General features: G+C 42.1%; 3 protein-coding genes across 17 annotated transcripts; all 3 read right to left on the bottom strand.

Annotated features, from left to right (window-relative positions):
* Positions 1 to 3,662: 3,662 nt before the first annotated feature.
* epb41l3a (erythrocyte membrane protein band 4.1-like 3a) lies at positions 3,663 to 93,358 on the bottom strand. Of its 12 annotated transcripts, XM_038997626.1 has the most exons (25): positions 93,199 to 93,322; positions 92,236 to 92,852; positions 46,888 to 47,021; positions 45,658 to 45,861; positions 33,895 to 33,999; positions 33,744 to 33,801; positions 33,543 to 33,618; positions 32,973 to 33,191; positions 32,628 to 32,715; positions 29,604 to 29,756; positions 28,991 to 29,088; positions 28,574 to 28,749; positions 26,860 to 26,982; positions 25,264 to 25,472; positions 24,324 to 24,371; positions 24,075 to 24,110; positions 22,692 to 22,886; positions 18,825 to 18,923; positions 14,870 to 14,989; positions 13,888 to 14,067; positions 11,073 to 11,207; positions 9,942 to 10,040; positions 7,824 to 7,904; positions 7,044 to 7,160; positions 3,663 to 4,985 (listed from the first exon to the last, which is right to left on the bottom strand). In XM_038997626.1, the coding sequence occupies exons 3-24, from the start codon at positions 47,008 to 47,010 to the stop codon at positions 7,050 to 7,052; spliced, it is 2,736 nt and encodes a 911-aa protein (XP_038853554.1). In that variant the 5' UTR covers positions 47,011 to 47,021; positions 92,236 to 92,852; positions 93,199 to 93,322; the 3' UTR covers positions 3,663 to 4,985; positions 7,044 to 7,049. The 12 variants fall into 12 exon arrangements, with proteins under 12 accessions (XP_038853554.1, XP_038853563.1, XP_038853555.1 ...); XM_038997635.1 differs by lacking the exons at positions 92,236 to 92,852; positions 93,199 to 93,322 and adding an exon at positions 93,329 to 93,358 and having other exon boundaries at positions 46,888 to 47,000; XM_038997627.1 differs by lacking the exon at positions 92,236 to 92,852.
* A 27,880-nt stretch (positions 93,359 to 121,238) lies between these two features.
* LOC120050355 (transmembrane protein 200C-like) lies at positions 121,239 to 131,534 on the bottom strand. The gene is made up of 2 exons (XM_038996940.1): positions 131,408 to 131,534; positions 121,239 to 123,862 (listed from the first exon to the last, which is right to left on the bottom strand). The coding sequence occupies exon 2, from the start codon at positions 123,816 to 123,818 to the stop codon at positions 122,190 to 122,192; it is 1,629 nt and encodes a 542-aa protein (XP_038852868.1). The 5' UTR covers positions 123,819 to 123,862; positions 131,408 to 131,534; the 3' UTR covers positions 121,239 to 122,189.
* A 13,617-nt stretch (positions 131,535 to 145,151) lies between these two features.
* LOC120051030 (lethal(3)malignant brain tumor-like protein 4) lies at positions 145,152 to 287,892 on the bottom strand. 4 transcript variants are annotated; one of them, XM_038997621.1, is made up of 20 exons: positions 287,801 to 287,892; positions 279,800 to 279,907; positions 273,311 to 273,396; positions 273,130 to 273,184; positions 272,764 to 272,849; positions 269,746 to 269,850; positions 269,098 to 269,233; positions 264,842 to 264,933; positions 254,891 to 255,042; positions 252,267 to 252,343; positions 247,464 to 247,549; positions 246,700 to 246,810; positions 243,738 to 243,852; positions 239,813 to 239,924; positions 226,986 to 227,165; positions 225,054 to 225,200; positions 210,269 to 210,342; positions 162,158 to 162,327; positions 148,744 to 148,806; positions 145,152 to 146,991 (listed from the first exon to the last, which is right to left on the bottom strand). In XM_038997621.1, the coding sequence occupies exons 3-20, from the start codon at positions 273,377 to 273,379 to the stop codon at positions 146,836 to 146,838; spliced, it is 1,986 nt and encodes a 661-aa protein (XP_038853549.1). In that variant the 5' UTR covers positions 273,380 to 273,396; positions 279,800 to 279,907; positions 287,801 to 287,892; the 3' UTR covers positions 145,152 to 146,835. The 4 variants fall into 4 exon arrangements, with proteins under 4 accessions (XP_038853549.1, XP_038853550.1, XP_038853551.1 ...); XM_038997622.1 differs by having other exon boundaries at positions 272,764 to 272,846; XM_038997623.1 differs by lacking the exon at positions 273,311 to 273,396.
* Positions 287,893 to 288,358: the final 466 nt, after the last annotated feature.

Below are 288,358 nucleotides of genomic sequence, written 5' to 3'. Positions count from 1 at the left end.
AATACAGGAGGGGACTAAGTACACACCCCTGAGGGGCCCCAGTGTTAAGGATCAGCGTGGCGGATGTTTTGTTGCCTACTCTTACCACCTGGGGCGGCCCGTCAGGAAGTCTAGGATCCAGTTGCAGAGGGAGGTGTTTAGTCCCAGAGTCAGTCTAGGCTTAGTGATGAGCTTCGTGGGCACTATGGTGTTGAACGCTGAGCTGTAGTCGATGAACAACATTCTCACATAGGTGTTCCTTTTGTACAGGTGAGAAAGGGCAGTGTGGAGTGCAATTGAGATTGCGTTATCTGTGGATCTGTTGGGGCGGTATGCGAATTGGAGTGAGTCTAGGGTGTCCGGGAGGATGCTGTTGATGTGAGCCATGACCAGCCTTTCAAAGCACTTCATGGCTACTGACACGAGTGCCACGGGGCGGTAATCATTTAGGCAGGTTACCTTCGCTTCCTTTGGCACAGGGACTATGGTGGTCTGCTTGGAACATGTAGGTATTACAGACTCGGACAGGGAGAGGTTGAAAATGTCAGTGAAGACACTTGACAGTTGGTCCGCACATGCTCTGAGTACACGTCCTGGTAATCCGTCTGGCCCAGCGGCTTCGAATGTTGCCCTGTTTAAAGGTTTTGTTCACATCGGCTACCGAGAGCGTTATCACACAGTCATCCAGAAGAGCTGGTGCTCTTATACATGCTTCAGTGTTGCTTGCCTCGAAGCGAGCATAAAAGGCATTTAGCTCATCTGATAGGCTCGCGTCACTGAGCAGCTCGCGTCTGGGTTTCCCTTTGTTGTCCATAATAGTTTTCTGACGAGCGTCAGAGCCGGTGTAGTAGGATTCAATCTTAATCCTGTATTGACACTTTGCTTGTTTGATGGTTCGTCTGAGGGGATAGCGGGAATTCTTATAAGCGTCCGGATTAGTCTCCCGCTCCTTGAAAGTGGCAGCTCTAGCCTTTAGCTCGATGTGGATGTTACCTGTAATCCATGGCTTCTGGTTGGGATATGTACGTACAGTCACTGTGGGGATGACGTCATCGATGCACTTATTGATGAAGCTGATGACTGAGGTGTTGTATTCCTCAATGCCATTGGATGAATCCCAGAACATATTCCTGTCTGTGCCAGCAAAACAGAGTAGCCAAATGGAGGGTGGGGGAGAGCTTTGTATGGTGGTCTAGGATTTTTTTCCACTCCTGGTTGCACATGTGACATGCTGGTAAAAATTTGGTAAAACTGATTTAAGTTTGCCTGCATTAAAGTCCCCGGCCACTAAGAGCGCCACTTCTGGGTGAGCATTTAATTCTTTGCTTATGGCCTTATAGAGTTGGTTGAGAGCGGTCTTAGTGCCAGCTTCGCTTTGTGGTGGTAGATAGACGGCTACGAATAATACAGATGAGAACTCTCTTGGTAGATAGTGTGGTTGACAGCTTATTATAAGGTACTCTACCTCAGGCGAGCAATACCTCGAGACTTCTTTAATATTAGACATTGCGCACCAGCTGTTATTGACAAAAAGACATACACCCCCACCCCTCGTCTTACCAGAGGTAGCGTCTCTGTTCTGCCGGTGCATGGAAAATCCCGCCAGCTCTATATTGTCCGTCTCTTCGTTCAGCCATGTCTCGGTGAAACATAAGATGTTACAGTTTTTAATGTCCCGTTGGTAGGATAATCTTAATAGTAGGTCATACATTTTATTTTCTATCGATTGCACGTTGTCAAGGAGAAAGGAAGGCATTGGGAGTTTACTCACTCGCCTCGGGATTCTCAGAAGGATCCCCGATCTGCGTCCCTTTTCCGGCGTCTTTTCTTCACGCAAAAGGCGTGGATCTGGGCCTGTTCCAGTGAAAGCAGGTTATCCTTCTCGTCGACTCGTTAAAGGAAAAGGTTTCTTCCAGTCAGTGGTGAGTAATCGCTTTTCTGATTTCCAGAAGTTATTTTCGGTCATAAGAGACAGTAGCAGCAACATTATGTACACAATAAGTTAAAAATTAAGTTACACAAAACGCAAAAAAATAACAAAATTGCACAATTGGTTGAGAGAATGTAAAACATCAGCCATGTTCTTCGGCGCCATCTGTTTCGCATCTGTTTCATGTATTGAGATGCACATCTCTTCAACCATTGGATTCCACCATCGACATACACTGAGTGTACAAAACATGACAGACAAACCAGGTGAAAGCTATGATCCCTTATTGATGTCACCTGTTAAATCCACTTTAATCAGTGTAGATGAAGGGGAGGAGACAGGTTAAAGAAGGATTTTTAGGCCTGGAGACAATTGAGACATTTTCGTGATATCCAATTAGTAGTTACAGTCTTGTCCCATCGCTGCAACTCCCCTACGAACTCGGGAGAGTCGAAGGTCGAGAGCCATGCGTCCTCCGAAACACAACCCTGCCATTCCGCACTGCTTCTTGACACACTGCTCACTCAACCCGGAAGCCAGCCGCACCAATGTGTTGGAGGAAACAACATCCAGCTGGCAACCGAAGTCAGCTTGCAGGCGCCCGGCCTGCCACAAGGAATCGCTAGAGCGCGATAGGACAAGGAAATCCCGGCCTGGCCAAACCCTCCCCTAACCCGGATGGTACTGGGCCAATTGTGCGCCGCCCGAATTGAGGCTGTTCTGAGGGCAAAAAGGGGTACAACTCAACATTTGGAAGGTGTTTCTTAATGTTTTGTACACTCAGTGTATTTGTTATGGTTTGTGTTCAGAGTACCCTATCTTGAAGCCTATAGGGGAATTACAAAAACCAACACGATGCTTATCCAGCCATTGGAACAATGTCCCTATCTGCCTCATCATGCCAGACCAGCTGTGCCTTCACAGTTGACTTCATGTTGCATCTGAATTGGAGCAAAGTCAAATCCAATATGCCATAAAAAGCTAAATCTGCTATGTAAAATACATTGTGGGTACTGGATAGATTTTTGATACACCAAAAACTATTTTGCAGAGCCAGAGAGACATTTGAAACATTTCTATATTGCATAACTTCCGCAGGAACAAGAGTGTATTAACTCTTACTTAACTGGGTTGAGAACCCTTTCAGGTCATTTCAACCATTTCCATTTCAGTAGCTTCAGACAAGCACTAACATAAAAAGATAGAACATATATCTATCTACTGTACCTAACACATACTGTTCAAAAGCCTAATTGGATTCGTGACAAACAGCTGTAACCATCCAGCATCCTTTGAGCAGGGCAATCACAAAGTAGTCTGACTGGAAGCCTGAATACAGGCCCTGGTTTCTGACTGGTTAGGATCCTCTTTAGACAATGCTGTTGTGGAACTGAATTATCACATATTACCAAATACTGCTTCTCATATGAGTCATTCAAAGTAACTGTCTTGCTGATGGTCATTTGGCTTGGTTATTATTATTCGTCTGTCACACAGAACCAAAGTGATTTACACCACATGTAACACTTGACCACCCATTTTGTCACACCTTTCCTTTCAGCGGGGTTCCTTCCATCAATAATTAGCACATCTTTAGAAGAAAGGAGACGAGTGAAAGAGGACTTTATGGTCTAGTGTCACTTAAACTTGTAAAAGTCATTACCTTACTGTAAATGGTTTCACAGTAGAGTTCCTGCCATGAGTTTATGAAAGCATAACAGAAATAGCATTTCAGTGATTGACAAAGATCCAATCCAATGTATTTATCATTTTATTTATCTTGTGGGAAACACATTCAACATGGATGATTTTGCAGCTGATGAGTCGAAGGAGTGGGATCAGAGGCATCATGCTCTTAATATCTCTGAGGGGGGACCGATGACCAAACATATGTCTTAGTTTTTATTTTATATAAGACACTACTAATGATTCATTCTCATCCCAGTTGTTTACATTGAGGGGAGCATGTCACCTCAGGTTCAATGAGCATGATACCCCTGTGTTGGATGGCCGCTGACACATCGGCCTTGGAGAAATCAAACACACATTGCAGGGTTGTACTGGAGGTTGTCTGTCCATTCTTCAGTTTTAAGGCTTGGATGTGCCACACATGGATGAGAGGTGCATTCTGGGTATGATTTAAGAATGAGCAAGACTGTCTAAAATGGCACTCTATTCTCTATATAGTGCACTGCTTTTGACCAAAGCCCACTATATAGGTAATAGGGTGTCATTTCAGATACAACCCAACAAGAACGTTCAATCCACCGACCACCATGTGAAGACATATATTATAAGGGTTTTCTTGATCAACTCTGAAGTCACAGTAATGGAGTCTGTTTAACATTCCCTTCTAACACAATTCTACGAGATTTTGCCTCATTATACTCATCTTTACTTTGTAATTGAAGGAAATCCAAATGAACATATTTACAATTAAAGTAAAAACAAAATCATCTTTGAGGGTATATGGTCTACTAAGCAAATGTACGTACCATACATATTATTTTTGCCTTTTTCCAGGCAATACTGTATGTAAAATGGAATAAAATCAGCATTGGGATAAATAAGGGGACGTATGGCAAGATGAATGTCACATCTATTGCATGGATAAATATTGTGCCATCATACACGTTCAGCCTAGCTACTATTATTGTAGTTCGATAATAAATAAAACAGAATATACTATCATAAAACTCAAAACTGTCATGACATACATTCTTCTCCCTTCGAGCCTGAGTGCACAGGTCAAGTAAAACATGTATATATTTTGATATTTCCTCCAATGTATTTGTTTTCTCCTTTACAAAATGCAGAAATGATCCCTTTTCATGCAGTATACATGTTCCAATGAAGGGCTGGCCAGCTTTGGAGGTCTGTGTTTGCCAGTAGTGTTGGTGAGTGTGGGTTAGGTTAGTCCGGTAGTAGTCAGACAGAGTAGTAGTAGTGTCCTCTACAGTGGTGTGTTGTCTGTTGGCAACGTCACTATCCTGCTTGCATCTCATACTCTGAAGAGCGTGAAGTAATGTTAACAGAATTCCCCTGAAACGTCGGTGAACCCAGTGATCCTTCAATCCTGAAAAACAGAGAGGTTATCCTTATAGAGCACATGCTTAGATGAAAGAATGCCGAGCATTCACATTCTCTTACATCTTTTTCAGAAGGATGGAAATTAAATAAATGTTTTCTGTTACTGCAGCTACTATGGCTGAAGATAACCCTTATGGAAAAACCACATGAATTTTACGTGAACACACGTGTTCCAAAAACACGTGTTTTTATGTTATCACATGTGATCTTAATGTGAAGTTAATGTGATAACATGTAAAGCAACATGAAATTTGAAAACGTGATCGCATGTGAAGTGTTCCAAAAACATATGTATTCACATGATTTCGCATGTGAAATTTCATGTGAAATCATGTGATTTTCCTGTAAGGGGAAGAAGCTGTTATGACTGGAGATTAAAAGCAGAGCATGAGAGGGGTCCTGTGAAAGACAGTCAATGTTTTGTCTGTTATCGGCAGAAAACAACTTTTTCCATCTAAACTAATACTTATGAGACACGTACAAACACAGTATCATACAGGCTGCATGCTAAGACATGACAAAAATAAATGAAAAAGGTTAATGCACAAGCACAAGCTCCGTCCGGTAACATGCCTCTGCTACAATGTACAGAAACCTAGATAATAAGAAATGTAAAATGGTGTCTCTTTCCTCAGCATCATGCCATAACAATAACCAGAAAAGAATGACCAAATCAGATAATGTTGCTCAATACACTCTCGAAATAACCCTTTATCTAATAGGAATGAGACAAACTGGCAATTTGAAAACTGTACTGTCGGTATTTCCAGTACACTATAAACAGTACCAGAGACATCCAGCAGACAGCACTATAGACATCAATCAAAACCCACCTCTAAATTTTGACAAAAGAGAGTAAAAAGAAAATGCACACACCAATGAGCAAACGCACCACGTTATAATTGCTTATTGTCAATAACGGTATTAGAAGCTGAAAGGAAAAAGCAAACATTCGCACTAAGAACATTTCTAGAGCAGGCATTTCAGCGATAGAAGCCAGCCATGGAAGGCTATACAGGATATAGAGACTCCATCCACACAGAAGGAATTATGATACTGCGCGGGGCACAGATGAATGTGGAGTGAAAGCTGAAAGCATAAAAACTAAAAGCAGCCTCAGGTTAGTAGAGCTAGCTGTATGTCAAGCAGCCTCAGGTTAGTCGAGCTAGCTGAGTGTCAAGCAGCCTCAGGTTAGTCGAGCTAGCTGAGTGTCAAGCCGCCTCAGGTTAGTCGAGCTAGCTGAGTGTCAAGCAGCCTCAGGTTAGTCGAGCTAGCTGAGTGTCAAGCAGCCTCAGGTTAGTCGAGCTAGCTGAGGGTCAAGCAGCCTCAGGTTAGTCGAGCTAGCTGAGTGTCAAGCCGCCTCAGGTTAGTAGAGCTAGCTGAGTGTCAAGCAGCCTCAGGTTAGTCGAGCTAGCTGAGTGTCAAGCAGCCTCAGGTTAGTCGGGCTAGCTGAGTGTCAAGCCGCCTCAGGTTAGCAGAGCTAGCTGAGTGTCAAGCAGCCTCAGGTTAGTAGAGCTAGCTGAGTGTCAAGCAGCCTCAGGTTAGCCGAGCTAGCTGAGTGTCAAGCAGCCTCAGGTTAGTCGGGCTAGCTGAGTGTCAAGCCGCCTCAGGTTAGCAGAGCTAGCCGAGTGTCAAGCAGCCTCAGGTTAGTAGAGCTAGCTGAGTGTCAAGCAGCCTCAGGTTAGCCGAGCTAGCTGAGTGTCAAGCAGCCTCAGGTTAGCCGGGCTAGCTGAGTGTCAAGCCGCCTCAGGTTAGCAGAGCTAGCTGAGTGTCAAGCAGCCTCAGGTTAGTCGAGCTAGCTGAGTATCAAGCAGCCTCAGGTTAGCAGAGCTAGCTGAGTGTCAAGCAGCCTCAGGTTAGCAGAGCTAGCTGAGTGTCAAGCAGCCTCAGGTTAGTAGAGCTAGCTGAGTATCAAGCAGCCCTATCGAGAAGGCGGTGACTGTAGACAACAAAGGAGCCAGAGGGATGAGGAAGGAATGGAGGGAGGTCAGTGTCCTGTCAGCCAGCCCCAGCCGTCACTGACCGACCGACGTTGTCCCCTTACCTGCGGTCACTCTTCGCCCTCCTCGGGCGTGATCTCAGTCTCTTTGTGGACCACTACTTTGGTCACTGACATGTCAGGGTGCTGCTCTTTGGCCTCTTTTATGGCCTGAGCCAGGGCCTAAAGACAGTACGCCAAACACCCCATGGAGGGAAACAGAGAGGAAGGTGGAATGGGTATGATCAGAATCACAAGTGTAAGGATTGGACTAGTCACAGTATGTGTTTGTGTACACCTCAGTCACTGTGTTTGTACACGTTCGTCACTCTGTTTATACACATTTGTCACTGTGTGTGTACACCTCCCGGTCACGGACCTCAGCTGTTGAACAACAGAGCTTTAAGTCACTTAAAGGCAAAGCATCTCTCAACACAGTACCCAGCAGGCATAATATATCAATTATTTCAAATTTACGTCATTTTCTGTTATTCAGGTTGAGAAGCGGCCATATAACCAGATTGCAACCACTGGTTTGTGTAGCAACCGGGTAAAGACGTATTGTTCATGACGACATTAACACGTGAAAGAAAAGATGTCAATTTGTTATCTAGTCAGATTACAACCAGATAAAGACGTCTTTCTGGTTGCTAAAAAGACAACTAGTATACAGCCTGACCATGACGTCATAAAAGACACTATAATGATGTTATTGCCCGCTGAGTAAGGAACCCAATATTATCAGCATTGTAGTACCACCTGTGTTGTTAAAATAGCTCTGCCTATTTAATAGCTGTAAGGCTACTTGCATGCTAAAGGACACACAGGGTAAGAGTGTCTTCCTACCTCGTCATGGTCAATGTCTGCATCCCCCGAGATGACGATTCTCTTCTCGATCCTCGTTTCCGAGATGCCTCCTTTCACAGTCTGGTAAAAAATCAAATGTAATTTAAGGGACATTTCAGTCAAGGAACAACTAAGTAAAACTATATTTAAATATATTTGGTATACAGCATGTTGGAAGCGGGAAGCAAACGCCAAGCTCAAACCAAATGAGCCATAGGAACCACCTTGGTTAAATTCTATAGCTACACCACTAACAGACCAGTAATATCCATATCCTCTATTCAAGGCTTCCCCAACTGGCCCCCAAGTTTACTGAGCAATTATTTCATTTTTTGTTTTGTTGGACATGAAAAAAAAATGGTAAAAACACCAGCAAATCAGCTTCAAGTAATTTTAATTTTGGAAATCTGTTCCAAAGTATTCCCATGCATAATAGAGATATACATGTATGTGATTGTATACAAATGTAGGCAAGGTTTGAAACTATTATCTGTTTGGGCTTCTTGCGGTCAATTTGCAGTCTACAAATATTTGTAATTATGTTCCGGACCCCTGAATATCCACTCAAGAAAAAAATCAGCCTGCGGCTGAATCTATACTGGGCACAAATATAATTGCAACATGTAAAGTGTTGGTCCTATGTTTCATGAGCTGAAATAAAATATCCCAGAAATGTTCCATCTGCACAAACCTTATTTCTCTCAAATTTTGTGCACAAATTTGTTTACATCCCTGTTAGTGAGCATTTCTCCTTTCATAAGATAATCCATCCACCTGACAGGTGTGGCATATCAAGAAGCTGATTAAACCGTATGATCATTACACAGGTGCACCTTGTGCTGGGGCCAATAAATGGCCACTCTAAAATGTGCAGTTTTGTCACACAACACAATGCCACAGATGCAATTGGAATGCTGACTGCAGGAATGTCCACCAGAGCTGTTGCCAGAGAATTGAATGTTAATTTCTTTACCATAAGCCGCCTCCAATGTCTTTTTAGAGAACTTGGCAGTACGTCCAACCGCCCTCACAACCGCAGACCACGTGTAACCACGCCAGCCCAGGACCTCCATATCCGGCTTCTTCATCTGTGGGGTTGTCTGAGACCAGCCACCTGGACAGCTGATGAAACTGAGGGTTTGCACAACCAAAGAATTTCTGCACAAACTTTCAGAATCCGTTTCAGGGAAGCTCATCTGCATGCTCGTCATCCTCACCAGGGTCTTGACCTGACTGTTTGAGGTCGTAACCGACTTCAGTGGGCAAATGCTCACCTTCGATGGCCACTGGCATGCTGGAGAAGTGTGCTTTTCACAGATGAATCCTGGTTTCAACTGTATCGGGCAGATGGCAGACAGTGTGTATTGCGTTGTGTGGGCGAGTGGTTTGTGGGGTTATGGTATGGGCAGGCATAAGCTATGGACAAAAAATACAATTGCATTTTATCGATGGCAATTTGAATGCACAGAGATACCATGACGAGATCCTGAGGCCCATTGTTGTGCCATTCATCCACCGCCATCACCTTATATTTCATCATGATAATGCACAGCCCCATGTCGCAAGGATCTGTACACAATTCCTGGAAGCTGAAAATATCCCAGTTCTTCCATGGCCTGCATACTCATCAGACATGTCACCCATTGAGCATGTTTGGGATGCTCTGGATCGACGTGTACGACAGCGTGTTACAGTTCCCGACAACATCCAGAAACTTCGCACTGCCATTGAAGAGGAGTGGGACAACATTCCACAGGCCACAATCAACAGTCTGATCAACTCTATGCGAAGGAGATGTCACGCTGCATGATGCAATGGTGGTCACACCAGATAATGACTGGTTTTCTGATCCACGCCCCTACCTTTTTTTAAAGGTATCTGTGACCAACAGAAGCATATCTGTATTCCCAGTCATGTGAAATCCATAGATTAGGGCCTAATGAATGTAGTTCAATTGACTGATTTCTTTATATGAACTGTAACTCAGTAAAATCTTTACAATTATTGCATGTTGCGTTTAGTTGATGATCCCTGCTCTCTTCACTCATGCCCCTATTCATTCATGCTGATGGTGAATGAGAGTGGTGCCCCACTGAGGCCGGGTCAGGTAGTACCTACCTTGGTGATATGTGTGGTTGTGGTGGTGCTGCTGGTCTCTGAGGTGATGGTCTGGGCGCTCATCAACACCCCCGCCTCTGGATCAATGTCAGCGTCACCCTGGCACAACACAGACACAATACATCCTCTCCATTGAGTGCTTCAAAGCTGGGACTGAGAGACTGAAAAACAGGTCATCAAAAAGAAAGGACCAAGGCACTCTTCATATAATTAATTAAAATGCCTTTATTTGTATGGCATGTTCATTAGAAACAAAGTTTTACATTTAAAAAAAAAAGTTGTTTCTATTGAACATGCCGTACAAATAAAGGCATTTGAATTAATTATATGAAGAGTGCCTTGGTCCTCCTTTCTTTTTGATGACCAATTCACCCCTTCTACCAAAGAGCACCTTCTGTCTACCAAAATGTACTATTGTGTACCTTAGTAGCGCTTCCCTTCCTCTTACTACGAGATTGAAAAACAGCCTCTATCTCAAGGCCATCAGACTGCTAAACAGCAATCACTAACTCAGTGGCTGCTGCCTACACTGAGACCCAATCACTGGCCACTTTATTAAATGGATCACTAGTCACTTTAAACAATGCCACTTAAAATAATGCCACTTTAATAATGTTTACATATTTTACATTACTCATATCACATGTATATACTGTATTTTATACCATCTACTGCACCTTGCCAATGCCGCTCGGCCATTGCTCGGCCATCGCCCATATACTTATATGTACATATTCTCAATCAACCCTTTAGATTTGTATGTATTAGGTAGTTGTTTGGGAATTGTTAGAATACTTGTTAGATATTACTGCACTCTAGGAACTAGAAGCACAAGCATTTCGCTACACTCGCATTAACATCTGCTAACCATGTGATTGTGACCAATAACATTTGATTTGAAGAACAGGGTCGTGTTCATTTGGCACCAAACGGAAGAAAACGGACTGAAACAGAGGAATTCCCAGGGCTTTTTTTTGTTTTCTGTTGCAAAACTTTTAAAACTTTTATATTGTGTGCCCTAATGAATGAGGTTGAAAAGATGCACATTGGAGTATATGAGAAGAACCAGTACAGAGCATGAGCCTGAACAACCCTAACCCTAACCCTAACCCGTTTTGTGAGGACCTTTACCTCCAGTGACCGGTATGTGATGGTTTTCATTTCCGTGTGTATTACAGGTACCTCCTGGGTCACCAGCATCTCTGTCTCCTCCATCACGTCTGCCCTGTTGAAGGTCAGGACCTCTGGAGACTCCAGCACAGATGTCTGAGAGAGAGGAAGAAGGGTGAAATGGAGAGAGACAAAAGGAGACTGGTGCAGAAAGTTAGATCTTTATACCTTATGGTCACACGCTAGCGTACATCTACGCACAAACATGTTCATGACCACACACACACACAATTACAATTTCGTCTGTCTACAGGACATACACAAGCAATTTGTTTATTGGAAGGTCATATAAAATGCAGGAGAAGAAAATGGGAAAAAAGTGAATGATTGTTTTTGTGCATCTCTGAGCAATGTTCTATCACTTCCCTGGGACATTTCATGTGTATATTTGCTATTGCCGTTTAAGCAGGAAGAAATTCTGCCGGTATGACATGGCACTGCGATAAAGTCACTCTCACTAACCTGGAAGTTAATCGGAATACAACTTTTAGATTGTGAAAACGTCTGTCATACATGTCAGATTTCAATACTGGCCAATGTCAAAACGCCGGAAGTTGTCTCCTTTCGAATTAGCCATTGATCATATTTTTGATATTCCTACCTCAAGAAATTTGTAATTTAACGGATGGTCTAGCACATTTCTCCTATTTGTCTGCCTCTTCAGTCCAGGGTGCATTGCATGGTGCCGTTACATGGCCATTGCGAATGTCAGACTCCACTCTGAGGCACATCGATCTGCAGGTTGAACATGGTGAGATTGTAAACTCCTAAATTGATAGTGCAGTTTGTTTCGGCGATTTTACAGCTAACTAGCTACTTCACATGCCGATATTGACTTTGATATTATTGTGTGTAGCTACGTTGGCTAGCTAGCCAGCCAGACAGCCAGCCCTAAGAGAGAGCATTGCATTGTAGGTTTTGTAGTCGACTTAAGCTGCAACAGATTTCCATAACGATTTTCACATGTTGCTACCAACCTTTTTATAACGACAAAATAACATATTTGTTCACAAAAAATATTGTTCTCACATATCAGTGTTATTTAACACTGTAAATTATAGGAATGAGTTGCTTTGGGTGGATAATTGTGGATCATTCATGAGATGCATGCTCTCTGATAAAATATAAAAAACTTCAATAAATGAATCAACATAAATGATAACACAAAATCCCAAAGCACAGAATAAGGGAGAATTTTGTGTTACAAAGAAAGTAAGAAAATGTCAAATGTTTACAATAACAACAACAACATTTGTTTTCCTGATGAAAGAGTTGTGTATCACCCAGGTCCCTTTGGACCCTGACCGAAGAACAAGGCAAAGAGATTTTCACTTCAGCCAGTCTGTGTCATGCATGACAGAACTCAACAGTGTTCACCACTGAGTAAGTCTTATTTATCTGAAGCTTTATATGGATGTGTGGAAGCCTATTAATTCATTTTGGAGAAGGCCAAGTCGGTCTACCTGGCAGGATTGTACGTATTTATAAACAATTCCTGTTGCTTTCACTGAAACGGTCCATATCATTGAAATTGGCTGTGGACTTAAAACTTAATTGATAGCAACAGACTGCTATCTATTTAAGCTGTGCTTCTCATAGACGCGTGTCCATAAAACATTTAAATTATTGCCACTCATGATTGCCACAAAGGTAATCTTTGGGAACATTGGGGAAATGAGGCAGTACTACCAGGAAGGGATATGCACCATTTCCGCTGTGAAACTGTGTGTACATGTGCAGGTCGAAATATTCGAATTGAACGTTTATATTGCCGCTCCAAGAACAAACACTAACAGGCACACACACACACACCTCCCTCTATGCAATCTTCCACTACAGTTTTCAATACTGCTCCTGGGTAATACATACAGTAGCGTGTATCTGCAGCTTGCAGTGTTTACAGCCTGCCTGGCCAGGGTATTGATTTCCAATAGAAACCCCAGTGTGCAGAAACAGGGACAGGAAACAGGAAACAAGGTAATTGTTTTCCCCACCTGCACATCACTACACACACAGCTCCACAGGCTGTAATGGCTGACTGCTATTATTGGTGAAGAGGAGGGGCAGGACTTGGAGAGTTGGGTGGCTTATCCAGTGGTAATACTGCTTATTACAGGCAAATGGGAGGCCAATATTGGGATAATTTTGGGAGGCTCGAGTGATATTACAGGCGATTGTAAGGGTAAGCCTCGGCTAGATTGAGCACTTTCTAAGTAGCATGGGCAAAAAGGAATGTGAGACCAGGGTAGTTTCAGCTAGCTTTTCCAGTGCTAATGCAGGCGAGTGGGAAGAAGGGTTGAGGAGGTACTTACGGGACAACTAGGGAAAAGGTTGGGGCTCTTTGGGGTGTTACCTCTGAGTGAGCTCTAGCAGCAGCTACCTCCCCACTGAGACTCTGCCAGGATGCTCCTGTAGGAGAGGGGGACACAAAGCGCCCTCTCCAGTCCAGGCTGTTCTCTTTCTCCTCCTCCTCTGAGACTGACCCTGAGGAAACCTCTCCCTCTGACGGACTGTCCAGCCCCAGGCCTCCACCTGAGCCTGCGGTTGGAGTTTCCTCCTCAGTCTCTGTCTGATTCACCGCCGCCCCTACAGCCTCGTCCACAGCGGCCTGGGCCGCGGCAGTCAGGGCAGGCCCCGCGGAGGCTATGCTAGCGGTGCCGCTAGTGTCACTCGCCTCGCTGGGCGTGTCCGAGTCATCATGCATGCGCGTCCCTGTAAACCCAAGCACGGACTGAGGCCCATCATCCTTTATCCCTCCCAATGAATCTGTCTCTACCTGCTCAGGCTGCTGACCAGCTGGTTTCTCCATGTCGTCAGGCCGGTCGTCAGGCTGTTTCTCCACCGGCTGCTCCTGGTCCTCTGCCGACTGTTCTTTCGGCTGATCCTCAACCTCTTCTGTTTGCTGGGATGATACCACCTCTGTCTGCAGCACGATCCGCTCCACCTTCTCTGTTGTCTAGCAAAGGAAACAAACAAGACGTCACAGTCCGTCTCCTTGAACCTGTGTGGGCACTTCAATTACTGTAGGCCTAGTATGGAATCAAATGCTAAAACAAAGACAAATAGCATGATTGTGTTTCCATACAGCAGGAAAGGGTTACTTTATATGTTAGTACCGACGTGATCTTCTGAATGCATGTTGTCATTTAACATTGGTTGCGTTGCATGATCGCTTTGTTTTCCACTTTGAGGTATTGAAATGTTCTAAAAGAGGAGTAGGGTTGAAAAATCAAATATGCGCCTGAATAAAGCTCTCACATTCCTCCTCAATAAAGTCATAGGACCATGTGGTACCTCTGTCTAGACAAACCATGTCCTCATAAACCTGTGCTTAACAATGTGTCCTCATAAAGCTGTCCTAAACCATGTGTCCTCATAAAGCTGTCCTAAATCATGTGTCCTCATAAAGCTGTCCTAAACCATGTGTCCTCATAAACCTGTCCTAAACCATGTGTCCTCATCAACCTGTCCTCTGTTTTAATGATCGGGAGGAAGGACGGACTGACAGGGAACAGGCAAGTGGCGATGACAGAAATGCCTGACAGACAGCATAGTGGCTAGAGCGACAACATTTCCTCACCAACAAGGACAAACGCATCAGGGACAAACAGTATAGATACTGAACAGGTCTCTTACAAAAGAGATGTTATCTCAATGTGAATAACCTGTATATGTTATAAGTTGAAATCAAATCAAATTATAACTGCTGTTATCCCATTTGTTAAGTTGTATATTGTCCATAGGGCATAAGAGGCCACCTTGAGTAGGGCCTGACTATGGGCAGGCGAGGCAGTCCAACCCCGCGTGCTGGTCTGATATCGGGCTGACTGTAAGAGAGCGGTGAGCTCCGGGGACATCTCCTCAAAGGTCGGCTTAGGCTGAGCAGACGGAGAGATGGGGAGAGTACACACACACACACACACAGGAGTAGAAGAGACACACACACACACACACACACACAGTTAGATACTGTACATACAAAGGAGGAGAGACACAGACAGACAGGCCTTTGACACAATGCCCAGACACAAGCTCAGGGGACGGGGTTTGTGGGGATTATTCATAAGAGCATTGAGGTGAAGATTGATCGCTAAGAAGGGTCATTTTAGAAGATTGGGTTCGAGAAGATAGAATACTTTAAGAACACTTAAGAATCTAGAGTGATTTCAATGGTTTAAAGTGATCAAATGACAGTGTTTATCAAATGTGTTTTTTAATCCATGTTTGTATGCTATATTACGCAAATCTGAGCAATTGATAGAAACACCACCCTGTGACATGTCAATCACTTTACTAGAGCTTTTATACATTTATAGCACTTCTACAAAAGAGTGGAGCATCGTCAGCAATTCAACTTTACTAGGGAGACCTTATGGCAGCTCAGTACTTGGCTTTCATCTCTTGAGAATGTCAATCACAAAGGCAATAGATGAGACAGACAAGTATGTCTTGTGAGTCGGGATGTCTCCTCTTATGAATAGGGCCCATATCATAATCTCAGATCAAGCAGCCGAGAGTTCATAGAGGGCATACCAAGGGAAGTCAAAAGTAAATGTGGTAGGGCTGAAGCAGTCAGTGGCATACAAACCATAGTATACCGTACCGTACAATAAGCCAAAGTGTAAAGCATTAATTTGGTGTGGCTAGCAGCATGGGGAACCAGCTTAAAACGAAACACAATTTAATTTTCATTGAAATGAAATGGGTAAACAAATGCCAGTGCCCATGAGGCAGCAAGTTTGGCTTAGGAAAGCAATAAACAAATTACACCAAATACCGTGGTTAAGGGATTTGTGTCCAACTAAAAAGAGCAAAGGATAGAAAGAAAGAGACTCCCAAGCGATTCCCATAAACATTCAGTCGAGTGCAAAACAGAGCCGGGTCCAGGCTTGTTGCAGTAGATACGAAGACCAGGCAGACAGGGGCGGGATTAGCTTGAAAACATTTTGGGGGGCTACAGTAGGGAGGGAGAGGGGGGGGGCTTCAGGCATTTTGGGGGGGGAGGGGTGTCATATCATCCTACCACTTTGGAGGGCGATGGGGTTCTGGATAGATAGGACACGGGGCCGGGGCTCAGACGCAGATCCGCCATTGGAGGCTTGGGCATTGTCATGGTAGACTTTGCCATAGGTGACTTGGCCATGGGGGAGCGCGGCGAGAGAGGTGTGTGAGGCGCAACGGGGGTGGTGCTCCTGTCTCCCAGGAGAAAAGTCTCCCTCAGCTGCCTCCTGCTGTCCGCTCTCGCGGCATCACTGATGTCCTGGCTGGAGCGGATGGACACCACGGTCCGCACGGCGCCCAGGCCCAGGGCACCGTCGCTGGGCTCGGATGGAGAGGGCGTCCTGGCCTCCTTGATGGTAATCATGGGGGGTCCGATTCCCTCCTGGGGCGGGAGACCCATGTGGACAGACACCGGCATCTCGTACTCAGTCGACACCGGGATGATCTTCACTGTGGTGGTGGATTGGTCTGCTGCCCTCTTCAGCTCCCTGGCAAACGCTGCCGGAGCAGCCGCCACCGCCTCCCCACCATCTTTGGCCCGCTTTGTCATTGTCACAATCTTGCCTGACATGGTGTCGTAGGACTTGCCCAGGGTATAGTTCTTCTCTCTCATCTCCTCGGTTTTGGAGGGGAGTTCGCTGCGGAAGCTCTCATACGCTTTCAACTCCTTGCCGACTATGCCACCACTGGTGCCGGCGAGCGCTCCTTCGGCCACAGTGTTAGTGACGGTCATAACTTTATAGTTGACAATGTTTTTCTTTTCGGTTACCTTAGGAGGGACTTTACTTACTATTACCCACCCGTCAGAATCCTACATACAAGATACATACAAAGACTGGGGTTAGCCAGTTCAACGGCAGGTTGACGTTAATTGTAATGAATCTTGCCCTGGAGGCCATTCCGCTTGATGGACCAGCTGCAAAGTCAAAATTGTCTATACGTAAAAATTTGGGTTAGGCATAATTTAAGGTTAGGGTTACACGGAACCCAAACCGGCTGCGCTCGTGCGCCATCGTGCATACATTTATTTTGTCCCCCCACACCAAATGCGATCACGACACGCAGGTTAAAATATCTTGCACTTGCAAGCTTGCACTTGCTAGCTAATTTGTCCTATTTAGCTAGCTTGCCGTTGCTAGCTAATTTGTCCTGTGATATAAACATTTAGTTGTTATTTTACCTGAAATGCACAAGGTTCTCTACTCCGCCAATTAATCCACACATAAAACTGTCAACCGAATCGTTTCTAGTCATCTCTCCTCCTTCCAGGCCTTTTCTTCTCTTGACTTTATATTGCGATTGGCAACTTTCATAAATTACGTGCATTACCGCCACCGACCTATTTTGTCTTTCACTCACCCACGTGGATATAACCAATGAGGAGATGGCACGTGGGTACCTGCTTCTATAAACCAATGAGGAGATGGGAGAGGCAGGACTTGCAGCGCGATCTGCGTCAGAAATAGAAGTGACTTCTATTTTAGCCCTTGGCAACGCAGACGCTCGCGAGCAGTGTTGGTGCAATAATTGAATAACATATATGTCTAAATGTATTTCACAACACTCGCACACGCGACGCGAGTGGTGTAGTTGGCCTGTTAGGCATTAGGGTTAGCAGTGTGGTTAGGTATAAAAAATATTTTATGACTTTGTGGCTGTGCCAGATAATGACCACTCTGTACCGCTGCCTCCTGGGAAATATTCATAACAATAAATGCCAACTTGCAGTTCAATAGGGGGAGAAGGACTTCCAGTGGCAGTCCCAAGAAGAGCAATTCTTAAAGCAGCAACTTTAAACTTGCAAGCAACATAGATCATAGACACTATTAACATAGACAGCAACATAGATCACAGTTCTTAGTTGTTAGTGTATTGTTAAAGAGTGACGGCCTTTAAAAAGCAACAAATCCCGTTGAAAACGGCCTTTGTGGCATCGACATGAGTCAGAAAGAGTTTTAGTGTCAAAATTGACTACAAAGTGTAAATAGGAATAATTTTGGTCATAAAGTCAGTCTCGTCTAAAACAGTGTTGATTTGACAATGTCCATTTGCGCACTAAAATGGGGTGAACAGCTGCGGTGATTGCTCTCTATCCAATAGCATAGACAATGAGACAAACCTGCCCAGCAGCCCGATTTTGTTTACATAAGACAACATGTCACCCATTTTTTTACTTGAGAAATATTGCACAAAACACCTTAGTTATGTGTTAAACTTAAACCAAAGCATCCTCTGTAAAAACTGAAAAATGTATTTCTTGAGTAAACTTAGATTCATTCTGGGGATTTTGAGCAAGTGAAATAGGCTTCCGCGGCTACAGTGTCTCATCGGGGACAAACATCATTAACCAAACGCTGAATCGGTCAGGAAACACACCTCCAAGACAGAAATCTCGTTTTCTAATGAGCAACAGAAAAACACATGTGCCAATCGGCGTGTTCAGTTGCTATTTAAAACCGGTCTCTATGTATAGCTAATTTACAGTAGACCTACATACAGATTCAAATTCTTCTCATGTTGTCATCCACTGCTGACAATGAATAACATAGGATTCTAGTCCTACACTCCCAAATGGATCTTTGGTTAAATATGTACAGTAAGACATGTTAATAATTCATAGACTTAGCTGGGTCTAATTTAACCAAGCAGCAGAGATGAAGGTGTTCCAATCACACAGGGATAGCTAGACCAGCATACATCCTGGCTACCTACCACAGTAGTCTTAGTATCCACAGGGCTGTGGTTGATCTCCTCCTCAATGCTACCGCCTGCAGCCATGGCTCTCTCATCCTCTCTCTCATCCTCTTTGCTCTACATGAATAGAAAAGAAAAACAAGACAAACAAACAGCCCGGCATGAATGAAGTAGAATGGAAAGTAGCTTTGAGGCGTACGCGTGTGGGCTGTATCCTATTACGGATATCATTACTCATTCTGTTTGATAAGAGTGTGTGGGATATGAGATTTCCATAAAACATGGCACAACAGTGTGTAACGATGGGACTTAAGTATCTCTCCAAACATACTCACACTATGAGGTTGATAACAGAGATAAGGGTCTGGATTAATGAGAACATTCTCTGCAGACACAATCCCTCTTCTTCCAGTATCTCACAAATAAAGAATGGGTCAAGGTTGCAAGACTTGGCTGAGGGGTAAATTGGCTCCTTTCCACACCTACTTTAATCACATCCAAACAGTCATAAAAAGAAATACTGGCAGAAATATGCTATCGTCGCTGCTACATGAATAAAATAAAAAATCCCCTTTCCTTGGTTACATCATCATTGCCGTTCTCCCGACTGCTTGATGTTTACACACACACACACACACACACACACACACACACACACACACACACACACACACACACACACACACACACACACACACACACACACACACACACACACACACTCTGCATGCAGAGGGGTGGGGGTTTCTTCCTCCCTTTTGAAGTCCCTGCATGCTTTTCCATAGCAGGGCTGTGGTTGATCTTAGCCCTGCTAAAATGCTTAGCCGAGGAGGATGTTTGCTTCCTTGAGTCTCTCCCTCCCACCTCCATTTGGCAAGGTTACAGCACAAGGATTTATTACTCATTCACAGGACAGGCTGCTAAAAATCAATCCAGCCCTATATTGATGTCACACTGTAAATTGTCCCCTGGTACTTTCAACCGGTGCTCCTTGTATCTACTTTTGGCTTCAGCGGTTGGATTTTGTAGTCTACACTTTTTGTCTGCATCAAGGAGCTGCCTCTGAATCACTTCCTTTCACAGTGGCTTAACTTCACTTGAAAAACTGCTTGATGCTTGGTAGCTACTTGAAAACGTCACTGGAGAAGGAAGGGTATAGGTGTCACATGTCATAATGAGGCAGCGATTATTTCCTAACATCTGTCCCTCTATCTCCATTAGTGGGGTGTTAAGCACCTTCCTCCACCTGTATAGATTATTGAGTAGCTTTTCAAGGAGACACGGTAGAGGCCCCAGTCTCCTGAGATTTGGCATGGAGAGGAGGGATCTCATTCATTGCAGCAGGCACATGTCAACCTTCTCACACTGCAGCAGTCACATGTCAACCTTCTCACACTGCAGCAGGCACATGTCAACCTTCTCACACTGCAGCAGGCACATGTCAACCTTCTCACACTGCAGCAGTCACATGTCAACCTTCTCACACTGCAGCAGGCACATGTCAACCTTCTCACACTGCAGCAGGCACATGTCAACCTTCTCACACTGCAGCAGGCACATGTCAACCTTCTCACACTGCAGCAGGCACATGTCAACCTTCTCACACTTCAGCAGGCACATCTCAACCTTCTCACACTGCAGCAGGCACATGTCAACCTTCTCACACCGCAGCAGGCACATGTCAACCTTCTCACACTGCAGCAGCCACATGTCAACCTTCTCACAATGCAGCAGGCACATGTCAACCTTCTCACACTGCAGCAGGCACATGTCAACCTTCTCACACTGCAGCAGGCACATGTCAACCTTCTCACAATGCAGCAGGCACATGTCAACGTTCTCACACTGCAGCAGGCACATGTCAACCTTCTCACAATGCAGAAGGCACATGTCAACCTTCTCACACTGCAGCAGGCACATGTCAACGTTCTCACACTGCAGCAGGCACATGTCAACCTTCTCACAATGCAGAAGGCACATGTCAACCTTCTCACACTGCAGCAGGCACATGTCAACCTTCTCACACTGCAGCAGGCACATGTCAACCTTCTCACACTGCAGCAGCCACATCTCAACCTTCTCACACTGCAGCAGTCACATCTCAACCTTCTCACACTGCAGCAGCCACATCTCAACCTTCTCACACTGCAGCAGGCACATCTTAACCTTCTCACACTTCAGCAGGCACATCTTAACCTTCTCACACTGCAGCAGGCACATGTCAACCTTCTCACACTGCAGCAGTCACATGTCAACCTTCTCACACTGCAGCAGGCACATGTCAACCTTCTCACACTGCAGCAGGCACATGTCAACCTTCTCACAATGCAGCAGGCACATGTCAACGTTCTCACACTGCAGCAGGCACATGTCAACCTTCTCACACTGCAGCAGCCACATGTCAACCTTCTCACACTGCAGCAGGCACATGTCAACCTTCTCACAATGCAGCAGGCACATGTCAACCTTCTCACACTGCAGCAGGCACATGTCAACCTTCTCACACTGCAGCAGGCACATGCCAACCTTCTCACACTGCAGCAGCCACATCTCAACCTTCTCACACTGCAGCAGCCACATCTCAACCTTCTCACACGGCAGCAGCCACATCTCAACCTTCTCACACTGCAGCAGGCACATCTTAACCTTCTCACACTTCAGCAGGCACATCTTAACCTTCTCACACTGCAGCAGGCGCATCTCAACCTTCTCACACTGCAGCAGCCACTTCTCAACCTTCTCACACTGCAGCAGGCACATCTCAACCTTCTCACACTGCAGCAGGCACGTTAACCTTCTCACACTGCAGCAGCCACATCTCAACCTTATCACACTGCAGCAGGCACGTTAACCTTCTCACACTGCAGCAGGCACATCTTAACCTTCTCACACTGCAGCAGCCACATCTCAACCTTCTCACACTGCAGCAGGCACGTTAACCTTCTCACACTGCAGCAGGCACATGTCAACCTTCTCACACTGCAGCAGCCACATCTCAACCTTCTCACACTGCAGCAGGCACATCTTAACCTTCTCACACTGCAGCAGCCACATCTCAACCTTCTCACACTGCAGCAGGCACGTTAACCTTCTCACACTGCAGCAGCCACATCTCAACCTTCTCACACTGCAGCAGCCACTTCTCAACCTTCTCACACTGCAGCAGGCACATCTCAACCTTCTCACACTGCAGCAGGCACATCTTAACCTTCTCACACTGCAGCAGGCACGTTAACCTTCTCACACTGCAGCAGCCACATCTCAACCTTCTCACACTGCAGCAGGAACGTTAACCTTCTCACACTGCAGCAGGCACATCTTAACCTTCTCACACTGCAGCAGCCACATCTCAACCTTCTCACACTGCAGCAGGCACGTTAACCTTCTCACACTGCAGCAGGCACATGTCAACCTTCTCACACTGCAGCAGCCACATCTCAACCTTCTCACACTGCAGCAGGCACATCTCAACCTTCTCACACTGCAGCAGCCACATCTCAACCTTCTCACACTGCAGCAGGCACGTTAACCTTCTCACACTGCAGCAGCCACATCTCAACCTTCAAATCATGCCCTATCAAAAGCAAGGATGCTATTTCTCTTTAAGTCAGGATAGTAGTGTATGTACTTCCAGCAGTTTTAAACTTGATTCAGCTTATCAAGGAGCCAATGAGCAGCTGATTAGTAGAACCAGGTGTGTTCTATGGAACAAAAAGCAGCATAATGTCCACCCATGGATTACATGTTACCGGATTTCTAATTCTACGTGTTTTCACCCACTGAGGTTCTACTAAATGTGTAATTAAAACACAGGGGTCTCTAAACGCTATATGGATGCCACCCCCCTCTCTATTCAGTCCCTTTACAATTTGACAGTGAATTTACCGGTACTTCATCGAGCTCCAGTGGTTCGATCATAGGGGCTTCGTCGAGACGCAGCGAGCGCAGGGGGGACGAGGACAGCCTCTTCTCCCACTCGGTGAGGCCGGCCGTGTCGGCGCCCGTCTCCAGGAACGACCTCTTGAGCTCGCTGATGTTGGTCGCGTGTTTCAACAGCTCCTCTGGCGTGCCCACTGTGTCCTGAGGAACAGAAAGAGAAGTCATTTGACTGATGCTACTGCTAATACTAGATTTTAAATGTGTATGGATATCAATTTAACGTAGTAGTATTGTGTCCTGTTCTTTCAGGCTGTTTAACGTTTATGTCCATGTTTTGAACAATACTGAAAATAACATTCTATTGAAAAAATTATGCTACTGGACGCTAGTCAGCAAGCTACAAATCAATCCTTTAAAAACAAAATAAGGTAGTGAATGAGTTCTGCAATGCAAACGCAATAGGAAATCAACGGTGTACTATGAGACAAAATTACAATTCTGAATCTTTGTGAGTGCAGCTTGTGTGCTGCTATTGAAGTAGCGTGGCTAAGTATCGTCTTGGTGACAGATTGACAAACATAATGTCCATTAATTTGATGTATGTTTATATTATGTTCACAGGTGCAGTGCAGTGTAATGAGCTGTATATACAGTATAATCTATCCAAAACAGGCAGAACATGCATTCAAAAGAACACTGCAATGCATTTGCCTCTTGTACACTTATGAATTATCCACATTTTGTGGTGAATCCTAAGGTCGAATTTTCACTTAGTCTCACATTGACATCAATGCATGAATAAGTACAAATTTAACTGAAGTGAAAGTTAAGATTCACCTCTTTGTAAAGAAGTATTCATAGACATCAATTGAACCTTAATTCATCGTATTCTCTATTTATAAGCAATAACTCCCAATCTAGCATACCACGTTAATGTATTACAGCAAAAACTAAATCACCCCAAAAACACTCCATGCTTACTAAGTATGTTAGCTAGTGAATCAACATTGGACAGTTCAAAACTATATGTTATTGTGGTCAAAATGGGAAATCCACTGTTACTGTCCAAACCTAGTCCTTGACCAAAATGTCACCAATCTCCATGCACTAGCCTGGCGTTCCATACTGTACCAACCTCTAACATCAGCACACTATGTCTGACAAACACATTCTCTCCTTTAATTCGCCTTATGAAACTGTTCTGGAAGGGAAATGACAGTCATTTAGATGTTGTTGCATATAAAATCCACATCTCCTCATAGATTGCAGATCTTGATTTTGGAGCCTACAGTGATTTTGAATCCCAGGTTCACAGGTTGTGGATGAAATGGTCGTTTGACGAGCTGTGGATAAAATGAGTGTTAAGGCACCATACACTAGTTAATATACCTGTGTCTTTAACTCAGACTCGTCGTCTTGGTCCGACTGGCAGCATGGGAAGCACAGAGAGGGAATTTGATATCAAAACCGCAATACAACACAACAGGTTATAGCTTATAAGAGAAACTATCAAATAACGCATTGAATGGATAATCAGACAATCCAATATTGTTGAAATAGAAATATGGAACTAAAGAACGTAAGACTTCTACAAGAACAGATGAGAGTTGAGGTGAAGTGTCTACCCGTGGTACAAACCTCAGTAGCTGTCAGTTCACCATCTACACAAGTGTCAGACAGTTCCGTCTGTTTAGTAGTAACACAGTAGAACATCCAATGGACAAGCGTGAGGAGAAAGAGAACCGTGGCTGTTAGGGTTGAATGTAGGATTTCCCAGAACTCATATTTACCAAAACATTAGCCATTAGCAAAGTGGTTCAACAAACTAGTGATGGTAAATCATTTTCGGGGTAAGAAAACAACAGGAAATGCATTAAAACATATTCAGAAGACCTATGTCAATATCATTCCATTAGAATACATTACAGATGACTCCACCAGCTTGAGGTTGCTCTCCTGCCTTCTCAATTTTCATCACAAATTAATTTACAGTTAGCAGTTTGCCCTTTCACAATAAGCAATTAGGACTCTACTAAGAACTCTTCTCCTAGGTAACGAGTAACTATAGACATTACATCTGCCAAAGTTAATTAAGTTTAAGCTCCTTGTAATCAACTTTCACAATGAATGAACATCACGTCTAAACAAGCACTTTTAATTTCTACATTTGAAATAGTCAGAGTCTGTTTCCGAGTCTTCTGGCACTGATCTGAAGTCGCCATTCAGCCAGAGTAGAGACGGTTCTGGTTCGGGGACTCTGAGTTATCCATTAGTGAGTTATCAGGGCCCTGCCTACCTGATAGAGAGCGTGGCAGAGCGTGAACGCACAGGACGGCATTCCCAGACAATGAGATTTGTGCTGCTTCACTACCTTAGAAAAATGATGACCACCTGGCTCTAGTCTGTCTGAATAGCTCTGGCTGGCATAGCTAGGTTACACTCTGGGCTCTGGCATTAAACAGCTTTCATTTTCAGAGTGGAATCTGGGCACTCAGAGGAATTTGTTTTAATGTATTATAGAGAGAGCTCAGGGGTGGACTGAGGACAGAGATAATTGATTGGGTGTGGAGAACTATACCTTATCATGTCGAATGGGAGAGGTTGGACTTGGCTGAGACATCTCGGTGGCTTTCGTGGTCTCGTCTTCCTCCTCCACCTCCACCTGCACCTCTACTTCCATCTCTTCCTCCGCCTTCCTCTCCTCCACCTTTTTCTCCGGTGTCACCGTGGTGATGAGGTCACTCACGGCAATGCCCTTCGCCCTTCCGTATAGATCCGAGCCCATCTCTGAAGCATGCACATAGACGCACATGCATGCACACGCACGCACACAGGCACGCACATACCCACACACACATACACAAACACACACACATCATTTTGCATTAAGGAATTGTCATTTTCCTCTAACTGAGGCAACATTGCAGGTTAGCAGGTTGGAGCGTGAATGTAATAAGCTGCAGGTTGTATCAGCATAGTCATCACAACCATTGACTCATGGAAGATAAACCTAAAAACACGCATTAAATCCCATTCCCATTGATAATAACACTATTATTATCAACGTCAGAGCTTTTCATTCAGATATTGGCCTTGATCTGTAATTAAAGCCAATATTCCATAATCATTGTGTGGTTTGAAATGAAAAGCATCTCATAAGCAGTATTATATATTAAAATCGATACCATCAAGGGTTTCAGTCACAACAGTAAGCACCTAACGAAATACCACGCTCCAGATTTATGAGAAAAGGCTATATATATATATATATATATATATATAAATTGCTATCAGTTTCCATGCAGAGGTTTAAATGCTAGGGTGACTACCCTCATCATCAATTTTCAATTAACATTAGATAGCAATCCCTGATAAGCGATCATTTTTCAGCTCCTCTATGGGCCAGACTTACAAACATTCTCTAACTGACTGCAGCTTTTGAATTCCTCCCATTGACTGATAATGAAAGGCTCAAACTGCATGCACTTAAATACCAACATAAAAACTACTGCGTCAGAACCTAAACGAGAAAGGGGGAAAAAATATGCAGTTGGCAGATGATATGGTATTGGATGTGCTGGTAAATTAGAAACGTTTAATATTCCATCATTGCTATGAGTCAGCTCGGACAAAACATGCACTGCATCCCTGCCGTGAACTTAGAACACAGCTTATTAGCTTTGTTGATCATTCAGGGCATAAAACACATATCTTAAACAATGACTACTGTAACTATGTTAACTTATATCATCTCCCTACGTCACTGAAAGCACAAGAATCATTGTAACGAGCTGGGAGAATGAGCGAGCGATTGCTGAGTCTCTTTATAGATCCAGGCCACATAAGCCATTAGCGGCCAAGCTAACACAACAAGGCTGGGATTTTTTTCTCCATTCTTTTTCAAACAAACAACTACAAGTGAACAGCTATGAAGGGAGGGCCATGGTGCGTTCACATGCTAGACCCCCCCCCCCCAATCAGCATGGGAGCATGCAGCGCAAGCCTGATCAGCACCGGGGGGTGTCTGTAACCAGCGCCCAAAATACAAAACAAAATGGCTACCGTCGGAAAAAGGAAAGAAGCAGAGATGGGATCGTTAACTAGCAGGCATAGCTAGCTCAGGGGCTACATCTACTGTTAGCACGTACAGAGAGACACAGTGCATAATATCTACCTGTTGGTTTAGTGCCGTTTAAACTAGCAGGTGGTTTAATTCTCGGTGATACAGTTTTTTGGGGTGAACTCCTTTTGGGTGAACTCCTATTGGGTGTACTCCTTTTGGGTGTACTCTGCGGAGCTGAGGAGGATTGCATAGAAATTCAATATTACGGGGGAAGATTCAACATTAACATGACACATAATATTATTCAAAGCTGAGCATTAGGTAGTCAGCTGAGCACTTGGGAGAAAGAGGGAGAGAATATTGTTTGTTTATATAATAATTTTGTAGAGCTATTGACTATGGATTTGAATACATGAACGTTAAAGAATGTGTAAGTTGTCTGGTTCACAGTATTATGGAAAGCCTCTTAAGACTAAGACACTGAATGGATACACTTTCTGATGGGATGAGAACAGACAGTCAGACACTAAACTTTCTCCCATCAATGAAGAGTTGAGACAGAAAAATCAATGTTGCCTTTTAGGTCCAATGATACTGATGGAGTCTGAAACTAATATGGGCCCCGGGGCGGCTCATATTCAATTTATATCACAGCCAATTGGCCGAGTCTCTCTTTCACGTCAGTTAGCTAGTGAAATCCCGCCAAAAAAGCTCTTTATTCCTAAATGAAACAGCAACATGTGCATTCAAACGGACAGGTTTTCGTCACAGCTCAGATATGACATGGGAGGGGCGGGGGGCGGCAGCATAAATACAATAAAAAACGTAATTCTCCAATTAATCAGCGAACGGGGGAGAACAAAAGCAGAGGGTGCATCGTCAAGCGAAGATGACAAAACAACACAATGGGGTGCCTGGTAAATCCCTGTGGCGATTATCCGTTCCCTTAGAAGGGGGTATAAAATAAACAACCTTTTCGATTCTCTCTGCATACATAGCCGTCGTCACTACGAGCCATTTATCTGCGGCTTCCTCTGTGAGCTGGCTTGAAAAATAAAGGACTTTACCCGTGGTTTGGGACTGGTTGATAAAGACAGGGGAGTGAGGGACGGCCCTGGGTGCTTTCAGGGGATGAAAAGGCATTGTGAGTGCAGAGCGGCGAGGATAACAATGGCTAAAAACTGTAATTAGTCTGAGCGGCGTACTGAGGCTTTAGAGCCTTCACAGCATGGCTGCTTACGGAGGTTCTCTTAAGCTTTCATGTAGACTAGGAAATGTTGAAGCTGTCAAGCAAGCGACCACTTTCAAGACAAACGGCGACCAAAATGGCTCTGTGGAGAATATCAACTATCGTTCTAGGGATATTCAAGGGAAAGTATTCCCTATTCACGCCAGTGACACTTGTAAGTCAATGACAGGTCTGGGAGGACTTGAGTGAATTTCAATGTTTGTGAAGACCAAATCAAGTGTGATTGATTGACAGATGTTACAAGGTGTGCAGTGGTATGGCCATTATGACAAATGAGTGCATTGATTGATTGGTGCCTGAGATGCATGTAAAAACATATCTGGATACTGTAAATCCCTCTGACTTGGACAGCTTAGAAACAAATACTTCAGAAAAGTGAGGACATGAACACGGAGGACATGGGCAACATATGATTTTCATAAGTGCGATGATTTAGGTTTGGTTGTTTAATAATGTCCTGTAGCTTGCTTTGTCCTGTAGTATGCTTCCCCAACTCAAACTCTATGGGGAGAAATGTGATACAATCCTCCTTAATTCCTAACCGCTTCAAAGAGAAAGGTTGATGGGACTACAAACCTCCGTCCAGGCTGCGAGACATGATGTAGCGCTTGCTGGTGGAGCGCTCAAAGCAGGGCGCCGGGCGGACGATCTGGGAGCTCGCTCGTCGAGTCTGGGCCTGGGTTCTCCCGCTGTAGCGGAACTTAGAGCCCAGGTTTAGGAACTTCTTGGGGGGAGTTTCTGGAGACACCAACCTAGAGGACAGAGAGGAATGTTGAGGGCAGGAGAACAAAGAGGAGACATTAATCTACCTAGCGGTCAAGAAAGACACACAATTACAGCAGGGATGGGCAAATGGTCCTGGAGGGAAGCAGTGTGTGCAGGCATTTGTTCCAACCCAGCATGAAGTTAACCAAGACAATGTTCAATAACTATGGATTTACATCCAAAACCCTCCACTGAAATGGCACGTTGAGGTGGTGGCCCAGGTCTCACCTGAAAAAGGTGTGGTGCTCCACGCAAACCTTCCATAATCTCTTGGCCGCCCTATGGTTGGGGAGCTTGAACCCAATTGTACTTTCAAACTGCTCAAACTGATGACAAAACATACAGAAAAAACACACAAACACAGGGATCATCAACTAGATTCAGCCGCGGGACAATTTCTTTCTTGAGCGGATGGTCGGGGTGCCGGAACATATAATTTGTTGACTGCAACAAGTCCAAACAGATATGTTAGATTAAAAGATAATCATTTCAAACCTTGCATACATTTATATATGATCATGTGTCTCTCTCTTATGCGTGGGAATACTTAGGAACAGATTTCTTAAATTAAAATCACTTGGAGCTGATTTCCTGGTGTTTTTACAGTCTTTTATTTCCAACAATAAATGTTGTATTTATTTTTGCTCAGAATACTTGGAGGGCCAAATAAAACCACCCGTGGGCCAAATTCGGGCACACGGGCCACCAGTTGGGGAACCCTGTTCTATGTGATGCTATTCTATGTGATGCCATTCTATGTGATGTGCATACTACCTTCATACATGAAACAGGATCTGGACATTGCTTTCATGTCAGCAGGGCCTTATTCTGATATGCTTACCTCTCCAGGGCGTATTTTGATGTAGAAATTATTCCTTTTGTAGGAGATCTTGAGAACCTTGGGCCAGGCGAACCTGTTGATGCGCAAGCGATCGCGGTAGATCAGAAGACCACTGGAGCACACGCCCAACATGATCTCAACACCCTCGGAATCCTGGGAAGGAATGTCAGGAAGCGTGGTTAACAACCTGACACTACTCAAACGAGACTCCGGGTTGCAAAATTTTGTTACTAATCTCACATTGAGGAAGCCTAGGTGTCAGTAAGTTTTGGTTTTAGTCAGCTCACCTATTGGTTGTTGTCTGCAGGGCTATTCAACTTCATGCCTGAAGGGCCAAAGGGCTCCTGGTTTTGTTTACTAACTAGTAATTCATTGATTGATTGAATGTAACTGATTGGCCCAGAAAGTACAGAAGTGTTTCGTTCCTCCAGGCCTGGAGTTCTAATAGCCCTGGTCTACAGTATGCCCATAGACTTATTCCTAATCTTTTCTAGACTCTACCAAACATGATAACGGCAGAGTAGTTAACTAATGCCAAAACAGATTGACAACCAGGCTAAAAAAAGTTTCTGATTGTTTACAACAACAAAAAAAGTTGACATTATCAGACACCACCACTTTCTCCTACAAAGAAGTGAGGCAGCCTGAGATGACTGGCGATACGGCAAGCCAAATACAATGCATTATTCAATGAAGGATTCAAATGAGCTTTCTAAAAAAAGGATAATTGAAATGAAAACATAATGAGAGTTGTCGTAATGTTGATGAACATATTTCACAAACCGTCGCAAAACCAAGAACTCAAGAGACAAGAAAATGACCTACATTACCGGAAACCAATTATTTATCCTAAATCGCCTCTTTTCACAGCTCCTACTTTCACTAGTTATCTGTCTGGCTTATCCAGGAGCAAGTATTGGGCTCTTTCTCGATTGTCTAAAAAGTCTGTCCTCTCCTTGCCTCCTCTCCTTCATTGCACTCAGCTGAAAGAACTGAACAGGTGAAAGCCAGCCTAATCATGATCTTGCACCATATTGTTTTTACTTGTCACGTTCCAATCAGTGCAGATGAAGTTAAGGAGATGAGGGGAGGGAGCAATTGAGAGCCAATTTACAGAGCACAGTGATGTACGTGTCTTAGCTATTAAAATCTAGTTTAGGGTAGTAATGAGCAAAGCTGAGGTATTTTCAGCTGGGCTGTACAATGAACTGTGCTCCTTTTTCATGATCCATGGATGCTGAAGGTCTACAAGGCTGCAGTGGGAATTTTGTCTAAACATTCATTCATACAACTACGTACATCACAATATGATGGCATTGAAAGGACAGTGAATGTTAGGGTGATGGAGGAGTCTATCACTCCCGAGGCGGAGTCTGTTACTACAATGACATCTACTCTGTCTAAATTCTATGTTCCAATGTCCACACTAGCATACCACATGCCTAGTTGCTTCATTCAAGAGGCATGTTAATGTGGATATTGGATGTAGCCTAAATGTGGGGTTAAGATGGCGAATACTAGTCACATGACATCACAATGATGAGGCCTTCCCCAAAAGGTCTTAAAGTCTGCAGATGAGCACAGACGGGCTGCCACAGAGCAGATGGGGGGACAGAGGGTGGTCTACAACTCCCTGTGTGTGGGATATGAGCACTGGGGCTATGAGGGGATGCAATATACCATGGGGGGCGATATCCTACACCTCACAACAGCCACCTAAGAAATTACAACTACAATCATCCACAATGTCAACTCAAAATTGTGGTGAGACAAACCCACAGCCCTAAACGATGGACTCTAACAGTCCATGGTCATGCACAAAGACAGGGGTTTTCAGACAGGGACACATGTAACATACATGTAACTATACGTACACACAAACAAAATGCAAGCCTTACCTCGCCCTTAGCTGGAGACAAGCACTCAAACAGGCTTCCTACCAACTAGGCCATTCAGTAAGAATAAGACAAGAAAAGATAAAAACAGTCTGATCTGACCAAACGGAGGGAAGGTTTCCATGCCATCAGTGAGTCTGTTATGAGTGTTTTTATGTGTTCTCTCTTATTTGGTTATGAATGAAAATCATAAGTGCTAGAGTAGCATGTCATTATTTCCTGTTTTTTTTTGTTCATGACAAAACACTATGTTTACTCTCTGATGCAATTGGTGCTAGGAGGTGTTGTGAAACGGTTTTTGGTGAACGATTTTTCCTCATGGTTGGGGTTGGGGTTACATAAGGTCAGATGATATAACCCACATTACATAGCTGGGTCAGGCTATATTTACATGGCTGGCAACAGAAATACAATTTTCCAAACAATGTTTCTTCGATAAAGACAAAAAATAACCATATTTGTAAAAAGTTCAGCTAAAATCTAAAATAAGCTCTTTCTCCTCTCCTATTGCTTCTTGAGTATATTCAATCTGACAATGTTCTTTTATCTAACCGTGCCATGTCCATTCAAATCTATGCCAGCGAATTGGGCCAGTTTTTGATTTGCTTGGTTATATAACAGTGTTGTGTAGATAGGTGATTAGTTAGTCCTAAAATGTCATTCCCAGCTGACATTGCAAACAACATTAACCAACCGAGGCACAAAGTAACAACTAGAACAAAATTGAACACAAAACAGAGAGGACATTAGCTAGTGATACGTAGACCATAAAAAGTGTACGCACCTTTGACAGGCTAAAATAATGAATTTGGTAGCAAGGTTAAATTAGTTAATTTCAGAGCCTATGTAAGTGATATCCTTCATTCCCTGCACTTGTGGGGTTTGAGGTGTCACTTAGGGCAGTACATAACACCATGGTTTGGATCTAAGGATTCAAACAATAAAGATCCAAATGGCTATTCAAGCTGCTGGCGGTCAAAGGACAGGGAACCAGGCAGAATCATGCAGGTCATAACAGGGCTTTTTCAATTCATGGCAGGGCAGACATTTTGAAAAAAAATAAAAACGAGAGGGTTGGGGTCAATAACAGGTAGCCTATGTTTGTATAAGTTGAATACGGCCCCTTTACCTTGGCATGGTGAAGGTCCACTCCGTACATGGACAGCTTCTTCACGTTCTCGAGGAAGTGCATCTCAGCCTCAGCTGGCATCATTCCTCTGGAGAGAGACAAACACACACAGAGGGTTTTGTATGTTTTTTTTTACAGTAACTGTTCATTCCATGAGCGTCTCTTCCAATAGGTTATATAGACAGAAAGACAGAAAAATGTAGACAGACAGACAAACAGACTGACTTGTAGTTCTAGACAGACAGAAAAACAGACTGACTTGTAGTTCTAGACAGACAGAGACTGACTTGTAGTTCTAGACAGACAGAGACTGACTTGTAGTTCTAAACAGACAGACAGACTGACTTGTAGTTCTTGTGCAGGTCCATGACCTTCTCCTCCAGCTCCTTGGTCTGGTTGGGGGCAAAACGGAACTCGCTGACGTAGTCTGTCCCAGACTCCTCTGGGTCGTAGTCCCCCAGCTCTGATTGGACCGTGTAGGATCCCAGGACCGTGTGGGTGGCAAAGGAGCAGGGCAGACGCCCCGACACCACGTCATCTCTCAACTGGAGGCACAGGTAATATCTGAGAGTGAGAGGGGGAGGAAGGGTGAGGGACAGAGAAAGAGGGGTGGGGAAGAGAAAGGGGAGTGAGGAAGGGAGTTTGTCGTAGAAAAAGAAGTGTGAGAGAAAGGAGAAAAAAAAGAGAACGAGAGAGTTAATTGGCAGCCAAATGCACAAAGCACAGTAATGAATTGATTAAAAAATGTGTCATTATGCTAATGTAAAACCCTGAGGACAGAAGAATAAAAACATCCCAGGTGACTCAGACAGCTATTTGGTGAATGTAGACATCCCAAAGGTACAAATATAGCAAACCTCTTGAAAAAGGACCTAGTGGACAGCTTCCCGAAGGTGAAACTAGAGAAAGTGTTACCTTGTAATATCCTCAGACAGCTGGGCAGGGTCTGGAGGGTAAAACTTCACGTTGAATGAAAAGTTCCAGGCAACTCCTGGAGAGTACAAAAACAAGTGGTTCATTGAAATGACCATTGAACAGTTGGAAAGATCCTTTCAGCCTGAGTAACTAGCATGCTGGCTAACATTCAAACCATGCAGAGAAATAATATCCAAATACCCATATTCCACGCACCTCTGATCTGTTTCTTCATCTCCTTAGATGGGTCTAACCAGTTCTGGGAGAATTCAAGAGGACAGTGTCAATTCACCTCTACAAAACAACCAAAATACCCCTAATTACACAGAAAAATCAAAAAGAGAAATTCCACCTTTTGGTTTTCGATATCCCGGAATGTGATGCCAAAGTAGTCCTTTTCCAGGAGGTTAAGCTGCTCACAAACTTTGTGGAATAACACATGGCCTCTCTCCCGTTTCTGCACAGAAAAGCACATGAAAAACTCTTATTCTAGAAATGTTACAAACATACATTGGACAGATTACTGCGGCAGACCATTTTTCTATTATCTAACCCCTCCTGAATGATAATGGTGTGTCACTGCGCTAAATTGTGATGTATTCCTCCAACGGGGTCAGGAGCCATTTAATGAAAGATAGGCACTGGAAAGAGTATTCAGACACAGGAGGTGGTTCCGTATGACTGTGGGAGATCAGTAACAAAGACGGGAGACGGCTAGAACGGCGGACGTAAAGGTAACGTAAAGGTAATGGCGGACTGAACGAAGTTATGTAGAGCACCTCAAGATAAAACATAATATTCGAAATATCTGCTAAATTAGACTAAAATATTAGCACTAAATAATCTGGTGGGTGATAACCTTCAATCTGGATAATAACACAAAACAAATCCTAAGACTAGAGACATTTATCGACAAATATTACGAAAACAAGCAACACCCAAACATGACGGAGAGTAAGACAGGGGAACCGATTCAAAAACGAAAACGTGACTCTTCAACAGACACTGATGATTTAATATTCTCACCACCGGGAATGGTAAAGGTCGAAACCGATCTGTTAAAATCAATAAATGACAAACTGGGTATACTTGAATTAGTTAGGAAGGATATAAAAGAGTTGAAGGCAAGCCTAGAGATGAGTGATGAAAAAGCTGCGACATTGGAGAAGGAAACACACAAGCTAAAAGGGACAGTCAATAAGATTGAAACCGAAATGAATGAAATTAAAAAGGAGAACACCGTTCTGAAGGAAGCCTTACTGGACATACAAACTAGATCCATGAGAGAGAATTTGGTACTCACAAATATCCAAGAGAAAGAAGGAGAAGTTCCTGAATCTGTAGTTAGAGAGTTCCTTCTTACAGCGCTTCAGATTCCACGCGAAGTTATCGACAAGATCCAACTTGAACGTGTACACCGCTTCGGACAGAGAGGGCAGAGGTACGAACGCCCAATCGTTGCCAAATTTGCTTCATTTAAAGATAAAATAATGGTTAAAAGCCTGGGTAAAAGACTTGCTGGGACCAAAATTGGCATGAATGATCAGTTTCCGAAGGAAATTGCAGAACGGCGCAAAGTTCTGTATCCAATGTATGTATCCAATGTATCCAAGAAAATAGATTAAAAGCGAAACGAGTAGCTCTCGTCGTTGATAAACTATATATTGATAACCAGTTGTTCAGAGACACAAAGACTACTCCATGGTTATTTTAAAAATGACAAAGTTCTCATAGATGAGGAAAATAAACACAATTCAAGCCCGGTTATTGATTGTAACAATACAATAAAAAATATAGCTTTTCTATAAATCTTCACATATAACTAATTGAACACAAGCACTATTTCTACATAGTGAAGATAAAAACTAAGTAAACAGAAGGCACAGTATGTGTGGATGGTGTGGTGTGTGTTTATTTTATTTGTTATGTTTGGAAAGTTGAGTGAGTGAGTAATGAAATGGTTGCATATCCCAGAGCCAATGTATTGCTGTGAGCCGGGTATGAGAGGGCTTTCAATGTTGTTCAGATGATGGATATACTTTTATAATGAATTATACGTCTTATTTATTTATTGTCCTATCATGGGGAACTACATTTTTAATTATATCCTATTTTAATGGTACGGTCCATGGCCCTATACCCTAGACACCCACATGAATGGCCCAGATACTAAGGAGAAGTCCCTAACTGTTTTATGTGCATGCTGTAAGCGGTCTGTATGCAGCCAAAATGAGGTCAGAGACCAAGAGCAGCACTGCCCCCTCAAGATTCTGAGCCTGCTTGGCAGGGTTGGTCCTGCAAAGCCAAAGCCCCCTAAAGGGAGAGCATAATAAACAAGGAAATTCTCAAAGCTGCTAATGAGAACCTTGACGACCTTGTACCTAGCCGGTGGGGATTCCGGTGGGGTGCCCCCACCCAGGCAGTGGCAGTACTGGCAACACTAGCTGCAGTAACCCATGGGGAGGGGGTCCCACTCGGACATTCAGAGAGGGGGTATATTATTGTGGCCCTGGTGGCACGAAATCAAAGTCGGACTGCATGGAGATGCTTGGGAACATGGTCATGACGGATGACCGTATTGTGGGTGTTTCAGGAAGAAGGTGTACATTTGACCTCCATCATCTAGGATGTGACAATGGTAAATAAATCTCTACATTTATGCTCATTTTTTGCGCGGTCTTGCAGGCCTTCTCATGCAGCTGCAACTGCAAGTACATTTGTAAATCATGACCTATCTTGAGTTGGGCTCTGGGATGGTGCAATTGTTGAGAAAGTGAGCTTATGGTTGTGTGGGGGTAAGGGCTGAATGTGTGTGGGTGTATGTGTGTATCCCACAACTGTTGCGAAGGAAGAAGTAAAAGATGTTAGGGACAATAGAGGATGATCCACAGCTATATATAATACAAATCGAGGTGAGGGCGATGGAAATGCATTTGGCAATGGATCTACTTCAATTCGGTAAATGGCACTGTGTGCTCTTTTCAAAGGATGGATCCCAGTCGGTCCAGGGCTATGGGATACAGGGGGTCGAGGGTGGTCTGCCGGGCATTGGGATGACAACCCAACTCGGGATGAGGGCTTTTAGCGGGTGGAATAGTAGGGACCAATTGGAGGTTTACTTAGTAGAAATGCAAATATTATGGTACAACTATATAGACACTCAATCATTATGTTACTTTTTAATAGGGCGTTTACAAACATATATTTTGATAAAAATAATTGAAAGGTGTGTCTCATTATGGTAAGTAGTGAAATAAGTATAGCCAGTTACAATTGTAATGGCTTAGCAGATAATAAGAAAAGACGATCAGTATTTACCTGGCTAAAAGAGAAGGATTATAATATCTATTGTTTACAGGAAACCCATTCGACAGTTTTAGATGAAGTTTTGTGGAAAAAGAACTGGGGGGGCGAAATATATTTCTCCCATGGGCAAAGAAATTCAAAAGGGGTGATGGTTTTAATTAACAATAATTTTGATCCAAATGTGCAACTTGTCCAAACAGATCCTCAAGGTAGATGGATTATTTTAAATATGTTATTGGACAATAAACATATATGGCTTATTAACCTATACGGTCCGAATAATGATGATCCAAGTTTCTTTGACAATATATATAAGAATGTATCAACTCTACAAGCAACACTAGACTCTATTATTATAGTGGGAGATTTTAATACGGTCTTAAATACCTCTATGGACCAGAAAGGAAATCACACTACAAACTATCACCCTCAGGCACTTAAGGAAATCAGGAATGTCATGGATATATTGGAATTAGTGGATATATGGAGACTTAAATACCCTGACCTAGTGAGATATACATGGCGGAGGCTTAATCAAGCTAGTCGCCTTGACTACTTTCTTATATCATTCTCTCTGGCACCAAAAGTTAAAAAGTGTTTGATAGGGGACAGAATGCGGTCGGACCATCACATAATTGGCATATATATTACTCTTACAGAATTTCCACGTGGGCGAGGATATTGGAAATTTAATCAAAGCCTACTAGATGATAAATTGTTTAGAACTAGGACAGAAGAATTTATAACTGACTTTTTTAGACATAACATAGGTACAGCAGATCCCCATATTGTATGGGACACTTTTAAGTGTGCCTTTAGAGGCCATGCAATTCAGTACTCATCTATAAAACAAAAGCAATTTAGATCAAAGGAGTCCATATTAACAAAGGAAATTGAAGGACTAACAGTACAGTTAGATAACAATAAAAACGGTACCATAGAGGCACAGAATAAGTTAGAGGAAAAACAAAAAGAAATGGAGGAACTTATTCAAGAAAGATCCAGTGTAATATATTATAAAAATAAAGCGAACTGGATGGAATATGGGGAAAAATGCACCAAATTCTTTTTCAATCTTCAATATAGAAATGCTACCAAAAAAACCGTATTAAAACTTGTTACAAATGATGGAGTCACGCATGATTCACCAAAAGATATTTTGAAAGAGGAAGTAAAGTACTTTAAGAATATGTTTTCGTTTCAGGCTCCTCCATCTCCACTAACTGAAACTAATTGTATGGATTTTTTTCCTAATAATAATGTAAAATTAACATCTGTACAGAAAGACTCATGTGAAGGCCTAATTACAGAGGAGGAACTACTTGATGCAATTGGGGCCTTTAAGGATGGGAAAACTCCAGGGCTGGATGGCATACCAGTGGAAGTATACAATTTTTTTTTTTATATACTCAAAGGACCATTATTAGCTTGTTTTAACCACTCCTATATAAATGATAGATTATCAGACACGCAACAAGAAGGTGTGATATCATTATTACTGAAACAGGACCCAAGTGGTATATATAAAGATCCAGTCCATTTAAAAAATTGGAGACCTCTTACACTTCAGTGTTGTGATGCAAAAATCCTAGCAAAATGCTTGGCGCATAGAATAAAAAAAGTTTTGTCAGATATTATTCATCCTAATCAGACAGGTTTTTTACATGGACGATACATTGGAGATAATATAAGGCAAGTACTGGAAACAATAGAACACTATGAAATATCGGGGACACCAGGCCTGGTTTTCATAGCTGATTTTGAAAAGGCTTTTGATAAAGTACGACTGGAGTTTATATATAAATGCCTAGAATATTTCAATTTTGGGGAATCTCTTATAAAATGGGTTAAAATTATGTATAGTAACCCTAGGTGTAAAATAGTAAATAATGGCTACATCTCAGAAAGTTTTAAACTATCTAGAGGAGTAAAACAAGGTTGTCCACTATCGGCATATCTATTTATTATTGCCATCGAAATGTTAGCTGTTAAAATTAGATCAAACATTAATATTAAGGGATTAGAAATCCAGGGCCTAAAAACTAAGGTGTCATTGTACGCTGATGATTCATGTTTTCTTTTAAAACCACAACTAGAGTCTCTCCACGGCCTCTTAGAGGATCTAGATACATTTGCTATCCTCTCTGGATTAAAACCAAATTATGATAAATGTACCATATTACGTATTGGATCACTAAAAAATACACATTTTACATTGCCATGTAGTTTACCAATTAAATGGTCTGACGGAGATGTGGACATACTCGGTATACAAATCCCAAAAGAAAGAAATGATCTCACTCCAATAAATTTTTATAGAAAGTTAGCAAAAATAGATAAGATCTTGCTACCATGGAAAGGAAAATACCTGTCTATTTGTGGGAAAATCACCCTGATTAACTCTTTAATCATATCACAGTTTACCTATTTGCTTATGGTTTTGCCTACACCTAGTGACCTGCTTTTTAAATTATATGAACAAAAAATATTCAATTTTATTTGGAACGGCAAGCCAGATAAAATTAAAAGGACCTATTTATATAACGAATATGAATTCGGAGGGCAGAAATTATTAAATATTAAAGCATTAGACCTCTCACTAAAGGCATCAGTCATACAAAAGTTATACTTAAATCCAAACTGGTTCTCTAGTAGATTGGTACGAATGTCTCATCCTATGTTCAAGAAGGGCCTTTTTCCCTTTATTCAGATTACACCTGCTCACTTTCGGTTGTTTGAAAAGGAAATAATCTCCAAAATATCTTTATTTTTTAAACAAGCCTTAGAAAGTTGGTTGCAATTTCAGTTTAATCCACCTGAAAGGACGGAACAAATAGTACAACAAATATTGTGGTTAAATTCAAATATAGTAATTGATAAAAAAACTGTATTTATCGAAGAAATGTTTAAAAAAGGTATAATTTTTGTGAATGATATCATAAATAGGACTGGTGGAGTAATGTCACACATGCAGCTAACACAGACATATGGAAATGTCTGCTCTACCCAAAATTACAACCAATTAATTGCAGCATTACCACAAAAATGGAAGAGGCAGGTAGAAGGGGAAAAAAGTAAGGAACTTGTATGTCGGCCCTATATTAAAGAACATAAATGGTTAAAGAAAAGTGTGATAAATAAAAACATATACCAATTTAATTTAAGGACCAAAAAACTGACAGCTGTGCCATATAAATTGCAAAATAGTTGGGAAGAGATTTTCGATGTACCCATTCCATGGCACATGGTTTATGAATTGATACGCAAAACAACGCCGGATTCAAAACATCGAATTTTTCAATTTAAATTACTGTACAAAATTCTTGCAACTAATAGAATGTTATATATATGGGGGATACAATCTTCCCAGCTCTGCAGATTCTGCTGTGAGGAGGCAGAGTCATTAGATCATTTATTTTGGTATTGTCCGTATGTAGCTCATTTTTGGTCACAGGTCCAGGAATGGCTGAAGAATTGCAACATTTGCGTAGAACTAACGCTACAGATAGCAATACTGGGGGATTTGAAAAGCCATAGTCAATCAATCAATAATATAATAATTATTTTAGCAAAAATGTTTATTTTTAATTTACAATCCGTGGAAGCTATGAGAATAGGAAGATTCAAATCTTTTGTGAAGCATCACAGCACAGTTGAAAAATATATGGCAAATAAAAATCCGAAATGGATGATGTTGGAAGATAGATGGGAAGGGTTGAGTGGAGCTGAAGGGTGGGACTAATAACAAGATAAACAATGTAGGGCATACGGGATCTGTGAAATGTGTATAGGTGCGGAGCTTTTGTGAAATAGCACAGTTACAAGTGGAAATCAAACTGGATGGACAACAGAAATAGAGGAAGGACTAAGAACAAACAAGAGAGAACTATTATAAAGTAGACTGTGTCTGTAAAATGTGTATAAGATGTATAAATTGAAGGTAAAACAGAAATGTTTATCAGTTTACTCCAATTGGGGGATCGGTGGTAGGGTTTGCGGGGAATAATAATAAAGGTATACTCTTTAAAAAAGTATGTATGTCTATATAGGTATGTGTATGTATATATGTGTATATGTATGCATACGTGTATGGATATATATATTTACCCCAAAAAATATGGGGGATTGGAAATGATGCAGACAATTACATTGGAAGCAACATTCTTTCTGCAATATTAAGCTGATCCACCCCTAAAAAAAATAAATAAATAAGAGTATTCAGACACACACACACACACACACACACACACACACAGTCATGTCTGCCGCTGTGGGTGCCAGTCTTCCTACCATAACTCCCCTCTCTACAGGGGGAGGGGGTCGCCTGTCAAAAGGGCTTCACTCCCACCTCCCAGCATCACACCATGTTGTGTCACATCATGATCACTGTACTAATGGCTGTTACCCTGCCTGGCCCTCAAGGCTTTCGGAACCACGATACGTCAACCTGTGAGGCTCCTATTGCTAGCTCTAAATTAGCAACATGCCTTAATGCTTTGTAAAAATAGCCCAATTAAGTCAGGGGTAAAGAGGGCTGACACAGTAGACTTCTTCCAAATATGTCACCTTGAAAGGGTTATATTTTTTAATGTTTTTTGTAGAGGACTAGGTGTGGTAAAACTGGATTATTTTGTAGTGTTTCTGGAGTAGTAGCTAGGTGTGTTAAAACAAACCAAGTGTCAGAATGAATACTTGAGATGGGCTATACAGAAGTTATTCCATCCAAGCTAAACAAAGTACAAAATAACTGTGTGTGTGTGTGTGTGTACGAATGTGTGTGTGTTTGTGCGTGTCTATGTGTGTGTTTGTGTGTGTACAGCAAGAAACACACAGGAGACAAGAAAATCCCAAATTTTCACAGTGTATTCGGAAAGTATTCAGACCCCTTTCCTTTTTCCACATTTTGTTACGTTACAGCCTTATTCTAAAATGGATCAAAAATATATATATATATATATATATATATTCTCTTTGTAAATTCAATTGATTGGACATGATTTGGAAAGGCACACACCAGTGCATGTCAGAGCAAAAACCAAGCCATGAGGTTGAAAGAATTGTCCGTAGAGCTCAGAGACAGGATTGTGTCATTGAAGGTCCCCAAGAACACAGTGGCCTCCATCATCTTTAAATGGAAGAAGTTTGTAACTACAAAGACTCTTGCTAGAGCTGGCCGCCCGGCCAAACTGAGAAATCGGGGGAGAAGGACCTTGGTCAGGGAGGTGATCAAGAACCAGATGATCACTCTGACAGAGATCTAGAGTCCCTCTGTGGAGATGTGATAAACTTCCAGAAGGACAACCATTTCAGCAGCACTCCACAAACCAGGCTTTTATGGAAGAGCGACCAGACGGAAGCCCCTCCTCAGTAAAAGGCACATGACAGCCGGTTTTGAATTTGCGAAAAGGCGCCTAAAGAACTCTAACCGTGAGAAACAAGATTCTCTGGTCTGATGAAACCAAGATTGAACTCCTTGGCCTGAATGCCAGCGTCACGTCTGGAGGAAACCTGGCACCATCCCTACAGTGAAGCATGGAGGCAGCATCATGCTTTGGGGATGTTTTTCAGCGGCATGGACTGGGAGACTAGTCTGGATCAAGGGAAAGATGAACGGAGCAAAGTACCGAGAGATCCTTGATGAAAACCTGCTCCAGAGCACTCAGGACCTCAGACTGGGGAAAAGGTTCACCTTCCAACAGGACAATGACCCTAAGCACACAGCCAAGACAACGCAGGAGTGGCTTCGGGACTAGTCTCTGAATGTCTTTGAGTGGCCCAGCCAGAGCCCGGACTTGAACCCATTCAAACATCTCTGGAGAGACCTGAAAATAGCAGCGTAGCAACGCTCCCCATCCAACCTGACAGAGCTTGAGAGCGTCTGTAGAAAAGAATGTGAGAAACTCCCCAAATACAGGTGTGCCAAGCTTGTAGCGTCATACCCAAGAAGGCTTGAGGCTGTAATCGCTGCCAAAGGTACTTCAACAAAGTACTGAGTAAAGGGTCTGAATACTTATGTAAATGTGATATTTCCAGTTTTGCAAATATTTCTAAAAACCTGTTTTTGCTTTGTCATTATGGGGTATTGTGTGTAGATTGATGAGAAAAAGACAAAGGATGTAATCCATTTTAGAATAAGGCTGTAACGTAACAAAATGTGGAAAAAGACAAAGGGTTGTAAATACTTTCCGACTGTACTGTATAAATGAGGAAAATGCTCATCTCCGTGATTTACTGTGAAATGCAGTCAAGCGATTTCCCAGGTCGTACGACCTCTTGGGGTACCACTTAACCACCACAACCTTATTAAACACCCAGTAATATAGGAACAATATAAACTATGTGCATTAGCCATGGGCAGCTAGCGGCTAACGCTAAAGAGGATCATCTCTGCAGCCTTCATTTCCCCTTCCAATCACCAGAAGGAGCACTTCAGCGATGTCACTCACTGTCTGAGTGACACAAACAACATCCAAACAAAGAATGTAGCTCCTGAACAATGAGGACAAACAGAGATGGAGAAAAAGGTGTTTCCACTTCCCTAGGTCCTCTACGTCGCTACATCCATTACTAGGGCTCAATCTCAAATCACTCCCTCCCCTTGGCCCTCCATTTGCTCGCTCCCACGCGCCTCCGCCAAATGCACAAGTGTCAGAAAGCTGAGGGACTGAAAATGATCGAGTGTTTCGGGGCTAATTAGACCTTCTGATAGCCGCTTCGGCCAAACCAGCAAGGCTTCAGAGTGAAGTACTATCCCGACACGCACTGCAATATCTATGGAGTTGGCGCAATTTGATACTAAAGAATGGAGAGGCGTGCCTAATTATACACCACATGCATAAGTTTATGTCTGATTTTGAGACTTGACACATGAAGCTAACAGATGAAATACCTCCCAAATTAAATGTTGAACTGTTACTGAGTTTATATCTTGTAAAACAACAGGGGGATTTGTTCATTTGGATTTCATGCTTTTTTTACTATTTAACGAGTGTGTCCCGAAGTTGATGGGTTTATTGATCCCATCGCCACTCACTGGAAGTCGTTCTCAGAGTTTTGTCAGCAACACGTGACAACGGAAGGCCCTCCGAGCGAGTCGGTAGGGGGTGATTTGGATTCACTATAGGAGTGTTGTCGTGGCATTGATGGGGCTGATGGGTAGTTAAGTGGAATGTTGTAGAGGTGACTTGGGAGGTTAGAGCGACATTGATGATTCAGACCATGTGACCCAGAAGCGGAGTGGCCTGTGACAGACGTGACACTGTGCATGTCACTGCGAGAGAGGAGGGGATGTCACGCCATCACCCGCTTCTCTCTTTTTATCCCCTCAGTAAACTCCTTGCCCCTCTCTCATCTCTCTCTAAAGGTACTATCTACAATCTAAAAGGGTTCTTCGGTTGTCCCCATAGGAGAACCCTTTGAAGAACCATTTTTGGTTCCAGGCAGAACCCTTTTGGTTCCAGGTAGAACCCTTTTTGGTTCCATGTAGACCCTTTCCCAGAGGGTTCTACATGGAACCCAAATGAGTTCTATCTGGAACCAAAAAGGACAACCAAAGAACCCTTTTGGAACCCTTTTTTCTACGAGTGTATCCATCTCCCTTATCCCCTCAAGCCTTTCCACTCTCCTCTCTACCTCTCCTTTCCCCTCTCTCCTGACCTCTATCCCCTCACTCCTACCCTCTATCCCTCCTCTCCTCTCTCCTGACCTCTATCCCCCCAAAACATTACCATATCTCTCCTCCCCTGCCTTATCCCCTCTCTTCCTTTTCTGTTCTCTCCTCTGTTCTCTCCTCTGTCCTCTCCTCTGTCCTCTCCTCTGTCCTCTACTCCCCTCTCTTATCCACCTTTCTCCCCCCTATCTCTCCTCTGTCCTCTCTGCCAGGGAAAGAGCCAGTCAATAATCACTGCAGCATGTTTAGCCCGGAGCCACACCCCTCTCTTCGCAGTGTCGCTTTCCCATGGCCACCAACACAGAGCAACCAACAAACGACCAAGCCAACCGGCCACAATGCTTTATCTTTTTCCATTGGATGTACCGACTAATCTGGCCATATCCAGCCTGGGGCTCAAACTGCACTAATAGATTGGTTTCTCTCCAGTAGTTGGTCGACAGAGTTGGCTGGAAGCTGAAGAACAGAACCTCTGTTTTATGTGGAGACAAAGCAGTAAATGTGTAGGAATGGACAAATTTATACAGAGTGATGGATGATGTCTGCTTAGAGCGAAAACGGCGGTGTTGGCCAAAAAACTGTCTGATTATGCGCCAGTGGGGGATGGGGTGTTTTCAATGTATACAGCCAAGTATTAGGTCTAAGGGGAGTTTATTACAATAACGTTAAAAGCAGAGTGAATTCCATTGTGGCAAGCTTCCATAGTCTTTAATTATGTTAAGATCAGATAATACAGGAAATAAAGGAAGAGCCATGCATATAGATAAGCTTGCTAACCTATATTGTCAGCGTTAGTCTTCCAGTAGAACAATACCATTAATGTCCACTCAGTTCATGTAGACAGAGGTGACTTTGTAGAAGGAGACGTCATCAATTCAGCGTGATAAAAAACCATCTCAAGCCAACTTTGAGCCAACCCCACAAAGTATGACTTGAGAAAGAAATTATAAGTCAGTGAGACTAACTTTGATAAATACATGTCCTGCCCCCTCTGATCCCTGGTGAACTCTGCAACACACACACACACACACACGCATGCACGCACGCACGCACGCACACACCAACCCATCCCTACACGCACGTTAACCCACCTACCTGCTAAACTCCCCTCAACCCCAAGCGGTGACCCCCTCCACCCACCTCCACCACACAGGTGTAGTCGGAGCCATCAAGCAGGGTGACCTTGCACTGCATGGTCTTGTAGCTGCGGACGCTCCGGCCTCCACCGGGGGACCTGGACAGCTTACTGGTGGACGACCTGTGTGAGGTCCTGTCCTCCTCCACCTGCGATGGCTCAAGCTGATTCTCCTGTGGGACCACGCCTCCCTCCGCTCTCTCACCGTTCTGGACAGGGGGGGCACAGGTTTTAACATAGCACTGTGATGAGAATGTTAAAGTGGTATGATTATGATAATGTGTTGTTTTGGACCCAACAGGTTGTGACACGAATGGTCAAGTGGAATAAATAGTTGGCGGGCCGGATGAATGTGATGGAAATGTTAAAGGGATACTTCTGGATTTTGGCAATGAAGCCCTGTATCTACTCAGATTAACTTGTGGATTCTATTTTTATGTCTTTGCGTCAGAGTGTGAATTACATCATGACATTCAGGGGGGGGTCAAAAAAATGTATGATCCTAATAATAAATACATAATTTAAATGGGAAAAATAAATTACTTTTTAATGTGACTTGAACACAACCAGTCATGATGCTGTAGATAAAGGGTTTATTGCCAAAATCCAGAAGTATCCCTTTAAGGAGAAATTATTTGGACACTTGTTTATTATAAACCTGAATAGTACTACTGTGGCTGTTTGATATTGTATAAAATGTTTCAAATTTAGCCATTTAAAGCCTATTCCCACGTCATTTACTGTATAGGCTAAATGAGGATGACGGTGCCAAAGACAGTACAGTATGAAGATAGGCTTCTCCAATAGAAATACACGATCATGCTTGTAGGCGATGTCATAGCAACGCTGGCTAGCTACACTCATGCTCAGAAACAGGTCATCAGGTCTAACGGCCATCTTGTGCCGGACTGCGCATGTGCAGGCCATTAAATCAAAGGCACTCCTTTGATATAGTGTTTTGTGATGAAAATTAAAATGTTTTAGATTGTCACTTTCACGAGGTTGGAGTAATAACACGTTTAACTACTTAAGTCATTGACTCGAATCTAGGTTGTGCCTTTAGATTTAGAGAAAATTAAAAAATAAGGAATAATCTTTCACTTCTCTCATTAACTTCCCAAACCCCGGCCGTGTCTACTTGGCTTGCTTCACAACCGTTCCCGGAAGTCTCGCGATGTTGAACCTCTGGGTTTAGAAACTCTGTGACGGTGCTATTTTTTGTGGGTGTGGCTAACCTGCTTCTTCCTGACAGGCGTGCTGTGGGCGGCGGCCAGGGGGAAAGAGTCCGCCTCCAGGAGTGGAACCGCACTGGCCTCCTGCTGGTCCGCGCTGGACTCTGAATTTGGTTCTGTCGTCATGACGATTCACCCTACAACACAGCAAATAAATACACACAAAAGAAGATGGAAGAATTTCGACTGAGACAAAAAAAATATTCAAATTCAACACAAGACAACAGTTGCAACACATGAGCTAAACAAATTGAAAATGAAATGCTATAATAATATGTACCCTGAATACTTTCTGCAATGCAGAGACATAATCATATTTCCAACCACCACACCGTCAATCTGAGGAAGAGATCCATATATGTGTTAATCTGGGATCAATAAAGAATAACCTGCATAGCAATGAAGTACACTGTCTCACTGACGACGCCAAACATATCTAGGACAACAGCCATGATAAGAAGCTCTTGTAATGTGAAAGTCAGCATTGATTTGACTACTAATGTATTTTACATAGCTTCAAGGTTGAAACAGAGGTGACACTACAGTACTTCTCTATATAATAAGCTTCTTTGAGACAGCAGTGATTCAACTCAGATTAAATCAGTGAAGAGTTGTGAGACATGTCACACTCGCCCCAGCATTAATATTACCTCAATGTCTCATTGTGACAGTCCATCAGTGTCCACCAAGTGTCTTTCAAATTTAAATGAATCGAGGTGTAACTGGTAACTACAACAGTGCAGTACAATTTACAGTACTCTATTTTTGATATGCATGATGATGGCCCCATTTTCCATTGACAAACCATAAGGACTTAGAATGTTGTGTATATGGGTTCCCCTGAGAACACACTGTAATGGTAAAACCACTTCAATATATTCAGCTGTCTGAAAGGACAAAGTCAGTCAAAAATATCAAATGCGTCTTTATTCCGTAAAGAAATCGACACTCTACACGCCATTACAGTTCATTCGCTTATCATTTGACACCTTATAAACAACCTATTACCATTTAATAATTCCCACGTGCTAACTCCAAAATAATCACAATGAATATGTATTAATGTCATTAAGATGTATCCATGCTGTAATGAATCTGTAATAAATCTTAGTAGTAAGGAAAGGGAGACGTTAGTATGTGAACTTTAGCCAGCATAGCTGGAAGTGTTTGGCTGGGGAAGTGTGGCTTTCACGCACGCACGCACGCACGCACGCACGCACGCACGCACACACGCACACACGCACACACGCACACACACACACACACACACACACACACACACACACACACACACACACACACACACACACACACACAAACAGTGGGCTGCGGCAGGGTTGTCAGAGCTTTAGGGCTATTTATACTGTATCACCAGTGTTTACCCACAACATGGGACTGGGCTCAGTTACCCCTTCTGGTCTCCACACACATGGTGCAGGGGTTCCAGTATCACACACATACACACACACACAGACAGACACACATGTGCGCACACACACACACTAATGCACAAAAACATGGGCAAACACACACAGATATTAAATGTAAACATGCTGAGGCATGCACACACACGCACGTAGACAGGTGCCATGACACCCCTACCCACACGTGGCCACTAAGGCCCATGGCAGTCAGAGTATGCAGGGTTCAAATATGTACCACACCCAATCAGCTACTACTGTAACGGCCAGTTAAGAGTGATGTTCTTTACTGCTTTCTCCCTCAGAAACTAAGTCAAAGTCACACTTAAGTTGTTTGAACATCTTACAAAAACATGCCCTCAGCAACACATCATGAACTGGCGTTGAACTCACTGCGTTCATTCCATAATGCTTTAATTCAATTAATGCTCAGCGTTGCGATGAATACAGATAATACAAAGACTCTGTGAGGTCCACCAGATACACATCCCCCTAGAGAAACACTTTTGAGAGTATTTCATTCTTCCTCATTCAACAACGGGTTTATCCTAGCTGGGTTTGAAATGGGCACTGTGGACCGTAAGCCTGTGGAACCTTCTCTTGGTTTAATCTACAATCTCTAATATAGGTCAGTGTGCACTGCTGACCAGGCAGAAGGGTGTCAGACACAATATAAGCTCTCCATCCGTTTATTCCAACCAAAGAGGTGACGGATTGGAGGAGGCCAGCTATGAGGACCGGACCCTGTTGCCATGAAAACCATAGATAAGCAATAAAAACGTCAATACCAATCTCCAAAATGATTTTCCATATCCGAGCTTCAGGACAAAGCGGATGTAAAAGCTGGAAGGGAAGGGATGTAGACTAACTACGACATGAGTATGTCTCTGCATAATGAACAAAATACAAAAAAAAGAGAGCTGTGGCGGTCATGAAATTTCATCAGCTGGTGATTGTCAAGCAAATAACTGTCGGTCTCATGGTAATTGACCGTTAATTAACATAAACATATTTAGCATCTCCTGGCTTCCACACATAGCCTACAAGCCACTGATGCAGACCTTTGGAACATTTCCATTTAAAAAAATAAATCCATGTAATATAGTCTACACCATCACAATAAATCCATGATTTATTTTAGAGAGGTCTAAAGAAGCATGATATAAAGAAAATGTAGTCTATTTCAGAAGAACAGAATAGCATACTCTGAGTTTCCTTTATGTTAGCATACTCTTAGTTGTCCTCATTTAGCAGACAAGATGTGCTTAGAATTCTGTGGCATTATTTTATATTATTTAATAGTATGAAGAATACAATTGAACAAAGCTGAATAAAATATAAATATTTTCTCCAACCGATTTGAGGGAGTGCGCACATGCGGCTACTCTGTGTTGAGCGGTTAACAAAGAAATAGTTACTCCTAAATGTTTAATTTAGAGATATTAATGTAACTTTAGTTGTTTTACAAACGTTGGGCTATATGTGATGACTTAAATATGTTTTGATTTTGAATACATTTTAAGGCTGCATGATGAGACTCCAATGATGATTTGTAAAAAGTCGCTTGAAATGCATGAGCTCTGCTTTGTTTTTTTTGCATAGGCTGTACACACCCCAATAGTCTCTCATTCACAATTTGACAAGCACTTGATAATGACTCGAATTTCGCAGGGGCATCCCCTTTGTGGCCATAATGCACCCTAAAAAAATCAATGCCTTTGCTGTGCCCTTCTCCCTGATTGCTGCACGCTCTCCATCACGTGATCGGGTCTTTCTCACAGGCTACAAGTGAAGACAGACACATCGGGAACGCAACTGCGCGCGTCCTTATCCAATTCTGAGGAGCATATTGAAGAAATTGGAAGAACTGTCCACACTTACTTTTCGACAGCCAACAAGATGGGAAGGCCTAACGAACAGCAAAAGCACTAGCCTATGTCAATCTACTATCCCCCATAGTACAAAAGTCGACCTATTCTATTCTGTGCGAGAAATAAATATTCCAAACATAGTCTGGGACAGTTTTAATTAATACAACCACTAGCATCAAAAAAACATGTTTTACGCAATGTGGCTGACACAACAGATTAGAACGTTTCGCTTAAAATGTTAATAAGATATTAGGCTATTCCTTCACATTATACGCGCAGCAATGCACACACGGCAGTAGGCTATAAGCAGGAATGTTCCATTAGCGGGAAAACACCATTATCAAAAGTGACTACAAATGCGATTATTATAAAGGTGCATTTTTATGGTGAAAATTATCTTCCCTAAACTTGAAAGTCACGCACTGTTTATGTATGCCAGGTAGGCTCTAAACCCCTTGTAAAGCAAATTAATGTGCTTAATTTAAAGAAGTGTTTTGGCCACTTTAGTTGTGATATAAACCTTATCAAAACATATAGACCTATAGGCTAGGCTACTTGATGTGTGCAACTATGATTCGAAAAAGTCAAGGGAAAAAAAGGCTGTTTCTTATGCTGGACATCATTCACAAGTGATAATATATAATTCACAAGTGATAGGCTAATATTGTCACCCATCAGACTATTCTTGATTTAATCTTGTCTTTACATATACAAAATAATATATGTGTGAAATTTGCTTTGATTTAGAATGGACCATTATCATGCACCTGTATCGAACAGTGGCAGCGGGAAAAAAATACATGTCATCTATGCACTTAAATAGCAGATGGAGGACGCTTTTCCCATGATTAATTTTCATGCCAGCCAGGTAGGCTATACTCCTGTTGTAAAGATAAGCAATGTGCTTAAAATTAGGAAAGTTGAGAAATAAATATAGTAGGCCTAGCCTATTTAGTAGAGACCATCACTCTGTTTTCTCACCAATTGCATAGCCTATGGAAATGTTGCACAACATGACCTCATGAAGTGTTTGATTCCATTTTCGAATAGATTTGCATTGATGTCAGAGTGATTAGAGGGACAATAGAGTGCTGAGTACCAGGCAGTTAGCACATTTGGTTAGCTACTAATGAGCAGCATCAGAGTTTGGAAAAAGACTAATTACTGTGACTAAACGGTCATGTGGAATTTGACTGCCTTCATGACTTGTGGCCGCCGGTGTGGCGGTAATACGGTCACTGCAGCAGCCCTATGTAGGCCTAATGCAAATTCATCATCATAATGCAAAGACTCTTGTCAGAATGCATTAGCATCAATTTGTAAAAAGATGCCATATTACCTGCCAGTGTGGATGTAATCAGAAAAATTATAGCGTAATGGTAAATTATTATAATTTTTTACTGGAAACAATGTTTCCCTGACTTGCATAACCTTAGCTTCATTAACCTAACGTTGACTGCAAATATTGTATAATCTATCGACATTTACATATAGTGAAAGAATGTGTATTTTCTTGAAAACAGTACGCATATTTTTTACCTCTAAACATGACAGAAATAGTAAATTGGCCAGGCAAAAAGTCAAGGTTTAAACTAAACCTTCAAAGAGGTAAAAAGACCGTGAGCGGATAAACGCTAATAAAATTTACGGCCACACAACAAGGACATTAGATTTTGAAATGAACCGCTCCCAAATGTGGCCTGTTCATGTGTGCAGATGGGGGAAAAATATCTCGCCAAAAGTGAAGGAGGACGGGTGAAATTGGAGATTGGAACATAATTTTTTTTACTTTATAAAGGGTTTATAATTAGTTTACAGACTGTCAGTTAAACACATTTAACTCCTTTGCTACAATTGTGAGATGAGAAAGGACATATGAGAAATAGATTACGCACACAAGCCCCTACCAATGATACCAACTGAAAACAGAATAGGAGCATAGATTGCGGAGAAGCTTGGATGAGGTGAGATCGACTAGCAATACAATAAAGTCAAGAGTCAAGCACCTGTCGCCCCCTTCCCCAAACCCCCCGCGCTACACCACCATATTCTATTAATCTGCTGTAGGAGTAGTGATGAGTCTGTATTATTCATCTGCTGTAGGAGTAGTGATGAGTCTGTATTATTCATCTGCTGTAGTAGTGGTGAGTCTGTGACATAGAGACCATGAAAGGAATGAGCTGACTAAACACAACCTTCCAGGCTGAAATTACAAATATTAGTGTGTGTGTGTGTGACTTTTTTTTTTTTTTTTTTTAATTTAACCTTTATTTAACCAGGTAGGCTAGTTGAGAACAAGTTCTCATTTACAACTGCGACCTGGCCAAGATAAAGCAAAGCAGTGTGACACAAACAACAACACAGAGTTACACATGGAATAAACAAACATACAGTCAATAACACAATAGAAAAAAGTATATATACAGTGTGTGCAAATGAGGTAAGATAAGGGAGGTAAGGCAATAAATAGGCCATAGTGGCGAAATAATAAAAATTTAGCAATTAAACACTGGAATGAAAGATGTGCAGAAGATGAATGTGCAAGTAGATATACTGGGGCGCAAAGGAGCAAAAATAAATAACAGTATGGGGATGAGGTAGTTGGATGGGCTATTTACAGATGGGATATGTACAGGTGCAGTGATCTGTGAGCTGCTCTGACTGCTGGTACTTAAAGTTAGTGAGGGAGATGTGAGTCTCCAGCTTCAGTGATTTATGCAATTCGTTCCAGTCATTGGCAGCAGAGAACTGGAAGGAAAGGTGGCCAAAGGAAAAGTTGGCTTTGGAGATGACCAGTGAAATATACCTGCTGGAGCGCGTGCTACAGGTGGGTGCTGCTATGGTGACCAGTGAGCTGAGATAAGGCGAGGCTTTACCTAGCAAAGACTTATAGATGACCTGGAGCCAGTGGGTTTGGCAACGAATATGAAGCGAGGGCCAGTGAACAAGATCATACAGGTCGCAGTGGTGGGTAGTATATGGGGCTTTGGTGACATAACGAATGGCACTGTGATAGACTGCATCCAATTTGCTGAGTAGAGTGTTGGAGGCTATTTTGTAAATGACATCGCCCGAAGTCAACGATCGGCAGGATAGTCAGTTTTACAAGGGTATGTTTGACAGCATGAGTGAATGATGCTTTGTTGCAAAATAGGAAGCAGATTCTAGATTTAATTTTGGATTGGAGATGCTTAATGTGAGTCTGGAAGGAGAGTTTGCAGTCTAGCCAGACACCTAGGTATTTGTAGTTGTCCACATATTCAGAAGTCAGAACTGTCCAGAGTAGTGATGCTGGACGGGCGGGCAGGTGCGGGCAGCAATCGGTTGAAGAGCATGCATTTAGTATTACTAGCGTTTAAGAGCAGTTGGAGGCCACGGAAGGAGAGTTGTATTGCACTGAAGCTCGTCTGGAGGATAGTTAACACAGTGTCCAAAGAAGGGTCAGAATTATACAGAATGGTGTCGTCTGCTTAGAGGTGGATCAGAGAATCACCAGTAGCAAGAGCGACATCATTGATGTATACAGAGAAAATAGTTGGCCCGAGAATTGAACCCTGTGGCACCCCCATAGAGACTGCCAGAGGTACGGACAACAGGCCCTCCGATCTGACACACTGAACTCTGTCTGAGAAGTAGTTGGTGAACCAGGCGAGGCAGTCATTTGAGAAACCAAGGCTGTTGAGTCTGCCGATAAGAATGTGGTGATTGACAGAGTCGAATGCCTTGGCCAGGTCGATGAATACAGCTGCACAGTATTGTCTCTTATCGATGGCGGTTATGATATCGTTTAGGACCTTGAGCGTGGCTGAGGTGCACCCATGACCAGCTTGGAAACCAGATTGCATAGCGGAGAAGGTACGGTGGGATTCGAAATGGTCGGTGATCTGTTTGTTAACTTGGCTTTCGAAGACCTTAGAAAGGCAGGGTAGGATAGATATAGGACTGTAGCAGTTTGGGCCTAGAGTGTCTCCCCCTTTGAAGAGGGGGATGACCGCGGCAGCTTTCCAATCTTTGGGGATCTCAGACAAAAGAGAGGTTGAACAGGCTAGTAATAGGGGTTGCAACAATTTCGGCTGATAATTTTAGAAAGAGAGGGTCCAGATTCTCTAGCCCTGCTGACTTGTAGAGGTCCAGATTTTGCAGCTCTTACAGAACATCAGCCATCTGGATTTGGGTACAGGAGAAATGGGGGAGGCTTGGGCAAGTTTCTGTGGGGGGTGTAGGGCTGTTGACCAGGGTAGGGGTGGCCAGGTGGAAAGCATGGCCAGCCGTAGAAAATGCTTTTTGAAATACTCAATTATTGTGGATTTATCGGTGGCGACAGTGTTTCCTAACCTCAGTGCAGTGGGCAGCTGGGAGGAGGTGCTCTTATTCTCCATGGACTTTACAGTGTCCCAGAACATTTTGGAGTTTGTGCTTCAGGATGCAAATTTCTGTTTGAAAAAGCTAGCCTTTGCTTTCCTACTTCACCCCTCCTGCTGTGAAGACCACTGAAAAGACCAATTAAGTGTAAATGACGCTGTGAAAACAAGCACATACTGTATGTGTTTCCCACTCATCCCATGACTCATGTCTAATGGGTCACTGGCTGGTTAACTCATCCAGGCCCGGATAGACTCAACACTGCATCACCACCAGGGAAGCCCGGTGAGGCTACAGAACATCTCTGATGTAGTCAGGGAATTCTGGTTCATAGAAATGCTATGTGTTGATTATGATTTCAATCATTTTAATCTGGTGTTTGAATTGGGAATGACTCTGAGCACTTATTGGTTCAAGCTGGTCGGTCTATTGAACAGGTTGACAGCACGTCAACAGACTAACTGACATCAGCTTCACTCCGATAAAACAGTGAGCCACAATCATCTCTCTCTCCTGTCAAGCTTGTTTGATGTCTGCCACTGCCTCAGGGTGATTCTAGCTTTGTTTGGGAAAACAGAGAGTTGACTTTGCTTTACGGAGACTAAACACATCCGGGGTCAAAGAGGACGAAAGACACTACAGCCCAGATATAAAAGAATAATGCAATCAAACAAGAGAGGGGGGGGGCTAGCGAGCGAGATAACGCTTGAGCGAGTTTTAGATAGAAGATTAAAGCTTACAAAAGCTCAGGACAATCTCATCTCAATTGCGTTTTACACCACATCAAACAAATGTGTAGCAAACAGGAAGAAGGCAACGGCTGAGTTTCCTCTCGTTTCTTTCAGTGAGCAAAAAATATCCCACAGCATGCTCTGCTTCTCAGAGGCTGATAGGTACTGATGGGAGCTGCTCTGAGCACTCCACCAAAGGGGATATTGAGAAATATTCTGAGACAGCCCCACTGACCCCTGGAGAGAGAGAAATGGGACGTGTCCCAATCCTCTAACGTAGGATTTTATTTCCCCCATGTCTCTTTTCTTCTATGGCGGTTCAGGGATGAAATCAGGCACACAGAGTGAAGACTGTTAGATAGGTGCTATCTAGTACCAAAAAGGGTTCTTCGGCTGTCCCCATAGGAGAACCCTTTGAAGAACCCCTTTTTGGTTCCATGTAGAACCCTCTGTGGAAAGGGTTCTACATGGAACCAAAAAGGTTTCTCCTACGGGGACAGCCGCAGAACCCTTTTAGAACCCTTTTTTCTGAGAGTGTAGGAACCCTATTCAATCAAAGTAAAGAATGTTTACTTTACAGTTTCAAGTCAACTGCAAAACATGCTTTTCTGCTGTGCAAGGACTTTCTGGTAATTTATTACTAGGTTTTATGGAAGTAGGGTGACCACATTTAAAATACCCAAATGCGGGAGGATTTTGCGGAACATTCGCGGGACAGTGTAGCCTACTATAATATTTTGTGGGCAGCCCCCCCCCCCCAACAAAAATACCCCTCCCGCTGCACCGAATGATCCATGGTAAGTAAATTCCACTCTTGAGAAAAAATAAATAAATTTGATTCATTACACTTAGTAGTAATACTACTCAGCTATACAAGGTTTGCTGACATTGCTTCAGTCCAAATTATACTGTCTAAAGAAGAAAGTATGTAAAATGCAATACTAAAGAGATTACATAAGTGTACAGATAGGATAGGATCTTAATTTGATCACCCTGTTGCAGGATAACTTGTAGTGCATTTGAGGTTTAAAATACTTCTGAATTTTGTAATTTCCACTATGTCAGACTTGATTTTCTCTTACGAAAAATGTATCAACACTTACAAAAATGCCCATTCATTATAATCCACATAATAATTCATATTTCCACATAATAATTCATACTTCCTAAGATCCTACATCTGTAGCCTACTGTGCATCACATTTTCATAAAATATTATCACTATTGTCCATGCTCTGCAAAACACCTTGACAAAAGGAGCCCCCCAAAAAGACACAAATGTGGCCATTGTTGTGGTAGTTACTATGGCAACATTAAAGATAGTCCAGGCTAAACAGCAGGAACACCAGTTATCTGCAGCCCAATTTAGGCCAGCATAGCAGTCTTCTGTTGGACTAATATTAAAGCAGCAGAGAAAACAGAACAAACAAGAAAGATCCCGTGAAGGTCAGGAAATCCTTTCTAGCCATACTGATACAAGGAAATTAGAATCCTCAAATGTTGTAAATGTTCTGTATTTTTGTTTGAAAAATCATGAGACAAATTTACATTTCTCTACGTTCGTAGTAAGCAGAAATCTGAATTATTCAAGCCATCATCTGAAGGTCATTTATTTATCAGAAAAAGGAGTAAAAATTTATTTGACAAAGGAGCTGATATTTCAACCAGAATTAATCAACTTTCATGGCCAATGAAGCAAGGGGGGAGTTCAAGAGAAAACAGGATTTCACCACAGAGATAAAGGCCAGTAGTTCCACAAAAAATAACATGTCATCCATACTGAACAAAAATATAAATGAGTTACAGTTCATATAAGGAAATCAGTCATTTTCAGCTTTCAGGAATTGTGTTCAGATCCTTGCGACAATGGGGCTCAGGATCTCATCACGGTATCTCTGTGCATTCAAATTGTCATCGATAAAATGCAATTGTGTTAGTTTTCCATAGCTTACAGTATAGTATGTCTGCTTACGTTTGCACATTTTGGGGAATATTCTGAGGTGGAAACTTTCCGTGGGAATTAACAGGAATATATGGGAATACATAGGAATTAACAGAAATATATGCAAATTAATATTAATACCATTTAAATGTAGATGTTTTTTGCATTGGATATATTTACCATATCATATGGAGACAGAAACATAAACCTTTTAACTTATCATAAGTAGACATAATTGCAAATGATTAAATAGTTCCAATAGAAAGAAATAAAAAATGTAGTTACGAATTGAACTTAAATTAAATTAGTTTGTATTTTTGTATTTATTATGGAACCCATTTGCTGCTGCCAAAGCAGCACTTCCTGGGGTCCAGCAAAATGAAGGCAGTTTATACAATTTTAAAACATTACAATACATTCACAGATTTCACAGCACACTGTGTGCCCTCAGGCCCCTACTCCACTACTACCACATATCTACAGTACTAAATCCATGTGTATGAATAGTGTGTATGTTATTGTATGTGTGTGTGTGTATGCATGTGCCTGTGCCAATGTTGCTTCACAGTCTCCGCTGTTCCATAAGGTGTTTTTTAATCTGTTTTTTAAATCTAATTTTACTGCTTGCGTCAGTTACTTGATGTGGAATAGAGTTCCATGTAGTCATGGTTCTATGTAGTACTGTGTGCCTCCCATAGTCTGTTCTGGACGTGGGGACTGTGAAGAGACCTCTTGTGGCATGTCTTGTGGGGTATGCATGGGTGTCCGAGCTGTGTGCCAGTAGTTTAGACAGACAACTCGGTACATTCAACATGTACCTCTCATGAATAAAAGTAGTGATGAAGTCAATCTCTCCTCCACTTTCAGCCAGGAGAGATTGACATGCATATTATTAATATTAGCTCTGTGTACATCCAAGGGCCAGCCATGCTGCCCTGTTCTGAGCCAATTGCAATTTTCCAAAGTCCTTTTTTGTGGCACCTGACCACACGATTGAACAGTAATCACGGTGCGACAAAACTAGGGCCTGTAGGACCTGCCTTGTTGATAGTGTTGTTAAGAAGGCAGAGCATCGCTTTATTATAGACAGACTTCTCCCAATCTTAGCTACTACTGCATCAATATGGTTTGACCATGCCAGTTTACAATCTAGTGTTAGGCCAAGTAGTTTAGTCATCTCAACTTGCTCAATTACCACATTATTTATTACAAGATTTAGTTGAGGTTTAGGGTTTAGTGAGCATTTTGTTCCAAATACAATGCTTTTAGTTTTAGAAATATTTAGGGCTAATTTATTCCTTGCCACCCACTCTGAAACTAACTGCAGCTCTTTGTTGAGTGTTGCAGTCATTTCAGTCGCTGTAGTAGCTGACGTGTATAGTGTTGAGTCATCCGCATACATAGAAACTGTGGCTTTACTCAAAGTCAGTGGCATGTCGTTAGTAAAAATTGAAAAAAGGAAGGGGCCTAAACAGCTACCCTGGGGAATTCCTGATTCCATGTGAAGAGTTGACTCTTCACATGGGATGATTTCACTGAACAACAAAAGAAAGGGACTATTGAATGATCCCCAATGATCCATCGCCTCTCCGAAAAACAGTGTTTAACATACATCTTTAAAATGATAGTCTAGAAACTAAAGCTTTGGTTGTCTTCCTCTCAGGCTTCCATGTCTTCTCCCTGGACCTCCTCAATGACCACCTCTTGAACATCAGACTCTGAGGCCTCATCTTCACTGTCACTTTCCAACCTTGTTGAGGATGGCTCATTGTCAGGCTCAAAAAGCCTCAAATTTGCCCAGATGGCAACAAATTCTTCAACCCTTGTATTGGTCAGCCTGTTGCGTGCTTTGGTGTGTGTGTTCCCAAACAAGGACCAGTTGCGCTCTGAGGCGGCTGATGTTCGTGGGATTTGGAGGATGATGGAGCCAACAGGGGAAAGATCCTCAGATCCACAAAGTCCCTTCCACCAGGTGGTTGATGAGATATGTTGGCACGACTGCCATATCACATCTCCATCCCAAAGCCCTTGCTTGGAAGTGTACTTCGCCAGACTGCCAAGAACCTTTCCCTCATCCAAGCCAAGGTGGCGAGACATGGTAGTGATGACCCCATAAGCCTTGTTGATCTCTGCACCAGACAGGATGCTCTTGCCAGCATACTTGGGGTCCAACATGTACTCTGCGGCATGTATGGGCTACAGGCAGAAGTCTTCACGCTTCCTGATGTATTTCAGAACTGCAGTTTCCTCTGCTTGGAGTAACAGTGAAGTGTGCAGAGCAGTACGGATTTCTTCTCTTACATCTGCAAGCAGAGTCTGAACATCAGACAGATGCGTGCAATGCGTGCAGATGCATGCAATCTGTGCAATGGCTACTGCTATAGGTTTCAGGAGTATCAGGCTGCTTACCACTCTCTCCCAAAATACATCATCCAGGAGGATCCTCTTGATGGGGCTGTCCATATCAGCAGACTGTGATATAGCCATTTCTTGGAGAGACTCCTTCCCCTCCAGGAGACTGTCAAACATGATGACAACACCACCCCAATGGGTGTTGCTGGGCAGCTTCAATGTGGTGCTCTTATTCTTCTCACTTTGCTTGGTGAGGTAGATTGCTGCTATAACTTGATGACCCTTCACATACCTAACCATTTCCTTGGCTCTCTTGTAGAGTGTATCCATTGTTTTCAGTGCCATGATGTCCTTGAGGAGCAGATTCAATGCATGAGCAGCACAGCCAATGGGTGTGATGTGAGGGTAGGACTCCTCCACTTTAGACCAAGCAGCCTTTATGTTCGCAGCATTGTCTGTCACCAGTGCAAATACCTTCTGTGGTCCAAGGTCATTGATGACTGCCTTCAGCTCATCTGCAATGTAGAGACCGGTGTGTCTGTTGTCCCTTGTGTCTGTGCTCTTGTAGAATACTGTTTGAGGGGTGGAGATTATGTAGTTAATTATTCCTTGCCCACAAACATTTGACCACCCATCAGAGATGATTGCAATACAGTCTGCTTTCTCTATGATTTGCTTGATCTTCACTTGAACTCTGTTGAACTCTGCATCCAGCAAATGAGTAGATAAAGCATGTCTGGTTGGAGGGGTGTATGCTGGGCAAAGAACATTCAGAAATCTCTTCCAATACACATTGCCTGTGAGCATCAGAGGTGAACCAGTTGCATACACAGCTCGAGCAAGACATTCATCAGCATTTCTCTGACTACGTTCCTCCATTGAGTCAAAAAAACTTCTGATTCCAGGAGGACCATGAGTTGTTGCTATCGATAAAGTGTCTGATTCATCATTTTCACCTCAAATAGAAGTAGAGGGACTTTTGTCAGAGTTTGCTTGTTGTGAGCGCTGAGGGAACTTTATGCACTTTGCCGGATAATTCTGCATCTTTGTTGCATTCTTCACATATGATTTAGCACAGTATTTGCAAATGTACACAGCTTTTTCTTCTACACTAGCTGCAGTGAAATGTCTCCACACATCAGATAGTGCCCGTGGCATTTTCCTGTAAACATTAGAAAAAAATACAATTTCATGTACAGATAAATAGTTAAGTAGTTAGATGAAACAACTCCTTTGTAAGATAAATGTTTTAAAATGAAACATCTATGGAAACAGGTGAATTAACACTCCTCAGTTAGTAGGCTCAACCAAGCTGAAACCCACATGGTAGCAAAAACTAACTAGCAGAAATTGTTAACAAGTTAGAAATGATTTAAACACACTTTGCTGTAGGCTACTATTTACTAGTTAACAAAAAATCATGTATGTCATATAAGATATATTCACCCCACCCAGTATTGTAATCAAAACTTACCATAAAGCATGTAGTCCTTGGCTCAGACAGTGTAGTAGTGTGGGCTCAATAGCATCTCATTAGTGTGCAAGATCTTGAGAATCAGCTGTACATGTGATGGAAGAGTGCACTGCACATGTGAAGGAAGAATGCACTGTGCATGCAGAGGGTTGCACATTTTGGAGTGGCCTTTTATTGTCCCCAGCACAAGGTGCACCTGAGTAATGATCATGCTGTTTAATAAGCTTCTTGATATGCCACACCTGTCAGGGGGATGGATTATCTTGGCAAAGGAGAAATTCTCACTAACAGGGATGTAAACAAATTTGTCCACAATATTTGAGAGAAATAAGGTTTTTGTGCAGATGGAACATTTCTGGGATCTTTTATTTCAGCTCATGAAACATAGGAACAACACTTTACATGTTGCGTTCAGTGTAAAACAAATGAGTAGCTTCTTCAACCTCCGGTGAACACTGATGTATGTTCTATTTCAGAAAAAGCCCCTTGCTAAAGCCCCAGTGGAAAACGTCTTTCTGGGCTACCATTGTATCATGAATGATGCTCTCTCTCTTTACTGGTCTCTCTCCCTTTACCTCCCCCTTTCTCTCTCTCTATCTGTCTCTTTCTCACCCTTTGGGGCCTATAATTAGCAAGGATGCCAATATGGGTTGGACACAGCTGTGCAGAGAATGCATGCGTGTACTGGTATCTTTTACACACAGAATGCCGACTGCTGTCGAAAAAGATGGCCGCTCTGACCTTTTCTGACACTTACTGTATCTGGAGTGTCCTCATCAAAAGACTGTCCGTCTGTCTGTCTGTGGACCTGTGGGACTCTTCTAGAGAGCATATAGCATCAAACAATGGCCTGTCTTCTAGTAAGACAGACCTGGGTTCAAATGGTGTTTGTTTTTGTTCAAATTCTTTAGTTGCGCTTGATTGAGCTTGTCTGGAAAAATGGAAAAGGCCCAAAAGTGCAAACCCCGCTTCTTTGGCATTTCAGGTAGGCTCAAACAAATGCTCAAAGTATCTGAAGGAAAACAAACAATATTTGAACCCAGTGTATCCTCTAGTTCTGACTACACATCCTCTTTATGGACAGTATTACCTTTGAATAGTCTCCTCTCCTCTGACTAGATAACATCTGAACCCCCTGTCTCTATTTACAGCACAGAGAGTACGGACTAGTGCTGAACGATTAACCGAAATGTCTGTTCTTTTTCAGTTTTCAGTCTTATGAACAATCCTCCTTTTTTTATCAACAAGTCTGATAAATTCAAATATTCTTTCTACAGCTTATCAGAGTACACCCAATATGTTCCCACTGTTGATAATGCTTATTATGCATTATGGTTGAACCAAAAGATTACATGTAACAAAAATGAAATTGGAAACAATTAAATATATACTGTATATTACATTTAATTAAATAATAATGTATAGTATGTTGATGCTAATATTATGTACAATATCTAATTATGTTGACATATGATAACATTAGCCTAATATATTCAACATGTTGTAAACTATTGTCCTTTAACAGTTTCACACAAATCATTCTCATCAAACTAATAATTGACACACCCCTCAATATTGTCATTGCCAACATAACCGTTGGTGGTTTACAAAATAAATTACTGGGAGTTTATATGTAGAGTATATAGCTTACAGTTTATTTGCCATTAGTCAGCACCTCTACACTAAATCATTTCTCTGCTTTTTATTTTTCCGTTTTTAAACAACTAATTGACTGACGTTAGTTCAATTATTTATATTCCATTTAGTTCTCCGTTTTTTGGGGGAGCTTGATGCTCAGTTTCTGTGGAGAAAAATCTGATCTAGCCCAAACTCTGCGATGTAGTAGGGAATTATAGTTTCCAACAGGCCAATATTCTACATAGTTTAGCACAGGAAATGTGGTAATTAACTACAATAACCATAATCCATTGCACGTCCTCTTACTTGTCTGGTCTCGGGCTGTGTGCAGCACGCGAGAGATAGAAAGCAGTTGCATTGCGGGGCTTTCTCTACCTACAAATACATGATCTAGGTGATTGATAGTTGGTATACAGCAGTCATAAAAGTGCATAATTTACTTTGAAGAACTACTAAAATAGTGAATTTGTCAGGCTATATAGGCAGCAGCTCTATAGAGATGAGATGTTGACTTGGAATTAAATAATAAAGTCATCGAATAAAACAAATATTTAACTAATGTGAATAAATTATGTTAATAAGTGATAAGCAGTAATAAGCAGTCACTACCATCATTGGACTTTTATTAATTGTTTTATTCTGTGTTATTACAGCATTCAACCCACAAAATGCATAGTGCATTTAATGTTAAAAAAATATATAATCAAAAAAGAAATCAAAAACAGTGATATTTTTTTTTATAGTCGAAACGACCTCAAAAGCACTAATCGCTCAGCACTAGTACCGACAGAAGTCCTCTTCAGATCTTATCTTACGCTTGCTTCCTCCGACTTATTGTTCTCCCTTGAATTATTCCCAAATAACCAGTGTCTCCTTCAATCTGATTGCATTGCTTTCTTCCCCTTCAGCTAATAGAGCCGGTTGGGCCGGCAGTGGACTGGCAGAGTCCAGAGACCCCCCCAGCCAATTACCCAGTTCACCGCCACAGCTGGTCCTCTTTACCAAACAGCCCTACAATTTAACCATCCACAATACCAGGATTCAACCCAGACCACCCAGGGAGATGGGGGAAAGCAACAGTAGCCCACATGAGTGAGGGCACACATTTCCACAACGAATGACCTCCCTTAGGGAAATTAGAGGAACAAACAGAAGGAGAGCTAGCTATCAACACATCTGTGTTCCCCCATCACAAAGCATCCGAAAGTGTGAAGTAGAACAGACACACTGGAGGGAGTTGATTCTGTCTGTCACAACGCGCTCAATGCCTATCACAGAAGAAACCTGTTTTGTCCAAGTAAATAACCCCAGGGCAGATTAGAAAGGGTCTTGAGGGAACCATTGACCTGGATGGGAGAGAGGTTCAATCAGCTGACACGGTTTAGATGTGCCTAGTTACTTATTGTATGGCTCTCCCTGGTAGGTGGATTAAAGACTTTATACTCAATCATTGATGACCCAAAACAACACTGCTCATGAATAAAGAATACGTCTAATATTTGACATCTACACAACCATTGATAACGTATTTCCTGAATTTAAGAGAATATTATTACAATTACAAAAACAATGTTTTTTTATGAGGTATCATTAACAGAATCAGCTACTGTAACCTAGAATGTTTCAACTCTACCCCTTTGAAGCCAAAGCAAACAAGCCTGGAACTGTAATAACAGTGTTTCATGTGGCATAATATTGATGATATTAAAGAGATAGTTTGGGATTTTGGCAATGAAGCCCTTTATCTACTTCCCCGGAGTCAGATGAACTCGTGGATACTATTTTTATGTATGCTAGCTGTGAAACTAACTCTAACTTCCCTCATACTGGACGCAGCTCTGTACTGTAAGTCGGTCTGGATAATATATGCTAATTGGCTGACAGCCGTGGTATATGGTCTGATATACCACGGCTGTCAGCCAATTAGCATTCAGAGCTTGAACCACCCAGTTTATAATATACTTTAACCATGTTATTACCACTTTACTCCATGGTAAATGTGAAGTGTTATCAAACATTTTATAGAGGTTGTATTTAGGTTTTTGGAAGTTGTATTCTCCATTTATAATCATAATACTCTGACAGTGTATAGGCCTATAGACAGTGCATAGGCCTATATCGATGGATCATAATCTTCACAGTATGACAAAACATTTATTGTTACTGCTCTAATTGCATTGGTAACCATTTTATAATAGCAATAAGGCACCTCAGGGGTTTGTGATATATGGCCAATATACCACGGCTAAGGGCGTTCATTCATGCCTAAGAACAGCCCTTAGCCGTGGCATTTTGGCCATAAACCACACCTCCTCGGGCCTTATTGCTTAAGTAACACGTTATACAGTAGTTGTTGCTGTTTGCAACGTAAACAACCTGACTTCTATATAATCAGACTTTAACTCCTCTAAACTGCTCATGGTTCAACTCATAGGCCAGGGGTAGTCAACTCTGACCCTACGAGGTCCGGAGCCTGCTGGTGTTCTATTCTACCTGATCATTAATTGCACACACCTGGTGTCCCAGGTCTAAATTCGTCCCTGATTAGAGGGGAACAATGAAACAATGCAGTGGAAGTGGCTTCGAGGCCCAGAGTTGAGTTTGAGGGTCATAGGCTATATCAAGGAAAGGAATGTCAATTTTTCGCAAAAAACCTCAGAGAAAAAAAATTGCTGAGTTACTGCATATATCTCTTTCAATGAGATTGAATTATCCTGATGACAAAGCAGCAGCATACTTACAAGGCTTCCTGATTGACATTCACTAGCCCTTCAGTTATGAGAATAATAGGCTTACAACAGTGGTATAGGAGTTGAACTGGGCCTGACTGTCTATTATTCAAAGTCTGTGGCGCTGTCCTTGGTGCTGTTGCAATGCTAAAACACAGCTCCTTGAGTCACAAACAAGTTCTGCTTTCCTCTTTTACATAAAACATGCCTGCTCTTGTAAATTAGTCTCCATGCAGTAATCTGAGTGACTGTATACTTACACACAAGGCAGTCTTTTTTAACTCTCTTGACTAAGCGGGGGCATGTAGCCTAGCAGTTAAGAGCGTTGGGACTGTGACTGAAAGGTCGCTGGTTCGAATCCCTGAGCCGACAAGGTGAAAAGTCTGCCGATGTGCCCTTGAGCAAGGCACCTAACCCTAACGGCTCCTGTAAATCAGTCTGGATAAGAGCGTCTGATAAATTACTGAAATGTAAATGTACTAGAGGTGCACAACCAAAGGACTTTACCCTGCTATTGATAGAAAAGTCCCTTGGTATCTTCGTATTCTTTCTGCTTTGCTCTGAATAGGCTGCTGCTCTGTGACTTGTTCCACTGTAGCCTAGATCCAGGGATTGAAACACTCGACACAGAGGCCAAAAGCCACTGGCCCATATATAGACTGAGAAATCCATTCCAGACAAGCCAAGCATTGTTATTTGGCCCCCACTGCTCCACCACAGTACTACCCTACATATCACACTATAAATCTTGTATTTTGTATTTTTACTCCCAGGGTGACCAGTACGAAAATGTATGCACTCACTACTGTAAGTTGCTCTGGATAAGAGCGTCTGCTAAATGACCAAAACTCAAAATGTTATGGCAAGAGATGCTGTATGTGTGACATTCTCCCATGTAACCTTACACCGCTGCACAGTAGCAGTATTGTTGCAGTAGTCCGTGGTCAGCATAACACACTTTAAGCCATCCATCAAAGTCATATACTGTAGGACATAAGGATGATACACGTCCATGAGAAAAATGGAACCCATCCACTGCTCCTGGACTGAAGAGCTTTACAGAAGGTTTAAACCCAGCATGGCTTCAGCAGCTGGACTGAAGAGCTTTACAGAAGGTTTAAACCCAGCATGGCTTCAGCAGCTGGACTGAAGAGCTTTACAGAAGGTTTAAACCCAGCATGGCTTCAGCAGCTGGACTGAAGAGCTTTACAGAAGGTTTAAACCCAGCATGGCTTCAGCAGCTGGACTGAAGAGCTTTACAGAAGGTTTAAACCCAGCATGGCTTCAGCAGCTGGACTGAAGAGCTTTACAGAAGGTTTAAACCCAGCATGGCTTCAGCAGCTGGACTGAAGAGCTTTACAGAAGGTTTAAACCCAGCATGGCTTCAGCAGCTGGACTGAAGAGCTTTACAGAAGGTTTAAACCCAGCATGGCTTCAGCAGCTGGACTGAAGAGCTTTACAGAAGGTTTAAACCCAGCATGGCTTCAGCAGCTGGACTGAAGAGCTTTACAGAAGGTTTAAACCCAGCATGGCTTCAGCAGCTGGACTGAAGAGCTTTACAGAAGGTTTAAACCCAGCATGGCTTCAGCAGCTACACTGCTCCTTTCTTCTATCCAAGGCCTTATAACCATATGTTGAATCGAAAGCTATTTTGCTAATATTGACCAATGGTCGGCTGAGCTCTAGCCAAGATAAAGGATATTGGGCAGGTATTAGTGAAAAGCACAACAGAAATCTGCAGCAATATGTTTATTTGTTTACTTCTCTGTTAGCCTCAACAGGCTGGGAGTGAGTCACTTTCTGAGGTGTGGTCACTGGTCAACAACACAACCCTAGCATGCAGCTCACGTAAAGGAAACCATGATAATCACTATTCTGTGGACTATACCTCCATGTCTGCTATTTGGAGAGAGTAAGTATTGGTATGGACACACATTGATGCCCTACCTCTTCAAATACGCTAAGAAAATAAATCAAGTTCCAGATAGGCCTATCACTTTAAACATTCCAAGCAGAGTGGTGCAGACATTATCATAACCATTTAATTTCAAATCAATCATAGCATTACCTTGTGCTGGAGTTTGCAGTTTCTACATCATAAATCAAAATGATGATAAAAACAGACAAATAGCCAACATGTACCAATGTAAACAGTTTATTACATTTACACACAAACATAGTTGTACATTGTTGGCCTATTATAACCCATTTCTGATGTCCCATGGTGACAGATGAGACCAAAATAAAACACATCCATAAAATAGTAAACAATGGACCAGTATAGCTACATGTTCTGACCCATGAGCTTGCACAATGCAGCACCACCTGTGTCTGTAACATGTGCCCTCACTTTGCTAACCATGATGTGGGCTGAAAAACGCCCCGTCGGGCGAGTAAACCAGCTGGCAGAGCGGCCACAAGACGCTCTCCTCTCCTCCTCTCCATCTACCGAACAGTCAGACCACACCCACCGCATTGCAGAAACACATACCGAAAACCGAGACAGGAACTTCGGGATTGCAAGTCATAAATGTCATACACCGGTGACAGTCTACCAATAACTTATCAAAACCGCTAGACGTTACGCATACCGCCATAGTAAATTGCACAAAATAGCGCACAACTCCCACAAAATAATACAACGGACAACTTTTCCTTTGATGCAAGAATCCATGCGTAATCCAATTATTAGACACTTTTTAACCAGTCGCAACTAGGCATCGGGCGTTTTGATCACATGGCCATGATACTGTATCCAGAGGAAAATTATACTCATATGATACAAAGTAGCTTATGCAGAAAGCATGATTTCTCAAATTACAACGAGGGCTACGGGATACAAAGATTCAATAAAAATTAACATATCTCTATTCGTCTTGAATGTTACTATAACTAAGTTATCCATGAGCAGTATTTTTTGTACAAGGGAATCGCATCGTCATCTCCTGTAAATGATGCAACGGCCGCACGTCACATTTTCAGATGAAAACATCGATAATGAAACTATTTTCTCTCTTTCCACAATTAATGTGCGACTACTGAATTCAATACATGAGTCCCCTTTATGAAATCCGGAGTTACTATTGTATTACCGGGTATCCTGTGTCCTCCAAAATCCGTTGTCTGAGGTACAGTTTCTCCAAGCTTTGGCTGCTGACTCCGGTAGTCCCCTATGTAATCCTGCCACTGCCTGCAGTAGCCAAGCTAGCTTGCCACCGTAGGCTACACCGGGCACACGGAATTCTGGGATAGCCAAGAATGCCCACTTTATGAAAAAAAATCTGGACAAAACACGACCCAGAGATGGATAATACCTGGTGTTGAATTACGTAATTATACCTCTACAAAAGTATACCTCTACAAAATCCCTGAAGTTTAGGTCCTAATCACAAGGAGCTATCACGCACTCACAAAGGACATTCGGGGAATACATAACCTACTTATTCAGACTTCTGTAGTGTTATTATTTTCTATATCGATGATAAAAATCATTAAATGTTTGAACAAATATTTTTGCTTACACTTATTTTCATATTGATATAAGCTTTGCACTACAACAGAGTGTAGGATCATAATATTTTTGTTATGAGCAATTTGGTGATCCTATAGTGAGTGGTATTAGTGCCCGCACCACAGCTGGGCATTAGGGACTCCCCTGGCAAAAGTTCAAGTTGGAGCTCTTCCATACAACACATACAGGTACACATATCCTTGAAGCTTTGGAATAAAAACAGAATCTGCCAGAGACCATTGTAAACAAATTGCTAGCTGTAAAGTTGTTTTATTTGGCTCTCAGTATGCACTTGGAACAGTGGCAGCTGGTGGAAAAGTTGGGGAGGAGGATGGATGAAAATTATGTTTGTTGTTGAAAATTATGTTTAAAAAAATTAACTGATGTCTTTAGTTTTACAAGCCATCCTCTATCTAATGTGCAGGTTGATGCATGCATAGAACAACAACACAGTTTAAATAGTCCATGAGAACACAACTCAAAACTACTACATGAAACTACAGTATACACAACACACAAAACAGATAACACAATGTCTGTTTACTGTCAATGTGCAATGGTGAAGGCTCCCGAGTGGCGCAGCGGTCTAAGGCACAGCATCTCACTAGAGGTGTCACTAGAGACCCTGGTTTGATTCCAGGCTGTATCACAACAGGCTGTGATTGGGAGTCCCATAGGGCGGCACACAATTGGCCCAGCATCGTCCGGGTTCGGGTTTGGCCGGGGTAGGCCGTCATTGTAAATAAGAATTTGTTCTTAACTGACTTGCCTAGTTTAATAAAGGTTAAATACAAAAAATTATAATAAAGTGTCGTAATTCAGATATGACGTCATTGTTGGAGCACTATTCGCAGATATTTTAAACTACAGCACACGACATGGTTCAATGCGCTAATAAATCAGCATAACCTACTTTTTCGGTTTGCAGGCGTCTTGGAGCTAGAATTGGGATCATTTATACTGTGCTAATGCCGAAACAAAAAAAGGGTAACAGAGAGCAATGTACAATACGGCGAACTTAGCAAACGAGGCATTTGTGGTAAGAGTATGGAGGCCGCCATCTTTATGCACCTCTGCTAATAACAACCTGAATCCTGACCTTCAGTCTGGTGAGGACCTTCAGGGGGCCATCTGGGTCCATTTCCATTCAGCCAGATTGGCTTGATTATATTTGCGATATCCATTTATATTAAAATGCCCCAGAAAATGCATTTATGATGCTCTGTAGACCTGAGTGCATTAGCGGATACGGTCTGATGGTACTAATGACCATCAGAAGTAACCTATCTGTCACGACTACTGCCGAAGTCGGCCCCTCTCCTTGTTCGGGCGGCGTTCGGCGGTCGACGTCACCGGCTTTCTAGCCATCGCAGCTCCATTTTTCATTTATCCATTTGTTTTGTCTTGTTCCCTGCACACCCGGTTTTCATTCCCCAATCACACCTCATGTATTTATTCCTCGGTTCCCCCTCATGTCTTTGTGTGAGATTGTTTTGTGTTACGTGTCTATGTTGACGCGCTTTACTGGTATGCGTTTATTCCGTGTTTTATTTCACGAGGTATGTTATTGTGTTTATACTATATTATTGTGACTGTTTGCGCGTTTGCACTTTTGCATTGGCTGTTGGTTTCTCCTACCTAAATAAAGTGTGCGCCTGTTCACAACTCTCTGCTCTCCTGCACCTGACTCCGCTCCCAGTACGCACACCGTTGACACTATCAAATTATAAATCAGTTTAGACTCCTCAAAATTAAGATTCATAACAGTAACTTTAGTATAGATTACTTAGTGTAAGGTTCTGTATTTATTTTCTTAGTCAACCTTGTGTTCTGTTTCGTTGTGTTCTTGAACGTAGCCCTGTTTCTTTGTGTTCTTGAACGTAGCCCTGTCTTTCATTTTTGTTCATTGATTTCACCTGTGTTAGTTACTCACTTGGTCTCATCAGCTCTATTTAGTTCAGTTCATTCTGTTTGTGCCTTTGTGAGGTATTGTTCGTTTTAACTCTAATAAGTCTTTTCCTAGCTCGTTTGTGAGAACCATTTATAGCCTTCAGTCCTAGTTTTGATTCACCTGCCTGTTTGCCTACTTGTGTATGACCATTGCCTGCCTGTGATCACGATTCCTGCCTTCTGTGAAGGCGAAATAAACACCTACCGCGCTCTGCGAGTGAATCTATACCTTTTTCTCACTGAGTATTCATTACACGTAGATTGCAAGTTGAATTATGAAGCCAGCAAACTTTATTAAATGTACAAACATTTCAGGTCATATTACCAGATCAAACGACAATGAAACCTCCTATGAAGAGCATCCATGTTTTTGAATATGCTAAAAAGTTATTATTTTATTAAATAATTTGTATGACGGGCATATTAACAAATAGCTGAAAAACCAACCCTAAAATAAAACAAAGAATAGTAAATAAAGATCCTATATTTTTTCCTTTGACGTATCTGACTTGTCGTTTTCCAAGTGAAGATGTTATATCATTGACTACCCGGGACACCTTCCCAAAAGCACAAGGCATGCATTGGTAAACAACAACCTATTAAAGTCATCCAGTCTGATGTATCTGTCTTTGAATTATAATCTTTACCATGGTCTGACTTCTGACTGTCATCTTATCTCCCCAAGTTCCATACCTGCCTACATGTACATACAGTGCATTTGGAAAGTATTCAGACCCCTTGATTTTTTCCACATTTTGTTATGTTTCAACCTTATTCTCAAATGTATTAAATCGTTCATCAATCTACACACAATACAACATAACTGGTTTGTATAAAAACATTTAAAAAAGGAAATAATCACATTTACCTAAGTATTCAGACCCTTTACTCAGTACTTTGTTGAAGCACCTTTGACAGCGATTACAGCATCGAGTCTTCTTCGGTATAATGCTACAAGCTTTGCACATCTGTATTTGGGGAGTTTCTCCCATTCTTCTCTGCAGATCATCTCAAGCTATGTCAGGATGGATGGGGATCGTCACTGTACAGCTATTTTCAGATCTCTCCAGAGATGTTCGATCGGGTTCAAGTCTGAGCTCTGGCTGGGCCACTCAAGGACATTCAGAGACTTGTCACGAAGCCACGTCTGTGTTGTCTTGGCTGTGTGCTTAGGGTTGTTGTCCTGTTGGAAGGTGAACCTTTGAGCCAGTCTGAGGTCCTGAGCACTCTGGAGCAGGTTTTCATCAAGGATCTCTCTGTACTTTGCTCTGTTCATCTTTCCCTTGATCCTGACCAGTCTCCCAGTCCCTACCACTGAAACACATCCCCAAAGCATGAGGTTGCCACCACCATGCTTCACCATAGGGATGTTGTCAGGTTTCCTCCAAACATGACACTTGGCATTCAGGCCAAAGAGTTCAATCTTAGTTCCATCAGACCAGAGAATCTTGTTACTCATGGTCTGAGAGTCCTTAATTAAAACCTCTTGGAAATAGGGGGCGCCATTTCGACTTTGGGAAAAAATCGTGCCCAATTTAAACGGCCTCGTACTCTGTCCTAGATCATATGATATGCATATTATTATTACTATTGGATAGAAAACACTCGGAAGTTTCTAAAACTGTTTGAATTATATGTGTGAGTAAAACAGAACTCATTTGGCAGCAAACTTCCAAACAGGAAGTGAAAATTCTGAAAATGGGTCTCTGTGTAAGGCCTTGCCTATTCAATTGCCTTTTATTTATGGATCTGTATGCACTTCATACGCCTTCCACTAGATGTCAACAGGCAGTAGAACGTTGAATGAAGTCTCTAGCCTTCTCTGGGACCGGATGGGACTCGTTGGAGTGAGAGGTCAGCCATATCGGTAGTACTTGGTGACGCACGAGGATTTGTCATATGGTTGGTTGCAAATCGTTTGGTAGACACAAGGAAATTCTCCGTCTGGGACGTTATTGGATGTATTTCTTAAAAACATCCTAAAGATGGATTATCAACTGAGTTTGACCAGTTTATTCGACTTTTATTTTGACTTTTTGAATTTTTCGTTCATGCTTAAAATCTTTGTGGAAACGCGAGCTCCACCATGCTAGCCAAAGTTGCTAAATCGACAGACGTAATGGACATTTTAAAACCAAACAACGATTTATTGTCGAACTAGGATTCCTGGCACTGCATTCTGATGAAAGTTCATCAAAGGTAAGGGAATATTTATGATGTTATTTCGTATTTTTGTGGAATATGTTGACATGGCGGAGAATGGCTGAACGCTGTCTCAGATTATTGCACGCTGTGCTTTGTACTAAAGTTATTTTTTTAAATCTAACACAGCGGTTGCGTTAAGAACAAGTGTATCTTTCATTTGCTGTACAACATGTATTTTTCAGCAAAGTTTATGATGAGTTTTTCTGTTAGATTACGTCGTTGTCTAAAATGTCTCCGGACATTTTGGTGCTATTTGTGACGATGGCTGCATTGTAAAACCAGGACTTGTAGCTATAAATATGCACATTTTCGAACAAAACATAAATGTATTGTATAACATGATGTTATAAGACTGTCATCTGATGAAGTTGTTCAAAGGTTAGTGATTCATTTTATCTCTATTTGTGGGTTTTGTGAAAGCTATGTTTGCGGTGAAAAAATGGCGTTGTGTGTTTGGCTATTGTGGTGAGCTAACATAAATATATATTGTGTTTTCGCTGTAAAACACTTAAAAAATCGGAAATATTGGCTGGATTCACAAGATGTTTATCTTTCATTTGCTGTACAACATGTATTTTTCATAAAAGTTTTATGATGAATTTATGTATTTCACGTTGCTCTCTGTAATTATTCTGGCTGTTTTGGTGCTATTTGTGACGATGGCTGCAATGTAAAACTACGATTTATACCTATAAATATGCACATTTTCGAACAAAACATAAATGTATTGTATAACAAAATGGCGTTGTGTGTTTGGCTATTGTGGTGAGCTAACATAAATATATATTGTGTTTTCGCTGTAAAACATTTTAAAAAATCGGAAATGTTGGATTCACAAGATGTTTATCTTTCATTTGCTGTATTGGACTTGTGATTTCATGAAATTATATTATATGATATCCCTGTGGCGCTAGGCTAGGCTATGCTAGTCAGCTTTTTTGATGAGGATGATCCCGGATCCGGGAGGGGGGGTCCGTAGAGGTTTTTAAGGTGCCTTTTGGCAAACTCCAAGCAGGCTGTCATGTGCCTTTTACTGAGGAGTGGCTTCCGTCTGGCCATTCTACCATAAAGGCCTGATTGGTGGAGTGGTGGAGTGCTGCAGAGATGGTTGTCCTTCTGAAAGGTTCTCCCATCTCCACAGAGGAACTCTGGAGCTCTGTCAGAGTGACCATTGGGTTCTTGGTCACCTCCCTGACCAAGGCCCTTCTCCCCCGATTGCTCAGTTTGGCTGGGTGGCCAGCTCTAGCAAGAGTATTGGTGGTTCCAAACGTTAAGAATGATGGAGGCCACTGTGTTCTTGGGGACCTGCATTGCTTGCTGTTTGGGGTTTTAGGCTGGGTTTCTGTATAGCATTTTGTGACATCGGCTGATGTAAAAAGGGCTTTATAAATACATTTGATTGATTGATTGATTGACCTTCAATGCTGCAGAATTCTTTTTCAGTTTTGTCACACAACACAATGCCACAGATGTGTCAAGTTTTTAGGGATCGTGCAATTGGAATGCTGACTGCAGGAATGTCCACCAGAGCTGTTGCCAGATAATGCCAGAGAATTGAATGTTCATTTCTCTACCATAAGGTAATGTCAATGGTGGCGGTGGGGTTATGGTATGGGCAGGCATAAGCTACAGACAACGAACATAATTGCATTTTATTGATGGCAATTTGAATGCACAGCGATACCGTGACAAGATCCTGAGGCCCATTGTCGTGCCATTCACCTGCCCCCATCACCTCATGTTTCAGCATTATAATGTATGGCCCCATGTCGCAAGGATCTGTACACAATTCCTGGAAGCTGAAAATGTCTCAGTTTTTCCAAGGCCTGCATACTCACCAGACATGTCACCCATTGAGCATGTTTGGGATGCTCTGGATCGACGTATACTACAGCTTGTTCCAGTTCCTGCCAATATCCAGCAACTTTGCACAGCCATTGAAGAGGAGTGGGACAACATTCTACAGGCCGCAATCAACAGTCTGATCAACTCTATGTGAAGGAGTTGTGTCGCGCTGCATGAAGCAAATGGTGGTCACACCAGATAATGACTGGTTTTCTGATCCACACCCTACCTTTTTTTTAAGGTATCTGTAACCAACAGATGCATATCTGTATTCCAAGTCATGTTAAATCCATAGATTAGGACCTAATACATTTATTTCACTTGTAAGTGTAAGTCTTGAAATTGTTGCATGTTGCGTTTACATTTTTGTTCAGTATAGCTTCCTCTCAATTTTTATTTCTCGTGTTTTTTAAATTAATTATCCTATTTGATATTGAATACTGCATTGTTGGGTAGGGTATGCAAGATAAGCATTTCACTGTGCTTGTGCATGTGACAAATAAAACTTGAAACTTCAAAGAAGAGAGTGGGTAGATGGTTGGCTGTTTCGTCATAGCCCCCCTCCTAACCCCCCTTGGGGGAACTAATAATCCACATAACAGATTAGTAGGGGGATGAAAAGGAAATGGTTTGGAAGGTTTCCAGACACTGAGCACTCTGACTCAGAGCCTTCAGCAAATTGGAAGTGTTGCCTGAGCGGCGCCGACTCCAAGTCTCATTTACTGTTTGATGCATTTCTGTGTAGGCCAATCTCACTCCAACTGGCAACCTGTTTTCGAATGGTGAGCCAGCATCCTGCAAGTGGGACTAACAACATTAAGTAGCACTCAAGAGCGAATTCTAGCTGTTTTAGGTTCATGTCTTGCTATGTGTAATGATACTCATAATATTATTCACATGGAACTATTCCACAGCAGAGAGTATATGGTGGCTTGTGGAATTGCACCCTGTAACACCCTGTTGCCGTACTCTTTTAAATCACATTTTTATTTGATGCATGCTATCATCATCAGGTCAAAGAAATCAACTATAAAAACACCTGGGAAGCAACTACATTGTGAATGGATTACAACAAAAAAAGTGAATGCCTTACATTCTGATGAATAGAATTCCTCAACCCTATCAGTACTGTTTAACACGTGGCTCTATAAAACAAAATGTCCCTTACAAGCGAAAAGTTAATGCACCACTATACAGTACCTCTGCGCTCCATATGGCCCCTTCATATTAAAGCAGTAATGCACTTTGCATGCTGATGGGAAGCCTTAGTCCCAGAGGCTTCGGCTCCACGCCTGCAAGGATATTGTTGTTTGTTAAGTGTCATCGCCGGGTGAGAGCCTGGGCAAGGACACTGAGGAGCTGGAGCTTCACAGATACACAACGAAAACCATGGTCGTGTCCATTCGGCACACTAACGGAAAATGTTTTAAAACGTTTTGCAATGGAAAACTAAAATGAGAGTTTGTTATTGTACAAGTCCAGGTAGGCCCTCCATGTTTCAGTCTGTTTTGTTACGTTTAGAGTCTAATGAACACGACCCTGGCCACCAATGAGACGCCAGTCAACTCCGAGGTATGACTCATTACCACAGACTCCTAATTATCGGATGAAAAATAGACAAGCCGATGGAGATTCATTAAACACTCGACTGCTTCTGACGTGCGGGGCAAGTCAATCACTGTTTAATCAGGAACTGAATTTTAATGACTTTAAGTATGCTTCAAGAACCAACTGTCAAAACAAAGATGGTAAAGGTAAAAATTAAAAGGCAAGGAGGAGGAGCAGCCATGGCAGAGATAAGAACATTGCATTTGCTTTTTTAATTGTTTTCAAAGCCAGACAACAAACTGTCTTCTGAAACATGTTTAGTCTGAGCTCAGGCCGACCATGCAAAACCCTTTGTTGTGTTAGTGTTACTCTGGATAAGCCTTTTTTCTGCCAGAAGTGCTTAATCCATAGAGGTAGTTTTCTCTCCACAACTGGAAGGAAAATGTGACTGTTTCTCCTGTGGGGCTATTCAGCACAGCAGCAATCAAGGCACATTTCAAGACTTCTTTATTCAGATTAAAAGCTTCCATGACGACATGTTTCAACTGCAAGTCTTTCAGAACAAATATAGTAGAGTTGTCATGAATGAGGGTGATGCTGTACAATTTTCCCTTCATTTTGGAGAGACTAGGCCTATTAAGCCTAGTTGTTACTCTTGCTGCTTTCACATTGGATTTACAGATTTTGACTGTTAAAAAAATGGGGTAATGTTTATATGACCCCCTTACAAACAGGGCCATTTTTACCACATTCTTGCCTGCATATGCCTTTTATACCTACCGTGCGCATGCCGGCATGCTGGGGATGAGTGGTAGTAGTGGTGTGACGATGTTTTAATAAATCCATTGAGAATATACACCATCAAAAATAAATGGCATATTTTTTGTTTAATTATGTTATGCCCAAATTAAATCAATAGTTCAATAGTTTGTTCATTAAACAGACAAGACACACCTACCCCAATCACAGTCAAACACACATATATTTTGTAGTAAGAATATAATGGAATATAACAGAATAAAATACAAATAATATTTTTCCCACACAACTTGTGTCACGGGAAAGTGTGAAACCGCTGTCATATAGTATCTTCATCATGATACCCATAGAAAACAATAGCAATCCTATTTTCTAAAGTATGTGAGTCTCGTGTTCATATTTCACAACCTCCAAGGGCTTTTGGAGTTGCCTATACGCGATCCAGCAAAATAATAGGCCTACACTTGAGTTAGGCTACATTATTGCATGCTAAATGTTTCTGATTAGTGATAGATGAGCAAATGAATAGATGAGCAATACCACCTCCACATATTTGCCCAGACAGAAACCAATTAACCAAATAGCCTATACAGACAGAGATTCAGTGAAACAAAATCACATTGATTGAGACAAGTCAAGACACACTGAGACAAGTCAGTGGTCACAGTCTTTTGGTCAGGATGAGCAAAATAATCCACTTGTTAAACTACATAACATGCTGGCAAAATGTTCTAACAAATGAGCCAACTAGAAAAGTTGATCATGAGCAGCACTCACCTCAACTTAGCTAACATTTCCCCAACTAACTGTAGCCTAACCAATATCTAAACGGAGATTCAGTGAAAAGTCAAATCTGACATTGATTTATCAAGACGAGTCCCCACGCTTGTCTCAAAGTAGGGCGATGGTGGTGTCCCAATCAAAACGGTGCTGAAACTATCATCTAGTTGACCACACACTGGTAGGCTATTGCTTCAAATTTATTACAATGGTTAGATGACTTTGGGAGTTTCAGTAAGCAACAATTTGAAACATGCCTTCAATTGCATTAAGATGCTTTATTCCAATATTTTTCTCATTCAGTGATATTTATTCCCACAATAATTCTTTATGGATCCATCCAGTTGTGGTTAAGAAAACAGTGCATGCTTAGTGGCGGGCTATGCAAAGAGATTTGACCAGTGACATGCCAAGCAAAGTTTAGAACTGGCAGGAGGATGGTTAACTGGTGCTGCCTAGCAACCATACACGAGTTTAACGGCGTAGTGCCTGCCAATGCCACCTCAGCATTACGGCTACGTTTCATACTAAGCCGTAGGCAGAAGTTGACCTAAATGATTACTAGGTTGCTAGGCGGAAATAAAAGTTTCAGCTTTGATACCGGCAATACCTTTCAGATATAAGGAAAAGGCGAAAAAACAGTTGCCGGTATGTCAAAGTTGCCGTCAAAACGTCTTAGTGTGAAAGGGATATATGTAACATGGGTTTGGTACTGTAGGCCTACACAGCAATGTTTAACCAAACATATGAGGCAAACTTCAGTAAAAACAGAGATCTGCACCACATTCTACACCAATAACATCTAATCAAGAATTCTGTTTCAAATCCAAAGTAAGTCTTCACAAGATCCAAAATGGAAACGATGCTCAGCCGAACACAGTCGGCCCACAACAGCAAGAGAAATATCCATTGAATAAGTGAGAACTCCACAAAGACCTAATTATCTTGCAATCAAAGACAATGTAACAGCGCGTCTCATAATGAATTCATATTTCAACAATGGCGAGCTCTTTGTGAATCTCTCCTAACAGTGTTTACAAAAGGGTAAAAGGAGGGGAACGAGTAAAATTAGGCTACACTGTGATGTTGACAGAAAGTTATTGGGGCAATTAAGCTTTCATATCATGGAATTGCTAAACTATGCTTAATTACACAGCGTAAGGATACAAAAAGGGATACAAAACTACATCAAATCTAACCCTAACCCATCAAATCTGTAAAAACAGTGTTTATTCCTCCTATTATCCAATGAGACAAAGTCAAATATTTAGTCTCCAAAAGATTTCAATGTTCCACTGAAGATCACAATCATTCTAGCCTGACAGTATCCCACCAGTCAGTAAAATATTTAGAAACCCATCACATCACCAATCACACTTCAGATGTGTGTGTGTGTGTGTGTGTGTGTGTGTGTGTGTGTGTGTGTGTGTAACGAGTGAGTGAAATAACGGAAGAGAGAAGATGAAGGGAGCCCTGAATCATATTATCACTGGCTGTTCTGACAGGCAACTTAACCAGCGCGCTGGAGAAGACATGATAACGGCTGTGTGGGGCAAATTGAAGGACTGTTTCCTGAGAATATGTCCGCACAACACTATGTTCGTTTAGTTTCGTAAGAATTCCATCTCGCGTTATTGATGTGTTGCTGATCGGACCGGTATATCCATCTGCTGCCAGCAGGTTATTTGCATAGCCATGTGCTAATGTGAAGAGGTTGTAGGAGAGATCTAAATCAATTTATACGCACTACTACTTTTACAGATCCACTGCCCAGCCATGCAATTTATAAACTTGATATCCACTATGAAAAGAAATTAGAAATTATGTCTGACGTTTTTGTTGCAATATTGAAATTCGATGTCCACTGTGTTCCATAATAATGAATGTGTTGGGAGTCGGGACGAGACAGACAGGTAACGTTTCTCAAGTCAAAATGAATCAGCATAATATTAATGGATATATACCAACAACAAAAAATCGATGGAAAAACAGGTAAAACTAAACCAAATGCAGCTAGTTTGCTGCCTTTCAGTCTGAAATGATTGTGTTAGCTGTGTAGTTGGCTAGCTACCAAGCGGGAAGAGCCTCCATAGCAACCATTTTTGTTTGCCCTAGCAACCTGCAAAGTCCTGGAACTATCAACCAGCACTTGAGTAGTTTTGATTTACATGGCAGGCAATACAAATAGAACTAACGACCAGAGAACACCTAAAATTGCACTTGACAATCAGTGTTAGTGAATGTAGCATCACGTTTTGTTGAAAATGTTATGGTTTGGGAAAGAATGTTGCTTTTTAATGCTGGTAACTCATTCTATAAAACCAATAATATATTAGTAATACATGAGAGGCCATGTGTTATGACATTTTTATCATGGCTGTGGTGGTCTACTCGGCTTCGCCTCGTGGCTATGACCACGTCACAGCCATGATAAAAATGTCATAACACATGGCCTCTCATGTATTATTGCTTAAGTGATGGTGCTGTAGGGGTGCCCAAGGCTTGGTGGGCCACTCTCCAGGGTCAACCTATTAGCTACAAGCCTATATCATCACTTAGCCTATGCAAAAATAAGCCCTCTGTACACAGACCATCTGATGTGTTAGCACGGTCCAAGTTTAGATGCACTATCGCACTGTCATCAACATTTAACAACATTCAATCAACATTCAACACCTCCCGGCTGCTCTTAATGAGTATGCTGTTGCTTCACACCCTGCAGAATCAGTCCAGGCAATGACCAATCCGCCACACATTGTCCAAAACTGGGATTTAGCCAATGGATTACAGCTAATCTGTAGTAAACCCCCAATCCCTCGCAGCCAACGGTTTAGAGTTCGATTTCAAATTAACACAGTCACCTACATTACTGTTGCACATTACTGTGCCCCTTTGTCAAGGATGGATGCAAGAATGAAATGAAAAACACATTAGTACATCAGTGACACCAAGATATATCTGATCAACCAGGAGGGTTAGGATCAATTTTGTTGACTACAAACTGTTGACAAAAACAGTGATACATTAACTACGTGTGGCCCATGCGGGAATCAAACCCACAGCCCTGGCGTTGCCATCACCCCGCTCTAACCCACGGAGTCATTGAAATTACAACTATTAAAAAAATATAGAACAGGGGAGAAAGTGTAACATCCGAGGGACAGATTTATTCGCTAGACGGTGAGAAGGGAAAGCAACAGAGCTATAAAACAACATGGCAGACAGGTGGAGAGACAGAGGGCAGTCCCAATGACTGGCCTGCTTTCCCCATCCATCCTTTGTATGGGCCCAGCAGCTGAACTAGTATATTAGAATTCTCCTCAGATACCCTTTCTCCTGCCTTCACAGGACTGGGCTCCATACAACCATCACACCACCATTAAGTGACATGCATGTTCCGCTACACTGCAGTCCCTGAAGCCTATAGGACTTCACCTACCATTAGAAATGCAAAGCTCACAGATATCTACACTGTAATTAAACTGACTGTACATGGCTATTTACATGTCATTACCATGTTATAAGTCATGGTTAGGCTGATAAAGCACCACTGCAGTGAGGCTTCTTCTCCTTGTCTCCTCTCCTTCATCTTTACTGAAAACACAGGCTAAGTCAAATCAATATGGATGATGCACACAGATTTACTTTCACCTGTCTAGTTCTTGAATGTCACTGTATATGGAGGAAAGGAGAAGGGGATGATGGAGGACGTCACTTCACACTATTGAGATGCACCCTAGGAAACAGATAAAGACCGGAGCAGTAGGTGGGTGGGATGCTTTATCTGTCCTCGCACCTGAGTCCGCCCCACACTGGTTAAATAGATCCTAAATTATTCACGACCAGGGGGGAGTCCAAACGCCTCAGGCTAGCCGCCCGCCATAAAGCAGACACGTGTATTCATGCAAAGCCATACAACAAAGAGAGAGATGCCTTAACTGATAGCTACTGGCTAATGTGGTGTGTGGTAATTGGTCATCTAAGCGGGAAATAGCGGGCTGGTCGTGTGTGTGTGTGTGTGTGTGTGTGTGTGTGTGTGTGTATATATGGAGATATTGCTGATGAGTCAGTCACAGAGCAGACAAGGCCCATGGCGAGGAGGAGAGAAGTAGCTTAGCGTCACAGTCTAGCGACGGGTACACACACAAGCTTAGTCATACAAACACATATAGACAAGTGCACACCAGAGCTGGCTTCAAATACATGTCATTGAAATACTTCTGTGTATTTGAGTATTTTCAAATAATGTGGTGCAGAATCAACTACTTCTATTAGTTATTTGAAAGTATTTTCAAATAATTTCCAATAAATAGCCAACAATTTGAAACTATTTTCAAATATGTGTTTCCAAATACATTATAGGACCAAACAATAATCCTAGGACCAAACAGAACTGAGCTGAAATGCCTGGGAGTATTCACATATTTCAATATTTGTATTTGAAAATACTTTGAAATGTAAGTGAAAGTAATACAAATAAATATATAAATATTTGAACCCAGGTCTGGAGCACACACACACACTTGTGAAGTCACACACATGCATGTATGTGCACACATACACAAACTGACAGGTAAATTCACACAGAAACATGCAAGCGTGTACTTGAGCTGGTAGGTTAAACCGAAAGTTATCGACACTGACTGAACCGACCACTTTCGTGGTCATTTACCAGATATCATTCACCACAATAAGTACCCTTTACTAGAGATATGTGAAATTTTAAATAAAATATGTTTGCTAATGTATGAGTGTTAATGGGACAATTGAAAGCTACACCATTCAAAGTAGTAGCAGTATTATTATTTGTACTTACTCTTTTTTCTCAACAACTTCGTGATATCCAATTAGTAGTTACAGTCTTGTCCCATCGCTGCAACTCTAATACGGACTCGGGAGAGGCAAAGGTCGAGAGCCATGACTCCTCCGAAACACGATCCCGCCAAGCTGCACTGCTTCTCGACACACTGCTCTCTTAACCCGGAAGCCAGCCGCACCAATGTGTCGTAGGAAACATCGTACAGCTGGCGACCAAATTCAGTGTGGATGCGCCCGGCCGCCACCAGGAGTCACTAGAGCATGATGGGACAAGGACATCCCAGCCGGACAAACCATCCCCTAACCCGGACGATGCTGGGTCAGTTGTGTGCCGCCTCATGGGTCTCCCGTTCGCGTCTGGCTGCGACATAGCCCAGGATCGAACCAGGATCTGTAGTGACACCTCTAGCACTGCGATGTAGTGCATTAGACCGTGGTGCTACTCGGGAGGCCAGTAGTAGTAGTTTTAAGGGGAATGTAAAAATAACTATGTTGCACATTAATGTTATACAAACATATTGTTAAATGTATCATTATCGTGATAATTCAGTCAATTTATCATGATATGGATTTTTGCCCATATCTCCCAGCTCTAGTGTGCACACAAACATACACAGACACACACACAACACCCCCCACACACATCTTCTTTGCCTGTGATAGGTTTTAAGCTATATAATGTCAGATCCATGCTAATAACATTCTAACAAGGGAAAGCTAAAAAAAAGTTCAGAAAAAACACCCAGATCTATTCAGCGAAGCCCTTCCAGAATCCATCACTGACGCATCTACAGAGGGCATTCACTCAGCAGGGGGGATGAATCACAAAGTATTTCTACGAGCTGAAGAAGGCACCAGGGACAATTACTGCAATAGAATATCTCACACAGAGTAAAAAGTAGTGGCTGTTTTTTTTGTGAGGCAATAGCAAAAACATTGCCTCTATGTGCAGCCATGCGGGATCCGTAATTAAAAAAGGTCTTAACTGCGGCATTTTAAGATGGACTAGAATGCTAGGGCTGTGACGCTAATGGAATTTTGGATGACGGTAAATTGGCCAGCCAAATGACCGTGGTCTCCGTAATAATGGTCTGAATAACAGACAAAAAAATTATAATAATTTTCTCTCCTCCACTCCTGACTGCATGTGCTGCCATAGATTATATTTCTGTGTTCTGCTGCTGCACCTCGCTGGCACCTTTCTCTGTGTTCTGCTGCTGCACCTCGCTGGCACCTTTCTCTGTGTTCTGCTGCTGCACCTCGCTGGCACCTTTCTCTGTGTTCTGCTGCTGCACCTCGCTGGCACCTTTCTCTGTGTTCTGCTGCTGCACCTCGCTGGCACCTTTCTCTGTGTTCTGCTGCTGCACCTCGCTGGCACCTTTCTCTGTGTTCTGCTGTTGCACCTCGCTGGCACCTTTCTCTGTGTGCTTGTTTGCTACAACACCCGGTTTGTTTCAGCAAGGAGCAACAACGCTTCATCACGTTTTTAAGAGACCATGTTACCGCAGAAACGGACACAAATTCCCGGCCGCCCAGTCAGCTGTTTGTAAAAATAAATAACAAAAAAGGTTAAAAGGTTATGACGGTTATTTTATTTTCACGATGGTCTTCATCCATAACCGTCAGATACATGGTTATACGGTAATTGTGCCAGCCCTATAGAATGCATCTGCACGCTGAAAGCTAGACAGACAATTGCATGGAATCCTACAGTCCTGTATGGAGGGTGGTGACTGTGAAATAGGCCTGCTCAAGAGACAGACTTCTATACTAGATGTTCTGTCTCTGGAACTGGGCCAATACAACATGCACACACATTCAGTTAGGCATGCCTCAGATAAGAGCAGCATGAAAAGAGTGGTACTGATCCACAGTATACTGATAGACAACATGATCTACAGTAACTAATATAGCCTAGATCTGGGCTTGCTACATCCAACGCTGTGCTGCATTGCTATTGCTCAGTATGTAACTCAGTATATTACTCAACTGACTAACCTAGTACACACTGTACATGTTTGTGAGAGAGGAGTTTGTCTGCTGTTTTGATTTGCAAGTTCCCTCCTTCACCTGCATGCAGCCAAACCTGACAGACCTGCAGAAACCTGCAGCCAAACCTGACAGATCTGCTGTGGGAACACACACACACACACACACACACACACACACACACACACACACAACACACACACACACACACACACACACACACACACACACACACACACACACACACACACACACACACACACACACACACACACACACACGTCTTCAAAGCTCCAGGCTTCATTCCTTGTCTATTGGGCTGTTTTTCAACCATTGCCCTGCACACTATCTAATATGACAGAGACTATAATTGCGTTGCTGAGCAATTGGGCTCTAGCTCTGGCAGTCCCTCAACACAGACTTTTAGGAAAATCATCTTTAATGATGTCTGAAACCTCAATCAGACTTTTACAGTGGACTCAACGTGAAGAATGGGCACACTTTGCTGGAGAGAAAGCCATCACAGCACAGCCAGCCAAATGAGCAGCACTGAGGCAGAGTCGAACCTACAGCGGACACTCAAAATGCCTCGACTCGGGTGTCTCGACATAGTAGGCAACCCTATCATCTTAGTGGGTAACAATTAAGTACCTTAGTTAAAGTGGTCAAAAATAGCTTCTTAGCAAAGAGCAATTTCTCAAGCAAGAATTTTGTTCAGACTGTCTGGGAGTGATGTCACCAGGCAGGCCAAAACTCCATCCCACCAAAACAGGCTGAAACTTCAGGCAGTCTTTTCAAACAGCCCTTACACAAAAAAAAGCATTATCATCATTTTCACAATTACACAGTATTATTCCAACCTCATAGTGTGGAAATATATATAAAACACAGGGAAATCAAGTTTTTGACTCCACAGACCTGGCACTCATAAAAGGCAGGAGAAAAGCGTGTTTTTGTCATGAACAGCCTTCTAATACCCATTTGCATTCATTATGTAAGCTGTTGATGCAGCTGTGTAGACACTGAAAAGCTTTTTGGATGACATTTGAGTGTATAGATACATTTAAAAGTCCCAAGCTAAGGATACAATGGTTTACCCATTCACCACTAAATACATAACAGGCATCATTCCACAGACGGTGGTACATTGTCAGTGAGGTTATGTCATTAGTGCTGCCTCATACTTTTCTGTTACCCACGCTCACTTCCTGTTTTACACAGCACTCCCGGCTATTAGTGAAACCTTTGGCCGTGATATCAGAAATCCAGTGTAAATGCACTCAGGGGAAGACTTGACAAATCATCCAAAACTAGGATTTTATAAGAAAATGTCATGCGAAAGATAGGCTACTTAGTCATACCCTGTCAAAGTAATTATCATTGCGACCGCATGACTTGGAACAATGATCTTTCAATCCCTGATATAAAAGGTCGGAGATAGAGGAAGGAAGAATATTGACTCAGGAGATTAGCTTTTGTTTATGGCCATTACATCAATAAAAGAGAAGTGCTTTTGAGGCCAAAGATTTCAGACAACGGTCAATGAACAACCTAATCATCGATGACCATTATTTCTGTTACAGTCAGCGCGCAACACTCATCACACAGTGCATGATAAGGACCTAGCAGCACTGAGTTAACTGAGACCTACTCACTGAGCACAGATGTCAGTAGCACAGATGTCAGTTCAATGTTCACTTTTGATAGAGATTTGATAAGACTTGTCAACAAACAACTGAACGAGTTCAAATATTGAGTCCAGCTATAGCGCTTTGGTTTTAAGTTGGGTACAAAAGGCAAAAAATGTCTGTTGATGACTATTTTGTTTTCCATGTTGGTAGAACTGTAAAAACACTGTAATAACAATGTAACATGATTAAAATAACTTTGTGAAAACAACATTGAATCTACCTGTTTGAGCACAGTGGGCAATGGGCAGGCTACATCTGTTTTCTGAGCCTGATTTACAATGCAATTGACATACAACTGGGCCTGTATTCCTACTGTCTCACAGTAGGAGTGATGATCTAGGATCAGGTCCCCCCTGCCCATGTAATCTTATTCAATATGTTCTAAAAGGCTAAACCGATCCTAAATCAGCACTCTTACTCTGAGACGCTTTGTGAATACGGGCATCTATCCATTGCAGTTTCATTCATCACGTTTAAAGCCCCTCATCAATACAACATAGCCCTGAGTCCAGGGTGAGGGATGCTTCAATAAGTCAACCTTTAGTTTAACATAGGCACAAGCAATTGGTTAAAGGTTAAAAAAAGTGTTTCTTTGAATCATTGAGTAGACCAGTGTATTGCGTATGGAATCAACTTTTGATCTTGGCCAGTGTGAGATGTAGCAGATTTGTAATTACAGTGAGAGTATCAATGGAAAAATATCAAACAAGATGTGGAGGCCTGCTCCCCTGGGTACTGCTGGTGTAGACTGGCATAGTTTTGAGTGTTAATGTCTGTGTGTAGCATTTGTGCCTGCATGTGTGCGTTTGTGTTAAAGCTAAGATGACAGGCAAGATTTTTTGGCCAACCCCGGCCAAACCGTCCCCTAACCCGGACGATGCTGGGCCAATTGTGCGCTGGGCCAATTTATTTTATTTATTTTTTTCTTCACATTTTCAAACAGTCCATTTATATTTTCCAACGGGGCTATACATTTGGGTTAGGTTTTTTTCTCGCATGAGTATGTCACGACTTCCGCTGAAGTCGGCTCCTCTCCTTGTTTGGGCGGCGTTCCGCGATCGACGTCACAGGCTTTCTAGCCATCACCGCTCAATTTTTCATATTTCCATTTGTCTTGTCTTGTTTCCATACACACCTGGTTTTCATTTCCCCAATCAATCTACTTGTATCTAACCCTCTGTTTCCCATCATGTTTTGTGTGTAATTGTTTCATGTTATTGTGGTGTTTTATTACGCGCTTTACTTTTGTTATGTTCCGTGTTTTGAGCGTATTTGATTTATGTAGTGCTCTCGTTTTGGAACTAAAATAAAAGTGCGCATGTTTACATCACTCTACTCTCCTGCACCTGACTTCGCCTCTTATACACTCGATGACAGAGTAACCTCGTTTCACTGCCAAAAATCTAGTATTCAGCGAAATAACAGCACAACGTCAAATATAGGTAGCCTAGTCAAATAATGAACATCCAATCACATTAATCGTTACTGTCTCGCGGGAATTTCACTAACGGTCCGTATGTAGCCAAATGTAGCTGCTACTCATTCCGTTTGCTCGAAAATTGATAACTGGTTAAAAAAAGTAAGGCCCGCATCCATAGAGACACATACCAGCTCTACTGGTAGTACTGCTACTACCAGCAGTACTACACTTGCACCTGTCGACGACACAAGTTGTTCTGCTTCCACGAGCACATCCAATGCTAGCATCAGTAATTCTACATTTGTTGTTAGCCCAGCTAGTGTGGACTCTGACAGTTGTGAATCTGATGCAGCCGAAGAGCTACTGCCCCCTTATCCGGGAAAGCACCGAACAACAGACAGGGATGTTGGACCATCGAAGAGGCGCAAATATGATGAGAACTACATTGATTTGGGGTTCACTTATATTGGGAGTAGTGCCTTTCCTGAGCCACAGTGTGTTATATGTGCAAAAGTACTATCTCACAACTCAATAAAACCTTCACTCTTGCGCAGACATTTAGAAACAAAACATGCCAATTTGAAAAATAAGTCACGGGAGTTTTTTTGAGCGAGAATTAAGATGACTTTCAAGTAGTAAGACATGTATAAAAGCAACAGATCCCATTAATAACAAGGGTCTAGAAGCGTCTTATATGGTGAGCTACCGAGTGGCTAGGACAGGCAAGCCCCATACTATTGTGGAGGACTTAATTATTCCTGCTACTGCAGATATGGCTGGGGGAAAAGGCCAAAAAAACTATACAGACAATGCCTTCATCAAACAACACTTTCACGACGCATCAGTGATATGGCAGGAGATGTTTTGAAACAATTACTGCTTTGCATACAAGCCAGTGAATTCTATGCGTTACAGCTGGATGAGTCAACAGACGTAGCGGGCCTGGCACAGCTCCTGGTATATGTCCGTTACGTTTATGGGGGGTCAATTAAGGAAGACATCCTCTTCTGCAAACCACTGGAAAGCAGGACAACAGGGGAGGATATTTTTTAAGTACTGGACAGCTTTGTGACATAAAAAGAACTTTAGTGGTCAAGATGTGTTGGTACCTGTACTGATGGTGCTAAAGCCATGACAGGGAGACATAGTGGAGTGGTAATACGTGTGCAAGCAGTTGCTCCCGACGCCACTTGGGTACACTGCAGCATCCACCGAGTGGCTCTTGCTGCCAAGGGAATGTCTGACAGCTTGTAAGACGTTTTGGACACTGCAGTGAAAATGTTTAACTTTGTTAAAGCAAGGCCCCTGAACTCTCGTGTATTTTCTGCACTATGCAATGCAATGATATGGGCAGCGACCATGTAACGCTTTTACAACATACTGGTTATCAAGGGGCAAAGTATTGACACGTTTTTTTTTTAAATTGAGAGACGAGCTTAAAGTTTTATTTTCTGACCATAATTTTCACTTGTCTGACTGCTTGCATGATGACGAGTTTCTCACATGACTGGCCTATCTGGGTGATGTTTTTTCTCGCCTGAATGATCTGAATCTAGGATTACAGGGACTCTCCGCAACTATATTCAATGTGCGGGACAAAATTCAGGCTATGATTAAGAAATTGGAGCTCTTCAAAACACAGGTCTTTCCACCATTGGATGATTTTTTTGTGTGCAAATGAACTCAAGCTTACGGACAATGTCAAATGTGATATAGCGAAGCACCTGAGTGAGTTGGGTGCACAATTACGCAGGTACTTTCCCGAAACAGATGACACAAACAACTGGATTTGTTATCCCTTTCATGCCCTGCCTCCAGTCCACTTACCGATATCTGAACAAGAGAGCCTCATCGAAATTGCAACAAGTGGTTCTGTGAAAATTGAATTTAATCAGAAGCCACTCCCAGATTTAGGATACTGACAGAGTATCCTGCCTTGGCAAATCGCGCTGTTAAGACACTGATGCCTTTTATAACCACGTACCTATGTGAGAGTGGATTCTCGGCCCTCACTAGCATGAAAACTAAATACAGGCACAGACTGTGTGGAAAAAGACTGAGACTCTCTCCAATACAACCCAACACTGCAGATTTATGTACATCCGTTCAAGCACACCCTTCTCATTAACCTGTGGTGAGTTATTCACAATTTTTGATGAACAAATAAGGTTTTATATGTAAGATGGCTAAATAAAGAGCAAAATGATTGATTATTATTATTATTTGTGCTCTGGTCCTATAAGAGCTCATTGTCAATTCCCACGAGCCGGGTTGTGACAAACTCACACTCATTCTTATGTTTAATAAATGTACTGTATAGTGTGTGTGTGGCAGGCTTACAATGATGGCAAAAAACAACATTTGAGAGTGCGCTGACCCTGGTGCTAGAGGGGGTACGCAGCTGGAGGTTGAATGTTTGAAGGGGTATGGGACTATAAAAAGTTTGGGAACCACTGGCTTACGGAATGCATTGTGCATAGCCTATAGGGTTCTTCTAACCTTCTTTCATGAGCTTCTATATTAGAGGGAGAGTGCAGTGCAATCTGAGATTCTATTTTACAATCTCGAAAAGTAAATATAACTATTTAATCAGTGCATAACAATCTTGCAGTCAGGGGCGACTATATATATTGCTTTACAAAATATAATCAGGAAACTGTAATGTGAGTACAGAGGTCTTTGCACCTAAGTTTAATTAAAAAGACTATATGCACAAAAGCCCTGACAACCTGAAACAGTGGTCGTTTTCTCCCAAACTACAAGGCAGGGGGAAGCTACACTGGAGCAGGCATAGCCAGGGTATTACAATCAAATATTTACCAAGCTGAGTTGATACTTTGACTTTCATAGCACTTAAGCATTCATATTCATCCCATAAGTTTGGCTACATGAAAACTGTCTGTTCAGTAGGCATGAGTCATTCTGGTAATGGAGCACTTTATGACTGCTGCTGGGAAAGGAGGCTGAGTCTGAGTTATACCTGCAGATCAATAAGGATTATTTTTGCTTTTGTTGTATCGTATTGCAGGAAAACACTTCACTGAGAGAAAGAGACAGAGAGAGAGAGAGAGGAGAAACAGAGCTAACTAGAACATATTTTGGCCCTAAACAGAGAGTACACAGTGGCAGAATACCTGACAGACTCAGTGAGCATTGCCTTGCTATTGAGAAAGGCTGCTATAGGCAGACCTGGCACTCAAGAGAAGACAAGCTATGTGCACACTGCCCACAAAATGAGGTGGAAACTGATCTGCACTTCCTAACCTCCTGCAAAATGTATGACCATATTAGAGACAAATATTTCCCCAAAATTACACACACCTACAAAGAATTTGAAAACAAACCCACTTTTGATCAACTCCCATATCTATTGGGTGAAATACCACAGTGTACCATCACAGCAGCACGATTTGTGACCTGTTGCCACAAGGGCAACCAGTGAAGAAGAAACACCATTGTAAATACAACCCATGTTTATGTTTATTTATTTTCCCTTTTGTACTTGAACTATTTGCACATAATACGACATTTGACATGTCTTTATTCTTCTGGAACTTTTGTGAGTGTAATGTTTACTGTAGAAATGTTTTTTGTTTATTTCACGTTTGTTTATTATCTATTTCGCTTGCTTTGGCAATGTAAACATATGTTTCCCATGCCAAAAAAGCCCTTAAATTGAATTGAGATAGAGAGAGAGAGAGAGGAGAGAACCAGAGGCACATCTGCCTAGCAGTAACTGAACTTTTCCCCTAGGGAATGGACAGAAGAAGCCCAACGATATAAATAGGAAGTATCAGCTGCACAAAAAAATACAATAACAGCACGCCAGACCGAAGACTGACAGACATTTCTGTAGTATTTTAATAGCTTAGTGTTTCTAGTGCTGACTGACATTTGCTGTGGTTAATCCACAGCTTTGGGGGGTTCGGAAGATTAAATACGAGACAAATACCGGTAGGTTAAAACCCAAACAGAACAGGCTGTCCTAAAAATAACCTTTTTGAACTGTGTTTCTTGAGTTTATTCACTTCCTTGCCACAGCAAAAGGAAGGGATGCACTTCGGCATCCTGGCTGTTGTCAATTCACCCCAATTCAACTCTCTCTGAGTCATACCTGCAATGCCATTTGCTGGGGTAGGCTAGGCTATGCATTTATAGCCTCCAAGGCATTTGGCAATCGCAAAGGAGCCTAACAGTTGTAGCCTACAGTAGACTTAAATGTCCCACAATGTGTTGATAGTTGACAAGGGCAGACCCCTCCAACAGGTTATATTCCTTTTGTGTGAAAATGTAGGAAGTATTTATTTGTACTCACCATGATAATTCATACAGCACATCCAGGTCCCATCCAGAATTGCATTCAAGTTGATCCAGAGTGATGTGGGGGGAAATATGTAATAAAAGATAAGATGTCCAACACTCAAAGTGCAAAACATAACCAACATAACCTTGAGATCAAATAGGCTACACCAGTATAACATTTGTAAAACAGTAATAATTTAGGCTACATCAATATTTGTAGGCCTACAGCAGTGTTCATTCCAAACTCCAATCAGAACAGGCGCCAATGTTTTTGACAGTGGCACGCGCCTGCAGTGAAGCCAGCCATCTGTACACGACAATCACCGCACATCAACATTCTTGACTGCAGAGACTACAATCGAATATTTTCCCTACAGCCTACTGCCAAAGACCGGTGTACTGCTGCAGATATTAATATATTCACTATTACAGTATGCATGAAAATAAGTAACGTGTTATTCGCTGTTTCAAAATGAAACCATTCTACAGAGTAGTTTACAGCGACTGGAGAATGAATTCCAGATGTAGAATACAGTAGCCATATGTCTATCCTCAAAGCTTTACGCACAGGATACTTTGTATCAACAGCTGTTGAACGCATGGAGACCTGATCCAGTAAAATACAGTAGCCTAAAAGGAGAAATGGTCATAATTTAAGGGAATATATGTAATATCTCCCTCGCACGGATGTGGGATATTGTTGTAAAAACCAGTCATTTTCGCAAATAATGTAATGCGCATATGGCAATACAGTTCGCTCAAAAATGTTTAGACAACTTCTAATGGGAAATATGTATACCTGCAACAAGGTAAACTTTCAAAACACCCATCGATAGAGCTTCACAGTAAACACACTAACATTACTCAGTGACCCAAAACAAATCGAACAGACATTAGGCTACTCTCATTAACATTAACGCGCTAAAGTCCGTCCCGAATGAACTATATAGGGTACTTCACTTGAAAACGTGTTTACCTGATTCCTGTAGGTATTTTTGTGCTCACAGCCAACTGATACAATCCGCTCAGACAAATACCGTTATTTCTGAAATGTCTAGTTGGCGGGTTGCCGTAGCCTAAATGCAGTTCAGTAGAGAGTGCCTCACCTGCAAAACCGTCCTCTCGCTCTCCACAATAGAACCAAGCGTTCCACACATTCACGCCCCCTATTGCGAAATTAAGGAAACGCTTTAGGTCAACCCTCATAGGGCAAGGTTACTGTCAGTTAAACATATGTGGGCTGGCTGTTGGAGCTCAATTCCAGTTGCTTTATTGAGTGAGATAAAAGCAGTTACTGTCCCTCTGGACTACTGTATTCAGACAAATGTCACTCCTGCTGCCTAATGCAACGGCAGGGAGAGTAGTATCTGTTATAGCTATTGAAATGGAGGTGCGTGCACTACTGAATAACTAAGCTTGCTGGTTATTTCAGGGCAAATGCCTATATCAGTCTCTATGCATCTGATTTTGAGGGAAATTCAGAGGCAAAATGCTGGAGTTGATCAATATAATTTTAGGCTAGTATTAACAGGCCAACTGGCTTTGGGTATGACAAGTATTCCCTTTAGAGTGTAGTAGGAGTTACAAAGAATGTCACGGCGACACGTCAGTAGACTACATCTTCTTAATACACCTCAGACCACACGTATCTTTACCCGATCCTTATGAAGGGTGTGTTCCAACTGTCTTATGCATTACTGAATGTAAACCTGTCACCTGGAATAAATGCCTCCCACCCTCTTCCACACACAGAGATATAATCTCTGGAAAGTAATTATTTATATTATGGATAACTACAGTATAGCCATCTAACTTGATCTGGAGCATTGGTGTGTGCACTACTTTATTAGGGCATATCCACAGGGCGTTATGACATGTAAATGGCTGTAGTATTGTAACAGAAGGTAGATTCAGCTAGTGTGTGGTCAGATTGCAGTAACATAATCATTGGAGCACATTGCTTTTCACTGCCATTGCTTCTTAGACTGGCACCTTGGTGTGAAGTGGAATACTGGCTTCATGTGGCTATCAGTGGAAGTGCAGCTGAAAACAGCTTTCACACAGACAATTCTGATTTATGTTTCTGAATGATATAGAACACAATGACACACAACACTTAATTAAAATGGATTTACAACATTAGCTAATAAATAAAGAGACCTGATATCAGTGGTGTACAGTATTTAAGTAAAAATACTTTAAAGTACTACTTAAGTAGTTTTTTTGGTATCTGTACTTTACTTTACCATTTACACTTTTGCTTTTACTTCACTAGATTCCTAAAGAAAATAATGTACTTTTTACTCCATACATTTTCCCTGACACCCAAAATTACTCGTTACATTTCAAATCCTTGCCAGGACAGGAAACTGGTCTAATTCACGCACTTCTCAAGAGAACATCCCTGGTCATCCCTGCAGTGTCTGATCTGACAGACTCACTAAACGCAAATGCTTCGCTTGTAAATGATGTCTGAATGTTGGAGCGTGCCCCTGGCTATCCTTAAAAAATATATTGTGATTTACACTTTTACTTCTACTTTTGATACTTAAGTATATTTTAGCAATTACATTTACTTTTGATACTTAAGTATATTTAAAACCAAGTACTTTAAAACTTTTACTACTGGGTGACTCACTTTTACGTGAGTCATTTTCTATTAAGGTATCTTTACTTTTACTCAAGTATGACAATTGGGTACTTTTTCCACCACTGCCTGACATTGAAGGCCTGATATGGTAAGTCTTTCACATCGTTTGCATATACAACGAAAGTATATCACAAGAGAGTATAGGCCTACCAGTCAAGTCAGCCATAAGATACAGTGCCTTCGGAAAGTACTCAGACCCCTTGACTTTTTCCACATTTTGTTATGTTACAGCCTTATTCTAAAATGGATTTAATTTAAAAAAGCAATCTACACACAATACCCCATAATGACAAAGCGAAAACAGATTCTATATTTTTTTTGCAAATGAAAAAAAAATCTAAAACAGAAATCCCTTATTTACATAAGTATTCAGACCCTTTGCTATGAGACTCGAAATTGAGCTCAGGTGCATCCTGTTTCCATTGATCATCCTTGAGATGTTTCTACAACTTGATTGGAGTCCACCTGTGGTAAATTATATTGATTGGACATAATTTGGAAAGGCACACACCTGTCTATATAAGGTCCCACAGTTGACAGTGCATGTCAAAGCAAAAACCAAGCCATGAGGTTAAAGGAATTGTCCGTAGAGCTCCGAGATAGGATTATGTCACGGCACAGATCTGGGGAAGGGTACCAAAAAATGTCTGCAGCATTGAAGGTCCCCAAGAACACAGTGGCCTCCATCATTCTTAAATAGAAGAAGTTTGGAACCATCAAGACTCTTCCTGGAGCTGGCTGCCCGGCCAAACTGAGGAATCGAGGGAGAAGGGCCTTAGTCAGGGAGGTGACCAAGAACCCAATGGTCACTCTGAAAGAGCTCTAGAGTTCCTCTGTGGAGATGGGAGAACGTTCCAGAAGTACAAGCATCTCGGCAGCACTCCACCAATCAAGCCTTTATGGTAGAGTGGCCAGACGGAAGCCACTCTTCAGTAAAAGGCACATGACAGCCCACTTGTAGTTTGCCAAAAGACACCTAAAGACTCTCAGACCATGAGTCAAAGACTTCAGCCACCCTAGTCATGGACTGTTCTCTCTGCTACCGCACGACCAGCGGTACCGGAGCGCCAAGTCTAGGTACAAAAGGCTTCTTAACAGCTTCTACCCCCAAGCCATAAGACTACTGAACAGCTAATCAAAGGGCTACCCAGACCAGTCTTTTACGCTGCTGCCACTCTCTGTTTATTATCTATGCATAGTGGGGTGGGTGAGGGGATTCTATGGGCCTGTGACTGACAGGGGCCCTAAACAATTATTAGAACATTAGGTTAAAAAAATTCAATAGTAAATTTCATCATTAATATATTTTATTTACAATGTACTAATAAAACTAACGGTTTCTTTTTCTTTTCTTGTTTTTGGCAAAAGTAAACATCCAGAGAGCCTCTGTATTGCCCCCCCCCCCCCCCCCTCTTTTTCACAAAGGAAGGTAGGTGTAGTCCATGAGTGGTGGACATTTGGAAATGAACCTGTTAGCTTAGTCCATAGTGAAATAGGCTACTTTTGCTCCCCTAACATTAGTTACTTAATATCTTCACAGAAATGTCTGAGTGTTTACATTTCGCTCCTCTTTTAGCCGACATTTAATCAATGCAGGCAAACTTTTAGCAAGCTATTTATACTTAATCAGTTGTCCCTGCCCCTGCCTGGTGCCAGGCCCAACAGATACAGCTTCAGGCTCCCCCAGCCCTGTCTCCCCATCCCCATACCCCTGAACCAGCCCCACTCCCAACTGAAGAAGGAGGTGAGCAGCATTGTATTGAATGACATGTCAGTTGACATAATTGCAGGGACTGCAATGCATTGAGGACAGGAATGTGATTCTCCAGTCAGGAAAAATCTCACTTGACACAGAGGCAGCCAATATCAGAGCCTTAAAGGAAGAGATGCAGGCTCTTAGAGATGGATGGGAGTCTCTCCTGTCTGAGGCAACACTGATTGCTACGCAAATGGATGTTGCACCTCAATTTAACAAGGAACACAGCCGCCAGAGGAAAGGAAAGAGATTCCATGATGAGACCTCTTAAGAGGAGACAGCTCAGGACAGTGATGCAACGGTGTTTCAGAACACAGTGTTTTTTACTGCTATGGACAACATCATAAGTGACTTGGACACTAGGTAGCACACCACTGCAAAAATTGTAGAATAATTTTCTGCTGTTCTGAAAGTTGGGCAGATTAGTGAGGATGAAGTCCCTTCTGTGTGCCAACCACTGACCGTGAAGTATTCCAGAGATCTTACACCTGAGTTTCAAAATAAAGTAAGACACTTGAACACTGTATATGCTGCCATTTCCCCCCCTAACTTGTCCCCTCTTAGTCTTCTGAATGCAGTTTGTAAGAATTAGCTGCAAAGCATTTTGGAGAAGTGTGCATTGCTTTCGGTATATTTTGCACACTGCCTGTAACTGTTACTGGTGGCGAGAGAGCTTTCAGTAAGCTAAAACTGATTAAAAAAACTATTTTAGGTCCACTATCTGTCCCAGGACAGACTTTGCAGTCTTGCCATGCTTTCCATTGAAAGTCAGATAGCTAGAAAGCTGGACTTCAAAGACTTAATCAGTGACTTTGCTAGCAAGAAGGCTGGGCGCTGGGCTATTGGTAAGTAAGGCAGAGCAAGGGCCAGTGATAACTGTTAAATGGCATGGCTATGTATATTGGATCACTACACACATGATGCCCACAGGCTGAGAACAGACTGAGAACAATATATATCTCAAAGTAATGGCTGGATTGTCATAAAATTTGTTGTGCACAATCAAGACCCCAAGTGGAAGAAACCTATTGATTTGGTGACCACTTGACCTTTCCTCTAGCGCCACCATCAGGCCTTTTCATTTCCATTTCCATTTTGTTTTCCATTTCCACTTAACAGCTGCTTATTTTTTAGTTGGTCTGTATACTTAGTTCAAAAATCTGCTTCTGATTTTATTCTGTTTGTTATATCATTCTATAGATGATAATGTTAATTTATTTTAATTGAAGAGGTTAATGTATATTTAAGTTGTATTTATTTAAGTTATTCATAAATTTTCCATTCAAGAACTTTACCATTAAAATTACATTTAGACTGTAAAAGATGGCTTTTAGCACATTTCTTATAGAGGGTATTAGTCTTGCATCAAATAGTGAATTCCACTGTATGCAGAATGTTGCATGCATGTCTGCACAGTGTTATATTTTCACAGCTCACTCTCAGTAAATATTGGACTACAAGAGAGTTGCAAGCCTGCAAAGGTAGAGTTATTTAAAGCCTTGAATGTGCCGATTGGCTTCTGGAGGTGTGTGGTTACAGCAATTGCGCAAGGTTGATGTGGCCTGTGGTGGTGGGTCGCAATGTGATATCTTTCATGGGGCCCAAAATCCCTGGCGCGCCCCTGCCTACATGTCCATATTACCTCACCTAACCTGTGCCCCAGCACGTTGACTCTGTACCGGTACCCCCTGTATATAGCCTTGCTATTGTTACTTTACTGTTGCGGTGTCATTATTTGTCACCTTTATTTTAAAATGTTTACTTGTCTATTTTTTACTTAAAACTTTTTTTCTTAACTTCTTAAAGCATTGTTGCTTGTAAGTAACCATTTCACTGTAAGATCTATATACCTGTTGTATTGTGCGCATGTGACAAATACAATTTGATTTGAAAAACAAGATTCTCTGGTCTGATGAAACCAAGATTGAAATCTTTGGCCTGAATGCCAAGCGTCACGTCTGGAGGAAACCTGGCACCGTCCCTACGGTGAAGCATGGTGGTGGCAGCATCATGTTTTGGGGATGTTTTTCAGCGGCAGGGACTGGGAGACTAGTCAGGATCGAGGGAAAGATGAACAGAGCAAATTACAGAGAGATCCTTGATGAAAACCTGCTCCAGAGTACTTAGGATCTCAGACTGGGGTGAAGGTTCACCTTCAAACAGGATATCGACCCTAAGCACACAGCCAAGAAAACGCAGGCGTGGCTTCGGGACAAGTCTCTGAATGTCCTTGAGTGGCCCAGCCAGAGCCCAGACTTGAACCCAATCGAACATCTTTAGAGAGACCTGAAAATAGCTGTGACGCAAAGCTCCCAATCCAACCTGACAGAGCTTGAGAGGATCTGCAGAGAAGAATGGGAGAAACTCCCCAAATACAGGTGTGCCACGCTTGTAGCATCACACCCAAGAAGACTCGAGGTTGTAATCTCTGCCAAATGTGCTTCAACAAAGTACCGAGTAATGGGTCTGAATACTTACAGTTGAAGTCGGAAGTTTACATACACCTTAGGCAAATACATTTAAACTCAGTTTTTCACAATTCCTGACATTTAATCCTAGTAAAAATTCCCTATCTTAGGTCAGTTAGGATCACCACTTCATTTTAATCATGTGAAAAGTCAGAATAATAGTAGAGTGATTTATTTCAGCTTTTATTTCTTTCATCACATTATCAGTGGGTCAGAAGTTTACATACACTCAATTAGAATTTGGTAGCATTGCCTTTAAATTGTTTAACTTGGGTCAAATGTTTTGGGTAGCCTTCCACAAGCTTCCCACAATAAGTTGGGTGAATTCTGGCCCATTCCTCCTGACAGAGCTGGTGTAACTGAGTCAGGTTTGTAGGCCTCCTTGCTCGCACATGCTTTTTCAGTTCTGCCCACAAATGTTCTATAGGATTGAGGTCAGGGCTTTGTGATGGCCACTCCAATACCTTGACTTTGTTGTCCTTAAGCCATTTTGCCACAACTTTGGAAGTATGCTTGGGGTCATTATCCATTTGGAAGACCCATTTGTGACCAAGCTTTAATGACTGATGTCTTGAGATGTTGCTTCAATATACCCCATAATTTTCTTTCCTCATGATGCCATCTATTTTGTGGAGAGCACCAGTCCCTCCTGCAGCAAAGCACCCCCACAACATGATGCTGCCACCATCGTGCTTCACAGTTGGGATGGTGTTCTTCGGCTTGCAAGCCTCCCCCTTTTTCCTCCAAACATAACGATGGTCATTATGGCCAAACAATTCTATTTTTGTTTCATCAGACCAGATGACATTTCTCCAAAAAGTACGATCTTTGTCCCCATGTGCAATGCAAACCGTAGTCTGGCTTTTTTATGGCGGTTTTGGAGCAGTGGCTTCTTCTTTGCTGAGCGGCCTTTCCGGTTATGTCAATATAGGACTCGTTTTACTTTGGATATAGATACTTTTGTACTTGTTTCATCCAGCATCTTCCTTTGCTGTTGTTCTGGGATTGATTTGCACTTTTTGCACCAGAGTACGTTCATCTCTAGGAGACAGAACTTGTCTCCTTCCTGAGCGGTATGACGGCTGCGTGGTCCCATGGTGTTTATACTTGCGTACTATTGTTTGTACAGATGAACGTGGTACCTTCAGACGTTTGGAAATTGCTCCCAAGGATGGACCAGACTTGTGGAAGTCTACTATTTTTTTCTGAGGTCTTGGCTGATTTCTTTTGATTTTCCCTAACTGACTTGCCAAAACTATAGTTTGTTAACAACGAATTTGTGGAGTGGTTGAAAAACGAGTTTTAATGACTCCAACCTAAGTGTATGTAAACTTCTGACTTCAACTGTATGTAAATGTGATATTTCAGTTTTTTATTTTTAATAAATTATCAAGAAATTCTAAAAACCTGTTTGTGCTTTGTCATCACTGGGTATTGTGTGTAGATTGATGAGGAAAATGTTTTTTTTAATCAATTTCATAATGACGCTGTAACCTAACAACATTTTGAAAAAGTCGAGGGGCCTTAATACTTTCCGAAGGCACTGTAAGTCAAGCTGCAGAGAAAACGTCAAGGGGTCTGAATACTTTTTGAAGTCACTGTAAATCAAGATGCAGAGAAAAAGTCAAGGGATATTAAAGCCTTCCTCCCAGTGCTATTTTTTTTAGAAGCATATCTGCTATAATCTTCCGGATCTCCCTGCATTTCCCCTTCAAATATAAATCCCTGTATGTCTCTTCACAGGCTTTCATTCCCAGTTCAGTTTCTTCAATCAGGTCTCACAGAGAGTGAGACAGCCATACATGGAGCTGCCATGTTGTCTGGCTTGACCAAAGTGAGGTGTTATACACATTAAAATGCAAAGGTATCCTCTGAGTAAAGATAACAGCCACCATGATGCACTTTTTCACTCGTTTCAATTCTGAATATGCAGGGTTGGTCTGAATAGGCAGGGTTGGGGAGTAACGGATGACATGTAATCCTTTACATGTATGGGATTACAAAAAAAGTATACCTGTAATCCGTTACTTTACCAGCAAAAATATTGTAATCAGATTACAGATACTTTTGAAAAACTACACGATTACTTCAAAGATTACTTTTAAATTCAGAAAGGATGTTTGCGACAAAAAATATTTGACACTTCTCTGTTTTCTCAATATCATTCAAATCAGCATTGAAAATAGGCTCAAGTATAAATTTGTTCCACCTGAGCGAGTCTGATCACAAATCAGAGGCCACTATGATGATACACCAAATGTGGATCACGGGAAACGAGCAAGAATAGGCTTTTGTAGGCTACAGTCCAAGCTATGTCTTCCAGTGGTGCGACTGCTGTCGGCATCCAAAGATTATCCATCTAGAATAAACTCTTGGAGGTAAGGATGACAGCAGTGGTGTAGACTACGGCGATACCAATATCACTTATTATTGATATCTACATAGCGCATTGATGTGAATCACACTGCTGCTCTCTCATTTACCTATTTGCGCCCTATGGATTGTGGTTGTTGTGGATGGCTGTTCACAAATCTAAATATGTATTTGAACCCAATATTGGTTGAATTCAAGAAGTTTAAGCTGCCTGTCAATCATTGTTTCTGAAACCAGTGGACAACGAGTGAAAAATGCACTCTAGCAACAGCTGCCTTGTGTGGATCCAAGCCTATGGAATAAAAGTGGGGCTTTTATTGCTCTTCCTAGTTCATAATGATAATTTCTTTCCTCCATAGGCCTATTGGACACGTGCTCAAACTTGTACACTTTTGATAGACTTAAAGGGGCAATCTGTAGTTGCTACATCAATTTTTGGACTTTATGGACTATATTTTTGGACTATATATGTATATATATAAACACTACCGGTCAAAAGTTTTAGATCACCTACTCATTCAAGGGTTATTCTTTATTTTTACTATTTTCTACATTGTAGAATAATAGTGAAGACATCAAAACTATGAAATAACACATATGGAATCATGTAGTAACCAAAAAAGTGTTAAACAAATCAAAATATATTTTAGATTTGAGATTCTTCAAATAGCCACCCTTTGCCTTGATGACAGCTTTGCACACTCTTGGCATCCTCCCAACCAGCTTCACCTGGAATGCTTACCAACAGCCTTGAAGGAGTTCCCACATATGCTGAGCACTTGTTGGCTGCTTTTCCTTCACTCATCCCAAACCATCTCAATTTGGTTGAGGTAGGGAGATTGTGGAGACCAGGTATAACCTTTATTAGAATGACTGGAATTCTGAAAGACTTTGGTTTTTAATGTAACGATATAATTTAATTGTATTATTATATGTAGTAGAAAGCGATGGGTTAGAAGAAGCCTACCTAACCAACCCATAAAGTAAAATGTTACATCCAGGTATGTAAACTTTAACATTGATTTATCCTGCAATAGATGTCGTTCAATTGGTAACATACATTTTTGTCTTCTTCTAATGCCTCTTAAGGGGAAAGTAGTCTAAAAGTAACTGAATGTAATCTGATTACTTTACTGAGTTTGGGTAATCCAAAAGTTGCCTTACTAGGTAACTAGTAACTGAAACGGATTACATTTAGAAAGTAACCTACCCAACCCTGTGAATAGGCACCTGACAATGTATAGCATCGTGCATTGGGAAATTTAACATTAATATAATACATTCTTTGTTATTTGTGTGCTTTCTCTTACTTTTATGTATGTCAAAGAAAGCTACTTTGTGAAACTAGGAGGAAATCAAAACATGTGTGTGCATTATCAAACTGTGAGAGGTTTCAAGTTTAAAATGAAACTGTTGCTGTTCTTGTCCATATATAGGCCTAGATATGGCAAGCACCAGTGGCGGATATGGGGGGGGGTCGCCCAGGGAGCCATACAAGCTAGAACCGCCACTGGCAAGCACAACACACAAACATCACCCCAAAAAGTACAGAAAACATGGCAAAAAATTATAAAAAGTAAACTATTATCAACATGTAACCATAATATCACCACTGATAATGCTGAGGATCTGTCAAAATAAGAGGATTTGGGCAAAGCAGAGGGCTGAAAGGTTTTACTCTGCTGTGAAGAGGCCAGCTCCTCTGTACTTTATGGCTTGTGTGCCATAACTACTCTGGGCTCGTATTGACAAATTGTCTCTGAGTAGGAGTGCTGATCTAGGATCAGGTTCCCCTTGTCCATATAAGCTCATTCAAAAAATGATCCTGGACCAGCACTCCTTCTCTATGAAGCTTTCTGAATACTGACCCTGATTGGGTTTGTGAGGGGAATAGATAAGGACAGGCAACAGGGGGAATACGTTTACAGCTCTTTCATGACTGCTATTTTCCTTGACCAGAGCACCAACAGATCCCAGGCTCAAGAAGGGCAGATTGTGGCAGCTGACATTTCAGCAAAATGTCAATAAATGACAATAAAAGACTCACTAAGAAGAGCTGGAGCTCACAAGACCGTCAGGTAGGTTAATACAGAGAGGACACAGTCACGAAAAATGTCAGTGAGCTTTGTAAGGGCTAGATACTATCCACTGGGCTTCTGTTTTTTTCAGTCAACTAAAGGGAGAATCTGGTACCTTGTCCTGACTCACCATCAAAGGAGTTAGGGTGAGCTGGTTTACTATACCAGATGAGTGCAAAAGTGGCAGATCTTCAGATATCAGATATAATGGGCCAACTACAAGAAATGGTACATACTGTAGATATGGTGGCTGGTAAAATGTTTAAATATGGAGGAAAATGTGGTTCTGCTGCCACCTTATGGTCAACACACAGACTAATATGGCCTCCAGATGTGTCTTACGACTAACAGAGGGGTGATGTCTGCAATGCACATTTCTTGTCATGATCACTGTAGCTGAAACAGGCGAGGCCAGGAGAATAGGTTTTTTATTAGTCATGCTGTCAACCATGGTGCATTTGATAGGAGTTATAGAAGATAGGGTGCAATCATTAAATTAAAATAATCAATCAAATGAATCAGATCCATGATTTAGGACTATGTGTTAGGACAAGGTGCCACTAGTATTTTATGTGTTAGGACAGGGTGCTGCTAGTATTTCATGTTTTGCTCTACAAACCCCACAAGTGTCAAGGGACTCGTTTGAAGTCGATACCGTCGATGTGCCAACTTCTGTTTGGAGCGTCCGAACCATTTGGGCTACAAACTAATGTGAAGATAACTGGAAGTATTGGGCTACAAACGAGTCTGAAAGTAACCGGAAGTATGAAGGTAGTTTTGTGCCCACTGAAAAAAAGGGTTTATATATGTGAAAAAAAACGTAAAATAATGTATGTCTCCTAGATATAGGACTGTAAAGTATATGCTAGGAGTCAGGAAGCAGGTGAAGAAGGGGAGTTTAATAATGAGAATAAGCAGATAAACAAACCAGGAGAGTCACACTGAACATGAACAAAACCAATACTGCCTGAAGACTGAGGCTACTGAAGGCTAAATAAAGGGGAAGTAATAAAGGTCATGATGAAGTCCAGGTATGCATAACGATGGGGAGCAGGTGTGCGTAATGTGGGTTGCCAGGACCGGTGATTAGTAGACCGGTGATGTTCAAAAAGTTGTGTGCGTTCATAAATGATCATCACACACACACACAGCAGTGTTAATATCGTCAACTAAATAGACCCAGAAAAAACTATTACTAAACTAAAATAATTTTTCATTTCAGTTGACAGATGAGATGAGACAACATTTTCTATGTGACTAAAATCTGATGGACTGGAGTTTTTGGAAAGATTGAGAGCTTTTCAGTGATAAGCACAATTAATATTAGCAGAACAGATGTGCAGGGCAGTTCTGTTCAGCAGTGGGAAGGAATTGTCACATCCGGCAAACAGCCTACATCAGCTGGTGAGCTGCCGGGGAGTGTGGGCAGGGCTAGCCTTTTCGGGGCCCTAAGCAAGATTTGGTTTTGGGGAAAACTGTTGAAGGCAGAGATAAAAATGTACGTTTTAAAGTGAATTTCCTGGAATTCTACATATTTTGCAATTGGCAAAATATTTTTGCAATTCTACTCATTTTGCAATGTGGCAGAGAGAAAGTTTTTCAGTTTTAAAGCACATTTCCTGCAATTCTATGTGGTTTATGTGGGCAGACAAGACATTGTCTTTGAATTTGTAGAATTTGTATTCTGCTCAACCCTCTCAGTTTTCCCACTGCATTTAATATCCAGGTTCTGCAGCCGATGTAGCCAAGTCTCTCTCATTTCCTATGAGATAATGGCTTGATTCTAAATCAAAAGACATGACCCATAATGGCATAATGTTTTTTCTTTCTATTGTGCATTGGTGGGCCGCATTTTCACATTCATAAAGCATATCACAGGCTGTCCTAGAACTAGGATACATTTGTCTAGGCTACACCTTGTTTAGTCATGTTAACTCAAAAGTTGGCTATAGCTAACAACCTGGGGGCGCTTTCAGCATATGCTATGTAGAACAAACATGCCTCTCTGGCATGATGAATAAGGAAAAACATTGGCTCTGTTCATGGAATTTCTATGTGCAACCTTGGAGAATGTTTTTCAACTGAATGTGGCCCTGGTAACATTACCAGTAGCCTACAGTTGAAGTAGGATGTTTACATACACTTAGGTTGGAGTCATTAAAACTTGTTTTTCAACCACTCCACAAATATCTTGTGAACAAACTATAGTTTTGGCAAGTCGGTTAGGACATCTACTTTGTGCATGACTCAAGTAATTCTTCCAACAATTGTTTACAGACAGATTATTTCACTTATTATTCACTGTATCACAATTCCAGTGGGTCAGAAGTTTGCATATACTAAGTTGTCTGTGCCTTTAAACAGCTTGGAATATTCCAGAAAATGATGTCATGGCTTTAGAAGCTTCTGTTAGGCTAATTGACATCATTTGAGTCAATTGGAGGTGTACCTGTGGATGTATTTTAAGGCCTACCTTCAAACTCAGTGTCTCTTTGCTTGACATCATGGGAAAATCAAAAGAAATCAGCAAGACCTCTGAAAGAATTGTAGAGCGCCACAAGTCTGGTTCATCCTTGGGAGCAATTTCCAAACGCCTGAAGGTACCACGTTCATCTGTACAAACAATAGTACGCAAGTATAAACACCATGGGACCACGCAGCTGTCATACCCCTCATGAAGGAGACGAGTTCTGTCTCCTAGAGATGAACGTACTTTGGTGCGAAAAGTGCAAATCAATCCCAGAACAACAGCAAAGGACCTTGTGAAGATGCTGGATGAAAGAGGTACAAAAGTATCTATACCCACAGTAAAACGAGTCCTATATTGACGTAACCTGAAGGGCCACTCTGCAAGGAAGAAGCCACTGCTCCAAAACCGCAATAAAAAAGCCAGACTACGGTTTGCAACTGCACATGGGGACAAAGATCGTACTTTTTGGAGAAATGTCCTCTGGTCTGATGAAACAAAAATAGAACTGTTTGGCCATAATCACCATCGTTATGTTTGGAGGAAAAAGGGGGAGGCTTGCAAGCCGAAGACATCATCCCAACCGTGAATGCACGGGGGTGGCAGCATCATGTTGTGGGGGTGCTTTGCTGCAGGAGGGACTGGTGCTCTTCACAAAATAGATAGCATCATCAGGAGGAGGGGAAATTATGGGGATATATTGAAGCAACATCTCAAGACATCAGTCAGGAAGTTAAAGCTTGGTCACAAATGGGTCTTCCAAATGGACAATGACCCAAGCATACTTCCAAAGTTGTGGCAAAATGGCTTAAGGACAACAAAGTTAAGGTATTGGAGTGGCCATCACAAAGCTCTGACCTCAATCCTATAGAACATTTGTGGGCAGAACTGAAAAAGCGTGTGTGTGCAAGGAGGCCTACAAACCTGACTCCGTTACACCAGCTCTGTCAGGAGAAATGGGCTAAAATTCACCCAATTTATTGTGTGAAGCTTGTGGAAGGCTACCCAAAACGTTTGACCCATGTTAAACAATTTAAAGGCAATGCTACCACATTCTAATTGAATGTATGTAAACTTCTGACCCACTGGGAATGTGATGAAAGAAATAAAAGCTGAAATAAATAATTCTCTCTACTATTATTCTGACATTTCACATTCTTAAAATAAAGTGGTGATCCTAACTGACCTAAGATGGGGAATTTTTACTAGGATTAAATGTCAGGAATTGTGAAAAACTGAGTTTAAATGTATTTGGCTAAAGTGTATGCAAACCTCTGACTTCAACTGTATGTGCAAACATTTTGTGAAAAAAAAAAAGGATAGCAAACAATTTATTGACTAAATTCCTCTTTTATTTCCTATATTTATTTAACTTTTATTTAACTCTTGCCACTATGCTATAGGCTATCTGACTGGTTAAATAACTTTATTTTGAGTGAAAGTGGACCCAGTGACTCAGACATGAGCACTTGGACCAGGACTCAAGCACTGGGACTTTAGCCATAGGGACTCGTGACTCTGACTTGGACTCAGGCAGAGGGGACTTGGGACTTGATTCGGACTGGAGGTTGAATGACTCGACTACATCACTGGGTGAAACAGTCATTAGCCCCTGTTCTACTTCTGGATATCAATGAGGCTGCAGTGTCTGTGGAACATTGATAACAATGGCAATGATGTGATGGAGGTGCAACCCATACTACTTTGCCAGTACTTTGAGGCACCATCTGGTGATTATGCCTCTCTCTCTCTCTCTCTCTCTCTCTCTCTCTCTCTCTCTCTCTCTCTCTCTCTCTCTCTCTCTCTCTCTCTCTCTCTCTCTCTCTCTCTCTCTCTCTCTCTCTCTCTCTCTCTCTCTCTCTCTCTCGCTCTCCCTCTCTCTCTCTCTCTCTGCACTTGTGTGAGTCTATTTTTTGTATGTAATGTGTAATATCTATGTAGGCTGAATTGGGAATTTACATGGCCAGATAATTCTTATATAATATGATATTCTTCTTCTATATATTTGTCATATGTATGCTGTTGGAAAGAGAATAGGGTTGTATGCAGAAAAATATTTTGGTAGGACAAGGCTGTATGTTTGTGCACATGGAAGTCAGTGATTTATGTTTACTATAGGTTAATGAGGCAATACAAATGTGATGTGACTAAAATGTGACAAACATTAAGGGGCATTTTAGTTACTAAAATGGCCACTGTTTTCGTCATTTTGACAATACCTAGATGAAATCATTATTCAAACTATAAAATTTGAGTAAAAGGTAATGGTATTTTAGTAAAAATGACTAAGATGAAAACATTTTTTTAAAACATAGGTAAAGATGAAAACATAAAACCAGCTTTGGTATAGTACTGTATAGTCCCACCTGAGGGGCTGCATGAAAAAAAAACATTAAAAGAATTACCACTAGATGGTGCAAAAAGACAGCAGCGTTTATTTATCGAAGCCTACGCAGCCTTTTAAGACAGCAGCCAATGCATGGCCATCCAGGAGTTCATTACAAGATATCATGCTTTTCCTCCCAATTACTAGGCTACAAGTGACTCACATTATTAGATGTCCACATGTTTTTCGCGTGCACACACTGTCAAATTGATATGCGGTATGTATAGAAATGAAGCTGGGTATGACGAACACGAGGAGTCATACATCAAAGGAGCTATTTGTAGACCTGGAGGGCATCCAGGCCCACTGGTTGTTATTCAAGTGAATGTGTGGGATGGTGAATGGCTGTTTTTAGCGGATAATATAAGTTGTAATGTGCACAGCGCTTGGATACGAGCCGCGATAATCTGCAAGTGATGGTGAGAGAGCGGTAGGGGAGATGCTGCTAGATAATTGGGCGTCGTAAATAGCATCTGTTGTTACATAATCCAACTCAGGTTATAGCAGAAACCCCACTGTACATCTTTTGGATGTATGGATTCCCCCCCCTCTTCCTTTTTCTTATGTCAGAGACCACCTGCTATTGTTGAGGTCGTTGTCTAGGCCTATGGAAATATCTGACATACACTCTTAGAAAAAAATATGCTATCTAGAACCTTAAAGGGTTCTTCAGTTGTCCCCATAGGATAAACCTTTGAATAACCCTTTTAGGTTCCAGGCATAGCCTCGGGAAGTAGTGGTTTATTACTCACGGTCGACAGCACTCCCCACCCCAAAAAATCTTCCCGCCGCCATGGTTCCTTGTAGAACCTTTTTGGTTACAGGTAGAACCCTTTTCAATTCCATGATGTAGAACACTTTCCACAGAGAATTTTTACATGGAACCCAAAAGGGATCCCCTATGGGGACAGCTGAAAAATCCTTTTGTTTTTTCTAAGTGTACAGTCGTGGCCAAAAGTTTTGAGAATGACACAAATATTAATTTTCACAAAGTATGCTGCCTCAGTGTCTTTAGATATTTTTGTCAGATGTTACTATGGAATACTGAAGTATAATTACAAGCATTTCAAGTGTCAAAGGCTTTCATTGACAATTACATGAATTTGATGCAAAGAGTCAATATTTGCAGTGTTGACCCTTCTTTTTCAAGACCTTTGCAATCTGCCCTGGCATACTGTCAATTAACTTCTGGGCCACATCCTGACTGATGGCAGCCCATTCTTGCATAATCAATGCTTGGAGTTTGTCAGAATTTGTGGGGTTTTGTTTGTCCACCCGCCTCTTGAGGATTGACCACAAGTTCTCAATGGGATTAAGGTCTGGGGAGTTTCCTGGCCATGGACCCAAAATATCGATGTTTTATTCCCCGAGCCACTTAGTTATCACTTTTGCCTTATGGCAAGGTGCTCCATCATGCTGGAAAAGGCATGTATATGAAATAACACATGAATAAAAAATTATTTTCATCATTACTTTAAGGTCAGTCAATCGGGAACATTTCAAGACCTTTGAAAGTTTCTTCAAGTGCAGTCGCAAAAACTATCAAGCGCTATGATGAAACTGGCTCTCATGAGGACCGCCACAGGAAAGGAAGATCCAGAGTTACCTCTGCTGCAGAGGATAAGTGCATTAGGGTTACCAGCCTCAGAAATTGCAGCCCAAATAAATGCTTCACAGAGTTCAAATAACAGACACATCTCAACATCAACTGTTCCAAGGAGACCATTACTAAAGGACACCAATAAGAAGAAGAGACCTGCTTGGGCCAAGAAACACGAGCAATGGAAATTAGACCGGTGGAAATCTGTCCTTTGGTCTGATGAGTCCAAATGTTTGATTCCAACCGCAACGTCTTTGTGAGACGCAGAGTAGGTGAACGGATGATCTCCGCATGTGTGGTTCCCACCGTGAAGCATGGAGGAGGAGGTGTAATGGTTGTGGGGTGCTTTGCTGGTGAAACTGTCTAAGATTTATTTAAAATTCAAGGCACACTTAACTAGCATGGCTACCACAACATTCTGCAGCGATACGCCATCCCATGTGGTTTGCGCTTAGTGGGACTATCATTTGTTTTCCAACAAGACAATAACCCAACACACCTCCAGGCTGTGTAAGGGCTATTTGACCAAGAAGGAGAGTGAAGGAAAATGAGCCAACAAGTGCTCAGCATATGTGGGAATTCCTTCAAGACTGTTAGAAACGCATTCCAGGTGAAGCTGGTTGAGAGAATGCCAAGAGTGTGCAAAGCTGTCATCAAGGCAAAGGGTGGCTAACACTTTTTTGGTTACTTCATGATTCCATATGTGTTATTTCATAGTTTTGATGCCTTCACTATTATTCTACAATGTAGAGCATAGTACCAATAAAGAAAAACCCTTGAATGAGTAGGTGGGTCCAAACTTCTGACTGGTGCTGTATATTTTCTCACTTTAAAAAATATCTGCATTGTTGGTTAAGGGCTTGTAAGTACGCATTTCAAAGTAAGATCTACACCTCTTGTATTCGGCAGATGTGACAAATAACATTTGATTTGATTTGATATATGGCCCTAAGCATACCTTATAGAAAGTAATTTGATCACAGTCCAGGGTTTGGTAGGTTACTTTCTAATTGTAATCCACTACAGTTACTAGTAATCTGTCCAAAATTGTAATCAGTAACGTAACTTTTTGATTACCCAAACTCAATAATGTAATTACTTCCCATTATTTTTGGATTACTTTCCCCTTAAGAGGCATAAGAAGAAGACAAAACACATTTGGTGTGTCATCATAGTAGTCTCTGACTTGTGGTCAGACTCAACAAGCTAATTTGAATGTCATTCAGAAAACTGAAAGGTATTTTTTTGCCAACATTCTTTCTTAATTTAAAGTAATCGAAGAAGTAATCATCTAGTTTTTCAAAAGTATTTGTAATCTGATTACAATATTTTTCCTGGTAACGTAACTGATTACAGTTTTCCTCTTCTTTTCAGATTACATGTAACTGGTTACATGTAATCAGTTACTCCCCAACCCTGGATCACACTGTAATACAGTGCCTTCAGAAATAATGTATACCCCTAGATCTATCCCACATTTTGTTGTGTTACAGCCTGAATTCAAAATGTATTAAATATTTAAAAAATCTCACCGGGAAAACAGGTTTTTGGAAATGTTGGCACATTTGTTGAAAATGAAATACAAATATATCTCATTTACATAGGTATTCCCACCCCTGAGTCAATATTTTTTAGAAGCATCTTTGGCGGTGATTTCAGCTGTGAGTCTTTCTGGGTAAGTCTCTAAGAGCTTTGCACACCCTGATTGTACAATATTTACCAATTATTCATAAAAAAATTATTCAAGCTCTGTTAAGTTGCCAGACAGCCATTATCAAATCTCGCCATAGATTTTCAAGACGGTTTAAGTCAAAACTCAAGAACGTTCAATGTCATCTTGGTAAGCAACTCCAGTGTAGATTTGGCCTTGTGTTTTAGGTTATTGTCCTGCTGAAAGGTGAATTTGTCTCCCAGTGTTAGTTGGAAAGCAGACTGAACCAGGTTTTCCTCTTGGATTCTGCCTGTGCTTATAGCTGTATTCCGTTTCTTTTTATCGTAAAAAACATGGTGCAGCCATCACCATGCTGTAAAAATATGAAGAGTGGTACTCAGTGGTGTGTTGTGTTGGATTTGTCCCAAACATAACGCTTTGTATTCAGGACATTTTCTTTGCCACATTTTTTTTGCAGTATTACTTATGTGGCTTGTTTTCATACTTTTCACTCTGTCATTTATTTATTTATTTTTGATTTAATAAAAAAAATCACATTTATTTAACCAGGTAGGCCATTTGAGAACAAGTTCTCATTTACAACTGCGACCTGGCCAAGATAAAGCAAAGCAGTGCGACAAAAAACAACAACACAGAGTTACACATGGGATAAACAAAAGTACAGCCAATAACACAATAGAAAAATCGATATACAGTGTGTGCAAATGGAGTAAGGAGGTAAGGCAATAAATAGGCCATAGTAGCGAAGTAATTACAATTCAGCATATTAACACTGGAGTGATGATGTGCAAGTAGAAATACTGGTGTGCAAAGAGTAAAAAGTTAATTAAAACAATATGGGAATGAGGTAGGTAGTTGGATGGGCTATTTACAGATGGGCTATATACAGCTGCAGCGATCGGTAAGCTGCTCAGATAGCTGATGCTTAAAGTTAATGAGGGAGATATAAGTCTCCAACTTCAGCGATTTTTGCAATTCGTTCCAGTCATTGGCAGCAGAGAACTGGAAGGAAAGGCGTCCAAAGGTGGTGTTGGCTTTGGGGATGACCAGTGAGACATACCTGCTGGAGCGCGTGCTACGGGTGGGTGTTGTTATGGTGACCAGTGAGCTGAGATAAGGCATAGCTCTGCCTAGCAAAGACTTATAGATGACCTGGAGCCAGTGGTCTGGCGACGAATATGTGGCGAGGGCCAGCCGACGAGAGCATACAAGTCGCAGTGGTGGGTGGTATATGGGGCTTTGGGTTAGTACTGTGGAGTAACTACAATGTTGTTTATCCATCCTCAGTTTTCTCATATGACAACCATTAAACTCTGTAACTGTTTTAAAATCACCATCATCCTTATGCTGAAATCCCTGAGCAGTTTCCTTACTCTCTGGTAACTGAGTCAGGAAGGAGTGACTGGGTGTATTGGTACACCATCCAAAGTGTAATTAATAACTTCACCATGCTCAAAGGGATGTTCATTGTCAGCTCTATTCTACCAATAGGTGCCCTTCTTTGCAAAGCATTGGAAAACCTCCCTGGTCTTTGTGGTGGAATCTGTTTTTGAAATTCACTACTCAATTGAGGGACCTTAGAGATAATTGTATGTATGGGGTAGAGATGGGGTATTCATTCAAAACTCATGTTAACCACTAACCGGAATGAGTTCATGCAACTTATTATCCGATTTGTTAAGCACATTTTTACTAATGAACTTATTTACAGTAGGCTTTCCATAACGAAGGGGTTAAATACTTATTGACTCTGGACATTTCAGCTGTACATTTTTTATGAATTTCAAAAATCCACTTTGACATTATGGGGTATTGTGTGTAGATCACTGACTCAAAATCTCAATTGAATCTATTTTAAATTCAGGGTGTAACGTAACAAAATGTGGAAAAAGTCAAGAGGTGTGAATACTTTCTGAAGGCATCGTATATTCACACTTCGTATATTGCGACTTGATTTCCTCTGTGAGTCACTGACACTACATAGTTTGATGAAAATGTTTACCAAGCTGTCAACATTAAACACAGGCTTATTTTGCAGCTCGGCTGTTAAGATGATAAACGTGTACTACGTGTTGATGGGCCAAGCTGATTTTTGATGTTGTTTACAACAAGTGCAGGGAGCTTGATTCCTTCTGTCAGTGGGATGTCAGGAGCTCTATGAGGATGTCATTTAGATCAGATGTTACAAACGATGTGACTGTGGATACTCTCATTCCGTCCCGTCAAATTTACTGAGACGAGTTGAACATGGGATAGGATGTGTCCGCTTTTATCAGTGTCAAATAGATCCAGGCGAAGAGATTCACGAAAGGAAAATGCATTACAAAGTAGGTCTAATGAATAAAATATAGTAGGGATTACTTGAGTGCTGGCCCTGTAGCATTAGCCTTTGTGTGGCCTACATTAAGCTGAAGTAAATGTGTTTCAGTCTGTCCTATCTGGTGTAATTATCCTGTCTTGTCTGGTGTAATTCTCCTGTCTTATCTGGTGTCCTGTGTGATCTTTTTAAGTATGCTCTCCCCCCCCCCTCTCTCTCTCTCTCTCTCTCTCTCTCACTCTCTCTCTCTCTCTTCCCTCCTGGTGCATCCTGACCCCTAGGACACAGGAGGTTGGTAGCTCCTTAATTGGGGAGGAAGGGCTTGTGGTAATGGCTAGAGCAGAATTAGTGGAATAGTATCAAATATATAAACACATGGTTCCCATCTGTTTGATGCCATTTCATTCGCTCCGTTCCAGCCATTATTTTGAGCCGTCCTCCCCTCAGCAGCTTCCTGTACCCTAGGACCATGCCTCAGGACTACCTGTCCTGACAACCCCTGGCTGTCCCCGTCCCCGTCCCCAGTCCACCTGGTTGTTCTGCTGATCTAGTTTCTGATGTTTGCCTATGACTATACTATGGAACCCTGAACTGTTCTCCGGGCATGCTACCTTGTCCCGGACCTGCTGTTTCGACCCTCCATCTCCCTCTCCCTCCCCCTCCCTCTCCCTCTCTCTCTCGCTCTCCCACCGCCTCCCTCTCTCCCTCTCCCTCCCCCACCGCCTCCCTCTCTCCCTCTCCCTCCCCCCTCTCTCCCTCTCCCTCTCTCTCTCTCTCCCTCTCCCCTTTTCTCTACCACACCTGCTGTCTCAATCTCTGAATGTTCGGCTATGAAAAGCAAACTGACATTTACTCCTGAGGTGTTGACCTGTTGCACCCTCTATAAACACTGTGATTATTTTTTGACCCTGCTGGTCATCTATGGACATTTGAACATCTTAAAGAATGAACTGGCCTCCATCGGGCACAGCCAGAAAAGGACCGGCCACCACTCAGAGCCTGGTCGGTCTCTAGGTTTTTCCTAGGTTCCTGCCTTTCTAGGGAGTTTTTCCTAGCCACTTTGCTTCTACATCTGCATTGCTTGCTGTTTGGGGTTTCAGGCTGGGTTTCTGTATAAGCGCTTTGTGACATCTGCTGATGTAAAAAGGGCTTTATAAGTACATTTCATTGGTTGATTGAAGTAGTAGTTAAACATTGATGAGAAAACATTGTAATTTGAAATATAAGAAAGGGACTAGGTGTTGCTATGATTTTGGGAATAAGAAAGAGTTAGACATTCTGGGATATGTTAGTGAGAGGAGGAGGGTTTGAGAGAGATGTTGGAAGATTCAGAGCTCACTGCAGCTCATGGAGAGAGAGAGGGGGATAGAGAGGGAGTGAGAGAGAGAGAGAGAGAGAGAGAGAGAGAGAGAGAGAGAGAGAGAGAGAGAGAGAGAGAGAGAGAGACAGAAAAATCGTAAATCTTTCACACATCTGCTTTGGCTGGCTGAGAGAAAGGTCAGACAGGTGGGGGAAAAAATGACTGCAGAGGTCAAGTTTGAATGCAGCAGCAGTGCAGTGGAGGGGAGAGGAAGGACGAAGCTGAATAAATGGACTTAATGTGCATAATCTGTTTTAGGGTTGAATTTATGTTGCTCTTGGATTGCTGCAGAACTAAAATAAATGAATACATGTTCAAAGAGCACACACACACTTCAAAGGCTCTCAAACGAATACAGTGGAGAAACATGCGGTGTCCTATCCACAGAAAGGTTAGATTAAATCCATAATAATCAATCAGAGCGGCCAGTCACATTTACATAAGACGCCCGACAGCTTGGGGATTGGCACTAAAATGTGGGGAATCGTTTTGCTTGTAATTGTATGCACGCTGGCACCGAGAGATGGCAGCTTCGCTTCGAGTTCTTAGGAAACTGCAGTATTTCGTTTTTTTATGTATTATTTCTTACATTGTTGGCCCAGAAAACCTTAAGTGTTATTACATACAGCCAGGAAGAACTATTGGATATCAGAGAGACGTCAACTTACCAGCACAACCAGCACTACGACCAGGAATACGACTTTCCGAAAGCGGATCCTTTGACTACACCTCCCAGGGCATTTGAACTGATCCCAGAGGCGACCCAAAACAACGCCGTCGGAGGATATGGTCCCGGAGCGGTCTTCTAGTGAGGCTTCGGATGCGCGCACGCCACCCACCGCTTCCGAGTATATTACTCACTAATGTCCAGTCCCTAGTTAACAAAGTCGCCGAAATTAGGGCAAGAGTTGCATTCCAAAGAGATATCCGGGATTGTAACATACTCTGTTTCACGGAGACATGGCTAGCTGGGGACATCCTATCGAAATCCGTATAGCCAACAGGATTTTCAGTGCATCGCGCCAACAGGAATAAACATCTCTCTGGTAAGAAGAAGGGCGGGGGTGTATGTTTCATGATTAACGACTCATGGTGTAATTGTAACAACATACAAGAACTCAAATCCTTTTGTTCACCTGACCTAGAATTCCTCACAATCAAATGCCGACCGTATTATCTCCTCAGATAACTCTCCTCGGTTATCGTCACAGCCGTGTATATCCCCCCGCAAGCACATAACAAGACGACCATCAAGGAACTTCACTGGACTTTATGCAAACTGGAAACCATATATCCTGAGGCTGCATTTATTGTAGCTGGGGATTTTAACAAAGCTAATCTGAGAACAAGGCTACCTAAATTCTATCAGCATATCGATTGCAGTACACAAGCAAGAAACACACTACAAGGCCCTCCCCCACCCTCCTTTTGGCAAATCTGACCATGACTCCATCTTGTTGCTCCCCTCCTTAGGTCTATCCAACACTGGTCTGACCAATCGGATTCCACGCTTCAAGATTGCTTCGACCACATGAACTGGGATATGTTCCGGGTAGCCACAGACAATAACATTGACGTATATGCTGACTCGGTGAGCGAGTTTATTAGGAAGTATATAAGAGACGTTGTACCCACTGTGACTAATAAAACATTCCCTAACCAGAAACTGTGGATTGATGGCAGCATTCGCGCAAAACTGAAAGCACGTACCATCGCATTTAATCATGGCAAGGCAACTGGAAACATGACCGAATACAAACAGTGTAGTTATTCCCTCCATAAGGCAATCAAACAAGCAAAGCGTCAGTATAGAGACAAAGTGGAGTTGCAATTCAACGGCTGAAACATGAGACGTACAGTGGGGAGAACAAGTATTTGATACACTGCCGATTTTGCAGGTTTTCCTACTTACAAAGCATGTAGAGGTCTGTAATTTTTACCATAGGTACACTTCAACTGTCAGAGACGGAATCTAAAACAAAAATCCAGAAAATCACATTGTATGATTTTTAAGTAATTAATTTGCATTTTATTGCATGACATAAGTATTTGATCACCTACCAACCAGTAAGAATTCCGGCTCTCACAGACCTGTTAATTTTTCTTTAAGAAGCCCTCCTGTTCTCCACTCATTACCTGTATTAACTGCACCTGTTTGAACTCGTTACCTGTATAAAAGACACCTGTCCACACACTCAATCAAACAGACTCCAACCTCTCCACAATGGCCAAGACCAGAGAGCTGTGTAAGGACATCAGGGATAAAATTGTAGACCTGCACAAGGCTGGGATGGGCTACAGGACAATAGGCAAGCAGCTTGGTGAGAAGGCAACAACTGTTGGCGCAATTATTAGAAAATGGAAGAAGTTGAAGATGACGGTCAATCACCCTCGGTCTGGGGCTCAATGCAAGATCTCACCTCGTGGGGCATCAATGATCATGAGGAAGGTGAGGGATCAGCCCAGAACTACACGGCAGGACCTGGTCAATGGCCTGAAGAGAGCTGGGATCACAGTCTCAAAGAAAACCATTAGTAACACACTACGCCGTCATGGATTAAAATCCTGCAGCGCACGCAAGGTGCCCCTGCTCAAGCCAGCGCATGTCCAGGCCCGTCTGAAGTTTGCCAATGACCATCTGGATGATCTAAAGGAGGAATGGGAGAAGGTCATGTGGTCTGATGAGACAAAAATAGAGCTTTTTGGTCTAAACTCCACTCGCCGTGTTTGGAGGAAGAAGAAGGATGAGTACAACCCCAAGAACACCATCCCAACCGTGAAGCATGGAGGTGGAAACATCATTCTTTGGGGATGCTTTTCTGCAAAGGGGACAGGACGACTGCACCGTATTGAGGGGAGGATGGATGGGGCCATGTATCGCGAGATCTTGGCCAACAACCTCCTTCCCTCAGTAAGAGCATTGAAGATGCGTCGTGGCTGGGTCTTCCAGCATGACAACGACCCGAAACACACAGCCAGGGCAACTAAGGAGTGGCTCCGTAAGAAGCATCTCAAGGTCCTGGAGTGGCCTAGCCAGTCTCCAGACCTGAACCCAATAGAAAATCTTTGGAGGGAGCTGAAAGTCCGTATTGCCCAGCGACAGCCTCGAAAACCTGAAGGATCTGGAGAAGGTCTGTATGGAGGAGTGGGCCAAAATCCCTGCTGCAGTGTGTGCAAACCTGGTCAAGAACTACAGGAAACGTATGATCTCTGTAATTGCAAACAAAGGTTTCTGTACCAAATATTAAGTTCTGCTTTTCTGATGTATCAAATACTTATGTCATGCAATAAAATGCAAATTAATTACTTAAAAATCATACAATGTGATTTTCTGGATTTTCTGGATTCCGTCTCTCACATTTGAAGTGTACATATGATAAAAATTATAGACCTCTACATGCTTTGTAAGTAGGAAAACCTGCAAAATCGGCAGTGTGTCAAATACTTGTTCTCCCCACTGTATGTGGCAGGCCCTCAGACAATCACAGATTACAAAAAGAAAACCAGCCCCGTCTCTGACATCGACGTCTTGCTCCAAGTTAAATTAAACAACTTCTTTGCGCGCTTTGAGGACAATACAGTGCCACCGACACGGCCCGCTACCAAAAACTGTGGGCTCTCCTTCTCCGTGGCAGACGTGAGTAAAATATTTAAACGTTAACACTCGCAAGGCTGCTGGCCCAGACGGCATCCCTAGCCGTGTCCTCAGAGCATGTGCAGACCAGCTGGCTGGTGTGTTTATGGACAGATTCGATCAATCACTATCCCAGTCTGCTGTCCCCACATACTTCAAGATGGCCACCATTGTTCCTGTTCCCAAGAAATCTAAGGTAACTAAACTAAATGACTATCGCCCCGTAGCACTCACTTCTGTCGTCATGAAGTGCTTTGAGAGACTGGTCAAGGATCATATCACCTCCACCCTACCTGTTACCCTAGACCCACTCCAATTTGCTTACCACCCCAATAGGTCCACAGACGATGCAATCGCCATCATACTGCACACTGCCCTATCCCATCTGGACAAGAGGAATACCTATGTAAGAATGCTGTTCATCGACTACAGCTCAGCATTCAACACCATAGTACCCTCCAAACTCATTTATTGATGCTTGAGACCCTGGGTCTCGACCCCGCCCTGTGCAACTGGGTTCTGGACATCCTGACGGGCCGCCCCCAGGTGGTGAAGGCAGGAAACAACATCTCCACTCCGCTGATCCTCAACACTGGGGCCCCACAAGGGTGCGTTCTCAGCCCTCTCCTGTACTACCTGTTCACCCATGACTGCATGGCCATGCACGCCTCCAACTCAATCATCAAGTTTGTAGACGACACTACAGTTGTAGACTTGATTACCAACAATGACGAGACAGCCTACAGGGAGGAGGTGAGGGCCCTGGGAGTGTGGTGTCAGGAAAATAACCTCTCAATCAATGTCAACAAAACAAAAGAGATGATCGTGGACTTCAGGAAACAGCAAAGGGAGCACCCCCCTATCCACATCGATGGGACAGCAGCGGAGAAGGTGGAAAGTTTTAAGTTCCTCGGTGTACATATCACTGACAAACTGAAATGGTCCAAGCACACAGACAGTGTGGTGAAGAAGGTGCAACAGCGCCTCTTCAACCTCAGGAGGCTGAAAAAATTTGACTTGTCACGAAAACCCTCACTAACTTTTACAGGTGCACAATTGAGAGCATCCTGTTGGGCTGTATCACCGCCTGGTACGGCAACTGCACCGCCCACAATCGCAGGGCTCTCCAGAGGGTGGTGCGGTCTTCACAACGCATCACCGGGGCCTAACTACCTGCCCTCCAGGACACCTACAACACCTGATGTCACAGGAATGTAAAAAATAGCATTCAGCATTCTTACTTAAAAATCATACAATGTGATTTTCTGGATTTTTGTTTTAGATTCCGTCTCTGACAGTTGAAGTGTACCTATGATAAAAAATTACAGACCTCTACATGCTTTGTAAGTAGGAAAACCTGCAAAATCGGCAGTGTATCAAATACTTGTTCTCCCCACTGTATATGTGACCAATAAAATTAGATTTGATTTGATTTTATATAAAGCTCCTTCTCCCCATGAACAGATGGAACCCAGGATTCCGTACCAAATGTGGGACTCTGTTACTCCCATTGACAGGAAAACACTTGTTCGTACACTTACACTCAGCTCTCTTTCATGCTCCATCTCTCTCCCTCTCTCTCACGCTTTCCATCCCCCCTCTTTTTCTCTCTTCTGCTCTTTCTCTCTCTCTCTCCCTTTCTTTCACTCCATCTCTCTCTCTCTCTCTCTCTCTCTTTCTCCCTCTCGTTCGCTCTCTTTCTGTCTCACACTATATCTTTCTCTTTCCCTCTCTTTCTCCCTCACACTCTCTATATCTCTCTCTCACCCCCTCTCTCTCTCTCTCTCTCTCTCTCACATTCTCTATCTCTAACTCCCTATCTTTCTTTCTCTCTTTCTCTCCATCTTTCTCTCTCTCTCGCTCTCCCTTTCTTTCTCTCTCTACCTCTCTCTATCTCTCTCTTTCCCTCTCGCCTCACACTCTCTATATCTCTCTCTCTCCCTCTCTATATCTCTATATCTCTCTCATCCTCTCTATATTTCTCTCTTTCCCTCTCTTTCTCTCACACTCTCTATATCTCTCTCTCCATTATTTCTCTCCATCTCTCTCTCTCTCAGCTATACATTGCTGAGCTAATATTTTTAACACACTGGCACATCAAGATCTGCTTGGCTAGGCTGAGTACTCAATTTGGAGAGAGTGTTCTCACACCTTTGGGTTGATAACTTGATTGACATGTCGGAATAACAGATGGCACAGATAATGAGACAGCTTCATATGTTTATTTGAAGACTGATTGAGCCATAGGACGACCATGGGATGGTTGAATTGACCATGGGCACCAGGAACAATTGGAATACAATTATTTACTGCAGGTGTGTTATTGAACAAGAACCAACTACAAAAACAATCCAGCTGCTTTTGCACAGGATAACATTGATTTGATAAGTATTTTTTCCACAGATGGTTACTTGTGCTAAGGTACTTAGGCTACTTGTACAGAGATACAAGTGTTCAGCTGTGAATTGTGCTAGTTAGTGTGTTGTTTTTAATTTCGCTCAGGCAAAAGCGATAGCAAAGATATACAGTAGATTCCTTAACAAGCAAGTCAAGACAGTTCTAAACAATAACATACAAGCCTTACTCAGAGAATTTAAAAGACACACAGGCAAATATGCCAACATTGTTTCCCCCACAAGCAAACAGAGATGGTCAATGATGTATTGCTATTAAAGTTTGAATTCAAACTGATAAAAACTGCAAGGACATTAAAGTACAAAATACATGCTGTTGAGACAGCAACTCTCAATCAATATACTACTACAGTATCAGTTGTGACAGTAGGTGGAACAGACACACTATATTTCTACAAATTAGAGAAACTATTACATCAAGTGGATGGTACAGTAACTAACTGTTCAATCACCATTTTAAAACGGGCCCTTTTTTGGTTAATGTTATCTTTTTGCTTTGAAACTCTTTCAGTTGGGTGCGATGCTTCCAACCTACACAAACAAACCCTTGACAAAATACTATACACACAGTCTTCTGTTTTCATAGCCTCCAAAGACCATGTTCGGTTTTTGATCACATATCGATAATTGCATTTGCAACGAACCACAAGATCCTCTAGATCTCAGATCCTATGCAGTATTGTCATTGTCATAATTCCATTAAACTGCTGTCAAGTGTCTTAAACCAACTGCGAGTTATCCTGTGTCCATTTTTTTCAAATAAACTCAATCCACCAATCAGTAATTGTCCAATCATATCTCTGTGCTATCCACTTCCTCATCGTCCAAAACGGAGTCTGACTGAGAGATCATGAGAAGTTTCTCTTTGTTGGAGTATCGCCTTGAGCACCTGTCCTGTCGTTCCCCGGGGCTGCTCTCCTCCTGTTCATTGGCTACTCCTCCTTCCCTCTGACTTTTAGCCAGACCCTCCTCTGAGGTCACTCGGCTGAAGGCGGTCACCTCACATGACTCCCTTGACTCAAAGGACTCCCCCCCCAGGTCGCCCAGTTTGATGTACCCACCACCTCCCGGTACCTCTAAACGAGGGCAGCTGAGTCGCCGGGACCGTTCCACCTTCCACTTGGTGGGGGTGGATGGAGTGATGCCCAGATCGATGGACCTGGAGTAGTCCGTCAGGGCGCTGAGGGACAAGTGGGAACCCATCACCCTGGGGCCAGTGGGGGACGAGGGGAGCAGCTGGATCTGGGAGCCCTGAAGCGCCCCCTGGAGGCTACCACTGCTCTTGTACACCTCCACAGAGTCCTGAGGCAGGAGCATAGCCGTCTGCAAAGTCTCCACATTTGCCTGGGTGGTGGTTTCTGGAACACCGTACCCAACCCAGGCTTCGTCTTCTTCGCCAGAGTCACACAGGGCAGCCCTGCTCCTCCCTGCCTCTGCTTTGGCTGAAGGCCTGCGCTGATGCTGGTTGGCCCGATGGTTGGGTTTGGTCATGGGGAGAGTGAAGGCGTTGACCGAAGAGGCCACTATTGTCCGGGTCTCCCACCGTTTGGGGATGGAAATCGGGCTGCTCTGCTGGCCGGCCCCGCTGTGTCTGGAGATAGTGTAGACTGTGTCGGTGAACGTCTGCCTCTCTAGAGATGACACCCTTGACCTAGTCAGGGAGTGGCATCTGGAGGGGCCCAGGCTGCCCTCGTCCGGCGAACCTCCCGAGGGCCAAGTGCCTTTGGCTAGTAGGGCGGCGGTATATGCAGCGCTAGGTTTGCCCTCCACCCCTTTGGACTGCATGTAGTTCACAAAGCCATTGAGCGGCATGTTCTCCTTAGTCCGCAAGCTGTGGATGTCAATGACAGTGGAGTAGATGTCCCTCAGGTTGATGATTTTGGTCTTCTTATCGCGGTTCTCATGCAGCACCGCGTTGGCGCAGATAAACAGGAAGATGCCAATGCCCATGATGAGGGGACCGAACACCTTCAACTTGTCCGAGTACAGGTACTTATCCAAGAACTCAGCCAGGAAGCCCATGGACGGCTGCTCTAAACCTGTGCCGTTGGAACGATTGTTACTGACCAAATCCCCATCCAAGTGAAATCCGTCCTTCGCGTTGTTCGTCCAGTTGTCTGTCAGCCCTGACTCCTCCTTTTTGTTGTAAATTCTCTGGATTTTGGGCGGATCCGGGTACAGTGGGCTCTCCCTGGGCCAGTAACCCAGTATGGCCATGGCAATGCCCACCAGTAGGATTAGAATCCCAATAGCCGCCACCACCCCCGAGATGGAGCACAGATTCAGCTTGCCCTTGACCACCACCACCTCATTCTTCTGCTTCTTCTTGGCTTTTCTCTTACGCTTGTTCTCTGCACGGCTCTTAGAGCGCAGCGAGTCCTGCCTCCTGTTGATCCGCAGCAGGCCTCCGGTGGCGATCATGGTTGGGACTCGGCAGACGGACTGCTCACTCACTCATCCTGAGGCTAGAGAGAGAGGGGGAAAGTGAGGGGGGGGTGAGTGAGAGGGGGAGAGAGGGGGGGTGAGTGAGAGGTAGGCAGGGAGAGAAGGTCAGAGAAAGGGGAGAAAGAGAGACAGAAAGAGAAAAGGGAGAGGAAGAGACAGAAAGAGAAAAGGGAGAGGAAGAGACAGAAAGAGAAAAGGGAGAGGAAGAGACAGAAAGAGAAAAGGGAGAGGAAGAGACAGAAAGAGAAAAGGGAGAGGAAGAGACAGGGTTAGATAATAGACCTAGATTTGCAATACTGATGATGATACTCAAGCGGTCCATAATAGTTATTCCACTGCTGAATTTGATATGGTCATAAGTTTGTGATACATTTAGAGAAGACACTTGAACAAACGCCAACACAAACTACTACATTCCTATTCATTGCAATAGCGCAACACCTCTGCTATGCTCTGACTAATTTAGATCATCCCAGTGAAATATGCATGCCAAATGAAGCTCTTTCAGGATGAAGGAGGAGCAAAACAATGAGAATCAATGGAAAGTGAAGCCTGTTTTCCAGAGGCACATGCTCACTGGGTGACAGCTCCAGACGTGTGGGAGTGATGAGACTTCCGCCACAGCACAGGGAGCGGAGTGAGACACATGAATGTGCACACACACACACACACACACATGCGCTCTGGGGTGAATGCACCAAAATGACAGAGCGGCATAGCAGAGTGGGATATGCAGACATTCTGTGGCTTCACAATACAGTGTTGCAAGAACAACAGGGAAATATAGAGCAACACACACATCTCACCGACTGCTTGCTCGCCGGCTATAAAGCCTAGAGAAGTGTGAAAAAGAAAACAGCTGGTCGTCCGCTGCCACGCCACTTAAATTTCTACACGCCAGGTACCACCTTTACCAAATACTACGGTTGACAGCTGCATAGAGTAATGCATCATGAAACTCTACTACATTGTGCACATTGTGAAAAGGAACCCTATAGAAAACACTGAATACAGGAAGAAGACTGTCCCTTAAAAGCCTACACTGTATGTGTAGTGTGCTTACTGGCTCTTGCTATGCACGGCACATCAGGAACGGATTTGAGACTAAACCTTGGGGGATGCCTGCAGTTGGGTGATAAATCATTGGGCCGGAAAAGCTCTAAAACTTTGAATTAAGCACACCGTCACTATCAATAGCGAAACCAACAGCAATGCCAATACCTATACAATGAGTGGCGAAAGATACCACAGCTATCCCCTTGAGCTACAGGCAGATAACGAAACTAAAAGGAGATGTTTAAAAGCATCCAGTGAAAGTCAATGTGCCTGAAAATGTGGTCTAAAAAGTGTGTTGTTGTGAGCAGTCAGTGTTACCAGACATGGCGGTATTCTGGCCCAATTGAGCTTCTTTTGATGTTATTGTGCAACTGGTGATGGTGCGCATACAGCGAGCTAATGCACTACCTTGAAGAAGCCAAGCAGAGCCAAAGAAATTGAAGCTCCCCATACAGGTCTCCTCACCTCAACCAGAGAGGAGTAACACTCACACAAGACTGCTGCTGTCTCAGCTGACCTAGTCTACCTGGACACGTCACACTGTTATGCTTTGATACAAAGATCTTCGCCATCTGTGGAGATTTGCCATGGAAATGCTCTCCTTTCTCTGACTACTCCATTGACTACTGTGAAGAGCCAGTAAAATATGATTCTCCATAACATAGGCACATCGACCACCTCAGGAGGGCATATTCAAATGCATAATCCAAGACCTAAATCTTGTCCACAGGAGTTCTAATCATACAAAGGTTCATTTAGATGCATGGAGATTGGTGCACACTGCAGTTCCCAGCTGGAGCGAGTGACTCTCTGGTGGCGTGAAACAGTCAGTAGCCACAGGATGAATAATGCTAATGAGAGAAGGAGACGATAACAGTGTGATCCAGAGGGACTCACACCTCGCTCTGCCTGAAGGTGTTTCATTAGCTCACAGACACAGCTGATTATTGATGGTTACCAATCAACACATGGGTATAATGGGTTCAGTCTAATGGTAATTAGTTCCAATAGTCCCCCTAAAACAAACCACGATGTAAGGGTGAATACCAAGTCTAATAAATCAATCACAAATAAATCAATTATTCAATTATGCATTACATAACATTACATTACCCCGTGTGCAACACAAAATATGTTGATTGCACATACTTTATTATAAATTAACTCTCTTAACAAAGTAGTGAGAGAAAGAACACACCACATCCCTGAAATATGGCCATTTTGAAAGTGTACTTCAATCAAAAAGACTCACACTTTTATGCCCTAAAAAAAACTCACACGCTCAACAGAAATTAAATTAGAGGATACAGCTCTTTAGCTCGCTAATAAAAAAAACATGCTCCTGGATGAAAGATAAACCTATTTTAATTCTCCCCTTGCCGGCAAACAGATGGAGCAGAAAGAAGCACCTGGTGTCGGAGCTAATTCAAAGGGACAAATCAAATGGCTGCTGGGCCCACAGGCTATACCCCTGCACGTGGCATCCTAGACCCAGCTGAGGCTTATCAACACAGCGAGTAGCAACTAACAAAATGGAGGAGTGAAGAAGCTAGTTAGTAGCTAACGCCTTCAGGGAGGCTCGGGAGTGTTTGTGTTTGTGTTGGCCTTTTTGTATTAACCCTTGGTCACAGGAGGTCAGTCCAATTAAAATGGCTAGCTGTCTGTAGGCTAGCTCATTTAGCTTAATGTGATCACTTCAATATTAGCATTGAAAAAAACCTCATCTGTTTTTTTCTCTCACTTCACTACCAGACATTTTTAGTCAGCTCACAAATGATGAGGACAATGAACTCTCCTGTGAATTTGATCAGATTGGTGCTATTAACAGTGAATTACTGTATATTATTTAAAGATGTCCTCCAGTGATTTTTTTACTTTTACTGTTGAAAAGTGTTATCCCTGGCATAAATACAGTAAAGAACAAACACCAAACGCCAGAAATATATATATTTGAGCAAAATGGTGTTTTTCAGACATAACTGCAAACTTCAAGGAGTACGGCATTCAAGGAGTTGGTCTGATGGGAATTTGCGATGTCATCTGTCTCCCCCCTTGCTTGAGGAACAATAGAGAACGAAAGAGGAAAGGCCCACCCCCACACTTGTGCCATGTCATGAGGATACTTGGACCACTTACTGAGATGTGCCTTTTGTTAAGTAAATCAGGTGATAAATGAGCTGAAAAGGAGACTGGAGTAGCCATAAAATTAAATATCTCCCAGTTGTAAATCAGCAGGGAGCGAGAAAACACACAGTGCTGACATTTGGTGGGAATAGCCTCCTAGTTGTATATTGCAACTATAATTCTTCATTTGTGATGACAAATGTACTGTCCAGTTACAGGTCTCATTAAACCATTGTTGCCTGAGCTGCATACACACTCTTAGAGAAAAAGATACTATCTAGAAACTAAAAGGCTTCTTCGGCTGTCCCCATAGAACCCTTTGAAGAATCCTTGTTGGTTCCAGGTAGAACACTTTTGGTTTCAAGTAGAACTGTTTTGGGTTCCATGTAGAACCCTTTCCACAGAGGGTTCTATATGGAACCCAAAAAGTTTCTACCTGGAACCAAAATGGGGTGTCCTATGGGGACAGATGAAGAACCCTTTTGGAACCATTTTTTTTATGAGAGTGCAAGCGTACATCTCTCCCATAGAGAAAATATAAGCTTGAAGGCACGCTTTGTAGGGGGTACGTGTGTCAGCAACTATTGCCTGGCACCTATGGGTGTAGCTAAAGCAATGTGTTCAAGTAGGGGACTGTGTCAATCTGTAGACAGAGGTGATGTAACCTGTCATCACTTTTCTGTCTTCAGTTTCTTGGCAATTTCTCGCATGGAATAGCCTTAATTTCTCAGGACAAGAATAGACTGACGAGTTTCAGAAGAAAGGTCTTTGTTTCTGGCTATTTTGAGCCTGTAATCGAACCCACAAATGCTGATGCACCAGATACTCAACAAGTCTAAGGCCAATTTTATTGCTTCTTTAATCAGGACAACAGTTTTCAGCTGTGCTAAAATAATTGCAAAAGGGTTTTCTCATGATCAATTAGCCTTTTAAAATGATAAACTCGGATTAGCTAACACAACGTACCATTAGAACACAGGAGTGATGGTTGCTGATAATGGGCCTCTAAGCATATGTAAAAACAAACCGCTACTGGCACTGGTCTCAGAACATTCTTCTCCTCCCTGACAGAGAACCCATGTTCTTTACATCATCTCTCCACCTCCAACAAAAGGCATACCGGTCATTTTTCTGTGAAGACAGCAATTCAGTTGAATACCAGGGAATAAATATATTGGCAGGAATAAAACTGTACTATAATTCATATAGCACGGCAATCCATCAATAGCCAATGAGTCAGGCAGAGACAAATCGATTCCTGAGATTCCTGATTACATTTATTGTAAATTACAAGAGATGTACCAAATAGATAAATAATATGACATGCACTCTGGACAGTAAATACATTTCTTGAGGAACTGAAGCATGACAGGGTTGTATTGTCAACCTTCTGTGAAGTCAATAAGGCATTTATGGATCGTTGAATGAACCTTTGAACTGCAAACTGATCTGTAACCTCAGCGCCGCAGTGGGAGAATGAGATACATTTAAACTGTCATATAGGAATGACATGTGAGATCAAATAGAGTTCGTAAATCTAATCTCAAACAAGCACACTGTGCAATTTCACTCAAAGCTATGCATCATAAGGATGCAGGATTGGATCGAAGGCTGCTGGCATTGAAACGCTGATGTGCTGATGTTTTCGCCCGCTATTCTATTGATCTCCTTAACTACTGTGTCAAATGATGTCTGAGATCATTAAACACATGAACGCTGGCACGTACACACACACACACAAGTACAAGGTCATGCACACACACGCACTGTACACACACAACCACAAAAGCACTCATGCACACACACGGATGAGGGATTTATTCTATGCTTAATGAGAAGTAAAATACTGACATTCCAAGCATGTCAGTGCTGTAAAGGCAAACAGACTGTAGTCATCTTTGATTACATCTATCCATCATAAACTTTGACCAAAACTATAAAACCTGCATCATAACACGGTTGATCTCTCCTCCATTCTCCCAGAGCTGGTATATAAACAAGGGTGAATAGTAAACACATGATGTACATTATGGTCTCAGAATGGGCACCTGATGTGTTGAAATTCCAATGACACAGGGAAACTTAACAGGCTAAATGTATAAGTCAGGTGACATTTTGGTGTTGAGGAAATAGCAAAGGGGTACCTTCGTACAATTGAGTTGGTCCTTTGATTCTGCCGACCTCCTGTGAGGCACTATTCTCTACCAGTCCCTCCAGCGCACCTTGGGAGCCTTCATGACGTTGGTAATATACAGTATAATGGTTATTTAAGTTCTGCTATTAATATCTACTACTCCCACACCTCCAAACTCTCCTTTTCATAGATAGATATACCCGCCACCAACACTCATCTTATCGTCCATCTCTCCATAAATAGCAACATAACTTGAAACATACCTCAACAGTCCTCAGCTTTTCTACTGCACAGTATCAGTCTTTTCACCATGTCTCACCAATAGAGTTGGATACACTATACTGTATTTATCTCTGTGGTCTCATCCCCCTCTGTCAAACACAGAGACTTGACTACTGTACCTGTATCCTATAAACATCCACATTCATCACCATTTAGTTATTTGCAGTAAATTCACCAGGTCCATAGCTCTGTCCAACCTCACAGAGCCTCTAAACACTCTCCATTGCTATAACTGGACTCTACTGGGCTCTAATGCTTGTGTGAATGACAGGGTTTGAACCCAGGTGTCTTGCTTGACAGAAAAGCACATTAGCCTGCTGAGCCGAAGCTTAAGCATTGTCTCTCCGCAGGGAGATCCTCTCTGACCCAGAGCAACTCGTCTAAGGCAAGCTTACTAAGGTCACCAAACCAGCTCTATTGCACATGCATGAGGTCATGGTGCTAAACATGCCCTGGGGTTCTACAGGAGTCCTATGGCCAGGTTAGTTTACCCGTGGGGTGGGACATGTTGTGCTGGGGAGGTGTTATCTCAAACTGTCTGGGGGAATAGCAGGAAGGAGTCTGTGTCTGTTTATCTGAGGGATTTTCATCATGTTTGCCTATGTTCCCTAAGGCAATGGCCAAACACAATTGTCTACTTCATCAGAATTCTATTTGCTATATGATTAGGAGAATATTTGATCACCATGCATTTGCATGGCAGCGAGTTATGTAGCAGGTTTTAGGATTATAGGATTTCAATGTCAGCTGTTCTCCCCAAACAATCTTAATCCTATTGTTTATGTTCAAGAGACAATTTCCAAACACATTTGATGCACTTTACAAAAAACCTGAGTATATCTTCACATTTTAATAATTGATTACATAATTAGCCTAATAATGACATGGGTTTAGTTCGCTCACTTGGTAACTGATCTCCAAATTGCTGTTAACAAAAGTGGGGTTCTGATTACGTGAATACTCCCTCTTTCAATCACACTCAGTCACAACTATAGTGAACCACTGAACCCTGTCAAAGGCTCACTGTCCACACGCACACACACACACACACACACGCACACGCGCACACACACACACACACACACACACACACACACACACACACACACACACACACACACACACACACACACACACAAAGACATACACTTGCAGATGCACGACAACACACACACACACACACATAGATACACACAGATGATGATGATAATAACAATTTGAGTCAAGAGGAACACTGGGGTGCCAGTGGCGAGGCAACCAGACAAAGCAGCTAGTCATGTGAGAATATCTATGACCATGCCACAGACTTTGATGTGAAACGCACCTACAGTGCCATTAAACAATGTTCACTTGACGCTACAAATGAGTTCAACTTTGAACTAAACAAAGAATAGTATGCCCACTGTAGCCGAGTATAACAACTATTCAGTATATAACACATTATGAGGACAGTCAGTAAGGCTTGTGGATTTCCAAGTATGGAAGGCAAGCTCATGTCATGATAACAGATGCGCATTGTGATTTTACCAGCACTCCACATCCAAATGCATAATGTCTGTCAATTATTCAGTCATCCAGTCCTAGGACAGGAAACTGAGTATTCATAAGTGCAGTTGGTGTATATTTAGTAGGCTGTTCATGGTTATGATAACATTACATTTTAGGCTCTATTGACAGGCCTATATAAAAATGTCAGATATGGCTATATTGATATAGTGCACTAGGCCCACTACATAGGTAGATAAAACATAAACAGAATGTCTTCAATTAAAAATACGGGTTTGTTCTCAATTGAGCAGGAGCAAAGAAATAATGTTCAATAGGCTTCCTGTGGTCGTGACAGGAGCTATCTATAACACATATTGAACAAGCACAGTAAAAATGCATGAAATTCAGATGAGCCGCTTATTCAAGCACTAGTAGGCTACTTCAGTATCATATCCAAACGCCTATATAACGGTAAGCTTACCATAGAAGACAGGCAATACAACCACATATTAAAAACCCTAAAAGAAAGTTTCGATTCCCGGGCGCGGATATCTCATGTCGTAAAAGGAAACTTCGTTTATTCCATGTAATTCCATTCTGGCAAAGGATCTGGCGATCTTCTTCAGCAAGAGGATCCAGTCACAGTCACTCGGCGATGTAGTTTTCATCGAGGCTCAAGCCTTTCCAAGTCAACCTGCGTCTGGGAGAAAAATAGTATCCTTTTTATTCGGCGCACTCGCGCTCCTCTCCAGGGAGTGTCTTGTCAGAGAGCAGCGCGCCGAGTTTGTAATGGAGAGTTTTGTGCTGGCAGGCAGCGGGTGATACCGGGCTATTGTTAATGTTTTTCTAATTCTTGGGTGTTGTTGCTATGATACCACCACAGCAGCCATCGACTGAAATTGCTGCAGGATTTGAATAATTGCCTTCTTAACTATCCTCTCGGTAACGAACACTCCCCATCCATGTTTGGATCTGCAGCCGTGTGCTGCTGCTAACGTCCAGAGCGCGTGTGGTGAGACCTCTCCAACGTTTTTGGCTAGAAGTAGGACCGATGGACTAGTGTTCTTGTCTGCAACTAACCTGCGCAAGGCACCTGGCGCACTCAGAAACATCTACACAGAGCTTTCTATCTGCATCTTCACCACATGGAACCACATCACCTAGGTTCCAAAATTGCGGGGGGTTGCGGCATCTAGTTATATATGGGAAGAATGGCTAGTGGTTTACAAATAACAGAGGCCAAATCGAAATATGCGTTGCACAATTTTCTTTTAATTCTCAAACTGATTCTGGGGAAGATGAGTGCGCATTTTGATAATAGAGATTCTTTCTGCAGGTGGAGCAAGTACATCCAACCGATCAATTGCGCCCGAGATGTTAGGCGTATCAGTAACAAGTTTACCTACAGCTACTAGCTACTGCTGTACCAGCAGGGTTGTGTAGGATACTTTCTAAATGTAATCCGTTACAGTTACTAATTACCAGTTCAAAATTGTAATCAGTAACGTATCTTTTGGATTACCCAAACTCAGTAACGTAATCTGATTACATTCAGTTACTTTTAGATTACTTTATCCTTATTAGGCATTAGAAAAATAAAAAAATGTATGTTACCAATTGAATGACATCTATTGCAAGATAAATCTATGTTAAAGTTTACATAGCTGGCCATATATGGATGTTCAATTTTACTTTATGGGTTGGATATGTAGGCTTCTTCTAACCCATCGCTTTCTACTACATATAATAATACAATTCAGTTATATCTTTACATAAAAAAAATCGAATCAAATTTTATTGGTCACATACACATGGTTAGCAGATATTAATGCAAGTGTAGCAAAATGCTTGTGCTTCTAGTTCCGACAGTGCAGTAATATCTAACAAGTAATCTAACACATTCACAACAACTACCTTATACACACAAATGTAAGGGATGAATAAGAATATGTACATATAAATATATGGATGAGCGATGGCCGAACAGCATAGTCAAGATGCAGTAGATGGTATAGAACAGTATATACATATGAGATGAGTAATGTAGGATATGTAAACATTATTAAAGTGACGTTATTTAAAGTGACTTGTGATACCTTTTATAAGGTCCATTTATTTAGTGGCCAGAGATTTGAGTCAGTATGTTGGCAGCACCCTCTCTATGTTAGTGATGGCTGTTTAACAAAGTCTATCAGAATTCCAGTCATTCCAATAAATGTTATACCCCTTGATCTTCAAGAATTGGACTTGGAAGTATAGATGAGCCAAATTGTTTTACCTGAGCATAACCCCAAAACTAAGTGCTGGGCACTTGTTGGCTATTTTCCTTCACTCTGCGGTCCGACTCATCCCAAAACATCTCAATTGGGTTGAGGTCGGGTGATGGTGGAGATGGCTGCCAGTTTGTCTCTCACACGTCTTGCAGGTCTTGACTCGCAGTTATCAAATCGTAGCATTCTTGAGAAAGTGTGAAAGACTGTCAGTGGCATCATGACACAGAAAATCACCCTTTCACTCTGCATCCCAGAGACTACATGTAGCCTCGCCTCGGGACATATACACACCCACTAAGGCTAGTAGCCCTATGTAGGCACGCAGGTCAATCTCATCCATCCTTTTTAAGTTGTCTCCATATTTACAGAAACCTTCCAAATTTGTCATCTGCAGGATGATTTTTTCGATGGCTGGTGTAATGAACATGTAGAATGTTGAGGCGATGTCCTGGGCACGGGCAACTGTATGTCTTGTGGGCCCTGGGGTCATCCTTATGACATATTGTGCTGCCACCCTGCCCTGGTTGTCATATGGTGACAAGGACCATGTTATTTTGCTGTTCTTTGACAAAAATGTCTCTCTTTCAGCTTGGGGGATTTCTTCTTGATCTGAAGATGATCCATCATGCTGTATTCTTCACAATCTTCTTCTTCAGATACATCCTCTTCTTCTAAATCATTGTTCTCTTGTTCCTCCTGGCCATCTGATAAAATCAGATCTATGACCTGTTGGGCACTGAAACGTGCACTCATGGCTTCAGCAAAGAGAGAACTGTGGGGACTGTCATCTGCAGCACCTTTATAGCCTCTGACTGCATTCCCCATTAGTTAACAATGCTTTCAAGAAATTTTTATTTTGTCTGAAATGTTGTTTATTTTGTCTGAAATTGTTTTTATTTTGTCTGTGAACTTGAGTCACGTGTGGGGTCGTGGAGGGGTGATGCTGCACATGCACAAGAAAGTTTTAGTTTTGTCTGAGTTCAATCAGTAGCACACAATCTCAATGTATCGTTGTGTGTGTGTGTGTGTGTGTGTGTGTGTGTGTGTGTGTGTGTGTGTGTGTGTGTGTGTGTGTGTGTGTGTGTGTGTGTGTGTGTGTGTGTGTGTGTGTGTGTGTGTGTGTGTGTGTGTGTGTGTGTGTGTGTGTCTTTGTGGTTTTTGTTGTGTGTAAATTATTTTATAACTGCCGGGTCAAAAATGACCCTAAGACAATATTTGTGCCCTGGTGGTGTACAGCTTTCCTGGAAATATGAACAAAGGTGATGTTTCACTTTTTCTAATTTGGGGTCACTCTAGGAAAAGCCATAACATTTAAAGTTGGAAAAATATCATTTAGCGGGTTTTCTCTGCTGTTAAAAACAGTGGCGGGTCATTTTTTACCCTTAAGACAACACAAGGGTAAAGTCTATCAAAAGTGTGCGAGTTTGAGCATGTGTCCACTGGGCCTATGGATATTTTATCAGCATGAATTAGGCGGCAGGTAGCCTAGTGGTTAGAGCGTTGGGACAGTTACTGAAACGTTACTAGATTGAATCCCCGAGCTAACAAGGTAACAATCTGTCAGTCTGCCCCTGAACAAAGCAGTTTACCCACTGTTCCTAGGCTGTCATTGTAAATAAGAATTTGTTCTTAACTGACTTGCCTAGTTAAAAAAAAAAATTTTTTGGGGGGGGGTTGAGCATTAAAAGCCCCACTTTTATTCCATAGGCTGGGATCCACACTATGCAGCCGTTGCAAGAGGGAATATTTCACTGGCTGTCCACTGGTTTAAAAAACAATGATTGATAGACAGCTTAAACTTCTTGAATTAAACCATTATTGGATTCAAATACACATTTAGATTTGTGAACAGCCATCCACAACAACCACAATCCGTAAGGCGCAAATAGCTAAATGAGAGAGCAGCAGTGTGATTCACATCAATGCGCTATGTAGATATCAATAATAAGTGATACCCGTATCGCCGTAGACTACATCACTGCTGTCATCCTCCAAGCGTTTATTCAAGTTGGATAATCTTCGGATGCCGACAGCAGTTGCACCATTGGAAGACATAGATTGGACTGTAGCCTAAAAAAGACTATTCGTGCTCATTTCCCTCGATCCATCAAACATTTGGTGTGTCATCATAGTGGTCTCTGACTTTTGGTCAGACTCGCTCAGGTGGCACAAACTTCAATTTGCGCCTTTTTTCAATGCTGATTTGAATGTCATTGAGAAAACAGAGAACTGTCAAAGATTTTTTGTCGCAAACATCCTTTCTGAATTTAAAAGTAATCATCTAGTTTTTCAAAAGTATCTATAATCTGATTACAATATTTTAGCTGGTAACTGATTACAGTTGCTGTTTTTTGTAATCTGTTAATTGTACTCCCCAACCCTGTGTGCTCAGGACCACATGCACTATGATTATGATGCATTCATTATGTAATTATGTTATGTGGTATTTATTCAGTAGCCTTTATATTTCTAAAGAAATGCATGTGGGGGTAAGATTTTCTTTGTGGGAAAACAGGTAGCCTATTGGTATTGGTGAATAGACCCAGAACCCACAGCAAAATGCAGTAGGCATACTCTGTTCTGTGAAAGTTATGTCACCTGCATTTTACCTACAATAATTTAAGCAGTACAATACTGGTCCACATGAAGTTAGAATCCATTGGTGTTCTTCAGTACTGGTCTGAGCCATAGTATGTAAAGGCTTCTGATCCAATCCAGTGCTGACCCATCTGAATCAGCTAAACATGTGCTTGCTAATTAGTTGAATTAATCATTAGTTAGTTTGTTAATTAGTCAATGCTGAGCCAGAACAAATGCCTGCACCCAGTGTTTCTCAAGCACTAGGATTGAAAAGACCTCCATCAGAGCAAAATGTAACCTTTATTTAACTAGGCAAATTCTTATTTACAATGACGGCCTACCCCGGCCAAACCCGGGTGACGATGGGCCAATTGTGCGCCGCCCTATGGGACTCCCAATTACAGCCGGTTGGAATACATACTGGAAACGAACCAGGGTCTGTAGTGACACCTCTAGCACTGAGATGCAGTGGCTAATACTGCTGCGCCACTTGGGAGCCCAATATACATGTATAGGCAACTTATCTATGTACATGGTCATGAGTGCAGCTAACTTTAAAGCAATTTATCAGGTAAAATCCAATTCCTCTGAAGTTTATATCATGGTGTATGGTCAAATGTGGCAGATATCTACTATAAATGCATTATTGAATGCTTTAAAATATCCATACTTAAAACCGAATAGGGTAGGATGGAAATGGGTATCCCTGTATTGGCATCTTATTAGCATCTGCTTTCATTTGCAGTGGGTTTTTCAAATAGATTAACTATACGTTAAAAAACCATATTGATACTCATACCACTGCACTTTCCATCCACCATATGATAAAACCTACAGCATCTACAATGAAGCTGTCAATACCTCCCTATGAGAGGTGGGTGTGGAGTCAGGCGCAGGAGAGCAAGAATTTCAAGAAGGGCGTTTTATTTACTGGTCCACCAACAAAACAGGTACAGGACCACAAAAGCAGCCACTAGAAAACAGGAACGCAGTCTAGTCGAAAACGGAGGAACACACTCCTCTACTAAACTAACGTGCAGGAAAAACCGACCTGTGAAATAAACCTGCTTAACAGGGAAAAACGCAACCCAAGCCAACGACAGTAACACAAACAATCCCGCACAAAACCTAGCAGGTAGGGCGAGATTAAATACCCCACTGATTAGCCTAAACTAGACACAGGTGAACACAAGACAGACAAAACTAAACGAAAAAGAAAAGGGATCGGTGGCAGCTAGTAGGCCGGCGACGATGACCGCCGAGCGCCACCCGAACAGGGAGACGAGCCACCTTCGGTGGAAGTCGTGACAGAAGCCCTTTGAAATTCAACTCCACATAACACCAAGCCAGCAATTTACCCAGATAAGCTTGGATTCAAAGACGAAGAAGCTTGCTGGTAACAAGGTCCAGGTTGTTGAACCAGCCACTGGTGCTGTGGAAGCCACCTATGTGCCTAGAAAGAGCCTTAATAAAGCCAAACCTCCTCCGCCTTTGATGTGAGCAGCTTATGCTGCAGCTTATAGCCTCTGTTTGTCAGAACATACAGTACCGACAATCATTCATTCTCCTGCTCGCAGGTGCCCTCAATACCTCCAAGAACATGCACGTACACACGGCATTGAGCCCGCACGCACGCACACACACAGACACACACACACACATATCTCAGGGGGTTCCTCTCTCTCCCCGAGGAGTCATGTCTGCCTTGCATTTCTTTCCACTAAAGCACCTGGGAGGCAGGATCCAGTCCACGCTAAAATGTGCTTGGTCTGATGCTTTGTACTACTATTTCACTGCTGTACCCAAATCCTTGGCTCTTTCCTCCACTTCCACACAGCCATGGGAGATATGAGAATTAAAATGCCCTGCGGCCAGAATATTCCCATAGCACTCATAGAAAGACCTAGATCAGCAAACTCTCTGCTATTGACCAGGGCTGAAGGGAGGTTTGGTTACACATACAGTAGGTAGGTTATTCATGTTTTGCAACCTCGGGGATGTTGCCAGGGCACTCGTCAAATTCAAATGCCATTAATAAGTTGTTAATGTAAGTGTGAATGTGTGTGTGTAAGATAATGAGACCATTAGAGGGGTAGAGTGAGAGTGAGGAAGAAAGAGAGAGAGAATAAGAGAACGTGAGGGGAGAGAGAGAGAGGCAACAACAGGGAACATTGCATTGAGCGAAATTACACCATCAATTTCCCCACTTTACACCCGGAGTCATTTATTTCCATTATTTGTTGTCTACCTCCCCCATTAACCAACAGTTGAAAAAAAGCTATAACATTCATGGTCACTAGAGATTAACTATAAAACCTTTACCCCTGTACATTGTCTACCAGTACCTTTACCCCTGTACATTCTATTAGGTTACAGCCTTTTTCTCAAATTGATTAAATCATTTTTTCCCCTCACCAATCTACACACAATAACCCATAACGACAAAGCAAAAACAGGTTTTAAGAAATTTTTGCTAATAAAATAAATAAATGAAATATGACATTTACATAAGTATTCAGACCCTTTACTCAGTACTTTGTTGAAGCACATTTGGCAGCGATTACAGCCTCGAGTCTTATTGGATATGACGCTACAAGCTTGGCACACCTGTATTTGGGGAGTTTCTCTCATTCTTAGCTGCAGATCCACTCAAGCTCTGTCAGGTTGCTGCACAGCTATTTTCAGGTCTCTCCAGAGTTGTTAGATCGGGTTCAAGTCCGGGCTCTGGCTGGGTTCAGAGACTTTTCCCGAAGCCACACCTGCATTGTCTTGGCTGTGTGCTTAGGGTCGTTGTTCTGTTGGAAGGTGAATCTTAGCCCCAGTCTGAGGTCCTGAGCGCTCTGGAGCAGGTTTTCATAAAGGATATCTCTGTACTTTGCTCCTTTCATCTTTGCCTCGATCCGGACTAGTCTCCCAGTCCCTGCCGCTGAAAAACATCCCCACAGCATAATGCTGCCACCACCATGCTTCACGTAGGGATCGTGCTGGGTTTCCTACAGACGTGACGCTTGTCATTCAGGCCAAAAAGTTTAATATTGGTTTCATCATACCAGAGAATCTTGTTTCTCATGGTCTGAGAATCTTTAGGTGCCTTTTGGCAAACTCCAAGCGGGCTGTCATGTGCCTTTTACTGAGGAGTTGCTTCCGTCTGGCCACTCTACCATAACGGCCTGATTGGTGGAGTGCTGCAGAGATGGTTGTCCTTCTGGAAGTTTCTCCCATCTCCACAGAGGAACCCTAGAGCTCTGTCAGAGTGAGTATTGGATTCTTGGGCACCTCTCTTCTCCCCCGATTGCTCAGTTTGGCCGGGAGGCCAGCTCTAGAGTCTTGGTGGTTCCAAACTTCTTCCATTTAAGAATGATGGAGGCAACTGTGTTCTTGGGGACCTTCAATGCTGCAAAACGTTTTTGGTACCCTTCCCCAGATCTGTGCCTCGAAGCTCTACGGACAATTCCTTCGACCTCTTGGCTTGGTTTGTGCTTTGACATGCACTGTCAAATGTGGGACCTTACATAGACAGGTGTGTGCCTTTCCAAATCATGTCCAATCAACTGAATTTACCCAAGGTGGACTCCAATCAAGTTGTAGAAACGTCTCAAGGATGATCAATGGAAACAGGATGCACCTGAGCTCAATTTCAATTATCATAGCAAAGGGTCTGAATACTTATGTACATAAGGTATTTCTGTAGATTGCTGAGTATTTTTATTTATTACATTTTAGATTAAGGCTGTAATGTAACACAATGTGGAAAAAGTCAAGTGGTTTGAAAACTTTCCAAAGGGACTGTATATCTTCATTCTCAGTAGCGCTATAATCAAATGAACACTGTGGTAGACTTGTTTAAGCCTAAGACTACCTCCTGCTAGCATTACTTGAATAGCATGGAGTTAAAGACATGTTCTAAATTATAAAGTCAGTGGGAAGATATTAAGTCACACAGAGGCATAGTTTCTCGAGCCACCACATACAGTTCTGTGCAGAACACAATTGCATCCAAACACACTGTAAGAGACAATCAGGGCCGGATTAAGAAGTCATAGGACCCAGAGCTAGGTTTTCTACAATCCATAGATGGCAGTTCCCATTCAAGTCAGGACTGGCAGCCATTGCTAGTGTACCAATGAGTTTAACACTTCAATTTCCACAGTAAGAGGTTCCAAAACCCTTCTATGGATTATATGCGGCCTTCCCGACTGTAGGCACACCGGTAGCTAACAAAATAAAGGAAACACTTGAAAAAATTAGGGAATTCAAAGTATATTATGGGTTGGGTGCATTTTCCTGGCATGGTTTAGGGGCACATTGTAGAATCTATGTCGAGGTGCTTTGAAGCTGTTCTGGCAGCTCGTGGTGGCCCAACAACACCTGATTAAGATGCTTCTGACAAGGTATCCCCCTTTCCCTTTCATGTTGGTGTTTCCTTTATTTTGTTAGTTACCTGTACGTGCTTGTGATAAAACCTAATCCACAATAAAACAATTTTTAAACTATTGATCCTCTGGGGCTAAATTATGCTCTCTGGTATATTTTGAACATTGAGAGCAGACTCCCGTGGTATGCATTTGTCTTTATTAAGGATCCTCATTAGTTGCTGCAAAGGCAGCAGCTACTCTTCCTGGGGTCCAGCAACATCAAGGCAGTTATATATAATTCAAAATATTATATGACATTACAAATCTACACAAATTTACAATACAAAAGCCATGTGTACGTGTGGTTGAATAAAAAAAAAAAATATACCAGTCAAAGGTTTGGACACAACTACTCACTCAAGGGTTTTTCTTTATTTTTACTATTTTCTACATTGTAGAAAAACAGTGAAGACATCAAAACCATGAAATTACACATTTTTTTATGTGTAAAAAATTATTTAACCAGGCAAGTCAGTTAAGAACAAATTCTTATTTACTTGTTACTTACTTGTTCAGGGGCAGAACAACATATTTTTACCTTGTCAGCTCGGGGATTCAATCCAGCAACCTTTTGGTTATTGGCCCAACGCTCTAACCACTAGGCTACCTGCCTCCCCAAGACAACATATGGAATCATGTAGTAACCAAAAAAGTGTTAAACAAATCAAAATATGTTTTATATTTGAGATTCTTCAAAGTAGCCATATGTGATATTTCATAGCATTGATGTCTTCACTATTATTCTACAACGTGGAAATATATCCACATAATTTTCTTTCCTCATGATGCCATCTATTTTGTGAAGTGCACCAATCCCTCCTGCAGCAAAGCACTCCCACAACATGATGCTGCCACCCCCGTGCTTCACGGTTGGGATGGTGTTCTTCGGCTTGCAAGCGGCTTGCAGTTCTATTTTTGTTTCATCAGACCAGAGGATATTTCTCCAAAAAGTACGATCTTTGTCCCCATGTGCAGTTGCAAACCGTAGTCTGGCTTTTTAATGGTGGTTTTGGAGCAGCGACTTCTTCCTTGCTGAGTGGCCTATTGCACCAAAGTAATTTGCACCAAAGTACGTTCATCTCTAGGAGACAGAACGCATCTCCTTCCTGAGCGGTATGACCGCTGCGTGGTCCCATGGTGTTTATACTTGCGTACTATTGTTTGTACAGATGAACGTGGTACCTTCAGGCGTTTGGAAATTGCTCTCAAGGATGAACCAGACTTGTGGAGGTCTACAATATATTTTCTGAGGTCTTGGCTGATTTCTTTTGATTTTCTCATGATGTCAAGCAAAGAGGCACTGAGTTTGAAGGTAGACCTTGAAATACATCCACAGGTACACCTCCAATTGACTCAAATTATGTCAATTAGCTTAACAGAGGCTTCTAAAGCCATGACATCATTTTCTGGAATTTTCCAAGCTGTTTAAAGGCAGAGTCAACTTAGTGTATGTAAACTTCTGACCCACTGGAATTGTGATACAGTGAATTATAAGTGAAACAATCGGTCTGTAAACAATTGTTGGAAAAATTACTTGTGTCATGCACAAAGTAGATGTCCTAACCGACTTAGTTTGTTAACAAGAAATTTGTGGAGTGGTTGAAAAATTTGTTTTAATGACTCCAACCTAAGTGTATGTAAACTTCCGACTTCAACTGTATATATACACATACATACACATACATATATACACTATATATACACATATATATAAATATACATACATATATACACACACTGAGTGTACAAAACATTAGGAACACCTTCCTAATTTTGAGATGCACCCCCTTTTGCCCTCGAACAGCCTCAATTCGTCTTGACATAGACTTGACAAGGTGTCGAAAGCGTTTCACAGGAATGCTGGCTCATGTTGACTGCAATGCTTCTCACAGTTGAGTCCAGTTGGCTGGATGTCCTTTGGGTGATGGACCATTCTTGACACACATGGGAAAATGTTGAGCATGAAAAACCCAGCAGCGTTGTAGTTCGACGTTGATCTCAAACTGGTGCGCATGGCACCTACTACCACACCCCTTCAAAGGCTCTTAAATATTTTGTCTTACCCATTCACCCTCTGAATGACACGCATACACAATCCACATCTCAATTTTCTAGAGGTTTAAAATCCTTCTTTAACCAATCATCTACACTGATTAAAGTGGATTTAACATGTGACATCAATAAGGGATCATAGCTTTCACCTGGATTCACCTGGTCAGTCTATGTCATGGAAAGAGCAGGTGGTTCCTAATGTTTTGTATACTCAGTGTATACAATGTCTTGCAAAAGTATTCAGACCCCTTGGATTTCTTCACATTTTATTGTCATAAAGTGGGATTAAAATGGATTTATTATTTTTGGTCAACAATCTACACAAAATACTCTAATGTCAAAGTAGAGGAATTATTATTTTTTGATATATAAAACATTCAATAACTAAAATATGAGTATTCAACCTCTTTGTTTAGGCAAGCCTGAATTAGTTCAGGAGTAATTAACAAATCACATAAGTTACATGGACTCACTGAAATAATAGGGGTTGACAATTTCTTTATGACCAACCCTTCCTCTGTCCTCCATACATACATCTAAGGTCCTCAGTCAAGTGTTGAATTTCAGGCACAGATTCAACTACTAAGATCAGGGAGCTCTTTGAAAGCCTCATAAAGAAGGGCAGTGATTGGTAGATGGGTAACAACAACATATCAGACATTGAATATCTCTTTGGTCATGTTAATAACTATGCTGTGGATTATGAATTAAACCAGACGCATTAAAGATAGTCATCTTTCTGAACTGAGCTGCAAGACAGGAATGAAACGGCTCAGGGATGTTACCATGATTTTAATACAGCTACAGAGTTCAATGGCTGTGATGGGAGAAAACGGAGGATGGATCAACATTGTAGTGACGCCACAATAATGACCTAAATTACAGAGAGTGAAAAGAAAAATACATATATATAGAATACAAAATATTCCAAAACATGCATCTTGTTTGCAACAAGGCACTAAAGTAATACTGAAGAAGAAAAAAAACAGCAAAGGAATACACTTTTTGACCTAAATGCAAAGCCTATGTTCGGGGCAAATCCAACACAGAGTAACTGCTTCCTTATTTTCAAGCATGGTGGTGGCTGCATGATGGTATGGGTATGCTTGACATTGGCAAATACTGTTTTTTTTCCCAGGATAAAAAGAAACAGGATGGAGCTAAGCACAGGCAAAATGCTAGAGGAAAACTTGCTTCAGTCTGCTTTACACCAGAGACTGGAAGAGGAATTCACCTTTCAGCAGGACAATAATCTACAAGACAAGGCCAAATCTACAAGACAAGGCCAAATCTACACTGGAGTTGCTTACCAAGAAGAATGTTCCTGAGTGGCCAAGTTACAGTTTTGAATTAAATCTGCATGAAAATCTATGGCAAGACTTGAAAGTTGCTGTCTAGCCCAGATCCCCAACATCTTGATAGAGCTTAAATAATTTTTAAAAGAATAATGAGCAAATATTGCATAATACAGTTGTGGAAATCTCTTAAACAGTAGACTTACTCAAGAAGACTCACAGTTCTAATCAATGGGAAAGGTGTTTCTAACATGTATTGACTAAGGGAGTTGAATACTTATGCAACAACTATATTTTAGTTATTTCATTTTTTGAATTTGTCTTCCACTTTGACATTACAGAATATTCTGTGTATATTGTTGACAGAAAAAAGACAACTCAATCTATTTTAATCCTACTTTGTAACACAAAATGTGAACATTTCCAAGGGGTCTGAATACTTTTGCAAGGCACTGTGTATATATATTTTTTGTTGTTGTTGTAGTATATATATTTTTTATATAAACGAGCTTGGGTCCAAGGGCTCCTGGAGACAACCACCTACAATTTCTATAAGAGGATAACATGAATATAGCTTTGATACATAGGCTTACTGCACACACTACACCAAGAGAAAGAACATTAAATAAGACTCCTACTATAGAGCATCAGGTATTCAACTCTTACCTTCTGAGGTGCGGAGCCTGCTGGTTCTGTTCTACCTGATAATTAATTGCACACACCTGGTGTCCCAGGTCAAAATCAATCCCTGATTAGAGGGCAACGGCGAAAAAAAATGCAGTGGAACTGGCTTCAAGGTCCCAAGTTGAATTTTAGGGCTACAGAGGATAAAGCCTGCATATGATGTGGGATGTGCCACCATACTCTCCTGGGGTCAAATGCCCTTGGGGTTACATCAAAACACTCTATACCAGCCATGTTCATGTGCTTTCTATTTTTTTGAGTCAGTGTGTTTTCATGTAAGTATAGAAATATCCAATCTATTGTATTCAATTCAATATATTCATAATAGGTATTCATATGTCCTGGAGGCATAGTTCTGGGATACTGAACAAGCACATTGTTTTCTTAAAATTTTGTTTGAATAATGTATGAAGTATCTTGGTCTTGCATCATCAGTTCTGCTGCTTCCATGTATAGTACAGGACTGAGATGTATTTCTGTGAACCTGGTTTTAAGTAGAGTATGGGTCAATGTCATGTTGACCTTCCGTCCCTTTCAGGGTGGTCACAGAGAGAAATGGGAGTGCAAAGTGTGTTTGATTTTCACAGCAGTGTGTCCCTGAAATTGTCAGTCTGGTTTTGCAGCAGTGGATGACTGGTTTGCAGTCAGAACTGAATATGTCACACCACAGGACTGCCAGTATCTAAATTAACCATCCGAAACACGCTGCTGTGCAAATCAAATAGAAAGTGCTATCCGGAAGACCACTATCTGCAGTTGAATAAATCCCAGCCACAGTCCATTCATTTCCATTTTTGTACATAATGTCAAGGGGGACCTTGGAAATTAGAAATGGGCGTGCAGCCTTCGCACTGTAGTGGTAAATAAACAATAAATAATGCAAAACTGTCTTGAGGAGAACTAAAACGGAGTGTGGAGACGGCAGGGACTTTGCACTGTTTATTTGGATTGTGAAGTCATGTGATCTGAATCCAATGAGTTGTACAAAGTGTAAATTCAGTGTAAGAAACAGGGTTTACAAATATGTACAACACATCTTTATGGTTCAATTAGTTGTCATTTTCATAGATAAGTGGTCGATATATGGAGGTAGATATCCGCCAAAATAGATTGTGAGTCTCCTAAATACGTGTAGAATATGTTAAGGGCAGATATCCAACTCCATATTGGAGGTTGTACCAAGATGTAGCAGTATTGTCCATGCACTAAACAGCAGTCCTGCAGGTTACAGCATTGAGAAAGACAAGCAGCATCAGAATAAAATATACATTTCCGGATGCTTGACATTTTGGGATAGAGAGAAAGTCCCTATAGGAAAAAAGCAGAAAGTACAGTAAACGGTTTCTTCATATTCCTGAAGTTAATGGATTTCAGTTGAAATTTAGTAGCAACATTTATATTAAGACTAGAGAACAAATGATATAGCACAGTTGTTTCAACATATAGCTTAACTTCCAAGTTATAGCAAAATATACGATTAAACTCTTAATTGTGCAGAAGATCAAGTATGCTGTTCTTTGATAATAAGAAAACAACTTCAACCTATCAGGACTGTGAGAAAACTTACCCCAATAGTAAAAAGGAGAGCAAAAATGAAAATGAAGAAAAACAAAAAATACAATATTGGTCCTTTTCAACGAGTATGGATCAAAAGGTAAATAATGATAAACGTACATGGCTATTGTCTCGAGCTGCAGTACCACAGAAAGTAAGACTACATAAGATATCTTAACTACCTTAACATTATAATAACATAAATTATACTTATTTAGACTATCTTCAGCTCAAAGCTATCCCATGGTTTTACATTTTCCAAAACTTAAGGTTATTTTTCGTTCTTCTAATGTGCAATATATTATCAAATAAAATGTAAAACAATTTGCTCATATATAATATATTAATTTCCTTCAACTATGCAAACACCAAGATATTTTTCACAATAAATATAGGTGAGTTGATATAGGTAGTGACATAACATTTATATAAAATAGAATCAAAACAAATCAAAATGGCAGAGACGTTTGGAATATGTATCCCTGTTTGAGTCGATAGACAGAGATCGTAAGCTGGTAGTACCAGAAGTCAACTCCAGTACTGTGATGTAGACTGTAATCGGAATACACATAGCACCGTGATGACCCAGAAAAAGCACAGTTTGTCATGATGTAGTACACGGCTTTGTACTGTTGGTGGTGATTGTCACTTCTTTGATCCTGAAGGAGAAAAGTAGAGCATGGAGAAGCTACAGCGTAAAAGACATAGAAAACTGTGCTGTGTAGCTGTAAATGCGGGTTTTGTTGAGTTGACCTTCATGACACCTACATTTGAGTATTAAAGGCAGAATTAGAGGCTGTGTCCAAGGAAGAAGACACACACACGCACACACGCACGCACGCACGCACATGCACACACACAAACCTGAAAGTCCATCGGTCTGGACAGATCATGTAGCGGCTTTAGTTAAATTTATAGTCCTTTAACTAAAATGCCTGTAGGCCAAGGTGAAGGAGCAGGAGTCAGGGATCAGGGATCTTGGAATGAATCCATACAGTAAATCTATGTGTTTGACAGACACATAGGGTGGGCCTGGTAGGTGTGGCTTCCAATGCTTCATGTGTTGGCGTTGCCAGCTGCCGATTGGTTGTCCTCAGCGTGCTTGAACATCAGGATGGAGTTGTATATCTTGAGGGCAGGACCGAGTTTCACGCTCATGATCTTGACGATGTCGCGCTGGGTCAGCAGCAAGAAGGCTTTCCCGTCAATTTGCTGTTGGACGACAACCAATCAGATTACAGCATGGGTCAACAGCTGATATGCAGTCAATTGAACCCAGTGAGACTTAGAAAAAAAATCCCTCTCACTCTCTAAGGGCTACAGATCTTATCTGAGAGTATGAGCCGTTTGATAATTTATGAAACGGTAATCATGTATTTATCAGTTGGATCAGATGGTGAATGCTTGTTCAACGACTAAACGTGCAACTCACATCTTGTGTATGTAAAAAGCACAACTGTGGAGTGTTAACTGGGATTGGTGAAAAAGGGATTTTAATGACCAAGAGAGCGATGGCAAATACTGTAGTCAGATTAGCTGAGGGAAAGATGGCTGTGCTCGGAATGCTAATCGCTACTGCTACTAGCATTTAATGAATTGCTTTGGATTCCAGTCATGTCTCCTTACCTCGGTATAATTATCAACTCAAACAAACCAAACATAGTGGACCAAACATAGTGAAGACGAAGGAAGAGAATCTATTTCTCTGAGTGTTTTGTTGCAGACAGCAGCCTAACAACTATACGGGCAAAGGCTACTCCACACCTGTTTCCCCTCATTAGTTTAGCCGTATGGAGGAGGGTTAGCATTAAAACTATTTAGATTACTTCGGACGGGGGGACTAGAGAAGGACTAGAGGGGACTAGAGGGGGACCAGAGAGATACCAGAGGGGATTAGAGGGGACTAGAGGGGGGCCAGAGAGATACCAGAGGGGATTAGAAGGGGGGCCAGAGGGGACTAGAGGGGGACCAGAGAGATACCAGAGGGGATTAGAGGGGGGCCAGAGAGATACCAGAGGGGACTATAGGGGGGCCAGAGGGGACTAGAGGTGGGCCAGAGGGGGGCCAGATGAGACTAGAGGGGGGCCAGAGTGAACTAGAGTGTTTTGTTGCAGACAGCAGCCTAACAACTACACGGGCAAAGGCTACTCCACACCTGTTTCCCCTCATTAGTTTAGCCGTATGGAGGAGGGTTAGCATTAAAACTATTTAGATTACTTCGGACGGGGGGACTAGAGAAGGACTAGAGGGGACTAGAGGGGGACATGAGAGATACCAGAGGGGATTAGAGGGGACTAGAGGGGGGGCCAGAGAGATACCAGAGGGGATTAGAGGGGACTAGAGGGGGGCCAGAGAGATACCAGAGGGGATTAGAGGGGGACATGAGAGATACCAGAGGGGATTAGAGGGGACTAGAGGGGGGCCAGAGAGATACCAGAGGGGATTAGAGGGGGACATGAGAGATACCAGAGGGGATTAGAGGGGACTAGAGGGGGGCCAGAGAGATACCAGAGGGGATTAGAGGGGGGCCAGAGAGATACCAGAGGGGATTAGAGGGGGACATGAGAGATACAAGAGGGGATTAGAGGGGGGCCAGAGGGGGCCAGATAGAGACCAGAGGGGATTAGAAGGGGGCCAGAGAGATACCAGAGGGGACTAGAGGGGGCCATAGGGGACTAGAGGGGGGCCAGAGGGGACTAGAGGGGGGCCAGAAGGGACTAGAGGACGGGGACCAGAGGGGACTAGAGGGGGGCCAGAGTGGACTAGAGGGGGGCCAGAAGGGACTAGAGGACGGGGACCAGGGGGGACTAGAGGGGTGCCAGAGGTGGACCAGAAGGGGACTAGAGGGAGATTAGAAGGGGACTAGAGGGAGATTAGAGAGCGGCCAGAGGGGTCTAGAGGGCAACTAGAGGGGGATTAGAGGAGGGGGACCAGAGGGTGGATAGAGGGTGTGTCATCTCTTACCTCCTCTTTGAACTGCTTGGCTTGTTCATCACAGCCGTGAAGAGAGTGGATGAAGTCAGCCACCTGGACAAAGACATGTAGAAGACAGACACACCGGTTAGTGTTTGGGAGACCATCTCAATGGAGAGAATCTGGTGGAGTTACCATAGTAACACTTTGTTTGAACCTTCCCAGTCATAAGGCCAACACCACAAGTCATGACTGGTTATGACATCCGTTATGTCATTGTTATGACAATGTTATGTAGGCCTTATGATGAGGGGTTGTAACTGTTAATGGAAAATCAACAGACATAAGGGGATCAGTGAGTGATGTGTGAAGCTACAGCCTAATTATTACCACTAAGAAGAACAAATCATGTTGATACTGAGAGCGTGTTTGCCTGTGGGCACTGACATTTCCTGATGCGCTAAAGAAGCTAGCGATATTGCCATTCCATCAATACAAAAAGACGGCTTAAAAAGCAGTCAAAACATGAACAAATCAAAGTGTAGACTCAAAGTGAAGGGATAGCGTTCAATCCAAAGCTGCACATATCCAGTGCCTCCTTGGGCTTCTATTGAACCACTTAAGCTACAGGAGTTGGAAAGAGTGAGCAAACTCAAACTTTCTGAAGAGGGGTTTGGAAACTTCCAATAATAGCCCAGGGTAGCTGGGGTTCTAGCGGGCCTGACTGCAACTGTTACTGGGATAACAGCCAAGGGAATAAAGGGGGGTCAGAGAGCGTAAGAAGCTCCTGTATGATGGATATCGACTGCTTTACAACAGAAGACAATCTGCTGGAAGCCACTGACGTAAGACAATAGCCGTTAGAAAACCTGTATCCTGCCAAAACATTGTCAAATGAGGCTTTTAAAAAATCAAATGAAAGATGGTGAGGCGTAAAGTGCCACAGGACTTTCTCGTGAAAATGACTTAAATTAAGTACCCCAAAAAACAACAAGGTAACTCTTCCTCCTCTGTCAGGACATTCTTACCATAAAGAAAACATGGAAATTAGTCATCAAGCTAAATTACCGGACACCAACAGAACAACCAGTTTATTCAGAGTCATATTGAACCATCTCAGTACAGTTGGCTGTAGCCTCAAGGTTAGAGAAATGAGGCCAGTAACCGGAGGGTTGTCGGTTCAAATCCCAGTGCTGACTGCAAATGTATCAATTCTGTGCAAATGGGTAAAAAAATATGTATTGTATTGAGCATGGCCCCAACAGCTAAAACAAAAGCCACACGTGAAGAGAACACCGGCTGCATCCGTGTTACATGAGGGTGTGATAAACAGCTTCACATACACTGCATATGCACACACAAATGCATACGGACAACACATTTACACTCATCATATGCTACTCTGTTATTTATTGTACTTCTCATTATTATGTAGCCTGATGCCTAGTCATTCTACCCTGCCTTCATTTACATAACTACCTCAAATACACTACATGACCAAAAGTATGTGGACACCTGTTCGTTGAATATCTCATTCTAAAATCACAGGCAATAATATGGAGTTGTCCCCCCCTTTCCTGCTATAACAACCTCCACTCTTCTGGGAAGGCTTTCCAATAGATGTTGGAACATTGCTGTGGGGACTTGCTTCCATTCAGCCACAAGAGCATTAGTGAGGTCGGGCACTGACGTTGGGCGATTAGGCCTGGCTCGCAGTCGTTGTTCCAATTCATCCCAAAGGTGTTCGATAGGGTTAAAGTCAGGGCTCTGTGCAGGCCAGTCAAGTTCTTCCACACCGATTTCGACAAACCATTTCTGTATGGATCTCACTTTCTGCACAGGGGCATTGTCATGATGAAACAGGAAAGGGCCTTCCCCAAACTGTTGCCACAAAGTTGGAAGCACAGAATTGTCTAGAATGTCATTGTATGCTGTAGCGTTAAAATTTCCCTTCACTCGAATTAAGGGACCTAGCCCGAACCATGAAAAACAGCCCTAGACCAGTATTCCTCCTGCACCAAACTTTACAGTTGGCACTATGCATTCAGGCAGGTACCGTTCTCCTGGCATCCGCCAAACCCAGATTTGTCCGTTGGACTGCCAGATGGTGAAGCGTGATTCATCACTTCAGAGAATGCATTTCCACTGCAACGGAGTCCAATGGCGGCGAGCTTTACACCATTCCAGCCGACCCTTGGCATTGTGCATGGTGATGCGGCTGCTCGACCATGGATACCCATTCCATGAAGCTCCAAACGAACAGTTCTTGACTTGTTCCACATTTTGTTGTGTTAGTCTGAATTCAAAATGGATTAAATGTATACCCCATAATGACAAAGTGAAAAGTGATCATTGCTAGACAACCATTTTCAGGACTTTATGTCAAAACTGTAACTCGGCCAATTGGAACATTCACTGTCTTCTTGGTAAGCAACTCCGGTGAAGATTTGGGCTTGTGTTTAAGGTTATTGTCTGGCTGAAAGGTGAGTTAATCTTCCAGTCTGGTGGAAAGCAGTCTGAAGCAGTATTACTTTAGTGCCTTGTTGCAAACAGGATGCATGTTTTGGAATACTAGTTTTCTGTACAGGCTTCCTTCTTTTCACTCTGTCAATTAGGCTAGTATTGTGGAGTAACTATAATGTTGTTGATCCATCCTCCGTTTCCTATCATGGCCATTAAACTGTTTTAAAGTCCCCATTGGCCTCAAGGTGAACTACCCAAACGATTTCCTTCCTCTTCGGCAACTGAGTTAGGACGGATGCCTGTATCTTTGTAGTGACTGGGTGTATTGATACACCATCCAAAGTGTAATTAATAACTTCACTATGCTTAAAGGGATATTCAATGTCTGCTACTTTTTATTTGTTACCCATCTACCAATAGGTGCCCTTCTTTGTGAAGCATTGGAAACCCTCCCTAGTCTTTGTGGTTGCATTTATGTTTGAAATGTACAACTCAACTGAGGGACCTTACAGATAAATTGTATGTGTGGGGTACAGAGATGAGGTAGCAATTCAAAAATTATGTTAAACACTATTATTGTACTTAGTCCATGCAACTTATTATGTGACTTGTTAAGCACATTTTTACTCCTGAACTTATTTATGCATGCCATAACAAAGGGGTTGAATACTTATTGACTCAAGACATTTCAGCTTTTAATTAATTTGTAAAAATGTAGAAAAACATCATTCTACTTTGATATTATGGGGTATTGTCTGTAGGCCAGTGACAAACAAATCTAAATTGTATTAATTTTAAATTCAGGCTGTAACACAAGAAAATTTAGAAAAAGTAAAGGGGTGTGAATACTTTCTGAAAGCACTGTATATCTGCAATGCAGAATCATGATAAGGCAGCGCCCACAAATGCACATTTGTGGCCTGCTGGAGGTCATTTTGCAGGGCTCTGGCAGTGCTCCTCCTTGCACAAAGGCGGAGGTAGCGGTCCTGCTGCTGGGTTGTTGCCCTCCTACGGCCTCCTCCACGTCTCCTGATGTACTGGCCTGTCTCCTGGTAGCGCCTCCATGCTCTGGACACTACGCTGACAGACACAGCAAACCTTCTTGCCACAGCTCGCATTGATGTGCCATCCTGGATGAGCTGCACTACCTGAGCCACTTGTGTGGGTTGTAGACTCCGTCTCATGCTACCACTAGAGTGAGAGCACCGCCAGCATTCAAAAGTGACCAAAACATCAGCCAGGAAGCATAGGAACTGAGAAGTGGTCTGTGGTCACCACCTGCAGAATCACTCCTTTATTGGGGGTGTCTTGCTAATTGCCTATAATTTCCACCTTTTGTCTATTCCATTTGCACAACAGCATGTGCAATTTATTGTCAATCAGTGTTGCTTCCTAAGTGGACAGTTTGATTTCACAGAAGTGTGATTGACTTGGATTTACATTGTGTTGTTTAAGTGTTCCCTTTATTTTTTTGAGCAGTATATTTGGCTTCCTTTAAATATTTTGAGTGTTTGATTGAGCCTGCCTAGAGTGCCAGATGGGTGATGTTTGCATCTTTAATTCTATTTTTTCAGAATCCGAATTACTATTTGAACCCAGGTCTGCAGTGGTAGGTCTATTCGGGCTGAATTATTCTGCTAGCACTAGCTACAGAGGACTGCCTGCTACCTGAGTGTCATGTCAAATACCTGGCCTCAACATTAGAGAGCATAAATGTCAGTCTGTATACAGCACATTATAGTGAGGAGAGGCATCTGAACTGCGACACACTGTAGTCTCCAGGACAGGATTAGTAAAATTGTCTAAGTGCCATTTATGGAAGTTCAAAACATTCCATTACATATTTCTAGAGTGGGTTGGAATTCAATCAGAAATCTTAATTTGTGTCGGAATTATTCATGAACGGAAACAGTTCTCCAGTTCCTATGAGGATGTTATTAACAATGAGAATACTTTGCATACACAAATCACCCACTAACTACCAACAACATCAATTTGTAGCTTTTGAAGAAAAATCCCAAACAATCATATACAGTGCATTCGGAAAGTATTTAGACCCCTTGACTTTTTCCACATTTCGTTACGTTACAGCCTTATTCTAAAATGGATTAAGTTGTTTTTTCCCTCCCTCATAAATCTATACACAATACCCCATAATGACAAAGCAAAAACAGGTTTTTGAAATGTTTGCAAAAAAGCCTAAGTATTCAGACCCTTTACTCAGTACTTTGTTGAAGCACCTTTGGCAGCGATTACAACCTCGAGTCTTCTTGGGTATGACGCTACAAACTTGGCACACCTGTATTTGGTGAGTTTCTCCCATTCCACTCTGCAGATCCTCTCAAGCTCTGTCAGGTTGGATGGGGAGAATTGCTGCACAGCTATTTTCAGGTCTCTTGAAAGATGTTTGATTGAGTACAAGTCCTGGCTCTGGCTGGGCCATACAAGGACATTCAGAGATTTGTCCCAAAGCCACACCTGTGTTGTCTTGGCTGTGTGCTTAGGGTCGTTGTCCTGTTGGAAGGTGAAACTTAACCCCAGTCTGAGGTCCTGAGCACTCTGGAGCAGGTTTTCATCAAGGATCTCTCTGTACTTTGCTCCATTCATCTTTGCCTCGATCCTGACTAGTCTCCCAGTCCCTACTGCTGAAAAACATCCCCACAGCATGATGCTACCACCACCACACTTCAACTTAGGGATGGTGTCAGGTTTCCTACAGACGTGACGCTTGGCAATCAGGCCAAAGACTTCAATCTTGGTTTCATCAGACCAGAGAATATTGTTTCTCATGGTCTGAGAGTCTTTAGGTGCCTTTTGGCAAACTCCAAGCGGGCTGTCATGTGCCTTTTACTGGGGAGTTGCTTCCGTCTGGCCACTCTACCATAACGGCCTGATTGGTGGAGTGCTGCAGAGATGGTTGTCCTTCTGGAAGGTTCTCCCATCTACACAGAGAAACTCTGGAGCTCTGTCAGAGTGACCACTGGTCACCTCTCTGACCAAGGCCCTTCTCCCCTGATTGCTCCGTTTGGCAAGGCGGCCAGCTCTAGGAAGAGTCTTGGTGGTTCCCAACTTCTTCCATTTAAGAATGATGGAGGCCACTGTGTTCTTGGAGACCTTCAATGCTGCAGACATTTTTTGGTACCCTTACCCAGATCTGTGCCTCGACACAATCTTGTTTATGAGCTCTATTGCCAATACCTTCGACCTCATGGCTTGGTTTTCGCTCTGGCATGCACTTTCAACTGTGGGACCTTATATAGACAGGTGTGTGCCTTTCTAAATCATGTCCAATCAATTGAATTTACCACAGGTGGACTCCAATCAAGTTGTAGAAACATCTCAATGGAAACAGGATGCACCTGAGCTCAATTTCGAGTCCCATAGCAAAGGGTCTGAATACTTATGTAAGGTATCTGTTTTAAAAAAAATGATAAATTAGAAAAAAATTCTAAAAATCTGTTTTTGCTTTGTCATTATGGGGTATTGTGTGTAGATTGTTGTGGGAAATATTTGATTTAATCCATTTTAGAATAAGGCTGTAACGTAACAAAATGTGGAAAAAGTCAAGGGGTCTGAATACTTTCCGAAGGCACTGTAAATCCTGGTCAACACACAACTTGATCCAAGTTTCACCCTAACACACTGTACAATTCCTAGTGTGTGCTCCAGCACTACAAATGCAAATCGGGGAGCCAGCTAAGTGTTTCATCTGCCATCTTTGGGTGGTAAACTTCTCCAGCCAGTGTGCGTTAAAGTGTGACAGGAGTGGGTAGAGTCCCAGGTGACTCTAACAGCGGTCATGGAGCAGCATTTTTGCGAGGCTGTTCCCATGTCTGTTTGTGACTACCAATACTCGCACGGAGGGTGGCACAAGACATTCTTCTCCCCTGCCTCGGCTGCGGACACCCTCTCTTTTCTGCTCATCGGAAAATATGATGGGCTAGGTATCCAGGCAAAGGGGCAGAAACATTGACTTTTCCATTTGAAAGCACCACTTTTAAAGAACTTTGACTCTTGCTTTGAGAGTCAGAGAGAGAGAGTTAGGGGGGTAGGAATAGAAGGACAGGTGTAACTTTATTGGAATGAGTGCAATGATCCATATGTAGGATCTTAATTGGGATGGCAGGTAGCCTAGTGGTTAGAGCATTGGGCCAGTAAGGTTGCTAGATCGAATCCCTGAACTGACAAGGTAAAAATCTATCGTTCTGCCCCTGAAAAAGGGAGTTAACTCACTGTTCCTAGGCCGTCATTGTAAATAAGAATTTGTTCTTAACTGACTTGCCTAGTTAAATAAAGGTTAAATAAAATACAAATAACTTGATCACTATTTTATTGCTGAGAATTTTCCTGTGCGGCAGGGAAGGAAAACTGTGTATTTGAGGTTTAAAAAGGCTTCTAAAGTTTGTAATTTCCACTTTTCAGTTTTGATTGGCCCTAACGAAACATTCATCAAACCCTACAAAAATGTCCATTAATTATAATCCACATAATACATGTACATTTCCTGTTGCTGTAAGATTTTATATCTGTATGACGGGGATTAAGGGCTGGCAGGATTATGAACCCAATGAATTAAAGACTAAGCCTTGCAGATAAACTAACTCCCAAGGAGATAGCTCCTGGGGTTCTTGTATCTTAATTAGAGTACGTCAAGCTTAATGTTGAAAGGAAATGGCATTGCTAGCAAACCAGTGTGATGTTAGCAACGCCAAGGCCGTGGGTTAAATTCCCACAGGGATCACATACACAAACTAAAAATGTATGCTCAAGCTTTGGATGATAGTACATAGTGCAATGCTAACCCCACCCAATTAGCTAGTGGTTAGGTTGGAGAAGTGATGGTTGATGGGTGATAGTGAAATGTGCCCATTCAGCACTGCTCAAGGCTATCAAGCTATAGGCTCACTTTATAGAACCTCGGCTAAGGACTTACTGAACTCCCTGGATTTAAGGGACGTGGGTGGTGAAGTATGGATACATCTGTAGTCTTAGGGGGGGTTAGTGGGTGTTATAAAAGCCTATATCAGCACTGCTCCTCTCCCTCTAGTCGATCCCTTTACAGTTCTGCTCTCCCTCCCTCTCTTTTTCTCTACTGCAATCTCGCTCCTTCCACTCTGCCAAATCCCCACAACCACCAAGATAAAACATATTCTGGTACAACTCAATGACATTCTGTGCTGCCCCCTCTCTGTAGGTTGCAGTCACAAGACAAGCCTGGGCACATTCGGTAGGCACAACACTGTTGCAGATAGAACTGACAAGATGACTTTTTCTACATGTCAGAGGGGTTTGTTTTACAGTACATCATATAGTTCTATCTGAACGTGCCACAACACTGTGCATTGCTGTTGTGAGTCTTGGTTACCTCTACTGGACCATCTCTCATCAGTCTGTGCTCTGAGGGGGCCAGATCCTTCAATCTTCCTCTCTCTCCTATCGCTCTCCTAACTATCTTCCCTGTAATGGTGCACATTGATACAAGTGTACTACGGTGCTTGGTTACTGTAATAAAGCACGGTTAACCCGTTTCTTAACATGGTGAACGAACGGGCTAACTAAAGCCACAGTTGCCTGTGTCTCTGTTCAGTGTGCCTGAGTGATGATCTGAAATGACGGTTACTGAAATTTCGCCGGTGGTTCCATTATTTGAATTCCATTATTATTATTTTTTTCTGTGAGCTCGATGCAGTTTCTCTAGAGATAAATCGGATCAAGCCCGAACTGTGCGATGTAGTAGGGAGTTGTAGTTCCAACAGGCCAATACTCTACATAATTGCCACGTTTTCTGCGCTAAACTAACTACAATGACCATAATCCATTGAGTGCCGGCCATTGAGAGACGGAGAGAAGAGCGCACGATCAAGAAAGGATAGACAACACATGCTAAGCAGTTTCTTTGAGAGGTATCTCTACCTGAAAATACATGATCTAAGTGATTGATAGTTAGTATTCAGCAGTCATAAAAGTATGCCTTATTTACTTTGAAGAACTACTAAAATAGTGAATTTGTCAAACAACAGAGATGATGACATGGAATGAAATAATAACATAATCAAATAAAACAAATGTTATACACACACCAAATGCATAGTGCATTTAATGTCTAAAAATATAATCAAAACCGTAATTGAAAACTGTGATACATTTTTTTGTGATCGAACCGACCTCAAAAAGCACTAATCGCTCAGCACTACTATTCAGTCTTAACTCATAATATCTTAACATTCCCCATCCCTTCTCTCGCTCTCTTACTTTCCCTAGGGGTACCTTGTTGCCCCCCCCCCCCTTTCTCAACACTCCCGTGGTGTTTGGAAATAACTCCAACCCGTTACAAATGGTGGGTGACCTATTTGTCGTTACCATTGGAGATTAGGATTGGGCGGTATCCAGACTTTAATATCATCATACCATCCTTCTCTCACCCTGGGATTTACGGTATTACCGGCTTAGTACACAAGGGAGCCCCAAAAACGCAAAAAAGTCCTTTGAACGTCTATTACTAAAATGCTAACAAAATTAGCACAAGTAATAGCGAATTTCCATGGAAGTTGCTAGCTAAATATGCTAACAATTGCCAAGTCAGGGAATCCAGCTCCTAAAGTTATACATATATAGGTAGGAGCTACCGAATGTCATTTCTGGTGAGTTTAGACAATTCTAAGCGAATGTGAATGAGAGACATTGTACAAATGAACAAAGTTTTGACGCATGCTTGTCTGAAGGAAGAGCAGTACTGGATCTCTAACAGCATGTCTACACACCATCTCTGTGTGGAGTCTGGAGTAGCTAGGGAAACGGGCCTGCCTGCTCTGCTCAGAGAAGATAGGGAAGGAGCAGATCGGCCAAGAAGAGAGGAGAAAAAACGCAGGAAATCAAGATATCAGTGGCAGCTGTACAAATAATTCATCCAAAAGGGCTTTGACTTCTCAAACACGGCAGAAAGCTAACACAATATGATGCCGCGTCACCGTATTAATTTAGCCACTTACTTAGATAGCAAGTTAAACTTAGGGGTTGTGTTAATGCAGAATTTTGCATTTTCACGCAGGAAAAAATATAAATACGCATAAGAAATATCTTGCTGCGATTCGTAAACGCAGATCTAAAATGCTTCTTATTGTAATTGTTGCTCTGCATCAGACTAATTTTGTGCTTCAGTTATACTTCTAAACTCAGATAAGAATTCACAAAAGGGTATTCTATCAGCAGACAGTGCTCTGACTGATGTGTTGCTACTTTTCTCTGTATTTTTCTCCTGTAGCCAAGTAAAGCCCCCCCGGCCAAACCCTCCCCTAACCCCGATTGGGCCAATTGGGATCGAACCCGGGTCTGTAGTGACGCCTCAAGCACTGTGATGCAGTGCCTTAGACCACTGCACCACTCGGGAGGCCCCAAGATGAACTTTAAACAAAACATTAGGATAGGACTAAACATTAGAAATATGATGGCCATGCATCGTTTTTGCAAAAAAGACCTTGCTTTTTCATTGTAAACTCATTTACTTGTTTGGCTCCCAGCCAAATAGAGTTGAATTCTGTTGTCATCTGATGAAAATGAAGCTATTTTCTGCCGAATGTGTTGCACGAATGTATTTTCTGTGAAGGACAACTATAGTTGCATGTCCCTGATCACTCTATTGAAGCTAAAAAACACTTGACTTTCATTATAAAACAAGACCCCTGTCAATACACAGCTGGACTCACCTGCTTCAGCTTTCTCCGGTCGTGTTATTTACAAACAAACACGTGACTGGCTGAACAGTTCTGGGGAACTAAGTTTCATAATGTAAAATAATGTGACAGGTGAAATGAAGAACGAAATCTGCTCTATCTTGTAACGCATTGCACAAGTTGACTGCAAGTATTTACTTAAACAATTGCTACAAATATTAAAATGTATTGAAAAACTTGATAGAAATATACTGAACAAAGATAAACACAACATGCAACAATTTCAAAGATTTTACTGAGTTACAGTTCAAATGAGGAAATCAGTCAATTTAAATTAATTAATTAGGCCCTAATCTACAGAATTCACATGACGAGAAAAAAAAAAAATGGGCCTCGGGATCTCATCACGGTATTTCTGTGCATAAAAATTGCAATCGATAAAATGCAATTGTATTCGTTGTAGCTTATGCCTGCCCATACCATAACCCCACTGCCAACATGGGGCACTCTGTCACAATGTTAACATCAGCAAACCGCTCGCCCACACGATGCCATACACGTGGTCTGCGGTTGAGGCCGGTTGGATGTACTGTTCTCTAAAACAACATTGCAGGCGGCTTATGCTAGAGAAATTAACATTAAATTACTTGGCAACAGCTCTGGTGGACATTCCTGCAGTCAGCATGCCAATTGCACGCTCCCTCAAAACTTGAGACATCTGTGGCATTGTGTTGTGTTGTTTGCCTTTTGCCTGTGTAATGATCATGCTGTTTAATCAGCTTCTTGATATGCCACACCTGTCAGGTGGATGGATTATCTTGCAAAGGAGAAATGCTCACTAACAGCGATGTAAACACATTTTTGAGAAATACAATTTTATGCATACTGAACATTTCTGTCAGCTTTGATTTCAGCTCATGAAATAACACTTTACATGTTGCGACACTTTACATGTTGCGTTTATATTTTTCTTCAGTGTAGTTTCAACGGTATTGAAAAACCATCCTATGGCTATTTTCAAATACCCCGGTATACGGTATATGCTTTATGCTATCCAAGCCTATTGGAGATGCTCTATAGCAGTGAGGAATGGAGAAGGTGTGGTGTGTATGTAGCAAAAGCTGAAAAATCACTTTGGGTCCGGTAGCCGTCCTCGTCTCATCAATCAACGTCACCCGTAGATGGAGAGAGTGCTTAGCAACCGCGGGAGGATCATGGCATGGGGCACGGCAGACCTTGGCATTGGCCACATCGCACATGCCATTTAGACCGGGACGTCGTGCATGTAAATTAATTCTTAGAGTGGAGCGGTGCCCGCTGAGGGATCCTGACATTTAATTTGTGTCTCGTATTCTAACCAGAGAGGGAAACATTCAAGGGTTGGTTTTTTTCTCGAGTGACAGCTGACATTTCAATTGATTTGGACTGATATCAATTTGGCTTGACAAAGGAGGTTTGAAACAATATGAGAGGACTGACAGACTATCAATGGAGTAGACATACGATAAATTATGAAGCACAATGCATTGAACCACATAAATAAAATGGTTAAAAACATTATGATTCATAGACCTACACATTAGCGTCATTGCATTTCTCCTTATGTTCATAATTCATCAACTGAAATAAACAGTTGATCATATCTGGTATGAATAGACACAGCGACCCCAAGATTGCTTATTTATTCTGTCCACACACACACACACACACACACACAGAGTCTATTTACAACTAGGCTCTCTGGCGGCAAGGGTCAAAGTTTATGGTCACACCTGGTTGCTATGGTGTCAAGCTCTCTCTGGAGCGTGAAGACTGACATCAGCAGTAGAAGAGAAATGACAAAGTGGAAACAGACAGGACAGTACTGTAAGTGAGGAGAATCTGGTTCACTTTAAACCCAACTGACAGACGACTGGGTTAAGGTTTTCTATAAGTGAAGTCAGAGGCAATAGAATACCAGCACATTGCAAAGCCACATGTAGAGCAATCTCAACAATACAAGGATCTATACCAGATGATGAAACAAACTAAGGTGAAACAAACAAAGGTGAGACATCCTCAAGCATATGTCAACAGGTCTGTGTGTGTGTGTGTGTGTGTGTGTGTGTGTGTGTGTGTGTGTGTGTGTGTGTGTGTGTGTGTGTGTGAACTGTATGAGTTTATACAACGGGTGGGTCTAATCCTGAATGCTGATTGGTTAAAACCGCATTCCAGCTGGTGTCTATTTCACAAGTTACCACTGGCTAAATCTATGACGTTAAAATGCCTATTTACTCTGTTCCATGTGACTGCGCAATCCACAGCCCAAACTTGACCTCCACTATAAAAAGCATATAGACATTATCTCACGTTTCTTTTAGACTAACATTTAGTTTTCAAAAGCAGAGATTTTTATAAACCTTGCCATCTGTCTCTCTGACATTTTCAACATTGTTTCAATATTCAAATTCGATCTCCAGCTATCCCATAGTAATGAACGTGTCGGGACGAGACAAATAGGTAGGCAGCGTTTCTCAGCCGGTCGAAATCATGAGTCAGCTGGCATCATTTTATGGATATATACATAGAAATGTCAATTGAAAAAAGGTCAAACGAAACGAAGTGCAGTTAGTTTGCTGTCTTTCCAGCTTCAGTTTGAAGTGAATGTGTTAGCTGTGTTGTTGGCTAGCTCCTTTGAACAACAGTGTACTGACAAGTGAGCCCATGTTCTATGCCAGGCAAAATTGCACCTCATTAGCTCAAAGTTATGGATGTACCCAAATAAATGTCACTAGAAAACAGATTCAACAAATGCAAATGCAGCTACTTTGCTGTTATTCTGGCTGCACTTTTTGACGTGACTAAGTCAGCCGTAGTTGGCTAGCTAGCAAGCAAGGGATAAAAACGTTGCCAGCCAGTATGGCAATGGAACATTTAGAATAAACGACTGGGTCGCGTCCATAGATACAGAACAAAAAGACTGAACGACTGGGTCGCGTCTCTGGCAACCAAACCGATAGAACGACAGCCAGTTTGGGGTAGCAACCCTAGATTTGTGTCAGGACTATATCTTGTGGAAGGATGAAATAGAATGAATAAATGAATGAAAGTAAAGTTTTATTTATGAAAATATGTCATAATATAATAATAATGCCCTCGAAGCTGGTGTTTGGAGGATATATTGGCACGTCTCAGGCCTAACAACACCCGAGCCAATATATCCTCCAAACACCGGCTTCTCGGGCATTATCACGTAAATGTGCCACGGCTTGTCTCTACATAATTTGAAACATCAATTTACAGATCCATGTGTGTATGTACGCAAGTACACGTGGATGTGTGTGTGCTCTCACCTCGTCCGCGGTCCAGTGGGCCACACGGTTGGCCTGTACTCCGGCCACTCCAGGCAGCAGCTTGCAGTGCTGCTCCCAGCATAGGGGCAGGTCCCGGCTAGGGTGGGCCGACATTGCCGACAGGAACACCGACTGGTGGAGGGCCTGCTGCAGGCTGTCCACGCTGTGCTCTGGAGGGGGAAGGGTGTACATGTCACTAGTGGGTTGCCAATGTGAATTTGTTAATGAGTGAGAAAGTGAGAGAGAAAAGGAAAAAGACGGTGGGGAAAGAAAGAGAAAGTGAGCTAGTGAGAGAGTGAGGAGAGAGAGAGTGCCGCCAGAAAGTATTCACACCCCTTGACTTTTCCCACATTTTGTTGTGTTACAGCCTGAAACTAAATTGATTAAATTGAGATTTTGTGTCACTGGCCTACACACAATACCCCATAATGCCAGTGAAATTATGTTTTTAGAAATGTTTACAAATGAATAACGTAAATCTGAAGTAAATAAGTATTCAACCCCTTTGTTATTGTCAGCCTAAATAACTTGCTTAACAAGATTTGCTTAACAAGTCACATAATAAGTTGCATGGAGTCACTCTGTGTGCAATAATAGTGTTGAACATGATTTTTGAATGACTACCTCCTCTCTGTATCCCATACATTCAATTATCTGTAAGGTCCCTCGTTTGAGCAGTGAATTTCAAACACAGATTCAACCACAAAGACCAGCAAATTTTTCCAATGCCTCGCAACGATGGTCGATGGGTAAAAACATTGAATATCCCTTTGAGCATGGTGAAGTTATTAATTACACTTTGGATGGTGTATCAATAAACCCAGTCACTACAAACATACAGGCGTCCTTACTAACTCAGTTACCAGAGAGGAAGGACACCACTCAGTGATTTCACCTTGAGGCCAATGGTGACTTTAAAACAGTTATAGAGTTTAATGGCTGTGAAAGGAGAAAACTGAGGATGGATCAACAACATTGTAGTTACTCCACAATACTAACCTAATAGACAGAGTGAAAAGAAGGAAGCCTGTACAGAATACAAATATTCCAAAACATTCATCCTGTTTGCCACAAGGCACTAAAGTAATACTGCAAAAATGTAGCATAGAAATAAATGTTATGTCCTGAATACAAAGCGTTATGTTTGGGGCAAATCCAACAACACATCACTGTGTACCACTCCTCATATTTTCAAGCATGGTGGTGGCTGCACCCTGTTATGGGTATGCTTGCCATCAGCAAGTACAAGGGAGTTTTTAGGAAAAAAAACAGAATAGAGCTAAGCACAGGCAAAATTCTAGAGAAAAACCTGCTTCAGTCTACTTTCCAACAGACACTGGGAGACAAATTCACCTTTCAGCAGGAAAATAACCTAAAACACAATGCCAAATATATACTGGAGTTCCTTACCAAGACAATATTGAATGTTCCTGAGTGGCCTGGTTACGGTTTTGACTTAAATCAGCTTTAAAATCTTTGGCAAAACTTGAAAATGGCTGTCTAGCAATGACCAACCACCAACTTGGCAGAGCTTGAAGAATTAAAAAAAAAATATGTGCAAATATTGTACAATCCAGGTATGCAAAGCTCTTAGAGACTTACCCAGAAATAAACTGTAATCACTGCTAAAAGTGATTATAACATGTATTGACTAAGGGGTGTGAATACTTATGTAAATTAGATATTTCTATATTTCATTTTAAATTAGCAAAAATCTATTAAAAAAAACATGTTTTTACATTATCATGATGGTGTTACTGTGTGTAAATGGGTGAGAAAAAACATGTATTTTTTTAAATTAAGGCTGTAAGAACAAAATGTGGAATACGTCAAGGGGTATGAATTGTTTCTGAAGGCACTGTAGAGGTAATGTACAGTACAGCAAAGGCCTGCTGGGATGATTAAAACAGTCTGCTAAGCTAAAGTTACTGTACATGACCTGCATACTAGAGTGGGAGTGTGATCACTGCAAGGTTGATAAGCAATGGTACAGGCTTTGTCCAAAGAATTCAACAAAAAATTACAAGCGACCAACCTTGACTTTTGTTCCATTTCTTCTTCCTTTTTTTGATTTTACTGTGCATCAACAAAACAAACTGTTTTGCTTTCAGCTTCCTTTCCTTTCCTTATTGTCTTTCTTTTCTAATCCTTCATTTTCTAATGGAAGGATCCACTACCTAGTCCCTTTTGACAGCACAGTGTAGATGCAGCTCTTCCTTAACCGCAGCAGTAGATAAGAAGAATCAAGTGTTCCTGAGTTCTTAGTAGACTGATGGACTAGGGGAGATACCAAATGGTTATGCAATGACTGACTGATGGAGATGCCATTGCCAACCTATAATGCCCTACTATACCCCAGATGGACCCTCTGTCTTGGCAGGCAGCAAAGCAAGCTTTGAGGGGGTGGTGTGTGTGTGTGTATGGGAGAGAGCGAGAGTGTGTGTGCCTGTGTGTGTACAGACAGCAGGAACAGGGTCAGCTACACGACATGTGGTTTTTCTTCCAGTTGTCTCCCAGCTATGTCTCGAAGGAGCAGAGCTGGGTTTAACATGCTTGTTAACCGTGGCATTTGTCTATGTTTGCTGCTCCGATGGCCAAACATGGCTAACATCTGTAACCCAAGCAACGCTACGATGAGTCCCCAAAGGGTTTTTAGTAGTTATTAAGAGGATTAGGATTAATAGGATTCAAATCAATGTGTTGTATTACACACAATCATACTGTATAAGCAAGTGGATTTCTGTGAGAACTTAAAACATGCAGATATACTACCCTTTCGAGTGCCTTGTCTGATATTGCCTTTCTATTGCACTTCTGCTCTCATCTTTGAAGCATTGATCCTATTACATTTTGTGGTGTACTCTGTTGTTATTATTAAGAACAATCAAATAACTTGCAGAGACAACTCAGTAGCTTTGAAGTGTGGCCTAATTAAGATGTTTTTGTGTGTGTTTTTTTGCTAAATAAAAGAAGCAGCGTATGATGTCTGACATCTGCATGGTAGATCTTTATCTCTTTGTTGGTCCATCGTATCAGAGCATTCTTAGCAAGACGTTAAAAGGATTATGAGTACAGTGTGAGCCAAAAAACGCAGCAAGATGAAGCAGACTTTTCTTAAGAAAGCACTTTCTTTTGGAACGCCATAATTCTTCAACATCTTTCAGGTCTCCCTCGAAAAAGAAGCAGGTAAGCATTTTTCGTCATGTATCTTCTTCTGGAGGCAGCTCTGCAGAGTAATCACTAGCTGGCACAGCCATAAAGTCATAAAATCGTCATTTAAACCTAATCCTAACCTTTGTCACATGGCTAACCCTAATGCCTAACCTTAACTTTAAATTCAGACCAAAAAGCAAAAGTTTGTTTTCATGAATTTTGACAAAATAACCAATTTTGACTTTCTAAGGGGAAATCACTCAGTTCCACCTCCAGCACCTCAAGGAATTGGATCCTGGTTAAATAAGGACTACATGACAGTATAATGTCACCAACATGAATGTGGATTTTGAGACGCTAAGACCTAGTACAATACAAAACATCAACAAAAAAAAGCTCAAAAAGTATTGTCAAATCAACTTTAGGGCTCCCTCCATTTAGCTGACTTCCTGCTGACAGCAGCCACAGCCACAAACCCCACCACAGCCTCAATGTGACATGGGAAAGCCCAGTCACCTCCTTCCTGTTTGTAGAAAAAGGGCGCGACACAAAAAGCTTTAATGTCACTACTCGAACACAGGCCCACTTTGATCATAAAACTTTGATGATGGGGCCGTGGCACAGCACCCTCAGAGACAGGAAGTCCACAGCACAGCTCCATAATGTGTAGCGCACAAATACGCCACAACAAAATATCGGGCCAAAAAACTAGACAGGGATCACGGATTATATCCCTGATTGGATCCCTCTTGCATTTTACCCTCCTGTTCTTGAACCAACATCCTCCTCCTGTGTTTTCTATTAATAGAACAGGCACAAGGTGTACCGTCACTTTGCTATTTGATTTGACAACAAAAGAGATTGATCAAATGGAAAAGGTATTAAGCTATGAAAAATACACTATCAATAATGGAAACATCTGGCGTCTGTATATTTAGACAAACAAATTCAATTAACCTGACCTATTTTGCTCCATCAAAAAAACAAGCTCGGGAGAAAAAAAGACTATGTACAATACTGTAGTTACCATGGCAATGTTTCCTTCAAAAGCAGCGACTTTGCTGTGTTGCGGATCTGTCTGCTGTGCCACAATGACTAAAGTACACACACACACACACCACTCTGAGTGAAATGGCGATTTCCCAGCTTGTAGGCTCTAGAGGCAGAGATAGAGAGAGCGCAAGAGCGAGAGAGAGGTGGAGCGACGGGGAGAGAAAAAGAGAGAGGTGGAGAGACAGAGAGTGAGAGATGGAGAAAGACAGAGGGGGAGAGAGAGAGAAACAGGGAGAGCAGGGGAAAACAGAAAGGGCCTTTCACAGTATTTGGGCATAGCCCGGGAAGCGTCTCACTAAAATGTTACTGGCGAGCAGAGCTGAATTTCAAAAGTGTGGAGAACCAAGAGACAGTGGGACTGGAGGACTGGGGATGTGTTAATGGGTTGGCTGCCATTTTCTGGGGCGGTATAGGAGTCAGTCAGTGAGCTGCAGGGGGGACAGAGTGGACATGGTGTGTCACACTAGAGAGACAGCCTGGCCCCAGGGAAGGGGCCAGTGTGTGTGTCCCCGTTTGTCTTTGTGTGACTATGTAAGAAATACCAGACAGTTTTGTCAGGAGACTGAAACTCTGCTGGTGTCCCGTGCAGTATGACATTATGGTTCGACCATGAAGTCTCGACAAACACACATTTGTCACTTCAGTGACGTCTTTAAATTGATTGAATGGACCGATTTCCATTCACCTACAGTTGAAGTCGGAAGTTTACATACACCTTAGCCAAATACATTTAAACTCAGTTTTTCACAATTCCTGATATTTAATCCTCGTAAAAATTCCCTGTCTTAGATCAGTTAGGATCACCACTTTATTTTCAGAATGTGAAATATTAGAATAATAGTAGAGAGAATGATTTATTTCAACTTTTATTTCTTTCATCACATTCCCAGTGGGTCAGAAGTTTACATACACTCAATTAGTATTTGGTAGCATTGCCTTTAAATTGTTAACCTGGGTCAAACGTTTTGGGTAGCCTTCCACAAGCTTCCCACAATAAATTGGGTGAATTTTGGCCCATTGCTCCTGACAGAGCTGGTGTAACTGAGTCAGGTTTGTAGGCCTCCTTGCTCACATATGCTTTTTCAGTTCTGCCCACACATTTTCTATAGGATTGAGGCCAGGGCTTTGTGATGGCCACTCGAATACCTTGACTTTGTTGTCCTTAAGCCATTTTGCCACAACTATGGAAGTATGCTTGGGGTCATTGTCCATTTGGAAGACCCATTTGCGACTAAGCTTTAATTTCCTGACTGATGTCTTGAGATGTTGCTTCAATATATCCCCATAATTTTCCATCCTCATGATGCCATCTATTTTGTGGAGTGCACCAGTCCCTCCTGCAGCAAAGCACCCCCACAACATGGGTTGGGATGGTGTTCTTCGGCTTGCAAGACTCCCCCTTTTTCCTCCAAACAAAACAATGGTCATTTTGGCCAAACAGTTCTATTTTTGTTTCATCAGACCAGAGGACATTTCTCCAAAAAGTACAATTTCTGTCCCCATGTGCAGTTGAAAACCGTAGTCTGGCTTTTTTTATGATGGTTGCTGAGCGGCCTTTCAGGTTATGTCGATAAAGGACTCATTTTACTGTGGATATAGATACTTTTGTACCCGTTTCCTCCAGCATCTTCACAAGGTCCTTTGCTGTTGTTCTGGAATTGATTTGCACTTTTCGCACCAAAGAACGCGTCTCCTTCCTGAGCGGTATGACGGCTGCGTGGTCCCATGGTGTTTATACTTGCGTACTGTTGTTTGTACAGATGAACGTGGTACCTTCAGGCGTTTGGAAATTGCTCCCAAGGATGAACCAGGTCTTGGCTGATTTCTTTAGATTTTCCCATGATGTCAAGCAAAGAGGCACTGAGTTTGAAGGTAGGCCTTGAAATACATCCACAGGTACACCTCCAATTGACTCAAAGTATGTCAATTAGCCTATCAGAAGCTTCTAAAGCAATGACATAATTTTCTGGAATTTTCTAAGCTGTTTAAAGGCACAGTCAACTTAGTGTATGTAAACTTCTGACCCACTGGAATTGTGATACAGTGAATTATAAGTGAAATAATAATTATAAGTCTGTAAACAATTGTTGGAAAAATTACTTGTGTCATGCACAAAGTAGATGTCCTAACCGACTTGCCAAAACTATAGTTTGTGAACAAGAAATTTGTGGAGTGGTTGAAAAACGAGTTCTAATGACTCCAACCTAAGTGTATGTAAACTCCCGACTTCAACTGTAAATCCGAAAATGGAGTCCTGTGAAGTCAGGGCAGTTTGTTTGTTTAATGCTGCGAGCCCCGCAGACTTCAAACACTTCACAAACACAAAAGAAAAGTGCTAAACATTTATTCCTGGCAAACACGTCTTCATTCAAAGAATCCCCTGTGGTGGTGAAACATGTGTCTTTCATCCCCCAGTGAGCGTGAAACTTCTCTCAGTCCAAAACAGACTGCTGCTACCAAAGCCTCCGCATGAGCTTTAACCGTATACTGACTACCTGCACCGTCACCAAGAAAACAGTTACTTACTGCCGGGCTAGTGCTAGAGCTAATGAACGCTAATCTCGTGACGCTTCGCTCACTCGTGAATGTAGGAAAATCTATAAACCGCTGACCCCTGGTTTCAAATTGGAGCCCACAACTCGAACCTACACCCATTATCATTCCCCCGGTGATGCAAGCAGTCTTTGTTGTCACTGGACTGATGTATTGATACCAGCACCGCCAGGCAGAAACCAGAACAATGTGTTTCGTAGCGTTAATTACACGATAGCGCCGACCTTACGCTGTGTATTTGAGTGTAACTATTAATCGTGATTAGTGAAACAAGATATTTGTTTTGAAAATGCTTTGAGATTACTTACGCTAAATGAGATAGATGCCTATGGTTATTAGTAAGCCTAATCAATCGTGATGAAGTTAATAATAAAATGTATTAAATCAGACTGCTTAAGGAGAGGTTTATCTAAGTGGAGAAGCTTAAAGAGGCTTTGCATCCTCAAATAACACAGTGCAGCTCACACCGTTTAAAAATATTCACAGAGAGATGTGAACAGAGGGGTTGAAATGCGTATCAAGTGACTGCCTTAAGTATCCCCCTAACGGCCACATGTACTTGAGATAAGAGCGAGTGAATGAGAGCCAGGAGAGAGTGAGAGAGAGCCAGGACAGCAAAAAGGCCCATCCTTGGTCTCAGAGAGAAATAACCTCTAAAAGATTAATTAACATTCAACAGCTTCAAAATGACATACACTAGTTATATAAAAGGTATGGACACACGGGTGCAATTCCACAAAAATATACAATGTCGCAATATGTTGTATGGATATCCAATTAAAGTGCACATTTGTGGCCTGCTGGAGGTCATTTTGCAGGGCTCTGGCAGTGCACCTCCTTGCACAAAGGCGGAGGTAGCGGTCCTGCTGCTGGGTTGTTGCCCTCCTACGGCCTCCTCCACGTCTCCTGATGTACTGGCCTGTCTCCTGGTAGCGCCTCCATGCTCTGGACACTACGCTGACAGACACAGCAAACCTTTTTGCCACAGCTCGCATTGATGTGCCATCCTGGATGAACTGCACTACCTGAGCCACTTGTGTGGGTTGTAGACTCCGTCTCATGCTACCACTAGAGTGAAAGCACCGCCAGCATTCAAAAGTGACCAAAACATCAGCCAGGAAGCATAGGAACTGAGAAGTGGTCTGTGGTCACCACCTGCAGAACCATTCCTTTATTGGGGGTGTCTTGCTAATTGCCTATAATTTCCACCTTTTGTCTATTCCATTTGCACAACAGCATGTGAAATTTATTGTCAATCAGTGTTGCTTCCTAAGTGGACAGTTTGATTTCACAGAAGTGTGATTGACTTGGAGTTACATTGTGTTGTTTAAGTGTTCCCTTTATTTTTTTGAGCAGTGTACTTTGAACTCGCAAAAAGTAGGAGATGCAGTCAGGAAACACTGGCATGTTTTATGTTTTATTTACGCGATAAATTGGTTCATGGAACTGCCAGCCACAAAAGAAAATCAGCCAGAATGTTTTGGGATTTTCACCCTCCAGACATTATTTCCTAAAAGGTCTTAATGATGAAATGCCTATGTATGTTATGTTGTAAATTTGAACATGAATTATGCCCCTATTTCAGATTACTCTGACATTTTTCTTACACTGTACACAATGATTTATGAAAACTTGCTTGGTAGGTCAATGTACTCATTGTGGTTTTACAGACGTGTTTAATACGTTTTATGTACACACTTTATTTGAATATTTATGAAATGCATATTGTTATATTTGGTAGTACTTATTTGTTTTTCCTTCGCCTCCAACCCCTTTCCATGCATGGAACGGGTATGGGTGGGGCTAGGTCTACATAAGGGTGCTAATTTAAAAGACTCACAAAGCTCTGACGAAGGCCGTGAGGACGATACGTAAAGCTTATTAAAGATCAGTGATACGATCAAGAGCAGTGTGCGGGTTCCTTCTTTTTCCTCATCTTATCCGGCTGTTGCCATGCACCTTTTGGTTTTATTAATTTATTGCCACCAGTGTAACTGCTAAACTACTTTCTGACTGTACACTGTACTGCATGATTGTAGCGGGTTTACTAATGTGTTAGTTGTAGTAGTTCTAGTTGACTATGACGAGACAACAATGTACCCTGTGTGTAGTGGTTAGCGGTCATGATATAAAGGTTTGGCTTGGAAAGTTTTTTTCGTCTGGTCACAGACAGCTGATGTGTCGTGCACTGATGTCCAGAAGCGAAGGGAAAAGGTAAGAGGAGAGGGTGTAGATAGCGAGAAGGAATTATATGTACAACCAGCAAAGTGACCATGCTGTATTTATGTGGCTGCTATGAAAGTGAACTGTTTGCGTGTGATCAGGGGTGTATTCATTCTGCCGATTCTGTTGGAAACGGGGATAAACATACCCTAATTTGTCCAATAGAAACTCATTTGCAACTGTTGGACTAATGATTACACCCTAGATCAGCTAGATGCAGGCAAGAGTGTGCAAGGCAGTACTAAATGTGTCACTGCTTGTCACCTTAATTACTCAAAATTCTCTCAACCTGTGTACCTACGTTGTAAACTTTCCTTCATAGGCTAGGTTGTAGCAACCTCATGTTGGGTACAGGGAGAATTTGAGTATCATTTAGTAGCCTAAACCTATCGATGTTACATTGAGCTGGGGAAATGGAATATGAATGACAGTCATCCAATTTGCTGTAATAGAAATAAGGCCATGCTCATTAAAAAAAAGAATCATCCTCCCTCATGTTAAATGGCAGCGACCGCCACTGGTATGTACTATGTTTTATTAACCACGGCGCTGGATGCTCATTTCCTCAAACAAAAACAATAACACATGCGTCTGGGGCGGGCAGTGACGCCGTTTGGCCTATCGTGGTTCTCAGCTTTAAGGATCATTTTTTGATGTACAGCAGCACGTCCTGCAAAGCGAGGCACAGTAATTAAATTACACTCCCGCTGTGGAGATGGCTACCAGTCAGCTTTGTTAAATCCATCTCTGCTCCTCCTCCCTCTCGCTCACAAAACAGGCCTGATCTGCCTTTACAAGAGAAGAGGGAAAAGAGAGGGAAGAAGAATCCAGTGCTTCAGCCGATTTACAGCAGAGTCCGTGGCTTTATATAGTCACTCCAAATTCAACGGAACCTCAATCCCAGTTCGGAAAGGCTGCATCACCAAAGTCAAATGTGCTGAAGTAAATTAATGATGTGAAGGCGATATAACAGAATAAGGGTGAATTCAAGTTGAATTCAAGTTGAATTAAGGTTGGAACAGTCTTGACGTGGCACAAAGGGAAGACCTCCAAACCACAGCCTTACTCGTGTTGTCTCCTTGAAATATGAATCTAATGATGCAACAATAAATAAGAAATGGGAGCAGCCAGAAAATCACCTTGAAGCTGAATCTCTGCTGAGGCATGATACGCCTTTCGCGTAGAGGGGGCAATTTAAAGTTATACTTGTCAATGCCTTTTCTGGAGGATAGGTATTCTTTTTTTCTCATATAGAGAGACAATGCACATGATTTAAAGCACAATGAATACTTTATCATTATGTTGGAACCAAAAATTACATATGCAACCATTTCACATATCATGGCCATGGCCATCTTTTTTGTTTTACAAAAGATAACTTGTTCTTGTTTTTTTCACAGTATGTATGCTCCAAGGGATCTGCATCCACTGTTTAGCACTGATCTTTATTATTGTCTACAAAGAAACAACAAAGACAGTACAGTATGAAGATGGGCAGAACCAGCTTCTCCAATAGAAATCCCTAATCACGCTTGTAGGCGATGTCATAGCAATGCTGGCTAGCTACGCTCATGTGCAGAAACACGTCACCGGATCTAACGGTCGTCTCGCGCATGTGCAGGCCGTCAAATCAAAGGCACTTCTTCGATTTATGTTTTTGACGAAAATGAAAACGTGTCAGTTTGTTACTTTCACGAGGTGGGAGTAATAACATGTTTGACTACTTAAGACATTGGCTCGAATGTAGGTTGTGTTTTTAGATTTCAAGAAAATGAACAACTAAGAAATCATCATGGGAATTCAGATATGCATCTGTTGGTCACAGATACCCTCCCAAAAAATAAGGGGAGTGGATCAGAAAAACAGTCACTATCTGGTGTGCCCACCATTTTCCTCATGCAGCACGACACATCTCCTTCACATAGAGTTCATCAGGCTGTTGATTGTGGCTATTATCATGCTGAAACATGAGGTGATGGCGGCTGATGAATGGCATGAAAATGGTTCTCAGGACCTCGTCACGTTATCTCTGTGCGTTAAAATTACCATCAATAAAATGCAATTGTGTTCGTTGTCTGTAGCTTATACCTGCACATACCATAACCCCGCCGCCACCATTGACGTCAGCAAACCACTCACCCACACAACGCCATACACACTGTCTGCCATCTGCCCGGTACGGTTGAAACCAGGATTCATCCATAAAGAGCACACTTCTCCAGCATGCCAGTGGCCATCGAAGGTGAGCATTTGCCCACTGAAGTCAATTACGATGCCGAACTGCAGTCAAATCAAGACCCTGGTAAGGACAATGTGCACTCAGATGTGCACTCATCCCCGAGATGGTTTCTGCCCGTTGGTGCAGAAATTCTTTGGTTGTGAAAACCTACAGTTTCATCAGCTGTCCGGGTGCCTGGTCTCAGACGATCCTGCAGGTGAAGAAGCCGGATGTGGAGGTCCTGAGCTGGCGTGGCTACACATGGTCTGCGGTTGTGAGGCCGTTTGGACGTACTGCACATTTCTCTAAAACGACATTGGAGGCGGCTTATGCTAGAGAAATCAACATAAAATTATTTGGCAACAGCTCTGGTGGACATTTCTGCAGTCAGCAAGCCAATTGCCTACTCCCTCAATACTTGAGACATCTGCGGTATTGTGTTGTGTGACAACTGCACATTTTAGAGTGGCCTTTTACTGACCCTAGCACAAGGTGCACCTGTGTAATGATCATGCTGTTTAATCAGCTTCATGATATGCCACATCTGTCAGGTGGATGGATTATCTTGGGAAAGGAGAAATGCTCACTAACAGGGATGTAAACAAATGTGTGCATAACATTTGAGCTAAATAAGCTTTTTGTGCATATGGAACATTTCTGGGATCTTTTATTTCAGCTCATGAAACATGGTACAAACACTTTACATTTTGCATTTATATTTTTGTTCAGAATTGCTCGTCTGATAAGCGTGCGTCACTGGGCAGCTCATGGCTGGATTTCCCTTTGTAATCATTGATAGCTTGCAAGTCCTGCCACATCAGACAAGCGTCAGAGCTGGCGTAATAGGTTATATTTGTATTTTTTATTACGATCTTGCCTCATCGCTGCAACTCCCCAACGGGCTCGGGAGATGCGAAGGTCGAGTCATGCGTGCTCCGAAACATGACCCACCAAACCTCACTCCTTAACACCCGTTCGCTTAACCCGGAAGCCAGCTGCATCAATGTGTCGAAAGAAACACCTTTCAACTGACGACCGAGGTCAGCCTGCAAGCTCCCGGCCCACCACAAGGAGTTGCTAGAGTGCGATGAGCCACACTCCTTGCCCGGACGGCTCTGGGCGAATTGTGCGTTGCCTTATGGGACTCCCGATCACTGCCAGTTGTGATACAGCCTGGGATCGAACCGTAGCGGGATAGCCCCGTAGCGGGATTTCTTATAAACGTCTGGATTAGTGTTCTGTTCTTTGAAAGTGTCAGCTCTAACCTTTAGCTCAGTGCGGATGTTTCCTGTAATCCATGGCTTCTGGTTGGGATACAGTATGTACGTACGGACATCGTCGATGCGCATCCCAGAATATATTCTTGTCTGTGCTAGCGAAACAGTTATTGGCTGTTACAGGTGATTAATCATTGGTAGTTCGCAATGCTTTTCTTAGAAAATATTATAAAAGACAACAAAGTGGACTGTACTGTGAATCTTAAATGAGCTATTCTACATCTAGATAAGTTACACCTCTTGACCTGAACACAAGCACACTACAAACAAACAAAAAACATATTTCAATCGTCGGGGCAATGAGATAATAGCCACATCTGAAAATAAAAGATCTGCTCATCGCGCTGAGCTAGTCTGTATGTGCATGGGTGTGCGTGTGTGTTCTCTGTGTGGTCAGCTGGGATTGTGTGACCCCATCATACTCCTCTGTGGTAGCAGCTCAGACGTGTATGTTACGTGAAGACGCCCTGGGTCCTCTCAGCTGGGCACTGGGGTACCTTGGGACGAACATGTCACATATTACACACTCTACACACTCTCTGGCACTGGCTGAGGCCTCCAGCCTCCAGCTAAACTCTAGCTGCTTGTGCCTGGGTGGAGAGAGAGTAGACAAGGGGAGAGAGTCGTACATGTCAGCCTGCCAAGCAGTGTCAGTGACAGTGGTATCCCAGGTAAGCTACCACTGCACTGCTAGCAGGCACACACAGAAAGGCCCTGGATATGATTGCCATGGCAACGGTCACAATGTATTACCTGGGCGACTACAGGAGGCTGGCGGCTTGTCATGGCTGTTTTTTTTTGGTGCATAGATCTGTACCTCCCCAGGTAATGGGAATGCGTCACACTGTTGCCTGAGTGGCTATAACAAAGATGAATGGCTATGTATTATCATGGTAAATCACACACAAACAGATGACGTTGATCATAGCACATCAATAATCATCATTCTGATTGTACACACAAAGCAGCAGTTTAAAACCAATGTAATGATGACTGAAGAACTGTGTGACTGAGAAACAATTTTTCTTGCGCTTCTCTTCAAGAATAAAAGCATCAATGGACAGCTCTGCTACAGCATCAATAATGTATAATGTAAAGAGAAGAAACACCCCAGCTTTCCAACCAACTGCTGTGTGCCCTCAAAACGCTGTCCTCAAGGATGGGGGAATTTTAACGCAATGAGATATCACCTCAGTCAAGTGCCATCTTTAGAAGTGGCCTCTGCTTAAAAGGGGGAATGACTTGATGAATTGGACCCAGGGCCTCTGTCCAGGTCTGAATACATTTAAGGTAGGGAAAATGAAGGTTGAATCTCTCCCCCTCTATCCAGAGGAGACTGGCGAGAGTCCTGCAGATCTGCCCCTTCGGGTGGAAGACTAATAAAAGGAGCTGTAGTGGAAAATGTAAGGGTCCTGGGTTCACACCCCGGCGGAAAACCTAAATTCAGTTTTCCCAGAGAGAACCTAGTTCATCATTAGAATTACTCCCAAACACATGATTGCCTCCGCATAGTTGGATGTGTAGCATATTCAAAACTTCATAGTCTATCGTTGTATTGATTTTTACTTCCTAAAACAATAATTGTCTAACTCACGGTTCAGACGTCAGAGATTTGAGCGCTAAATGTATCAGGGCATTGCATGCATATAGGCGTCCACTGCATGATATTCATATTTCTTAAATAAAATATTGAGGGAGACAAGCTTAGGCCAAGCTTAGGCCAAGCCCTAGAGAGACAGAGACAAAGATGGAGATACGCCGGCACCATGTTCCCGATATCGACATGGATTTCTTCATAGTTGTCAGATAGCAGCTACTACTGCTATGCAGATATACAGTGGGGCAAAAAAGTATTTAGTCAGCCACCAATTGTGCAAGTTCTCCCACTTAAAAAGATGAGGCCTGTAATTTTCATCATAGGTACACTTCAACTATGACAGACAAAATTAGGGAAAAAAATCCAGAAAATCACATTGTAGGATTTTTAATGATTTTATTTGCAAATTATGGTGGAAAATAAGTATTTGGTTACCTACAAACAAGCAAGATTTCTGGGTCTCACAGACCTGTAACTTCTTCTTTAAGAGGCACCTCTGTCCTCCACTCGTTACCTGTATTAATGGCACCTGTTTGAACTTGTTATCAGTATAAAAGACACCTGTCCGCAACCTCAAACAGTCACACTCCAAACTCCACTATGGCCAAGACCAAAGAGCTGTCAAAGGACACCAGAAACAAAATTGTAGATCTGCACCAGGCTGGGAAGACTGAATCTGCAATAGGTAAGCAGCTTGGTTTGAAGAAATCAACTGTGGGAGCAATTATTAGGAAATGGAAGACATACAAGACCACTGATAATCTCCCTCGATCTGGGGCTCCACGCAAGATCTCACCCCGTGGGGTCAAAATGATCACAAGAACGGTGAGCAAAAATCCCAGAACCACACGGGGGGACCTAGTGAATGACCTGCAGAGAGCTGGGACCAAAGTAACAAAGCCTACCATCAGTAACACACTACGCCGCCAGGGACTCAAATCCTGCAGTGCCAGACGTGTCCCCTTGCTTAAGCCAGTACATGTCCAGGCCCGTCTGAAGTTTGCTAGAGAGCATTTGGATGATCCAGAAGAAGATTGGGAGAATGTCATATGGTCAGATGAAACCAAAATATAACTTTTTGGTAAAAACTCAACTCGTCGTGTTTGGAGGACAAAGAATGCTGAGTTGCATCCAAAGAACACCATACCTATTGTGAAGCATGGGGGTGGAAACATCATGCTTTGGGGCTGTTTTTCTGCAAAGGGACCAGGACGACTGATCCGCGTAAAGGAAAGAATGAATGGGGCCATGTATCATGAGATTTTGAGTGAAAACCTCCTTCCATCAGCAAGGGCATTGAAGATGAAACGTGGCTGGGTCTTTCAGCATGACAATGATCCCAAACACACCGCCCGGGCAACAAAGGAGTGGCTTCGTAAGAAGCATTTCAAGGTCCTGGAGTGGCCTAGCCAGTCTCCAGATCTCAACCCCATAGAAAATCTTTGGAGGGAGTTGAAAGTCCGTGTTGCCCAGCAACAGCCCCAAAACATCACTGCTCTAGAGGAGATCTGCATGGAGGAATGGGCCAAAATACCAGCAACAGTGTGTGAAAACCTTGTGAAGACTTACAGAAAACGTTTGACCTCTGTCATTGCCAACAAAGGGTATATAACAAAGTATTGAGAAACTTTTGTTATTGACCAAATACTTATTTTCCACCATAATTTGCAAATAAATTCATAAAAAATCCTACAATGTGATTTTCTGGATTTTTTCCCCTAATTTTGTCTGTCATAGTTGAAGTGTACCTATGATGAAAATTACAGGCCTCTCATCTTTTTAAGTGGGAGAACTTGCACAATTGGTGGCTGACTAAATACTTTTTTGCCCCACTGTAGGTGTACAGAAGGAATCTAATTCATATATTTTTGATCAGGATATTTGTTATAAAGATAATTATTAGATTATTAGATTAAAGGAGTAACACCTGGTAGGCCTAAAACATTCTTCCCCACCTCATGTTCAACTGTCAGTTGTGCACTGCCTTCATAGGCCTGCATAGCTAAGCCTGATAGCCATACCACACCTAAACAAAAAGTTTCTTAACTTTATTATGGTAATATCAAAAGTAAGTCAAGTCATTGTTTATAAGGAAAATACAAACAGGTTATTATAAATGGGTCATTAAATTAGGTTTTGCATCTTGCCCTCTTTGGTTTTTCCTTTTCATGGTTTGAATGCGAGTAGCATAGTAGGCATACCGGTAATTCTATTACATTGCGGCAAACACAACATTACAGCTGGAAATTCATTTGGCCAACGAAAATGACTCAACAGAATGAAACCTATAGGCTAGGTCTATATGGCAGCTATGACCAACAGGGTGATTGCCTACCGTAGGCCTACCCAACAAATGACAGCATTAGGCTAATGCTATGTCTTTTACAACAGGCCTACTTTTAACCTTAAACTAAATACAGAGCACAAAATCAAAAAGACAGTTACACCTTAATTTAGCCAACGAAAATGTCTCAAATGAAACAAGACACTTTTTGCATAGGCTATTTAAAGAACTGGTTTAGATGATCAAATAGGCCTACAGTAATAATAATGATTTACAATAATAATAACAACAACTAAACTGATAATAAATACAACAATAAATTATCTTCTACTTCATCACAATCCCGGATCCGGGAGCACCCCCATCAGTAAAAAAGCTGACTAGCATAGCCTAGCATAGCGTCACAAGTAAATACTAGCATCTAAATATCATTAAATCACAAGTCCAAGACACCAGATGAAAGATACACATCTTGTGAATCCAGCCATCATTTCTGATTTTTTAAATGTTTTACAGGGAAGACACAATATGTATTTCTATTAGCTAACCACGATAGCAAAAGACACAACTTTTTTTCCCACCATTTTTTTCCTGCATAGGTAGCTATCACAATTTCGACCAAATAAAGATATAAATAGTCACTAACCAAGAAACAACTTCATCAGATGACAGTCTGATAACATATTTATTGTATAGCATATGTTTTGTTAGAAAAATGTGCATATTTCAGGTGTAAATCATAGTTTTACATTGCAGCCACCATCACAACTCTCAACAAAGCAACTAGAATAACTACAGAGACCAACGTGAATTACCTAAATACTCATCATAAAACATTTATGAAAAATACACAGCGTACAGCAAATGAAAGACAAAGATCTTGTGAATCCAGACAATATTTCAGATTTTTTAAGTGTTTTACAGCGAAAACACAATATAGCATTATATTAGCTTACTACAATAGCCAACCACACAACAGCATTGATTCAAGCCAACAATAGCGATAACGAATAAACCAGCAAAAGATATTAATTTTTTCACTAACCTTCTCAAACTTCTTCAGATGACAGTCCTATAACATCATATTACACAATACATATAGTTTGTTCGAAAATGTGCATATTTAGCGGCACAAATCGTGGTTATACAATGAGAATAGTAGCCAAGCTGCCAACAAAATGTCGGGAGAAATCTTGGGAGAGGCACCTAATCTAATCAGTAACTAATCATAAACTTGACTAAAAAATACAGGTTGGACAGCAAATGAAAGATACATTAGTTCTTAATGCAACCGCTGTGTTAGATTTTTTAAATTAACGTTACTACGACATACAGCGTGCGTTAAAGCGAGACCGCACCGAAATTAATGGCGGAATAGTAGTTTCACATTTTTCAACAGAACAACGAATTAACATCATAAATACTTCTTACTTTTTGATGTGCTTCCATCAGAATCTTGGGCAAGTTGTCCTTTGTCCAGAAGAATCGTTGCTCCGGTTGTAGATTGTCGCCTTCAACTTTGGAATTAGCAGTAAACATTAGCCATGTGGCCCAGACGTGCCCAACTCACTATAACACAGCAAAAAGAAATATCCGAAAATCGCAATATACTGATAGAAACTGATATAACTCGGTTTAAAATAACAACATTATGATGTCTTTAACACCTATATCGAATAAAATCAGAGCCGGATATATCTAAGGCCTATAACGGGAGCTTTCCAGAACGCCATCCTGAGGTCTGTCTTGCGTCATGGCGAATGTTGAAAAGACTGCACCCCACGTTCCAAGACCCTTTATATGGCCTCAGATCTGCCTAGCAACTCCATTCCAATTCTCACTATTTGCTGACATCTAGGGGAAGGCGTATGCAGTGCATGTCGACCAATAGAAGACATGCAAATTAATAAACTGACCCCAGAACAGCCTGCCTGATTTCAGATTTCTCACTTCCTCACAGGAAGTTTGCTCCAACTTGAGTTCTGTTTTACTCACAGATATAATTCAAACGGTTTTAGAAACTAGAGAGTGTTTTCTATCCAATAGTAATAATAATATGCATATTGTACGAGCAAGAATTGAGTACGAGGCAGTTTAATTTGGGAACTAAATTTTTACAAAGTGAAAACAGCACCCCCTATTGAGAAAAGGTTTTAAGGAAAGGTCGAAAATTACATCGTACCTGAATAGCGAGTTGCACACAGTCCATTTGGCCGCGCCAACGTTCTTCTCATCTTTGTCAACTACAATATTTAAACTTGTCCCCGAGGACATTCCACTTGTCGGCTTCTTTTCACTATACTCTTTCTCCTTGAACTTTCATTTTACTTCAATAAAAAATAACTCCATCTTCGCAATCAAAAGTAGGCTAGCCTAGACCAAGGCTCCTTTAACTCACTCACTCTCTCTCCTCAGCAGCAGGCGCATGTGAGGTGAGCAACCAGTTGCAATTGGCTGACGCATAACAAGCTCGTGCAGTTCTCTTCCCACAAACACTAAATTAACAGAGGACAAGTCCAATCGGGTCCGGTCGATAAATACATTTTAATTGCACTAGGGTTGACTGGATTTACTTGGCTGGTCGATTATTCGGTCGATGGGCTGTTGGTCAACAAAGATTTTTCTTAGTCCATCAGTGGAAAATATTTACAAAAAATGTTATGGCACACGAGACACCTGTCTGATTCACGCCTGTCTGAGTGGACTAATCCATTGTGGAGGCCGCGGGGATGGCACACCAGTATCCCCAGTAATACATTTACCGTTAACTACCATCATTTATCATCTACAATGTTTGTTGATTACGTAATTTCTGTCCATGCATTCAATATATTATTATTACAGTTACCGTTGTCATTTTAGGAGTAGACATGTTGTTTACAGAGTGCACAACCTAGGCTACACTTGTGAGAAAAACGTTTTGGTTAATTTCATTCCATTTATGAGTTGTCAATTCATGCATTGTCTTTTGTTTGGAGCGCTTCTGTCAATCTTGAGTAAGTACTCAAACCTGATTACGCGTAGAAGTACAGGTAGGCCTAGGCTACCTGACCCTTGTGCAAATGCAGAGCTGTGTTCGAATACTCATACTAACCACACTATTTGTGACGTAAATTGAGTATGTAGTATGCTTATTGGTTACCCCCTTGGGTCCCGGGTCAGATCTTGAATTCCGAGTCTGTTGGCCCCATTAAGACATCTAGTTTATAGTCAACGTTTTCACTGACTTTTCCCCCCAAGCATACACTTTGACTCAAACCGTTGGGCCATTTGAAGTTGCGTCTGGCTTTACAGAGACGATTTGTACAGAAAGTTAGCTACACTAGTCTGACTGAATGAGGCTGTCGGCTGACTGACTGTACAACAATGCTGACTAGAGTGAGTTTATGTACCCTCAACAAGCCGTCATACGAAGTCCGTATCTGAGTCGGAGTGATGAGACATTTGTGTACCAGGCTCAGATCCATTTAAATAGCCTACAAAAATAACTGAGATCAGCTTGGGAAACGGACGTCTACATAAAAAAAAAGACAATAGACAAAATGTCTAAGTTGCAGCCATACTGACGTTACTCATCCAATTAGCCACTTGCTTTTTGGAAATTCTCTGTAGTCATGGTGTTGGGTTAGTGAGACTCTTAGTGAGTCGTGACACATATGCATTCCCCTTAGCACAGCATTCCCCAGGAATCTCATGCTACATAAATGCCCTTTAAAGCACTCACACTTTGGAGTCAACAAATATCTAGGGAGCATTGATTATTTCAGGATTGCGTCACTACACATTTTTCAGCAGAGTTTCTCTGAAAAGCTTTGTCATGTCCCCTTGTCTCAATCGATCTTTCGTGTCTGTTCTTTGTCACTGTCTTCGACCTGTCACTGTCAGTCTTTGTCATCTTATTCATCATGAAAAACTAAAGTAGGGGATTAAAGGCTTTCTCCACATTCCTTTTCATTGCTGTCCATATATGTGTTAAATGAATAAACCCTTGATTTAAAATCAAAGTACTAAGGATATAAAATATGAAATAAAAGTTATTCTAGGTCCCGAGAATCATTATAGAAATACTTGCCTGAGGGCCTGAAGGCTTCCAAAATGCATGAGCAGTTCTGAGAAAAGACTATTAATCATTCGTCGCAACAAACAGAGAGACTGTCGGCAGGCAGAAGATAAATATCTCTGTTTGACAAGATAAGTAGGCTTTTCAAACCCACAGCCTGCATTGTATTCACCAGCATGGGGGTTTATATGCTCCCGAGTGGCGCAGCGGTCTAAGGCACTGCATTTCAGTGCAAGAGGCGTCACTATAGTCCCTGGTTCGATTCCAGGCTGTATAACTCAGCCGTGATTGGGCGTCCCATAGCGCAGCACATAATTGGCCCAGTGTCTTCCGGGTGTGGCCGTCATTGTAAATAAGAATTTGTTCTTAACTGACTTGCCTAGTTAAATAAAGGTTACATTTTTATAGAGGGTCACAAGGACCGTTAGTGATTATTTGAAATGTGTGGTATCGGTTTCTTAACTTCTAAGCTCTCCATGACAACTAATTACCCAAAGCCTCCTGTTAAATAAAGGTGAGGTGCTGCGTACCTCAAGAGATAACTGGGTAAGGTTTCGTAAAAAAACACGACTACAATAGGATAGGAACACGAACACGACTACAAATACTCTACACCTATAAAACATCACGGTCTCATCATCCATAGCGTAGTTCATGGCTTGCCATGTAACTACAGAAAAATACTGTTGATTTGTTGAAAAGATAACATTTTGGAAGAGTAGAAGCAATTCAATTAAATGTGGCTAGCTGAGGAGCATGGCTAGCATTAAGCCACTAAACCCAATTACATTTAATCATATATCCAAGTACCAGAATGACTCATTCATATGACTGAATTAGTCAATTAGTGATTTACTTATTAGTGCTGAATGGGGCCAAATCCAACATTCATAATGCTGAACATTGTTGATCATTTACGAGGTACGATCGTAAATAATTGTATATTCCTTGCAATGACAAGACTTCAATCTGGTAAAGTCTCCCCTCTTCTCATACGCACCCACCCATTAATAGGCTAGCTTTTTCAAACAGAAATGTGCATCCTGTAGTTCTAACTCCAAAAAGTTCTGGGACACTGTAAAGTCCATGGAGAATAAGAGCACCTCCCAGCTGCCCACTGCACTGAGGTTAGGAAACACTGTCACTACTGATAAATCCACGATAATCGAGCATTTCAATAAGCATTTCTCTACGGATGGCCATGCTTTCCTCCTGGCTACCCCAACCCTGGCCAACAGCTCCACACTCCCCACAGCTACATGCCCAAGCCTCCCCAGCTTCTCCTTCACCCAAATCCAGATAGCAGATGTTCAGAAAGAGCTGCAAAACCTGGTCCCGTACAAATCAGCTGGGCTAGACAATCTGGACCCTGTCTTTATAAAATTATCTGCCGCCATTGTTGCAACCCAAAATTACCAGTCTGTTCAACCTCTCTTTCGTATCGTCCGAGATTCCTAAAGATTGGAACGCTGCCGCGGTCATCCCCCTCTTCAAAGGGGGTGACACTCTAGACCCAAACTGTTACAGACCTATATCCATCCTGCCCTGCCTTTCTAAAGTCTTCGAAAGCCAAGTTAACAAACAGATCACTGACCATTTCGAATTCCACCATAACTTCTCCGCTGTGCAATCCGATTTCCGAGCAGGTCACGGGTGGACCTCAGCCACGCTCAAGGTACTAAACGATATCATAACCACCATCGATAAAATACAGTACTGTGCAGCCATCTTCATCGACCTGGCCAAGGCTTTCGACTCTGTCAATTACCGTATTCTTATCGGCAGACTCAACAGCCTTGGTTTCTCAAATGACTGCCTCGCCTGGTTCACCAACTACTTCTCAGAGAGAGTTCAGTGTGTCAAATCGGAGGGCCTGTTGTCCGGACCTCTGGCAGTCTCTATGGGGGTACCACAGGGTTCAATTCTCGGGCCAACTCTTTTCTCTGTATATATCAACGATGTCGCTCTTGCTGCGGGTGATTCCCTGATCCACCTCTATGCAGATGACACCATTCTGTATACATCTGGCCCTTCTTTGTACACTGTGTTAACTTCTCTAGGGTAGAGGGCAGCATTCGGAATTTTGGATGAAATGCATGCCCAAATTAAACTGCCTGGTTCTCGGGCCCAGAAGATATGATATGCATATAACTGGTAGATTTGGATAGAAAACACTCTAAAGTTTCCAAACGTGTTAAAATAGTGTCTGTGAGTATAACAGAACTGATTTGGCAGGCGAAAACCTGAGAAAAGAACATTCAGGAAGTCGTTTTTTGGGGGGTTTTGTAGTTTTCTATTCAATGCCATTACAGTATCCATTGACTTAGGACTCAAATTGCAGTTTCTATGCCACTAGATGTCAACAGTCTTTAGAAATTGTTTCAGGCTTGTATTCTGAAAAATGAGGAAGTAAGAGCAGTCTGAATGAGTGGACCCTAGTGTCACAGAGCTTTTTCATGCGCGAGACCGAGAGAGTGCCTTTCTTGTTTACCTTTTAAATTGACGACGTTATTGTCCGGTTGAAATATTATCGATTATTTAGGCTAAAAACAACCTGAGGATTGAATATAAACATTGTTTGACATGTTTCTATGAACTTTACGGATACAATTCAGATTTTTTTGTCTGCCTGTTTTGACTGCGTTTGAGCCTGTGGATTACTGAAGAAAACGCGCGAACAAAACGGAGGTTTTTGGATATAAAGAGACTTTATTGAACAAAAGGAACATTTATTGAGTAAATGAATGTCTGCTGAGTGCAACCATATGAAGATCATCAAAGGTAAGGGATTAATTGTATCTCTATTTTTAACTTGTGTAACTCTTCTACTTGGCTGGTTACTGTTTGTAATGATTTGTCTAGTGGGCTATGTTCTCAAATAATCGTAAGGTATGCTTTCGCCGTAAAGCATTTTTTAAATCTGACACCGTGGTTGGATTCACAAGAAGTTAATCTTTAAACCTATGTAAAATATGTTTTGTCTTCTGAATTTTTATAATGAGTATTTCTGTATTTGAATTTGGCGCCAAGCAATTTCACTGGCTGTTGAAGAGGTGGGACGCTAACGTCTCACGTACCCAAGAGAGGTTAACAAACCTCTAAACGAGCTTCAATGCCATACAACACTCCTTCCGTGGCATCCAACTGCTCTTAAACGCTAATAAAACTAAATGCATGCTTTTCAACCGATTGCTAACCGCACCCGCCCGCCCGCCCGACTAGCATCACTACTCTGGACGGTTCTGACTTAGAATATGTGGACAACTGCAAATACCTAGGTATCTGGCTAGACTGTGGGCTCTCCTTCCAGACTCATATTAAGCATCTCCAATCCAAAATGAAATCTAGAATCAGCTTCCTATTTCGCAACACAGCCTCCTTCACTCACGCTGCCAAACATACCCTCGTAAAACTGACTATCCTACCGATCCTCTACTTCGGCGATGACATTTACAAAATAGCCTCCAACACTCTACTCAGCAAACTGGATGCAGTCTATCACAGTGCCATCCATTTTGTCACCAAAGCCCCATATACCACCCACCACTGCAACCTGTATGCTCTCATCGGCTGGCCCTCGCTACATATTCGTCGCCAGACCCACTGGCTCCAGGTCATCTATAAGTCTTTGCTAGGTAAAGCTCCGCCTTATCTCAGCTCACTGGTCCCCATAACAACACCCACCCGTGGCACGCGCTCCAGCAGGTACAGTTGAAGTCGGAAGTTTACATACACCTTAGCCAAATACATTTAAACTCAGTTTTTCACAATTCCTGACATTTAATCCTAGTAAAAATTCCCTGTTTTAGGTCAGTTAGGATCACCACTTTATTTTCAGAATGTGAAATATTAGAATAATAGTAGAGAGAATTATTTATTTCAACTTGTATTTCTTTCATCACATTCCCAGTGGGTCAGAAGTTTACATACACTCAATTAGTATTTGGTAGCATTGCCTTTGAATTGTTTAACTTGGGTCAAATGTTTTGGGTAGCCTTCCACAAGCTTCCCACAATAAGTTGGGTGAATTTTGGCCCATTCCTCCTGACAGAGCTGGTGTAACTGAGTCAGGTTTGTAGGCCTCCTTGCTCGCACATGCTTTTTCAGTTCTGTCCACAAATTTTCTATAGGATTGAGGTCAGGGCATTGTGATGGCCACTCCAATACTTGTCTTTGTTGTCCTTAAGCCATTTTGCCACAACTTTGGAAGTATGCTTGGGGTCATTGTCCATTTGGAAGACCCATTTGCGACCAAGCTTTAACTTCCTGACTGATGTCTTGAGATGTTGCTTCAATATATCCCCATAATTTTCCCTCCTCATGGAGCTATCTATTTTGTGAAGTGCACCAGTCCCTCCTGCAGCAAAGCACCCTCACAACATGATGCTGCCACCCCCGTGCTTCACGGTTGGGATGGTGTTCTTCGGCTTGCAAGCTTCCCCCTTTTTCCTCCAAACACAAAGATGGTCATTATGGTCAAAACATTCTATTTTTGTTTCATCAGACCAGAGGATATTTTCCCACAAAGTACAATCTTTGTCCCCATGTGCAGTTGCAAACCGTAGTCTGGCTTTTTATGGCAGTTTTGGAGCAGTGGCTTCTTTCCTTGGTGAGCGGCCTTTCAGGTTATGTCGATATAGGACTCGTTTTACTGTGGATATAGATACTTTTGTACCCGTTTCCTCCAGCATCTTCACAAGGTCCTTTGCTGTTGTTCTGGGATTGATTTGCACTTTTCGCACCAAAGTACATTCATCTCTAGGAGACAGAACGCGTCTCCTTCCTGAGATGTATGACGGCTGCGTGGTCCCATGGTGTTTATACTTGCGTACTATTGTTTGTACAGATGAACGTGGTACCTTCAGGCGTTTGGAAATTGCTCCCGAGGATGAACCAGACTTGTGGAGGTCTACAATTCTTTTCTGAGGTCTTGGCTGATTTCTTTTGATTTTCCAATGAAGTAAAGCAAAGAGTATAGAATAACTATCTTCAAAGTAATGACTCGGGACGTCGGGTTTGATATGAAAGCTTCTTTTAGTTTGAATACTTGATCACGTTACATTTAACAACGTTAGATTCTACAGAGCAATGCCAGCAAGCTGCTAGCGCAAAGGAGCCAAAATCACCTGTTAATTGCACTTAACTAGCGCGTTCACTCTCTACTTCCTGTCGCAAGGCATTCTGGAACTTGCAGTCAAAAGCGTAATTCAATACTAACCAATACAATTACATATGTAAATAACTGTAAAGAAATATCTTTAGATACAGCTCAATGAATTAACTTAAACATTAACTCTGTAACACATTAAAGTTACAACATCCTCCCCCCCCCGATGAACAACTGTGTTCATCTAGATCTCTAGGCAGTATATCAACTGAATAGGTCTCCTCAACAAAGTCCCTGAAGCAGTACGAAATGAAGCAGTACGAACTGAACATGATCTAACTAGGCCATCTCGGCCTGGAAACAGTTCCTCAATCTTTCCTAGTTTCCAGGTTTGTCTGGGTGTGTTATCTTCTCCAATGAGTACAACGTCACCCGCTTTCAGTGGGGTGGGCTGTGGAGTGTCACAGCGGTGTGCTGACTTTAGATCCAGCAAGTAGTCTCTTCGCCAACTGTTCCAGAAGCTGGTCACAAGTCTCTGCCTGTACTTCCATCTGCGTGTCATGTCCTCCTTGTTTAGCGTTGGGTGCCGAGTGTCAGCTGGAAATGGCTTTGGAGGCAAAGGGGTTAGTCGTTTACCCACCAGGAAGTGTGCTGGGGTCAGGGGTTGTGGTTCATCCACTTCATTGTGCACGAAGGTCAGAGTCCTAGAATTTAGAATAGCTTCAACCTCTGTCAGGACTGTGCACAGCTCTTTCAAGTCCTGATCAGCTCTCTTGAACGTTTTTGCATTGTCTGAGTAGCTGTACTTGTTGGGCAGAACCCATGGGTGCTGCTCTCTGAATGTGAAGCTGGACTGTTGCAGTCTTCCTCCTACACTGAGTAGTTCGTGTTCGTCCAGGAACGGTTTCAGTTCTCTGATTTTACAGTCATTGTTTAGGCTTTTTCCTGCCTTCAGTAGTTTGATCTCCTGTCCAAAACTCTGTTGTTGTGTTACCTTAATCCAGTACTTTTCTGCATCGAACAGTTCGTCAGCAGTCAGTTCACCTTGTATCTTTATGGTTGTACGAGCATTGGCTATGAATCTCTTTATCCAGGCGGTGACTCTGAACACTCTTTTCAGTTTGCTGTACCTTTCAAGCTCCAACACAGGTTCAGTGATTGCTGTGCTGTTTGCTGCGAGTTGTACAGTAACCTGGCAGCTGGACTTGAGTTCTATATTCACCTCTTCCGGAACCTTGTTATCATCAGTCTCTTCGGACTGATTGGGTGATATCAGAATTCTGGGTCCATTCCACCATAGCTCGCTCTGTGTCAAGTTTCGAACAGTTTGTCCTCTTGTAGGGAGGTCAGCTGGATTAGTTTTCCCTTCAATATGTGACCATGACTCTGGATTGGTTAAGGACTGGATCTCCGTCACTCTGTTCGCAACAAACTGTTTCCATTTCTGAGCTGAGCTGCAAATCCAATGCAGCACGATCATCGAGTCTGTCCACATTTGGATCTGTTTTTCTTCCAATTTCAGTGTGGTCATCAAGTTGTTTGCGAGTCTCGCTCCAATCACAGCTCCCATGAGCTCCAGGCGTGGCAGCGTCATTTTCTTGAGTGGGGCTACCCTGGACTTGGATGCGACTAGACTTGTTGTTTCCCTGCCTTGTGATTCACCTTGCAAGTAAGCTACTGCACTGTAAGCCCTTTCACTTGCATCACAGAACACGTGTAGTTTCAGAGTGTGGCTATTCTGTGGCCGCATGTCTGTTCTGTACCACCTTGGTATGGTGAGCTGGTGTAACTGGGGTAGTTCTGAACACCACTGTTGCCATTCTCGTGTCAGATCAGATGGTAATTCTTCGTCCCAGCTGAGTCCCCTCTCCCACATTTCCTGGAACATGCACTTGATCCTGATGGTGAAGGGAGTTAAGAAACCAAGAGGGTCGAAGATACGTGCAGACGACTGTAGAACACTTCTCTTTGTGTTTTCCTTTTGCTTTAGAATGCTCAGTAGCGGCCTGAGATCAAACACAAAGTCATCCGTTTCCGGTCTCCATACTAAACCTAAAACCTTCAGCACTAATCCTTGTGTTTCTAGCGTCAACGGGTGGTCAGTTGTCGTACTCTCCTCCCATTTTGTTTTTAATTCAGGAGAGTTGGTCATCCACTTGCAGAGGTCCATGCCTGCAATCGACAGCATTCGCTTTGCAGTTGTTGTCACAAGGTAAGCCTCTTCAACATTGTGTGAACTTGCAATGAAATCATCTACATAGAGTGACTCTCTCAGTATCTCTACAGCTTCTGGTTGTTCTGTTTCATATTGTTTCAGGTGCTTCCTGATTGTAGCTGCCAGCAAAAATGGACTTGGGGAAGCTCCAAATACCACTCTTTTCATCCTCAGCACACGCAGCTCCTCTTCATTTTCTCCCCTTGGTGGGCCTGTGAGCCATAGAAATCTCACGGCGTCTCTGTCTCTCTCTGCTAGGGATATCTGCAGGAAAGCTTTCTTGATGTCTGCCATGAATGCGATCTCATGTAGTCTGAACTTTATCAGAACGCTGAGCAGATCCGGATTCAAGTTCGGTCCTGTGAGTAGACAGTCATTGAGGGATGGACAGCCATCTTCATGGGACGAGGCATCAAACACCACTCTCAGTTTTGTTGTCACCTTGTCTTCTCGGAGTACTGCATGGTGAGGTAAGTAGTATTTTACGTTGTCTGCACTTGATGCGTTGTCCTTGGGCACGTCCTCTGCCATATCTTGTTGTAAATAGTCCTCTACTACTTGATTGTATCTGCTGTACAACGTCACATCCTTCTTCAGTCTTTTCTTCAGACCTTCAAACCGTTTCTTGGCGATTCTATAGTTGTCTTTGAGTTCTGGCATTTCTCGTTTCCATGGCAACTCCACGTGGTATCGACCATCTTTGAAGGTGGTTGTTTCCTCGAACCTCTGTAGAGCCTCGGTTTCCTCTGGGTTCTGTGTTTTCTCGCTTATAATACCCAGAGACTCAAGCTCCCAGAATGCATGCAGTTGTTTGGAGACTAGTGTGTCTTCATCAAGTGGGATAAACATGCAAGTTGCCTCGGCGACACTTGACATGAACACGGGTCCCTGCACCGACCATCCAAAGGTGCTCTAAAGCAACCAGCGTCTCCGTCAGTCGCTCCACTCTGCCTGATACTATCTGCCAGTAGTAGTCTGCTCCTATCAGGACAGAGAGTTCCGGATCATTGTCATCTCCTGGAAAGTCTGCGAGCTGCAGTCCCTTTCTATTGAGCTCATGTCGAATCTGTTCACCAGGAACCTTCATCACAGCTGTGCACACTTGTGGGGTTTCAATTGCCTCTATCGCTATTCTCTGCTGTTTGTCCCAGACATTCTCCAAGATGACTTTCACTGTTTTGCGTTGGGACGTTGCTGGGGCAGAGGAGCCAAACGTGTGAAGAGTGAGTGCCTCTTGTCTGATTACTGGTAGCTTCAAGCCCTTCACAAGGTTTTCATGTATGAAGCTTCTCTGACTGCCTCCATCTAGTAAGCAACGAGCGATCTTCCTCCCCGATGGGCCTTCTACCCATGCCTTTGCCGTTTGTAGCAACACAGTGTTCTGTCCATCTGGTTTCATCTTCACTGAATGGGGAATAACTGAGGAAACAACAGCATCTACAGAAACAGTAGGGGGTTGCACCTCACTCCTCTTACCGGTACACATAGCAATATGATGTCTGCTTCCACATGTTGCACATGACACATCTTTGACCTTACAGAATTTTGCTATGTGTCTCTGTCCTAAACATACAAAGCATCTTCCCATTTTCTTTAGTTTCTCTTTGCGTGTAGCAATATTGTGGTCAGGGCAGTTTTCTGATTTGTGGTCTGCACTGTCACAGAATAGACAGTTTTGTTCCTTCTGGCTGGCTGTATGCAGTGCTGCAGCAGAGGGCATGTTGGGTCTTTTTGTTTTCATTTCATTGGAGAAGCATGACTTGTTCCATGGTTTGCTCTCTTTCTGTTGGTTGCACGATCTTGTCATTTGTAGCGCTCTCTCCCTGCTCTGAACCTCCTTCTGTAGGAAACTGACAATCTCAGACACTTTCCATTCATCATCTACTCCCCTCTGACGACTATAGTCAAGAGCTATATCCTCTGGAATCATCTGCAGTAATATTGGGCATAGTAGGCTTCCATAGGTTTCTGACACTACACCCAGTGATTCCAGGCTCCTAATCTGAATTTCACATTCATCATATAGCTGCCTCAATGCATTTAGAGCAGAGGATTTCTTCACAGGGGTGAGATTCAACAGCTTTGACATATGAGCACTAATCACAAGATCTTTCCTTCCAAATCTGCTCTTAAGCAAAGCGATTGCATCATCATAGTTACTGTCTGTTAACATCAGTCCTGCTACTGCCTTTGCAGCTGGTCCATTGAGATATGTTTTCAGATAGGTAAACTTCTCTTTATTACACAGTGAATCATTGTTGTGAATAGCAGTCTCATACTGACTCCAAAACTCCTGCCACATACTGACATCTCCATAGAATTTCTCAATAATCAACTTTGGTAGCCTTACTGATTGTCTCTGTGATCTGTTGGAGTTAGCGTCACTCACCCTGTTGGAGTTAGCGTCACTCACCCGTGCTGCTAGTGGATTGAGATCCTGGTTTTTCGTTATCACTCGTTGTGCACGGCTCTTCAGCATGATAACGCGCTCTTTGTAATCCTCCGTGCATGCAATCTCTGCCTCCAATCCGTCCAATGGCGTTAACTGTTCAATTCCACCATCAAGTTCAAACAAACTGTTCTCCTTAGCTAACAGCAATTCCAACAATGTACTCAAGTGATCGGTATCCGGATTCGACTGGGATATTTCCACGTCAATCTGATTCAAAATCCGTGTTGTGGCACCTCGAATGGTACCCCGCTTTCGTCTCATTCTTTCGGTTTCATCCCGACGTTCCTCAGCCATTTCAGCCGCTTCTTCGTCGCAGCTCATATCCCGGGTTTCGGCACCAAAATATAGAATAACTATCTTCAAAGTAATGACTCGGGACGTCGGGTTTGATATGAAAGCTTCTTTTAGTTTGAATACTTGATCACGTTACATTTAACAACGTTAGATTCTACAGAGCAATGCCAGCAAGCTGCTAGCGCAAAGGAGCCAAAATCACCTGTTAATTGCACTTAACTAGCGCGTTCACTCTCTACTTCCTGTCGCAAGGCATTCTGGAACTTGCAGTCAAAAGCGTAATTCAATACTAACCAATACAATTACATATGTAAATAACTGTAAAGAAATATCTTTAGATACAGCTCAATGAATTAACTTAAACATTAACTCTGTAACACATTAAAGTTACAACAAAGAGGCCCTGAGTTTGAAGATAGGCCTTGAAATACATCCACAGGTACACCTCCAATTGACTGAAATTATGTCAATTAGCCTATCAGAAGCTTCTAAAGCCATGACATCATTTTCTGGAATTTTCCAAGCTGTTTAAAGGCACAGTCAACTTAGTGTATGTAAACTTCTGAGCCACTGGAATTGTGATACAGTGAATTATAAGTGAAATAATAATTATAAGTCTGTAAACAATTGTTGGAAAAATTACTTGTGTCATGCACAATGTAGATGTCCAAACAGACTTGCTAAAACCATAGTTTGTTAACAAGAAATTTGTGGAGTGGTTGAAAAACGAGTTTTAATGACTCCAACCTAAGTGTATGTAAACTTCCGACTTCAACTGTATATCTCACTGGTCATCCCCAAAGCCAACACCTCTTTGGCTGCCTTTCCTTCCAGTTCTCTGCTGCCAATGACTGGAAGGAATTGTAAAAATACTGAAGTTGGAGACTTATATCTCCCTCACTAACTTTAAGCATCAGGTATCTGAGCAGCTTACCAATCGCTGCAGCTGTACATAGCCCATCTGTAAATAGCTCAATCTGTGCAAACGAGCAAAAAAAATTTGCAATCTTTTTTTGCTCTTTTGCACACCAGTATTTCTACTTGCACATCATCATCTCCACATCTATCACTTCACTGTTCTTTTGCTAAAATTGTAATTACTTCGCTACTATGGCCTATTTATTGCCTTATCTCCTTACTCCATTTACACACACTGTACATAGATTTTTCTATTGTGTTATTGACTGTACTTTTGTTTATCCTATGTGTAACTGTGTTGTTTTTTGTCGCACTGCTTTGCTTTATCTTGGCCAGGTCGCAGTTGTAAATGAGAACTTGTTCTGAACTGGCCTACCTGTTTAATTAAAGGTGAAATATATATATTTTTTAAATAAAAAAATAGGCGGACGACACACTGATTAATATTGACGGAGGGCACACTGATTAATATTGACGGAGGGCACACTGATTAATATTGACGGAGGGCACACTGATTAATATTGCCGGACGACACACTGATTAATATTGCCGGACGGCACACTGATTAATATTGACGGAGGGCACACTGATTAATATTGACGGAGGGCACACTGATTAATATTGACGGAGGGCACACTGATTAATATTGACGGAGGGCACACTGATTAATATTGACGGAGGGCACACTGATTAATATTGACGGAGGGCACACTGATTAATATTGACGGAGGGCACACTGATTAATATTGACGGAGGGCACACTGATTAATATTGCCGGAGGGCACACTGATTAATATTGCCGGAGGGCACACTGATTAATATTGCCGGAGGGCACACTGATTAATATTGATGGAGGGCACACTGATTAATATTGCCGGACGACACACTGATTAATATTGACGGAGGGCACACTGATTAATATTGCCGGAGGGCACACTGATTAATATTGCCGGAGGGCACACTGATTAATATTGCCGCACGACACACTGATTAATATTGCCGCACGACACACTGATTAATATTGCCGGACGACACACTGATTCATATTGCCGCACGACACACTGATTCATATTGCCGGACGACACACTGATTAATATTGACGGACGACAACACTGATTAATATTGCCGGACGACAACACTGATTAATGGAACCAGCTCATGAACTAAAACTATCTGTTGGGTGTTTTATCAAATTACATTCACTTAAGACTAACTTTTATCTTTGTCAATGACAATGCTTTTGATATTCCTTTCACTGGAGTCCTAGAACAACTGATATGAGTTGTCGTGAGTGTCATCACATTCAAGTAAAATCCTTCTGTCTATCTAGATCAAAGGGCTTATAAGGCTTAATTTGGCCAAGTTTGCTCCCCCCAGAGCTAAACCTTGGGAGAACTGTACTTTGGAGAGGGGCCAGACATAATTCATCTTAAAGAGATCTCATTATTGTTACATAGTGGTATCAGATCTCAAACACATTTCCCTTTCTGCTTATAGTTCCTCATCAATTAACTGGATTCAACAGTTATCATCATCATGCCATGTATTTTGTTTAGGTGTTTATCATCAGGTGTTTGGTTGTTTTTGCTATCAGACTGACAGTTGCAGACTTCTGTTGCATCTGTTACCTCACCATCTCTGACAGTGTAATTGTGCCTAGATGGAGTCAGATGAGAACAGTAGGAGACACTCCGTTCCAATCTACACCTTCACTTCATTTCCTGTCGCATTTCTTTCAAAAGCAACCCAGGTTCCTCCTCCCTCAGCTCAGAGCACTTCTAAAACAAGATTAAATTAAAGACAGCCTCTCGACCCATGGAGATGATGACGACAACGATGATGATGTGTTTCATAAAAACGTGCCCCCGTTGACATCAAGGTGGCTTTATTACTGAGGCAGCTCTGAGGCTCTGGTGTTGTAGATTAGCATAATTTATTCCTGTGGTTTCTACATGAGGGCTCAGCTCCGGGCTTTGATGCAGGAGATAGATAGGATCGCCGTCTCCACCTTTTATCTAGGCTAAACGCAGGCTAAACAGGAGAAGAGAGAAGAATGGAGGATACAGCCGCTTCAAAGAGGCGAGATGTCTAGATTTACAATTACTGAGAACAACAATATTGTCACCCAAGTTAGCAAATGCAGGGTGAAAGGGTATAGAGGGTGAAGGATTTAAAAACAAAAATATATATTTAACCTTTATTTAATTAGGCAAGTCAGTTAAGAACAAATTCTTATCTACAATGATGGCCTAGGAACAGTAGGTTTACTGCCTTGTTCAGGGGCAGAACGACAGATTTTTACCTTGTCAGCTCGGGGATTCGATCGAGCAACCTTTCGGTTACTGACCCAACGCTCTAACAACTAGCTTACCTGCCGCCCTAGGCTACAGTTCTTCATGGAAGCATCAGTGTATAAATTGGATGTGCTGTAAATGCCAACACAAAATATGTCAGATATTTGTCTTCTCTGGGGCTGAAGAGAAAAGTATAAAACAGCACCAAAAACTCAAATCAGCCTGTTGCATTTGTTCAGTGACAAAGAAGACCGTACATTTCTGCTTGTGCCAACAAAATATGCCCAGTCTACTTTTTGCAACTTGAAAACAAATAGCAACTTTGGAGAAGTTTGAAATATTTTCTCACCCCCTAAGACACTATCCTAATACAAAAAGACTACAACCATTTAATAAATGTCAAGTATTCTCTCCAACTGACAGCCTTTCGCACAGAGAAAACAGAGGACCAATTATGTAAAAACCAAAAAGTAGCCATTGTTACCACATCATTTCCTAGTCAATACCAGGTAAATACCAGTGGAAACAGTACTAAACTAAGTGCTATCCACAAAGTTTAACTTGAATTGTACAAAAATACAAATGACAAAATCATTTATCTTTCGTTTCTCTCCGGGTTTTCATAATTTTCAGTCAATTCGCACTGGAGAAATAATTTGAGCAAAGGAAACAGCGCCCCTCTGTCTCAGTATGTGTAGCCCATGTATCTGATGCTGTCTTGACCAAAAGAGTATCATTCGATTGATTGATGCTCTCTTGATTAAAAATATTAATAATAATTAGCCAATCAGAATTGAGCTGAGCTCAACTGTGGGTTGTTCTATTACAGAAAAATGCCCCCCCAAGGGAGACCAGTTTGGATTTGGCTTCAGACCAATAAAATCACTTCCTAAGCAAAACATCATTTATAGAAAAACTTGTCTGTTTCTGGTCTGCTTGTGTTAATGTCCTGCAGTATAACTTACTAAATAAGACCTTGATGTAGATTTGGACTTGTGGTGGATGGCATTGGCTTCCAACTAGTCTACAAGTAAAGTGAGTCAGAACATTTTGTTTTACTTGCAGACGGGACGGGACGAGACGGAACGAGACGAGACGAGACGAGACGAGACGAGACGAGACGAGACGGACAGGACAGGACAGGACAGGACTGGACAGGACTGGACAGGACAGGACCATGGACAGTCACATGATATTTAGCAACATTGATTGGACAAAATCGTTGTTGGTATCTTTAAGTTTGTTTTCAGTGTATAAACTAATCATATATAGCCTTGCTTACTTGATGCTGTTTAAATGGTGCTGGAATAGTGGAGGCAGTGCTCCTGTTGTGTTTGTGCTAACTTGCGGTAACTCCGTGGTTCTAAATCAGTAGTAGTTTAGTAAACTGTCAAAAAAATGTACTTGCTTGACCATGCTGCAGGTGATATCACATCCTACCATACCCTTGTCTGTACATTACGGCTTGAATCTATTCTTCCGCGTCCAGAAACTCTTTTTACCCTCTGTTCCGAACACACTAGACGACCAGTTCTTTCAGCCTTTAGCCATACTCTTATCCTACTCCTCCTCTGTTCCTCTGGTGATGTAGAGGTTAACACAGGCCCTGCAGCCCCCAGCATCACTCACATTCCCCAGGCGCTCTCATTTGTTGACTTCTATAACCGTAAAAGCATTGGTTTCATGCATGTTAACATTAGAAGCCCCCTCCCTAAGTTTGTTTAATTCACTGCTTTAGCACACTCCGCCAACCCGGATGTCGTAGCCGTGTCTGAATTCTGGCTTAGGAAGCCACCAAAAATCCTGAAATTTCCATCCCTAACTATAACATTTTCCGACAAGATAGCCCCATTCAAAAACTGCCAAAGGGGACGGAGTTGCAATCTACTGCAGAGATAGCCTGCAGAGTTTTGTCATACTATCCAGGTCTGTGCCCAACAATTTGAGCTTCTACTTTTAAAAATCCACCTTCCCAGAAACAAGTCTCTCACCGTTGCCGCTTGTTATAGACCCCCATCAGCCCCCAGCTGTGCCCTGGACACCATATGTGAATTGATTGCCCCCCATCTATCTTCAGAGTTCGTACTGATAGGTGACCTAAACTGGGACATGCTTAACACCCTGGCCATCCTACAAGCTAAGCTAGATGCCCTCAATCTCACACAAATTATCAAGGAACCTACCAGGTACAACCCTAAATCCGTAAACATGGGCACCCTCATAGATATCATCCTGACCAACTAGCCCTCTGAATACACCTCTGCTGTCTTCAACCAGGATCTCAGCGATCACTGACTCATTGCCTGCGTGCGTAATGGGTCCGCGGTCAAACGACCGTCCCTCATCACTGGTCAAACTCTCCCTAAAACGCTTCAGCGAACAGGCCTTTCTAATTGACCTGGTCCGTGTATCCCGGGAAGGATATTGACCTCATCCCGTCAGTAGAGGATGCCTGGTTGCTCTTCAAAAGTGCTATCCTCTCCATCTTAAATAACCATGCCCCATTCAAAAAATGTAGAACTAAGTACAGATATAGCCCTTGGTTCACTCCAGACTTGACTGCCCTTGACCAGCACAAAAACATCCTGTGGCGTTCTGCATTAGCATCGAATAGCCCCCGCGATATGCAACTTTTCAGGGAAGTCAGGAACCAATATACTCAGTCAGTTAGGAAAGCTAAGGCTGGCTTGTTCAAACAGAAATTTGCATCCTGTAGCTCTAATTCCAAAAAGTTTTGGGACACTAAAGTCCATGGAGAATAAGAGCACCTCCTCCCAGCTGCCCACTGCACTGAGGCTAGGAAACACTGTCACCACCGATAAATCTACGATAATTGATATTCAATAAGCATTTTTCCACGGCTGGACATGCGTTCCACCTGGCTACCCCTAACCCGGCCAACAGCTCAGCACCCCCTGCAGCAACTTGCCCAACCACCCCCCCCCACCCACCCCCCCCCACCCACCCACTTCTCCTTCACCCAAATCCAGACAGCTGATGTTCTGAAAGAACTGCAAAATCTGGATCCCTACAAATCAGCTGGGCTAGACAATCTGAACCCTCCCTTTCTAAAATTATCTGCAGAAATTGTTGCAACCCCTATTACTAGCCTATTCGACCTCTCATTCGTATCATCTGAGATCCCCAAAGATTGGAAATCTGCCACGGTCACTGCCCTCTTCAAAGGGGGAGACACTCTAGACCCAAACTGTTAAAGACCTACAGTATATCCATCCTGTCCTTTCTAAAATCTTTCTAAAATCTTCGAAAGCCAAGTGAACCAACAGATCACCGACTATTTCGATTCCCACCGTACCTTCTCCACTATGCAATCTGGTTTCCGAGCTGGTCATGGGTGCACCTCAGTCACACTCAAAGTCCTAAACGATATCATAACCATCATCAACCTGGCCAAGGCTTTCGACTGTCAATCACTGCATTTTTATTGGCAGACTCAATAGCCTTGGCTTCTCAAATGACTGCCTCGCCTGGTTCACCAACTACTTCTCAGATAGAGTTCAGTGTGTCAAATCGGAGGGCCTGTTGTCCGGACGTCTGGCAGTCTCTATTGGGGTACCACAGGTTTCAATTCTCGGGCCGACTCTTTTCTCTGTAGATATCAATGATGTCGCTCTTGCTGCTGGTGATTCTCTGATCCACCTCTACGCAGACAACACCATTCTGTATACATCCGGCCCTTCTTGGACACTGTGCTAACAAACCTCCAAACGAGCTTCAACGCCATACAACACCTCTTCCGTGGTCTCCAACTGCTTTTAAATGCTAGTAAAACTAAGTGCATGATCTTCAAACGATTGCTGCCTGCACCCTCACGCCCGACTAGCATCACTACCCTGGACGGTTCTGACTGAGAATATGTGGACAACGACAAATACCTAGGTATCTGGTTAGACTGTAAACTCTCCTTCCAGACTCACATTAAGCATCTCCAATCCAAAAGAAAATCTAAGATCGGCTTCCTATTTCGCAACAAAGCCTCCTTCACTCATGTCGCCAAAACATACCCTCGTAAAACTGACTATCCTACCGATCCTTGACTTCGGCGATGTCATTTACAAAATAGCCCCCAACACTCTACTCAGCAAATTGGATGTAGTCTATCACAGTGCCATCCATTTTATCACCAAAGCCCCATATACTACCCACCACTGCGACCTGTATGCTCTCGTTGTCTGGCCCTCGCTTCATATTTGTCGCCAAACCCACTGGCTCCAGGTCATCTATAAGTCTTAGGTAAAGCTCAACCTTATCTCAGCTCACTGGTCACCATAGCAACAACCACCCGTAGCACACGCTCCAGCAGGTATATTGCACTGGTCATCCCAAAAGCCAACACTTCCTTTGGCCGCCTTTCCTTCCAGTTCTCTGCTGCCAATGACTGGAACGAATTGCAAAAATCTCTGAAGCTTGAGTCTTATATCTCCCTCTCTAACTTTAAGCATCAGCTGTCAGAGCAGCTTCCGGTCACTGTACCTGTACACAGCCCATCTGTAAATAGCCCACCCAACTACCTCATCCCCATATTATTACTTACCCTCTTGCTCTTTTGCACCCCAGTATCTCTACTTGCACATCATCATCTACACATTTATCACTCCAGATTTAATGCTAAATTGTAATTATTTTTGCCTCTAGGGCCTATTTATTGCTTACCTCCCTACTCTCCTACAATTGCACACACTGTACATAGATTTTTAAATTGTTATTTTCTTTTGTGTTATTGACTGTACGTTTGTTTATGTGTAACTCTGTTGTTGTTTTTGTTGCACTGTTTTGCTTCATCTTGGCCAGGTCACAGTTGTAAATGAGAACTTATTCTCAACTGGCCTACCTGGTTAAATAAAGGTTAAATAAAAAAAAATATATAACTTTGTTTGTTATAAGCAATATTTGCTTTATGGACTTCACTGAACAGATGTTGCTCTTCGGTTTTGTGACGAAACAAACGTGTGTGTAGTTAAATTTATTCCGCCACTGTGTGACTGTTGTCTTTTTGTTGTCACTGCCTTATCGTATATCATGGTGGTGTATGAACAAATGGGTTAGAGAGCAAACAAGGCTTTTATCACAACATAGGTTGTAATATGTCTTTTTTACTGGCTTGGCTTCCTCAGTGATTTTACCCACACACCACTACTGGTTGTTAATCAAGTGAAACCTCTCCTCAGACACTCTTTATAAGAGCCATCAGTCATGTCAGACAGAAGTCAGATAGCGGACCCCTGATAGGGGCCCTCTGCTCCACCAGAGGCCCACGGACAATCATCCAATCATCTCTAGCGCGCCACCACAAACGAGAGGGGAGCTAATCTGATTGGTTTACACAACAGCCTTCTCACCCTCTGCAGTGTGAGAAAGAGGGGGTGGGGGGGGGGCGCGATAAAATCGAAGAAAATAAACGATGAACATGTTCCTTCAGAGATGGCACTGGGCGAGATGGTGAGATAGGGAATGGGAAAAGGGGATACCTAGTCAGTTGTACAACTTCCGCATTTAACCCAACCTAACCTCTGAATCAAAGAGGTGTGTGGGGCTGCCTTAAACATCCACGTCATCAGCACCCGGGTTAACTGCCTTTCAGGGGCAGAACGACAGATTTTTTACCTTGTCAGCTCGGGGATTCGATCCTGCTACCTTCCGGTTACTGGCCCACCAGGGTAGGTGCGTCTCAATGAGGTTAAGCAGTGTTTGAAATTGGTTCAGCATAAAACAATGATGTGAAGAATTACCATATGTGTACAATAACAACAACCACAGTATACCCTCTACCAGACTCAAGATATTATGACAAAGGCTACTGGGTACATAAGACTAGCTACACACATATAAAGCACTCAAATCAAGTCGTCAGTGTCACGTTGTATAAATGATTGGAGACAGGTGCAGGAATACGTAATGGGGAGTTTTAATACTCAACCCAAAAATACAACCAGCCATGAAAAGGCAGGAAGCCCAAAACAAACACGTATAGAAAAACACAGGGATGTATCCCAAACAAAAGAGCGAGGTTAAACCTCTAATAAATACACGGGACGAGACCCGTAATAACAAGTACACAACAATACACGGGACGAGACACGTAATAACGAGAACGCAACACACGCAGCACGAAAGCTGAAACAACAAAGCACAGGTACTCACAAGACCAACAGACATGGGAACAATAACCGACATGGGAACAATAACCGACAAGACAATGGGGAACAGAGGGCACATATATACAATTACTAATCAGGGGATATGGGAACCATCGAGTGCGTAATTAGAAAGTTCAGTGAAGCCTAGAGGCCGGTGATGTAGACCTCTGGAACTGGTGCACGGAAAGAGCAGCAGTACCAGGGGGAATCCGTGACAGGCAGAGTCTACAAACTGCATTGCAATTACAGTTTTTGTAATTCACTAAGTCAAAATAAACAACTGTTCTGAACCCTGCACATGCACACTAACTCCCCACGCAGACACAAAGGGCTTGAGCAATCATTAATGCATGGCACGCAGGCACACACACGCAGCACTATTGCATTGACACAGACAGCTCAGCAAAGAGACTAGTCATTACTAAGCATAACCAGTTCATGACCGCCTCCCTCCTTCTCCCCTCCTCAACCCGAAAGCAGCAGCTGGTAAGACATGCAGACCCTGTTTACCAGACCCTGTTTAGGTGGTGACTGGGTGGCGGTGGTCTCGCCCTAGTTATTGGTCGAGTTGGCCATACAATTCCCCCTCTGCTGCTATGGTAACAGACAGATTACACGCCGCTAGGGCTGCCTAATGCCGCCTAAAGCCAAAATAATGGTAATTAAAAATTTCATTGCTTATCCCCCTGTCCTCACAACAGTGACTGGCAATTCTGTCTATACCAACTTGGTATCAAAACTAGGATTTTCGTAGATGGCATAGCACTAGGGCTGACCCCATTTAGTCGACTGGTCGATTGTTTGGTCGATAGGCTGTTGGTCGACTAAGATTTATTTAGTCGAGCAGTCAAATATATATATTTTTCTTCATGGTGTACAAGACACCTGTCTGATTTGCGCCTGTCTCTGTGGACTAATCCATTGCGGAGGCCACGGGAATGGCACAGTCCATCACTGTAAGACATGTGATACTGACATTGTATATGGTTATATTATGTAAAAATAATACATCTAATATTCTAACAAATGCAATTTTTCCCGCATTGGATACGGTCGCTGTCCGCGGTTCTGAAACAATCTTCAGTGCGCCGTAGAATTGCCGCCTTTCCCTATGTTGATGTGTGCATAATAGCAAAGTTAACCAACCTATTGGGAATGTGACCAATCCGGCGGAGGCAGCAGCAGCAGACGAGGAAACAGTCCTTGCCTTACATGCTGACCACACCGCTCGCGTCGTTGGCATTTTTTTAATGTACACATACATGTTATTCAATCATTGCGCGCGCCAACAAGCGTCTGCGTAGCCAGGCGCTAAAATAGAACTTGGTTCTATTTGTGACCCTTGCCACGCTGCAAGTCCTGCCTCTCCCATCTCCTCATTGGTTTTTAGGAGCATATACCCACATGCCATCTCCTCATTGGTTTTTAGGAGCATATACCCACGTGCCATCTCCTCATTGGTTTTTAGGAGCATATACCCATGTGGGTGATTGAAAGATTAACTCCAGTCCAGTTGGTATTGGTAATGCACCTTAAAGTTGGTTGCCAACCGCTATATAAAATCCAAAGAAGAAGCCTGAAGGAGGAGAGATTACTAGAAAGAAACTCGGTTTACCCATTTATCTGTGGATTAATTGTCGGAGTAGAGGACCTCGTGCATTTCAGGTAAAATAACAACCCAATGTTTATATCCCAGGACAAATTAGCTAGCAACAGCAAGCCAGCTAGCTAAATTGCCATAAATGTTTAATGCTTTTCGACCTGTCCCCAAATGAATAGTTTGTTTTGATATTTCAACCTGCATGTCCTGATCGCGTCTGGTGTGGGTGGACAAAATCAACATGCGCGCAATGGCAGACGCGCGCGCACGACCGGTGTGGTCAGCATGTTAGCTTTATTGTCTAAGAATATTGAGGAGAGAGGAAACCCCCAACTTAATTAGGTCTAGAATCAATAGCCCAACTGTTAAGATGTGCCTAGCTTTATAAATCATTCATATATATCAAGAAAAATAAGACAGATCTTGCTTCTGTTGCCTGTTTGAGTGTTTATTTAATAGTCTACTGATTCCGTGAGCACCAAGCCTCATGCAACGGCAAAATGTTGGATAAAGCAATTTCACAGATTCGTCTGTTTTTAATCTTTGCTATGCTGTAATAAAGGCTTCACAATTTTTGGGGGTTAGAACAGACTGGTATTACTTATAATTGATTTAGTGTTGTTTACACTGTTCCAAACAGACATAAAAATAATACTGTAATCTAACAGCACCTCTTTGTCACACATAATATGCACACAGCTCTCGCTCCTATACCCTACTTTTTCTTTATCTTCTTATAGTTATTATTACAATTATTATTATGATCATCATTGTAATAATAAGTCATGTAGTTGTCATTAGTAGGCTTTGTATAGTAGTCTTGTGTAACCACCATCGAGCTGTAGGCCTAAGAGCACATCCTGTTTAGTCTTAATAACTGTAACTTAGTTAGGCCTATATTTCCATATATAGGCTACTGTATCAATCAATCATTCACTCATGCCATCACACAGCATACGAGACATTCATGCTTTGAAATACAATCAAGCATTTAAGTTTGAAAATTAAATAACAAAGGGAGCTTTGAATAATTAGCCTAAACAATAAATAAACCGCAATTCACGAATGCATGCAACTGTTTTTAGTTTGCTGTAATAAAGGCTTTATATGTTTATTTTTATTTTATAAGAACAGACTCTATGGTACTCTTATTTAGTGTTGTTTACACTGTTCCAAATGGTCAGAAAAAATATAAATATTGTAATCTAACAGCAACTGTTTGGCACACATAATACTCACACAACGCTTGCTCTTATACCCTCCTTTTTCATGATCTCCAGTAGTTTCCACAACTAAGTCAAATGCCTTCCACAGATCTGACTTCCCCTTTCCCTCCTGAGCAACCAGTAAACATTCACCCATTTCAAGTTTCTTTTTCACGTCCTCCGCATCCCTTTTGCTGTGACGTGTTACTGTGTTTGGAGTTTTTATGTGATTATGATAGGCTATAGGTCAGGCCCTATTGGTCACATGCATGAGATGTTTCACGTAAAGAGAACAAGGATTAAGGGAATAGGGAATGTTTTTCCGAAACAAATTATGGATTTCGGTAACAGAGCTTTTCAGACAGCAACAAGTAAGAAACTAAATGGCTGAAATGATTTTGCAGCTTCAGCACGGACAGCACAATAAACACTTGCTGTGCTGTGGTGCATTTTTGCTGCAGTAGGGAGGACAGTGAGACAACGTGCGCCAGTCACACAGGTAATCACTGTCATTTTTTTCAACACAGTGTGACCATCGGGCTCTTTGAGTTATTTGTGTGTCTTAATTATTCAATCAAACAGTGTGCTTAAAGCATCAGACAAGCTCAGTGCATATGTAGTTTATTTTATTCAAACACAGAGTGTGTCTGTCTATATATGGAAAAATACGTTTAAACATTTCGACCAATCGATTGAACAGGACGAATCTTAGTCGACCATCATTTTTTTTTTTTTTCCGGGGACAGCCCTAACTAGCACTATGCCAACCAAAACATCCCTTCAAGACATGGATTTCACCTCAACCCTGAAATTCCAACTCCCTCAGAAGCTCAACAATAGCAAAGGCCTCACTGTTCCAAATCAGCTTGGTATGTAAACAAAGAGTCCCAGATACTTTTCATGTGAGACTAGACATTGAGGATCCCAGCAGCATTAGCCCATATTGAACAGCAGCAGGGAAATGTGAGCAGCCCACAGGAGGTGGGGGACACTGGCGCGCTAGAAAATTATTGTGTATGGGGTGGCTCTCTCTCCAGCGAGTGTCAGATAGCGACCATCTGTTTCCCTACACAGTTATGAGACTGCGAGACGACTTGCTCTTCACGATTGGGTGGAGAAAGAGAAAGCGAGGGAGAGAGAAAGAGAGAGAAAGAAAGAAAGAAGAGAGCAGCACATCACTTGGTGAATCTTCAAAATGGTGTAGAGTAGTGAGTGTCATTCTGCATGCGTGGAAGGCCCAATCAGACACATGAAAGACACATTATTTTTTAATATGTTCTGAACTTTTGTGAAACAGCACCATTAAAAACATATGGCAAATAGAAATCAAACTGGATGGTCTTCAGAAATAGATGGGAAAAGATGAGGGTAGAGGAAGGATAGAACTAAAAACAAACAAAAGTTAACCAATGTAATATAGATTATGTCGGTAAATTGAGCTGTAAGTAGAAGCGTTTTTGTTCATTAGTTCACTCCAACTACGGGGGTGAAAAATAATAAAGGAATTATATATTTTTAAAAGATGTGTATATACAGTGCATTCAGAAAGTATTCAGACCCCTTGACTTTTTCCACATTTTGTTACGTTACAGCCTTATTCTGAAATGGATGAAAAACATTATTTTTTTTTCTCATCAATCTATACATAATACCGCAAAATGACAAAGCAAAACCTGGATTTTAGAAATTATTGCAAATGTATACAAAATAAATGAAATATCACATTTACATAAGTAAATTGCATAAGTATTCAGACCCCCACATTGTTGAAGCACCTTTGGCAGTGATTACAGCCTCGACTCAGGGCGGCAGATAGCCTAGTGGTTAGAGAGTTTGTTGTTAGATCGAATCCCCGAGGTAAAAATCTGTCGTTCTGCCCCTGAACAAGGCAGTTAACCCACTGTTTCAAGGCCGTCATTGTAAATAAGAATTTGTTCTCAACTGACTTGCCTAGTTAAATAAAAGGTTATATAAAAAATATATATAAATAAAGACTCTTCTTGGGTATGACGCTACAAGCTTGGCACACTTGTATTTGGGGAGTTTCTCCCATTCTTCTCTGCAGATCCTCTCAAGCTCTATCAGGTTGGATGGGGAGTGTCGCTGCACAGCTATTTTCAGGTCTCTCCAGAGATGTTCGATCGGGTTCAAGTACGGGCTCTGGCTGGGCCACTCAAGAACATTTAGAGACTTGTCCTGAAGCCACTCCTGCATTGTCTTGGCTGTGTGCTTCGGGTTGTTGTCCTGTTGGAAGGTGAACCTTCACCCTAGTCTGAGGTTCTGAGTGCTCTGGAGCAGGCTTTCATCAAGGATGTCTCTGTACTTCGCTCTGTTCATCTTTCCCTCGATCCAGACTAGGAGTTCAATCTTGGTTTCATCAGGCCAGATAATCTTGTTTCTCATGGTCTGAGAGTCTTTAGGCAAACTCCAAGCAGGCTGTCATGTGCCTCTTCCTGAGGAGTGGCTTCCGTTTGGCCACTCTACCATAAAGGCCTGATTGGTGGAGTACTGTCGAGATGGTTGTCCTTCTGGAAGGTTATCCCATCTCCACAGAGGAACTCTAGAATGCTGTCAGAGTGACCACCGGGTTCTTGGTAACCTCGCTTCCTTGCTGAGCAGCCTTTCAGGTTATGTCGATATAGGACTCGTTTTACTGTGGATATTGATACTTTTGTACCTGTTTCCTCCAGCATCTTCACAAGGTCCTTTGCTGTTGTTTTGGGATTGATTTGCACTGTTCGCACCAAAGTACGTTCATCTCTAAGAGACAGAACGTATCTCCTTCCTGAGCGGTATGACGGCTGCGTGGTCCCATGGTGTTTATACTTGCGTACTATTGTTTGTACAGATGAACGTGGTACCTTTTCTTCTTTTGGAAATTGCTCCCAAGGATGAACCAGATTTTTTTTTCTGAGGTCTTGGCTGTTTTTTTCCCATGATGTCAAGCAAAGAGGCACTGAGTTTGAAGGTATACCTTGAAATACATCCACAGGTACACCTCCAATTGACTCAAATGATTTCAATCAGCCTATCAGAAGCTTCTAAAGCCATGAAATCATTTTCTGGAATTTTACAAGCTGTTTAAAGGCACAGTCAACTTAGTATATGTAAACTTCTGACCCACTGGAATTGTGATACAGTGAATAAGTGAAATAATCTGTCTGTAAACAATTGTTGGAAAAATGACTTATGTCATGCACAAAGTAGATGTACTAACCGACTTGCCAAAACTATACTTTGTTAACAAGAAATTTGTGGCCTGGTTGAAAAACAAGTTTTAATGACTCCAACCTAAGTGTATGTAAACTTCCGACATCAACTTCCGACATACTTATTATATATGAACGCAAGTCATGAGTCAAGATCTTCAATGGATGATATTGCAATCAGATCATTCTCACTAACACAATCATTCAGTACATTAACATAATTAACATTGTTCATAGAAATGGATTGTCCTGACACTCAGAAGTGTATTCAACTCTACGACAGTTATGAATGAATCAAAACCAGAATATGATTATCTGCTAGTGTGGGACAAGAAATGTAAACTACAGCTCAGTAATGAGCATTGCAGTACCACGTACACAAATGTTTAACTAAAGTATAACTACCATATAAACTCAAAGTGAGTAATAACTAAATGCTATAACAACAATATTTGTTATAACTACAAAAAGTCCAGTGTGAAAAGTATGCTGTAGCCAGGGCCATGGGTGGACTGTCTCTTCCTGTACCAGGAAGATAGAGGAGAGGATGGAGGAGAGGAAAGAAGAAGAGAGAGGTAAGGAAAAAGGAGAGAGAAGAGGACAGGATGGAGGAGAGAAGGGATAGAAAAGAGGAGAATCGCTCTCTCATCTATCCCTTTCAGAAGGGATTTCAGCTGTAAAGGAGTCCAAGGGTGGGGTGACCTGGCAAGTCTCTTCTGATCACTTGCCATCCCACAGTTACCGAAAAAGTCCCACAAAACAAAGGAGGAAAGGAATGACAAGAATGGACATTCCTGCGGGGAGTGAGAAGAATGAGATTCTTCAGTGTTCTTTAGTTTAATTTCTCATTGTGTGGTGTTCTCTAACTATCTTATCACATTGCCGGTACAGAATGTACTGAATGAAATCCAGGTCCCAGAATCATCCTTCACAGTAGAGTACGGATCAGTTTGGTTAGTTCGTTGAGGCAGCAGAGAACAAACTCATGGCAGAAACAATTGGGTCCTTGTGGCCTGGAGGTAAGGCGAGTGTGGTATGGTTTGTGTGCACAAGTATGTGTTTGGGTATGTGTATGTGGTGTGTGTGTGTGTGTGTGTGTGTGGCCTGCCTGGCTAGCTACTCCGGCTGTAGCAGTAATGCGTTCTGTCGTCACAACTAGAGCTCTTTCACCTCCTCTTATCGTCCTCACGGAGTTGGAAGAGCTGTCGTCGCGGGTAGTGGAGCTAAAATTAGTTATTCACTCCGATACACAGCCGGTGAAATGCGCTCGGCCTGAAAGGATACGAAACAGGGCTCCTTCCAGACTACGTTGTCTCTTTTTCCTTGGGAGAAACTAACAGCTTGACGGAAAAAATACACGCGCACGCGCACACACACACACACACACACACACACACACACACATTCCCTGTGCCCCCCCCCCACCTCGCTGACAGACAGGTTGCCATGGAAACCACCCACCAAATCATAGCAATCAATGCAGCTATCCGAATAGATAGAGGAATCTAGATGTTATTGGGCCTCGCCAATGTAGTGAAAAGAAAAACTAAACTAAAAGATCTGTGTTTTTTCCCCTCTAGGTTTTGAACCAGTCTCAAAACTCCATTACACCTGTGCTCACAGTAATCAAAATGAGTGACTACGAAGCCAGGCGATCCAGTGACTTAGGACTAATACTTCCTTGCTACTTGAAAACGCCCAATTTCACAGAGAAATCACCCCAGTAGCAACCGTGATTGACATCAATTACCTCAGGTGAAATTGGGTATCCAACTCTCCAGTGATTGCTCGCTCACACAACCAGCCATCTTCGTGGAGAGTAACTACCTGTCAGATGCTAAGCAGCCGGCAAGCCACTTACACAATTTAAAAATAAAAACCTGTCACTAGCTGAATAGCTTTGGGTGAGGAGACTCGACTATAAAAGGGCATTACAGTGTCATCATTAGTGAGTGTTTAGTGGCCAGGCAGCAATGAGTCTCTATCTCTCTCTCCCTCCACACTATAGAAAAACAACTAAAAGGGTGCCACAGGAACATAGATAGGTCTATGCTCTCGTTGCCTTGAGTCACTTGGGGTGCCGGCTGCCAGAAGGTACGGGGGGAAATGACTGGAGGTAATGTAGTTTCTCCAGCCCATACGGCACTCCAAAGAGCAAGCAGAGCGAGGGAAAGCATCCAGGATGTCAATAATACCATTAACGACAACCTTTGAACCATCTAACCCAGCTGTTTCCATTACCTGTGATCATGCTATTCAAGTCAATCTCTTCCTCCTCCTCTTTGACTCGCAGATATTTTGTTGACTGGAAGAGCCTGAGGAGATAAAGAAAGAGAGAGAGAGAGAGAGATGATCTTACAGCGAGAAAGCGATTCACTATTGGGGCCAGAAGATTACCAAGCAAACAAGCATTGAGGTGGAACTGCTTTTAAGTCCTAACAGAGCGAATATAAACCTGAGATGGCTTACATAAAATCTATATATCGTCATGGTATAAAAATATATCCTATTATAAAGCACACATACGTATCTACTTTATAGCATTCACATCATTGTACCATCTTACAAACTGCTGTACATCGATGGGTCATGTGCTCTTGGCAGAGAAAAACACCAGTGCTGAGAAAACAGTAATGATAGCTCTGTGGATAGTGGTTATGATAGCATGTCCACAGTGATTGGGTGCTAGCTGAAAGGGGGACTGTGATGCAGTTTGGCAGGGCAGTCTCTGTTGACAGTAAAGAAGACTGTAGGAGAAACACCATAGAGCCACACCTGTCCCAGGTCTTTCCCATGAAGGTAAAACTACAGATTTTACAACTTATAAAGGCTTTATATAGCATACATAAAACGCTTCATAAGCACTACATAAAGGCTTCATAAACACTACATAAAGGTTTCCTAAATCATCTATAAGTGTATCCAATACTTTATAAATGGTGTATAAAGGATGACAACCATTACCACTGTAGGGTGATTTGCCAAACGTGACATAAAACTTGATGTATTCTTGTACACCATTTATAGAGTATGACATATGATTATAGATGATTTGTGAAGCATTTATGTAGGGCTTATGAAGCCTTTATAAGTTGCACCTCATTTAAAGTGGGACTGTGTTCTCTATGAGAACTCAATCAATCAAACATTATTTATAGAGTAACATCTCTTACAGGGGATGCATTTCAAAGTGCTTAACAAATAAAATTATAAAAAGGTGAGAAATATAAAACCCCAAAACGTATTCTAAATGACCTGGACCAGGTGTCTATGGTGACAAACTACAGCAGTGCACAATACTTTGGCAATGCAGGTTTAAAAAAGTTTTGTCTATGGTAATATGGATGGCTACAGAATTCTTCTTGTAATAGCTGCGAGACATCTTCTAGTACGTGCTTAGAGGCAATGAAATGAATGCATGTCCCGAATATGCCTGGGGGAACAATTGAGCTCAGGGGGGCGCATTAGAGTAGCATAACTAGAAAGGACACGGCTATATACATAAATTAAATTGACTTAAATGGGAATGTATGTTCTACAGAAGTAATTCTACGGCAGCACAACTTTTAATGTGTCTCCTCCGAAGGCATAACACCTGTCTGCTCAATTTGGGAGAAGTCCTCTCATTGTCATGTTCTATCAGACAGGGATTTAAAGGAGACTATAGTGAGCCTCTGCCCTTCCTCCTGGATGATGCTACCTCTATAGGAAGATATTGACAGAGGTCTAAGCAGTCAGAGACCATATCTGAATCTCCAATCAAATCTACTACACAATGCAAATCCCATCCACAGATACGGAAATGCTAGGCCCTACCGTTAAAGAGAATATAGTGACTGATGATGAGGGGAACAAGAACAGTTGGAATTATATCTACTACGTAAACATGTGGCGAGATGGTATCTGTACTTGCCATGATTATTGTATGTACATTTGAGGTCTGAAGTTTACATACACCTTAGCCAAATACATTAAACTCCATTTTTCACAATTCCTGACATTTAATCCTAGTAAAAATTCCCTGTCTTAGGTCAGTTTGGATCACCACTTTATTTTAGGAATGTGAAATGTCAGAATAATAGTAGAGAGAATGATTTATTTCAACTTTTATTTCTTTCATCACATTCCCAGTGGGTCAGAAGTTTGCATACATTACATTAGTGTTTGGTAGCATTGCCTTTAAAATTGTTTAACTTGGGTCAAACGTTTTCGATAGCCTTCCACAAGCTTCCCACAATAAATTGGGTGAATTTTGGCCCATTCCTCCTGACAGAGCTGGTGTAACTGAGTCAGATTTGTAGCCCTACTTGCTCGCACACGCTTTTTCAGTTCTGCCCACAAATTTTCTATAGGAATGAGGTCAGGGCTTTGTGATGGCCACTCCAATACCTTGACTCTGTTGTCCTTAAGCCATTTTGCCACAATTTTGGAAGTATGCTTGGGGTCATTGTCCATTTGGAAGACCCATTTGTGACCAAGTTTTAACTTCCTGACTGAGGTCTTGAGATGTTGCCTCAATATATACCCATAATTTTCCCTCCTCATGATGTCATCTATTTTGTGAAGTGCACCAGTCCCTCCTGCAGCAAAGCACCCCCACAACATGATGCTGCCAGTCCCCGTGCTTCACGGTTGGGATGGTGTTCTTCGGCTTGCAAGCCTCCCCCTTTTTCCTCCAAACAAAACAATGGTCATTTTGGCCAAACAGTTCTATTTTTGTTTCATCAGACCAGAGGACATTTCTCCAAAAAGCACAATCTTTGTCCCCATTTGCAGTTGCAAACCGTAGTCTGGCTTTTTTATGGCAGTTTTGGAGCAGTGGCTTCTTTCTTGCCGAGCAGCCTTTAAGGTTATGTCGATATAGGACTCGTTTTACTGTGGATATAGATTTTATTTTATTTATTTAGTTCACCTTTATTTATCCAGGTAGGCTAGTTGAGAACAAGTTCTCATTTACAACGCGACCTGGCCAAGATAAAGCAAAGCAGTGCAACACGGAGTTACAGGGAGTTACACATGGAATAAACAAGCATACAGTCAATAATACAATAGAAAAAGTCTATATACAGGGTGTGCAAATGAGGTAGGATAAGGGAGGTAAGGCAATAAATAGGCCATAGTGATGAAATAATTACAATATAGCAATTAAACACTGGAGTGATAGATGTGCAGCAGATGAATGTGCAAGTAGAGATACTGGGGTGCAAAGGAGCAAAATAAATAACAGTATGGGGATGAGGTAGTTGGATGGGCTATTTACAGATGGGCTATGTACAGGTGCAATGATCTGTGAGCTGCTCTGACATCTGGTGCTTAAAGTTAGTGAGGGAGATATGAGTCTCCAGCTTCAGAGATTTTTGCAGTTCGTTCCAGTCATTGGCAGCAGAGAACTGGAAGGAAAGGCGGCCAAAGCAGGAATTGGCTTTGGAGGTGACCAGTGAAATATACCTGCTAGAGTGCGTGCTAGGTGTGGGTGCTGCTATGGTGACCAGTGAGATACTTTTGTACCTGTTTCCTCCAGCATCTTCACAAGGTCCTTTGCTGTTGTTCTGGGATTGATTTGCACTTTTCGCACCAAAGTACATTCATCTCTAGGAGACAGAACGCGTCTCCTTCCTGAGCGGTATGACGGCTACATGGTCCCATGGTGTTTATACTTGTGTACTATTGTTTGTACAGATGAACGTGGTACCTTCAGGCATTTGGAAATTGCTCCCGAGGATGAACCAGACTTGTGGAAGTCTACACTTTTTCTGATTTCTTTGGATTTTCCCATGATGTCAAGCAAAGAGGCCCTGAGTTTGAAGGCAGGCCTTGAAATGCGTCCACAGGTACACCTCCAATTGACTGAAATTATGTCAATTAGCCTATCAGCCTATCTAAAGCCATGACATCATGTTCTGGAATTTTCCAAGCTGTTTAAAAGGCACAGTCAACTTAGTGTATGAAAACTTCTGACCCACTGGAATTGTGATACAGTGAATTATAAGTGAAATAATCTGTCTGTAAACAATTGTTGGAAACATGACTTGTGTCATGCACAAAGTACATGTCCTAACCGACTTGCCAAAACTATAGTTTGTTTAGAAGACATTTGTGGAGTAGTTGAAAAACAAGTTAATGACTCCAACCTAAGTGTATGTAAACTTCCGACTTCAACTGGATATCATTTGTTCAATGTTATTTTGTTGAGTACAAGGAAAATGGAACTGTGTTTACTAGTGTCTTGTAAGCCCATGTGGGCTGGGCACCGGTAGGTGTATGACACTTAAATAAATCATATCAATAAAATTAAAAAAAAAAAAATGTCCAGTCAAACATTTCTAGCACAAACTATTGAGAACCAGTGAAATGCCCACTTTTAATTCAGACCTTCAGACTACAGTAAACTTCCCATCCTGCATTAGCTATAGCCAACTCTTCTATCATTGTCAATGGGAAGTACGGGATTTACAGCTTCAATAATCCGGTGATATAATGAAAATGAATAAACCAAAAGGCCATATTTATTATGTTAAAATAGACTTTCGAGTGTTATAACCTTAAATTCCCCACAGTAAGAACTAACCTTTTGAGTTGGCCATTTTATTCAAATATGTGCTAAAATGTCATATGCCTGTGTTACAGTTGATTTTAGAGTGTTCTAACTTTAAAATGTCCAGTACAAATGCTTTGTAATCAGTGTGCAGTATGTCATGCCATACTCTGACAGAAGAGTTGGCTACAGCACATACAGTACAGCACAGGTCTACTTCAGACTATGACACTACATACATCGTGTACAGTGAAAGCCATGCTTTTGAATTGATTGTGACAGTGAATAGGAGAAAAAGAAATTGAGGCACTAAAGGAAGTTCCCATGGAAAAGTCCTGTCAGTATTTCCAAGACTGGCCACAGATAGAAATAACCTTGAGGATCAGCCAAGTTGAAGCCAAAGCTATCTCAGAGGACTACGTTGTTGATGTTTCATAATACACAAACCAGCTCAAAGAGTATCAAGTTCATTATTTCAAAACTCTCAAGGGGTCTTGTCTCCCCGATTGAAAGTCGAGCTGACAAACATTGAATGATTAATGAGTCTCAACGTCTCAACGTCAACAGTGAAGAGGCGACTCCGGGATGCTGGCCTTCTAGGCAGAGTTGCAAAGAAAAAGCCATATCTCAGACTGGCCAATAAAAATAAAAAATTTAGATGGGAAAAAGAACACAGACACTGGACAGTTGAACTTTGCCTAGAAGGCCAGCATCCCGGAGTCCACTCTTCACTGTTGACGTTGAGACTGGTGTTTTGCGGGTACTATTTAATGAAGCTGCCAGTTAAGGACTTGTGAAGCGTCTGTTTCTCAAACTAGACACTCTAATATACTTGTCCTCTTGCTCAGTTGTGCACCGGGGCCTCCCACTCCTCTTTCTATTCTGGTTAGAGACAGTTTGCGCTGTTCTGTGAAGGGAGTAGTACACAGCGTTGTACGAGATCAACAGTTTTCAGCTGTGCTAACCTAATTGCAAAAGGGTTTTCTAATGATCAATTAGCCTTTTAAAATTATAAACTTGGATTAGCTAACACTGGAACACAGGAGTGATGTTTGCTGATAGTGGGCCTCTGTACGCCTATGTAGATATTCCATTAAAAAATAATTTCCAGCTACAATAGTCATTTACAACGATAACAATGTCCACACTGTATTTCTGATCAATTTGATGTTATTTTAATGGACTTTCTTTTTTTTTTTTTAAAGGACATTTCGAAGTGACCCCAAACTTTTGAACGGTAGTGTAAATCTCTGCTGCATTGCTGCACTCAAACAATGCACAAGAGAATAATGCAATACTGGGTTTTATTTTCACTGCATCTTGAGGGAGGCATGCCAGATCAGGAAATATTGATACAAATATCTTACATAACAAGCTCCAATGTATTTCGGTAAAATATAGCCGGATCAACCACGATGGTTATGTAAGGTAACTGTTCCTAATTTTAGGCTTGTGACACTTTTTATTTTCATTTTTTATATAACAGCAGCCTTACATAATGTTCAAGGCATGCGGTAATCTTTCACAGGGTTTAGAAATCAGCTCCTCGTCGTAAACGTACACACAGGAGAACCTGGCTAGAGCGGGCCGTTTATGAGGGAAAACAAATTCAATATCAATCACACTGGGATGCAGGGTTTTCTAATCTGCTCGCTCTATACGGCATTACTGTACACACACACTCTCTCTCTGTCTCTCTCTCACCCCCTCCCCCCGTCTCTCCTGCTTCTCTCCCGTCTCTCTCAACCGTCTCTTCCCCTCTCAACCATCTCTTCCCCTCTCAACCGTCTCTTGCCATCTGCGACAATATGGCTCTTTAATGACAGAGTATTTGTATTTCCAAGAGCTTTGGACGGGTGGGTGTGTGGGTCGATGACATCAGTATGGTGACAGTATGGTGACAGGGGAAGTGACAGTGGCTGAGTTATGATAGGGGTTAAAACACTATTTGAAGGGATCTGTAGCCATTTCATGGCTGAAGTTGTGATAAAGCAGACTGTGGCTATAAATATATTGTGGCAGTATTTGGTTTGACTTGAATCGATGCCGCAGATACAGTAGAGATCTGTTCTTTTTCAAATAGGTTTTGTGGGTTTAGGGAGATTGGAGGTTCAACTGAATCAATCCAGTGTTATGGGTGAGAGAGTGTGTGTGTGTGTGTGTGTGTGTGCGTGTATGTGTGTGTGTGTGTGTGTGTAAACTCCTGCCTCGTGTCTCTGATCTGCACTGCATCTCAGTGCTCTAAACACAGTAACCACAGAGACAGACAGAGCGAGCGTGGCCCCATGTACGGTTCTGGATCAGTGCCCTTGCATTAACACCATGTCAACCCGACCGAGAGGAACCCCAGGGGGGCCTCGCTAAGAGCCGGGTGGCAGAGCACGCGCCTGTCTCAAAACGCCCTGATAGAGAGTACATAGAGTTGTGACGGTGACACAGAACTCTGAGACGCTGAGAGAGGAAATGCAGGTGGTGCTATATGAAGAGATGACTAACACTTTTATAAATTATTGACAGAACAGGAAATTGGACTTGGAGGTGAAACCAATTCACAAAAAGTAAGATTCGGAAATCTCAGGAGTTTTTCTATGACAAGATGGCTGCCGTTTGGAAGATGTACAGTACAAATGACCAGGGCCTGGTTTCCCAAAAGCATCTAAAGGTTAAGTTTATTTTTAAAACCGTTGAGCCTTAAGATGCTTTTGGGAAACCAGGCCCTGACCTTCTGAACTACTGCTAAATATTTTAAAACAAAAAGAAAGCATGCTGATTTCATTTCAAGAAATTGAGCTCAGCAATGAGCTTCTCTCACTCAAAAACACATCACCTGCCACACGTATCCTAACAGCATGGTCAACAAATGCTATTGTATGGTTCACCAGAGAAACCGGTTTAATCTAAAGACGCAGAGTGGTGAAACGGTAGCCAAAGATTTGCATTACCCACCTCCACACAATTACAGGTCATATTATGGCAGCAGGTAGCCTAGTACTTAGAGTGTTCGGCCAGTAACCGAAAGGTCGCTGGTTCAAATACACGAGGAGACAAGGTGAAAAATGTGTCGATGTGCCTTTGAGCAAGGCATTTAACCCTAATTTGCTCCAGGGGCACTGTACTACTATGGCTGACCCTGCAAAACTACACATTTCACTGCACCTATCCGGTGTATGTGACAATAAAACATATATTTTTTCTATTCTCCCAGCATGGTGGTGATAGTAAGTAGGGAGATAGGAAGGCCTCACGGCCTTGACCTGCTGTGAGTACGGCAATTAAGAAAGAAAAAAATCACTTATTTTGTGATTTTAGTGTAAAACATTAAGTGTAAAACATCAGTAGTGTAAAACATTAAGAAGGCCTTATGGCCTGAGGTATAGTGTATAATGTACTGGGGCGGCAGGTAGCCTAGCAGTTAGAGGGGCGAGCCAGCCACCGGAGTTACCAGGAAGTGAACTGTCAACCAGTGGGTTGTTGGTATCAAAAATGAGATGCCATTGTCTGCCGTTGTGCCCTTGAGCAAGGCACTTAACCCCCCCACAACAAGAGCTCTTCGGGCGCCCAGTGTGGCAGCCCCTGCACCTTTCCAAAACCTGTATATGAACACTACCAGTCACAACACCTACTCAATCAAGGGTTTTTCTTTATTTTTACTATTTTCTACATTGTAGAATAATAGTGAAGATATCAAAACTATGAAATCACATATGGAATCATGTAGTAACCAAAAAAGTGTTAAACAAATCAAAATATATTTTATATTTGTGATTCTTCAAATAGCCACCCTTTGCCTTGATGTGTCACGATCGTCAAAGGGACTGAGAGAGGACCAAGGCGCAGCGCGTGGAAAGTACATCTTCTTTTTATTTAAAGAAGGAAACAACAAAACAAACCAACAAAACAGACGACCGTGAAGCTATACAAAAATAAGTGCTGACACAAAACACTTCGACATAGACAATTCCCCACAAACAGCTAAAGCCTATGGTTGCCTTAAATATGGCTCCCAATCAGAGACAACAATAACCAGCTGTCTCTAATTGAGACCCAATTCAGGCAACCATAGACTTTCCTAGATACCTACACTCAACCATAGACACAGCTAGACTACTATACTAAACATAAACCCAACTACTCTAATAAACCCCCTAAACCTTACAACCACCCTAGACACTACAAAAAACACATACATTCCCCATGTCACACCCTGACCTAACTAAAATAATTAAGAAAACAAAGAATACTAAGGCCAGGGCGTGACATAACCCCCCCTTAAGGTGCGAACTCCGGGCGCACCAGCACATAGTCTAGGGTAGGGTCTGGGTGGGCGTCCGTCCACGGCGGCGGCTCCGGCACTGGTCGTGGTCCCCACCCCACCACAGTCACTACCCGCCTCCGTAGCCTCCTCCAAATGACCACCCGCCAACTTAACCCCACTGGATTAAGGGGCAGCACCGGACTAAGGGGCAGCACCGGACTAAGGGGCAGCACCGGACTAAGGGGCAGCACCGGACTAAGGGGCAGCACCGGACTAAGGGGCAGCACCGGACTAAGGGGCAGCACCGGACTAAGGGGCAGCACCGGACTGAGGGGCAGCACCGGACTAAGGGACAGCACCGGACTGAGGGACAGCACCAGGATAAGGGGCAGCTCCGGACTGAGGGACGGCAGCTCCGGACTGAGGGACGGCAGCTCCGGACTGAGGGACGGCAGCTCCGGACTGAGGGACGGCAGCTCCGGACTGAGGGACGGCAGCTCCGGACTGAGGGACGGCAGCTCCGGACTGAGGGACGGCAGCTCCGGACTGAGGGACGGCAGCTCCGGACTGAGGAACGGATCCTGGCTGAATGACGGCTCTGGCGGATCCTGGCTGGACGGCTCTGGCGGATCCTGGCTGTACGGCTCATGGCTGGCTGACGGATCTGGCTGCTCATGGCTGGCTGACGGATCTGGCTGCTCATGGCTGGCTGACGGATCTGGCTGCTCATGGCTAGCTGACGGATCTGGCTGCTCATGGCTAGCTGACGGATCTGGCAGATCCTGTCTGGTTGGCGGCTCTGGCAGATCCTGTCTGGTTGGCGGCTCTGGCAGATCCTGTCTGGTTGGCGGCTCTGGCAGATCCTGTCTGGTTGGCGGCTCTGGCAGATCCTGTCTGGTTGGCGGCTCTGGCAGATCCTGTCTGGTTGGCGGCTCTGGCAGATCCTGTCTGGTTGGCGGCTCTGGCAGATCCTGTCTGGTTGGCGGCTCTGGCAGATCCTGTCTGGTTGGCGGCTCTGGCAGATCCTGTCTGGTTGGCGGCTCCGGCAGATCCTGTCTGGTTGGCGGCTCTGGCAGATCCTGACTGACGAATGGCTCTAGCGGCTCCTGACTGACTAACGGCTCTGACGGCTCGGGACAGACGGGCGGCTCTAATGGCTCGGGGCAGACGGATGGCTCAGACGGCGCTGGGGAGACGGATGGCTCAGATGGCGCTGGGGAGACGGATGGCTCAGATGGCGCTGGGGAGACGGATGGCTCAGATGGCGCTGGGGAGACGGATGGCTCAGATGGCGCTGGGGAGACGGATGGCTCAGATGGCTCTGGGCAGACGGATGGCTCTGGCCGGATGAGGCGCACTGTAGGCCTGGTGCGTGGTGCCGGAACTGGAGGCACCGGGCTAAGGACACGCACCTTCAGGCTAGTGCGGGGAGAAGGAACAGGGCATACTGGACCCTGGGGACGCACATTAGGCCTAGTGCGTGGTGCCGGAACTGGTGGTACCGGGCTGGGGACACGCATCTCAGGGCTAGTGCGGGGAGCAGCAACAGGATGCACAGGACTCTGGAGACGCACAGGAGGCTTAGTGCGTGGTGCCGGAATTGGTGGTACCGGGCTGGAGACACGCACCATAGGACGAGTGCGTGGAGGAGGAACAGGGCTCTGGAGACACACTGGAAGCCTGTTACGTGGTGTAGGCACTGGTGGAACTGGACTGGGGCGGGGAGGTGGTGCCGGAAATACCGGACCGTGCAGGCGTACTGGTTCCCTTGAACACCGAGCCTGCCCAACCTTACCTGGTTGAATGCTCCCCGTCGCCCGACCAGTGCGGGGAGGTGGAATAACCCGCACCGGGCTATGTAGGCGAACCGGGGACACCATGCGTAAGGCTGGTGCCATGTATGCCGGCCCGAGGAGACGCACTGGAGACCAGACGCGTTGAGCCGGCATCATGGCACCTGGCTCAATGCCCAATCTAGCCCTACCAGTGCGGGGAGGTGGAATAACCCGCACCGGGCTATGAACACGTACAGGAGACACCGTGCGCTCTACTGCGTAACACGGTGTTCGCCCGTACTCCCGCTCTCCATGGTTAGCCTGTGAAGTGGGCGCAGGTCTCCTACCTGCCCTCGGCCCACTACCTCTAAGCCCCCCCCCAAGAATTTTTTTGGGCTGACTCACAGGCTTCCTACCGCGTCGTCGTGCTGCCTCCATTCGCCGGTATCCCTCCTCACACTGCGCCAGAGAATCCCAGGCTGGCTCCGGCACTCGCCCTGGGTCGATCGCCCACCTGTCGATCTCCTCCCACGTAGTGTAGTCCATATTACGCTCCCATTTCCATTCCTCCTTGCGCTGCTCCTGTTGCCGCTTTTCACGCTGCTTGATCCCGCATTGGTGGGGAATTCTGTCGCGATCGTCAAAGGGACTGAGAGAGGACCAAGGCGCAGCGCGTGGAAAGTACATCTTCTTTTTATTTAAAGAAGGAAACAACAAAACAAACCAACAAAACAGACGACCGTGAAGCTATACAAAAATAAGTGCTGACACAAAACACTTCGACATAGACAATTCCCCACAAACAGCTAAAGCCTATGGTTGCCTTAAATATGGCTCCCAATCAGAGACAACAATAACCAGCTGTCTCTAATTGAGACCCAATTCAGGCAACCATAGACTTTCCTAGATACCTACACTCAACCATAGACACAGCTAGACTACTATACTAAACATAAACCCAACTACTCTAATAAACCCCCTAAACCTTACAACCACCCTAGACACTACAAAAAACACATACATTCCCCATGTCACACCCTGACCTAACTAAAATAATTAAGAAAACAAAGAATACTAAGGCCAGGGCGTGACATGATGACAGCTTTGCACACTCTTGGCATTCTCTCAACCAGCTTCATGAGGTAGTCACCTGGAATTCATTTCAACTAACAGGTATGCCTTGTTAAAAGTTAAATTTGTGGAATTTCTTTCCTTCTTAATGTGTTTGAACCAATCAGTTGTGTTGTGACAAGGTAGTAGTGGTATACAGAAGATAGTAGAGGTCGACCGTTTATGATTTTTCAACGCCGATACCGATACAGATTATTGGAGGGCCAAATAAAGTCGATACCGATTAAATCGGACAATTATTTTTTTTGTTGTAATAATGACAATTACAGCAATACTGAATGAACACTTATTTTAACTTTATATAATACATCAATAAAATCAATTTAGCCTCAAATAAATAATGAAACATGTTCAATTTGGTTTAAATATTGCAAAAACAAAGTGTTGGAGAAGAAAGTAAAAGTGCAATATGTGCCATGTAAAAAAGCTAACGTTTAAGTTCCTTGCTCAAAACATGAGAACATATGAAAGCTGGTGGTTCCTTTTAACATGAGTCTTCAATATTCCCAGGTAAGAAGTTTTAGGTTGTAGTTATTATAGGAATTATAGGACTATTTCTCTCTATACCATTTGTATTTCATATACCTTTGACTATTGGATGTTCTTATAGGCACTTTAGTATTGCCAGTTTAATAGTATAGCTTCCGTCCCTCTCCTCGCTCCTACCTGGGCTCGAACCAGGAACACATCGACAACAGCCACCCTCGAAGCATCGTTACCCATGCAGAGCAAGGGGAACAACTACTCCAAGTCTCAGAGCGAGTGACGTTTGAAACGCTATTAGCGCGCACTCCGCTAACTAGCTAGCCATTTCACATCGGTTATACCAGCCTAATCTCGGGAGTTGATAGGCTTGAAGTCATAAACAGCGCAATAGCTGCTGGCAAACGCACGAACGTGCTGTTTGAATGAATGCTTACGAGCCTGCTGCTGCCTACCATCGCTCAGTCAGACTGCTCTATCAAATCATAGACTTAATTATAACATAATAACACACAGAAATACGAGCCTTTGGTCATTAAAATGGTCAAATCCGGAAACTATAATTTTGAAAACAAAACGTTTATTCTTTCAGTGAAATACGGAACCGTAACGTATTTTATCTAATGGATGGCATCTCTAAGTCTAAATATTGCTGTTACATTGCACAACCTTCAATGTTATGTCATAATTACGTACAATTCTGGCAAATTAATTACGGCCTTTGTTAGGAATAAATGGATTTCACACAGTTCGCAATGAGCCAGGCGGCCCAAACTGCTGCATATACCCTGACTGCTTGCACGGAACGCAAGAGAAGTGACACAATTTCCCTAATTATAAGAAATTCATGTTAGCAGGCAATATTAACTAAATATGCAGGTTTAAAAATATATTACATTGGTGCAACAACAGTGGTGCAACGACAGTGCTTTTTTCGCAAATGCGCTTGTTAAATCATCACCGTTTGTTGAAGTAGGCGCATCGATTATATGCAATGCAGGACACGCTAGATAAACTAGTAATATCATCAACCATGTGTAGTTAACTAGTGATTATGTTAAGATTGATTGTTTTTTATAAGATAAGTTTAATGCTAGCTAGCAACTTACCTTGGCTTCTTGCTGCCCTCGCGTAACAGGTAGTCAAGCCTGCCACGCAGGCTCCTCGTGGAGTGCAATGTAAGGCAGGTGGTTAGAGCGTTGGACTAGTAACCGGAAGATTGCAAAAACGAATCCCCGAGCTGACAAGGTAAAAATCTGTCATTCTGCCCCTGAACAAGGCAGTTAACCCACCGTTCCTAGGCCGTCATTGAAAATAAGAATGTGTTCTTAACTGACTTGCCTAGTTAAATAAAGGTGTAAAAAAAATATTATTTAAAAACCTATTACCGATTGTTATGAAAACTTGAAATCGGCCCTAATTAAATCGGCCATTCCGATTAATCGGTCGACCTCTAGAAGATAGCCCTATTTGGTAAAAGACCAAGTCCATATTATGGCATGAACAGCTCAAATAAGCAAAGAGAAACGACAGTCCATCATTACTTTAAGACATGTCAAGAACTTTGAATGTTTCTTCAAGTGCAGTCGCAAAAACCATCAAGCGCTATGATGAAACTGGCTCTCATGAGGGCCGCCACAGAAATGGAAGACCCAGAGTTACCTCTGCTGCAGAGGATAAGTTCATTAGAGTTACCAGCCTCAAAAATTGCAGCCCAAATAAACGCTTCAGAGTTCAAGTAACAGACACATCTCAACATCAACTGTTCAGAGGAGACTGTGTGAATCAGGCCTTCATGGTTGAATTGTTGCAAAGAAACCACTACTGAAGACGTGGATGTCGATTATGGCAGCCTCCCACACCTCTCTGATTCAGAGGGGTTGGGTTAAATGCGGGAGACACATTTCAGTTGAATGCATTCAGTTGTGCAACTGACTAGGTATCCCCCTTCCCTTAAAGGACACCAATAAGAGACTTGCTTGGGCCAAAAAACACGAGCAATGGACATTAGACAGGTGGAAATTTGTCCTTTGGTCTGGAGATTTTTGGTTCCAACCACGTGTCTTTATGAAACGCGGTGTGGGTGAACGGATGATCTCTGCATGCGTATTTTTCCACCGTAAAGCATGGAGGAGCTGGTGTTATGGTGTGGGGGTACTTTGCTGGTGACACTGTCAGTGATTTATTTATAATTCAAGGCACACTTAACCAGCATGGCTACCACAGCATTCTGCAGAAATATGCCATCCCATCTGGTTTGGGCTTAGTGGGACTATCATTTGTTTTTAAACAGGACAATGCCCCAACACGCCCCCAGGCTGTGTAAGGGCTATTTTACCAAGAAGGAGAGTGATGGAGTGCTGCATCAAATGACCTGGCCTCGACAATTCCCTAACCTCAACCAAATTGAGATGGTTTGGTGATGAATCCAACCGCAGAGTGATGGAAAAGCAGCCAAGCTCAGCATATGTGGAAACTCCTTCAAGACTGTTGGAAAAGCATTCCAGGTGAAGCTGGTTGAGAGAATCCCAAGAGTGTGCAAAGCTGTCATCAAGGCAAAGGCTGGCTACTTTGAAAAATCTCAAATCTCAAATATATTTTGATTTGTTTAACACTTTTTTGGTTACTACATGATTCCATATGTGTTATTTCATAGTTTGATGTCTTCACTATTATTCTACAATGTAGAAAATAGTAAAAATAAAGATAAACTCTTGAATGAGTAGGTGTTCTAAAACTTTGGACCGGTAGTGTGTGTCTGTCTTTCAGAGGGGTTGGGTTAAAAGCGGAATTCACATTTCAGTTGGACCTTGTGTACAATTTACAAATAAAGTCATCTTATCTTACCTGCTGGGTAGGCCTCTCTTCCCCAGAGAGAGGAGCTTCTGTCCCTGAGCTGTGGCTGGTTCCTCCCTGGGCTCTCTCTTCACCAGGGGGTTGGTTGGGGGTCGTCCTCTCAGACGACCAGCCCCCTCGTACCCTGACAACATAGCCCTGAGAGCGACGGAGAGAGAGAGGGAGGGAGAGAAAGAGAGAGAGGGAGCGAGGGAGGGAGTGCGAGAGAGAGGGGAAGGAGAGAGTGAGTAAAGGGAGAGAGTGAGTGAGGGAGGATAAAAATTAGAGAGAAAGAAATAGAGAAAGCAAAAGGTAGAAACAGAGAGAAAGATAGGGTGAGTGGGCAGGGGGGAGAGAGGATAAAAGGGAGAGGTTAAGAGTGAGAGAGAAAAGGCATTGAACAGAGATGGTTACCACAGAGAGTCAGGACACCCATTTAATATCCCATCCGAAAGAGGGTATCCTACACAGGGCAAAGTCCCCAATCACTGCCCTGGGGAATTGAGATCTTTTTTCTTTTCTTTTTTTATCAGGGGAAAGAGTGCTTCCTACTGGCCCTCCAACACTACTTCCAGCAACATATGGTCACCCATCCAGGGACCGACCAGGACCGACACGGCTTAGCTTCAATGGCAAGCCAGCAGTGCGATGCACGGTGGTAAACATACATTATCAGTAGTACAGTCCAATAAAATACTGTTTTGGATGCTGTAAGAAAACTATCTAGACACCCCTGACAGGTGCCTCTATATATTCTTTTATTTTATTTAAGCTTTATTTAACTAGGCAAGTCAGTTAAGAAAAAATGATTATTTCAATGACGGCCGTAGTCCATAGTTCATTGTAATAGACGCATTTGCGTGTGCTTTGTTACTACCTGCCCAGACCAAAGATATATCTTGAAAGAAACATTTTCATGTAGTGTAAGTGATCAATAGTCACTTACACAAATGCTGACCTCGAACAAAACCTTTTCAGTATTTATATATGAGTAGAGTACGGCCTACTCTAACAGACTTCTTGGCAGGTACTACAACTTGACACCATTCCAAATCACATTACCAACACAGGATCACTTAGCTTCTGAAAACAACCTTCGGCAACGATTTATTAATAGAACAATGTACGATTACATCCGACACCATAAAGACTCCTCTGGCGGGAATTTAAAAAGTTGATAATCAAGTTAGTTTTATATTAAAACCGTTCATCACAGCTCAGCTCCCGCTCCGCTAGTACGCTTGACAAGCTTCCGACTGTAAACTCTGGCAGCCAGCCATCCACAGCCCGGCCAGGCCTAGACAAATAGAGCAAGCCCACTGCAATAGCAGAAAATCCTTCTGAGCAGTGCGTAAGTTAAGCCGATCGGCAGTGCTGAGTCGGCGTTTAACCCAACGCTTCTGATTCGAAACGCTTCTGATTCTGCTGTGGACATTGTGAAAAAATGCAATTTGCCACCCTTAAACCTCTCTGCCGAGGAGCCAACGGCACGTCATCCGCCTCGTCTCAGACTCCAACACTCTCACCTTGGAATAATTTAAATTTGCAGAGAGTAGTGTGCAGTCCTCTGTTATGACTTTAAGAAAAATACTTTGAAAATGTCAAGACAGCTGTTATTTTTCTAGTTTGGAACAGTGTCAGGGCATCTCAGTTGAAAGTGAAACAGAGGTTCAATGACATTGGGATTGCATTTAGCTAAGTCTCCTCTCCATCCAAGGCTGCAGGTCCAATTAGAAATATCTGTTGGGTGGCGACACTGACACTGTTTAAATCATTTGAAATTGCATTCTTCCTTCACTCCCTGATCTGACATGTCTGGATGGGTAAAAGCTATGAAGTTGAACCTTTGCTCTTACCTATCCAATCATGTTAGATCAGTAAGGATGGAAACAGGGCCAGCTGGCCATCTTGACAAATCATCACAATGACATCACTTCCCCCCACCTGGTTTCCATGGGAGTGTCCTGGGGCGTGGCTTCCTCCTGTTCATCGGCAGTGCACAGCCTCTTGGTCTTCTGGACAAAGTGCACAGGGACAAAGGTGATCTGCTTTTCACCGCCCAGCCGGTCAGGCAGCACGGCCTCCTTCTTCATGTTGATGTCGGAGTAGGGACAGCCGAAGGCACTGTGGAGAAATGAAAGAAAATGAGGGGGAGGGGTGAGAGAGAGGGATAGGGATGGAGAGAGTTAGAGTGAGAGCAGAGAGAGAAGTAGACAGATTGAAAGATTGAGCCAGAAAGAGAAAGAGAAGAAAGAGCATGATTGAGAAAGAAAGAGAGAAAATAAATGGTGTTAGACATGGCTGTTAAAACATGCACTTCTCATCCGGCCAGTTCATGCAGCAGGACATGTTTGTGTGTGAGAGAGTTCATTTGGCCCGGCATGTCACAGCGCATCAGTCAAACCATCCCTTCGAAATTACCATGTGGAGAAAGTCAGTGTGAATCTGGCCACAATGTGGTGCTGAGGTCCGGTCAACCAGAAACAGTAAAGAGTAGAGACACATTGCTATTGTGCTCAAAGTAATTAATTATATAAATCTCTAGGCTTTGCTGAGCCAGAGCACTTTTCCTGCAGCAAACCACTGTTTTAGAAAATCTCTATCTCTCCCTATTGTCTCACTCTCCCTCCCTCTCTCTCTCTTATCATGCTTCTTTTGGTTCAGTTCAGCGAATTCTACTTTGGATCATGACTCACACGGAAGCAACATTCCACAAAACAACATGACAAACCTTGAAATGAACAAGAAATATTCATTACAAAACTTCAATGAAGAGGCCCAAAAAAAACGATGAAGGAATGAGAAGATTAGGCAAATGAAGTGTGAAATGGAGTGAAAGAGAAAAAAAGAGAGCAAGAGAGAAATGCTTGGTGGTGCTTTTCTTGTCTCACACACACAAAAGAACACAGGTACACACAGACACACACGCACCCCTTGACACCCCGTCTAAATTAGTGATGGAAGATGATAGGTTGCATAAGTAATACCTCAAATATACTGCCCTTATAAACACAGAGGTGTGCAGGACACTGTTACCTATCCACACAGGCAGTTAGGATCACCAATTTATTTTCAGAATGTGAAATGTCAGAATAATAGTAGAGAGAATGATTTTTTCAGCATTTATGGCACTGCATGATTTGAGTCCCTGGCGGCGTAGTGTGTTACTGATGGTAGGCTTTGTTACTTTGGTCCCAGCTCTCTGCAGGTCATTCACTAGGTCCCCCCGTGTGGTTCTGGGATTTTTTGCTCACCATTCTTGTGATCATTTTGACCCCACGGGGTGAGATCTTGCGTGGAGCCCCAGATCGAGGGAGATTATCAGTGGTCTTGTATGTCTTCCATTTCCTAATAATTGCTCCCACAGTTGATTTCTTCAAACCAAGCTGCTTACCTATTGCAGATTCAGTCTTCCCAGCCTGGTGCAGGTCTACAATTTTGTTTCTGGTGTCCTTGACAGCTCTTTGGTCTTGGCCATAGTGGAGTTTGGAGCGTGACTGTTTGAGGTTGTGGACAGGTGTCTTTTATACTGATAACAAGTTCAAACAGGTGCCATTAATACAGGTAACGAGTGGAGGACAGAGGAGCCTCTTAAAGAAGAAGTTACAGGTCTGTGAGAGCCAGAAATCTTGCTTGTTTGTAGGTGACCAAATACTTATTTTCCACCATAATTTGCAAATAAATTCATTAAAAATCCTACAATGTGATTTTCTGGATTTTCTTCTTCTCATTTTGTCTGTCATAGTTGAAGTGTACCTATGATGAAAATTACAGGCCTCATCTTTTTAAGTGGGAGAACTTGCACAATTGGTGGCTGACTAAATACTTTTTTGCCCCACTGTATATACACCACTTGGATCTTGTTTCAGTAATAATGAAATCAGACCTTGTTGCGTGTCCGATGATCTACCGTTTATATAAGAGTGGCTAAAACATGCTTATAATGGTCCTCTGGTACACTTCCACTGGTATGCCATCCAGCACTGGAGTTTTCCCGGACTAAAAGGCTTTAATTGCATGAAGAAGTTCCTCCTCTGTAATTTGGCCTTCACATGAGTCTTTCTGTACAGAAGTTAATTTTACATTATTAATAGGGTAAAAGTCCATACAATTACCTGAGGTTAGTGGAGATGGAGGAGACTGAAATGAAAACATATTCTTAAAGTACTTTACCTTCTCTTTCAAAATATCGTTCGGTAGGCCTTCCGGGTGGCGCAGTGGTCTAGGGCACTGCATCGCAGTGCTAACTGCGCCACCAGAGTCTCTGGGTTCGCGCCCAGGCTCTGTCGCAGCCGGCCGCGACCGGGAGGTCCGTGGGGCGACGCACAATTGGCATAGCGTCGTCCGGGTTAGGGAGGGTTTGGCCGGTAGGGATATCCTTGTCTCGTCGCGCTCCAGCGACTCCTGTGGCGGGCCGGGCGCAGTGCGCGCTAACCAAGGGGGCCAGGTACACGGTGTTTCCTCCGACACATTGGTGCGGCTGGCTTCCGGGTTGGAGGCGCGCTGTGTTAAGAAGCAGTGCGGCTGGTTGGGTTGTGCTTCGGAGGACGCATGGCTTTCGACCTTTGTCTCTCCCGAGCCCGTACGGGAGTTGTAGCGATGAGACAAGATAGTAATTACTAGCGATTGGATACCACGAAAATTGGGGAGAAAATGGGAGGAAATAAATAAATAAATAAATAATAATATCGTTCGGTGAATCATGAGTGAATCCATCATTTGTAACAAGTTTCAGTAAAAAAAAATTGGTAGCATTTCTATGTTGAAAATTGAAAAAGAATTTGGTGCATTTTCCCCATATTCCATCCAGTTTGCATTATTTTTTTAGAATATATTACACTGGATCTTTCTTGTACAAGTTCCTCCATCTTTCTCTGAGCCTTTATGGTACAGTTTTTATTGCTATCTGTCTGTTCTGTTAGTCATTCAATTTCCTTTGATAATATGGACTCTAATCTGCAGAATTAGCTGACTCTATTTCTTTAAACTTGAGGCTATAGTTATCTTTTAAAGCCTTGGCTAACAGCGTGAGTGTATATATTTACAGATACAGTTTTGTATTTGCATTTATTAAGGATCCCCATTAGCTGCTGCCAAGGCAGGAGCTACTCTTCCTCGTGTCCAGCATCATTAAGGCAGTTATATACAATTTAAAATATTACATGTCATAACATTTTTCACAACACATTAAGTGTGTTCGCTCAGGCCATCACTCTACTACCACCACTTATCTACAATACAAAATCCATGTGTATGTGTGTAGAGTGTGTGTCTTATGTGTATGTGTGCCTGTGTGTGTGTGTGTCTCTTCACAGTCCCTGCTGTTCCATAAGGTGTATCTTTATCCGTTTTTAAAATCTGATTCTACTGCTTGCATCAGTTACCTGATGTGGAAGAAAGAGCCATGGCTACATGGAACAATGTAGTACTGTGCGCCTCCCATTGTCTGTTCTTGACTTGGGGATTGTGAAGAGACCTTTGGTGGCATGTATTGTGGGGTATGCATGTGTGTCCGAGCTGTGTGCTAGTAGTTTAACTTCTCTGGGATAGGTGGCAGTATTTTCACGTCCGGATGAAAAGCGTGTCCAAAGTAAACTGCCTGCTACTCAGGCCCAAAACCTAAGATATGCATATTATTAGTAGATTCGGATAGAAAACACTCTGAAGTTTCAAAAACTGTTTGAATCATGTCTGGGAGTATAACAGAACTTATTTGGAAGGCAAAACCCCAAGGTCAAACCATTCAGATTTTTTTTCTTTTGAGGTCACTCTCTTTTCAATGGGTTTTCATTGGGAATCCAGATTTCTAAGGGACCTTCTTGCAGTTCCTATCGCTTCAACTGGATGTCAACAGTCTTTAGAAATTGGTTGAGGTTTTTCCTTTGAGAAATGAAGAAGTAACACTGTTCAGAATGAGGCTCGAGGGAAGTGTACTCTTTGTTAGAAGCGCGCTACACTTTGTTTTCCTCCGGTATTGAACACAGATCATCCCTTCTTCAATTTTATCGATTATTTACGTAAAAAAATACCTAAAGTTGTATTCCAAAAGTAGTTTGAAATGTTTGGACAAAGCTTACAGGTAACATTTGAGATATTTTGTAGTCACATTGCGCAAGTTGGAACCGGTGTATTTCTGGATCAAACGCGCCAAATAAATGGGCATTTTGGATATACAGTGGGGAGAACAAGTATTTGATACACTGACGATTTTGCAGGTTTTCCTACTTACAAAGCATGTAGAGGTCTGTCATTTTTATCATAGGTACGTACACTTCAACTGTGAGAGACAGAATCTAAAACAAAAATCCAGAAAATCACATTGTATGATTTTTAAGTAATTAATTTGCATTTTATTGCATGACATAAGTATTTGATCACCTACCAACCAGTAAGAATTCCGGCTCTCACAGACCTGTTAGTTTTTCTTTAAGAAGCCCTCCTGTTCTCCACTCATTACCTGTATTAACTGCACCTGTTTGAACTCGTTACCTGTATAAAAGACACCTGTCCACACACTCAATCAAACAGACTCCAACCTCTCCACAATGGCCAAGACCAGAGAGCTGTGTAAGGACATCAGGGATAAAATTGTAGACCTGCACAAGGCTGGGATGGGCTACAGGACAATAGGCAAGCAACTTGGTGAGAAGGCAACAACTGTTGGCGCAATTATTAGAAAATGGAAGAAGTTCAAGATGACGGTCAATCACCCTCGGTCTGGGGCTCCATGCAAGATCTCACCTTGTGGGGCATCAATGATCATGAGGAAGGTGAGGGATCAGCCCAGAACTACATGGCAGGACCTGGTCAATGACCTGAAGAGAGCTGGGACCACAGTCTCAAATAAAACCATTAGTAACACACTACGCCGTCATGGATTAAAATCCTGCAGCGCAAGCAAGGTCCCCCTGCTTAAGCCAGCGCATGTCCAGGCCCGTCTGACGTTTGCCAATGACCATCTGGATGATCCAGAGGAGGAATGGGAGAAGGTCATGTGGTCTGATGAGACAAAAATAGAGCTTTTTGGTCTAAACTCCACTCGCCGTGTTTGGAGGAAGAAGAAGGATGAGTACAACCTCAAGAACACCATCCCAACCGTGAAGCCTGGAGGTGGAAACATCATTCTTTGGGGATGCTTTTCTGCAAAGGGGACAGGACGACTGCACCGTATTGAGGGGAGGATGGATGGGGCCATGTATCGCGAGATCTTGGCCAACAACTTCCTTCCCTCAGTAAGAGCATTGAAGATGGGTCGTGACTGGGTCTTCCAGCATGACAACGACCCGAAACACACAGCCAGGGCAACTAAGGAGTGGCTCCGTAAGAAGCATCTCAAGGTCCTGGAGTGGCCTAGCCAGTCTCCAGACCTGAACCCAATAGAAAATCTTTGGAGGGAGCTGAAAGTCCGTATTGCCCAGTGACAGCCCCGAAACCTGAAGGATCTGGAGAAGGTCTGTATGGAGGAGTGGGCCAAAATCCCTGCTGCAGTGTGTGCAAACCTGGTCAAGAACTACAGGAAACATATGATCTCTGTAATTGCAAACAAAGGTTTCTGTACCAAATATTAAGTTCTGCTTTTCTGATGTATCAAATACTTATGTCATGCAATAAAATGCAAATTAAACAGACACCTTGGTGCATTCAGCATGTCAACACTTCTTACAGAAACAAGTAGTGATGAAGTCAATCTGTCCTCCACATTGAGTGTTATGGGATTTTTATGAATAATGATGTATACATTTAACGTAGAATTATAACCTGTCTGATGAAGAATGTTTGTCCATAAGAAAGAGGGAGAGTTAGCAGGCAAGGATAATAATCCACAGGCTCAGTAATCCACAGGCTCAAACGCAGTCACAACAGGCAGACAAAATCCAAATTGTATCCGTAAAGTTCAAAGAAACATGTCAAACGATGTTTATATTCAATCCTCAGGTTGTTTTTAGCCTAAATAATCGATAATATTTCAACCGGACAATAACGTTGTCATTATAAAAGGTAAACAAGAAAGGCGGGATTGCGCATGAAAAAGCTCTGTGACACTTTAGGGTCTAGTCATTCAGACTGGTCTTACTCCCTCATTTTTCAGAATACAAGCCTGAAACAATTTCTAAAGACTGTTGACATCTAGTGGAAGGCATAGGAACTGCAATTTGAGTCCTAAGTCAATGGATACTGTAATGGCATTGAATAGAAAATTACAAAAATAAAAAACATCCTAGTTCCTGGAGGGATTTTTCTCAGGTTTTCGCCTGCCAAATCAGTTCTGTTATACTCACAGACCTTATTTTAACAGTTTTTGGAATCTTTAGAGTGTTGTCTATCCAAATCGACCAATTATATGCATATCCTAGCCTCTGGGCCTGAGTAGCAGGCAGTTTACTTTGGGCACGCTTTTCATCCGGAGGTGAAAATAGTGCCCCCTACCCTAGAGAAGTTAAGAAGCCAGAGTAGCGCTTTATTATGGACAGACTTCTCCCCATCTTAGCTACTGTTGTATCAATGTGTTTTGACCATGACAGCTTACAATCCAGGGTTACTCCAAGCAGTTTAGTCACCTCAACTTGCTCAATTTCCACATTATGTATTACAAGTTTTAGTTGAGGTTTCGGGTTTAGTGAATGATTTCGCCCAAATACAATGCTTTTAGTTTTTGAAATATTTAGAACTACCTTATTCCTTGCCACCAAATCTAAAACTAACTGCAGCTCTTTGTTAAGTGCTGCAGTGAATTCACTCCCTGGTGTAGCTGACATGTATAGTGTTGAGTCATCCGCATACATACATAGACAAACCGGCTTAACTCAAGGCCAGTGGCATGTCATTAGTAAAGATTGAAAAGTAAGGGTCCTAGACAGCTGCCCTGGGGAATTCCTGATTCTACCTGGAGAGCACACACTTTCTAGTAGGCTTAGATTGAAGATTTGGAAAATATGGGTGGCAATATCTTCAGTAATTTTCCATCCAAGTTGTCAGAACCTGGTGGCTTGTCATTGTTTATAGACAACAATAGTTGACAACTCTCACATTCTTTTGGCTGCAAAGAAATATACAGCAACGAGTAAATGAGGGGTCACTATAAGTGTAACAGCAAGCAAGTCACTGGGGTGGTGAGGGCCAACTGCTCTCATTTGTTGTACATGTTTTCCCCACCAAGATTAAGTCCCCCAAAGCAACATCCAGGCCTGCTCTGACACGACAACTGTCAACCAATTGAGGCCAAACTCTCTTAGCTGGGGGCCAACGGAGCTAAATGGGGGGCCACATCCGCCTATACAATGCTAAAGGAAACACTGGAACTTACAGCTGGTTTGGAGTGGGAGATCAGAGATCAAGAAAAGGTTGCTCTGACACATCACAAAAGCCCACATCTTCACGCTCCATTACAGTCCATAAGCCCAGCCTATGCATCTCAAGGCCGGCCATGAATTTTACTGAGAAAAAATGTCCACTGGAAACAGAGTGTTAACAGGCATAGATAAGGAGACAATTGATTGGACCTGATTTGGACAGGCACACACCTATCTATTTAAGGTCCCACAGTTGAGAGTGCATGACAGAGCAAAACTAAGCCATAAGGTCAAAGGAATTGTCCGTAGAGCTCCGAGACAGGATTGTGTTGAGGAACAGATCTGTGGAAGCGTACTAAAGTATTTCTGCAGCATTGAAGGTCCCCCAAAACACAGTGGCCTTCATCATTCTTAAATAGAAGAAGTTTGGAACCACCAAGACTCTTCTTAGACTGGCCGCCCGGCCCAACTGAACACTCGAAGGAGAAGGGCCTTGGTCAGGGAGTTGACCAAGAACCCGATGGTTCTTGGTCAAACGTCCAGAAGGACAACCATCTCTGCAGCACTCCACCAATAAGGCCTTTATGGTAGATTGGCCAGACAGAAGCCACTCTTCAGTAAAAGGCACATGACAGCCCGCTTGAAGTCTGCAAAAAGACACTTAAACGTCTCTCAGAACATGAGAAACAAGATTCTCTGGTCTGATGAAACCAAGATTGAACTCTTTGGCCTGAATGCCAAGCGTCACGTCTGGATGAAACCTGGCACCATCCCTACAGTGAAGTATGGTGGTGGCAGCATCATGCTGTGGGGATGTCTTTCAGCGGCAGGGACTGGGAGATTAGCCAGGATCGAGGCAAAAATGAACGGAGCAAAGTACAGTGATATCCCTGATGAAAACCTGTTCCAGACCGCTCAGGACCTCAGACTAGGGCGAAGGTTCACCTTCCAACAGGACAACAACCCTAAGCACACAGCCAAGACAACGCAGGAGTGGCTTCAGGACAAGTCTCTGAATGTCCTTGAGTGGCTCAGCAAGAGCCCGCACTTAAACCCGATCGAACATCTCTGGAGATCTGAAAATAGCTGTGCAGCAACACTCCCCATCCAACCTGACAGAGCTTGAGAGGATCTGCAGAGAAGAATGGGAGAAACTTCTCAAATACAGGGCTACAAGCTTGTAGCATCATATCCAAGAAGACTTGAGGCTGTAATCGCTGCCAAAGGTGCTTCAACAAAGTACTGAGTAAAGGGTCTTTCTTTATAAAATTGCAAACATGTCTAAAAACCTGTTTTTGCTTTGTCATTATGGGGTATTGTGTGTTGATGGATGAGAAAAAATTGAATACATTTTAGAATAAGGCTGTAACGTAACAAAGTGTGGAAAATGTCAAGGGGTCTGAATACTTTCCGAATGCACTGTCGGCCTGCATCTGTTGCTATAAATTGAGCCGACACACATACAGACAGACACAGACACGCTTCTACCTTGGGACCAACTAAACCGTAGCACGGGCCAAGGAAAAACACATACATCTGTGCATTTTGATAGGGGGATGAAACTGCGCTCTCAGCAGACCGGAGACTTTAAGCCGGGATGAGACAATTTATGTTGACGCCAGCTGTGGAAATCGACCATGCTTGCGTTCATTAAAACAAAATGCTGCATGATGGAACTACAGGCGTCTGAAGCGGCAGGGTTTTAGTAGCTCAAAAATAGATTGCAGCAGTAGTCTGAGTGTTGAGAAGCTAAAATTACGCTGTTCAGAGAGTGGTTGGTCGCCCCACTCTGTGCCCTTTCCTCCACTGCAGATGGTTTAGAGAGATAAGATCAATTTGTACTGCAGGAAAGAGCCGTGCTGGGCTGTTCTAATGCCCAGGCAGGGCGCTAAAGTGGGCACTTTCCATTCAAATGTTATCTCAATGGAAATGAACATGCCTTGTCTTTGTGCGGCGTCGTATTCTGTAAATGAGTTGACCATTTGAGGTCAAAAGTTAAACCCAAAATTATCGAAAGGTGAATTGTATAACACCCTGAAGGTCCCTCAACACATACAAATGTACATTTATTTTTCTTCAAAGTAAAGTAAGTCACCGTTTTATAAATATTCATGAGATTATTATAATGAGATTGCATAACGCTCGACTCGAGCAGTAGATGAGCTCCCACACTCCCAAACCTTCAGGCTAATACCAAAATTCAAACTAGGATAATATTACCTCTTCACCAATAACGCCTCTGGAATTAAAAAAAATACTTTCATCAAAATCATTGAGGGTGCAGGAGCGTAATGCCATGTGGGGGTATGAAATAGCTCTCATCTTCCTGATTAGTTATTTTAATATGCATGTCGATTGATGGTTTTATTACCGTGCACTGCAGAGATGACTGAATACAGCTCTGTGTGTGTGTGTTCCTGTGTGTTTGCGTGTGTGTTTGTGTGTGAGTCGTAATAATGTGAGCCTCAGTGTCTCTGCTCCCAACAGCCTCTGAGCAGTCACAACCGTTTACTCAGATGACGGGGGCCATTAAAGAATGAAAACATGCCACAATAACATAAAAGAAGTGATGATATGTGACTTGTTGTTTCAGGAAACTACGCATATGTCGCACGTCACTACTTCATAGAAGAGCCATTTGAACTTAAACTTTTTTTTAATAAAAAAGTTTTTTGGGGCAGAAATGCCTTCTGGAACATGTAAACTTTCATGTGCCTTAATAACACACTTGTATGCCATCTGTAAATAGGAATACAATTGTTAAATTACGAGACTAGTCGGTTTAGCCATGGAAAAAGACAGGAACCTTTCCGCTAGCCATGATTGGCTGAGATAATGGGTGGGCTGGACATGCCGAGAGATGAGTTCCGATTGTTCTGCCATGTAGCACGCTTCGGTCTATAACATGCGCTGATCAGTTTGTGTAGGTAATCCTTAGTAACAGAGCTTTTTTGAAAGATATCAAGTAGGAGAACTGCAAAAGTGTTGCTCTCCACTTTCTGGAGAACCGAGTTTTGAAATCAGTGGCATTAGAGTTTAATAGCTAAAGAAATTGAGAGAATTCTGGCTTTTTGATTGCAAATATGCAGACGGAGTCAAAAAGAGAACACACAGAAGGCTGTTGTATAAAACACCTGTCTCTGGTTTACATCTTCAAACTAAGGGCAACCATCCACCCGTGAAAGAGGGAGAAGCATCCATTCATGTATACGAATTTCCGAACGTTTAACACCCGTTGAATATCTCCGGTGTCAGTAAACGTTGGAAAAAAGAGCAATTCAATTGTTGCCTGCAGCACAGTTGCAGTCACCAATGCTCTGGATAACATAAAAACAGCCTAAACAGCTCTGCTAGGGCGAGTAAAATGGTCAGAGTGAGCTGTTCCCTCATTTGTGTTTGGAAGTTGCTAGCAAGCTAGCCAACATTAGCCAGTCAGCTTGGGTGCTTGACTGCTGTTGTTAGGTCATAATGCTCAGATCAACCCTACTCCTCGGCCAGAGCGTCCAATGCGCGCTCTGAACTCCCCGAGAGCGAAGCGCTCTGAATTTACACACGGACAATCTGACAACGCTCTGAGTTTATGAACGCCCAGAGCTCACTCTGAGCACACTCTGGCACTCCAGATTGAATTTACGAACACACCCGTAGTATAAACCAGCCTTTAGTCTTGAAATCTTTGGTTGTTTTGTACATGGCCTCACATGTGAATCCTTGAAGAGATGGGTGGGGCTAAGGCTTAAGAGGGTGTGAATTATGCTGGATGGGTGTAGACAAAGAAGAGCTCTCCAGTAGGTGTACCAAAACATTCAAGGTCCATTTTCTCAAAAAGTGAGGTTACAAGTTTATCAACATTTTCTAGCTCTGAGTCTCTACTTTTATCCAATGTAAAATACACCATTTGAAATGTTGCTACATAAGACCGAATCGAGCTAGTCGGTCACATATTTATACCCACATATGTTATTCTCCGCATAAAACTGAAGTTCTGAGTTCATAATAATTCATGCAGATGAAATTCAAATGAGTTGCTAATGAAGTTGGGTTAGAGCCACGTTTCTAGAGAGTTTTTCTTTTGCTGCAGTAACAGGGCTTAAAGCATGGTACTGTGGTTGTGGAGGACTCTGTCACTGAATGTCTTTCCATTTCTTGATCAGGAGGATCCGACAGTGGGCTGTGGAGAGGGGTGTGCAGGGGGGGATATGCACACTCCACTCTCATTCCATTCAGAGTTGATTATATCCTTGGAAAAGGTGAGGCACAAAAATAGCAGAGGGCGAGTTGAATCCTCAGACAGACGCTCAGGGAGACAGAGAGAGGGAGAGAGGGAGGAGCAGAGGGGTGAATGGAAGGACTACTATACTACCACTGTCGTATAGTATTGACTACATTATAAAAACAGAGTAAGATCTACAGTTTGTTTATTGAAAAAGTCAACTTTGACACCTGGCATTGTCAAAATATACCGCGACTAAAATTAATATTAGTCGGCAAGATTCCGAATTTTTTCACCTAAAGTGCCATATATTCAAAGACACATCCTCTTCCATAATCAAAAACTGAGCAAAGCGGTGTGTTTTTGTAAAACAGATGGGTTAGAGAGGGCCATAACCTCAGTGGTATGACAGCCGGTGATAGACTGTGCGCTGCTGCTCTGGCAGTCAGTCAGGCAGAGTCTTGGCAGGGAGAAGAGCATGGAGCAGGCCTGCAAGCTGCAGGGTTAACTTCTCTAGGCTACTCGTATGTGAGCTCCGTGAGTGAACATGGTCCAGGAGTGCCTCTCCTCCATCATCCCTTTTTCTCCTCTCCTTTGTGGAGGCACCTCTGGCTCCCCTAGGTGAAAAGCTTAAAACCTGGCTGGCTGCAGCCCTATCTCGCCCTACAGAGAAGCCCAGGTCAGCTAGCCTGGAGCTAAATGCTAATGCTAGCAAGGATTCGTGCTCCAACGACCTATCGCTGGATGTTAATGCTAGCAACATACTCTCACTGTTGTTGCATGGAGCCAACCAACAGGCCATGCAATGCTGCAGTTACAGCAGCATATATATTACCCACAGACAATGGCATCCACATCTCACCTTGCCAAAGCCAGCTGTTGGTGGATTATACCTTCATTTGTGTTATTAGTCCTTCCTGATCTGGGTGTCAATGGGCACACAGGAAGCAAATTGAGCAAACAAAATATGCCTCTAAACAATGGTGACATGCTATCAGAAAAGCCAAGCTGGGGATAGGTCTGGCCCAGAAACAATTCTTTGCCGCTACCCTCTAAGTACTTGTAGGGATTGGTAAGGATGTGTTTGATTTGATGGGTATAAGCAACATAGTGAACGTGCTACCAAGCCTATCAGAGAGCAAGGTGGAACTACTACCATACTGCTGATACCTTTCTAATCCCTTCAGATCTACAGGGTTTAGGCGATTGGGGATTTTTCTGGACCGGCGGATATTGTCAGACAATGTAGTCATCAACAGGTGTCTTACCTGTGGTGTCCTGTGTATTTGGCTCCTTTGATGTGGCCCACGCCCCTGCAGCTCGGAGTGGGGCACACTCCCTGGGTCACGGAGCTCTTAAGGTCAGAAGGTCCTGCGTGTGCTGGATGGGGATGACAACCAACAAACCAATCACAAGGCTTGCTTCAGGCTGGCCAGAAAGAGTTTTGAAGATAACGCATGCTTTTCATTGATTGATTTAGTCAACAGGCAAGTAGGTAAAATTGGGTCAGCATATATTAACTACATTCAGTGCCTTTGGAAAGTATTCAGACCACTTAACTTTTTCAAAATTCTGTTACGTTACAGCCTTATTCTAAAATGAATTAAATCGTTTTTTTCTCCTCATCAATCTACACACAATACCCCATACTGGCAAAGCAAAAACAGGTTTTTAGAAATGTTATCAAATGCAATAAAATAAAATAAACTTTAATATCACATTTACATAAGTATTCAGACCTTTTACTCAGTACTTTGTTGTAGCACCTTTGGCAGCGATTACAGTATCGAGTCTCTTATTGGGTATGATGCTACAAGCTTGGCACACCTGTATTTGGGGAGTTTCTCCCATTCTTCTCTGCAGATCCTCTGAAGCTCTGTCAGGTTGGATGGGGAGTGTTGCTGCACAGCTATTTTCAGGTCTCTCCAGAGATGTTCGATCGGGTTCAAGTCCGGGCTCTTGCTGAGCCACTCAAGGACATTGAGACATGTCCCGAAGCCACTCCTGTGTTGTCTTGGCTGTGTGCTTCGGGTCTTTATCATGTTCGCCCCAGTCTGAGGTCCTGAGCGGTCTGGAACAGGTTTTCATCAAGCATCTCTCTGTACTTTGCTCCGTTCATCTTTGCATCGATCCCGACTAATCTCCCAGCCACTGCTGCTGAAGAGTGGCTTCCGTCTGGCCAATCTACCATAAAGGCCTTATGGGTGGAGTGCTGCAGAGATGGTAGTCCTTCTGGAAGTTTGACCAAGAACCAATGCCCTTTAGCTCTAAGAAGGGTCTTGGGGGTTCCATTTAAGAATGATGAAGGCCAATGTGTTCTTGGGGACCTTCAATGCTGCAGAAATGTTTTGTTACCCTTCCCCAGTTCTGTGCCTCGAAACAATTCTGTCTCTGAGCTCTACGGACAATTCCTTTGACCTCATCGCTTGGTTTTTGCTCTGACATGCACTGTCAACTGTGGGACCTTATATAGACAGGTGTGTGCCTTTCCAAATCATGTCCAATCAATTGAATTTACCACAGGTGGACTCAAATCAAGTTGTAGAAACATCAAGGATAATCAATGGAAACAGGATGCACCTGTTTTCGCTTTGTCATTATGGGTTAGTGTGTGTAGATTGCTGATTATTTTTTATTTAATCCATTTTAGAATAAGGCTGTAATGTAACAAATGTGCAACAACAAGTCAAAGGGTCTGAATACTTTCCGAAGGCACTGTACAGGCCATAAACCTGACTTGAATTCCATAAGTTGTCATTCATTGTAACTTAATTTCAGATGGATACTCATCAGGCAAGGGTTTTCACTGTTGGATAACTTAAACCCATGTTATAGCATATATATAGCCTCATCGCCTATAACATGGGTTTTAGTTATCCAACTGTGCAAACCCATGCGTTATGAGTATCTATTTGAAATTAAGTTACAATGAATGAGACCTTACAGATGATTAGCTGGGGTAGACCAATAAGTCTTTCGAGTGTCAGGGTAGACAAATAGCCCTTATGGTTCTGCTTATGTGTTAGATTGAGACATCTAGAGCAACACCAAACATTTCTCTTGCCATAATATATCAAGCACCAAGCTTCTAAGACAAACCAAATAAGATATATAGAATTCGTCAGGTTTATGGCCTGTATTGCTGGTGCCAAGACACAACTCTCTCTCTCTCTCGCACACACACGCAAACACACACGCACGCACACACATGCACGTGAGCGCACGTGAGCGCACACATGCACGTGAGCGCACACATGCACGTGAGCGCACACATGCACGTGAGCGCACACATGCACGTGAGCGCACACATGCACGTGAGCGCACACACCTCATTCGTCGTCCCAAATGTGTTTACCAAAAGGGGAAATTGAAAAGATTTATTCCACCAGTCTCTGAAGGAGACAAGTCCTCCACTTGAAATAAGATTAGAGTTGTGTTTTTTTTATTTCTAACATGATTTCTGTTGCAGCCATTTATATTGTATCCCTAAATCACTGTGGAACTGTCAATGGTAATACATCAAGAAAAACAATCACAGCCAACATCGAAAATGAAGAAAAATGGAAGGCATTCTTCAAAAGGTCAAGAGATTAGTCTGTGCAGACAAAAATACTTTTGTTGATTTCTCGCACTATGCCAACTTGTCAATCAAGTTGGCATAGTGCTATAAATGTAAGTATCTGTCCAGTGTTCCAGATTTTAAAACGAAATACAATATGAATTAAATAGATGTACTTCCAAACAATTATCATTTTGGATGTTATAAAAAGTATATTTCCCTGTGCCCCTTATTTGCCTGTTTGGAAACAACAGAGAGTGGTTTGGGTGTATACTGGTACATTTTTTTTTACTGATTTGACTGCTCAGCCAATGAGACATGTATACATTTGGATATTCACATTAGCTCCCACATGGGGGCACTGGGGCAGACTGCCCGAGCCTGTCTGCACCAAGTCAAATAGTATGGATGGATTCAGAATATGGAAATGCACAATGGAACTACTAGGGCACGTCACTATAAATGCAGGCTGATTATTTCACAAGTGTGAGTCATTTCTGTTCTTTACTTCACTGTCACTAAATTGCTGATATTTCTGTTGTTAGCTACGTAACTAGCTAGTCATGAAGCTAGCTAGCTACTACTGCTATCTATATCAGTCAACAACAGCTAACACAACAGCGAAGTTCTCTTGACATAAAACTTTTAGCTACAAACCACAGGATTTAAAATAAAATGGAATGGCAAGATGGTTGTGTGAAAGATCTGCTTTGACTTGCTTTCTTAGCTAACGATTGCTACCATTAGCATGCTAACCTTAGATAACTGCTTCTAAATAGCCAGCAGGCCAACTTTTACAAACCACATAACTTCAAATAGAAGTGACTGGCGAGATAGTTGTTGCATAGGCTTTGTCCTTTTTGCCAAGACCAGCTGTGGATTGCTTGGCTTGCTTTCCTAGCTAGCTACCTTGCCTGTGTGCAGTAAGCACATGTCTCCCCTAGTCTCGAGAGAGATCCTTCTCCCCACCCGAGAATTTGAAAAAAATTAAAAAGTTGCTGGATTAGTCACACACGGGCCAAAGATAATGATGTCATTATCCCAGCAAATTTCAAGTGTTTTTCTTTTTAACGTTTTGAGATAAACGTTTGAGGTGTGTTTTTATCTCCAATTTAGGCTTTGGCCAGAAATATGATTATAAGATGAGTCAACTACTTTATTTGGAAAAGTGGTAATATAATATGAACATTTAAAAGTGAGATTTTCACTGGACAGTTACTTTAAAGTTGTTTTAGGGCAGGGATACTGTGCTATTGGCTGTGGAGTTGTGGTTAGGATTTAAAGCGCAGTACAAAGCCTTGTGCCATAGAAAAGACTTTGCACCCATACATCAGATAGCTGTGCTCTAATGTCAGTGAGATTCACCTCTGAAAGGAACAAAATCAATAGTGGGGATTTAATGGATGGAGAGGTCCTTGAGAAGCATGGACGAGTGCATTGATTTGTGTGTACATGTGAGCGTTGAGTTGGAATGGTTAGCGGAGCACACACACACACACACACACACACACACACACACACACACACACACACACACACACACACACACACACACACACACACACACACACACACACACACACACACACACACACACACACACACACACACACACACTGGGGTGGTGAACTCACAGAGGGGGGGTTCCAGGGGATGACCTGTCCGGGCACACCAGCCCACAGGGTGAAGGTCCGGCAGGTCAGAGTCCACCCAGAAGTCAAACTTCTCATGCCAGCCGTCAAAACGGATCTGAGTAATACAGAGAGAGAGAGCGAAAGAGAGCAAAAGGGAGAGACAGCCACGTTAGTACTAAAAATTATATCTGACATACATAAAGGGCTTTTCACTATACAGAATAATCTCAAAGTACTGCACAGAAAATAAAACATTTAAACCAAATAGAAAAACATGTATTATAATGGACAATTAAACAGGCCAACATACACAAAGAACACAGCTGACGTACAGGAGACAAGGACACAAAGAGCACAGCGATCAACAGAAAGCCTTCCTAAAGACAGAGCGCTGTAATCATGTTTAAAATGCTCTTTCGATCGTATAAAGAGACAGTAACAAAAAAAACGTTTTGAGACACCAGGATTAACGATAAGACCTAGTTCCAAATCCACAGTTGTTTCTGCTCCTAGTAGAGCACTGTTTGAAACTTTACTATTTTTTATTTATTTCACTTTTATTTAACCAGGAAGGCCAGTTGAGAACAAGTTCTCATTTACAACTGCGACCTGGCCAAGATAAAGCAAAGCAGTGCGACAAAAACAACAACACAGAGTTACACATGGGATAAACAAACGTACAGTCAATAACACAACAGAAAAGTCTGAATACAGTGTGTGCAAATGAAGTAAGGATGTAAGGCAATAAATAGGCCAATAGTGGAGAAAGTAATTACAATTTAGCAATTTACACTGGAGGGATAGATATGCAGATGAGGATGTGCAAGGAGAAATACTGGTGTGCAAAAGAGCAGAAAAACCTAAACAAATATGGGGATGAGGTAGGTAGTTGGTTGGATGGGCTATTTACAGATGGGCTGTGTACAGCTGCAGCGATCGGTAAGCTGCTCTGACAGCTGATGCTAAAAGTTAGAGAGGGAGATATGGGTCTCCAACTTCAGTGATTTTTGGAATTCGTTCCAGTCATTGGCAGCAGAGAACTTTAAGGAAAGGTGGCCAAAGGAGGTGTTGGCTTTGGGAATGACCAGTGAAATATAGCTGCTGGAGCGCGTGCTACGGGTGGGTGTTGCTATGGTGACCAGTGAGCTGAGATAAGGCGGAGTTTTGCCTTGCAAAGACTTATTGATGACCTGGAGCCAGTGGGTTTGGCGACGAATTTGTAGCGAGGACCAGCCAACCAGAGCATACAGGTCGCAGTGGTGGGTAGTATATGGGGCTTTGGTTACAAAACAGAGGGCACTGTGATAGACTGCATCCAATTTGCTGAGTAGAGTGTTGGAGGCTACTTTGTAAATGACATCGCCGAAGTCAAGGATCAGTTTTACGAGGGTATGTTTGGCAGCATGAGTGAAGGAGGCTTTGTTGCGAAATAGGAAGCCGGTTCTAGATTTAACTTAGAATTGGAGATGCTTAATGTGAGTCTGGAAGGAGAGTTTTTGGCTAGCCAGACACCTAGGATTTTATAGTTGTCCACATATTCTAAGTCAGAGCCGTCCAGAGTAGTGATGCTAGTCGGGCGGGCGGGTGCAGGCAGCGATCGGTTGAAGAACATGAATTTAATTTTACTATCATTTAAGAGCAGTTGGAGGCCACGGAAGGACTGTTGTATGGCGTTGAAGCTTGTTTGGAGGTTTGGTAACACTGGCCTACACACAATATCCCTGGCCTTGTCACTGGCCTACACACAATATCCCAAAATGTCAAAGTGGAATTATGTTTTTCAATTTGTTTTGAAAGCTGAAATGTTTTGAGTCAATAAGTATTCAATCCCTTTGTTATGGCATGCATAAATAACTTCAGGAGTAAAAATGTGCTTAACAAGTCACATAATAAGTTGCATAGACTCACTCTTTGTGCAATAATAGAGTTTAACATGATTTTTGAATGACTACCTCATCTCTGTATCCCACACATACAATTATCTGTAAGGTCCCTCGGTTGAGCAGTGAATTTCAAACACGAATTCAACCACAAAGACCAGGGAGGTTTTCCAATGCCTCGCAAAGGGCACCTATTGGTAGATGGGTAAAAAAACAAAAAAAAAAAACAGACATTCCTTTGAGCATGGTGAAGTTATTGTTTACACTTTGGATGGTGTATCAATACACCCAATCACTACAAAGATACAGCCGTCCTTCCTAACTCAGTTGCAGGAGAGGAAGGAAACCGCTCATGGATTTCTTCATGAGGCCAATGATGACTTTAAAACATTTACAGAGTTAAATGGCTGTGGTATGAGAAAATCTGAGGGTGGACCAACAACATTGTAGTTACTCCACAATATTAACTTAATTGACAGAGTGAAAAGAAGGAAGCCTGTTCAGAATAAAAAATATTCCAAAAACATGCATCCTGTTTGCAACAAGGCACTAAAGTAATACTGCAATAAATGTGGCAAAGCAATTCACTTTTTGTCCTGAATAGAAAATGTTATGTTTGGGGCAAATCCAATCCAACACATTGCTAGCCTCCTCACCCTGACTACCACCCCCCTCACTTCTTTCCACATGCACAACCTCCTCGCATCCCCTGCCTCACTCTTTCCTTTTTTCACTCTAAAAAGTTCTTCCTCTCGCTCTCATTTCATCTATCACTAATTTCCTCACTCCTCACTCCATTGTTCTCTCCCTAACCCCACCCCTTCACCGGGTAGGAGCGTTGGGTCAGTCACCGAAAGGTTGCTGGGTCGAATCCCGAGCTGACAAGGTAAAAATCTGTCGTGCTGCACCTGAGCAAGGAAGTTAACCTACTGTTCTCCTGGCGCCGATGACGTGGAAGTCGATTAAGGCAGCCCCCCGCACTTCTCTGATTCAGAGGGGTTGGGTTAAATGCGGAAGACAAATTTCAATTGAATGCATTCAGTTGTACAACTGACTAGGTATCCCCCTTTCCTTTCCCTCACCTTGACCCTGTAGTCCTCAGTGTCTGAGACGGTGGCCACGCGGACCAGCATGGGGTTCCTCCTGTCCACCGCCTCCAGCTTCATGTTCACCTGGAAACTGTGAGGCGGTCTCTGTGACAGGGGAGAGAGGAAGAGAGGGGGCGGAGAGAGAAAAAGGGCGTTAGAGATGGCAATCAAGCCTGTCGAGACTCCCAAAAAGCCCCATACACTTCCCAGCCAAAAGAGAGGGAGAGAAAAAGAAGACAGGAGAGGACATGAGAAAGAGAGAGAGAGAAAGAGGTAGGGAGGAGGCGGAAGACAGGACACTGTACACATCTCTGAGAGAGAAGAGCAGAACATGCAGAGTGGAGGAGAGCAGAGGAGAGGACAGGCCCTGTCAGCCAGAAACTCAGCCAGAGGAGAGGATTTGAAGGTGTGAAATTGTGCTGTGCAGATGTCACAGGGGGAGAGGAGGCTGACAGTGGAGTTCTTTATGGGAAAGAATCGTTTTGAAACAGAAGTTTCTGAATGAGAAAGACAGGTCTGGGAAAGAGACAAACTAATGTCAAACTGAGAAAAACATGACTTGTGTCATTATTGTGAAAAGGAACTGAACCACAACAGTTATTAAACTGCCTTTAATTACAATTGTTCGTAGTTATTTTTAGACAATAAAAGGAATCATTATGAAACACGAAATCAGCCGTTAGATTGCAGCAGAGGCTGGGAATAACAATGGTGCTGTGCAACACAGGCTAGCCTGCTGTTCCATGCCTATTGCTTACCATACAGAAAGCCTGGCTTGGAACCGCCGTGGAACCATTGTCTTGTAAGTACTCCTCCCACAGGAAATGTTCTGGATTGGGGTGTCCTTGAACACAATCCAAAACACAAATCGAATTAATCACACACTTGCAAGCTCGCGCACGCACACACAAACACATGCAACAACTTCAAACTGTGACTGTTAACGGCTGTGACAATTTCATCAAAAGAAAAATGTGCTTGAAAACTTGAACGCGACACACACACAGATGGGTGCAACATATGCAGGGGACCAAATGTACACATATCGCCTGGTTGCGGAGATAATATGGTTAGCTATTGGAGATTGAGTTGTGGAGGCTCCAATTAGTAAGTGATTGGCTCTACAGGACTCTGCCTCAGTAGTTTTTGTGGAACTAATATAGAAGAGAGGAAAATGACTGTACAGAAATAACACACTCCAGTCCCAAGCCAGAGAGTAGTCAGAGGGAGTTAGAGGCCTTGGACATTTGAGCCAATCGCAAATGGTTCAATAATAAACTTGAATGGCTACTTGGGAACTGTTCATATATTGTGTCTTTATGATGAAACTCAAATTTGAAACTAGATTTCATTCCAGTAAAACATCCAAGAGAAAACGCATTTGTGCATCTCAATAGGCTAAAGTGGCTCCTTCTCACAAGTTGGCAGATGCTTCAGCCACAAGAAATTAATAAAACATTAAATGTATGTTAGACAAAATATGTTCTGTGCATAGAGGCAGCTGGAAGTAGTGGTAGTAAATATGTTGGTAAAGTGCCTATAGATGCATCTATTTCAAAGTAATGAGAATTTTCACCTTCCCAGATTCTCAGGGAAACAAAGCTATGTGAAAGCTATGATCCCTTATTGATGTCACGTGTTAAATCCACTTCAAATCAGTGAAGATGAAGGGGAGGAGACAGGTTAAAGAAGGATTTTTAAGCCTCTTGACGATTGAGACATGGATTGTGTATGTGTGCCATTCAGTCGGTGAATGGGCAAGACAAAAGATGAATATGTCTTTGAACGGGCCATGGTAGTAGGTGCCAAGCGCATCGGTCTGTGTCAAGAATGCAATGCTGCTGGGTTTTTCACACTCAACAGTTTCCTGTGTGTATCAAGAATGGTCCACCACCCAAAGGACATCCAACCATCTTGACAACTGTGGGAGTCAACATGGGTCAGCATCCCTGTGGAACGCTTTCGACACCTTGTAGAGTCCATGCCTCGACGAATTGAGTCTGTTCTGAGGGCAAAAGGGGATACAACTCAATATTTGGAAGGTGTCCCTAATGTTTGGTATACTCAGTGTATAACATAATAAAAGTAAGTAAACCAGAGCAGCAGTTGTTCCCTTGATCTCAAATTCCTTGAGGAAAAGGATGTGACATCATACTGCACATGACAGCAATGATGAGTCCATATTAAGTTAAAGCAAGGGATGTGGTTTCAACACATTCACTTCATATTGATGTTTGATGCAATCAGTTTATGTACAACATATATTTTACAAGAAAAAAAACATTCGATCCAAAAAGACAGATACCATCATGTTGGTGTTCACTAAAGCCAGCCAGGCAAGCACCTGCATTTCAAGCTCTATCTCCAATTACCTCATACTGTATGCACCACTGTAACGGCTTTAGCTGAGCTAAGGGCTAGCTGGTCTGATAGGAGTTTGGCGAGAGACAGAGACAGCGAGAGTGTAAACCTATTCCAAATGGTCAATTAAATGCTCTCTGCACAAGACAAGGCATGGATCAAGGAGTTACAATAATGTTTTACTCAACAGCTGTGATAACAGCTCTCTCTGTCTCTCTCTCATTTAACAGCTCCGCGTCACACTCGCTTTAAAGCACAAAAATTATGAAAAATTATGTTTTATGACATACAGTTCACAGGGAGAACGTTAACCAAATGGCACAACTGAGCACCTCTGCATATTGGAGAACAGGAGAACGAGCGAGGGAACAGGAAAGAGCCTAGCGGGTTTCGATATCCTCAAAAGCTTCTGACCTGGATTCCTCACCATTGGGTGAGTTTCACTTTATAGCTCCCTGTATGTAATTCCTACCCCATTACCATGACCTGAGCCGTACTTAATGTTGAGTCAGACAACACAATTACGACTGGGTGAAGGGGCTCAGTAGTGGCCCACTACGGCAATAATATATATGTAATGTTTATATCGGAAACACAAGGTGAAATTCTAGATACCTCCTGTTGCCTAGTCCCATTGAACGTTACACCGACAAACCCAGCAACTTTACTTTATCATCGTAGCTACTGACTGCAGATCAGAGACTTTTAAATGATTGACAGAATCAGGACTGATGGGGTGCTGATCTGAGATCCTTTGGTTTTATGTAAGTCAAGAGAGAAATCTTAGAGCTGGGCTGTCAAAGCTGTCAACGGATCAACCGTTCCATATGATGAGATTAAAGCAGAGCTATGGGGCATGATGTAGCCTACAGTAACATCTACTGCGGAGGAGGAGGTGGAGGTGAATGCTGACAGGTGTGGTAAACATTACATCTGCTGATGTCTGGATTAAAACACAAGCTACACTTTGAATGGAAATGCAATTGACAACTAAGTCATTGTGATAACATTTTACATGATCTGATGTGTACCATGTTATTACCACTTTCTTCTGCGCTGTCATGGTATAGTTGAAGTCGGAAGTTTACATACACTTAGGTTAGAGTCATTAAAACTTGTTTTTCAACCACTCAACAAATTTCTTGTTAACAAACTATAGTTTTGGCAAGTCGGTTAGAACATCTACTTTGTGCATGACAAAAGTAATATTTCCAACAATTGTTTACAGACAGATTATTTCACTTAATCACAATTCCAGTGGGTCAGACGTTTATAAACACTAAGTTGACTGTGCCTTTAAACAGCTTGGAAAATTCCAGAAAATTATGTCATGGCTTTAGAAGCTTCTGTTAGGCTGAGTGACATCATTTGAGTCAATTGAAGGTGTACCTGTGGATGTATTTCAAGGCCTACCTTCAAACTCAGTGTCTCTTGCTTGACATCATGGCTGATTTCTTTTGATTTTCCCAAGACCTCAGAAAAAAAATTGTGGACCTTCACAAGTCTGGTTCATCCTTGGGAGCAATTTCCAAATGTATGCAAGTATAAACACCATGGGACCACGCAGCCATCATACTGCTCATGAAGGAGACGCATTCTGTCTCCTAGAGGTGAACGTACTTTGGTGCGAAAAGTGCAAATCAATCCCAGAACAACAGCAAAGGACCTTGTGAAGATGCTGGAGGAAACAGGTACAAAAGTATCTATATCCACAGTAAAACGAGTCCTATATCGACATAACCTGAAAGGCCACTCAGCAAGGAAGAAGCCACTGCTCCAAAACCGCCATAAAAAGACAGACTACGGTTTGCAACTGCACATGGGGACAAATATCGCACTTTTTGGAGAAATGTCCTCTGGTCTGATGAAACAAAAATAGAACTGTTTGGCCATAAAGACCATCGTTATGTTTGGAGGAAAAAGGGAGGCTTGCAAGCCAAAGAACACCATCCCAACCGTGAAGCACGGTGGGTGCAGCATCATGTTGTGGGGGTGCTTTGCTGCAGGAGAAACTGGTGCACTTCACAAAATAGATGGCATCATGAGGAAAGAAAATGATGTGGATATATTGAAGCAACATCTCAAGACATCAGTCAGGAAATTAAAGCTTAGTCGCAAATGGGTCTTCCAAATGGACAATGACCCCAAGCATACTTCCAAAGTTGTGGCAAAATGGCTTAAGGACAACAAAGTCAAGGTATTGGAGTGACCATCACAACGCCCTTACCTCAATCCTATAGAAAATGTGTAGGCAGACCTGAAAAAGCATGTGCGAGCAAGGGGGCCTTCAAACCTGACTCAGTTACACCAGCTCTGTCAGGAGGAATGGGCCAAATTCACCCAACTTATTGTGGGAAGCTTGTGGAAAGCTACCCGAAATGACTAACCCAAGTTAAACAATTTAAAAGCAATGCTACCAAATACTAATTGAGTGTATGTAAACTTCTGACCCACTGGGAATGTGAAAGAAATAAAAGCTGAAATAAATCATTCTCTCTACTATTATTCTGACATTTCACATTCTTAAAATAAAGTGGTGATCCTAACTGACCTAAGACAGGGAATTTTTACTAGGACTAAATGTCAGGAATTGTGAAAAACTGAGTTTAAATGTATTTGGCTAAGGTGTATGTAAACTTCCAACTTCAACTGTATATAAACAAAAACAATTGTCAAGTAAATAGCTAATGTTTAGATTTTTGTTATGCATTGAAGGGCATGCATTACTAAAGAACAGCTGTGATGAAGTCTCATTCAGGATGATGCACGTGTCATACTGTACATAGAAATGAATGTCATACTGATGTTCTATCTCCATACAATATGAGTTATGATTTTTTCAAAGGTCTTTGATGTCCTATCTCCATACAATATGAGTTATGATTCTTTCAAAGGTCTTTGATGTCCTATCTCCATACAATATGAGTTATGATTCTTTCAAGGTCTTTAAAAAGTGTGTGGTGGAAGGGGGCAATTTACCAGCAAATTAGAGGGGAAATTAAATGAATAACTCATGATTTTACATGGAAGATGAAGGGGGATTTATGATAAAGGTTAATATCTTTGTACTAATATGGGGACTAAAGTGGAGAATAGCCAAACATGGCTGAAGTGGGGAGGAGACAAGGTCATTTTAGCAGACACTATTCAAACAGCATCCTCAATGACAGTATACTGTGTGTGCTGGGCTAGCTACCCACCCTGAGGTGCAGTGAGAGGTCGTCCGTGGTCCTGGCACCAGCCCACTGGGTGGATGTGAGGGCTGCTGGCGTCACACCTAAAACATACACACACACTACACTTTACCATAGCATACTTTACATTGTCTTCCTACACACACACACACTTCCTCATCTACACACCCACACACCCACTTCTTCATCTACACACACACGTACAATTTGATTTCAATCCTCCTGAGGTAAGACATTACAACAACCTCTAAATTCAATTTACATGTACAATACCCGGTTTGTGACCGGGAGAATATTGCAATTTCACTTATTGTACAGGCCGGCTAGATTAACATGTACCTACAAACACAATCAATCAGACAATACAATAGGAATTCCATTAATCTTCTGTGTGCTTTGAAATGACACAGCAGCTGTGTAATTTTGCAGAATAGCCAATCATGGGGCTTGCCATGTCCCTTGGGCCATGGTATTTGACCAACAATTCCACACATGCTCCCTGGTGAGCCAGTGGAGTGTCTGAGAGAATGCAATTGTGTGCAAGGTGTGCGTGCGTGTGCGCGAGTTTGTGAACGTGTGAGCATGCAAGTGTGTTTGAGCCTGTGTGTAAGAGACACTGTGAGTGTGGGTGTACATGTTGAGTGTGTGCATGTGTGTGTGTGAATGTAATGAGCTGTGGGGAACCATGATTTCTACATGTCTTTGTAGGCAGTTAGGAGGCTAGGAAGCTAGGAGCTTCTCCTACTGGAAAGTCTCGGTATGACACAGGGAAAGAGGAAAAATACAAGAAAAAATGAAAAATAAAATACCCTGAAAATATCTCAGCCAGGCAACTCTTGAGAACAAACGTTTGTCTTTTCCCAGAGACGACTGTCAGTTCTCCTCTTCAACCATTACATCATATCTAATTACACAGCTTCTATTTTTCTCCCATATCAAGCTTTTCACTGGATGAATTGGGCCATGCGTCACATGATATGTAATCAATCAAACTCCTCTTAGCAATTAGCTGGTAAACTGTCACTGATTCACTGACGACAGAACTTCAGAGAGATCTTACATTGAAGATGATACATGTACACACACAAAGATTATGCACACATGTGCGCACCCAGCCACACACACACACACACACACTCTCTTCTGTCACTCTATAAGGTAACAAAGCTAATTATACACAATGTAATATAAAGTTGAATGAGACATGCACTACAGCTACAAAACAACCTTATGGTGTAACCTATCAGTTACTGACAGCAAACATCAGTAGACAAATGATGATCACGTCTCCTCTGGCTAGAACACCTTAACCTCTGGTCTGATTTTGACAAATTCCTTCATTTAACATTCAAAGTAGCAACAAGATACCCAAAATGTAACACTAGACAGACACTTCCTTTTAAACTTTGAGAAGACAGAACCAGATCCGCTGAAGTTTACTTCAGTTATATCAAAAATAGTGTCTCATAACAATCTGAGAAGTTAAACTGAAATGACCAATTTCACACACACACGCACGCTTTTCCATATTCTCATCAACTTCTAACTCACAAAAAGCTGAATTTAAAAGAATAAAAACAGTTTTAACCCTTTACACTCGTGCACGTGTTGAAAATGGCAGATTTGTGCATTGATAAGCGCCTAAATTGGAACACAGGGACTTGAACAGTAACATGCTACAAATGACGTCAGAGCTCAGGGAAATGCTATAAACTAAGAGGACTCGATTAATTATGAAAGCTGAGACGTGGAGGATTTGAGTAAATACTGCTTTGATGTCATACAAGCCAAATGTGCCCTTCACATTTCCATATCATAAAACTCACGCCATATACAGTGGCAATGTTTATGATGGCCGTATACCCTGGTTTGTTCTGAACAGAATGAGCCTGTTTGTCTATTGTGAAGAAAATTTACCCATCGGAAAATGCACCTGAATGCACTCATGACTCCTTTCTATGCGCACCAAAATTAAGATCCGTTTCTCTGAATTGACTTGTGAAAGCCTAACACTATAAGAACCTATTATATAATTTAGTTAGTGATGTAGGTAACAGAACAAGCTTTTAAAATGGGCAGTTTTTGGATTGAGTAAACAACAACAGTAATTGTGTGATGGCAGGGACAGAGGGTTGTGTTCCACTCTAGTACATCTACTGTAGTAGAGTTATTAAAAATGTTGGTCCCTATAGTTGAAGACTTTTTTTTGAGTCATAAGAAATTCCTTGAAATAACTTAGGAACTGTGCACACTTTGGAGAGGTGTGTGGCCACTTGAAGATACCAGTTAGTCTTCTCACTCAAACCTTTGTCATTTTTTTGTCTTATGTCGCACCTACCCCAACATTTTCCAGGAATGTTCTTATTTTCAGATTTCGTTATCAACAAATGTGGCGAAATGTACAGTAAATGTAAAATGCACATAAAATCAACAGTGTCATGTTTGGATTCAGTCTTGTGTCAGGAGAACTGTTGTGTCCCCCTAAATTCCAAACTGTTCCCTTTTAAATGCTACCATGCTTATGCATATGCATTTATTATTTCTTCTGTAAGACACATTTAAATGTAGCCCTATCCTTATAGGCCAAATCCCACAAGTGTAAAGGGTTAACTAAATTGTAGGTGTCTCACCAGTAGTCGTAGGTGTCGTCCCAGTTGTCAAAGTGAACCAGGAAGTGATTGTCCACGATGTCGGCCACCGAGGCCACACACACCAGGCATGGATTCTTTCTGTCCACTGCCTCCAGTTTCATGCCCACCTGAAACTTAGAGGTGCTCGTAGTCTGTTGACACAGAGAGACAAATCACAAAGGGCTTCATACTTTCTGACTTTAAACTTAAAAGAAGAAATCATGCATTCATGTCAATGGAGGATTTAAGTAAATATTGACATACCATAGCATACACAGATTCTACCCTTAACCCTGAAGAAAAAACACATGAATTTCACACGTGATAACATGGTTTAATTTAAAGCAACATTTGATAACTTGAAACTACACGTGACAATATTTGAGCACTTAACATGAAAAAAATATAAGCACATGCGAAAACCCAGGTGTCAAATGTAATTGAGAATATTTTACTTTTACTGCAGGTTTTGTCTAGTTTCCGGTTTTTACAGCGACGTCACCATGACACTTTTAGGACATTCTTAGAATGCTGTGTCATGCTCCCCTGGAAGTTTTTGTGTAGTTACAGTGAAAATACAGCAAATCTACAATAAATTACTGTATTTTTACAGCTAAATTAAGGTGTTAATGTTAAAAGGACAGTAAGACAGTAAAACCTCACTTGGGATTTGAACTCACAACGTCTTGGTTGCTACTGTAGCTTCCTCAAGTTCCTGATGTGCCACCACATCTATGGGTATAATGGATTGTCTATACAGTTCCCTCAGAAAGAATTCACACCCCTTTAATTTTTACACATTTTGTTGTGTTACAGCTTGAATTTAATATTTATACAATTTTGATTTTCTGTACAGAAGTCAGAAGTTTACATACACCTTAGCCAAATACATTTAAACTCAGTTCTTCACAATTCCTGACATTTAATCCTAGTAAAAATTCCCTGTCTTAGGTCAGTTAGGATCACCACTTTATTTTAAGAATGTGAAATGTCAAAATAATAGTAGAGAATTATTTATTTCAGCTTATTTCTTTCATCACAATCCCAGTGGGTCAGAAGTTTACATACACTCAATTAGTATTTGGTAGCATTGCCTTTAAATTGTTTAACTTGGGTCAAACGTTTTGGGTAGCCTTCCACAAGCTTCCCACAATAAGTTGAGTGAATCTTGGCCCATTCCTCCTGACAGAGCTGGTGTAACTGAGTCAGGTTTGAAGGCCTACTTGCTCGCACACACTTTTTCAGTTCTGCCCACACATTTTCTACAGGATTGAGGTTAGGGCCAAGCTTTAACTTCCTGACTGATGTCTTGAGATGTTGCTTCAATATATCCACATAATGTTCCTACCTCATGAAGCCATCTATCTTGTGAAGTGCACTAGTCCCTCCTGCAGCAAAGCACCCCCAAAATATGATGCTGCCACCACCGTGCTTCACGGTTGGAATGGTGTTCTTCGGCTTGCAAGCCTCCCCCTTTTCCTTCAAACATAACGATGGTCATTATGGCCAAACAGTTCTATTTTTGTTTCATCAGACCAGAGGACATTTCTCCAAAAAGTACGATCTTTGTCAGTTGCAAACCGTAGTCTGGCTTGTTTATGGCGGTTTTGGAGTAGTGGCTTCTTCTTTGCTGAGCGGCCTTTCAAGTTATGTCGATATAGGACTCGTTTTACTGTGGATATAGATACTTTTGTACCCGTTTCATCCAGCATCTTCTTTGCTGTTGTTCTGGGATAAAATTTACACTATTCTCACCAAAGAACGTTCATCTCTAGGAGACAGAACGCGTCTCCTTCCTGAGCGGTATGATGGCTGCGTGGTCCCATGGTGTTTATACGTGCGTACTATTGTTTGTACAGATGAACGTGGTACCTTCAGGTGTTTGGAAATTGCTCCCAAGGATGAACCAGACTTGTGGAGATCTACAATTTTTGTCTGAGGCCTTGGCTGATTTCTTTTGATTTTCCCATGATGTCAAGAGAAGAGGCACTGAGTTTGAAGGTAGGCCTTGAAATACAGGTACACCTCCAATTGACTCAAAGTATGACAATTAGCCTGCCAGAAGCTTCTAAAGCAATGACATCATTTTCTGGAATTTTCCAAGCTGTTTAAAGGCACAGTCAACTTAGTGTATGTAAACTTCTGACCCACTGGAATTGTGATACAGTGAATAATAAGTGAAATAATCTGTCTGTAAACAATTGTTGGAAAAATTACTTGTGTCATGCACAAAGTAGATGTCCTAAACAACTTGCCAAAACTATAGTTTGTTAACAAGAAATTTGTGGAGTGGTTGGAAAACGAGTTTTAATGACTCCAACCTAAGTGTATGTAAACTTCCGACTTCAACTGTAAGTGATCTACACCCAATACCCCATAATGTCAAAGTGGAATTTTGTTTGTAGAACATTTTTTAAATTAATAAATAATTTAAAGTTGAAATGTCTTCAGTCAATAAGTACTCAACCCCTTTGTTACGGCAAGCTTAAATAGGTTCAGGAGTAAAAATGTGCTTGACAAATCATATAAGTTGAATGGACTCATTTCTTGTCCAATAATAGTGATCAAAAAGATTTTTTAATAACTACCCCATCTCTGTACCCCACACATACAACTATCTGTAAGGTCCCTCAATCGAGTAGTGCATTTCAAGCACAGATTCAACCACAAAGACCATGGAGTTTTTTCAATGCCTCGCAAAGAAGGGCACCAATTGGTAGATTGGCAGAAAAAACAGTTGTTAAAAATATGCCTTTGAGCATGGAGAAGTTATTAATTAGGCTTTGGATAGTGTATCAATACACCCAGTCACTACAAAAATAAAGGCATCCTTCCTAACTCAGTTGCCAGAGAGGAAGGAAACCGCTCAGGGATTTCACCATGAGGCCAATGGTGACTTTAAAACAGTTAGAGTTTAATGGCTGTGATAGGAGAAAACTGAGGATTGATCAACAACATTGTAGTTACCCCACAAAACTAACCTAAATGACAGAGTGAAAAGAAGGAAGCCTGTACAGAAATAAAATATTCCAAAACATGCATCCTGTTTGCAACAAGGCACTTCATTAATACGAAACAAAAAATTCTACAAAGCGTTATGTTTAGGGCAAATCCAACACAACACATCACCGAGTACCACTCTTCATATAAGCATGGTGGTGGCTGCATCATGTTATGGTTATGCTTGTAATCGTTAAGGACTGGGGAGTTTTTCTGGATAAAAAAAAAGTCTGCTTGTACAATCCAGGTGTGTAAAGCTGTTAGAGACTTACTCCAAAAGACTCACAGCTGTTATCGCCGCCAAAGGTGCTTCTACAAAGTATTGACTCAGGGGTGTGAATACATATAAATGAGATATTTCCGTATTTCATTTTCAATCATTTTGCAAATATTTCTAAAGACATGTTTTCACTTTGTCGGAAATAACCTGATATGTCCCGCGTGTAGATGGGTGATAAAAAAACATTTAATAAAATTTAAATTCAGGCTGTAACAACAAAACGTGGAATAAGTCAAGGGATATGAATACGGCACTAGTTGAATACGGCACCAGATATGAATAAGGCACTAGTTGCAAGAAGACATTTTTGCACTTTGCCTAAATTATATACAACAACTTGAAGGTGTTATTTCATTACTATGACAGTGTGCTGCTGTATTCTGATTTCAATTAGTGTAAAACATATTGTATAATTTTGTACTGTGACCACACTTGGGCCTTAAAGGGATACTTCGGGATTTTGGCAATGATTGCATTTTTATGGCTCGGTGTCCAGTACCAAGGAAGTTAGAGGTAGTTTCACAAGCCAATGCTAGCTAGCGTTAGTGTAATGACTGGAAGTCTATGGTTATCTGCTAGCATGCTAGCATATACCCATAGAATTCCAGTCATTGTGTTAATGCAAGTCAGCAATTGTGCTAGCGCTAGTTAGTAACTTCCTTCAAACTGCACGCAGAGACTTAAACATGGTAACCACGAGTTCATCTGACTCTGGGGAAGTAAATAAAGTGCCAAAATCCCAAAGTATTCCTTTAACTGGGATTTTAATGGTCGGAAATAACCTGATATGTCCCGCTACAGTATGTCCTGCTACGCCACCAGGTCTATGAACATAAAAGAGATATGGCCACAGACTTATTGGCAATAATACATTCATGCCCTTTGCTAAAAACTTCCCAGAATCAAATAAATAATTGTCCATTTATCACCACAAACGTAACATCAACGTAAAACTAGCAGTGCTCAAGGACACTTGACAGAGTATACGTGGATGCTTTGGTAATTTGAACTTGCAACCTCTTGTTTGAGTGCATCAATGTTTCTGCAGTGCCACCAGGTTCATAGATATTGCTTGGAACATGTATTAACCTGTTTGGGCTCAAGGGGCAGTATTGAGTAGCCAGATAAAAGGTGCCCATTTCAAAAAGGCCTCGTACTCAATTCTTGCTCGTACAATATGCATATTATTATTACTAATGGATAGAAAACACTCTCTAGTTTCTAAAACCGTTTGAATTATATCTGTGGGTGAAACAGAACTCGACTTAGAGCAATTTTCCTATGTGTATGTCAGAATGCAGAATTTTGCTGGCTGTTCTGAGACCTGTGTATTAATTTGCCTGTCCTCTATTGGTTGAGATGCACTGCATACGCCTTCCCCTGGGTGTCAGCGAATAGGGAGACTTGAAATGGAGTTTCTACGTAGTTCCCAAAGGTTATAAATTGCTTGGAATCGAAGTGTCCCATCTTTCCACTCTTCGCTCTGACGCAGGGAGGGTCTTGGCATGTCATGTTAGAAGCTCCTGTTTTAGCTCCTAGCTATATCCGGCTCTGTTTTTATTCGATATAGGTGTTAAAGACATCGTAATGTTGTTATTTTAAACCGAATTATATCAGTATATTGCGATTTTCGGGTATTTATTTGTGTGACGTTGTAGGAAGTTGGGTATCTCTGGCCCACATGGCTATTGTTTACTGCTAATTGCAACGTTGAAGACGACGTTCTCCAACCTAGCAACGATTATTTTGGACAAAGGACACCTTTCCCAAGATTCTGATGGGAGTTCATCAAAAAGTAAGAACTATTTATGCTGATAATTCATTGTTCTGTTGGAAAAGGTGAAATGCATAAGACGCCATTACTTGCAGTGTAGCCTTGCTTTATCGCACCCTGTATTGCGCAGTAACGTTAATTTTAAAAATGTAATTCAGCGATTGCATTAAGAACTAATTTGTCTTTCAATTGCTGTCCAACCTGTATTTTTTTAGTCAAGTTTATGAATAGTTTTCGATAAGAATAGGTGTCTTTCCAAGATGGCGCCGGACAGATTGCTTGAGTATTTGGACACTATTTTCATTGTATAAGCACGATTTGTGCCGCTAAATATGCACATTTTCGAAAAAACTCTATATGCATTGTGTAATATGATGTTACAGGACTGTCATCTGAAGAATTCTGAGAAGGTTAGTGAAAAAATTAATATATTTTGGTGGTTTATACGTTATCGCTATTTTTGCCTTGAATCAATGCTGTTGTTATGTTTGCTATTGTGCTAAGCTAATATAACGCTATATTGTGTTTTCGCTGTAAAACACTTGATAAATCGGAAATATTGTCTGGAATCACAAGATGCCTGTCTTTCAATTGCTGTACACTATGTATTTTTCAGAAATGTTTTATGATGAGTATTTAGTTATTTGGCGTTGGTGTCTGTAATTTTTATGTCTGCTTTCGGTGCAATTTCTGACTGTAGCTGCAATGGTAAACTATGATTTATACCTGAAATATGCACATTCTTCTAACAAAACATATGCTATACAATAAATATGTTATCAGACTGTCATCTGATGAAGTTGTTTCTTGGTTAGTGGCTATTTATATCTTTATTTGGTCGAATTTGTGATAGCTACTGATGGAGTAAAAAACTGATGGAGTAAAAAAAGTGGTGTCTTTTGCTAACGGGGTTAGCTAATAGATTTACATATTGTGTCTTCCCTGTAAAACATTTTAAAAATCGGACATGTTGGCTTGATTCACAAGATGTGTACCTTTCATATGCTGTATTGGACTTGTTAATGTGTGAAAGTTAAATATTTAAAAAATATATATTTTGAATTTCGCGCCCTGCACTTTGAGCTGGCTGTTGTCATAAGTGTACCGGTGTCGGGCTGCAGCCATAAGAAGTTAACACACTATAAGGTTATGACTGGGTTACAGTGTTGTTCTCTGGGGTACAAAAAAAGTCTAAGGTACACTTCACAGGCACACATATGAACTCAATTGGTATAGTTCGGTACCTTGTAGGTATAATGTGACATTTTTCTACCCAATATTTCTAATATAAAAGGTACGATCATCACTGCGCTTTGATAAGTGGGGGCAATGTACTGGTGGGGCTCATTAGCATATTTTGTGGCGTGGTCAAATACATACCAATACCAGTCAAAAGTTTGGACACACCTACTCATTCAAGGGTTTTTCTTTATTTTAACTATTTTCTACATTGTAGAATAATAGTGAAGACATCAAAACTGAAATAACACATATGGAATCATGTAGTAACCAAAAAAGTGTTTACAGTAGCCAGCCTTTGCCTTGATGACAGCTTTGCACATTCTCTCAACCAGCTTCATGAGGAATGCTTTTCCAACAGTCTTGAAGGAGTTCCCACATTAGCTAAGCACTTGTTGGCTGCTTTTCCTTCACTCTGCAGTTCAACTCATCCCAAACCATCTCAATTGGGTTGAGGTCAGATGATTGTGGAGGCCAGGTCATCTGATGCAGCACTCAATCACTCTCCTTCTTGGTCAAATACCTCCATGCTGTGTAAGAGCTGTGTTGGGTCATTGTCCTGTTGAAAAACAAATGATAGTCCCACTAAGCACAAACCAGATGGGATGGTGTATCGCTGCATAATGCTGTGGTAGCCATGCTGGTTAACTGTGCCTTGAATTCTAAATAAATCACCAACAGTGTCACCAGCAAAGTACCCCCACATCATCACACCTCCTCCTCCATGCTTCACGGTGTGAACCACACATGCGGAGATCATCCGTTCACCTACTCTGCGTCTCACAAAGACACGGTGGTTGGAACCAAAAATTTCAAATTTGGACTCATCAGACCAAAGGACATCATTTCACCGGTCTAATGTCCATTGCTCGTGTTCCTTGGCCAAAGTAAGTCTCTTCTTCTTTTGTGTCCTTTAGTAGTGGTTTCTTTGGAGCAATTCGACCATGAAGGCCTGACACACACAGTCTCCTCTGAACAGTTGATGTTGAGATGTGTCTGTTACGTGACCGCTGTGAAGCATTTATTTGGGCTGCAATTTCTGAGGCTGGTAACTCTAATGAACTTATCCTCTGCAGCAGAGGTTAACCTGGGTCTTCCTTTCCTGCGAAGGTCCTCATGAGAGCCAGTTTTTGCAACTCCACTTGAAGAAACTTTCAAAGTTTTTGAATTGACTGTCCTTTTTGTCTTTAAGTTACAATGGACTGTCGTTTCTCTTTGAGCTCTTCTTGCCATAATATGGACTTGGTCTTTTACCAAATAGGGCTGTCTTCAGTATACCCCCCCCCTACCTTGTCCCAACGCATTAAGGAAAGAAATTCCACAAATGTAACTTTTAACAAGGCATACCTGTTAGTTGAAATGCATTCCAGCTGACTACCTCATGAAGCTGGTTGAGAGAATGCCAAGAGTGTGCAAAACTGTCATCAAGGCAAAGGCTGGCTACTTTCGAAAAATCTCAAATATAAAATATATTTTGATTTTTTTAACACTTTTTTGGTTACTACATGATTCCGTGTGTTATTTCATATTTTTGATGTCTTCATTTTATTCTACAATGTAGAAAATAGTAAAAATAAAGAAAAACCCTTGATTGAGTAGGTGTTGTGACAGGCAGGTACGTGTGTCAACCGGCAGTTTAAGTGTTTGATGGTTATGCCGATGCAAATTGAGCACCTTCTTTGACATTGTCTGTTCTGCAACCTTTGTAAGAGCATTTGTCTCTTATGAACAGCACTGTAAATAGGTTATTGTGCATTTTCCAGCAACTTAATGGGAACTAGTTGAACTGGAAACCATTTGTCAGTAAGTTTATGTAAAATTCACAAACTTGCAAAATGTTGTCAGTAACATACAGGCCACCTACTGTACCTTTACTGACTCTTCTGTTGACAACATGCAACATTAATTGCTGATTGGCAGCATAGTGTCGCAGTGGCAGCCTATCAGAATATTGCAGGCGTGGTTTATTGGAGGTGTGTCTTTCCGCTAGTACTTTCTGGTCTCCCACGAGAGGGAATGTCATCCCAGTTAATGTGTTCTGTTGTATTCTGTTCATAAACACTAAGCTTGTACATTGTCAGTTCTCCAGTCTATGCAAATTATACAAAAGAGCCATACAATGTTCTGGTGACATAGCAAAAAAATTCAGGTTGCTAGCATCCCCTTATGTGAAAAATCACGATTCACATGTGAAATTATGTGGAATTGTGTTTTTGGAACAATTCATGTGAAATTTCACATGTGAAATCATGTGCTTTTTGAAACACTTCACATGAGAATATGTTTTTACATGTTGTCATGTGTAATGTCATGTTATCACATGATAAAATGTGTATACCCATGTCACATTTATTTTAACATGTGCTCACGTTGTCACGTTTCATTTCATCTTATCACGTTGCTTTACATAAGATCACATCATCACATGAAATTCATGTGTTTTTTCATGTGAGGATGTCCTCAAAACATTTATTTTACCAGTCGTCAGAATGTCACGCGATGGTCCCAGGTGTCCCAAATCATCATAAGTAAAGTAATGGTATAGGGGTTTTAAAGTAAGTGGTACGCTGTTCAGATAAAATATGACCCCACCTGGGACTTGAACTCAGAATCTATGGATTTGAGGTGCACTGATCTTTCTGCTGCACCACAGTGTCTAAAATTCCCCTACACATTCACTAACTAATATACATCTCTGCACTTAGCGCCAGTTAATCTGACTATTGTCTCTCTCATCATCGATGTACTTATTTCAGCAATATAAGGGTTTTCTGTATAGTTGTCTAATGTTGGTGGGGCATATTATTCTGTTTCAAGGTTACTTCTGAATCCCTATGATAAATATAATAGTTTTTCTTGAGTGTATTTTTAAGGAAGCTGAGATTTATTTTGAAATCTAAAGTGTCGGGAATACAGGTGAAATCAGTCATTTACAAGAGGTTGTGTGTTTAAATCCCACTTTGAATAATAATTACTGTATAAATAAAACATACACAATGTAGTCATGTATGTCAAAGTGTGTCAAATATGTAATTTGAAAACACTGTAAAAAGTAATGTGTTTATCATGACACATTTTTACAAAAACACATTTTCACGTGAAGTTAAATGTGAAATGTCACACTTGAAGAGAAATGAGAAATGTCACACTTGAAGTGAAATGTCACATGTAAAGTGTTCCAAAAACACATTTTCACATGATTCCAGATGTGAGATTTCATTTCCATAAGGGAAAGGCTTGAGCGCACAAACGTTGAGTTTTAACATGAGATATGACCATATAATTTATAATTTCCCTTCATCAATTTCCTTTCATTAAAATCAAGCAGTATCTCACATGCCTTCAACCCTCAGGGTAATACTACTTTGTACATACGTATGTATATATGACAATATAGTGGAAATATTGTGGCATGATTTGAAAATGATCTACTACTACGACAAGTCAATAAAAATTTCAGGTTTTGTAACTGTAAAAAACTACAGGAAGTAAAGTGGTGCATCTCTGCCGCAGTGTGGAGGGAGCTTTACAACAACCACTGGGACATATTGTTTTGTTCTGCTGTGTGAATGAAGGTCAGCATTTGGCCCCAGCTGTCTTTACAGGAGAAAGTAGAGCTAAGCCTCCATTGACTCCCGCACCCCAACCAAGCACTTACACCATTTTGGGATTTAAACAGATTCTTTGGTGCAGCTTCAGCATTGCAAGCCTCTTGGTATTTCTCCCAGTTAAACTCGCTTTCATTGTAGCCTGAAAATAAATGGTGCAGAGAGAGAGAGGGTGAGAGAAAGAAGGGGAGAAAAAAATGGAGAGAGAGAGAAGGGTGGAGAAAGAGAAGAAGAAAGAAAGAAGAAAAAAATAAAATAAAAATGGGGATTAGGGTGGTGACAAAAATTGTTGTGCCAGGCGCCCAGCCGCTGGTAAAATCGACACTCCAGGAAATATCATTATTTATTTGAATTTATTGTATATTAATTTTGATATATTTAAAAAAAATACTGAACAAAAATATAAACGCAACATGCAATAATTTCTAATATTTTACTGAGTTTCAGTTCATTTAAGGAAATCAGAAAATTGAAATAAATTAATGAATTAGGCCCTAATCTATGGATTTCACATGACTGGGCAGGGCCACAACCATGGGAGGGCCTGACCCACTGGGGAGCCAGGCCCAGCCAATCAGAATGAGTTTTTCCCCACAAAGGACTTTATTACAAACATAAATATTCCTCAGTTTTGTCCCGGTGGCTGGTCTCAGACGATCCCAAGTGAAGAAGTTGGATGTGAAGGTCCTGGGCTGGAGTGGTTACATGTGGTCTGCAGTTGAGGCCGGTTGGACGTAGTGCCAAATTCTCTAAAACGACGTTGGAGGCGGCTTATGGTAGAGAAATTAACATTCAATTATCTGGCAACAGCTCTGGCAGACATTCCTGGAGTCAGCATGCCAATTGCACGTTCCCTCAACTTGAGACATCTGTAGCATTGTGTTGTGTGGCAAAACTGCACGTTAGAGTGACCTTTTATTGTCCCCAGCACAAGGTGCACCTGTGTAATGATCATGCTATTTAATCAGCCTCTTGATATGCCACACCTGTCTGGTGGATTGATTATCTTGGTAAAGGAGAAATATTCACAAACAGGGATGTAAACTAATTTGTGCCCAAAATATGAGAGAAATAAGTTTTTTGTGCATATGGAACATTTTGGGGATTTTTTATTTCAGCTCATGAAACATGGGATCAACACTTTGTGTTTATATTTTTGTTCAGTATATATTTCTGCCGATACATGCTTTTAAAGGGATAGTGCGAGATTTGGCAATTAAGATATTTTTCTTCTTACTCAGAGTCAGATGAACTCATGGATACCATTTTTATTTCTCTGTGTACAGTTTGAAGGAAGTTGCTACCTAGTGTTAGCCCATTTACTGGAAGTGTATGGGAACAGCTAGCATGCTAACTGTTCCCATAGACTTTGTCATCTCGCTTACACTAGTTAGCAATGGTCGCGAAACTACCTTCAACTTCCTTCAAACTGCATGCAGAGACGTACAAGTTTATCTGCCTCTCGGTAAGTAGTATAAGGGCTTAATTGGCAAAATCTTGCACTATCCCTTTAAGAATAGTGAGACAAGTAACAATGTATATTTGTTGCATATTTGTTGCGAGCAGTGGCACGAATAAAAGCCACGAGCACACAGCCACCGCTTGCTCCTCATCCTCTTCCTACAGTGCAGTGGCACACATCAGTTATATTTCAGATGGTTTCAACATATCGTAAAACTTCAATTAATAGCCCAGGCATTTATTTGCTTAAATCACTAGACACAACAGGCGCTTATTGGAGACAGGCTTCTATTTCCTTAACTTCTTATGTCTGCAGGGGCAGTATTGAGTAGCTTGGATGAAAAGGTGCCCAGAGTAAACTGCCTGCTCCTCAGTCCCAGTTGCTAATATATGCATATTATTATTAGTATTGGATAGAAAACACTCTGAAGTTTCTAAAACTGTTTGAATGATGTCTGTGAGTATAACAGACCTCATATGGCAGGCAAAAACCTGAGAAACAAATCCAACCAGGAAGTGGAAAATCTGAGGTTTGTAGGTTTTCAACTCATCGCCTATCGAATACACAGTGGGATATGGGTCAGTTTGCACTTCCTATGGCTTCCACTAGATGTCAACAGTCTTTAGAACCTTGTCTGATGCTTCTACTGTGAAGTGGGGTCGAAGGAGAGGGGAATGAGTAAGGTCTGCCATGAGCTGACCATGCTCTGACCATGCGCATTCATGTGTGAGCGAGCTCGGTTCTATCGCATTTCTGAAGACAAAGGAATTCTCCGGTTGGAACATTATTGAAGATTTATATTAAAAACATCCTAAAGATTGATTCAATACATGTTTCTACTGACTGTTACGGAACTTTTTGACATTTCGTCTGTTTTAGTGAACGCGGTTCGTGACTTTGGATTTGTTTACCAAACGCGCTAACAAAAGTAGCTATTTGGACATAAATGATGGACATTACCGAACAAAAACGAACATTTCTTGTGGAAGTGGGAGTCCCGGGAGTGCATTCCGATGAAGTTCAGCAAAGGTAAGTGAAGATTTATAATGCTATTTATGACTTTTGTTGACTCCACAATTTTGCGGGTAACTGTATGGCTTGCTTTTGTGGCTGAATGCTGTTCTCAGATTATTGAATATTGTGCTTTTGCCGTAAAGCTTTTTTGAAATTTGACACAGTGGTTGTATTAAGAACAAGTTTATCTTTAATTCTATGTAAAACATATATCTTTCATCAAAGTTTATGATGAGTATTTCTGTTATTTGATGTGGCTCTCTGCAATTTCTCCGGATATTCTGGAGGCATTTCTGAACATTGCACCAATGTAAACTGAGGTTTTTGGATATAAATATGAACTTTATCGAACAAAACATATATGTATTGTGTAACATGAAGTCCTATGAGTGTCATCTGATGAAGATCATCAAAAGGTTAGTGATTCATTTTATCTCTATTTCTGCTTTTTGTGACTCCTGTCTTTGGCTGGGAAAATGGCTGTGTTTTTCTGTGATTTGGTGGTGACCTAACATAATCGTTTGTGGTGCTTTCGCTGTAAAGCCTTTTTGAAATCGGACACTGTGGTGGGATTAACAAGAAGTGTATCTTTAAAATGGTGTGAAATACTTGTATGCTTGAGATATTTAATTATGAGATTTCTGTTGTTTGAATTTGGCGCCCTGCACTTTCACTGGCTGTTGTCATATCGATCCCGCTAACGGGATTGCAGCCCTAAGAAGTTTTAATGCACACAGCTTTAGCTCATTTGGATAGTTCATTGTTTAATTCCAGCATTTTCATATGTCTTAATTTCCTGCACTAATGTGTTATCATTTACACACTGTGTCACGTTTCTTTTGCCTTTGTATGCCTCCATAAATAACAAATTACAAAAAATTCCTTGACAGAATAATTATTCTCATCTTTGACTGTGCATTATCAGCAGTTCTTATCTGACGATTTTTGGGGGGTCTTTACTCCCGAAGTCGTTGACTGTTTTTGTGCTTGCCAGTTAGCTTGAAGCTGTTAGCAACCAATGGCTAGCAGTTTCTTACTGGCGATAAAAACAGATGATTGCCATAATTTTTTCAGAGTCATTACTGAATTATGTAATGTAACAAATCAAACTTTAAACATTGTAAACAATTCATGGTAACTCATGGTAACCTCCTAAACAATTCATTTAGACTGGGTGTTAATTTGCTGAAATGTGTGCCATTGCCTGAACTATTAAAAGGGACAGGCGGCTATTTGAAACTCAGTGTTTAAGTTTTACTGTAATTACATTTGCAAGCATTTTGGAGTAGAATGTCCCATTAAGAAGTAACCAGAAGTGACCTTCTCACAGTCATTCTAATAAAAAAAAAAATCTCACGGGGGGGCATGCCCCAGGACCCCCAAGCCCTGACTCCCCCCAGTACCACAGCTGCTGAAATAAAACCTAGGAAAAACACTGTGCCAGGTACATTAAATTATGTGCTTTGTAATGCAACAGACTACCGTGTATTAGCAATAAATGCTGATGGTGTGGAAGTAAGATGAGGCCCTTGAAAGAACAATTATCCACGCATAGTTTATAGGCCATTCTCCTGTTCTGAAGTATATTTCATTACTATTAAACAAGCACAATCTCTTACAGAGAGCAGGACTAAGCTCAGACAAAGCAAGCTGTAATGAGCTGGCCTGGGTCAACTATAGTTGCTTGATTTGAACTATGTTGACAAGGACCATGTGAAAAGAATATATCAGAGAAGGCACAGTTTGGTTTGGGTCAGCACGATAGTCACGAGTCACAGTGAAATGGGTAAAGACAAAAGGGTAACAGTGTGCTGATCTGCTGTAGCTCACCTTTTGGTGGGTGGAGCTGGTGTCCTGTCGACTCGCACCATCCGGCTGGCCTGATATCCGGAGAGTCTGCGTTTACCCAGAAGTCATAGCATTCTGAGTAGCTGTCGATGTGGAGCCGTAATCGGTAACCAATCACCTTGGAAAACAAACCACAGTATTATGTATGGATGTACATGCGGTCACTATCCCAAACATCAATCTATGGCATGATGTAATTCTGCTTTGCATTCCCATGACCAATAGAGCAGGCTACTTGCAGGGTCTTGCCCTTAACAGCAATCATTTTTCCTACTGCAAATTTTATGAGACTATGACGCAAAATGATGTCTGCTAATGGAAATACAACAACAAACAGCTAATGTCAATCTTGTACATTTGTAAAGTGGTAGATGTCATACGTACATGCCAGGTGCTAAAGTCTTGTACATTTAAACACAAAAGGGATGACATCAAAAACAGATCGACAACACAAAACTACCAAGGGCTTTGTTAGTGACAGTTAAGGGCGATAATTCTCTCCACCCAATACAGTGGCACCTGGACTGCAATCACAGATCCAATTACAGTGTGACCTGCCCAGTGTGCTGGGAGAGCCCTTGGTTGAGGCTGGTCTGGAGCTGGGCCAGCTCGCTGACTGCTGCAGCTCACCTCTGCCACAGACAGGATGCAGAACATAGAGGGGTGCAGAGGGTCGATCCCCTCCAGCCTCATCCCCGCCTTGAAACCATTTCTGCTAAGGGGGAACGACTGGGCCTGGGATGGAGGGAGGGAGAGAGGGATGAAGACAAAGTGAGAGAGAGTGTGAGAGAGGAGAAAAGAGAGCGTAACAGAGAGCGAATGTGAGGGAGACAGCAAAGGACATAGAGAAGGAAGGAAAGAGCAGAGAGAGCAAAAAAGGAGACCACAAAAATTAATTACAGAAAAGCAGGAGAATAAACCAAACATTGATGAATAAAATATCCTCTCCAGAAAAGCCATACATAAGTCATGGCGGTTGGACCGCCACGCTCAAGTGTCTCAACAGCGCGGTTGCCATAGAAACGAGTGTTTGTGCCTCCGACGGAACAGATGTCCCGTCAAATCCCTTCATAGAAAATTTCTTCCACCACACCTCGTGTTTGTAGCGGAGGAATTAGTTCAGCATGATTCATTGTCAGGGAGAGAGTGAGGGGGGGACGGGGGGGGACTGATAAACAGTGAAGCATTGCACCAGGCAGCAACTCTCCTGTAAGGAACACAGACCAAACGCAGTGCTGGTCCAAAGGCTGGATAAGTCCTACAATGTCATAGGAAACACTGCCCTACAAGTCTTGCATAGCCAGATCACATATCCTTGCATTGCCTCTGTATCCTTGCTCTCTAGGAGAAGCTAGAAGCCTGGCAGGTGAAGCTACTCCCCTTTAGACTATACAGGCTCTGGGGCAGTGGCACACCTTGATACTTTAACTATTTTAGTGCCAATTCTCAAATCCTTGCTTAATCTTCACTGCGGTCTAATAGGTGTGCTGCGACAGAAGTCCCACTGTCCTCAAAGGCAGTTATTAGAAACAATAGACACCCTGGTATCCACCATACACACACACACTGGGATTTTCTTCTATTTTACAGGCCCCCGTCAGCCCACTAGAAATAAGTGCTGCAGAAAAGCGGCAGAAAAGGCGAGGCTGGGTGTCGGATTTTTCTGCAGTTTTAGCACATTCTCCTCCCTCTCTCATCTGAAATCTGCCTGCGTGGCCTACAACTCCAGCTACTGAGATAGGGAAAGCCTTTAATGAAGGACAATGGCTTGCAATTTGATTTGTTTTGCTCAAAAGAAAACAGATACATTGACATTAATCACGTGGAGAAGATTGCATTGCAGTTCAAAGTAAACCATGTACTGTCCTGCAGTTTAAGGTCCCCAACATCCTTCTTTTTAAATCAACAGACTATGTTTTTAACATCATGCAGCTGGCTTATGGCCTTAAAATGCAAATCATAGCTTTATTGCCTGTATAGTTTAGTAAATGACATCTCGGACTGAAAACAGAGGGACTACTTGAACTTGCTATGATGTGGACTGGAGTCAGGCTATAGTAGTAGATACAGTGCATTCGGAAAGTATTCAGACCCCTTCCCTTTTTCCACATTTTGTTATGTAACAGCCTTATTGTAAAATGGATTAAATAAAAATACAAATCTTCATCAATCTACACACAATGCCACGTAACGACAAAGCAAAAACAGGTTTTTAGAAATGTTTGCACATTTATTACAAATAAAAAACAGAAATACCTTATTTATATAAGTATTCAGACCCTTTGCTATGAGACTTGAAATTGAGCTCAGGTGCATTCTGTTTCCATTGATCATCCTTGAGATGATCAACTTGATTGGAGTCCACCTGTGGTGAATTCAATTCAATGGACATGATTTGGAAAGGCACACTTATGAGATCCCACAGCTGACCGTGCATGTCAGAGAAAAAACCAAGCCATGAGGTCGAAGGAATTATCCGTAGAGCTCAGAGACAAGATTGTGTCAGTACCAAAACCATTCTGCAGCATTGAAGGTCCCCAAGAACACAGTGGCCTCCATCATTCTTAAATGGAAGAAGTTTGGAACCACCAAGACTCTTCTAAGAGCTGGCCGCCCGGCCAAACTGAGCAATCGGGGGAGAAAAGCCTTGGTATGGGAGGTGGCCAAGAACCTGATGGTCACTAACGGAGCTCCAGGGTTCCGCTGTGGAGATGGGAGAACCTTCCAAAAGGACAACCATCTCTGCAGCACTCCACCAATCAGGCCTTTATGGTAGAGTGGCCAGACGGAAACCACTCCTCAGTAAAAAGCACCTGACAGCCCGCTTGAAGTTTGCCAAAAGGCACTTAAACGTCTCTTAGATCATGAGAAACAAGATTCTCTGGTCTGATGAAACCAAGATTGAACTCGTTAGCCTGAATGCCAAGTGTCACATATGGAGGAAACCTGGCACCATCCCTACAGTGAGGCATGGTGGTGGCAGCATCATGCTGTGGGGATGTTTTTCAGCGGCAGGGACTGGGAGATTAGTCGGGATCGAGGGAAAGATGAACAGAGAAAAGTACAGAGAGATCATTGATGAAAAACTGCTCCAGAGCGCTCCGGACCTCAGACTGGGGCGAAGGTTCACCTTCCAACACGACAACGACCCGAAGCACACAGCCAAGACAATGCAGGAGTGGCTTCGGGGCAAATCTCTGAATGTCTTTGAGTGACCAAGCCAGAGCCCGGACTTGAACCCGATCGAACATCTCTGGAAACACCTGAAAAAAGCAGTGCAGCGACACTCCCCATCCGACCTGACAGAGCTTGAGAGGATCTGCAGAGAAGAATGGGAGAAAATACAAGTGTGCCATGCTTGTAGCTTGATACCCAAGAAAACTTGAGGCTGTTATCATTGCCAAAGGTGCTTCAACAAAGTACAGAGTAAAGGGTCTGAATTCTTATGTAAAATGTGATATTTCATTTTTTTAAATAGATTTTTGCTTCGTCATTATGAGATATTGTGTGTAGTTTGATGGGGGGAAAACAACAATTGAATAAGTTTTTGAATAAGGCTGTAACGTAACAAAATATGGAAAAAGTCAAGGGGTCTGAATACTTTCCAAATGCACTATATACCTACTGGTTGATGAAGGTGATGCTTACCTCAGTGAAGAGTCTTAGGGGAGCTGCTATGACCTTCTCTCCCAGGTACTGATCCCACGACCATGCCTTCTTCTTACCCCTCACTGCTGCACACCACATTGATCTGAATTACACCTTTCCTTATAACACCATGGGTCAGATTCCCGGACCCAGATTAAGTCTAGTCCTAGTCTAAAAAGCATTCTCAATGGAGAATTCCTGTGTGTAAATTCATGTATGCATTCTAAATAGCATTTGACAGCGATAAATAATTTGACATGAATTTGAAAAAATGGTCTGTGCATTCATATCAATAAGCACTAATACTGTAGCACTCAGTAATGCTCTAATTGTTTTGTTAGTAGTGTTTACATTTCAAGAGTTTACCTTGTGTGCTTGTCACTTTGTTCTTCATTTTTACGGTGTCCTCATTTGGTCGCTCCTGAAATGACACAGTTGTTAGTTTGCTGACAGAAACTTGGGCAACACTTAACTTTTCAGCCAACAGGTGTAATGTTGTCAGGATATGATAATGAGCTCAGGTGCGGTCAGGTCCAGGCCTACTCACTCTTAGACAATATTCCTCCGCCACGCCCTTGCTGAAACTCCTTTTCTTCCTATCCTCTGCCTGCATCATTTGAGACAGGATCGATTCTACAACAACATGATACACAAACGCAGGCCATTTGAATGCAAAAACAAATCAATTACTATTTAAGTTCCACGGTGTGCGTCGCTTTAAGTTGAGACATCTCAATTTACTCCTATTTGTAAGAACATCTCTTGCATTCTATTTTCCCTCTGAACAGACTCAATGAAAGCCACCACCATTCATTTTATAAAAACATAAAAAGGCCTCTGAAGTTTACCCATATGATGCAAAGCAAATTACATTTTTGGTCTTAAATTTACTTGAATTGTTAAGCAGCTTGGCTATCTGTTGTAAGAGAAAGTGAAATGGTTTTTCTCAAGGCCTAGTACAGTAACAACCCCATGATTACTGTATAAAGAGGAAATTAATGCATCTCTTTCTGTAGTATATGATGTAAATTCGATTGAGTTCCTGGTAAGAGATAAGGACTGCTTCCCATGAAAGTCAAATTAAGTGAGAGTTGGGTCTGTGGCGGAGGAGGCGGCCGCAGCTGGAGGGGCCCGGATTTCCCAGAAGGCAGTGGAAAGCAGCAACTGTTTGCCTTCCAATGCAGATTAATCGATTGTACTGTAGCTGCCCGGAAACAAAATTGATTCACTGCACTCTGACTCCTGTATATTAATTACTGTATACAATAGTACACTCTTAAATAGGGTTTTGAATGGATTTACAGTGAGTGTACAAAACATTAAGGACACCTGCTCTTTCCATGACAGACTGACCAGTTGAATCTAGGTGAAAGCTATGATCCCTTATTGATATCACTTGTTAAATCCACTTCAAATCAGTGTAGATGAAGGGGAGGAGACAGGTTAAAGAAGGATTTTTTTAGCCTTGAGACAATTGAGACATGGATTGTATATGTGTGCCATTCAGAGGGGGAATGGGCACAACACAAGATTTAAGTGCCTTTGAACGGGGTATGGTAGTAGCTGCCAGGCGCACCAGTTTAACTGTGTCAAGAACTGCAACGCTGCTGGGGTTTTCATACTCAACAGTTTCCCATGTGTACCAAGAATGGTCCACGACCCAAAGGACATCCGGGCAACTTGACACAACTGTGGGAAATATTGGAGTCAACATGGGTCAGCATCCCTGTGAAACGCTTTCGACACCTTGTAGAGTCCATGTCCGAACAAATTGAGGCTGTTCTGAGGGCAAAAGGGGGTCAACTCAATATTAGGAAAGTGCTGTTAATGTTTTGTGCACTCAGTGTATATGGCTTGCAGTTGCTTTGACAAAAAAATTGTTGCTCTCTGGCCTTGTTGCAATGTGTCATGGGTGTCCATTTTCGTCTGGCTCTAAGGAGGCGCAAACGCCAGACACATGTTAGTTTTCAATTTCGTTAAAATTGTTAGGGCATTTTCCAGCCCTAACACCAGGTTCTGCAATTTACCCGTCTAACATCAGAGTGCATGAGACAGTTTAAGACCAACAAAAAGCAGGTCTTAAAAGGTAATGCAGTTTATAATCGAATGAATTTTGAGAGCGGAAGCACAGTCTATTCAGCCATGACGGACAGTGACCATGGGAAGAGAAATACCTTTTCTGCTGATGAATCTCGTATTTAGAAACATTTTTATTTATTTATTTTTTTAAATGGGGGGGGGATTCCCCCCCATTTAAAAATCAAGCATAACCTACCCACCCATTAATCAAGGCTGGTCTAGCAGCATCACATAGGTGTCTTTTTTTCCTGGCCATTAGCCAAAAGAAGCCTTAAATAAAGGGGTTTTAAATGATCTACTGAGAGTGCTTTGTAATATTTCAGGTTTTGCCCTCACACTTTTTCACTATTCACATACCTGCATTTTGCTATCCGTACCCATTTTCAAGGAGCACCCCTCGTCCGATTACCAAAAATACACTCCACCAAACTACGCAGTTCTTCTATAATGCTATATCAACCGCAATTGTTTTTATGAATCTGCTTCGCACATAGGCAACGATACAATTGACAAGAGCCTAGTATTTTGTATAGACGTGTGAATGTTATGCGTAAAGGCATTTTAGGCTTATGTGTGCACACAGTGCCATGTAACTAGAGAAGAGATTTATGATATCATGCTTCTGATCCAATCCTATTTAGAAATATTGTTGTAGGTTAAAAAAAACAAAAAAACATTTAATTTGATTAAAAACCAAACTTATTAGAAAGACTCACCCTCCATTGGTTTATGCTGAGAAAGTGCATGGCTGAATGCAATGGAATTTCGTCTGTTGTTTCTGGAGAAGTGCCAGTATGATCTTATAAGATAGTTCCATGATGTTTATAGAGCATTACATTTCCGAGCAGTAAAAGGGTGAGTTGGCATTCCCCCTTTGTCTTTATATTGGATCTTTATCAAGCTCCTGTGAAAGGTTTGGATGTGCGTAAAACCATCCATAGAGTAAGTTACCTTTTCTGTATTATACGCCCATGGGAAACAATTATGGTGCCTGTAACTGTAGACCGCATATTTAAAACAAGTCGTTGTTTCATTTTTTTATTAGAATTTGATTAGAACCGCAGCTTTTACTCCAAAGCCACAAGACTGCTAAATAGCTAATCAAATGGCTACCCGGACTACCCGCATAGACCCTTTTTTTCACTAACTCTCTTGCACAGACTATGCACACACACTGGACTATACCCACACACTCCCACATACTTATGTAACAGGTGTAAAATATACTTTATGTATTTCACCGATAATCCCTCATATATATTTTAATGTATTATTTTAAAAGTTATTTTGAGATGTATTACACTACTTTCAAGAGTGAATTATTTGATTGTATTTATTCTAAATTGTGTTAATGCTGTGATGTCATCAACGGGAGCCATGCTTTTTCTCCTCAGTTTGCTCAGAGCGTGAACAGGAGAGGTATGTGTTATGTACGCTCTGGTCTTTTGAATGTACATGTTCGCAAATGTTCACAAATGCACAAGAAATGACAAGGAAAAGTTATATCGTCACTGATTTAGTGTTGCATTACTGTTTATAGGAATATACATTAAAGGTGAATGGGAATTTTGTTACCTGTCCGGTCATTTAAAAAATTGTGTTGTTGGTTCATTAGTATGCCTCAGGTATAATGGTACAATAGTATACTCTCTAAGAAATATTGAGCACTTATTAGCAGATTATTAGTGTACAACATTTATAAAATGAAATGAGCATTTTCTTGTTGATGCTTTTACTCCTGGGTGTGCTCAGAGCGTGATGAGGAGAGGCAAATATACTTGTATGGGAGTCCAGATGGCAGCATTAACTTTTGCCTTGTATTTGTACCCATTCCATGCAGTCATTAAAAGAGAGACAACTGGCAGAATTGTGTCCAGAGCCTTGTCTTCCACCTACACCAGAACACAATGCAGAAAGGTACCGGTACAGAGCAGGTTACACTTACATTACACTGACAACCCAACACACACACACACATACCTTCACACTCACCACCTGCACTGCTGCTTGTCACTTTACCCCTACCTATATGTACAGTACATACAGTGCATTCGGAAACTAATCAGACCCCTCAACTTTTTCCACATTTTGTTAAGTTACAGCCTTATTCGAAAATGGATTCAATAGTCCCCCCCCCCCCCCCCCATCAATCTACACACAATACCCCATAATAGCAAAGCAAAAATGTTTGCTAATTAAAATTTTAAAAAGTTCAATACCCGTGCGCACTCGACTGGGAGACCCATGAGATGATTGAAGGTTTTTGGTTTTTCTCCCTCTAAAAACAGAAATAAATAATTCTAAATAACAAACAGGCTTTATTTACAAATTAGTAACAATGTCTCACCCCATGTTCAAGAATGGCCTTTTTCCTTTTTTCCCCCCTTCTTTTTTTTTTATTGTTCATGGCTCCTGAGTGGCGCACAATGGGATTGCCTTGCAGTTCTCCAGCTGTCTGGATGAAAAGCGTGCCCAAAAGTAAACTGCCTGTTACTCAGGCCCAGAAGTTAAGATATGCATATAATTGGTAGATTTGGATAGAAAACACTCTAAAACTGTTCAAATAATGTCTGTGAGTATAACAGAACTAATATGGCAGGCGAAACCCCGAGGACAAACCATCCGGGGGGGGGGGAATTTGAGGTCATAGGATTTTCCAATTGTTTTCTATGGGATACCCTTATTATTAGGAGCCTGGTTGCAGTTCCTATGGCTTCCACTAGATGTCAACAGTCTTAGAAATTGTTCGATGTTTTTCTTTTGAGAAATGAAGTAGTCCTATTCATTGTAAATATCACTCCAGGTGGGCTCTACTGTTTTGGTGCACTGGAGTGCGCTTCACGTTGTTTTTATCCGGTATTAGAAACAGTTTATTCCGTCTTAAATTTGATCGATTATTTACGTTTTAGGGTACCTGGGGTTGGATTAGGAACATTGTTTGAAATGTTTGGACCAAGTTTACAGGTAACTTATTAGATACTTTGTAGGCATGTTGGGCGAGTTGAAACCGGTGTATTTCTGAATCAAACTCGCCAAATAAATGGACATTTTTGGGACATAAAGAAGGACATTATCGAACTAAAGGACCATTTGTGATGTTTCTGGGACATTTCGGAGTGCCAACAGAAGATGATCTTCAAAGGTAAGGCATTAATTATATCGCTATTTCTGACTTTTGTGGCGCACCTGCCTGGTTGAAATATGATTTTCATCTGTTTGTATGCAGGGCGCTGTCCTCAGATAATCGCATGGTTTGCTTTCGCCGTAAAGCCTTTTTGAAATCGGACACAGCGGCTGGATTAACAAGAAGTTAAGCTTTATTTTGATGTATAACACATATATTTTCAAGAATGTTAAATATTAGAATTTGGTATTTTTGAATTTCACGCTCTGCAATTTCACCGGATGTTGGCCAGGTGGGACGCTACCGTGTGTAACCGAAGATAAATACCACGGGTGGGCACAGAATACCAACTGGGATAGATCCCGAGGCAAATGTGGCTTACCAGTGAACAACCGGGTGTTCATCCTTAACACGGTGTCTCAGAAGTTTCTGTCCATGACTGATGCAACCCGAAAAATAGTTAATGAGTACTTGAGGTCATGAGAAAGTCTGAACATGGCCTGCTCTCCCTTATGTAAGGGATTTGGCACTTTCCCATGTTTACTACAGTATGTACTGTAGGCTATGTTTACTTGTCAGACTGCACAGTAGCCTAATAAACAAATGCAGGTAGCTTATATCTTCAAAATGCTTTAAATGCTTTATTGTCTAAATGTAAAAGCATATACTGTACAGTATTTCATCAGCATCTTTTTGCTTTTGTTAATAAAATAATGATAAAAATACTCTTTCAAACACACACGGTCACGTTGTACAGCGCCATTATGGCTATTAGCAGGGCTATATTTGGGCCTTTATGGGCAGCGCACAATTGGCCCAGCATTTCTCTCCCTCTAAAAACAGAAATTAATGTTTTGGCCTTTACAAATATTATTTTGGCCTTTATTTAGATTACAATCGCTCACTTTAATTATTTTTTAATTTTTTAAATGTGCACATATTGTAAATGTAAATGTGCACATATTGTACAATCCAGGTGTGCAAAGCTCTTAGAGACTAAAAGCCAATTTATGCTTGAGACGAAAATGTGGTCAGAAGCGTTGTATGGAGGGTGTGACGCAATTGCGGAGCCTCCAGCGGCATGCAGAAGGCCAAATTGAGCTCTGTACCGCATCGCCGTGTGCTGCCCAAATTTTGTAACAATGCAGAGGGCTCCGTATAGCGCTGCATTGACATAATTGGTTGACAGTTGGTCCAGTATAAACACAAACTCACTTCCATGACAACTTTCTTCATAACAGCTCTGCTCAGCGAAGCGCAAGAAGTATTAATGCCCTGAATTCTGCATCGGAATGACCATGCAGAGCCTTTTACCAAGAAAGGCTCACAAATACCACATTTACATAAGTATTCACACCCTTGAGTCAATACTCGAGAATGTGAATACTTACGTAAATTTGTTATTTCTGCATTTCATTTTCAATAAATGTTTTAATATTTCAAAAAATACATGTTTTCACTTTGTCATTATGGGGTATTGTGTGTAGTTTGATGAGGGGAAAAAACAACTTAATCCATTTTAGAATAAGGCTGTATCGTAACAAAATGTGTAAAAAGTCAATGGGTCTGAATACTTTCCGAATGCACTGTATATCTGGGACTGAATGTAAGGTGGGTGAGATTTTTTTTAAATATTTCATCAATTTTGAATTCAGGCTGTAACACAACATGTGGAATAAGTCAAGGGGTATGAATACTTTCTGAAGGCACTGTAACCACAAGATAACCGTGTATGACCCTGAAAGGGACTCAAATCATCATTTTGACCATTGACCACTGGTACCCTGTTAAGTGAACTCTCTAGCGGTTCTGTGAACCTCCAAAGTGACTCACCGTTTGGTATGTGCACCCGCCCAGTCTTTCGGCCAATCAGGGACTCCTTCTCCGAGCTTCCATTCCAATCACATTCTATGTCTTCACAGATCTATTAGAAGCCAGAGACTGAAACAAACAAAAACACATTGGTTCGGAATGATAGGCAAACATGCAATAGTCAATTAATGCAATGCATTTTACTTTGTTTCCACACCAATTCATGTAAACGTGCCATATTCTAAAAAGTAGAAACAACTACTTGTGAGGCAAAGTCCTCTGCTATCTAACATTAACAGTGTCCCCAAAACGACCTAGAGATTTCATTTTATATATATTTTTTTGTTATCAATAATAATTATCAATAAATAATACTGCAATAAGGATTTGATTGAATGGGTCCCATATTCTCCCTCTAAATGCCACTGCATTCCCAGGCAGTCAATAGAACCTTCCATATTAGATAGGGAGGGCCTATTATTAATTGGTGGAGTGATGGGAAGGTCTCCAGGAGGTGTGACAGAGAGAGGGGGAAGGGAGCTAGTACTTGAGGAGGCCTGAAGGTGAGTGTGGATGATCTGACTGCAGCCTCTCTGATTAACTGGGAGAGGGTGGCTGCCAAGGCTCTGGGCATGGGGTGGCGCTGCGTGGCGTAACCCTCTCTTGCGGGACTACGTTGATCTAATTGTTTCAGTTGACAGTGAAAAAGCCACCAGGAGGTGTTTGATGTGTGTGTGCTGTACAGAAGAGAGCGGAGAAGACCAGGTTTGTGGGAGTAAAGAACTGAATCCTAAACTGCATGTGTGCATGTTAAGAACAGTAGGGCTAGCTCTTCATGTAAATATTGCATTGCACATCGAGTTTACATTTGAGGCATTTAGCAGAGGTTTCAGCCCACAGCATGTCCTTTGACCTTCAGTAAAGTGGTTGGCGACTGCGCAACCGTGTAAACAACATAGCCTTATTAAGCCCACCACAACACTAAAAGCTAAGCACAATTTATATTTTCCAGCCATCTCCACTGCTGTTATCCAAAGAGACAATTACACCCCAGCCCCAGGAGACCAGCTACAGCAACAGGCCTTTGTAATGCAGCATGAACTGTGTACCTGACAGGAATTAATAAAGTTATCAACAGGCTCCAATTCCATAGAGATAATAGGATGGATGTTGCCACCTTGACCTGATGCTAGCGGGGGGGGGGGGGGGGGGGGTTTATTAATGGGCGCTACCTAAAATAGATTCCATTTACCTTGATGGCGTGATGCACTACTCCTGGGTATTGTTCATTGGTCACAAATGAGCTCTGTTACACAAACATGCATAAATCTAATAAAGATAATGGCAGCCCAGCGGCCAATACAATCATACATCATTCTCCAGACAGAAAAGAGAGGTGTGAGAGAAAAATAGAGAGATCTAGATAGAGCGAAAAAAAAGAGCGAGCGGGATTTTAAAAAAGAGTGAGGGAGAAAAAGAGAGAGAGAGAGACCTCAGCAGGATATGTATAGGTGTATTTATATGCCCACTACATGCATTTACAGTAAAGGGAGCCATTACGTGTTACATTGAAAAATCTAACTGAAAGTGGTGGCCATTTTCATGCCTCCACAATGAATCAGTCCAAGACAGATCCATCATAAACCCGGCTCCTTTATGTCACTTCTGAATAACAAGAAACTGAAATATCTGACACAGAGGCTGGTCTATTTTTGTTCACAATAACAGAGCTCGCTAAGAGCATCCAATAAACACTGCACAAAAACAGAATTCACATTATAATGGAGAGTCCACAAAAGTGTTCAGTGGATGGAAAAGGGAAAAGAGAAAGATACCAGCAGGGACATTGAGGAAAATATGTTCCTGGTTATCTGATGCTTTCAGTGCATTCGTGGCAAAAGGAGGGAAGTGAATCGGTCCTTTCTCAAAGTTTTAAGGCTTGGTGTTTGTAGTCAGTACAAGCCTTTCAACCTACAGTTAAACTCTCCCTTTGTCTGTTGAGCAGCTTAGCTCAGTCTCTCTCTATGTGCGCTACCAATGAGGAGCAAAACAAATCACTGTTCAACTGCCCGTGGGACAAAAGAAAGACCAATTGTAATCTCTGATGGCAGAGGCCCTGCCGTAGGCTGCCATACAGATAAAATATCTCTGAGACATCTATAATTGGTCTCCCTAAATGATTTGGGTTGCGACTCCTGCTGCAAGTGGATCCCCAATTATCTCCTGTGTCATCTGAGAATACACCCTGCGTCCGATAGTTGGGGATTCACAGAACGCTTATAGAACACTTATGGAATGCTTATTCTCGGTTCACTGGCACATTTGAATGCAGGCTGAAATAAATGTACAGGTATTATTAATCAATGCTGTCAAGTGTCAAATATAGCCTGGTAAATGCATACGGTCTGGAAAATAGAAAAGAAAAAGGGGAATTCATATCATCCTACTAGACACAATGTGGTGGCGTCAAACCCTTTTTCATACATTTACTGCTGGGGAATCATCTATTCCCTTTCCAAAATGTAATTACTACACAACAAATTTGAGATCAGAATTTTAGCACACAGTGTTAAATGTAGCACTTTCTTAGAAATGATATGTCACCCACCGAAACAGATTTAAACTAACACTTTTCAAAGTGTTCACAAACTAACACCCCTAGAGTGTTGGGCCTTAACACCATGAGTGTAGCAAATTCGGACTTAAATTAGGATTGTATTGAACAGGCAAAACATAAACTGTGTACGTGACCAATAAACTTTGATTTGGGGGGTGTTGTAACATCACAGGTTGTAAAGCCTTATTTTAATATTTCCCAGCATGCCTTTCAAGTCAAGGTGAGAGATACCAACCCATGACTGTGTTTGTTAGTGACAGAGATGCTTGTTGCATTCAATAACTCTTCATCCTGAAGCTGTCCAAGTAGCTGCTAAAGTGAATATGTTTCAATTTAAAGTGAACCCTTTATGACCATATATTGTAAATTTGATAAGGTCTTTAATTATGAACTAGTTATCCTCAACATTGTGGTCTGAAAATCTTGGCTCATGGGCCATATCAGACCTGCAAGTCACAATAAGCTAGTTTGTGAAGTGATTAGTAATTCCTATCAGAATACAGCAATAATTGGAATATTATAATCACCCACAACCTGCATTCAGAATGACTGCTATGGTGAAGGACTTGACAAACAAGACTGCCTAAAGCATATAAACTGGAACAACCATCTCAGTAACAGGTGCAATAGGTCCAACCCCTTACAGGTTGGATTAGTTTAGAAATTGTATAAGATCAATTAATCAAACAACATGCATGCAGAAACATAGATATAAAAACAAACTATTCTAAAAATCTACCTGCAACAAAGCATTCTGGGAAAAATGATAGAGGCCCCTCCTAGGTCTTTTTCACTCAGAGAATTAACGGAAATGAACTAAACACAGTGGAGTAACAACACCACGCAGTGTTGATTCCACTGTGATTCAAATAACACTTAATTTATTCACCACAAGTGGTGTCAATTTCAATCCCACTAGAATCAACACTCAGATATAACACTCACAGCACTTTTAATCTTAACACCGAGATTTTAACACTTGCAAATTTGCTGTGTATCTATTGCTTCTAAAGTTTTATTTATCCTATGCAAGGAAAAAATGTCTAAAGCTGTAGAAGAAGGCCAAAAGATACATTTAAAGACTAGCTTTATAGGCTTAAAACACATTTATCCTATGGCGCCAATCACTTCATCCTTAGTTTCTATTTGAGGACTTTCAGTAAGCACAGTTGTTTTTGTCTACGACAGTGTACAAACACTGGAATGCATGAGGGCACTTTGGCTAAGGGTTTTTGGAGCTTTAGTATGCGGTATGCTCAGGGAATAGGGACCACCCACTCCCTCCTGAGTCTACACAGCATGAGGCTATACAAATTCGCACATTTTCCTGGACTTAGCAGATACCCGCGTCTCATTTGCTTCAACACAACAAAAGGAGAGAGCCTGGAGGCCATAGACAAACCGAGTCAACGGAGTGTTATTGTGCCCTGGGTTTTCATTTTTCATAGAAACTGGCTCAAAGAAACCAAGCAAGCTGGGATCAAATTTGTTTTGATTTGATTGGGAACTACCTATGGAAAATGCCTGGCGAGTGATGAATAGCACACCGACAAGTTGTGACAAAACGTGACAAACACAATGATTGGATGACTACAGGGTACGACTACAGGGTACGTCCTGTTTTATTCTGTTGCAAAGGGGAAAAAGAGATTTGTTCTTAATCTAAACAATGCTTCCAGACTGCATGCTGGTGGCACTCTCAATATACTCCAGTAAAATGGCTCCTGATTCAAAGTCAACGTAGGCTTGATCAATAGTCGGTCTCTGAGGCTGGTGAGAAAAATGTAACTGGCACACATTTACATTCTATTGAAACGGGAGACCTGCTGTTTCAAGACAATCTGCTTTGTCAATGCCATGAAGATATAAGCTTATAGCACACTAAGCACAGTATGAAATTGAGCAGTTAGGCTTAAATGTCCTTGGCATACAATGGCAACAAATGTCACCATGTTATCATATAGACTACATCAGAGTGCATATATGAGGAGAATAAATATTATAGATGCAGAACTACACTCAAGACACACATTTGTCTCTCTCAGTGACATATACATAAGTATGTTCAAAATAATTATGCTGACACCCTTTTGTTCTGTACATGAAGGCCACATAATTTAACTTACTTGAATGTCAGACCAGCCTTGGCACTGACTAAGCTACTCAATTCAATCTCAAATCAAAATGAATAGGTCCAGTATCTGATAACACATAGTATCCATGAATGAAGAATCCATTAAATGACTATGCATCATATACATTTTATCACCAGATTTCAATGACAATTCAGATCATCAAGATTTCATGACCTGAGACAAGAGATGAATGGGATGGCAAAGTAGAAACTTCATGTCTACAGCATGACTGTTGGGAGATTAAGTTGAGAAACTGGTCTTGATCAATTGAAATGACTTAACATCTATTATTGTTTTGTATATTGGTAGATAACCAGAAAGCACATTTACAATTGCTTTGGAAAGTCAGTGCATTCTCTTTCAGTAATCCTGTCAAAGAAAGATAAGAGTGTAATCCAAAACCAGAGAGACTTTTTCTATTTTAGGGCAATGCCTTCTCTATTTCAGTTGTGAATAACATTTGCAGATACGTACAGCATATATTGCTCAACCTGTTGCATAATCACATATTTAATGCAGGGATTTGACTGAAATTATACACTTCAGTCACATTACTGGTAATGACTGGTTTCTATAATTGAGGCTAAACGCACAATTGAAATCAACAGTGTTTTCCCCTATTGAGGTTGCAAGCACGTTGCTCAAAAATGGCTGTGTGCCCCAGATCTGTGATTGGCTTTCCTCCTATTGAAATCTAAAACAATGGCCAACTAGTGCTATGTCCCAAAAAATGGACATACACAAAGAATTACATCCATTCAACATCGTTTTTAACAAACACAATAAAACTACAACTATAAACCTAAACAGAGGCGGTCACTGACATGTTCTGTGAAGGGAGAGAGCCAAGCCAATACCGCAGTACTGAAGTATTTAAGTTAACAGGATAGTCTACGTGACAGAAACCTCTGTAATACTTAACTGTGTGTATTGTACAGTGCCATGAGAGCAAATGATGCAGGAAAACAAATGGCTGGATGCTCATTAACACATTATTCAAGCTGAAACATTAGATGACAAAAAAACCCTAGGCTTGCATTACAAGTCTTACAATGAAGTGTTATAGCATTGTTTATATGCTTTACAGTCAGTAAGAAATGTCTCTTACCCAGACAGTAGGCTACACAACCTGCAAGACAACTTTAAAGAGGAAAATACTTAATTTATGATATAAAGTGTCCATGTAAGTAAATAAAATGTGCTCTCAGCCTCCAAAAAAGCCCTTGATCCATCAGCAAGAAGCATTTTCCCATCAGAAAGGAGAAAGTGTTCCCTTCACTCAAATCACATGAGAAGTGCACATCAAAGTTCAAGTTCAATACCATTTCAACAGATTAGGAAAAATATCATTTTTCAGTTCATTTTTCAGTTCTACAACATAAATCTAATCATAAATGTAATATGACATACCATCTTAGCTTGACAGCAGAAGAAAAATGCAAAAACTAAGGGATGACTTCACAAAGCCTGTGCAACATTCTCTAGAGATCTTGAAGTCACAACGTAAGTTAGGATACGGTTCCACATGTTGTCACATAAGATTTACATTTACTAACACACCAGAGACAAAAGTCACAGTTTATGTGATTTGTTATTGTTGAATAGTTCTTCCACGGATACACATTAGCTGAATCGTGGATTCTCAAGCCAAAACAATTTATTCATGTTTAATCTGTGTGTGCTATAACAGGAAGTGTTGTGTGGCAGCAATAGAGCAGTGTGGAAAGCAGGAAGCAGATGAACAACTTCCCGACACTGACATCAAAATAAACACCACAACGATCTATCCTTTGAAGTGTCTTTCTGACAATCACTCAGCAAGACACAAAATCACTCACCTTCAAAGTGAATGTAAATGATGAAGTATTGAATGGGAATGCCTGCCTAAAGAATAAAAAGTGGACGAGTGCATGACGTTGTGATGCTATAGGATATACTAGACCTAACCCACTGGGCACACACTGGTTGAATCAAAGTTGTTTCTACGTCATTTCATTGAAATGAAGTTGACTTCTGTTCCCAGTGGGAAGGGTTTATTCTCTCAGAAATTACAGCAAACAGAATAATGCAGAGGCTATTCCTTAAAACACTAATGAGTAGTGTTTTAGTGAGTAATAATAATTGAATGACTAGAGAACTAAAGGAAAAACTATATTTGAAAAAGCAACAAAACATAAATCGGGGTGTCTACTGCTATGTTTCAGGCTTATATATTCTTATTTTGTTACTTTAGTGACTGTTTGTTTGCCTGTGGTAACATTTTAATGCATAACATTAAAGAAATAAGCACTTACATCAACCGGTGTATATCATTCCCAATGTACCTATTTTTTCTTCAGTTTTCTTCAGGTGAAATTATAAGTGTGCATCAAAACATTTCATTTGAATAGGATAAGGGGTTGACAATTATTAGTTGGGTTGAATGAAGATCATTATTGTTAGAATAAGGAAACTAACCTTAATCTCGGGAATGAGATATTATTTTATATGCACTTTCTGGATAAATTGCAGGAATTAAACAAACAACGGTTGATGTTACAGTGTAATTGAAAAAACACTTGACAAGTTGACATTTAGGCCCAATGTTTTACAAACAAAACATGACAAACCTTAAACCTGGTTGGTTCAAATAATCAGAAAATGTAGCTGTTGTTCAACAAAATGTAGAGGTAATTTAAATATCAGGGCCAAACAACTATATAAAACTGACACTCCACCCAACTAGAAAACAACCTGGATGAGAAGATAGCCCTGAAGTCAAGGAAATAAAAACAACGTAGCAAAGCTTCATTAATAACTTTTTACAATTGTAACTAGTCTCCTCGCACAAAGACAGTTGTAACTCATCACGATGACACATTGTTACCTACAAAAAATCCTAACGTGCAAGGTTAAGACGAAACATTTCCGAGAAAAATTATAGTTTCACTTAGCTTGACTGCCTTGCTGCGCATTGTTTAGCCTACACTATCGTGTCACATGTTTGGAAAACGTTACAGCAACAAATTGACGAATACATAGACAGTTATTTTACTTAATTTAGTGGGTCAGTAGTTGAGGGAAGGGGCATTTTATATGTTCGCTAGTTTAACAGGAGAAAACATGAGAGATTAGAGCGAGGATAGTCATCTCAACGCATCTGAACACGATGGCAAAACCCGACACGCTATTCGAATTGTTTTCGTCCCACATATTGGAGCACCCCTATAGTGTGTGCTTGATCATCTTTTAAAAACAAAGTGCAGTTGTATGAAATGTTGAAGTCCTTACCCACACGGCTGTCGTTTTGCCCCTCAATGTTGTGACAGGCACTGGTGACAGGAGGAATAATGTTCTCTTGCTGCGGTTGTGCGCATGCTCTCGAACAGCCCTCTACTGGAAGAGTCAAAACAAAATATTAGATTGTGATCGAACAGGTGTGAAATATCGTGGCAGGGAACACGATATATGTATATATTTTTAAAAGGTACAAGACAAAAAAAAGAGTAAAGGGGATTGTATAAAATGTACATACTTTCTTACTGTAAATATAATTCTCCAAGAAAATATTAAAAGACTAAGCAGTTGACCTTTCCTTATCAAGTCACCTTCACCAAATGACCTATTTTCAAGTTTGTGTAGGCTACTTACTGTGCTGTTATTAAAATAATCTAATGCAGCTGTGTTTGATTTTATAACAGTTTTATTGATAGAAAGTTAAATGAAATGTAGCCTATGTCATATAATATGATTGTATAGCCTATATGATGCATACTGTATGTGCTAATCTATAAAAACGGTGTTATGGGGTCAATTCAATTGACAATGTAATCTAATTTAATTACATGC

Source organism: Salvelinus namaycush, chromosome 7, assembly GCF_016432855.1.
Source record: "Salvelinus namaycush isolate Seneca chromosome 7, SaNama_1.0, whole genome shotgun sequence".
NCBI lineage: Eukaryota > Metazoa > Chordata > Actinopteri > Salmoniformes > Salmonidae > Salvelinus > Salvelinus namaycush.
The sequence above is the reverse complement of the archived record's forward strand: the minus strand, read 5'-3'. Positions and strand labels throughout refer to the sequence as shown.

Bases quoted from the DNA above. Each gene is read 5' to 3' on its own strand.
- epb41l3a (XM_038997626.1), bottom strand. From the start codon at position 47,010: ATGACGACAGAACCAAATTCAGAGTCCAGCGCGGACCAGCAGGAGGCC. The intron at 33,802-33,894 runs GTGGAATTTCTC...GAATTCTCCCAG, and splicing joins GGGATATCGAAAACCAAAAG to AACTGGTTAGACCCATCTAA. The intron at 25,473-26,859 runs GTAGATATTATG...TGCATGCTTCAG, and splicing joins AAACGGCACTAAACCAACAG to AGATGGGCTCGGATCTATAC.
- LOC120050355 (XM_038996940.1), bottom strand. From the start codon at position 123,818: ATGATCGCCACCGGAGGCCTGCTGCGGATCAACAGGAGGCAGGACTCG.
- LOC120051030 (XM_038997621.1), bottom strand. From the start codon at position 273,379: ATGATGCAGGCAGAGGATAGGAAGAAAAGGAGTTTCAGCAAGGGCGTG. The intron at 255,043-264,841 runs GTAAGTGCTTGG...CTGTGTCAACAG, and splicing joins TGTTTAAATCCCAAAATGGT to ACTACGAGCACCTCTAAGTT. The intron at 146,992-148,743 runs GTAAGAGATGAC...GTCGTCCAACAG, and splicing joins CCAAGCAGTTCAAAGAGGAG to CAAATTGACGGGAAAGCCTT.